This window comes from Sorex araneus, chromosome X, assembly GCF_027595985.1.
Source record: "Sorex araneus isolate mSorAra2 chromosome X, mSorAra2.pri, whole genome shotgun sequence".
Lineage (NCBI taxonomy): Eukaryota > Metazoa > Chordata > Mammalia > Eulipotyphla > Soricidae > Sorex > Sorex araneus.
Genome location: NC_073313.1, coordinates 215,490,236 through 215,778,593, shown reverse-complemented (window position 1 = coordinate 215,778,593; position 288,358 = coordinate 215,490,236). Strand labels below are relative to the sequence as shown.

The following is a 288,358-nucleotide window of genomic DNA, read 5'->3' as shown; positions in this document are numbered from 1 at the left end:
AAAGCTTCAGCATTTACTAAAACTAGGCCAAATGGTACAGATATTTTCTAATTTATGGAACTGTAAATTCACTGTTCCACTTGTAACTTTTCAATATTAATGCTATGTTTTAAATATTTGACAAATAATAAGGCATTTTTAGAAAAAGAATGTGGAAACCTCAAATTTTAAATCTGGATCACAGATACTTTTTTTCAAAAAGGATTAGTTATATCTAGCCTTGTTAAGAATATCAGGTTAAATTCTATGCAATAACTATTTTTAAAAATGGAAAAGCTGAAATCTTAACAGAATCATAAGGTTGAACTACATAAAATTAGAGTTTAGTAAAATATTTCAATGTTATATATCCTATGAAACACAATTATTGTTGAGGCACACCTGGCAGTGCTCAGGGCTTCCTCCTAGCTCTGTACCCAAAGATCACCACTGGGAGGCTTTGGGAAAGATATGGGGTGCCATGGGTTAAACATGGGTAGGCCGTGGATAAGGAAATTTTTCTACCTGTTTTACAGTGGCTCTGGCACCAAAATAAGTATATTTTTATATATTACAACTTCACAAAATCATAAAGCTAAAGAGTATTTTAAATATACATTCCTTTTACTCTTCTGTGCTGATGTTTTAAACTATTTCAGAGGAATATCTTCAGTTATCTCTATCTTGTCCCAAAATTCACTTTAAAAATTCCTAAAATTTAGATACACTAATGTTTCACATCCCACTGAACACTCAGTACCTTACAACCTATTCTGAATTGTATTCACACTTTGTCATAATGTTTTATTCTTGTTCAGGGCTGAAGTGATAGTATAAAGTATGGAGTATTTGGCTTGCACCCAGGTAGCATAGGTGCCATCTCCAGCACCTCATGTGGTCCCTGAGCCCGCCAGGAATAATTTCTGAGTCCAGAGTCAGGAGAGTAAGTCCTCAGAACCATCAGATGTACCTCCACTGCCACACACAAAAAGTTGTATTTCTATTAAATCAAAATTTGAACCCTTGTAGTTTCTACTTCTGCATGTTTCTGTACTCTGGAACAATCTGGAATAAAGTTAGTTGCTCACTTAAATATCAATTTTTGAGTATATTAGATTAAGTACTGTTAACTCAACATCTCTGATTCTTAAAAATAATTCCTATAGCAAGAAACTTATTGACTGCCCTATTATCACCTGAGATATAATAAAATACATGATAATGATGTTCTTTTAGTACTTGGAGAAGTATAACACAGAGTGATATAGGGGTTGGGGAGGGTGCAGGCTGAATATGCACAGTGATAATAGTCCTAAAGGACAATGCAGAGAAAAAACTTTTCAGCTGAGAGCAATGTACCTGACTATCCTTTTGATGTATAAGGGGTCATTTCCTAAGGTAAAAATACCTCAGGTACCTAAGGTAAAAAATAGATAAAAATACCTCAGCAGTAGCCAAAAAAGGACTAGAAAATTAGAAGGAAGGAGATGTGCAAAAAAGATATATGAATATAGACTTTTGGGAGAAGCCAAAAAGCATGGAGCTTCAGTGATACGTATTAATGACCAGCAGAAAACATTTTCATCAAGAGGCATAGAATGACCATCTCAGCGAAATTGTCTGTGGAGTGAAGTTTGGCAATCTTTCTCATACCAGGAAGGCCAGAGGTTTATCATTGCATGGATATATACAATTAAAAATAGTTTTTTTTTTTTATCTACCAAGTCTCAGAAAGCACTATACTTTGGAGTTTCATGGAATGTCCCTGTCTAAAGTCACTGTCACTGTCATCATGTTACTCATCGATTTGCTCGAGCTGGCACTAGTAATGTCTCCATTGTGAGTCTTGTTGTTACTGTTCTTGGCACACCGAACACACCACGCGTAGCTTGCCAGGCTCTGCTGTGCAGGCTAGATACTCTCAGTAGCTGCAGGGCTCTCTGAGAGGGGTGGAAGAATCCGGGTCAGCCCGTGCAAGGCAAAGGCCCTACCTGATATGCTATTGATCTAGCCCCTTATCTACCGCAGTTAGCGCGGGGTACTTATACAGCAGTACTTATCCAAAGTCATGTATTGTCAACAGCATAGATTCTAATGAAGGAACCAAGCAACCTCAAAGTAAATAGCAATGGGATTCACTGATCTTATTATATACCACACTATTTAGAACAAGCATGCTTCAGAGAGCTTTGAAATAAAGTACTGTACTTCTTAGAATATAGTTGGATCTTTATCTCAGGGACAATCTTCTGCATAGATAAGGTATTACCCTTTAAAATATAGTATGTGTATTAAATCAGAAATTTTCAACATGGTTCTATATTCCCAACAAGAAGAATATGTGATCTGGGAACCAGAGATTAGAAGGATGGGTGATATACCAATCCTTCCCCATGATAGACTGGAAGAACCTGTGCTTCTCCCAACTGTGAACTTTCAAAGGTTAGGATACTAGCTTCCGAAAAAAGAATACTCTTTTGTGGGGGAGAAGTATCACAAAGAACTCAAGTGATTAATATCAGAACACCTGAAGCTTCTTGTATCCAGAGATAGAAAATAGTGACCATACTATTTGGGTGCGGACACCCGATGGCATAGCATACTACAGCCCAGAACTCCTGTACTCAAGCGATCCTCCGGCCTCAGCCTCCCGAGTACTGGGACTACAGGCGTGCACCACCACACCCTGCAGTCCCTCTTGGAGAGCCCAGCAAGCTACTGAGAGTATCCCGCACGCGTGGTAGAGCCTGCAAGCTAACCGTGGTGTATTCAATATGTCAAAAACAGTAACAACAAGTCTCACAATGGAGACGTTACTGGTGCCCGCTAGAGCAAATCGATGAACAATGGGACAACAGAGCGAGAGTGTGTGACTGTTAGGGTAATTCACCTTGATTAAGAAGAGGAGCAGTGATTCGTTCTATAGCCATTTTGAGGTCTTTGGCCATGATTTGTTGTTGTCTATAAGCTTTCTGTAGCTCATCTTCTAGGTCGCTGATTCTGTCTTCGGCTGTAGTCATTCTACTGTTGAGGCCATCTAATGAGATTTTTAGTTCATCTACCGATTCCTTTATTTGTGTGACTTCCGTTCGTAGGTTTGAGATTTCTGCTCTCATTTCTTCCTGCATTTTCTTGGTAGACCGTTGCAGTGCTTCATTCATCTCCTCTCTTAATTTATTGGATGTCTGTTCCATGGTTGCTTGGAGTAGGTCGACTCTCCTACAGATCTCCTCGCTGAATTGTTTATCTGAGAGGTCATAGATGTGAGTAGCCCCCATTGATGTTTCTGGAATCTTTTCTTCTCTCGCTCTTGGTGGGGGGATTTTTGCTGCTTCTTCATATTGTTATGGAAGTATAGAAACTAAAAAGCTTCTGCACTGCAAAAGATACAGTGACCAGAATACAAAGACTATCCACAGAATGGGAAAGGATATTTACACAATACCCATCAGATAAGGGGTTGATATCAATGGTATATAAAGCACCGGTTGAACTCTACAAGAAGAAAACATCCAACCCCATCAAAAAATGGGGCGAAGAAATGAACAGAAACTTTACCAAGGAAGAAATACGAAAGGCCAAAAGGCACATGAAAAAGTGCTCTACATCACTAATCATCAAAGAGATGCAGATCAAAACAACCACAAGATACCACCTCACACCACAGAGACTAGCACACATCCAAAAGAACAAAAGCAACCGCTGTTGGAGAGGATGTGGGGAGAAAGGGACCCTTCTACACTGCTGGTGGGAATGTCGACTGGTTCAGCCCTTCTGGAAAATAATTTGGACGATTTTCTAAAAATTAGATATTGAGCTCCCATTTGACCCAGCAATACCACTGCTGGGAATATATCCCAGAGAGGCAAAAAAGTATAATTGAAAAGACATCTGCACATGTATGTTCATCGAAGCACTGTTTACAATAGCCAGAATCTGGAAAAAACCCGAATGTCCTAGAACGGATGACTGGTTGAGGAAACTTTGGTACATCTATACAATGGAATACTATGCAGCTGTTAGAAAAAAGGAGGTCATGAATTTTTTATTTAAGTGGATCGGCATGAAAAGTTTCATGCTGAGTGAAATGAGTCAGAAAGAGAGAGACAGACATAGAAAGATTGCACTCATCTATGGTATATAGAATAACAGAGTGGGAGACTAACACCCAAGAATTGTAGAAACAAGTACCAGGAGGTCGACTCCATGGCTTGGAGGCTGGCTCTTCACATTCTGGGGAAAGGGCAACTCAGAGAAGGGGTCACCAACCATAATGTAGTCGAAGGCCATGCGGGAGAAGGGAGTTGCGGGCTGAATGAGGGCTAGAGACTGAGCACAGTGGCCACTCAACACCTTTATTGCAAACCACAATAGCTAATTAGAGGGAGAGAACAGAAGGGAATGCTCTGCCACAGTGGCAGGGTGGGGTGGGGGGGAGATGGGATTGGGGAGGGTGGGAGGGATGCTGGGTTTACTGGTGGTGGAGTATGGGCACTGGTGAAGGGATGGGTTCCCGAACTTTGTATGAGGGAAGCATAAGCACAAAAGTGTATAAATCCGTAACTGTATCCTCACGGTGATTCATTAATTAAAAATAAATAAATTTATTTTTAAAAAATGCCATAAGCATCCCTACAGGGAAGAATAAAGAAAGAGAATATAGAGAGTGCACACATTGCACTATATATATATGTATACATATACATATGTATTTGTAATCAGTCTTTATAATGACTACAGTACTCCTTGTGCTTATATGTTGTCACTTAACTATTTCATTCTTTATTAATAAATAATCTTTATCTCTCTCAAAAAAAAGAAGAAGAAGAGGAGGCAGGACTCTTTTAGCACAATTGGGTCAGGGAGGAATACAGGTACCTTTTGTTACTGAATGATGCCTCCAGATATCTAATAGTCATATTTAACAGCTGTGTGCAGCAAACTGTTCTGAGAAACATATGATTGTTAAAGGTTGAAACAATTGAAGAATAAAGATTAAGGTAAAGTCGTTTGGTAAGAAAGTTACATCTGTAGAGGTGGCAGTGGAACATGGTGGCAATTTAGAATGTATAATGGAGGGTTAAGAGCATATGTAACAGTTACAGCCTTGATACTAATTGCAATGATTAAAAACTGGCCTTCATCCCATTTTTTCCTCTAAAGTTTTACTCATGAGGAGAGGTCCATGGGAATCACAGAGGAGCTTTTCCCCAAACCTAAGAGGAGCCGTAGATGTGTGCAGTACCTGGGACATGCGGTGGTGGCATAAACATATTGCTATGAGGAACATAATTGGCAAGTGTTTCCCTGTTTCTGCTCCTCAAGCTCCCTTAGCCTGTTTACACTGAGGCCACACTTCCCACCTCCCACTCTAGGTCAATAGCTAAGGAGAAAGAAGGTTCTACTACTAACCCATTCTTATTTGACACAAAATTAGGCGTTTTGTGTTTGAGAACTCCCCATATCCTCAAGCGTGACTCCAGATTTTCTCATATTACATTATAATCTCAAATTACTCAATCCTCCTTCCTCCCGCCTATTCTTTTAAAGTGTAAGAGCTACGTGACAGTACGGCTGCTCACCATAATTCCCACGATACCTTTCCTTGATGCTTCAGAAGTTTTTCACCACATAAACTCTCTGATGTCTAGTCTCATTTTGGTAACTTTCTCAAAGACTAAACTTGTTTAGAAATTAGACTCTATGAAGCATATCTCATTGACATCTCTGAACAGAAATTGACAGTATCACCCAGTTTTCAACATTACTTTACTTTCTTTGCACCACTGAGAGGAATTTTAAAATTCTTCTCAAAAAAAAAATCAAAAACCTGTTTTCCATTTTATATTCTCCTAATCTAAAGGTGCTGAATATGTGGAAAGTAATATTAAATAGGATGATTTTAGACCTAGCGTTTAGGCCCAACTTTCCCATCTTTCTTTTAGTTTGTACCAGAAATATATCTTATTTTCTATTATTCCTTATCTAGAATTGCTTTAGATAAGTCTTTGTATTTTTTAACATAGAAACAAATAAGAATTTTTAAATAGTCAAGGTGTGATGTTAGACCCAAATCCATAAAATACATAAGTAGAATTTTCCTTGATATTGAGTTTATTTTTTTAGTTATTAAGTTTCTTTATTTTTTTTAATTTATTTTATTGAATCACCAAGTGGAAAGTTACAAAGTTCTCAGGCTTATATCTCAGTTATACAATGCTCAAACACCCATCCCTTCACCAGTGCCCATATTCCACCACCAATAAAAACAAAAACAAAACAAAAACAAAAACAAACAAAAAAACCAGTATACATCTCACCCCTCACCCCCCAAACCCCCCCCCCCGTGCGTGACTGATAATTTCACTTCCTTTTCTCTTTACCTTGATTACATTCCAGATTTCAACACACAACTCACTATTGTTGTTGGAGTTTCAAAACAGACTCACTATTTTTGTTGGAATTTATCCCCCAAGAATACAGCTCTATTAACAAGGAAATATTTGATAATAAGTTTTCCACTGATGAGAATGAAGGGATAAAATGTTGCGCGGCCGCAGTAGCAGCCGTGCGGTTTCCAATTTCTGTATTATAGTAATTAAGTCCACGGAGATTTAAGTTGGAAAATGAATCATTTCCCTTCCTGGAACAGCATGTAGCAAAAGCTTAGTTCACAGTCTCCATACATGGTTGCAAGCACTTGCTGGAACCCCAAATCCTAAATCTGCCTCTGGTTCCTGCTCGTTCCATATCCACTGACTGTGCAGAGGCATGGGCACCCGGGTCGAAACTCAGCCAGAGCACGAGCTCCAACCCGGGCTGAGACTACCCCGGTATCCCGAGGCTGTTTCAAGTTCAAAGCACATTTTTTTTTTTCTGCGCCAAAAGTTCATACCTGCTCAAAGGACCCACAATATGTCGGACACCACGCCTTCTCCCGGAGGGGAGAGAGACCAAGAAGGAAGGATATTTCCTCCGTTAGCCGGCATGGGGCAAAAGCTTAGTTCACAGTCTCCATACATGGTTGCAAGCACTTGCTGGAACCCCAAATCCTAAATCTGTCTCTGGTTCCTGCTCATTCCACATCCACCGGCTGTGCAGAAGCATGGGCACCCGGGTCGAAACTCGGCCAGAGCCCGAGCTCCGACCCGGGCTGAGACTGTCTTGATATTGAGTTTAAAGGTGTGTTCAATGAATTGGCCCCACTAGAAAATAAATCAAAAGCAAATATTAGCAAACAAGACCACATCAAATCAAAATACTACTGAGCTGCAAAAAAAAAAAAGCACTATTGTTAAAATAAAAACTCAAACACACTGAATGGAAGAAAATCTGTATATCATATCTCTGACAGAGAGCTAATATTTAAGCATTCACAAACACATCAAAGCAATCTCATTGAAACAGTGGAGAGACACCTTTACAGAGAAGACATATGGGGGTTGAAGAGATAGCACAGGGCTTAAGGGACATGCTTTATATGTGGTCAACTGCAGTTTGATTCCTGATACCACATGGTCACTGAATATTCTCTGTCAGGGTGACCTACGTAACCTCTAGCACTGAAGAACCCAAATAGCATCAAATCCTCAGACCCTCACATTGAACATGTGTTCATGACTAAGAATCAGCAGGAATAGCTTCCTCCCGGGCTTCCTGGGCACTACTTGGGAGGCCTCCCACCCTCACCCACCAAAAGAGAAGACATAGAAAGGTCAAACAGACATATAGAAAACTGTTCATTATAATTATCAGAGAAATGCAAATCCATGAAGATCAGTATAAATGGCCATATCAGAAAGACCAGAAACAAATAGTGCTGACAGCATCACTTTTTATCACTTGTCACCCCGTTGATCTTCGATTTGCTCGAGCAGGCTCGAGTAACATCTCCATTCATCCCTCTTGTGTGCTAGTTTAGCCCAATGGTATCTGCTCTTTCCAAGAACACGAAAGCCTCAAACCATTCATTCAGGGTTTTGACAAAGAAGTCTGACCATCTTGTTGGTGGGCAGCCACATGGTCTTTTGGCGTCCTGTGGAATCCAGTCGGTAACAGTTCTAGTCCAGTGGTCATCTCTAAATCCCATTACATGTCTGGCCCATCTGATTGTTGATGCTTGACAAACGATACAGCGTCCCTGATTCTTGACTGTCGATCAAGGTAGGAACTACAGATTCCTTCTATCATTTGAGTGAAACATGATACTCCAAGCATAGCTCTTCTTTGGGATATCCGAATACCGTTCTCATCCTGTTTGTGTAGGGCCCAGGTCTCTGAGGCATATGTTAGTGCAGGAAGAATAGTGGGATCGAAAAGATGTGCCAGGAGCCAGAGGTTCTTTGTCCTCTTAATCACTTCTTCGATGCTCTTGAAGGCATTCCACGCTGCTCTCTTCCTCTTGTGCAGTTCTGGTGCCAAGTCGTTCCTCATGTGGAGTTATCCACCCAGGTACACATAGCTGCTGCATTCCGAGATATTCGTTCCATTGATAGCAAATGGAACGTCAGGGACCAGTTTGTTTTTCATGAACATTGTGCTGACAGCAATATAGTAAAAGGAGCCCTCTGGGACTGGAGTAATAGCACAGCTGGAAAGGCACTTGCCTTGCACATGGCTAACCCAGGTTTGATCCCCAGCATCCCATATGCTCCCCTGAGTCAGCCAGGAGTAATTCCTGAGTGCAGAGCCAGGAGTAGCCCCTGAGCATTCCAGGTTATAGCCTAAGAAACAATTTTTTTTTTAAATAGGGAACTCTCATTCACTGTTGGTGGGTTTTGAACTGGTTCCGACTCTATGGAAAATCACCTAGTATTTTCTCAAAAAACTTAAAATCAAGCTACCATACGATTTAGTAATTATACTCCTTGGTATCTGTCCCTAGAACAGAAACAGTCTAGTTTGAGAAGATCTGTACACTTATGTTCATTGCAGCACAATAGTTTATAAATCTAACTTCCGAAAATAACCTAAATGACAACCCACAGATGAATGGAAAAGTCAGCTGTGGTATATAAATACAACAGAATACTGCTTAGCTATACGAAAAAATGAAATCTTTCATGTTGCTTCAATGTGGACAGAACTAACAGGTATTTTGTTAGGTGAAATATGTCGGAAGGATAGAGACATACCAGATGATCTCACTCCTATGTGGAAGATAAAGACCTTAAGCAGAAAAAGATACAACAACCAACGAAAGCAAACCTTTTATCTCTGACAATTGAACTGAAGTTACTAAGGTGTGAAGGAAGAGAGAAGAGGGGGAAGAGGGCACAGGAGGAAAGGATTTGGGACAGTGGTGGAGGGATATTGGTTACTTTGGTCATAGGTATGGTATAATAATGCATGTGTAAGGCATAAATATTGACACTATTAAAAACCATGATGTTTCAATTATTTAAAGCTAATAAAATATAGTGGTATGTGTCCAGTGATTTCTTCTACTTCATTTTTTATCACAGGAGAATATCACTAGCAGACTCTGACATTTGGTTTTTTTTTTTGGTCATGGTCAGTGGAAGCTTTTTTTCTTTTTTAAATTTTATTAGTGAGTCACCGTGAGACAAAGTTACAGACTTACAGATTTTCATGTTTATGTTTTAGTCATACAATGATCCAATACCCATCCCTCCACCAGTGTCCATTTTCCACCACCAATGGTCCCAGCATCGCACCCACCACCCCCACCCTGTCCCCTTCACCCTACCCTGCCTCTGTGGCAGGGCATTCCTATTTGTTCGCTCTCTCTTTTTGGGTGTTGTGGTTTGCTACAGAGGTATTAAGTAGGCATCTTATTTGGTCTATAGTCTATTTTCAGTCTGTATCTCCCATCCCTAGTGGGCCTGCCTAGCACCCTTTGCTTGGTGATCCCTTCTCTAGCAGAGCTGCTTCCTCACCTAGCATGTGAGGTCATCTTCCAAGCTGTGGAGTACTCCTCTTGATACTTATCTCTACTGTTCTTGGGTGTTAGTCTCCCATCCTGTTACTTTATATTCCACAAATGAGTGCAATCTTTCTATGTCTGTTCCTTTCTTTCTGACTCATTTCACTTAACATGATACTTTCCATGTTGATCCACCTATATGCAAATTTCATGACTTCATCTTTTCTAACAGCTGCATAGTATTCCATTGTGTAGATGTACCAAAGTTTCTTCAGCCAGTCATCTGTTCTCAGGCACTCGGGTTTTTCCCAGATTCTGGCTATTGTGAACAGTGCTGTAATGAACATATAGGTGCAGATGTCACTTTTACTATACTTTTTTGCATCTCCGGGATATATTCCCAGAAGTGGTATTGCTGGGTTAAATGGGAGCTCAATTTTGAATTTTTTGACAAGCGTTTGTACTGTTTTCCAAAAGAGCTGAACCAGTCGGCATTCCCACCAGCAGTGAAGGAGAGTCCCTTTCTCTCCACATCTGCACCAACACCGGTCACTTTCACATTTTATAGGATCACTTGCTTTAGTATACCCCATTTTGATTCTGCTGCACATTTCCTCAATTGTCCTTTGGAGTTTCATGGAATGTCTTTATCTAAAGTCTCTGTCACTGTCATCCCATTACTCATCGATTTGCTCGAGTGGGCTCCAGTAACGTCTCCATTGTGAGACTTGTTACTGTTTTGGGCACACCGAATTCACCACAGGTAGCTTGCCAGGCTTTGCCATGTGGACAAGATACTAACATGCTGGCTCTCCGAGAGGAGTGGAAGAATCGAACCCAGGTCGGCCGCATGCAAGGCAAACGCCCTGCACAGCGGGCAGTACATTTGCCTTGCACATGGCCGACCCGGGTTCGATTTCTTCATCCCTCTCAGAGAGTCTGGCAAGCTACCAAGACTATCCCTCCTGCACGGCAGAGCCTGGCAAACTACCCGTGGCATATTCGATATGCCAAAAACAGTAACAACAAGTCTCACAATGGATACATTACTGGTGCCCACTCTAGCAAATCGATGAACAATGGGATGACAGTGCTACAGTATTATGTCTGATTAGAACAATTGTCCTTTAAAGCAGCCAAAAAATGCAATAGATAATATCAGAACTGATTGCTTCAATCCTGATTCTGACACATATTCCAAAATCAGCCCAATCATACAAACCAAGCTTGAATTTTCTTTTTTTTTTCCTAAATGCAAGTGATGGTATCCTCATCAGGTATCTAAAAGTATTAAATAAAGTAAAGCTATAAATTTGATAACACAAATGCTAGCTATCATTATTTTTTACTTTTCTACTTTGTTTAAACAAAGCCTTACCACAAACTTTGCTTTCACAAATTTTTGCTAATGTGACTAGGTGGAATTCACACTTCTCTATTTTTTGTTCTTTATGTTGGACATAAATTTACACTTGTTCTCTATATTACTTATGAACAAAATACTGCACTCTACTCTGGAGACATCCAATACTTTTCACTAGTCTAATTTTATATGGTGTCTTGGCTACTGTTTTCTTTCATATTATATAATCATCTAAATTAAATACCCCAAATGAATAACTATTTGACACCTCTAACCCAGCGATATGCATAATTAAACATATAGCATGTGCTTTATATGACATTTGTGGTACTTATATAAGAATATGGATGTTCTTTGCAATTCCCCAGTGATTCCTTCCCAGTGGAGTCCTTATCAGTGACAGAATTGTATTTCTTAACCAGAGGTTAAAAGTTTGGCCACATGACTTGCTATACCCAATGATATAAATGCAGAAATTACTTGAGCCAATTCTGAGCAAGACCTCTAAGTAGCATTGTGTGTGGCCTCCAATTGCTCTTTCCCCACTGAGGAATAGGAGTTGCTTTTTTAGTTTGTCAACAAAAAAGACCATTACCAGATCTGCAATGTGAGCCCTGTGTTTTGAGTTGTTACAAAGAAAGTTTTGATTGCTCCTGGAGTGTGTAAACTGATCAACACAATCATTTTGTATTTCAATACAAAACTTGGGTGTGCAAAGGAGACCATATAACCTTGTCTTCTACATATGGATTAACTAGATTTCTTTCTGTGAATCTTAAGTTTTTTTAAACTACATTTTAGAAGCCTTCAGGTTACTTGTAATTCTCAGTCCGGTGTGTGCTTTCTCTGCAGAAGACCCACAAAAATGCTAGTGGAATAAGCGTGAGTGCTGGAGAGCAGAAAACTATGAAATATAGGAAGAAAACAAAGTAATCTCAAAGTATTATTTCACTACTAATGTATGTAGCAATATAAAGTGTAGTGAAATTAGATTTGTATGCTATTTTGTTTTTTGAGAACAGTTCTTTTAGGAACAGAATTTCATATTTTATTATTTGAAAAGAAATATGAAAATAATATTATTTTATTTTTTCTACTTTTTTTGTTTTAGGGCCACACCTGGTGGTACTCAGGGGTTATGCCTGGTTCTGCATTCAGAAATTATTACTCCTGGTGGTGCTCAGGAGACCATACAAGATGCTGGAGATTGAACTCAGGTCAGCCATATGCAAGATAAGTACCCTACTCGTTGTACTATCTATTCAGGCTCTCTACTTTTTAAAAACTAAAAGAAGTTTGAAATTTCAACTCTTGCACAATTTTATAAAAAATAAAACATGTATTAAGAAAGAAATTTTATGTATTGCCAAATATCTTCTCTATATCACAGCTAGATTGTTAGAGTATCTGCACAACTGTAAATTTTCAAAGTTTTATCTTAATGTTTGACAAATAAAGAGAAAATATTTTCTTTCTAAAACTAATTTTAAGTATTATGGAGTTTTATTCTAATAGTTTATTTATTTATCTTCCTATCATCCAGCTATTTTATGAGATTTAATATGGATATGACTTTGGAGTAAAACAATTAATAGTTGAATGCTGTGGTCCTTGCCCACATACAAGCTCTGACCATTAAAGATGAAAATATTTGAAGAATTCTTTCTCTATAGCAATCAACCTGCTTCAAAAGAGAGTAACAATAGAATGCATCAAAGCACTCACTCCATGTTCAGTGGTCTCTATTGTGTATGTCCTTTATGTGAGATCAGAGAATTCTATTCTTTGACCAGATGCTAGCATAGTTCTAAAACATCTGCATGGTTGTCTGCTTGGCACTTAGGGTAAGGGGGGAAATTTGATTGTGCTCTTGGGGTTATGGAACATAGAGACAAGCATCATAATCATTCTTTGCACAAACTCCAAGGGACTTAGTTACATGTGTTTCCCTTGTCAACATCTGTCAAAAACCACATGTCAGTTGCTACTCCATCTTTTCTCAGGTAATAAAGGAACAGAGAACTCCCAAATGAATATATTTTTATGTTCCCAACAATATGGCCTAGGTCTTTGCTTTTGGATCTAACCCTCAGAAACGCTTCTCATTTTCTACTTACAGGTTCTTTGCAAAGAAAGCAACATGAATGGAAAGAAGAATGTTACCATGGATGAGCATTTGTTTTAGGATATCTAAAACCGAAACACAGGAGGGTAAATCTAGTAAATTTAACTTAGTTATTCCACTTTTTCTAAGAACTGATTTCTACTGAGTCTCGTTCTTTTATATTTCAACAGTTTTCTTCTTTTCTTTTCCCCTAATTTATAGGCCTACACAGATAGGAGTGTGTGTGTGTGTGTGTGTGTATGTGTGTGTGTGTGTGTGTGTGTGTGTGTGAGAGAGAGAGAGAGAGAGAGAGAGAGAGAGAGAGAGAGTGCGTGTTTATGAAAAAACCCTTAAGCACTTCTCCTTGGAAAGAGTTAAGGTAAAAACAAACAGGAAACTTCTAACATGTGCCCCAACCAAAGTTGGCTAGTAAAAAAAGGTCAGCAGAAATCTTATTTTAACAGAAACTTTTCATAGAATGTTTATTCATTAAATATTTCATCATTTGGCAAATGATTACCTTCCCCAAACTCTATGTACACCATTTGTTACCATTTTCAGACTCTATTCAGCATAAAGTCTCCGCATTACAGTTCAGACAGGTATAAGAACATTTGAAAATATGCATGCACAGAGCAAAGAATATGTAAAGCATGGCCAGTTTCTCTGGAAAGAGAAGTATTAGAGTTTCTTAACAAATTATATAGGTGAAGATCCTAAGGTGCCCTGAGAGTCCCTAGCTCTGAATGATTTTCTAGTTCCAGGTTGTTTTGCTTTACACCCATAATTTAGAGTATGATCTTTCTACAGTTACACAATTAAAATACTTGGGACCTATTATGTACAGAGCATAGCCTGGGTACTAACAACCAAGAAGGATTAGATCTTGCCTTCGGGAATTTAGTTGGCATGACAATACTAAACACTCATACAGAGAATGCTTTAGAGTAGATTAAAAATGATCACAAACTCTTTGTTGCTCTTTTACCCACAGATGAAGTCATTCTCCTTATTCCTTTAATGTGGGCTGGCCTCAGGACTTCCTGAAACCAGTTAAATGCAGCAGGAGTAATGCTAACTCAGTTCCAGCCTTTATGAGGTAGCTAAGGCACTTGCTTTGCATGACAATGGACCCTGGGATCAATCTTGAATTTGTTCCAGCCCTTGCAGGAGTGATCTCCTTGCCTAAAGCCAGGAGTAAACCCTAAGCACTTTAGGGTGTGGCCCCCAACAAATCAAATCATATCAAGAGAGGGGGACTGTCAGTCCACTTCTCCCTATTGGAACACTGCTTGATTCCAGACTATTCCTCTTAAAAGAGATGCTGATGAAAGTCCCTGGACGAGAAAAGATCTTGGAAAGTAAAGAAATCTGAAGGAGATTGAAATGTCATAACTGAAAATATCAGGGATCCAGACATCTGAAATAAGTTTTCTTAGACTGATTCCAGATTGGCGCAGCTCCTGAGAAGCTTCCGTTAAAATCAAGTAGAACAGAAGAAACATCTAGTCACCACACAGAATTGTGGAAAATGAAGCTACATTATTGTTTACTTTGCATTTGGCAAATGCTTGTTACATAACAATGGTTAAATGACAAAATTTATAATCTAACATACACACCAAAGTTTGCAGGAGCAATATGGAAGGATCAGATGAGTCCATGTAAGGAATTCTGAACTGAGGGATGATTCACTCACAATATGCAGTAGAGTCTGACAATCTTTGAAATGAAAATCTGTTTGAATCTCTGCCACACCTTAGCTTATGATTCAGGAAAGTCAGAATCAGCCTTGGGTTTTAGTTTCTTGATCTATAAAGAAACATTATGGGCATAAGATTTCATCTTCTTCAAAGGTGCAGTATTCAGCACTGAGTTTTTATAGAGTGGGCTGCACATCCAGGGGTTACTCCTGACTCTGCACTCAGGAGTCACTCCTGGTGGGCTCAGGGAACCATATGGCATGCAGGGATTGAATCATGGTGCTATGCAAGGGAAAAAAAAAAAAAAACCTCCAGAAAACTTCCAGAACACAGCCACTGCCATGCTCAAGGCCACTCTCCACATACTCGAATGGGTCTCACCCATGAAGGAACCAACAGAGGAACCCAGGTATGCATACCCATGACTGAAATCTCCAAGCCTGCCTGGATCAGGGATCAGGACTAGGCCTCCTCTACCCGGATCCCCAGTTTCCCCAGTAGCGTGGCAGTCACACACACAAACTGCCCCCAGCATCATGTAATCTCATCAATAGCCAAGATCCAGAGACTATAAAACAAAGCTCATGGAAGAGAGAGATGCGATTTTTCCTGGAACACATGGCTCTTTATTTATTTTTACATGTTTTTTATTTTATTTTTTTCACTGCATGGCAGTGAAAATTTTATGATGGCATTTTACTGCATGGCAGAGCCTGGAAAGCTACCTGTGATGCATTTGATATGTCAATAACAACAATGTGCTCTTCATGTTCCTGGAGCGAGCAGACACCATGAGGCTACACTAGCACGTGACAGGGACAAATGAAGATGTTAGTGACTCCCACTTGAGTGGCACCGATGAATAACAGGATGACAGTGATACAGTGATACACTGATTGAAAATGGAAAAAAAGTTTCTACTTAACAAAAGCATACATCACAAAAGATACATCTATTGTGTGTATAACATATGTGTAATATGTACAAAGTATAGAGTATAATATGCAAAGTTTTTGGCATAGTGCTTCACAGGGATTAAAAACTCGGTACTGTAGCCTGAGACATAGTACAGTGGGTAGAACGCTTGCATTGTAGGCAACCAACCCTGATTGAATTCCTGGCATGCCGTATGGTTCCCTGAGCCCACCAGGAGTGATTCCTGAGTACAGAGCTAGTAGTAAACCCTGGATATGCATGCCACCATATAAAAAACTCAGTGCTGAATACTGCACCTTTGAAAAAGATGAATTCTTATGCCCATAAATATTAACCTATAGATTTTTGTTTTTTGTTTTTGTTAACTTCATTATTGAGGCAAAGTGATGTGCAGCAGTGTTAAAAACAAAAGTGTTTATGTTAAAAGTATACACATTAACTCTAAATTTTTATTTTATACAAATTATACATATTCGGTTCATTTGTACTGGAATATCTAAGTATAATTTAATTTCCTCATGTCACCAGTTTGATAATGATTTTGTAGGGTTTGTATTAAGAAATGTCCCTATCATACTGTATAAAAGTATCTGAGAACAGTTTGTAATGGGTCTCCAAACCTTTTCCTCTTGTGCTTACAGTTAGTTGGAGGTTTGGCCCTAAGACTGAATTTGCCTAGTAGAAGGGGGTCACAATGGTGAGCAATACACCATGGGCCACAAAACCCTCTTTCCTTCAAAGTACAACATAGTTTCTCAGACAGTTGGTTGGAACAGAAGTCCCTACAGGTTGACTATTGCCTGAAAATAGTAGGTCCAGAAGATGGAGAGTCTTGGAAAAGAATTGCTCAACCAGACAAGACTTTTGTAGACTGTGACATGAGTGAGAACTATTTCTTTGTTTCAGCACTTATAAATTATAGCACCTCATATTATTATAACCAATGGTTTTAATGGTATTCTGTGATAACCTCCATCATCTTAGTGTTTTTGTGTTTGTTTATTTCCTTTGGGGGCCACGCCCTACTGTGCCCAGGGCGTTCTCCTGGCTTTGTGTTCTGGGATCACTCCTCAGTGGGCCATAGGCAGTGCTGGGGATGAAACCTGAGTCAGCTGCATGTTATGCAAGCACCTTAACCTCTGCACTATATCTTGGCCCTCATTTATTATTTTTTCTCACTGCTGTGCATTCTTCTCAACTTTGTTCCCGCTAAGTCCACCAAGATATATAGCTTTACTCCATAAAAGCTACAGGTGGAACTGGAGCGAGGGGCGGGGAGAGAGAGAAAAAAGATACAGGTATTTTCCCCCCAGTTAGCTTTATCTAACTGGATAGAAATATAAACGTTATTTTCCTGTCTTTAACTACAGTTTTATTCATCTTTAAAAATATAATTTTGGGCCAGAGACATAATACAATTTTGGGCCAGAGACATAATACAATTTTGGGCCAGAGACATAATTTAGGTGTTCGCCTTGTATGCAATCAGCCTGGATTCTGTCCCTGGTGCCACACATGGTCCCATGACCACCAGCAGGAGCAATGCCTTAGCATACAAATAGAAGTAAACCCTGAGCACAGCTGGGTCTGGCCCAAAATCCTTTTTTTAAAAAGTAATAATCATATTGGGAATTTTGGATATAGGTAATGTTTATTTTTTAATAAAATATTGCATTATTTTAAATATCTAAAACTAATGAAAATGTGAGACAACTCACAGCTAATATTTATGAAATATTATTATACACAAGACACACAAATACCATATGTTGTTTACAGTGTACTCTTCTCCAGAGAACCCCATAAGGTGCCTTTATTGTGTCTATCTTACAGAAGAGAGAATGAAGACTCAGAACATTTACCAACCAGTCAGATTTCAAGGTGACACTGTTGGTTCACTGAAAAGCTAGAAAATCTGAAGCCAGGGCAGGGCCTATTTCCTCCATGGTTCCTCAGCATGTGCTGATAGACACCAGGGACCATTATGATATCCTGCATAACATTCTACAGAAAATAAGCACTGTAGCACTGTCATCCCATTGTTCATTGATTTGCTCGAGTGGGCACCAGTAACGTCTCCATTGTGAGATTTGTTGTTTGTCAGGGTCCTATCCAGTCAACCTTGGCAAACTGGAGTATGATCCCCCAAGCCGCTGGACTTTCTCCCTATAGGAGAGGGAGTGGAAGAGGAGAAGCCTCTGCCCAGCCCCTCTGCACACCGTGGACTCCCCACCGCCACCGAGAAAGAACCACGCAGAGGGGGTAGAGATGGAGGTCAAGCAGCTCTCATTTTATTAGCTCTCACACAGGATATTTATACATGGACTTCAAGGCAGTCTACATGCATATCACGCACACCTGGTCATCACCTCATCGAGTTCATTACAGATGTTAGCTAATGATTTATATTTTCCCACTCTCAAGGCCAGGGGTGTGTTAGCTCAGGCAAGTGATGACTGTCAGGTCCCTCACCCCGTTATCTCCTCAACCAGAGTGCCTTTCTGGGTGGAGTGCTGGCACAGGGCCCTGGGCCCCTGTGAATAGAGCCTGCTCCTGTTTCTAGGGGCAGGGGATTTGGCCAGGGTCTCAGATTGGCTGCTGAGACCCCAACAGCTGTTACTGTTTTTGGCATAGCGAATACGCCACGGGTAGCTTGCCAGGCTCTCTCGTGCTGGCAGGATAATCTCAGTAGCTTGCCGGGCTCTCCGAGAGGGACAGAAGAATTGAACCCGGGTCGGCTGCGTGCAAGGCAAATGCCCTACTCACTGTGCTATTGCTCCAGTCCAAGAAAATAGGATATGAAAAAAAAATTATAAAGGTGCTTGTTATGAGATATACCAACAATCATTGGCAATATTTAATTGCATACTAGCCTGTTAATTACATTATTTCCCATGTTCTTTAACATGAATTCTTCATTCACATGTCTTTCTCTTGCTCATAGAATTAAACAGAAAGAAACTTGGGAAAATGGTCAACCAATTCTGATTGTCTGTTGGCCCTATCTGTTTAAATAATTACTGAATTCTAATCTAGTGGTGGCATCATTCTATGAATTTCAGCTGGGAGATCCTGCAATATTAATAAGTTTTAGTCATAATTTTACTTATAACTTGGAAGAGAAACAATTTTTAAAATATCATGAAGAGTAACATATAGCAAGCACTTATATGCTAGACACTGTGCAAATTACTTCATAAAACTCAACCCTCCCGACAGACATAGAAAGATTGCGCTCCTCTGTGGAATATAGAACAAAAGAGTACGAGACTAATACCTAAGAATGGTAGTATATGACACCAGGAGTTTGGCTCCATAGCTTGGAAGCTGGCCTCACATGCTGGGGGAAAGTCATCCCAGATAGAGAGGGGAACACCAAGTAATATGTGATTGGAGACCCTGCTCGGGAAGGGAGACGCATGCATAAAGTAGACTAGAAACTGAACAGGATAACCACTCAATACCCCTATCTCAAACCACAACACCCAAAAGGAAAGAGAGATATCAAATTGAAATGCCCCACACAGAGGCGGGGTGGGGTGGGGGGATGGGACTGGGGGGGTGGGAGGAATACTGGGTTTATTGGTGGTGGAGAATGGACACTGGTGGAGGGATGGGCTCTCAAACATTGTATGAGGGAATAACAAGAACAAAAATGTGTGAATCTGTAACTGTACCCTCACTGTGACTCACTAATTAAAAAATGAATTTTAAAAAAAACAACTCAACCCTCCCAGTAACTCCATATAATTGGAATTATTTTTTATTTAATTTGGAGTGGGTGTTTGAGCCACTGTGTGTGCTCAGGGCTCACTTCTGGCTCTGAGCTAAGGGATCACTCCTGGCTGAGCTTGGGGGACTATATATGGTGCCAGAGATCAAATCTGGGTCTACTGCAGGCAGAACAAATGCCTTGCCAACTGCTTTATCTCTCCAGACCCTATAATTGGAATTATTTTATTGCTAGTTTTAAAAGGACAAAATTGAGGTAAAGTACAAAAATTTAGTAAGGCTGCATAGCAAGGAAGTGATATAGGCTGGCTTTGAACTGGAGCCAGAGCCTGTCTTCTCCCAAAAACAATACCAAGAGCATTGTGTTTGAAGACCTGACCAGTGGGAGGCCCCTGGGGCCGCTGGCACCTGGAGCAGTGAATGATAACCTGGAAAATAATTTGTATCAACCTGTGAGTGAGTCTTGGCCTCTCTTATGTACAGCATTCTCAGTTGTACCAGCAGTGAAAGATCTTGAATTTTATGACAGTATAACTCTCAAATTAATGTACAATAGTCTAAGAGATGTAGTTTCTAATATCTTTATCCAGAACAAGGAAATTTTCTTATCACATTTATAGATCAATTCACAGTTCTTCTTTCTAATAGAAACACGAAATTTCATCTTGAGTCTAGTGATTCAGCTCAAACTTATATTTTAGCCTCAGACTTTAGAAGATCAAATAACTGATTTTATGGTTATTTCATTTCTCATATCCCAGGAGTTATATAAGACCAATGTTTGCTGCAAAGTTACCATCAAATATAATTAGTTGAATGAAATTGATAATATAAACAAGTAGCAAAGCATATAGTCTTGACTATATAGGTGAACATTCACTTTCAAACTCAGGTACAACTTAGAGTCCAGTTCTCTTATGGACTTGTTATGGTTTCCACACTATATTTAGTAAGCAATTTTTTATCTATTTAGTCAGAAATATATTTTGATTTGGCAGCCAGTCTTTGGTGCTCAGGGCTTACTCCTGGCTCTGATCTCAGAGATCACTTCTGGGTGGAATGAATGGAGGATGGAACCCAGGGTCCACTGTAATGCAAAGCAAGCACCTTATCCACCTGACAGTCCTCTTAAGGGCAGGAAGTGGGTGAGCATTACTTCTGCTGCACTTTATTGGCCTCCAAAAGTCTTAAAGCCAGACTACATTAAAGGAATAAGGTGTGGGATTTCATCTGAGGGCAGAAGAAGCAACAAAGAATACATGACCATTTTTTACTCTACTCAGAGCAGCATTTGTATGAGGATTTGGTACTGTCATGCCAACGAAATTCCTGAATACAAGATTTTGTTGCTATTCTAACATTTAACTGAAGAATGAATATACAGCTGTTTTTTTTCCTGAGTACTGAGAGCACTCTGGGGTCACTGCCAGATGTGGTCCCCAAAACCAAACACAGGGTCAGAGAGACAGTACAGGATATAAAGTGCTTGTCTGTTATGTCCCCGGTACAACATATGGGGTACTGAGCACTGCCAGAAGTAAGTCTTGAGCATTAAGCTAGGGGTAGCCCAACCTACACCACAGCTTCTAATCAGGCGTTATGAGGTTTCAAACTTATTGACTCCGGAGAGAGAGAATGACTGGTTACAATTTATTTCCATAGTTTTGTTAGACAGTGTGTGTGAGATGTTTGACTAATTATTTAAAATTTTGTAAAATGTAATATATGTAAATATGTATATGGGAATATATGTAAAATGTAACTGCCCACTCACAAAACAGTGTCCACAGGTTGCTATGAGGGTTCTAACTTATGTAAATCACAAGTTCATTATAAATACACAATTATTATTAGTTATTGTTCTTGGTCACACTTTCAGAATGTCCCATCCCCCCCAATAAATCCAACTCGAACATCAGGAAACCTAAATAAACCTTGATGGGGGTGGTCTGAGATGCATTTATCCAGAAATAAAATTGAGATGAATTTGTTCCCTCCTTTGAGAATTAATAGGAATTATGGACTTACAAATCCTCAACTGAAAGTCACACGTATTTTTAGTGAGAAGCATCCAGAAATAAAATCTATTTGTGAGAAGGGAGTTTAAATATAGTAGAAACCACTTGCCTCCATGTAAAAGCCATGCTGTTCATCTTCCACTTATTCACAGAACTGTGCTAATGTTCAATGTAGGTTAAACAGCAAGTTCTGTACACAAAGATGGTAAATTTTTTCTGACAAATATTGACAGGCACAAGCTTTCACATGCTTAAACATATAAACTGCAAAAAGGTAAGGTGGAGCTTATTTAAATAAGATAAGAAAAAGGCTGAAATGTTTTTAATAAAAGTAATTAAACTATATTATATTTGTTAGTTACGAGAACAATTGAGACCTGGGATTTGCCACTTTTAGCCAAGTGATCAGAATTTGGGCTGGAGCAATAGCAGAGCGGTCAGGGTGTTCGCCTTGCATGAGGCCGACCCAGGTTCAATTTCTCCGCCCCTCTCGAGAGAACCTGGCAAGCTACTGAGAGTATCTCACCCACAGGGCAGAGCCTGGCAAGCTACCCATGTCATATTCAATATCCCCAAAACAGTAACAAGTGTCACAATGGAGATATTACTGGTGCCTGCTCGAGCAAATCGTTGAGCAATGGGATGACAGTGACAGTGATATGAGAAAAATATCCATGCTTTATATCCTTTATACAAAATATTTTATTTCTTTATTTTGGATTTTTGAATACTACCCAATGGCATTCAGGGTCTATACCTAGTTCAGTGTTCTGGGGTCACTCCCAGTGGTGCTCAGGGAACATGAGTGTTTGGGAACAATCCCAGACTCTAGACGCAAAGTATGAGTTTCAGCCCTTTGAAATATATTCTCTTATATCTGAAAAGTAGAGATAATTAGTTAATGAGATTATGTTTCCTGAACCAAAATTTTGGGTTCAAAGCTGAACAAATTATTTTCCCCTTCAATTAGTATATACACTCAATTGTAGAACATTACAAATGCCGAAGAGTCAAATTTCCCTTGATTATATATTTAACGAAACACCCGGAGAAGAATTTAACTATATAAAATTTGAAAAACGTTGAAAAATTTGGGTACCACAACAGAAAACCTCAAATAATGGCCTTCATTTATTTTTCTTTAGACTTTTCCATAGCTCACAGACACTTTCAAACTGGAATGATTTCACAGGAATATCCTATGTGATTGTTTTTTCATATAATGTAATAAGATACTTTTCTGAAGAAAACAAAAGATTTGGTCAAGCAATTGCAAGTAGCAGAAACATCTGTTCACCTTATCACCAAACAAGATGGAGTCCTGCGTACTGCTGGATAAAGCTGGCTGTTCAATCAGGCTGGTTTATAATCCTTTATCAAGTTGGCCTGAAGATGGCGCCACGTGCTTATCTATGTCGCTTACAATCATTACTTAAATCCTGCTTGAAACCCAGTCCTTAATCTAGTAAACTGAGAGCTGTCAGAAATGCGCCCTTGCGTTCGCTGCATGCAAATACTTACTATATCAAATATAAATATTGAGTAACCCAAGGTACAGTCAAATTAGATATTGCCTAAATATTTAGATGGGAGAAAAAAATTACAAGCAAAATGATACAGTAAATGCTACTTGAGTTAGGTTGATGTTCTGAAAACCAGGTCCATCTCCAACTTTGATTTTCCTTCTTTGTTTCCTAGCTGCAGTTAGTGGCATCAAGATCAATTTTCTAGAGCCATAATATTGAATGATACCTTGATCCTTCTCTCTACTTGAAATTTCTCCACCAGCAGCCTCACATTCAATCAGTCATCCACTCCTATCTATTCTAGTTTCTAAGTATCCTTCAAGTGTGTTCACATCTCCCTCCTCCCTAGGATATCAGTAAGGTCCCCAAATCCAACATCTCTGCCCTGCACCTGTAGGAGTTTTAACAGCTTCCTCTTTTTCACAGCTTGTTCCTCTCCACTTGCTTTCCACTCTTCATCATAGTGACCTTTCAAATGACAGACCCAATCTTGTAATCCCCCTGTAATCATGTAATCTCCCCTGTCTTCCTAGTGCTCTCAGGTACGGACTGATCGTTAACATAGACGGCAATGCTTTCTATACTCTGAAAGGGCACTACTTCTCTAGCTTCTTCTTCTTTTTGATGGGGGAGCAGACATACCCTATGAAGCCTCACACCTCTGTCTCAGTGCTTGTGGGTGGCTCCCAGTGATGCTTGGGAACTATGCAGTCCTGGAGATTGAACTCAGACATCCTGCTTATAAACTATATGCTCCAGCTTACTGAGAATTCCCTCCAGCCATCCAGCTTCATTTTAAAACACTATCCTATTAGTTGTTTTGTATTTGTCATAACAATTTTCCCCAATTCCTGAAATATTCACCTTAGAACCATTTTTTCTTATAGTTGCCTCAGTGCTCAAAACACAGCTGCAATCACTCTATTTCCCCATACCGTGAGCCATCATCATCTCCATTCAGGTAGATCAGACCTATCTGCTAGATCGCAATAAAGGCAGGATGAATGCAGAATGCTAGGGGACAATAGGACTCAGCTCACTATGTCTTTATAACACCCTGTATCTTCTTCATTTTAAGTCATTTTTACTTTTTACTTTCTTACAGTTGCTCATCTATTTTCCCCAGTTTACTTTGAGCTCTGTGAAACAGGTAGGTCTATCTTACAAGATCTAGTCTCACCAGGATCTGAAAAGTTTTCTCTTAGCCGTCTCCCTGAACTTATAACCGGTAGTTCTCCCTTGTATTTTTGATTCCGCTCCCTTCCTTGGTCTTTGACTCACATTATCTAGTCTGGCCTCTTTGCTGCTTCTCTAACATTCTGACTACAATCTTGTCTCAAGGTCATTCATTTAAGTTCTTGTACCTATACTAACTTATTGCAGTTTCTTGTGAGGCTCTCTTTCTCTTCAGATTTTTAATTCAAATGACAAGTTCCCAGTGGAATCTATTCTGGTCAATTCATCTCCAACATTTCTCTCCCAAACCTTTCTGTCACTCTCAGCTTTATTTCCCTCCTTAGCGCTATCACTGTGTAATAGATTTTCATGGGTTACTATTGATCTTCAAAAAAAGTACATTTATAATAGGTAGGTATTTTTGTTTCTTTAGCTCATTTTTTGGTACTTGTTTTCCTCACTATGCAAAAGTGAAATGCTCATATTTGATAAGATTTTGTATAACATATTTGGAAAATACTATAAAACTGTTATTTGATAATTTATAGTTTCTCATCAGAAAGTTGTTTTTTTTAAATGCTCCTAAATCTCAATTTGATCTACTAAATCATAACAAAAGAAGCGATAGCACAGCGGTAGGGTGTTTGCCTTGCATGCGGCTGACCCGGGTTCGATTTCTCTGCCCCTCTCGGAGAACCCGGCAAACTACGGAGTATCTCACCTGCATAGCAGAGCCTGGCACGCTACCCGTGGCGTATTCGATGTGCCAAAAACCGTAACAATAAGTCTCATAATGGAGACGTTACTGGTGCCTGCTCGAGCAAATCGATGAGCAACGAGATGACAGTGACAGTGACAGAAATCATAACAAATAATATTATCCTTTTTGACCTGAGAGCTGCCAGGTATGGGGGGAAAAAACGTTTTTCTTGAGGGTTGAAACAATAGTATACAAGTAGGTGCATGCCTTGTATGCAGTGAACCTGGGCTCTATCCCTGTTACCCCATATGGTCTCCCAATCCTACTTGGGTGACCCCTGAGCACAGAGCCAGGAGTAAGCCTTGAGCACTGCTAATTCTGGCCCCCAAATGAAACAACAATAAAAAATGTCTTTTTGGTAATGAGGGTAAAGAAATCTATATGCTCATTGCATGGAGTAAAGCCTCACACAGAGAAAACAGTGTAACTCTAATCTCACTCCAGAGAGATTACAATTTTATTATTTTTCCTACTAAATAATATTAAATTATGAGTTGGCATAATTTTATCTTCACTTGGAGATTCTTCCATTTTCCTCATTTCTTTTGTTTCTTATTTCTATCATTGGTATGCCTACAGGAATGAGAGGTTAGAGAAGTGCAAATAAATCTTCCTATGAAAATAGAAAGCAGAAATAAACTGGATAATAAAAATAAAGAAAGAATGGAAAAGAAAAAGAAACACACTAGATTCTTTTTAATTTCAGATGTTTCCAAATAATGGTTTTCTGAAGACTAAGAATATTTGGTGTGAGCCCAGAGCCACCAGTCTTGATAAAAATGTCCCCACCTGGGGCCAAAGCAATAGCACACCAAGTAGGGTGTTTGCCTTGTATATGTCTGACCTGGCTTCAATCCCATGCACTATATATGGTCCCTGAGCTCTGAGAGGAGTTATCCCTAAGCACTGCCTGGTTTGCCCCCCTAAACAGAATCAAACAAACAAAAAATGTCCCCACCTTACAGTGGTGTTGGGTGTAGTGTTGGAACTATGTGCATGAGAAATCATTATTAGTAGTATTGCAAACCACAGACTCTCAATTAGTATAATTTTTTTAAATGTCCCTGCCTAGTCAGCTAACTGGATGATGGTTCCTTATTTTTGGTTACTGAATGAGACACTCGAGATTCCTTCAAGATTTGGGCACACTATAAGCTGAAAGCCATAAACCTGCCCCATGATTCAAGTAGTTTGAAGAAGATAGAAATATGAGAGGTTTTGTTTTGATTTGGCTTTTAGGATACATCCAGCCTGGGGCTTACTCTTGGTCCTGTGCTCAAGAGTCACTCTTGGTGGTGACTTCAGGGGACAATATGAAATTCTAGAGATTGAACTGGATCAGCTGAGTGAAGGGTAAATGTTGTGCCCTTTGTACTATCTCTTCAGCTCCAAAATGTGAGGTTTTTAGAGGCAAATCAGATATTCAATGAGATGAGGCCCAACTTCCTAACAGAAATATAGCAAAGAAGAATCAGGTTAAGTACATGTGGGTACAAGGTCCTTTTGAAAAATTCTAGAACTTAACAATGATCAATAATTTCAGGGGAAACAATCTTAGTCAATCTAACAATATGTAAGGTTTATTTTCCTTTAATTATTGATTAAAGATATTTTATTTGACTTCTATTTTTTGAGTTATAAGAGTTATAAGCAAACATATGCTCATTACACTCTAATTTTAAGACATATCATACTGTAACTGAAATTAACACAATTTCTATAAAGACACTGAACTATTGTTACAGAGAAAATGGAGAATAATCATTTTTGATCTAAAAGAAACATGAATGTATGTTAGCATGCCAATATTTGAATTTTCGGCTGAAAATTAATTAGAGCCAAAAAAAGAGAATAAATCTAATGATTTATTAGAATGATACAGGTTTCTTGACTGATTCCATATTAGGAAAACTCTCCTTTATTTTAAAAACTAGACAGAAAAGCAGAGGAAGAGTGCATGGGTTAAGGTATATGCCTTAAGCACAACTGACCTCTAGTGAGCTTGTTGGTACCATTTCATCACTCCAGCACTGTGGATACAGCACCAGAGGCCCTCCCACCCAAGAAGGATGGGGGAGACAAGTTATTTGTGGAACCATAGGACCAGAGAAATATCTCATCAACAGGCCTTCACATTGAACCACCAGTCCAGTGAGTGAAGAATTATGATGAAGGACCCACAGGCCTACTCTAAAAGATGAACAATCCATCCTACTCACCCTCAATGTAAAAATTTTGAACAAATGAAAATGACCCCTGACTTCTTTCCACACTGTAAGTACAAATGTGCATAAAATGTTAGTTTACTTCTAAAAAAATATGTCCCACTGAATACTGCTGTCTGGTCAAACTTGTTTGAAATTTCTGGATTAAACAAAGTTCAGAAGTTTTCTTTCTTTCAGAAGAAAGATTCTACTATGGTAGTAGTATCCTGCTGGCAATACCAATGATGAACGAACCTGAAGCCATTTCTTGTGGTTGTATTGCAGTGAGCAGCCTGGAAGTACACAACCTCCAGTAATAAGAGAGTCTGTCTGGGACATAAGTGAGCTTGCTGGAAAAGAGGTGGATTCCCCAAGCTCAGAGACGAATTTCTTATATGTCAGAAATCTTGTTTTCCCAATTGCATCTCCTTCGTATGCTGCCCACAACGCCATCATTTTAATTATTCCTCTAGCAAAATGCACTTAGTGAATATAAAAGCAAACATGTTAACTGTTGACATGGCACATGAATATATTAATACTAATTAGCATAGAGTAATACCTCAAGATAGAGGAGATTCAGTATAAGACTCTGTTACAGTTAAGAAGGCATGTGGTAGGGCTGCAACACAGCGGGTAGGGCATTTGCCTTGCACGAGGCCGACCCAGGTTCAATTCCCAGCATTCCATATGGTCCCTGAGCACTGCCAGGAGAAATTCCTGAGTGCAAAGCCAGGAGTAACCCTTGTGCATTGCTAGGTGTGACCCAAAAAGAAAAAAAAATAATAAGGTAGGTGGTAGGTTCAGAAATATCCTGGGAGTAAGTTGTCTGATAGAAGAGAAAAAATTGAAGCAAATATGTAGTCAGTAGTGTTTTTTACCTTCTCATTCCCTTCTCAAATACTTCTGCCCAGATTTCTGTTTTAAACGATGCTTATCTTGACCATTTTCCCCCTCCATTTCTTTTTGTTTGTTTGTTTTTTGTTTTTTGGGTCAAACCTGGTGATGTACAGGGGTTACTCCTGGCTCTGCACTCAGAAATCACTCCTGGTGGTGCTCGAGGGGACCATATGGGATGCTGGGAATCGAATCCGGGTCGACCGTGTGCAAGGCAAACGCCCTTCCTGCTGTGCTATCGCTCCAGCCCCCTCCCCCTCCATTTCTTAATTCCACTTTTCTTTTTGAACTGGAATGCATATGTGCCAAATTATTTTGGAGAGCAAGAGATGACCTGCTAAACTATCCGGCTGCTATTCTCAAACAATTTTTTTTTTTTTTACAAATCACATGTCCTTCTCTCTTAGAAGGGAGCATAACATGACACTCACCATAACCATGCCATCAGACCCCATGCCAGGCTGTTTTACTCCAGGTGCCCCAGAGGGCGGGGGGTGAGACCCCTCCCCACCCTAAGGGACCCAACCCAACAGCTGAAAACCTCCAGAACTCATCTGCCACCACAGTGACAGCCACTTTCCACATGCTCAGGCTGAGCCTCACTGACGAGTGAACCAATTACTGGACAGAGCACAGGGTCGCATTGGCAGCCATGCAACACTTCATACTACACACCCTACCCATGCTCCAAGAGTATCGCACCACATTTGATGGAGTTCAAAGTAAGAGGCTTTGAACTTAGAGGGAAATATTTTTATTTACAGATATATATATATATATATTTACACACACACACATATATAAAAACACACAAGGCTCAACTTCTAACAACATGTTAGTGATCTCTTGTAGAAGGGCTTAATGTTCCCTGATTGAAATACAACAATCCTCACTCTCTTTCCTCTAAGGGTATTTTTCTGTAGCATTTTTAGCGGTTTTCATAACAAACAATACAAAATAATTATTTTGCTTTCGCTTTGGACCAGGGATTGGGGGGTTTGGGATGGAAACACCTGAAATATGGGGGTGAGAAGGTGTAATGGTGGTGGGATTGGTGTTTGAATATTAAATGTAATCAAATATTGTGAAATACTTTATAAAATTTAAAAATTACTTAAAAAAAGAAATGTTTTACTCCCGTACTATTATCCCTATATAACGAGGATGGAGCCATCTTGGGTGAGGTTTAAATAAGATAAGCAGGGATCTGGCTGTCAGTTTTGCCATCCTTCCTGGTCCAGATTTTTTTTTTTTTTTTGGTTTTTGGGTCACACCCGGCGATGCACAGGGGTTACTCCTGGCTCTGCACTCAGGAATTACCCCTGGCGGTACTCAGGGGACCATATGGGATGCTGGGATTAGAACCGGGGTCAGCTGCGTGCAAGGCAAACACCCTACCCGCTGTGCTATTGCTCCAGCCCCAGATTTTTTTTTTATTATTGTTGTTTTTGGGTATATTCCCGGGACTTACGCCTTGCTTGACGATGCTCAAGTATACTCAGGACATATGGGTCCCAGGGACTAAATCCTGGTCAGCTGTATCTAAGGCAATGCCTTACCTTCTGTACTAGCTTCCTGGCCCAAAGGTCCAGAAACTTTTATATATCTTTGTTTTGCTTATTGCTGTGCTTCAGGTTAATTTTTTAAATCAGAAAACTAGGATTGTAATAGGTATGGTTCTATCATGTATTTATGATGACAACTTCTGCTTGCACACAATGCATATTCTAATCTCAGTCACAACTTTCTAAAAGCTGTTTGTCACAGTTACTTAACTTGTACATGATTCTGCTATGTTGTCATCATCATTTGGAAAAGTTATTCAGAGAGAATGAACAAAGAGTTTTTGCTCTTTGAAAAAAAATAGGGGTAAGAAAGGAAGGTGTGTGTATTTGGGATGCACTGTATTACAAGGAACTGTGAGTTTTTCCATTAAAAAGACTTTCCTCAAGGTATTTATACTGTATTTATACAGTAGTTATATGTATAGAGTGAAGACCAGTTCCATGTGATCCTACTATGGCATTTCAAACATCATCATGCCAGGTGAGTCTTCTATTTTATTACATAAGATGTATAAAATGTTTCAGAATAGCCACTCAATATTTTTTGTGATGTAAACTGATAAACAAAATACATTCTTCTTGGAAGAAAGATATTGCACAGCAACCAATTTTCAATTCTAGCAACACGATCAGTCATTTAAATTCATAGAAAACCTCTGAAAAGTCAACAGGAAAGTTTGACCTTGACTCTAGACATCATACAAAGTTCTAGATCATTTTAACCTGATAAATTCTAAATCACCAGTGTATATTAACCCCCCTTTTACATAATCCCCTCCCAAATTCCTGTATGATGAAAACATAAACATAATGAGAAACAAATATTACTGTATATAGACTCTGATTATGGAAAACAAAATTCACAAATCATCTGTGGAAAATAAGACTACCTTCTAGATATTCTTATCTGTACTAATAAATGTGCCATGTATTCAGCTACACATAACTTACAGAGCAATATATTAGTCCTCTCAGAGCTTTAACAGTAGCTATTTGGCATATGAAAGCCAGATAAAACACTTAAGATAATCAATGCATTGGCATAAAAACTAAGATAAATCCCCCACTGACAATGTATCACTGAAGTATTCAACATATGATTACTTTCATTTTCTACTTTACAAACTCCCTAGAGAACTTTGAGTTAAAATCTTTCTTCTACTGAAATAAATATATATATATATACATATATAATCTATAATCTGTGGAAGGTTATTTGTTGTTGTTTGTGTTAACTTAAATTTCTTTGAAAGTTTTTTTTTTTGAAGAAAAGAAGTGCAGTGTTAGTCTACTTAGTATTAAGAGTTAGTAGTAAGGACTGGACAGATGATACATGGCGTAAACCTGAACCGTGCCCCCAGCATCATCTGACACAGGCCCATCATCAGTGTGGCGTAGGTAATCCCCCACAAGGCAGGTCCCAAAAGGTACCAGGTCCTTGCATTTAACTGCAGCCCAGTTTTCCAAAAATTCATGAAGAGTTGTACCTGCCCTTTATGCCCAGGTCATTCCCCAAATAAAACGTCTACTAAAGTTACATTTCCATACTATAGTGTTTGCTTGTTTGTTTGATCGGTTAATTTTTCTTTTTTAACAATCCCATCTTGCTGCTGCCCAAGAGTCTTAGAATGCTCTCAGTTATTGCAAAACTCTTGTTTAATTGTTTAATTCAAAAAACTCTCTTAGGTTCTGTCTCCTCTCGTGTTTCAATGCTTACTTTTTTTCTGCTACTCACACTCGTATCCCTGGCCTTCCTGGCTTCATTATGTTCTGTCTTAGATGTTACTGATGGCAGTCTCTATCTCTTGAGTCCTAGTCTTTATAGCACAGACTGCAAGGAGCTGTATGCCGTTGTTGGCTCATTTTCCTACAGGCACGGGAGCAGCCCTCAGCAGTGACTGATCAAGATTAGTGTGTGTAACTTTAAACATCTTACTTATTTCTTAATTATTCCTCAATAAAAACTGTAAGGGGACAAGGAAATTAAATTATACGGTCCCCAGTTCACACACAGATGGAAGAATTCTGGAACCAACATTCATCAGTCTCTCCATGAATTCTCTACCAGCATTGAATTCCAGTTATCCACAATAGTAATTGTCTGAATTTCTTGTTGTCACAGACTCTAATTATTTCTTTCATTTTTCTTTATCAGAACTTCATTTTCTTACCCGAGTTACTTGGGATAATCCTCCATACAAGGGCCTGTGGTTTGTTTTTTTTTCCCCCTCAGCCCTGCTCTTAGGGACAGGGAACTCAAACATGATATTACACTAAATCGGCTTCTTTTTTTTTGCTTTTTGGGTCACACCCAGCGATGCTCAGGAGTTACTCCTGGCTTTGCACTCAGGAATTACTCCTGGCAGTGCTTGGGGGACCATATGGGATGCCAGGGATCAAACCCGAGTCGGCTGCATCCAAGGCAAATGCCCTACCCGCTGTGCTATTGCTCCAGCCCCCTAAATCAGCTTCTTTGCTGACAAACGTTAATTCTATATTCAAGTTCAGTTGAACTCAATGTCCAAACTGGAGCTCTACATATTTTGAGCCTGAGAACTAAAATTTATTTACCTGAAAGGTATTATTTAATGTACAATATACTTTATATTAATAATAATTTTATGTACCTTGAAATATATTATACTAGTATAATATACCTAATATATTATAGTTATATATTTTATTTGTACTCGATTCGATTCAATTTGATTCATCCCACTGCGCTCGATTTGTTCTAGCGGGCACCAGTAACGGCTCTCATTGTGAGACTTATTGTTACTGGTTTTTGGCATATCGAATACACCACAGGTAGCTTGCCAAGCTCTGACGTGGGGGCGTGATACTCTCGGTAGCTTTCCGGGCTCTCCGAGAGGGGCAGAGGAATCGAACACGGGTTGTCTGCATGAAAGGCAAATGCCCTACCGCTGTGCTATTGCTCCAGCCCTTATTTATACTACTATAAATAATTAGTATATTATTCTAATATACTAATGATTACTAAATTTGTATCTCTAGGCCAGAGTTTACTCACTCTCTCAATTTTTGAACACATGTAACAAATGACCTACTTGTCACTTGGATATACTCAAGCTCACCAGAGTTAACATAATCTTTGGTCCAACAAAGTTTCCTTTAAACCTTGGTCTGCCTCTAGGCTTCTTTGTGCCATTTACACAATTCCTTAGGTAGGTAGTAAAAATCTTTCACAGCTTTCATTTAACCCAATATCAAGCAGACAGGTTTTAATAAATAAAATAAAATTGCTTTGTTTTATTTATTAACAAATAGATTTGAGGTAAGTGGCTGTGGTATTGATTAACAAGCTAATAAATGCCCAGAAGTATTTCAACAATTCACTTGCTGTTTCCTAGTGGGATCCAGATATAAACATACAAATTGCTTCCTTTCTTTTTTTCAAAAGGAAATAGAAAAAAACAGCAGCAGCCATGAGTTCCTTTCACCAGGGAACGAAGTTTCCCCTGAAGAATCTTCCCCAGACTTCCTGTGATGGCTTACCTATCAGAAAAGGACAGAAGTCCAGAGAAACCAGATACAAGATTGCAATGTCTGGTTTATCAGACACTGCAATGTAGATCAATTGATTCAAGATAAGCACATTATCAACAACAACAACAAAAATTGTATTCCACTAGTATAAGTAAATAAAAATAGATATTAATAACCTGGGCAGGAGCAATAGCACAGTGGGTATGGCGTTTGCCTTGCACGTAGCCGACCCGGGTTCGATTCCTCCTCCTGTCTCGGAGAGTCCGGCAAGCTACCAAGAGTATCTCGCCCTCATGGCAGAGCCTGGCAAGTTACCCGTGACGTATTTGACATGCCAAAAACAGTAACAACAAGTCTCACAATGGAGACGTTACTGGTGCCTGCTCCAGCAAATCGATGAGCAATGGGATGACAGTGACAGTGATTAATAACTTGTATCTTCTGCAATAAACTCTGTTCTCCTTCCAGTCAAATTTTAGGTGAGACCTGGGGTTGCAGCCCAGTGAAAAGATCATATATATGAGTGTGAGACATTGGGGTCAGGGCTCAACAGTACCTGGACTCCAAAAAGTGCTGGGTATGGACCCTGAGCACCAGTGTCACAACCAAACCCCCACAACCAAATTTTAATGTGGCTCAACTCTATTGCTCAGACATTTCTAAAACTATTATTATTGTGTCCAAGACTACAGTTTCAGACTTTATTTTTTATAATTGCTTCTCTTTTAAGTCATTACCACTGTCCTTTAACTTCTTAAAATGTGTCTAACATGATCTCTCATAGAGGTAAATATTAACTTGGTTTTTCTTGACTTGACTTGGGCTGGAGTGATAGCACAGCGGTAGGGTGTTTGCCTTGCATGCGGCCGACCCGGGTTTGATTCCTCCTCCCCTTTTGGAGAGACTGGCACGCTACTTAGAGTATCGAGCCCGAGAGGCAGAGCCTGGCAAGCTACCCGTGGCATATTGGATATGCCAAAAACAGTAACAATAAGTCTAACAATGAGAGACATTAACTAGTGCTCGCTCGAACAAATTGATGAGCAATGGGAAGACAGTGACTGTTTCTTGACTTAAGCCACACCTATAGCAAATATCAAAGCTATCTCTCTTCTTTGCTCATTTTGTCAAGCTGCTCAGCATTTGCTTCACTAAGCAACCTTTCCACTCACCCAACATTAACTAAAGCCTGCTCATTCTTTTAAGACTGTCTTCTCTTACTCTTCCCATCACATCCCTCCTTCACAGGCTGAGATAGGAGAACGTTTATAGTGTTAAATAGCATTTGTATTGTAATCAATTGTTCTGTATATTAGTGCATTGTGCAATTAATATTTTTTATGTGATTGTGATCACCATGGGCTGGAGCAGTAGCACAGCGGGTAGGGCATTAGTCTTGCACGCAGCCAAACCAGGTTTGATTCCTCCACCCCTCTCGGAGAGCCCAGCAAGCTACTGAGAATATCTCGCCCGAAGGGCAGAGCCTGGCAAGCTACCCGTGGCATATTTGATATGCCAAAAACAGTAACAAGAAGTCTCACAATGGAGATGTTACTGGTGCCCGCTTGAACAAATCAATGAGCAATGGGATGACAGAGACAGTTACAGTGAAAATAAAATAAAGTTCTTCATGGTTATTGCCATGATTATGATGTTTATTAAACATCATTTTGTCTATTATGTGCAAAATGTTTAGAAGGCAAAAACTGATGACTGACACCACACGGTGATTATGGTGACTACTATAAAAACTAAAATAAAATGAAAAAAAATAAAATACAATGAACAAGTGTTGGCAAGAGTGTAGAGAAATTGGAACCATGTGTACTGTTGGTGGAAATGTAAAATGGTACAGTCACTATGGAAACAGTATGGAAATTCCTCAAAAAAACTCTGAATTGGAATTACCATATGATCCAGCAATTCTAGTTCTAAGTATATATTCATAAGAATTGAAAGTGAGGTTCCAAGAAAAGATATTTGTACACCTGTGTTTATATTCACATGAGCAAAAATATGGAAGTGACCCAGTGTCCATTGACAGATGAATGAATAAACATATTGTAACATAAAAACTTAAATATATATATGTATGGACACATATATACAATGGAATAAAATTCAAACTTTAAAAAAGAAAATTCTGACATATGCCATACAACAAATATGAGAAGTTTATGTTTAATGAAATGTCAGTTATTAGAATACAGACACTAGAGGATTCTACTCATTTGAGATATCTTTAGTTGTCAAAATCAGTGATAGAAAGTAGAATAGTCAGTGACAGGGACTTGAGGAAAAACAATAGAAATTATTGTTTAATCTTTAGTTTTAGGTTTGAAAGATTAAAAGAGTTCTGGAAATGAACGCTGTGTTGTTCAAATAATCATCACAATATACAATGCACTTAATGCCCCTGCATTCTAACTTAAAACTGGCTAACATAATAATAATAATTTTTATGGTCCATATTATTTTGCTACAAATTTTGAAAGCTGCAGATCAGTTATGCGCACCAGATATGAGATTATCACTGTGATGCAGTTGGAATAAAAATGGAAACTGAAGCATGGGGAAAGAAAAAGGTTGACTTCAAGGATATTGAAGATACAGTAGCTACAATGAACAAGAATTTTTTGATGATTAGTTTTAGCTGAGTCAAGGGAAAGATTGCAAAAGAACTTTCTACTTCTTTATATTGACATTGAATTTTTGTCCCATTAAATTCACCATGTTTAAGTATGAGATTCAGCGGTTTTCACTATACTTACAAAAATGTGAACCTGTCACCATTATGTCAGAATATTTTCATCACCTTTGAAATAAATGCTACGTTCAATAGAAATCTCTTCATTTTCCTTCTTCTCAATTCTAGAAACTGCTAATCTAGTTTTCCATCTCTTTAGATTTCCTTATTTCTGAACATTTCATATATATATATTCAAGTATAGAAAATATGCCCATTTGTTGGGACTACATTAAACTAAAAAGCTTCTGCACAGCAAAAGATACAGTGACCAAAATACAAAGACTATCTACAGAATGGGAAAGGATATTTACACAATAACCATCAGATAAGGGGTTGATATCAATGGTGTATAAAGCACTGGTTGAACTCTACAAGAAGAAAACATCCAACCCCATCAGAAAATGGGGCGAAGAAATGAACAGAAAGTTTCCCAAGGAAGAGATTCGAATGTACAAAAGGCACATGAAAAAGTGCTCTACATCACTAATAATCAGAGAGATGCAGATCAAAACAACCATGAGATACCACCTCACACCACAGAGACTAGCACACATCCAAAAGAACAAAAGCAACTGCTGTTGGAGAGGATGTGGGGAGAAAGGGACCCTTCTACACTGCAGGTGGGAATGCCGACTAGTTCAGCCCTTTTGGAAAACAATATGGACGATTTGACCCAGCAATACCACTGCTGGGAATATATCCCAGAGGAGCAAAAAAGTATAGTCGAAATGACATCTGCACTTACATGTTCATCTCAGCACTGTTTACAATAGCCAGAATCTGGAAAAAACCTGAGTGCCCTAGAACAGATGACTGGCTAAAGAAACTTTGGTACATCTATACAATGGAATACTATGCAGCTGTTAGAAAAAATGAGGTCATGAAGTTTGCATATAAGTGGATCAGCATGGAAAGTATCATGCTAAGTGAAATGAGTCAGAAAGAGAGAGACAGACATAGAAAGATTGCGCTCATCTATGGAATATAGAATAATAGAATAGGAGTCTAACACCCAAGAATAGTAGAAATAAGTACCAGGAGGTTGTCTCCATGGAGACTTGGAGGCTGGTCTCTCATTCTGGGCAACTCAGAGAAGGGAACACCAAGTAAAATGTGGTCGGAGGTCATGCGGGGGAAGGGTGATGCGTGCCGAATGTAGACTAGAGACTGAACACAATGGCCACTCAACACCTTTATTGCAAACCACAACACCAAATCAGAGAGAGAGAACAAAAGGGAATACCCTGCCATAGTCGCAGTGTGGGGTGGGGGGAGACGGGACTGGGGAGGGTGAGAGGGATGCTGGGTTTACTGGTGGTGGAGAATGGGCACTGGTGAAGGGATGGGTTCTTGAACTTTGTATGGGGGAAACATGAGCACAAAAATGTATAAATCTGTAACTGTGCCCTCACAGTGATTCACTAATAAAAATAAATAAATAAATAAATAAATAAATAAGAAAAGAAAATATGTCCATTTGTGTCTGGCTTTTTCACTTTGTTTGATATCATTCAGACTTACCCATCTTGTCGAATCTATTAGTACTTACTACTTTTCAGAGTTGATTAATATTTTTTGCATGGATTTACATCATTTATTTATCCATTCATCAGGTAATGGACATTTAAGTTGTCTTCATTTTTTAACTATTATGAATAACATTGCAATGAATATTTACATGTAAAGTTTTGTGTTAACATATGCTTTCAACTTTCTTGGGAATATCCTAGAATTGTTGTCTTTAACTTCTTGTGCAACTACCAGATTGCTTTCTATAGTAACTATATCATTTTGATTTTCCACAAGCAATGCATTGAGGTTTCTTTCACTTCTCAGTACAAAAATCTTATATATGAGTATTTGGTGTCATTTTATTCTGCTCTAGATTTTAATCTTATTTGGCAAAGCACTTTGCCTTCTTACATATCTGGCTTTATCCCACATTTAAGTGATCTTCAAGCTATGTAAATAATACATTTTCTTCATATTGCAAATCACTTATGGCTTATAAGTATATATAAATAATTTAAACTATCAAAGGCATTAAGTTTTCTCATATATTTCAAGTTATCTGTCCACAAACATTCCAAACTTAGTTAAATATAAAAAGAGCTCCCACTTTATTTACCTTCAGTTAAGTTTATTTAGTCATTTTGATTATTTTTGAATGAAGTGACTGCTTAACAATTTCAGCAGTGGGTGGTACAAAGTGAAGGAAATTGTGTCTTACTTTGGAAGAAATGTATCAGTGTAGCCCAGTTCATTCAATCCCCAAAGTATTTACTGAGGTGTCAAGACTTCTATATTCTTTGCATTTACTTCCTTTCCTTCTATATGGAAAGGGTGTGAAGTAAGTACAATCAGGGTGTTCAGATTTTTAAGTATCTCTGTAGCAGAATCCATCTCCCAATCTATGTATTATCTCACTTCCGTATGATTTTATTCTGCCAGGAATATCACAGTGGCATTCTAGTTTGTGATATTTGAGAAGCAAGGGTCAGTAATCCACAAGAGAACCTGCTTTTCTTTTCCAGCTGTCTAATTACCTTGATAAATAAAATACTTTACAAGTAGACTGGGAGAATAGTTATGGGATCACTTGTGATGATTTTATTAAATTTTTTAAGTTTGACTGGCTTCAACTATAGTCAAAGATCAGTAGGTTTGGAGAAAGGCAACTTTGGGAATCCAGCAAACAGGCATGCTAACATCATGGTTACTTGTGGCAGGGTTACTAGATCTCTATTAGGTTTTGTCATTTCTACATTATTAATATTACCTAATCTATTTCTAGGGATCCAGAGAAGATTAAGATACTACCAGTGCTACCATAGTTGTCTCTCTATTAAATCAGTCCAATCAGCATTCCAACTCTGCTGTATATTATGATAAAAAATTACACTTTGCCTTTGATTCTTATATAATACTACCTGTCATAGAGAAACCTAAAACCACAAATGCTACCAGTAACATTAGCCACCTTGCACATGGTCTACTAAGGTTCATCCTCTGACATGCCCTATGGTCCCCCAGCATCATATGGAGTAATTCCTTTGGTGGGGGAAGGGGGAGCACACCTGCAATTTACTCTTGGCTCTGCACTCAATAATTACTCCAGGCAGTGTAAAGCAGATGTCCTATCTGCTGTAATATTGCTCCTTCAGTCTAAAATTTATTCCTGAGTGCAAAGAACCAGGAGTAACTCCTGGGTATTGATGGGTGTGCCCCCCAAACAAAAACAAACAAACACAAGAAGGATGTCAGAAAATGTCCTCTTCTAGCAAGCATCTAGTTGTTGCTGATGCTACTATCCCAGGTACCACTTTTAAAGCATCACTGAATTATAGCTTAATCCAGGGATCTGTGTTTAATACCTGACTATCAATTATTTATTACACAAGATTAGAATTTCTTTTAGCTTTTTTTTAACTGAAATTATTTCACACTTTCTTTTCTTTTCTTTTCTTTTTTGCTTTTTGGGTCACATTCGGCTCTGCTCAGGGGTTACTCCTAGCTCTTCACTCAGGAATTACTCCTGGCGGTACTTGGGGGACCATATGGGATGCTGGGAATCAAACCCAGGTCGGCAGTGTGCAAGGCAAATGCCCTACCCACTGTGCTATCACTCCAGCCCCATATTTCACACTTTCTAGTTTCTGATTGCCCTGCCCCCTTGCTGTCTTTGATGAGTTATTCCTGTTGTTATTCCCTGTTGTTAAAGGCAGACAACCTGACTCTACTTCCTTTATATACCTGTGTTCCTTTCCATCCATTACAGTGGCCATTCAGGGTGATGCTTCAGTCCAGGTGATCACAGGTGACAACTTAGTCAACTAATGCTTGACGCCATGAAGTATTGCCATCTCTTCCTTCAATATTTTAACACAGTTCCTTTTAAAAAAAAAGATTATATATTCCTATTTTCTTAATTGTTCTCTTCCTGAAAAAAATTCTGGTATCAATTACTAAATAGGAAATAACTATTATTTATAGAGAGCATCTTCAGTTTTATCTGGCATCTTTATAACTTGATTTCATAATGGGAATAGATCATTCACAGAAAGTTAAAAAGACCTGAAAAAACAGGTCTTCTGGTTAGTCTACAATTCCAGGAGCAATAGCTATTACTATATTTCACAAGTAGTCAACTATAGCAAGGAATTATTTTTCTAGAGTCCTAAATTTGAAGAATCAGAAAGTCTACATGCAACATCTGCTAGTTTCATTACCTCGCTTCAGAATATATGCCATTCAAATAAACCTTCTGTTTTTATGACACATAACTTGGTTCTAAGTTTGTTTAATGTTTCTGATTAGTAGAATACATATTACACCTAGGAAGACAGTGAAACATTTTAAAATCTATTACTTTGGGTTACTTTGCATCCTTCTCTCTCTAGAAAAACATGGCAGAAGGGAATCTTCAGTGCCGTCCTCAAGAACATCATGCGACAACTGAAATGGTGAAATGGAAAGGAATGGGAGTAAAGAGAGACGATCGGCAACTATACCACCTCTGCTTTGCTGATGACATCATTCTCATATACCAAACATTAGCCAAGTGGCAGAAATGGTGGCCAACTTCGACCTCGAGTGTGAAAAGGTCAGACTGCAGCTGAATCTCACCAAGACAATGTTCATGAAAAACGAACTAGTCCCTGATGTTCCATTTGCACTCAACAGAACGAACATCTCGAATGCAACAGCTATATGTACCTGGGTTGATAACTCAACACGAGAAACAACTTGGGGCCAGAACTGTGCAGGAGGAAGAGAGCAGAGGGAATGCCTTCAAGAGAGTCGAAGAAGTTGTTAAGAGGGTGAAGAACCTCCGGCTCCCGGTGCATCTTTTTGACTCCACTATTCTTCCTGCAATGACATACACCTCAGAGATCTGGGCCCTATGAAAACAGAATGAGACCACTATTCGGGTATCCAAAAGAAGATTCGAAAGAACTATGCTTGGAATATCACGTTTCACTCAAGTGAGAGAAGGAATCTGGAGTTTCAACTTCCGTCGATGATCAAGAATTGGGGATGCTGTCTCATTTGCCAAGGTGTCGAAAATCAGATGGTCCGGACCCATAATGCGATTTAGAGATGACCACTGAATTAGAGCTGTTACGGACTAGATTCTACTGGATGTCAAAAGACCTCATGCCCCGCCCCACACACCTACAAGATGGTCAGACTTCTTTGTCACAACCCTGGACAAATTGTTTGAGGCTCTTCATGTTCCTGGAGCAAGCAAGTACCACTGGGCTACACTAGCTGCAACTAGGACAAATGGAGATATTACTGGCTCCTGTTCGAGCAAATCGAAGATCAATAGCATGACAAGTGATACAAGTGAACCCAGAAAGTGTCTGTGACAAATGAAAAGTAAAGAGTTATAATTTATGTGATTATACTTGGTCAGCTAAGAATGTATAGAAAGAGAATCAGAATGCTGAAAGAAAAGCAGGTCCAGAACCTCTAGACCACAAGATTTCCCAAAATATTTATTTTTTCTTCATGATTAAATTAGTCAATCAATCAAATTAGTCATCAATATGAGTAAAAGTGAATAAAATCCTGAATTTATTCAAACTTATCCTATATATAACTTTTAATAAGCTACTAAACATATTTCTTCAGATATAGATTGTCAATAATATCTGTTCATAACTCTTTTTGAGGATTAAATAAGACAACATTGTGTGCGTGTGTATGTGTGTGTGTGTGTGTGTCTTGTGGGGGCTAGGAGTTACTCTTGTAGTGTGCTCAGAGATCACTGCTGGTGTTGCTCAGAGGGCTGTATGGGATGTTGGTACCTAAATGGGTGGGCCCCTTACAAGGCAGGTGTCCTATATGCTGTGCTGTCTCTCCAGCCCTGAGACAACTTTTTAAAATGGGATTTAACATAACCCCTGACTTGTAATTGCTACTTTTATGTTTTCTAGAAGATATAGTTAGTTTTAAATCCTCAAAGTGCTTATTAGCCATCATCATCATCATCATCATAATCCCATTGATTGTCGAATTTCTTGAGTGGTCTCAGTAACGTCTCCATTCATCCTAGCCCTGAGATTTTAGAAGCCTCTCTTTACTCATCCTTCCCAATGGTGCCACATTAGAGGCTCTTTCAGGGTCAGGAGAATGAGACCCATCATTGTTACTGGTTTGGGCATATGAATACGCCATAGGGAGTTTGCCAGACTCTCCCATGCGGACAGGAAACTCTCAGCAGCTTGCCAGTTTCTCTAAGAGGGAGAACTAGGTTATCCCACTTATGGGAGCTTGGTTTTTCAGTCTCTGGATGTTGGCCGTTCGTGGGATTACACAGCGCCGGGGGCAGTTTTTGGGTGTGACCACCTAGCTACTAGAAATGGGGGATCTGGGCAAAAGATGTCCAGTCCTGATCCGAGCAGGCTTGAAGGTCTCAGCCCCATGTCCCACACACCTGGGTTCCCCTGCCGGTTCCTTCATGCGCAAGGCTCATCTGAACATGTGGAGAGGGTCCTTGAGCATGGCTGTGGCTGGGTTCTTGAGGTCCTTGGGTGAGGGAGCTCTGCTCAGGGAGGGGAAGGAAACTCAACCCAACCCCTCCGAGGGGCCCTGGTGAAGACAGCCAGGTGCAGGGGCAAGAGAACTCTGCATCGCTCTCTTCCAGGAGCTTGGTTTTATAGTCTCTGGATGTTGGCTGTTGGTAGGATTATATGGTGCTGGGGGCAGTTTCTGGGTGTGACCGCCCAGCTACTGGAAATGGAAGATCTGGGTGGAAGAGGCCCAGTCCCGATCCAAGCAGGCTTGGAGATCTCGGCCCTGGGTCCCACACACCTGGGTTCCTCTCCACACGTTCGGACTAGCCTCACGCATGAAGGAACCGCCAAAGGCAGAGGAATAGTATAATATGTAGGGTATTTGCCTTGCACACAGCTGACTCGGTTTCAATTTCTGGCATCATAGTCATCCCCCAAGTAATCCCCAGGAGTAATTTCTGAGTGCAGAGGCAGACGTAACCCCTGAATCCCACTGGCTGTGCATCCCTCACCCCCAGGAAAACTCCTGAATGTCAGAATAGAGTTTGTGACAACCAGATCGCTGGGAATTTGATAAGGTGGCATTCTAGTAATTATAGAGTAAGAAAGCAAGGAAAGATCATGACAAATTTTGTATATAAACCAATGGCTTTCAACCATTTAAAACCTTCACATTTCTCTTCACTGCTACATGACCATGGCCCCGCAGGCCAGTTAAACTACTTTGGGCATCAGCAGCTTCTAGACTGTGAACTGAACCCCGGCCGCCATCTTATGACGACCACAAAAGGGAGGTACGAGCTTGCAGTGATGCAATTTCTGGCAGAAACTTCCCTGGACTTAATTACTAAAATACAGAAATCCAAAACTGTGCAGCCACGATAAGAGATAGACCTCATATCTTTTCATTGTCAGCAATGGAAAACAAATTATCAAATGCTTCCTTTTCAACAGGTCTGACTTTGGCGGGGGGAGAACTCTAAACAATAATAGTGAGTTTTTTGTTAAAATATTGAATGTAATCAAAAATCAAAGTAAAGAGAAAAGTAAAGTGAAATTTATCAGCTACACAGGCGGGGGGGCGGACTGCGGGGGAGGTATACTAGGGTTCTTGGTAGTGGAATATGTGCACTGGTGAAAGGATGGGTGTTTGAGCATTGTATAAATGAGACAAGCCTGAAAGCTTTGTAACTTTCCACGTGGTGATTCAATAAAAAATAAATAAATAAATAAATAAAACTTGCACATACACCTGTATCCCCCTGCTTATAGCAACTCAGCAAGTAACGCCCATAAGCCACCTCTGACTGGCACCAAATAATCCCATCATCAGCCACATCCAGATTTGCATGTCCTTCCCTCTCTGAAGCGAACATAACATGACACACGCCAAAACCATGCCACCAGACCCTGCGCCAGGCTGTTTCATTCAGCGTACCCCAGAAGAGGAAAGGTGGGGCTTTTCCCCACTCCAGGAGACCCAGCCCCAGCAGCCAAAAACCTCCAGAACTCAACTGCCACCATGCTCACAGCCACTCTCCTTATGCTCAGGCCCTTGAGCTGAGCTTTGCCCACGAGTGAACCTATTTCTGGACTGTGTACATTTGTGGCCACACAACTATATCTTACACCACCTATACTCCAAGAGTACCACACCACATTTGATGGGGTTTAAAGTAAGAGGCAACCAATCTTAGAGGAAAATGCATTTTTCTTACAAATATATATCTATGTATCTATATCTATATGCACACAAGACTAACCTTTAGCAACATATTATTAATCTCTTATAGAAGGGCTTAATGGCCCCTGTGTGAAATACAACAATCTTCACACTCTTTCCTGTAAGGAAACTTTTCTGTAGCATTTTCAATTGCTTTTCATAACTTATTAGTATAGGATGTTAATTGAAAGTCTCACTTGAACATATATATATATATATATGAATCACAGCGAGATACACAGTTATAAAATAGTTCAAATTTGGGTTCCAGTCATACAATGTTCCAATGCCTATCCCTTCATTGGTGTATGTTCCCCACCACTAATGTCCTCAGTTTCCCTCCCACCAATCCCTTTCCACCCAGCCTACCTCTATGGTTCTATGGCAATCACTCTCCTACCTCTCTATCAGTAACTCTCATGTTCTCTCTCTCTCTCCCTCTCTCACCTTCTGGGCATTATGGTTTGCAATATAAGTACTGAAAGATTATCATGAATCCCTTTACTTATTTTCAGCACTCAAATTTTTCCAGGGAGATCATTTCCAACTATTCTTATCATAGTGTTTCCTTCTCTATTTTAACTGGCATCCCAGTTAAGCTTGTGGCAAGCTTCCAACCAGTCTTACAGCAGCCCTTGTTTCTGCTGCCATTGGTATTAGTTTTATACTATGCTTTTTAAAAAAATATCACTCCCATGAGTGCAGTAATTCTATATTTGTCCCTCTCCCTCTGACTCATTTCACTCAGTGTAATACTCTCCGTGTCCATCCATTTATGAATGAATTTCATGACTTCATTTTTCCTTGTGACTGTGTAGTATTCCATTGTGTAGATGTACCAAAATTTCTTTATCCAGTCGTCTCCTCTCGAGCCTTCAGGTTGTTTCCAGAGTTTGGCTACTGTGAATAGTGCTGCAATGAACATAGAAATCCATATGGAGTTTCTGCTGTGTGTTTTTGAACCCCTGAGGTATATTCCCAGAAGTAGTATTGCTGGGTCATATGTATAGAAACTCAATTTCTAGTTTTTTTGAGGAAAGCCCATAATGTTGTCCAAAAAGGTTGGACTAGTCAACATTCCAACCAACAATGGATGAGAGTGCCTTTCTCTCCACATCTGCACTGGCACTGATTGTTCTTGTTCTTTTTGATGTGTACCAGTTTCTGTGGTGTGAGCTGATATCTCATTGCTGTTTTTAGGATTTGCATACTCCTGATGATTTGTGATGTGGAGCATAGTTTTGTATAACTTTTGGCCTTTTGTATTTCTTACTTGAGGAAGTTTCTGTTATTTCTTCTCCTCATTTTTTGATGGGATTGGATTTATTTTCTTGTAAAGTTTTGCAAAAATCTTTAAACAAACACTTTAAATCAACATTTCTAAGCATTATGGAAAAAAATTTCCATAATGATATATTATTTAGCTATTACTGCATGATAAGTCCCTGCATAACTTAGTGGATTACACTAGCAAACATATATTAACGCTTATTTATTTATGGATCAGTTGAATGGTGCTGCTGATTAGTGTTCTAGCCATTAGATTCTCATGTAGCCACCTCTGTGTTTTGTGGTCCCTAATATAGCTCATGTAACATTGATTCAGAATAAATATTTCAGGACTAAAGAGGTAATGTAGCTCAAAAGGCACTTGGCTAACATGTGGTTAGACCAGGTTCAATCCCCAGCACACTGTATGGTCCCCCAAACACTGCCAGAGGTGATTCCTTAACAGATAGCCAAGAATAAGCCCTGAACAATGCCAACTGTGACCCCCAAAAATTTAAAAAGCAAATAAAATTAAAAGTTCATAGGATTCTTGCCCTTGTATTAATATTGATAATTATCATTTATATAGTTTATATAAATATATGCAGTAATTTATAGACATTTTATGTAATAAGAATTATAAAGTGCATAAATACCAAATTAAATTCTTATAGATAATTAAAATTTATAAACATAGACTTGTTCTTCAAATGAAGAGATAGTTATGAACTATATCTGATTCTTGTCCACAAAATAATTCTATTGAGCTGAAAACACAAAGTATATATTTGGCTTAGGCCAGAGTGATAATATAGTGTGTAGGTCACCTTCCTTGCATGCAGTTGACCTAAGTTTGATATCTAGCACCATATATAGTTCCTATAGTTCTATCAGGAATAATCCCTGAGCACAGAGCCAGGAGTAAGGATTGAGCACAATCAAGTGTGGCCTAAATCACCCCCAAAGTGCATATATATATATGTATATATATATACACACACATATATACACATATACATATATGCGTGTATACATGTATATATGTATGATTTATATATATATGTAGTACTGTTGTAACACTGTCATCCTATTATTCATCGATTTGCTTGAGCAGGCACCAGTAATGTCTCCATTGTGAGATTTGTTGTTACTGTTTTTGGCATATCGAATTCAACATGGGTAGCTTGCCAGGTTCTGCTGTGCGGGCAGGATATTCTCAGTAGCTTGCCAGGCTCTCCAAGAGGGATGGAGGAATTGAACCCAGGTCGGCTGCATGCAAGGCAAAAGTCCTATCTGCTGTGCTATCACTCCAGTCCACACACACATATATGTGTGTGTGTGTTCATTTATGAACAAAAATAACATATATCCCACAAAGTAGCATAAAAATAAAATTTTAATTTTTTTTCCAAATTTGTGGTTTATTGGGACACTAAAGTACCTGGAATTGAGGTAATAAGGAGTTAACTATAAAATAGTTTAAATTTGGGTTCCAGTCATACAATGTTCCAATGCCTGTCCCTTCACTAGTGTATATTTCCCACCACTAATGTCCCCAGTTTCCCTCCCACCAATCCCTTTCCACCCGGCCTATCTCAATGGTTCTATGGCAAGCACTCTTCTACCTCTCTCTCGGTCACTCTCATGTTCTCTCTCTCTCTCTCTCTCTCTCTCTCACCTTCTGGGCATTATAGTTTGCAATATAAGTACTGAAAGATTATCATGAATCCCTTAATTAGAAAAAAAAGAATCCAGATGACACAGATACATATATATATTTGTTGAAAGTAAAGCAAACAAAAGATATTAGTGGCATTGTGTGTGTAGAACTAATAAGAAACTGTCATTTTTAAAGTACAATGAATATGCCAAGAAATAAGAATTAAAGTCTGATTTAATGAGGTAGTTCTTCCAAATGAAAGTCAAAATCTTCATTTTTTTATCCAGAAGATCATATCTTGTCGACTCTTTTAAATAGACAACTTTTATATCACTGTTTTTTATTAAAAATGCCATAACTCTCTTCAGAAAGAAAGCTGAGCTTTATATTTTTGCTTTTAAGTAATGTTCTTGATTATGCATGCTAAATTATGCATCAACTTACTAATTATCCAAGTTGAAACATATGTATGATTGATTATTGGAATATTCCCATGTTTAGAAGTTTAAAAGATCTGCAATAGATTCATTATTTCAGTAAGAGATTCTGATTTCAGGCTTCTAGTCTTCCCCTTTGCTCTCTACTGATCTCCATGTGAGAGTACATTTCTTCGAAAATCTTTAGACAATAGTATGCTGAGAAAAGAGGACTAGTTCAAATTTAATGAGGTAGTTTTTCCAAATGAAAGCCAAAATCTTCATTTTTATTAAGAAGTAAATGAGTAATATTTATTTTGAACAAGATATTATCAGAGGCAAAACAAATCAAATGCTTCAAGAATTGATTTTAGCAAAATTCTTGAATGAATAATGAGATTTTATAAAAAATGCTTCTCCTTTGTTATGAAACAATTTATCTGAATGACTTCTTTCAACCTGACTGATTCTTGTCAATTCAATGAGTCCACTACAAATGTGAATGAATGTATCTATCTAAATTATAGATTACCCATTATCACTTTTAGAAATTTATATTTCAGTGTCTCTTACAAATGCTATGTTTAAATTAATTCACTCATTAAACATGATGCTTAACTCTACCAACATGCTACCCTGAACATGCCTGGTCTTGTCTGATCTCTGACACTAAGCAGAGCTAGGCTTAGTGTCAGAGACTTAAAATTAAACTTAAAATTGTTTCTCTGAAATAAAATTAAAGTACATCTAAAAAACTTAATTTAGAAGTAAAGCATGATACATACATCCCTTCCTTGGTAGAAAATAAGAGCTGGGGCTGGAGAGATAGCACAGCGGGTAGGGCATCTGCCTTGCACGCTGCCGACCTGGGTTCGATTCCCAGCATCCCATATGGTCTCCTGAGCACTGCCAGGGGTAATTCCTGAGTACAGAGCCAGGAGTAACCCCTGTGCATTGCTGGGTGTGGCCAAAAAAGAAAAAAAAAGAAGAAATTAAGAGCTTTTGAATCAATTAGACATGAGCTTGATTTGTTTCTACCATTAATTAGGTAAGAGGCATTGGGCATATTTTTTAACCTGAATAAACCTAATTTTATGCAACTGTCAGAAGAAAATTATGGTTGTTACTAATAATGTCCTTGGAATATTCAAAACTAGTGTGCTATGTTGCCAGTTTTATAAACTTGCAAATAGCTTTAGGTTAAAAAATCATTATTGATTTAAATTAAATTGAATGTGTTACTTCTGAGGAAACTAGCAATAGTCACCCAAGGTTATACAGAATCATGGTTTTTAGTTATCACTGAGTAATTTGTGTATCATTAGTCTATGATTTCAGGGTAACCTTCCTAAGTATCTCTAAAATAAAATCTCTAATTTCATCCATCCCTGGAACCAGCCTAGTCCAAATTTAATCATCTTTACTAGGAAAACTGCAACAACCTGCTTTTCCCAAATCACTCTAAAATAATCAATGATTAAAACAACATGAAATTACAAGTCTTCCTCAAAAGTGTCTCATACTTCTCAGAACCTCTGATTTCTTCAACCAACGGGAAACAGGCTCCGGGGCCTGTGCTCTTTGCTCTTTCCTCTTATTATGTTTGCTATATTCTTTATCTTCTTAGTGCTATATTGGTCATTTTGTAGGTTCACAACCTTCCTACTATCTTCTTGTTTCAGAGTTTGTACATTTATTCTTCTACTGTTCAGGAATAGACTGGAGCGATAGCAAAGCAGGTAGGGAGTTTGTCTTACACACGACCGAACCGAGTTCAATTCCTCCATACATTTCAGAGGGTCTGGCAAGCTACCAAGAGCATCCTACCCGCACGGCAGAGCCAGGCAAGCTACCCATGGCATATTCGATATGCCAAAAACAGTAACAACAAGTCTCACAATGGAGACATTACTGGTGCCCGCTCAAGCAAATCAATGAACAACAAACAACGGGACAACAGTGCTATGTCAGTGCTACAGTGCTACTGTTCAGAAATATGCTAAGACAGCACCCGCTGCACTGATAAAACATTTCCACAAACGTATAGTCCCCATTTTGTTAGGAAAACTCCCTCACCCTTCCCCCAGTTTCCTTCATCATTAACTGTTAGGGCTGATAAGTGTTGTTTTCCTTTCCTGTACTTAGACCCAATCAGATGGGTACACATCACTTCTGAATCCCATTAAATCCTATCACGCACTAGATAGAAAGCTTTGTGGAAGCAAAGACTAAGATCTGTTTCGATTTATCCCGTCACCCTTTGCCCCAGCAAACAGGCTAAGCACTGTGTCAATCCATATAAGTTTGCTGGATACATTTATCAGTGATACTGCTTTCTGAAAAGAGGCAATGAGCATATAAGTCCCAAAATGAATAAATAAATAAATATGTAAACTGAAACCACTTGAGACCCTGACTCCCTACATAGTCTTAACACTCCAGCATTATGGAATAAGATGCATACAGAGAAATTTCTTCTTGTTAAAAACAACCAATAAAATTAAACTGTCTTCAAAATAAGGCCATGTAAGTGAGACACAGAAGTGATTTCAAAAGAGGGGGGAAAGCTTATTTGACTTGATAGAGAGCTGGCCTAAAATATATGCACTTTTGGAGACCGGAAAGATCGACCAGTAGGTAGGGTGCTTGCCTTGCATGTAGCTAACCGGGATTGGAAACCCGTCACTCCATATGGTCCCCAAAGTACCACCAGGAGTGATCACTGAATTCAGAGCCAAGCATTGAGCATCACTGGATTTGCAGCCCCCCAAATATTTATTCTCTTTCCCAACTTTAAGAAATTTCCTTGGGGAAAAATCACATCTAAAACAAATGGAACTTGAAGATACAGGTTAATCATAAAGCCTATGCTTTCATGAGTGAGACCCAGTGTTCAATTTCTAACACCAAAAAATTAAAATGAATAATAAATTGACCACAAAATCTATGATCTTTAAATAAAAGTTATAGAGAGAGTCTCCAGAGAGATTATCTCCAACCCAGAGCTACATACATCATTGTTTTTGAGAGCAGCTAGAGGGTACCCTGAGAGAAATACCTGCTCTGCAGAGCTCTTTAGCACCCCATTTTATCCTTTAGTCATCTACAAATGACAACATTAAGCATCTATTCCTTGTGTGTGTGTCCTCTATAACTTGTTAACTCCAGGTAGAGATATCAGATTCTTCTTCATCATCATTATCATCATCTCAACTTCTTCATTTTTATTAGTTAACATTAGTTTGATCATTATACATTTTCAGGGGTGCTTTTGCACAAATCTTCAAAAGTAAGTCATCATACCACATTTATTATTAAAGCACTGTATCTTCTACCACACTCCATTGAACTCCCTTCATCCTGTATGTGCCCCAAGTCTGCTCCTTTTGGCATTCTTCATTCTGTGATCCAAATCCAAATATTGCTTGTATCTGTTCCCTGCCTTTTGTTTCTTCATATCTCTTTAAACTTTTAAAATGTGGATTCACTTATGGGTTTCTTTCAACAAAAGGCAGAAGATACATGAGTATTAAAGTAGCAAGATAACCTGATAGGATATGGAAAATGTCATGAGTGTAAAGAAAACAAAAGAATAAAAAGGGGATGGTGAGCAGAGAAATCACCTGGGTCTAATTTCTACTCTTGGCAATATTGCCTGTAATCTGCCTCATCAAATTAAGCAGTTTTAAATGAAAAAAAAAAAGGAGATATGTAGACTCTCATGTGGTTGCCAGTAGAGACAGGAGAATTTGTCTCACTTCAGGCAACTGTGGATGTCTGACCTCACAGCTTCTCACATATGCTGGGATGGCAGGGGTGTCCAATTTCCTTTGAGATGGCTCTTGGCATTCATACTTCTTGCCCTGATGCTTTTATGCTTTCCTGGTCTCTTTCCCTTCAAAACTAGCTTGCTTGCCTAGGGAGAAGCTAACTCAATGAGTGATGAAAGCCTCTCAGACTCTCAGATCATCTCACAAAGGAGCTGAGAGTGAGCTAGAGGAAAATAAACTGAGGTAATTTGTAGAAGCCCATTACAAGTAGACCCTCTGTTATCACATCATTGTCTGCAAAATGCCTAGAGCGTAGGCAAATTTGTGTCATTTATGTATGGATGTATGAGTTTATTTATTTGTTTATTTATTTTTAGTGCCTAACCTCATAATCACATTGTCCTATTTGGGCCCCCAAAGTGGCTTGTCACTGAGTGAAAGTAATTTCTCTTGGCAGGTGCTCCCAGCAGGTGGCTGCTCATGGTACCTGCATCAGAAAGGTAGATTTAGTCAGAGATTTTATTTTAATATGAAATCTGTATTGCAGCCTGAGCCACTACTGGGTGATGTGCCAAAATTCATGTCTGCAGCATGATTTATTATGTGAAAATACCACAGAACTAATCAGTGGAGTTACTAATTAATACAAATCTGCATTTTTTGCATAAGCAATTAGTGCAAGGAGAGAGCAGTGAAAGAGGAAGTTCAACTCCTTTAATCTCAGCACCTACTCAAGCGGAAAGACCCACCAGGGCCAAACTCAGAGATCTACATTTGGAATTTTCTTTCTTTGATTAGTTAAAGGCTTAAAAGGTCAAATTATCAATTTTTAATTCATATGAGTGTATTTGTTAAGAAGGAAATAAAATATTTTATTTAAATAAGTTGAGACTCTAGGGGTGAATTCTTGAATCAAAAATTATTCTATTTTGCATAACAACAAAGATGGAAAATCATAGCAATAAGGTGGGAAGGACCCTTCATCAAGTTTCTAATGTATTTAAATAAACAAAGGTATATGCTGTTTTCAGATTCACATCTGAACTTTTCCTAATATAGTTTGAATAAAAAGTATATTACAAAGTAATGTTCTAAATCAAGTATAATTTTAGATTATTGTGTGACTTACCAAATTTGAAAAAATAATGCCAGTTAACATCAATCTTCCATTAATTTAATCAAAATCATTATAATATGGGATAACTGGAGAGTAGATAGGATGAATGTAATAGAAAAATATTTATTTCAGTATGCTACATGAAACAAAAGCCAAAGCAAAACCATATTGTGGAAACATTGTTTATGTTGATAGAAAATAAAAGTTCAATTTGTTTTTGAAGCAGTGCAGCAAATTGGTTCCGATATTAAAACGATGACCATCTTTCTAAAAGTTACTCAATTTATCATTTTTGTGGTCACAGACTCCTAGATCAAGTGATAGTTTAAGTCCTTCCCCACTCCTAAACTAAAATTTTTATCTTGGAGTTTGAAAAGGTGACTAATAAAATGCAGACTTTCAAGGCTCTTTGATTAGAACTTTGGACATAGTGGTTAGTGTTCTGCGGTAAAAAAATGAACTGGGCAAGTGAAAGCTGCCTCAAGGAGACTGAGTGAGAGTTGGGAATTATCCATGGTGCTGATACCTTGAGGAAGCCACTTCCCCGCTGACTGGGGCTTCTTGGAACTAGGCTCCGGGAACTTGCCCGGTTTCCTCCCCCAGCCTCTGCTGCAGCCTTTGTTAAGAGAATGCCCAGGCGCTTTTGGTATGTTTCTGCTCTGCACTCCGCAGCTACACCCAGTTACCGGGAATTTTGTTTGCTTGTTGCTTTTTGAGAAGGCGAAGGGTTGGTAAACAAGCACAGGGCTCTTTTCTGTTACCCTAAGAGACACAAGCTCACTGACACACACTCACACTCACAGACCCACATACTCAACGCGGGCTCAGAAGGGACCATAAGCTCCGACACGAATATGCATACTCCCACTCAGTTCCACACAGGCTCATATACTCTCCTATCCACATTTGCACACTTGAACACACACACACACACACACACACACACACACACACACACACACACACGGAAACCATCTGGCGCACGAGGCCTTGGGCAAGTAAAGTCAGTGGGCCGCACCTGCCAGTCTGCTCTGAGCTGCATAGATTTCACCTTGTTGCTCTCTGCGTGTGCCTCGATTTCGAGGAAAACCCCTCACTCCTGAACCAGAATTGGAGACAAAGTCCCTCCGAAGCCTGTAGGCGTCGCGAGGGGAGCCCCTCCCTCCTGGAGGTCCAGAGGGACCCGCAGGGTGTAAATAATAAATAAAAGAGCCCAGACAGGCCTTGCTGGGGAAGCCCGGTACTAAATCACTCCCCAAATCACAGTCGCGTCGTGCTCCATCCAATAGCTCTAAGCGATTTGCGGGGGTGAGGGTTGGAATCAATTTTTTTCCCGTTCTCGCAGGTGCAATATGAATCAATTATCTTAATTAAGATTATGCCGCAAGCCCAGGAGATCTGGGGAGGACGGATTTTGCGCTCGGGGCGGCGGCGAGGCATTTTAATAGCTTTTCTTTTTGCTCCTGGCACTCCCCCGTCGCCTGCTTGTCGACCTTTAGGGGCAGCTACAGCCTTTGGCCTCAACCCGAGAGCCTTGTGGCCTCCCTGGAGGTGGAGGCGAAAATTTGGCATCAGGCCCTCCGGGCAGAAGCCACGTCCTTCTCCTACCTCCCCAGGGCTCTGAGCTCTAGTGAGAGATTTGCAGCTCTTAGCCATTGAGTTTCAGCAGTCCTAGATCCCACAGTCACTCCCCTCCCCCTACTTCTTAGCCAACAACCCCTCCTCCCCCCTGCGCCCCCCGCAGGAGAACTCGCTCGGCCTGGACGCCCCTCCTGGGAGGGGCGGGGAGGGACGCTGGCGCCGTTCGGGGTGCACTGGGCCGCCCCGGCTACACTCGGCTCTTTGATTCAATGCAACCCCACCCCCACCCCACCCCCAACCCAGTGCAGGGCTGGCATCTGTTTCCCCGAGAAACAGGTCAGCGCCAGGGACGCCAACCCGACCCCGGCGCTTTATCTCCGCTGCGTGAATGCGTCGCACCCCGCCTCCCGCAGCGACACTCTTCCTGCTCCCCAAGTGCCCGCCACACACAACGCCACCTCGCCACCCCCTACCCCTGGTGCCCCACTGCCGCGTGCCTCCTCCACTTCCCGGACTCGCGCCCCACCCCCGCCACGCGTCTTCCCGCCGGCTGCGCTCAACGGCCGGACCGCCCGGGCCGCGCCGCGCGTTGCCGCGGGGACCTGGGGCGACAGATTTGGGGCATTGCTCGAGGGCAGTGAGTCATGAAAGCGGCTTTTGTTGCTCGCGCGTGCAGCTCGCGTGCCTCTCGGCCGCCTGTCGCGCCCGGGGGCCAGGGCTGGGGAAGAAGTGCCAATCTCTGGGCCAGCGCGCGGAGGCGGGAGGCACCTCGGGGAGCCGGGAAGCCAAAGTCCGCGCCGTCCAGAGTCCAGTACCGAGGAGACGTCAGAATCTGTCCTCCGCTAAACTGGTCCAGTTGCCCCTGCGTCCTTCCCAGGCGTCTCAAGGCACTGTTCCCCGGCCACACTTTCTCATTTATGCTTCCCTCTTCAGTGCCCGCTTCGGGCAGTGCCCCCCCCCACGCCCGCAGGCAACCGCTGAGTAGCCAGGTGCGGGATGGTGGGGGCGGGGGGGGCGGTGTGGACAGCACCGAGCTCCGAGGGCCGGGAAGCTCAGTGGAACCCCCGCAGCTAGTTTCTAGGACATCCCCGAGTGCCCTTTCCTTTGTCCACATCCACAGCCCAGCGGGCCACGGGATTAAGGGTGGGTTAATCAGGAACGGGAGGAAACGGATGGAAACACTTGGCGCTGGTATGAACTGGGTCTTCTCTACTGAGAATTTCTAGGATTCCATGTGATGTCGCAAAGTGGAGGCGTCTGGGCTTCCTAGGAGCTCTTTAGATCACCCCATTCGGGTGGTCTACCACATCACCTTCCAACTTCTATGAAATAACTCCAGAAATGAGAAGAGAGAGAGACAAAATTTTACCATCTCCTGCTAAGGGCACGGTGGTGTGTGAGTAGGGGGTGAGCTAGTGAGTTTGCGCCTCCAATGTTGACAACTGGTGTGTGAGTGGTGGGTGCACAAAGCTTGGCATGCCCTCTTGCAGGCTTGAGCTCTCCAAGCTGTGGATGAACCAGCCTCAGGAGCTGACTCTGATGCCACTTGAGTTTTCAACTATCCCTGAAGATAAGGGCCCTCCAAGGACCCGCACAGGGGCTGAAACTAAGCTCCTGCATGATTTTCCCCCTACAAATTCTTCGTACTCTATGGGGAATTTGAAACAGTTTTGGAGAAGTAAATACATACTTTAGTATTTTAGTTGTGTCTCAGGCAGAGACTGTATCCAACGTTCTCCAGACATCAAAGTTTCTTCTTAGGACCTCTCTCCCTCCCAAGGGCTTCCCCCTCACCCTGCAGCTCAACAGCTCAACCCTGACAGTGTTTGCAAACTCAAGGGCCTTTTTAGAGCAAATGCCCTGAAATAGCAATTCAAGTTCGTGACATTCATTGCACAAGAGAGGGTTGTTAATGGAGGATTAGAGCGGGAAGCTGACAGAGAAAGAGTGGACAGGGGGATCTTGCCAATAAAAAAAAATCCATAAAACAAAAACCCATACATGATTCTGGAACTTATGGTGGGGAAAGTAAGGAATCATCATTTACAAACATGACCCAGTAGGAGTTGGGATGCTCTGTGGTCTTCACTTGAACCAGAAATAGAGCTAGGTCCTCTGTCCTTGAGATTTTAGGAGTCAAGTGGCCATTTGCCCATCCAAGAGCTAATCTAATGGACTTTACAAGTAGCTAAAAGTCTATTCAGCACAGGCTCTTTGCATCCTCCCTTTGAAAAGACTTCTCTGAACCAAGTACCAATTACTGGTCCTAGTGGAGGCTAAATGAGCAAGGTAGGGAACAAAGACCACTGAGTCAAGGCATCCTGTGCAAACTATAGCCTTGATTCAAAGGGACAGTCCAGGGACTATATGCTTCTCTAGATTTAGGAGAAAGCTCCACGATCATAGAACCAAGGCCTGCATACGAACTAGATCTGAGGATAAAGACCTCGGCGTCCGGAGAAACGTACACACTGAAGGTTATCTAGGGAAACAAGCGACGGTCAGGATACCTTGCACCACGTCTGATGTGGTAGAGTAAGTGACACATTTCTGTACTGCTGGAGAGGGGAGTGGGCGACCATGTTAGGGGAGACAGACGAGAGGGGACCGGTCTCAAAGCTGCATTTACCGATGAAGCCTTTTTATGTGGCGCAAATGTTGGAAGGGCTGATAGAGATTAGGAAAAGCCACTGTTTGGCACCGACGAGCGAAGCATCTGCCAAAGAGGGAGAAACCTCAGGCAGGGTAAGGAGTTTTGGTAACGCACAAGACCAGAGGGCTGGCGAGGAATCGAGCAAAGCCCAGACGCTCCGCTTTCCCCTGCTTCTCCTCTTTTCGCCCCGGTGACACTTTCCGTCCCAAGGCGGGTCACTCTGGGATCCAAATCTAGTCGACGCTGGCTTTCCCGCTCCCGTCCCTCCCCCCCGCGCCCCCTTTCCCTTCTGCCGCCTGAAAGGGTTAATCTCTCCTGCGGGTAAAAACAGGTCCGCGGAGTCTCTAACTGGCGACAGATGGGCCACTTTCTTCTGGCCACAAAGGGGCCGGAATGGTGCGCTCCGCGGCATACAAATGGGCCGGTCACGTGGCTGCCGGCTCCTGGCTGGACCGGGAGGACCATATGGCGCATGCCGGGGAGAAGCGGGGAGGGAGAAGGGGCGGGCTAGGGGCGGGGGCCGGGCGCGGGAGCCGCGCGGGCGGGAGGGGCGGGGCTGCTGGGGGGCGCGCGGCCCGCACGCGTGCGCAGGCGCGGGGCTGGGACCCGCCGGCGCTAGGCTTGAGCCCCGCCCGCTCGGGCACCGCCAACTCCGCTATATAACCTGAGCCGCGCCGCCCCACACGAGGAAAGCGCCCCGCGCAGCAAGCCGGCGTCCCGAGGTCCCGGGGTTATGAGACCATCACTGTTCAGGACCCACGACTAACAACTGCAGGTAATCACAATTCTTCTATTTTTTTTTTCTCAGCAAGCAAAGCGTTGATCAAAGACCTACATAGTCTGTAGGGGTGGGTGGGTTGAGCGCTCGTTGGAGAGAGGTGCCCACTCCCGTGATTGCAGGCAAAGGTGCACACCTATTGACCCCTTTCGCCCAAAGGTTCACTGCAGGCTCTCTAATTGATCTTGTTCTTCCGAGAGGAAGTGTACGAGTATCTTTGGAACGAGTTTTTAAGAATGCCCCATAACTGGAATGGGTTTCTAGTGGTGATTTTAAAGTCTGGAGAGCGAGAGCAAAGAGCTGCTTCACTTTCTCACTTCACTTTCTCCCCATGAAGGGGAGAAAGAGAAGAACCCGTTTTGCTAAGACTTGTTTTGTGCCCCAGGGTCTTCGGAGTGCCTTGGAATGAAAAGGGTTTGGATATCTTAGGTCCACAGACCTTGGAAAATGGATTGAGCTAGAGTTTAGTTGAGAAGAAGGAAGAAGGTAGAGAGGGCCAGAGGGACTTGCTCCTGCTACCTGTTACTGCTACTTAATCGGCCAAGTCACTGCAGGAGCCAGAAATTCGGTGGTTTGACTCAAGGCTTATTATTTTCCTTATGAGACGTGGCTACTGGTCGCCGCTGCCAATAGCTGACCATTATAATGATTCAATCTTTTTAAAGGGAGGTTTGAGGCGAACTTTGAAAAGCCCCAATAGAGAGCGGGAGGCCCTTTCAATGGGCTGTTTATTAGAGAGTCGCCTTCCGCACCTGATCCCCCCGCGGGTGCGAGCGCGTTGCCGCGCCCCCAGCCTGAGCCCTGTCGCCTGAGCTTTTATTCAAGGTGGAAATTCTGTGTGGGGTCGGAGTGGGGGTGCGGGCGAGGAGAGCAAAGAAAGGGGAAAGTGAACTGGAACACCCCTATGCGCTTTGCTTGCCAATTGTTTCGTTGTTGACGAAATTACTTGCGGGGAAACTACTTTTGCTCCTCCATACATTTGATCCGTCCACCGTCGTCGGTTTAATCTTTTAAAACGTCCGTGACAGCCTTGATAAACAAACGGCTTAATGCCTCCTCCCTGAAAATCGCTAAGTATGGGAAGCCGGATCAGAGAGGGGAACAGAACCGCGGTGTTCAAACTCATATTTGGTGGTGGTGGGGGGGCAGTTGTTGAATGTATGGCAGTTGTTGAACAAAGTGAAGTTCCAAAATGTGCACTATGTTCACACTCCATGCCTGGCCCTGGAAGCACCAGAAACACGCTTGAGTTCATAGCTGTGAAAAATGAAAAAAAAAAAAAAAAAGCATGTCCAGGTAGAGATGTGATGTGCGCTCTCCAGCCTTGGAGGGACTCCTTCGTACCAGCGGGGCACACTGGCTCCTGCAACTTTTCCATAGGGGATCCACTTTGTCACCAACTGGCGCTTCTTCGCAGGCATCCCAGAATGTGTGCGCGGGAGGGGAGGAGCGGGGAACGGTGGGCGGGCATCCAAGCCCATGCAGATTCTGAATGTAGCGCGTTTCCCCCCTTCTCTCTGCTTCCTTCTCTCCCCTGTTCACTGTAGGAGACCCCACAATGACAAAATCGTACAGCGAGACTGGGCTGATGGGCGAGCCACAGCCCCAGGGCCCTCCCAGTTGGACAGACGAATGTCTCAGCTCCCAGGACGAGGAGCATGAGGCAGACAAGAAGGAGGACGAGATGGAAGCTCTACACGCTGAAGAGGACTCTCTGAGAAATGGGGGCGAGGAAGAGGACGAGGACGAAGACCTGGAAGAGGAGGAGGAAGAGGAAGAGGAGGACGATGATCAAAAGCCTAAGAGACGCGGCCCCAAAAAGAAGAAGATGACCAAGGCGCGCCTGGAGCGCTTTAAGCTAAGGCGCATGAAGGCCAACGCCCGGGAGCGAAACCGCATGCACGGGCTGAACGCGGCGCTGGACAACCTGCGCAAGGTGGTGCCCTGCTACTCCAAGACGCAGAAACTGTCCAAGATCGAGACGCTGCGCCTGGCCAAGAACTACATCTGGGCGCTGTCGGAGATCCTGCGTTCCGGCAAGAGCCCCGACCTGGTCTCCTTTGTACAGACGCTCTGCAAGGGCTTATCCCAGCCCACCACCAACCTGGTCGCGGGCTGCCTGCAACTCAATCCGCGGACTTTTCTACCCGAGCAGAACCAGGACATGCCCCCGCACCTGCCCACGGCCAGCGCTTCCTTCCCGGTGCATCCCTACTCCTACCAATCTCCGGGGCTGCCCAGCCCGCCCTACGGCACCATGGACAGCTCCCACGTCTTCCACGTCAAGCCGCCGCCGCACGCCTACAGCGCGGCGCTGGAGCCCTTCTTCGAGAGTCCGCTGACGGACTGCACCAGCCCTTCCTTTGACGGACCCCTCAGCCCGCCGCTCAGCATCAACGGCAACTTCTCTTTCAAACACGAACCGTCCGCCGACTTTGAGAAAAATTATGCCTTTACCATGCACTATCCTGCAGCGACCCTGGCAGGGGCCCAAAGCCACGGATCAATCTTTTCGGGAGCCTCTGCCCCTCGCTGTGAGATCCCTATAGACAATATTATGTCCTTCGATAGCCATTCACACCACGAGCGAGTTATGAGTGCCCAGCTCAATGCCATCTTTCACGATTAGAGGCACGCCTGCTTCACAATCCCCGAGAAACCAACCCAGTGTGCTGACGGTGACTGTCGTGTTTACAAAAAAAAAAGGCAGCCCTTTGGGTACTACTGCTGCAAAGTGCAAATACTCCAAGCTTCAAGTGATATATGTATTTATTGTCGTTACTGCCTTTGGAAGAAACAGGGGATCAAAGTTCCTGTTCACCTTATGTATTATTTTCTATAGCTCTTCTATTTTAAAAAAAATAATACAGTAAAGTTTAAAAAACAAAAAGCACCACAAATTTGGTGTAGCTGTATTTAGATCATATTAATTATCTGATCGGGATAACAAAATCACAAGCAATAATTAGGATCTATGCAACTTTTAAACTCGTAATGGGCCAATTAAAATATATATAAATATATATTTTTCAACCAGCATTTTACTACTTGTTACCTTTCCCATGCTGAATTATTTTGTTGTGATTTTGTACAGAATTTTTAATGACTTTTTATAATGTGGATTTCCTATTTTAAAACCATGCAGCTTCATCAATTTTTATACATATCAGAAAAGTAGAATTATATCTAATTTATACAAAATAATTTAACTAATTTAAACCAGCAAAAAGTGCTTAGAAAGTTATTGTGTTGCCTTAGCACTTCCTTCCTCTCTAAATGTAAAAAAGAAAAAATTGCACAATTTGAGCAATTCATTCCACTTTAAAGTCTTTCCCTTTCCTTAAAATGAAAACCAGATTCATAATGCGCAAGAAAATTTTAAAAAAGAGATGTATTCCTTATCAAAACATATCAATTCAATACATTACTTGCACAAGCTTGTATATACATATTATAAACAAATGCCAACATACACTTCTTTAAATCAAAAGCTGCTTGACTATCACATACAATTTGCACTGTTTCTTTTTAGTCTTCTACTCCTTTGCATTCCATAATTTTCAAAGAATTTGAGCTATTGATGTTTCCAGAAAAATATAAATGCATGATTTTATACATAGTTTCACAAATGGTGGTTTGTCATATATTCATGTAATGAATCTGAGCCTAAATCTAACCAGGTTGTTAATGTTGGAATTTATACCTATTGTAGTCAATTAGTACAGTAGCTTAAATAAAATCAACCCATTTAATTCATAATTAGAACAATAGTATTGCATGTAAGATGCAGTCCAGAATAAGTGCTGTTTGAGATGTGACGCTGGTACCACTGGAATCAATTTGTACTGTAACCTTGTTTGTAATCCTGTATATTATGGTGTAATGCACAATTTAGAAAACATTCATCCAGCTGCAATAAAATAGTATTAAAAATCTGACCAATTACTGCATTGCTCTTTAAAGTGTGTGTGTGTGTGTGTGTGTGTGTGTTATGACTAATTCCTGGGAGAAACAGTTGCTTGATTTTGGGGGTCAAAAATACTAAATACGTTTTGTGTATAAAACTCAAGACAAAGTAAAGTTTACCATACTCTGAAGTCTGCTTATCTTGCTTAGGAAATCACCAAGTCTATGGATAATGAAAGAACTGAACTAATATTTATTTGGAATATGAAACTAGCAGGATAGGGGTAGAGAATGATAATAAACAGTTGTGGTTTTGTTATCTTTGCTCTAAATATCTTACTTTTAGCTTTATAGTTTCCATTTAAAGATGAGTTTACTATGTGTTTAAAAATTTAATTAATAAGCAAGACATACATAACTTATATTTGTCCACACATTAAAAAATTGAAAGTATTATTTATTTATTATTTTCTTAGAATTTTATTTTCCTAAATTTGAATGTTGCCTATTAGGAACTAATACAATCCTAGAGAAAATAATATACCTTTAGAAAACACCATGGGGGAATGGACATGACTTAATTAAAGAGTACAAGGACATGTGGCAGTTTATCATATATTGTTCCATAAATATCACATGATGATTTTAGTAATTTTTCTAGGAAAAGGAGATAAGGTAAGGGAATGTTTGGACTCAGGCACATATTTTTTGTACTGTTACATATTTAGGAAGGCATATTTTTTCTCCTTCAAAAAGAAGGAATGTTTTGTTTCATAAACTGAACTCACGAGAAAAACTTATAGATGATCCTGTCCATTGTTAGGTCCACTGAAAAAAAGTTTGGCATTTCTCTTCCTCTGGATGTATTGACTGACAGGAATGATTCCTAGGGAATAACATTTTGGCACTTGTGCCCTGGCTCTACTGTGGTGCTCTGATTACTGTCATTAGTAACTCCATTGTTCCTCCTCTGATTCGGATGCCACATTAGATGACTACCCCCCTTCCTGAGCTTGTTCCTTTAATCTCCTTCTCACTGGTGATTTAGGGGTTCCAGAAAGCTGACCTCATTTAGCAAGCTGCTCCAGAAAAAATGTGAGTAATCTAATGGATGGGAACAATTAGCCATACTAATAACATTGCCAATGGGGCTACGTCAAGCTGTGACAGTAGCAGTAAAGAACATTTCAACATTTAAAAAATGTTTGATTGCAAGTGAAAATACACCATTTTAGCATGTTTTCTATCAGCCTTCATCACATGACAGAAATACATTTAAGTTAGTCCCAACTTTATTCAAAATGCAATAATCTTATTCCAAGTGAATCAGAGTTGTTATTTTGGAGTCAAGCTGTTGCTTCATATATCCAAGATTGCTCTCACTATTCTTACTTTAAAAGATAGCTATGATCGTGATATCTGAACACTGCCAGCCCTATAGCCTAGAAGACCATGAAGTGAACACTCAGATTTGATGTGTGATATGATCTATTCAGCAGCTCAATTTTTACCTCAATTTTTAAAGTTTGACATCTTCATACAAACTTAAAACTGTTGCTGCAGTGAACAGAAGAAATGATAATTTCTAAGAATTTCAGCCTTTAAAACAACAAGCAAGGAACTTATGCTGTAGATATCTCTTTTAAAAGAAAACTGAGTTATCTCTGATCTTTCCCTCATTTTGCCTATATAACTTCATTCTAAAGCATAAGGATTCTTTCAGTCAGTCAAGAAGTAACTCACATGCCACCATCTTTTATTCAAAGGCAGGCACAGATGTTCCTTTGCAGGGGAGGTTTTAATTTATGAAAATGATATTGTTTATGCATGAATGAACTGAATGCACTCTGCATAACACACAGCACTTCCATCTGATCAGAGAAATACCACAGAACCAGTGCCAATGTCAGAAACATATTCTACAAATTTACTCACTTAAATGTTTAATGAATATTTGGAAGGCATTTTCAAACCACAAGAAACATTTTCAATTATCTTTATCTTTTCTTTTTTAATTGCTACACACATTTAAAAGAGACTTACATTTTAAAAAATTGTTTTTGTTGCTATCTAATCAATAAGAAAAAAGAAGGTTTTTGCTAAGTAAAAATTAACTGAAAGAAGAAACATTGGTAATGTTCACTATATTAGGTAAAAATATTCCTCTGTTTTGTGATATACAGCTTGTCATAAGCATTATTTAGGGTTATGTGTGTTCCTTCAATTTTTAGCTTTCCATTCCTAGCAATTAGAGTACTTAGATATTTTAGTGTGAAAATACTTTGAACCATTATTTACAGGATGAAACACCATTATTTCAAATAAATAGTTTCATAATTAAAGATAAAATTTGGATAGATGTTTTAATTTATACCTAATTCTTATTGAATAAAATGCTATACATCTTAGATTTCATTTGCAAATGCATTTATATTGATCTATTTCTAATTCTAAAAGACAATTAAATGCAAATTAAAATAGAGGATTATAAAATCCTAAGAATCTTCTACTAATTTAAACTTTATAATGTCTGTAAAATAGCATTAGATACAAATTATTTGTCCTAATTTATAATTCATAAAACTCCCTATCTTACACATTTAAAAGTCTGTAATTCTTACAAAATTAATGCATTTCTGAAAGAAGCTAGCAATTACTAAAATGATATATGGATCATTAGTTAGCAGTTTGAACCAAGCTGTTTTGGTTCTATAATTAAACAAGAGACTTAAAGTGAAAATATCTATTAAACAATTAATATTACTATATTTCAAAACATAAGTTGATCTGTCCTGATAGTAAAGGTAAGGAAGCAAAGCTATTCTTAAACTCCCATCTACTCTTTTTCTCTCCTTTCACTACCACTTATTTTCTAAAACTAAATAAAATATTTAATTCTAGGGCCTGATAAAGAATAAAAGAGCCAATGCAACATCTTGTGGAACACCAGGACTGAGAGCTCTTGTTGTTACCATTGCACAGAGGCGTTCTGGCGTCAGATGCACAGTGATTTGTATGGTGGCATAATCATTGGCTTCTGGCCAGACATTATGTTTCCGAGGACACTATTGTCAAGAACCATTCAACTAGAAATCTGCACTGTATGCACTCAAAAGTTGAGATCATCTGCCTTCCTATGTCAGGAAGAATTTTGTGTTGGCAATTGACTCTCAGGCTCTCTTCACACACAGTAATACTTGGTTCAATGGCTCTGATGGAATTACCCATGTAACGAAATGAGTGGCATCAATAAGATAAGACTACAGCTTCTTGAAACTTTGGCTTAAATTTCTAATTTTAAAATACAGTAAAGGAAATATAGTGCGCTAAAACTAAACTGAGCTTCTGACTCATTAAATTTGAATTTCACCATCTGAAATTGATTGTGCTATTTTTCCAGCCAATATAAGGCCATCTAAATACTACTGTGCCGGTTAATTAAAAGTTATATGGATAGGTGAAAATAGTCATCTTATGGCCATCTTTTTGGCATTGTTAAGTGGTACCATTTTTGCTGTTCATTAGTGTGTTTGATCACCAAAGCAGCCCTGTGACTTATATTACAGGTGGAGAAGCTTCAAGAAACTGAAACACTTGGATACCGGCATTTATAGTTTCTTTTCTTCATTCAGGTCTAGTTCAAATGGCATTTCCTCAAAGTCTTTTCAGATGAGTTGCAACGACCTTCAACTTCATAGAAGGCATTATAATATTGTTCCTCCCTCTTTCCAGAGTCTGTGTGTAACCATTGCAGTTTTGAATTTTCTTTTCACTTTTAAACTCTTTCTCTCAATTTTTTTTTTGCTATTTCTCTGGTTTCTAGATGTCAGATATAACCAATGAATACTACATTTTGAGGAAATAAAATTATGTTAATTCAAGGTCAAAGCCTGTTCTTTTAAATACTCCACTATAAATCAGGTTAGTTGCTAATAGAGAACTTCACAAAATATTCTCAGTCTACTGAAAGTTATGCATATTAATCACATAAAAATATAGCAATTAGAACTTCATTTCCTACAAACAAGCATGACACCACAATTCTCACAGCATACTCAATTTGAGATCAATAATCATCACAGTTTAACAAAAATATTCTTTGTAAGTCTCACAATGGAGACATTACTGGTGCCCACTTGAGCAAATTGATGAATAATGAGATGACAGTACTACAGTGCTAATATAAATTATTTATGTTTTTGAATTGGTATGAAAATAATTAATATCTCAGATTTTTTCGAACCATGCTGTTTATAAATATTAAATAAATGCTTGCTACTTTTGCTTATCCGTCTATTAACCACTTCTTTCATTCTATTATTAGTTTATATAAAATTGTTTTAAATGTGTTCATTACTAATGAAGAGTTTAAATTACAGTGGATCATAATCTGATCCGTAATAACTACTGCAGCAATGAGTTTGAGAATTTGAGTACATTCTACAGATTAAAAAGTAAAAATAGTCTATCAGTTGATTATAACACAGAAGTAAAAATCAACCTACGTAAATGAGAGTAGTTAATAGTAACAGTAATTGTAAATTAACTTTATCTTCTTGTAAAATATCAATTAGAATACAACAATGGTAAGTTTATGGTGAATATGATCTTTGTTAATAAAATGTGATTAAACAGCTTTTAAAAAGAAACATTAGATATCCCCTTTAGCTTATACATGAATTTGATGAGAGTTGTTTAAGGAACAACAGAAGGATCTGTATTGATCAAATATGAGTTAGTATAAAGTCACTGAAAATGCCAGAATATTGTTCTTGGATGTACTTCTTTGGTTTCCATTCCTGTTGCTCACAGGAGTATCTTTATTACTTTCTGTTTTCCTTAAACACTTCATTTCAACCCTAGCTGGGTACTTGCTTTCTTTACCTTCTAAAATTTACCTTCTAAAATAAATACTTGCTTAAAAATATATTTTTTCATAATAAACATATGTATAAACATTATGTAGTAAATTTTGATGAATTTTAACCTAGCTTATAATTTTTAATTTAAAATGCTAATTGTATTAACAGCATATCAACAATATCTCTGTAATGGTTTTTCTCAATGATGCAAATTATGAAATCACTCTCACTTTCAAAGGCGTCCATTAAGAACATCACAAACTTTAGAGAAGTGTGAATTTCTTACCACTTATGTCACTCACAATTATACTGTTTGCCAACTCATAGAAGATAATTATAAGGTTACAATTTATGGTAGGTGGTAGGTGCCCAAATATAGACCTTATTCAAGAACAGAGAGGATAACATAAAGAATGCTACAATGCTATCTCAATATCATTTGTCATTACTTTAATTCTTAGATCCTAATAAAATACTAAAATGCTTTCCATTTTCTTAAAAAATCACTTGTAGTTTAGGGATACATAATTTAACATTTTATTAACACATAATTGAATAATACAATTTAAATCAATTATTACATAAATATAATAAACAATGGTAAATGCATATAAATTATAATTAAGATTGATATAGTCATATTTTAAAATTATTTCTTTATCAAAAGAATCTTTTGGTGGCCACAGTCAGTGGTGCTCCTGAGATCTTAATGGCAATAGTATGCAAATGATGTATTTTAAGTTGTAAATAAAGATGAGGTCATTCTAGAATAGAGTGAGCCCTATGTCCAGTCAGTGATACCTGTTTAAAATGTCAGGAGCTATATACACAAACACACAATAGTCAGGGTGAATGAGGAATTGGACTAATATTGTCAGACATCAAAACACTGTAAGAGTTGCCATCAACAGGCAAGACTCCTGAAACAGATTTTCCCTAAGAGTTCCCAAGTAGCTAACACCTGGCAAACCCCTTGATTTGTCACTTCTTGTCTCCAGTAATGTAAATAATATATTTCTATTGTTTTAAAGTGCCTAGTTTGCCAGTAATTTTCTATGACCATACTGGACAACTTATTTGCATGATAAAATTTATCATGTCATATCACAATTAATCAATATATTAAATATTCATAAGTATCACTGTCACTGTCATCCCGTTGCACATCGATTTGTTTGAGCGGGCACCAGTAACGTCTCTCACTGAGAGACTTATTGTTACTGTTTTTGGCATATCCAATATGCATGGGTAGCTTGCCAGGCTCTGCCGTGCAGGCTTGATACTCTTGGTAGCTTGCCGGGCTCTCCAAGAGGGGCGGAGGACTCGAACTCGGGTTGGCAGCATGAAAGGCGAATGCCCAATTGTTGTGCTATCACTCCTGCCCGATTCATAAGTATAGGAGTATTTATTTGAATTCCTTAGGATATATTAGTTTTAGTGTTAAATATGTAAATTTTAGTTAGTAAAAGTTTTGATATTTGAACAAAGTGTTAAAAATTGCCATTTAATAGGAATCGGGGTTGTGTAAAAGTTTTATTCAATTTTTATCTTCATGTGACTTAACATATACTGTTATCTATATTTAGTGAAGTATTAATAGACTCACCAAATAAAGTAAGGATAATTTTGTTTAAAAACTTTATCCTAGGGTTAAAATGCCATATTCATTCTATTTATAATATAAGGTAACATGTTTGTACTTAAATACTGATCTGAAAAATAAAATATAGAGTTTTTCCCAAATGTAGGAAGAGTTTACTGTTTACTGTGAGTTCTGGAAAAAGAGACACTTCCCTTGTCTATGTGGGGACTACAATGAGACATGTGCTGGCTCCTTTTATGACAAAGTTGGATATGGGTTAGAGATGTTAGATGTGGATTATAAGATTTTCATGTGGCAATTATCTGACTACATGGAGGACAGAGTTAGTATGTGGTAGAGGAATCTGAGAGTCCGATTCTTTCACTAAAGAAAAAAAAACATAGAAAAGAAGAAGTGCTTCTTTCACTGTTTTTATTTTTTGATCTTGTGGATCAATTATCTTAATAAGCTGTCCTTGCTCTCCAATTAGGTGGTATTTTTTAAGACAATTTGATTTGAGTTTTTTACCATGCTAATGAGGATTGCTTTATATAAAATATATTGTGATATTGCTGTTGCTTGATTATTTTGATTTATTGTGATAGAGAAACTGGATATAGTGAAGATGAAATTGAATAAGAAGTGGATGTTTTTGATAGAGGAGAGTGGTAGGCAGAGGTGAGGGTGCCTAGCAGAGGCAAATCATTCTTTTAGAAAGAGCAATGTTTCTTTTGATAGTTAAGATTCTGAATAGAAAAAGGAATCTTTGAAGCGAGGGTCAGAGAGTAGTGGAGGTTTATTCTTAGCAGATTTCTTTATGTGAGCACAAATGCATAATGACTCTTTCAATCAGAGGGTGCTGAAAGGGAAAACTAAAGGTTTAGATTAGCCCCTCTGGAGGTAAGGTTATGAAGTTCCATAAAGACTAGTAAATACCAGCTTGGCAGAGATTGAGGTACCAAGACTGAGGAACGCTTGGTAACCATGATCTTGTCCTATTTTATAGTATCTTCAGCTCGTAGAATTCAGCAGAACTCTCTCAAGAGTCCACACCTGTTCTAGAACAAGAGCAGAGGATAGTTGCATATTGTCATGACATTCGGATGACAAAAAAGGTTGTGATCCCTAAGGTTAAAGAAGGAGCTGAGTGACACATTATAAAGTCTAGGAGATCAGAGAGTGAACCCATTTGATTAGTGTATAAAAATGCCCCCAACAATTCTGAATTAGCAATTCTGAAAGAAAGAAAAAGTACCTAATTAACTTGTGAATCTTGCTAATGAGGATTTTGGCAGACTACTGAAAGTGCACATTTATTTATTTTAGCCACATAAGTAAGAGTCTTAGAAGACAGCGAAGAATAAGCATAACTTTAAATTACCAAAAAATAAATATTCCAACTAAAACAACATTGTAAAGACAAGAAATCTTTGCCTTAAAGCAAAGATGAGGTGGTATGGAGATAGTATAGGGGTTAGGTTAGGGTACTGGCCTTGTTTGCTTCTGTCCCTGGTTTGATCTCTGGCATTGCATAAAGTCTTCAAAACACCATCAGGATTTATCCATGAATACAAAGCCAGGAGTAAGCCCTGAGAGTTGTAATGTGTGATCCATAATAAAAACAAAAACCAAAATCAATATATAAAAATAGTAAATATAATATGTAGACAAGTTCCGTTAAACATACCCTCATATCAAAAACTCAAACAAGGGACTCATAGGAAGATATAGTTTACCTAAACAAAAATTCTTCAATCCTATTAGAAGCATTATAATGTTTGAGCCCAAGTTGGAGTTCAAAGTAGAAGGGATCATCATTGAAGATATTTGGGAATGATTTTCTGTTATAAGATATAGTATAATTATGTGCACATATAAAATATGGAGTTCACAAATTTTCTAGAAGAGTTACATTCAAATAAACTAAAAGAGAAAAAATAGTTTAAAGTTAGGAAAAAACTCTGGACCACAAACTTTTTATGAATACTAAACAGGACTTACACACAACTCAGGTGGGTCCAAAGTCACAATAAACCAGGTTGGGCACTTGCCTGGCCCATAACCAACATAAATTGGATCCTCAGCACCACATATGCCAGGAGTAATCACTGCGTGCAGAACCAGGAGTAGGCCCTGTGGAATATTGGTGTGGCCCCCAAGCAAAACAAAGAAATATAACAACCCAGGTGCCATCATGGGTACTTTCTTATTGAACAACAACAACAACAAAAAGAATGGCATGGACGGCAGAGTGAAGAGGTAAAAACAGCTGAAAAAAATGAGTTGTATTGGGGGCTGGAGTGATAGCACAGCGGGTAGGGCGTTTGCCTTGCACGTGGCCTACCCAGGTTCGAATCCCAGCATACCATATGGTCCTCTGAGCACCACCAGGGGTGATTCCTGAGTGCATGAGCCAGGAGTGACCCCTGTGCATCGCTGGGTGTGACCCAAAAAGCAAAAAAAAAAAAAATGAGTGGTATATTGAAAAACTAGAGATTGTATGGTTATTGTCACCATAATCTCAGAGATGTGCTCTCAAACACAAATGAAACATTGCCTTGTTTAACTTTTTACTGTACTTCACATGCTTTGTAAAGAATCAGATTCATGCAAAGTATATTCTACAACAATAATAGGAATAAATGGTAAACAAAAACCAAGATAACAGAGAATCAGTGAACTTGAAAATAAATAGTGCCCATTGTTACTTTCCTTCTCTCTTTGATTTTTTTCAAATTTTTAAAGTGATTTTTGTTACTTGATATGTGTCTTGGTTTGTTTTATTTGGAATGCTAAGTTTTCTAGACCTGGAGGTCTAACTCCTTTCTGAGCTCAGGAAAATCCTGCAGCCAATATTTTTTCAAATAATAAATTTCCCCCTTCTTTCTCTTTTCTCTAGAATAACTATAATGCAAATGTGTGTGGTTTTTTTATGTCTTATACTTATATATGCTACCTCTATTGTACTGATTCTTTTTAAATTTTTTGGGGGGCTTTTTGGATGGTTTTTACTACTTTATCTTTGAGTTCACTGATTTCACTTTTTTTTTCATTTTGTGATGTGCCTGCCTCTCTGTCTGTCTGTCTGTCTGCTGTCTCTCTCTCTCTCTCACTTGTTTTTCAGTTCATATTTTTGTTATAGCAGCAAGCATTGGACTACATATGACAGTGCTCAGAGAACCATATATGTGCTGGGGATGGAACTAGAGTGTGCAGCAAGCAAGATAAGCACTATGACCCCTGTACTATCCTCACAGCCCTCAGCCACTATTTTCTTTAGTTCTGTGATTTTCTCTTGGACTCTTCCAGATATTTATAACACATTCTCTGATTTACTGAAGCTTCCTTACTTTGATCCTATCTCAGTGAATGTCACTGCTGCTTTGAAATCTCCTGGTAGTTTGGCTAACTCTTTTATATTTGCAGTTCATTCTAAGTGGTAGTCCTGATTCATTAGTATAGGCAAGTTCCTCCACCTTCCTGTTATGTTTGAGGCTTTACGAGGGCCTGTCTGCACTTCAGTTTCTAGAGCTATAAATGACTAGAAATGTATACTCTTAAGTACCTAAACTTGTGGCACTAAGCTTGAATGAGTCTGGGAGATGATAAGAAACTTAAGGTTACTAGTGTTTGGCATCAACTAGGTTTCCCTTGGTCACATGCATGTGAGCAGTAGCTGGGAATCTTATATTAAGGAAGGTTTAAGGGAAGGCTAGGAATACTGTCTCAGCTGGTGACAGAGCTCTAGCCTTTGGAGCCAGTTGGGAGCAGTGCCTGGCTGACATGGGCTGGCAAAGCTGCACAATTAGCAGTGGGGAACCTCAATAAGCAGTAGGAACCCCTTCAGTATAACCAAATGGTATTTTCTATCTGTAGAGTCATGGCTTACTGAGGTCAGATATGGGACTGCCAAGAATCAGCTATTCCTATAGAAAGAAGTCTTGTAATTATTTCTCTGTTCCTAGATAGTTAACTATTTGCTAAAAGTGGGTGGAATTATTCAAAATTTTGCCCTTCGGGTATATTACTATGGAGAATTCACTCACCATGGCATCTACCAGCACTGCTAACAGTGAGGTGGAGAGAGGTCAAGATAGCACCTTCCAGTGATTGGATTCCTAACTGTACCCTATAATTTCTTCCTCTTGTTCCAGAGTTGTAACTATAGAATCATAGGACCAGGGTATTTGATGCTTGGGGTAGCCACCCTTGCTCTCCAGGATATAGTACGCCACTCTTTCCAATTGCAAACTGCTGCCCAACATTGATGTATCTCATGGCCTCCAATCTGTTTGGGTGTTCATATTTTGTGCCTAGTGTGAAAACTTTATTCACTGCCATTTTAAGTCAGTTTATATGTAGATTATGTAGATTAATACAACTTTTGGCAAATTTGTTATGATTTCAGGATGAGCTAAACATTAGTTGTCCTTATTCAGACATCTTTGAACACTTAAAAAATTAATTTTAATATGACTGCAAAAAAAGGCACAGGAAGGAGCTATTATATCCTGAAATGATGGAATTCTATTTTTGCCCTCTGTAATCATTATAGGGACATATGGCTCTCTACCTTTCAGGCAGCGGGAGTCAGAGTACCAGGAACATTCTGACAAAATCTCCACTCAGCATGAGAAGGAAGCAATCCTCTGGACACATTGTCAGTGTTCCCATTTATCCTCAGAATGACTGAGAGATGAAAGTAAGTAGAACTCATTTAACCCAATATATTCACACAGAAAATTAAATGCCACAAATGCCACAATTTTTCTTTTTTTAAATTCCCCATGAGACATTTTTCTAACAATATCAGATATAAACAGAGAAACTCATTGTATATTATATATCTATATATGATAGATAAAAAAATAACATTTTTAAAGGAGTTGACCTAATTAGAACTTAAGAAACATACATTCAAAATTAAAAGAAGTGTGTGGAGCTCCAACCTTTATGGACAGAAAATTATGAAAGCTAACTTATTCATTCATGCATTCAACATATCTATGAAGTGTATGCTATGATAAAGGCTCTGTTTTAGTTAAAAATGATGGACTCATAAACAAAATGACTATGTTTCTGTTCTCATTGAGGCACCAATTTGTTAGGAGTTGGGAAACAGATGAAAAATAAATGAACAAATAAGCTGTATACTTTTAGATAGTGGGATGTGTAATGAAGAAAATAGTATTGATTACTCGTCAACTTTTGATTGATTGGTAAGGGAGGACCCTATGAGAGGAGGAATATGCAATTGATCTGAGTGGCATGGTGAAAAGTGTTTCTGACAAAGTAAACCACAAAGGCCCTGTTTAAGAAATGAACTTGGTTTATCTGAAAAATATGGCTAATGAGTTTGGACATAAATATTGGAAGAATGGAGAGAAATGACAAAAGATAAAATTTGTGAAGATGGATAGGAATCAGTTCACCCAGGTCTGAGAACTCATGGTAGGAGTTTGGATTTTATGGTAACTGGATTTAGTAAGTCTAATTTTAAAATATGCTAAAAATAGGAGCTTGAAAAAGAACTATGTCAATGGCAATTCGAACACAAAGACAACCATTGTTACACAAATTTCAAACTTTGAGAACAGAGATTTTGGGGAGATCAAAGAGAGTTACATAGGATTCTTCACACTGCAAAATTTATCCCTGGAATTTTCTTTTAACTTGCCCTTTTAGCAGATCTGTTTTTGTTTTGTTTTTGTTTTGTTTTGTTTTGGGGACACACCCAGCAGTTCTCAGGGCTTAATCCTGGCTCTGTGCTCAGATATCACTCTTGGCAGGGTTAGGGATTCCAGAGATTAAACCTAAATTGCCCATGTGCAAGGGAAGTACCCTACCCACTGTACTATATCTCCAGTTCTCTTTTAACAAATCTGAATGCCTGTTTGCTATGGATTTACATTCTGTTACTGAGGAAGTGGTCTTGAATTCAGTAGTTGTCTTATTAGGACACTTTCACTGGGTCCTACTTGATGGCCTCTTGAAAGACAATATTTAGAATAGTTGGGAGTTTTACAAAACCTTTTTTCAGACATAAATTTCTGAAGAATGAAGACTGTTTCTAGACCTTTCCTCAAATGATGAAGCAACCTTGTGGTTGTCAAGGTAAAACTCTTATTTCAAGGCCCAAAAAGAACCAAACTTTAGCCAAAGCAGAAAAAGCAATGCTCAGGAGGCTTCATGAAATTTTCTTGGATCACAATTTTTATGCATTTATATGTGATATGTATAATACAAAATATATGATGCTAAAATATGTTACTTATGGGAAATTTATTATCAAGAACTAGAGAGAGAACATTTTGGGGATGTTTTGGAATTATTATAGATAAGTGTAAAACGAATTTTTTTCAGTTATTTCTTGAGCATCACTATCTTCCGGTTGCTTGGTCTTATAGTCTCTGGATGTTGGCCATTGGTGGGATTATACGGCATGGCACTGGGGGCAGTTTGTGGGTGTGGCTGCCAAGATACTGGAAGATGGGGGGTCTGTGTGGAGAAGGCCCAGTCCAAATCCGAGCAGGCTTGGAGATCTCAGCCTTGGGTACTATGAGTACTATATACTATGTACTATGTACATAGTAGTACTATGAGGTAAAAATAAAAATGGAATAAAATCAAATGGTCCCAAATAATACCTAACATCAAAGTAAGTATTTCCAGCAATAAAAAATACTGTTTAGAGTTTAGAGTTCAAGTTGCTGTGAAGAATTCTGGTGTATAGTAAGCCAAAATTTTCCACTGCTAAATTTCTCCTTTGGAAGTTCCAGTCTCAGTAGCAAGAAAGAATAAATCGAGCCTTATAAAAATGTAACAGATCATTAAATATATGAAGAGACTGACCATGCATCTCTTAAATGCATGCTATTTCCCGTTTTTTAACTCTAAGCCATTTTGGGGGACTCTCATTCTCATCAACTTCTTGTAGATATCCCTTAAAAGCTGTGTTCAGTTAAGGATATCTTTCTTACATGGATTCTCTGTACTCTGTGTCAATCATAATTTTTTCCAATTACTTTCTTTCAAGTATTTATTTTTTTTAAGGGGGATCAGAAACAGTAGGTCCTGAAAAAAGTACTAGAGCTGTCTTCACTGGGGCCCCTCAAAGGGGACTGGTTGCCTTTCCCACCCCGCACCAAGCAGATCCTTGACAGTTGAAGCCCTCTGGAACCCAGCCACAGCCATGCTCAAGACCACTTTCCACATGTTCGGACAAGCCTCATGCATGAAGGTTCCAGCAGAGGAACCCAGGTGTATGGGACCCAGGGCTGAGATCTCCAAACCTGCTCGGATTGGGACTGGGCCTTCTCCACCCAGATCCCCCATTTTCCAGTAACTTGGCAGCCACACCCAGAGACTGCCCCCGGTGCCCTGTAATCCCACCAACGGCCAACATCCAGAGACTATAATACCAAGCTCCTGGAACTAATGATAGGTTAGCTAACCTAACAATAGGTTCTCCCTCTTGGAGAACCTGACAAGCTACCAAGAGTTTCTTGCCCACACGGGTGAGCCTTGCAAGCTCCCTATGTTGTATTCATATCCCAATTACAATAAAAGGTATATACTTACCTCTCGAAGAGCCCGGCAAGCTACAGAGAGTATCCTGCCCACATGGCAGAGCTTGGCAAGCTACCCGTGGCATATTCGATATGCCAAAAACAATAATGATAGGTCTCATTCCCCTGACCCTGAAAGAGCCTCCAATTGTTGGGAAAGACGAGTAAGGAGAGGCTGCTAAAATCTCAGGGCTGAGTGTAATAGAGACGTTACTGGTGCCCACTTGAGTAAATCGATGAACAACGGTATGACAGTGATACAATGATACAGTGATACAGTGATTCCTTGAACAGTTGCAATGTACTAGGTGTACTTTGCTCAATGCTGAGAATCCAATAATAACATAAATACTTTGCCACCAAGTAGATTTATTCCAATGTTCCAGGAAACATTTATTGTTTCTTAATTTTCAGGACTGTTCTAAGTGTATTAATTCAATGAGGGAGACTAGACAATAAACAAGTAAATATAACAATTGCAATAATTAGGGCTTAAAAATAAAACAGAAGTGATAGGAGATATTAATGGTGGCCTACAAACACTTGTGTTTTATTTTTTTTATTTTTTTTCTTTTGTATTTTTTTTAATATATTTTTTTTATAATTTATTTATTTTTAATTAGAGAATCACCGTGAGGGTACAGTTACAGATTTATACACTTTTGTGCTTATACTTCCCTCATACAAAGTTCGGGAACCCATCCCTTCACCAGTGCCCATTCTCCACCACCCGTAAACCCGGCGTCCCTCCCACCCACCCCAATCCCATCTCCCCCCCACCCCACCCTGCCACTGTGGCAGGGCATTCCCTTCTGTTCTCTCTCTCTAATTAGCTGTTGTGGTTTGCAATAAAGGTGTTGAGTGGCCGCTGTGCTCAGTCTCTAGCCCTCATTCAGCCCGCAACTCCCTTCCCCCACATGGCCTTCAACTACAATGTAGTTGGTGATTGCTTCTCTGAGTTGCCCTTTCCCCGGAACGTGAGGCCAGCCGCGAAGCCATGGGGTCAACCTCCTGGTACTTATTTCTACGGTTCTTGGGTATTAGTCTCCCGCTCTGATATTCTATATACCATAGATGAGTGCAGTCTTTCTATGTCTGTCTCTCTCTTTCTGACTCATTTCACTCAGCATGAAACTTTTCATGCCCATCCACTTAACTACAAAATTCTTGACTTCCTTTTTTCTAACAGCTGCATAGTATTCCATTGTATAGATGTACCAAAGTTTCCTCAACCAGTCATCCGTTCTGGGGCATTCGGGTTTTTTCCAGATTCTGGCTATTGTAAACAGTGCTGCGATGAACATACATGTGCAGATGTTGTTTCGATTGTACTTTTTTGCCTCTCTGGGATATATTCCCAGCAGTGGTATTGCTGGGTCAAATGGGAGCTCAACCTCTAATTTTCTGAGAATCGTCCATACTGTTTTCCAAAAGGGCTGAACTAGCCGGCATTCCCACCAGCAGAAACACTTGTGTTTTAATCCTCAGACCCTGTGTATATGTTTTCTTGCAGGAAAGCAAAAGGGACTTCTTAGATGCAGTAAAACATTAATAATTCTGGTAAGCCCAATGTTATCACAGGAGTTACTATAAAAAAGAGGGAAGGTCAAAGCCAGATAAAGAAATGAGGGACAGAAGAAAGAAAATAATACTCTGAAGATAGAAGAAAGGGTTACAAGTTAAGTAATGCAAACAACCTCTAGAAGTTGGAAGGTGTAATGCACACTAATGCATTTTATTTTAGACCAGAGAAACTGGCCTAAAGTTCCTGAGTTTCAAATTCTAATCTTCAGCAATATAAAGTAATAGATCTGTGTTGTTTTGAGTCACTATATTTGTGGCAATTGGATATTGGTAATCAGTAATATAAGGGTTACAGAATGGTGAAAACTGGAGAATGCTCAGTAATGGCTCCCTGATTGAGGTTACTATAAAGCAGAAAACTGAATGAAACAAAACAATGAGCCATTTGGTTAGCTGAGAACACAAATATTCCAGATAAAGGGAGCAAGGCAATTGTGCTGTATTCACAGTGTCTAAGGACATTTAAGAAGGCTTGCATGAAAGAACAAGGGGGGATCTATTAGGTGACCTAGAAAAGTTAGCCAGGGGCAATACTATATAGGAGGATCTTGTACTATTGCCAAGCATTTTAATTCTATTTCAAGACTGATGGGAAGTCTCAAGAAGATTATGAGCAGAGAGTGATACGCTTGTTACTTTTAGGAGCAATGGACTGTTTAGTGAATAATAGACTCTGGGTAGGAGGAAGGGCAGGGGAAAGGAAGGGAAAGGAGAAAGCAAAGAAATGGGTTGGGAGGCTAGTGATGCTCTCTAGTTGAGAGAGGCAGGACCAAATTAGGATGAAAGAAAGCCAAAAGGAATCTAGCTTCAGTATAGATTGGATCACCTGAATTTGCCAGTATATCAAATGCATGTGAGTCTTGTTCCAAAACTAAGTTCATTAGAATAAATTTAGAGATCTTATTTGTCTTATTAAATAATCCAGCAACTAGAAAGGCTCGTGAGAAAGGTGTGTGTGTGTGTGTGTGTGTGTGTGTGTGTGTGTGTGTGTGTGTGTGTGTGTGTGTGTGTGTAAGAGAAGAGAAGAGAGAGGGTGGTAGGTAGAGTTTCTGTGCTGATCAACTGACTAGTGCTAACCAGGAAACCCCAGAAACTAACTTCCTTCCTTCCGTTCTTCCTTCCTTCCTTCCTTCCTTCCTTCCTTCCTTCCTTCCTTCCTTCCTTCCTTCCTTCCTTCCTTCCTTCCTTCCTTCCTTCCTTCCGTTCTTCCTTCCTTCCTTCCTTCCTTCCTTCCTTCCTTCCTTCCTTCCTTCCTTCCTTCCTTCCTTCCTTCCTTCCTTCCTTCCGCCCTTCGTTCCTTCTTTCCTTCCCTCCTTCCTTTCCTCTTTCATTTCTTTCTTTCTTCAGATATGAGCACAATTTTTGATAACTACATTTCAGATTCTTATTGGGTGACCATGTGAGGTGTCAAGGAGGTGGCTGGATGTTTTGAGGGTGGTGGTGGCTGGTGACATTTCTTGAGGGGCCTTGAATCATCCCTAAACTGAGTTCTCTGTTGCTGATGCATGGGGAAGTCACTTTGGTATAGGCCATGGAAGGGAAAGGCTGGAGCGCAATCCTTATCACTTCTAGTATTAAGAATTATAAAGCTGTGCCAGGAATAAATCTAGAGTCTCAGGTGCATGTCAGGCATTTACTTTATCACTGAACCATACCCTTGGATCAAAGGTTTCTGATGGTTTGAACCAGCTGAGTCTTAAAAAAAAGGGTGACTTGATATGTCCAAGTATCCTAGAAGAAGCCACTGCTTTGTTTTATCTGCTCCGAGTCTCAGTGAGCTCCTAAAATGCCCAAGACGTCTAATTGTGTTGCTTGACTCACAAGCAACACAGAAGATGTTGACTCCAGAAGTTCGCCTCATGCTGAGGCACCAGCTTTATCCACGAATGATTGCTGAGATCCCATTCGAAGCTGTAAAAAGTTCAGAAGCTTCTTGACTTCAGCTCCAAGAATTACTCCTGCAGTCAGCTCAGATCAAGAAGCTTGGATATTTGTCTTTAGAGCGTTAAACTGTAAGTGTCCTAGCTAAACTTCTGCCCGAGCTTTAAGGTCCATAGGGATTTGTCCAAGCCTACTGTTAACCTTTCTGTTTTTATTATTTTGAAATCCAATGGTTTCTATTGTTTGGGGGCCATACCTAGCCATGCTTAGGACATACTCCTGGCTCTGGGCTCAGGTATTATTCCTGGTGGTGATGGTGGAGGTGGCATGAGATTCTGGGCTTTCCAGGATGGGCCACCTGCAAGACAAGAGCCCCTGTGCAATCTCTCCACATGAAATCCCAGTTTTAACAGAGAATGTTGAAAAACTCCTGATATCATTAGCTCTTATCTGAATTTGCTGTGGAGCCAGAACTACTGCAACTAGGTTCATAACTATGCATCTAATCTTCTTTTAAATTCTTTTCACCCCTTACTTCCCTCAGTGCAATAATTCTGAACTTAGAAAAATGCCCAATGATTTACTTATGACTCCTTCTTTCCCCAGAACACACTTTCTTCCTGATGGTTTCGCTATATTCAGCTGTCAGCTCCCAGTTAAAACACTTTAGAGCAGTGATTCTCTTACTGAACACTGGAATACCCTGGGGAGCTTGAAACATTCCTGAGCTCTGATACTCATCCCCAGAGATTTCAGTATAGCCCGGGCATCCGGGTATTGAAAAACGCAATGTGTAGCCAAGACTGAGAACCACTGTGTTTTATACTGTACTTTCTAAATCGACAAAGAACTAATTTCTTCTGTTTCAACTATGGGGATAAGGTGAAGGGAGAATCCTCTAGGGCTTTCTGTATTTCCAAGTAACAGGGCATCACAGTGGAGGCCCGGAGGCCCGAGGGAGGAAAAGCCCTACTGCTCCAATCCTCTCCAGGGAGCCAGGCAAAGGCAGGCAGGCGAGTCGGTATCCTCTGGGAAAGCAGGATTTTTGTGGACTGGGGACATCGTTCTCTAATACTATATTTGTCAGATGAGAATGTGTGGAAAACAAGACCCGTCTTTCCTCGCAGGCTTTTTGAAAAGGGAACTTTCTCACGCTCTATCAGCGGCACAAAATCCAGCTAACCACCGTGCGCTTCCTAAGAGTCGCTGGGAAAGAACCGGCCTAACAGCGCTTGAAACGCCCCGTGCACTCAGTGGGTCCGCGGCGGTGGCCTGCCGCAGTCCTGCTTTGGACTTGACCCGGACCTTTTCCAGAAGAACCTGCGTTTCAACAAGATTCCTAGGGAGAGAGTGCAAGTCAAAGTTTGAGAAGCGCTATTCCAAGTAAGGGCTGAACTCTTTGAGCCAAATTTGAGCCAAATTTCTTCCAACGGAGGGGCTAAAAAAGGGAAACCACGCATCTTCTTCGGGGGCAGGGGCAGAGGCCAGAACTTGGCGGGCTAGAGCTCAGGATTAGATGGGGCGGCCCCGCCCGCCCCTCCCGCCTCTCCCGCCCCTCCCGCCCCGCCCCTCCCGGAGCTCCGGGCCCCCGCGCGCCGTTGCTATGGTAGCGCCGGACGCAGCCCGGGAGGTGCTGCGGCGTCCTCTGCCTCTTCTTGCAAAGGCTTCCCCCAGCCCCTTGGCTCCAACCTGGTCAGCAACCCCGCCATGCTCCGGAGGAGGCGTGGCAGCCGGGTGAGCGTCCTGGAGGGCTGCCGGGAGGACGAGGCGCCCTCGGCCGCTGCTCCCGTGCCCGCGGCGCTCTGGGCATCTTCGCCGAGACCGGAGGCGGCGGCCGAGCAGACTCTGCTCCGGGGCATCTTCGAGATCGGAAGGGACAGCTGCGATGTGGTGCTGAGCGAGCGGGTCTTGAGGTGGCGGCCCATCGAGCCGGTGCGCCCCGGGGGTGAGTGTGGGTCCCCGCGTCGTCGTCAGCTTTGCGCCCTCTGGTTCCTGCGCCCCAGTCCCTGTCCCTCTCGGCCTCCCGCCGCTCCCAAAGCTCCTCCTTTGCCTGGCTAACAGCTCAGAGGTCCGGTATGTGCGTCCCTCCTTCCCATCCCGAGATCCTGAACGTCCCTCCTCCACCCCTCGCCCGGGATCCCCACCATCCACCCCTCCCCCGTGGCTTGCAGCTTCGGTGCATCCCGAGTCCTGGTTGACTTCTGCGTTGCGTCGTAGATTTGAGTCCCTAGGGGAACTGGTTTCCAAACACCGGAAAGTCACCTGCTCCTCTCCAAGCTGAAGTTTTTACTCTCCCAACTCCAGATAGCACTTAGCAGAATATTCCCACTTCTGCTTCTGAATCCTGCTTTGCTGACTGCTGCGAGTGTAAAAGACAGTGCTTTGGGGTCTCTCTGGGTTCCCATTGTCTAGCCCTCAGTAAGCTTAGTCTATATAAACTTCTGACTTTTAGTGCGGACATCACCGTGCTGTTTCCTTGCTGTTTCCATGCGTCAATCTTTTATTGACTTAAAACTTTTTTTTTTAAATCTAGGTGATATATAATGTTTTATTCTAACAAAAAAAAAAGTGTTTCAGTTCTTAGCCTAGAAACTTAGAGAAAACCTTAGGATATGTTGCACTATTCTATCTAGATACAGATTTATGAGGCCAGAGCGATAGTACAGCAGTTAGGGCACTTGCCTTGTACACGGCCAACCTGGGTTAGATCCGCTGAACTCCATATGGTCCCCCCAGTCTGTCAGGAAAGATCTCTTGAGCTCAGAAGCAGGAATAAGTTTTTAGACCACAACTGAATGAGCCCCCCACAAAACCAAAATACAAAACCTAAATTTAATTATCCCCTCCCCACCAGAAAGCAAGACACAATGTGTTAATTATATGACACATACAAAACCAAAACTGATAAAAAGGTACTGGCTTCAAGTTTCTTACCAAAAAATTTAAAGAGAAAAAATTAATAGCACCAACTATCTGTTCCTGACTGTCCTGCTGGTTCATTGAACTAAAACTAACTTTGGCCTAAGCATGTTTTTCGATGATCTGAAAATCATTGAGGATTATTTTTTAGAGCCTTTGAGTTGAAAGTTAGATACATGGACATAGATCATCTACTTAGTTTTAATGCCTGTAAGAATTTTGAAGTTTTGCAGTATAGAAGGTCATAATTATAGTTTTTAGATTCATTCACAAAAGCTTCTTTAACCTACAGAAAGATGAAATACTAGATAATTAAAATAAGACATTGTGCAATGGAGTCAGACAAATGAGTGTTGCAGTACTGTTTAGAGGGAAAGCACATATATTGCAAAAAGGTGCTTAAAAATTTTGGTCATGTCTACTAGTTAAAACATGATCATGGTTACCATAGATACACATTATTGGAAATATAGAGAAGAAATAGAATGACATTTACTAAGAAAAAACACATTTATGCTTTTTTTCATACTAACTTAAGAATATAGAAGTCATATGCTTCAAAATTACAAAGATGGTACTTCCTGTAGCTTTTGAATTTACAAGTCAAACCCATATTATTTTAAATCAACACAAAGTAGCACTGTAGCACTGTCGTCCTGTTGTTCATTGATTTGCTTGAGCGAGCACCAATAACGTCTCCATTGTGAGAGTTGTTGTTACTGATTTTGGCATACCAAATACGCCATGGGTAGCTTGCCAGGGTCTGCCGTGCAGGCAGGATACTCTTGGTAGCTTGCCGGGCTCTCAGAGAGGGACGAAGGAATCGAACCTGGGTCAGCCACGTGCAAGGCAAAAGCCCTACCTTCTGTGAAAATTAAGTAAAAATACGTTTTTTGTTTGGTTTTTGGGTTTCTCAAGTAGTGCTCAGGAGGCCATGGACTCCTCCCTGAAGGAGGGATCTCAAAACTTGGATTCTTAGCCAACTGGGCCTGAGGGTTAGTGCAAGCGCCTGAGATCGTGGTGCTGCTTTTTTTTGGTTGTGCTGGGGAATTACCTGGGCCACCTGGGTGGGACATGCATCCATAAGGAGGTTGGCAGAAGGCAAGGCATGTGCCTTAACACCTGTGCTATCTCTCAGGTCCTCAAAAAATGTTGTTTTCTATTAAATAGTGTTAAAAATGAATAGACTTGCTTTACATCCTGGCAATGAAATTTAGGTGAACATCTTGACAGCTAGAACTCTGAAAGTTACATGTTTGAATTTGCTCTAAAAAAACTCTTTGGTTTTGGATGGGAGCGGGTAGGGCACTTGAATTGCATGTGGCCAACCCGGATCAATCCCCAGCACCTCATAGAGTTCCCAAGCCCCACTAGGAGTGATCCCTGAGTGCTGAGCTAGGAGTAAGTCCTGAGTACTATGGTGTGTCCCAACCCCGAAAATAAACAAAAAAATTCTTTGGTTTTTTTGAACTGGAGAGATATTACAGAACAGCGGGTATATTGCTTGCCTTTCATGTGGCCTATCCACGTTTGGTCCCCAGAAACACATATGTTCTCTGAGCCCCAAAAATAGTGATCCCTAAGTAAAGGAGCCAGGATTAAATCCTGAGCACTAGCAGGTGTGATCTCCAAATAAAACAAGATCTCTTTGGTTTTTATCTTCTTCATTCTATGTACACAATCTTTTTATTTTTTTTGTAACCAACGCCTAAAATGTAAATGATATTGTATCCCTAAAATTTGAGGTACAGGAACCAGGGAGATAATCTGGTTATTCTAGTATTAAATGACACCAACAGGGGCCCAGGCTTCCTGAGCACTGCTTCGGAGGGTCTCATACCAAACAAAGAAAAAAATCAGAGAAAAACTGGAGGTATTGCAAGAACTTGTAATTATAAAAGAAAATAAGAAATGTTTTACCTAAACAAAATGGGAAGCACAAAATTGCTATTAGGAAAGAAGGTTTAAATGTGAGAATCATTCCCTGACATGGAATTGTGAATGGTGAAAGATAGAGAAGTTGGTTCCAGAAATGAAAGGATAAAAAATGCACCTTGGTTATTGTACTTGGGAAGATTATTGGGTTGAGTGGAGAGTGGGGAATCATATTCATTGCTAAATTTCTCAACATAGGAAATGGCAGGCCATTGGGTACAAATAGGTCATGCATATATAATGTTTACAAGATCACTCAGGGTTTTTTCCTTTTCATAAAATCTGTGAGATTACTTAGTTTTAAAATCTCATAGAAACTTTGTCATTTTTGAAAAATCAATTAAAAAATGTTATACCTCCTTAGCAGTGTTCTAGGGGCCTAGGGACCCTTAATGATTCATGGCCAGCAGGACAGGATCGATTGGTGCTCAGGCTCCGTGATGCTGGGTACCATCAAGTCGTATCTGGCATGGTTCAGAGGGCTGTGAGGTGCCAGAGGTCAAGTTCTGTTCCTTTTCATGCCCCTGACCTATGAACTATCCCCATGATCCTTTAATATTTTGTTTTTAGAGAAATTTGGGGTTTACAGCAAAGTTGAACTGAAGGTACAAATATTTCTAGAGATCAGTGTTATTTAACCACTAATACACAAGTGTCAAAAGGTTAAAATAACCTTTACCTTGGTTCTGACTACCAGTTCATGGATCAGTACACAGGCCAGGTATGGGATTTCAGCTACAGAAAGGTTGAAGAATACTCCCATAGACCACCTGCCCCCAGCATATACACCTCCATAATAAGCATTCCCTACTACATTTGTACAACTGTTCAATGAACCTATAGTGACAAATTATTGCCTAGATTCTATAGTTTGTTGAAGCTAACTTTTGGTATTGTACATTCTGTGGATTTTGATCAACTTATAGCAGCACATGTACTAGGGTTCTACAGAGAAACAGAACCAGTAGAATATGTGTCTCCCTCTCTCTAATTTTGCTTTCTTTTTATTTAAAATTTATTGTAGGATCACAAATTGTGAGATTTAAAAACTTAGCAGTTTTTATATAAGGTATACAGAGAGCAAATAAGTATATGAAAAGATTCTCTTTATTTGACATCTAGGAAATGCAAATTTAAATGGGATCCTACTATGTATCTATTGAAATCACTGTTTTTGTACTATCCATTTGCCCACTTTTAACACTCAGTTCTTGTCAAGAGTGATTATTTCTGTGATTGATGCTGGGTCCCTTTGCAATCCTAACTGATAACTTTTCAGTATCTGTATTGTAAATGAGAGAGAGAGAGAGAGAGAGAGAGAGAGAGAGAGAGAGAGAGAGAGAGAGAGAGAAGCGGGCAGGAGGGCAGGAGGGAAACTGGGGATATTGGTGGTAGGAAATATATACACTGGTGAATGGATGGGAGTTGGGATATTATATGACTGAGACCCAACTATGAACAACTTTGTTACTGTGTATCTCACTGTGATTCAATACAAAGTAAAATAAAATAAAATAATTGTTTTTAGGAATATTGACACCATCAACAATTGTTGAGAATGTGGACAATAGGAACTCTGATTAATTGCTTGTGGAAATGCAAAATTCTATAATCACTAACGTCTCGTAATTCCTTATAAGAAAAAATATACTCTTGACATATTGAGAAATCCTTGTCATTTAGCCAAAGGTGCTGAAAACTGTAGTCCATATCCCTATGGATAGGGATATGGATAAAAACATATCCTATAGATATGGATAAAAACAAACCATATGCATAAATGTTTATACAAGCCCTGTGAGTCTTGCTCACAATTGCCAAATATTGGAAGCACCCAAAATTTTCTTCAGCTAGGGCTATAGCTTGGCAGTGGAGCACTTGCCTTGCATATATGAGATCCTGGGTTCTACCTCTAGCACCGCCACCACCAAAATTTTTTTAAAAAATTATTCAATATGCAGAAGGATCAATTAACTGAGACCAATCCAGATAATGAAATATTAATTAGCACTAAAAACTAAATGAGCTATCAAGACAACGAGAGACCTTAAAATGTATTAAGTGAAACAAGCTGATCTAGCAAGGCTACACACTGTATCAATTCAGTTATTTGATGTTCTGATAAAAGGTAAAACAACACAGTAAACGTTTTAATGGTTTTACAGAAAGAGTTTAAACAGGTTATTACTTGAAGAGTTGCAGTCTCATTTTTAGAGCTACAAAAACAAAATCCTACAGAATCTCCACTTTAAAGCAACAAGTTAAGGGGCTGGATAAATAGTACAGCAGGTAGAACATTTGCCTTGCATGCAGCCTACCTAGGATTTATCCCTGGCATCATCAGAAATTATCCCTAAGCACAGATCTAGGTATGGTCTGTCCCCACCCATCCCCCACTGAAAAACAAAGTCTAACTAACTTATTCTCTCTTACTTTGAGGCTTAAATTCAGAAACAAAGGTGTCTGCAGAGTCAGACAGAATACCCTCTGTGGTATCTAGGAGAGAACCTTCCTTTTTTTTTTTTTTTTTTTTTGCTTTTTGGGTCACACCCGGCAATGCACAGGGGTTACTGCTGGCTCTGCAGACAGGAATTACTCCTGGCGGTACTCAGGGGACCATATGGGATGCTGGGAATCGAACCCAGGTCAGCCGTGTGCAAGGCAAATGCCCTACCCACTGTGCTATTGCTCCAGCCCCCAGAACCTTTCTTTTTGTTCCACTCCTTGTGGCTTCTGACATTTCTAGGCTTTTGGTAGCAGATTGGTCTTCTCTGCTCTGTTTTTCCATGGTCTGTCTTCTGCAAGAGCAAAGTCATTAGATTCACAGTTGTATTTAAGGTGTTTAATAAGTCTTGAGATCCTTAACTGCACCCATAAATAAATTTCCATATAAGAGATTGGATAGATCTGAATTATTTGGAGGGTGCGGTAGGATGGGATATATTATAGACGTGACAGCCATAGGCGTATAAAATGAAGGCAAAAAATGAAAAACGTTTTGCTGAGAGTTTGAATTGATAGGGCTTGTCAAAGTGTAAGGAGGGTGGGTGGGGGGCATCAACTGAAAGAGAGAGGACAGATGGGGAGAAATTTGAAGGCAAAAGAACTTGAGCTTTTCTCTCTAGAGTGGCTGAAGGTATTTTCCCTTTCCTGTTTCCCTCTCATATGTGAAGCTGTGCTGTCCAGCACACAGCACCCCCGTTATTCCAAGCCCTGCCTTTGAAGATTGTCACTGTCAACATAAAACTTTAGATTCACAGGCTCTCTTCCATCTGAATGACTACTACCTATGTGAACTATCATTTGTAACTTTGAAACTCACTGTGATTTGAATAAAACACAATCATTTGCCTCAGTCCATGACCTCACTGTGAAAGTTTGTCATCTCTCTTCAAGAACAGCCAATTATCCCATCATCCTTTAGCAATTTGTCTCCCATATTCTAGTCTTGGGATTTCAGCCTGCCATTCTAATAGCTCTTTCATTCCAGCAGTGCTATATTCAGAACCCTTCATTCCAATTACATCTTGCACTGAATCCTGTAGACTGTTCACTAGCTTTTAACTTGCCTCTTTCTCTCTTTCTTTGATAAGCTGCTAGAAAAATGAGTTTACTCACACTGCCTCTCCTAACTTCTGTCTCTTTCTCTCTTTCATCTCTCTCTCTTTCATTTCTCTCTCACTCTCTCTCTTTCTCTCTCTCTCTCTCTCACTCTCTCTCTCTCTCTTTCTCTCTCAGTGGGGGAGGTCACAACCCTGGTGTGCTTAGGGTTTAACTCCCGGCTCTGCATTCAGGGCTCACTCCTGGTGGAATACTACGGATCAAACCTGGGTCGACTGTATGCAAGGCCTTACCTACTCATCTCTTAGGATTTACTTCATAATTACTTAAGTCTTGTTCCTTCTATGCTCAAACTTCTCAGACAAAGGTTAGCAGTATGTTTCTAAATGTGCAAGTAAAGGGACAGATTTCAGCTCTACTTTTTCTGAATCTCCTTCATTTGATTTTTTTAACTTTTGATAATCACTGGCTTGATATGTCACCAGATCAATTTCTACTGAGGGACTTTAATCTTGCTTTCTGCCAAAGTTTAGTGCTCTTCTGATGTGGGTCTGGATCAACTATTGTTCTTTGGATAGCATAAACCAGTGTGGTTTCACCTATCTTCAGGACTAACGTTCAAGTCTGTCTATCTGTGGTCCTGACTTTAAATGCTTCTAAGACACATCAACTTGGGAGTCCCACAAATTCAAAAAGTCTTTAAAAAATCTTTAAAGAGGGAATTCAGATTTAATATATCCATTAATATAATTAATTATCTTGTATACCTATCACATATTTATTATTGTTATTGTATGATTGGGAGGCCTTACTCAGCTGTGCTGTGCTCATGCCTTGTGGGGGTGCCTGAAGAACCAGATGCAATGTCCAGGTTTGAGTTGGGAGTTGGCCTCATGCAAGGCAAGAGCCTCACCTCTTCTACTCACATGCCCCCCACTCCTGCAGTTCTCCCTAATCCAATCACAGTTTTTGAACTGACAGATTACTTTTCCATTAATAGAATATTTAACTTTGACTTTTAAGATAACTTGATAAGAATTTGTAGAATACAGTACATATAAATATGTAGACTGGTTGAAGGACTTAGGAAAGGTACCTGGGACTGGGGATAGAGGGGCAGGTAGTACTGCTCTCAGACCCAGTATAACGTGGGGAGGGAGCAGTTGCCTGGGCCTGGGTTTCATAGAGACTCGGTGGAGAAGGCCGTTAGCCAGGAGCTATGGCCTTTGTCTCAGCTTGGCTGATTTCCTCAACCAGTCATATGGGAATTGGAAGCAAGGACTAAATTCCCAAGTATCCTCTTTTCTGGCCCTTAACCATGATCCAAAGCCAAGTAGAAGCCAGAGAGCAAGGGGACCATGAGATTAGGCCATATGGTATGGCCAGGCATGACACCCACCAAGCAGGTAAAGATTAGAGATTGGATCTAGAAAGAGAGAGGAGAAGATGTTCAGAGCATCTGTTTCATTAGCCATTTAGCTACTCATCAAGGATGTTAGGTACTCTTCAAGGTTCCATCTATAATTGTTGAATGAATGAATTTGTTAATGAATATCATGAACTCTCATGTCTATTCCATTGTAATTTGAATATTACACTACTGTTTTTAGTGGTCGTTATCAATTGCCAGGAAATATGAATTCCTTATATAAAAATCAGGACTTAAATATATATATATATTTATTATTAAGCTAATTTTGACTTACTTCTCCACTGTGAATGTCATGGCAAGAAGGATTCATCTTGTTCAGCTGGTTGGAAGCTCTGATAAGAGCATAAGTTGACCCTGGTATCACCAACATTAGATAAACTCTCTATATAAATAGACATATCTGTTTGGAAAAAACTGAAGTGAAGTGAAATCTCTTATATTTTACTTTTATTTGATTGCCACTGATTTGAACATCTCTTGCTATTTTATTGTGATTTTTTTAACAAGTTAAATCTTACTGAATAGTAGTCTTAAGAAAAAACTCAAGGAGTAAATACCAAGTTAGCTATCGTTATATGAAAATTCTGAGACAATGGGAGTGGAAGATCAGGTGAGTTTTGAGATTAAAGAAAGAAAATCAGATAAGTCTGAATCCAGAGATTTTGTTTAAGCGGAGGGAGATGCTGCTTCTGAGGTGCTAAATATTGAGAAGATTGCTCGGAAAGACTTAAGGGCAGATACTACAGTTAAGTTGTGTACAGTAATTCCCCTCTAATATCAAGAGCTTATTTGAGCATGGCCAACCATGTTCTGAAAATGTTGATTGTGAAAGGAAGATAGATCACATTTATACAACTTTTATTCTAATATAGTATTATAGCATGATGTCATTATCCTGATTTAAATATTAACATTATTTGTAATTTATGAACCAAGTTTTATTTTTGGTATGTTGTGTAGGAAAAAACTGTGTCTTTATATTGGCTTCAATACTGCCGGTAACTACTGTCATCCATTGAAATTCTTGAAACAGATATTTTATGAATAAGGGGGGACTATTTACTGGGTTAGATATTTCTAGAGTTAAATATTTTCACAAGTATCATTGATTTCCTGTTGACATTGTTCTAAATCCTAACCAGTCCAACGTATAGAAATATGTGTTTACCTAAAGGAAAGCTTTGTTTTGAAATAATATATTGAGGAAAATGCAAGAATTTTTGTAGCAGAATATTTTTATTGTATGATTGGTGTAATGTTATTATCAATTTTCATAAAGGGAAAGTTGTTAATGGGGAGAGATAGTGATAAATAGGATTAGTTTGCATTAAGCTCATATTTTAGAACATTAAAGAATGACCAGTTTATATAAACAAGCTCTTTATATCAGGAAAGACAAATGTCACATCCTCTCTTTTCTGTTTCATGATGGAACACCGTTTGTTAATGGATAATACCATGAAGTATGAAAAATGCTCCAGATTTTTTCATAGGCTCTCCGTTCCACGATTCTGTGCCCATCTGTGGTATAGGAAAGATTTTAGGAGTAGCAACCAAAGGACTTGAGGTCCTGTCTTCAACAAACAAGATATATCTATGGCTTTGGGTAAATGAAGCCTTCTGATTATAGTTTACTCTTTTCAAAAAATGAGGAATTTATATTATCTTTAAGACTAAGTGAAGTTGCATTTTAAAGAAAATACTTGTTCAGTACATTTTGGCCTATCAGGACATTTTAATAAATCTCAGTAAAATTTAATCAGTGGAATCAACTGTTGTGTGTGGAAGGGTGTTTATATTTTACGGCAGGATTCTTGCCATCTTAATAAATTCCTAATTAGGGGAAACCCATGGGGATATGGGCTAAGACCTACTCCCCTCTTCCAGCTTCAGGGTACAATAATAAGAGAAGGATGGTCACTATAACACAAGTCTTCTCTTTGCAAAGAAGGCTAGCATTTTCTGATTGAAAATTGTTGGCCAAAGGTAGTCATAAGCAGATTTTTCATGATGGAGAAAGGACTAATTTACCCTTTTTTCCCAATCTATTTTATTTCTGGTGTCCTATAGTCAAATTTCTGTGCAAGTAATTTTTGGTTTATTATTATTGGATTATCATTGTTTTAAATTAAAATATTTCTAACCTTAATTATAATTTGAAACTCCATTTTTCATGGACTTACTATCTCAGGTTCTACAATTGTGGGTTATTTTTCTTTTCAAAGGATTATTACCATGACAGTCTGAGTTCAGTTAAATTATGCTGGAATCAGAAAATCTGAGTAAGCTGGGATTCAGAGTAAGGCCTTTAAATTATTTGTTTTATAGGAGAAGAGAGATATGCCTTTCTTGTGCTTTAAGTTTATTTGTGAATTTACTTACTGGAAATTTAGCAACATGAGGGGTAAGACAGAAAAATGTGAATATGTGAATAAAACATAATTAATTTAAAAACAACAACAGTTAGTGATTATGTGGGACTTAGTAGCGCTGGGTACATTCTAAGTATTAATCTGCCTAAGCTGTTTGGGAACAGATGTACGTGAAACAGATCCCAGTCTTCTGTTGTGTACATCCAAAGTGAGACATCTGTCGGTGGACCCTGTGGTCAGAAATAATGGAAGCAGGGGTTAAACCCCAAAATGACCTATTACTTGTGTGAATTATTGAAGGACTAATTACTCAGTAAAACATGATGCTTTGATTTATCAGTCTACATATTAAGAAGAAAATGCTTCTTTTTTTTAAAAAGAAAATCTATGTTCTTAAGCTGTCAAATTGAAAGAATTTTAAAGACGGGTGTGAAAATAAGTTTACTAAGGAACTACATGTTATGTTCATGAAGTTTTTAAATACTTTGACAGGTCTATTAACCTACTGTATAAATATTGTATAAAGTTAATATCGCATAAATATTAGCTTTTTAAAAGTAAATTATCCAAGACGCAAAACAAATATAAATCATAACTATTCAGTCAAACTTTGCAATGATGGAATGCTGTGTGTGAATTGTTCCAAATGGTAGCCTTCAGCTACGTGTGGCTATTGAGCACCTAAATGTGTTAGCATGACTAGGAGACAACTTTAAATTTCATCTCCATTTGAATTTAATGCCCATAGGCATGCAGCTAATAGTGATCACTTTATACAGCACAGATCTAGTGTTTGGGGAGTTGAAAAACTTTTCTTTAATCCCAGATACTAAGTTTAATCTTTGTGTCAAAAGATAGTTTTCACATAACATCAGTGTGGAACTGATGATCACTGATCACTGTCATCCCGTTGCTCATTGATTTGTTCGAGCGGGCACCAGTAACGTCTCTCATTGAGAGACTTATTGTTACTGTTTTTGGCATATCCAATACGTACGGGTAGCTTGCCAGGCTCTGCCGCACGGGCTCGATACTCTCGGTAGCTTGCCAGGCTCTTCGAGAGGGTCGGAGGAATTGAACTCGGGTTGGCCGCATGAAAGGCGAATACCCAACCTCTGTGCTATCCCTCCAGCCCCTCACCGATATGGTCACACAAATCTGAGCTGACAATTTAAGATAAATAGTTTAGTACTCAAATGCCAAAAAGACAAAACCGTTTAACATATTTTGTGAATAGCACTGTAACACTGTAGCACTGTCATCTGTTGTTCATCCATTTGCTCAAATGGGCACCAGTAATGTCTTCATTGTGAGACTTGTTGTTACTGTTTTTGGCTTATTAAATATGCCACGGGGAGCTTGCCAGGGTCAGCTGTGCGGGAAGGATACTCTCAGTAGTTTGTGGGGCTCTCCGAGAGGGATGGAGGAATCGAACCCTCCATCCAGCAGCCTGCAAGGCAAATGCCCTACCTGCTGCTATTGCTCCAGTCTATTTTTGTGAATACCAAGAAAAATCTTTGATTTTTGAGAATTTATTAACTGAAATAAAAGTTAAAATCTTATCTATTAAAATCATTATAGTCAGCATGATTTATTACTTAAAATTGGCAAACCTAACCTTTTTTATGCTATAGAAATATGTATTCAAAACAACTTTCCTAGCCTTTGTGCCCTAACCCTATGAAAGTATGCATGCTAATATTGTTCCAAACTATGTCACCGTCCTGTGGCAGTCTCTGAAGACTGGTATTTTTAAATATGTATCTACTTTTTTATAGATTATGTAATATTCTTCTCTCTTCTCCATACTGTGGGGGAGTCTTTGAAGCTGAAATATTTGGCACTGAAATATTCCTCTTCAGAGTAGGTAATGGTACTTACACTGAAGTCCTGGTAAACGCAAACTGAGGTCATGTATTCTAGAAGATCAGGTTCTGAAAACCAGAGAATGATTGAGATAAGAGCTGTCCAAACCTGAGGACTTGAAGTAAACTTGTGCAGTCCAAACTTCTGAAGCTAAAGAAAGAACGTCATGGCAGTGAATATAATAAAAACTATTTTGATTGTATTTGCAAAATAATATTGTTACCTTCACTAGCAATTTTTGGCCCGTTTGTATTTTGGGAAAGTAAGCTATTTAAAGATCAATAGATGTGCAGATATAATTTATTGCAGTTGTCAGATATCTCTAGCACATTATTTGTTCTGAACCTTATTGTTCTTTATACCACCTTGTTTACAGACATCATCAAAGTTTTCAGCATAGGTTTTCTCTAATTCTCCTATGAGACTGTATTTCTGTCCAACTTGTTTTGTTTTGTTTTATGAAATCCCACACCTGGTGGTGCTCAGGGCTTATTACTCTTGACTCTGTCCTCAAGGATCAATCCTGGTGGGGTTCAGGTGATCACATAGGATATCAGGGGTTGAACCCATGTTGATTGTGTGCAAGGCAAGTATCTTATCTGCTATACTATCTCTCCAGTCACTGCCCACGTGTTTTAAGTACTGTACTAATAACAATCGGGGCTGGAATGATAGTGCAGCGGGTAGGGCGTTTGCCTTGCAAGCGGCCGACCCAGGTTCGATTCCTCAGCCTGTCTGGAGAGCCCGGCAAGCTACCGAGAATATCTCACTGCACAGCAGAACCTAGCAAGCTACCCGTGATGTATTCGATATGCCAAAAGCAGTAACAAGTCTCACAATGGAGATGTTACTGATGCCCGATCAAGCAAATCGATGAACAACAGGACAACAGTGCTACAGTGCTACTAATAACAATCAGTACTGATGATTGAGTTCAAGTGAGAGTTGGAGGAGGGGATGTAAACAAAGGGAAAAAAACTACTAGTACCCAGTGTGTTTTTTAAGCTCCACAATTCCAAATTCAGTATGTGATGGAGTATATTAATGGGAAAAGAGGAAAAAATAGAGCTTGAAATAAATTAAACCTTAACTTTAGGTGTGCCATCTAGAAGTTGAAAACTATTGATTGTAGTATCCAAAGGCAACAAGGCAGGTTTGCATTAAAAAAAAAAAAAAAAAACAACTTGGCATGGTACAATATACTAATTACAAACCTAAAGATTAATTTACACTAAAGTGCTATCTGGCATTATGGAATTCTGTACATTCCAAGGTTTTCATCAAAACAGTGTTCTGGAAACTACTGCTACTGCTACACACCCCTGTCCAGTGTTTGACTGGAAACAGTGAACATTTTATTGATGTTTACTCTGCCAGGTTCTGTGCTAAGTATCTTATCTTGTTTAATCTTCTCAACAAGACTATGTAGTTAGGATTTTTCTCCCTGGGGCCCAGCGATGTTAAATAACTTGCCCAAGGTCATAGTAGTAATGGAGTTGCTGGGATGCAAAGCCAGGCAGTCTGACTCCTAGCTCACACTGTACTCATTAGGTTATGCCGCTTCCTCAATCAAACAAGGAAGAATTTACTCTAATGCCTTCAAGAGTCTGATACCGAGTCAATGGTCATGTAGCATCATGTAGCATCAGACTCCAAATAAATTTAACCTTTAGAACAATATTTTCTGACTTCTTTCAGGCCGATAGATAATTTTACTATAGAGAGTATTTGTCTGGCTACTTAAATTTTCCTAGTAAGTGATGAAAATGAGCGTGAGAAATGGAAATTTGAAAAGCCTTTTTAAACCCACTGTTCTTAATGAAAAACATTAATGAAAAACATTTCTTAATGAAAAACATTATCCACATGTAGAAATAATAATAAGCCTTTATATAAATCGAGGGTCTGGAGAGCTATATAACACCTTCTTGAATTTATACAGTTTTTTGCAAGATTAGTTTTATTTCATCTCTGACCTACACAGTTTTTCCTTGAGAAGTCTGTAAATAATTTCTAGACATCATAAATTAGAATTCATAAACATCTCAGCATGGATCTTTAGGAGAATATTATCTTTAATATAGTTTAGAATATTGCAAAAATATGCAGTGCACTCACTACCACTATTCCAATGTAAAGTGATTCTCTGTATCTTTAAAAATTCACTGCTCAGATTACTCTTACTTTAAAAAAACTAAAACATAGTTTTAAAAAGCAATCCATATTATACTTGATTGCCCTGTCTCTTATGTTTTCCAATCCACACGTTCCTATTTTTTCTCTTTTTTTCTTTCAATTTATCTTTCAACAAATTGTATGGTGTGGTCTATAGTTTTTCTTAAGAGTCTGAAAGCTTTATTGGGGACAAATGTCTGTAAAAGATGAAAGGACAAGGAAGTAGTTTGGAAGGGATGACTTTCAGATTATGATGCTAATATGACACCTCTACAGGGGGAGATGAAGCAGCTGTGTGCAGAAAGAGCCTCAGACTTCGATGTATATCTGATACTCTTTGCTTACCTACAGTGAGAGCTTAGGAGAAAAGATTTCCCATTAGGAGCCCTGTCTTGGTTTGTTATGTTCAGTTCTAAGCTGGGGGGCTGCCTGGAGGAGTGTAGTTCCATGGCTGGTGGCTATCAGATAACTGCATTTTTTTATAATGGTAGGGCAAATTCTCCCCCAACCCTTTTCTCAAAAGAGGACCCAGCAACCACAATGACTTCTGATGTTTATGATTATCATTAAGAACTCAGGGAGGTGTTAATGTGGCCAGAGAGATAGGACAGCAGGTAGCCTGCTTGCTTTGCATGCACTTTACCCAGGTGTGATCCCAAGCACTCCTTATGGTTCCCCAAGCCCCACCAGAAGTGATCCTTGGGCATAGAGCCCTGAGTAATTGCTGGTTGTGGCTACCAAACAAAACTAACAACAAAAAAGTACTCAGCTATGTATTTCTTTATTTTTAATTTCTATTTTTTCAATTGAGTCATCATAAGATACATAGTTACAAAGCTGTTCATGATCAGATTTCAATAATACAATGATCCAACACCCATTCCTCCATGCATCCCTGACCCCAACCAGTTTCCCTCCTGTCATTCCCCCCCCCCCACCCCTACCCCCTTCTCTGGGCACTATGGTCTGACACAAACTGAGAGGTTATTGTGTTTGCTCCTTTACCTACTTTCAGCAGGCAGTTTCTATCCAGAGTGATCATTTTCAACTTACTCGGCTATTTAAACATATTAAATGTATCTTAATTTAGTATGAATAGTTCTCCAACTGTCTCAATTTTGGATTAATGTACCCATTTAAGTTAGTTTTTTTTTTTTTTTTTTTTTTTTTTTTTGCTTTTTGGGTCACACCCAGCGACGCTCAGGGGTTACTCCTGGCTTTGCACTCAGGAATTGCTCCTGGCAGTGCTTGGGGGACCATATGGGATGCCGGGGATCGAACCCAGGTCGGCCGCGTGCAAGGCAAACGCCCTACCCGCTGTGCTATCGCTCCGGCCCCCCATTTAAGTTAGTTTATGAGTCTTTTTTGACATTCACACAGCCATGTGAGAGCCTATTTGTTTTCAGGGATGGCAAGGTTTATTCTGAAACTTTTGTGGCTGAGACTTGGCAATGAGCCTTTTATCAAGGAAATAGAGTTCTTTATATTATGTAGTGGTATCTAGAGACCACAATTTGAGTATGAAACGTGTTCATTGTTAGTATTTCGCATGTATGTGCCGATATTGTAGGTCTTTTAGAAGACAGCTAAGAACTATGTAGTTTTTCCCCAAAGAAGTAATTTATCTTGAAATTACTCCAATTGTAAAACTTAAAATTATTTTGTGTCTTTGTCCTGTTCTTACATCTTGATATCCAACTGATGGAATATCATTATCCACTATATATATGTATATAACTGAATAAATTTCATAGAATAGCAATATCAGTACTATTCCATAAATTACTGAAAAACATTTAAATAATTTTTCCTTTCTTTCTTTGTGTGTGTGTGTGTGTGTGTGTGTGTTGCAATGCTCAGGAATTACTCCTGGCTCTGAGATCAGGAATAACTACTAGTGGTACTTGGGACACCATGTGGGATATAGGGGATCAAACCTGGCTTGGCCATGTAAAAAGAAAAGTGCCTTAGCCCCTGTACTATCGCTCCAGGCCCCGCTCCTGTTTAAACCATTCTTAACTATTTCTGTTGTTAGAAAATATGCCACATGTAGTCATATTTCTGTGTTTTAAAGACATTTGGAAATATTCCTATCTGTGATATTATACCCACAACACATTATGCAGAATTATTTCAGTGCATTTTTGATTTTAGGGCATTGATATTTTTAAATTCAGGTTTAGTTTGCAATGATGTAATATATAATTCTAAAGTCAGATCTACCAAGAAATTTCTGGGATCTGAAATTTCTTTATAAATCTTACCAACTCTCCCTTCCAATTTTAGGGGTACATTTGCATATCATTTGCATATAAAATTTTAATTTATTATTTGTTTGGGCGAGGCACACGAGCAGTGGTCAGGGATCCTGGGGTTCTCTCCTGGTGACACTCAGCAGTCTGGACTGGATGGTTTATTGCTTGGGCCTGGCAATGTAGCGTGTTGCTTGGGCCCAGCGCTGATGGAGTGCGGGGCATAAGAGATATGCTTAGTGATGCCTGGTGAGTCATGTGCTGGAAGGATTTGGACCCAGTGCCTCTGCGAACAAGGCATGTGCCCTGACCCTGTGCTGTCTTCCTGGCCATTTGTTTTGCTTTTAATACAAGTCATTGTCATTGTCACTGTCATCTCGTTCGTCAATTTACTTGAGCGGGCACCAGTAACGTCTCTACTACACTCAGCCCTTAGATCTTAGCAGCTTCTCCTTATTCGCATCTTTCCCAACTATTGGAGGCTTTTTCAGAGTCAGGGAAATGAGACCTATTGTTACTATTTTTGGCATATCAAATATGCCATGGGTAGCTTGCCAGGCTCTGCCGGGTGGGCGGGATACTTTCGGTAGTTTGTCAGGTTCTCCAAGAGGGAGAACTAGGCTATTAGATGTCTCGCTTCTAAGAGCTTGGTTTTATAGTCTCTAACACACACACACTTATATTTTAATACACATACATATATATATACACACACATACACATATGCACCTATATACATATGCACATATGCGTCTATACGTTGTTATTCCACCACTACTTACTCTTTTACATGACTGATAGCATATCATATGTACATTTATCCACCTCAATTTCTTCCTGAGGACTGGAGCGATAGCACAGTGGGCAGGGCGTTTGCCTTGCACACAGCCGACCCAGGTTCAATTCCTCCACCCCTCTCAGAGATTTCGGCAAGCTACTGAGAGGATCCCGCCTTCAGGGCAGAGCCTGGCAAGCTCCCCGTGGCACATTCGATATGCCAAAAACAGTAACAACAAGTTTCACAATGGAGGCATTACTGGTGCCCGCTTGAACAAATCAATGAACAATGGATGGCAGTGACAGTGACAATGCTATAATTTCTTCCTGAATAAAATACTCAATAGATGAATCAATAGTGTATTTACTGAAAGACTTCATTTCTTTTTATATCTCCATAATACTCGTTGTATCCTGTAGTCGTGTCCTTCAATACTAGGTCTGGCAATGCTGTCCTAATTTTGGTTTGGTGTGTGGCCTGGCCACACAGCACTGTTGTGCCAGCAGTTCTTGGAAACTACTGGGGCTACTCCTGATGGTATTCAGAGGGCCAGGCAGTATAAGTGCCTGGATCAAATTTGAGGCCTTTTCCATGTGAGGCATGCACTTAATCCCTTTGAACAACCCCCTTGTGGTTTTTGTTGTTGTTGTTGTTCTTGTTCTTAATTTAAGTTTCCAAGAATATGACTTATGTTTAGACAGTATAAAAACTCTGGAACGCTTCTGACTTTAACTTTTCAAAAGATGTCAATAAATAATATCGAAAAGAATTGGGTTGAAGAGATGGCTCAATGGGCTGAAGCACATGCTTTGCATGCATGTTCCATCCTGGAAATTTTATGGTTCCCTGAGCACAGAGACAGGAGTTCTCTTTGTACTCTGCTGGGGGTAACCCTCATATAAAAATAAATAGCATTCTTTGATATTTACTAGTTCTAAAGAAATTTTCTAGAGGATCTCATATTGCTGATGTTGAAGTTTCCATTTACTAAATATAAATATACATTATATTAAAAATAATGGCCTATTAATCAACTATTGAATGCAGGATACTAGACAAAGCCATTTATTTTGAAGACTGAATTCTTATTATTTCAAAACTATGTATTATCATTAGATTTGAAAATAAGTTTCTTTGCCATTATTCTTGGGTAGACAGATTAAAATTAGAAAATCCATGTTAAATGTCCCTGTAAAGCCTTGGTATTCTTATTTGGTTACTATTCTTTGATATGTCTCAATAACACCAGTTAAAAACAAAAATAAAAAATATCAACATATTGTCTATCACATTACGTTTACTGTTGAAAGCCTGGCTATATAGTCTACTAATCTTATTTTTTTCTCAACTTGATGAATGCACTGGTCATTATTTCTGCCACTGATGCTCTTTTGTCTGCACATACTGTTGCAACATAATGTGTTGTGCATTTGATACTGATATTCCTATATTGCCATAAGGAGCTGCTATTATTTTAGACACTAACTGATTTCATGATAGTGTCAGATTTCTTTAACATATGCTTATGTTTTTGTACAAATGACCCCAAGAAACATCTGCTAGTTTTGTGATGGTATCTACTGTTTCTTTTTTAGAATTTGACCTACTGGTCACTTTTTAATGTGAATCTATATTATTTCACCACAGTAGGCTAACTTTCTAGTTTTTATTCTATTCATAACTGAAATATTAGTTTCATGCTATAATTCAGAGAAGTTGAAACTTGTTGTGCCTAAAAATTGTTTATAACTTTGCTTTTAAACTTTGGCTGTAAATCAGAATAGAAAAGTACTCTTTTAGGATACTTTAGAATCCAAAAGTAGGTATAATATTGCTTTGTAAAGGTTCTCAAAGTACTCTTTGAATTTTATAAAAGTTGCAATACTGCGCTATAGTCATTGGTCAGTCCATATTCTATACTAATTGTTATTCTTTTTTAGTGTCTCCAATGGAAATATAAAGAAATTCTTTGTATAAAGAAATATATAGAAATATAAAGAATATAATAGAAATTCTTTGTCTAAAGAATGTGGAATTAAATTTTTATAAACTTTTACAATGCTTGCTCTAGGAGTAAGAAAAACTGTTTAATATAATCTAGTATCTATTATGTATGGCATATAATGTTTTTATATCATCATACTAAAAGCCATCAGATATGTTAAACAAGGTTCTTTTCATTTCATGTTGTTCATGTAAATTGCCTTTATTATATTTGTGGTTCCTAAGTCTGGATCAACAAAACTAAAACCAAATGTTTCCTAGTAGGAAGTATATAAATAGAATCTATTCAACATCCTTTATTAGAAAACAAATCTACAGAACTCTGTATTGACTACATATGTGATACTAAATTTGAACTCAGGTAAATATATGTAAGAGTTATAATCCTTAATTATAGTATATACTTAGATTGTAAAGTACAATAGTTTTTATTTTCTATTCATCTGCTTTCTCTGCATCAGCTGTTGGACTCCTTCTGACTCCAACCATGTTATCATTTACATCTTCACACTCATTCAGTCCCCTTGCTACTCTTAGTACCCCTCTGTCCCTTGGGTGACTTATGTCATTAGGACAACCTTCTGTCCTATGTTTGCCACCACTTGGCTGAAACTGAGCTGAGGTTCCTTGCCAGTTACCTTAGGTGTTGGGCCTGCTGTGTTTCGGCTTTGGCCTTAGTGATGTCTGTGGGCCTTCCACTTCCAAACTCAATCCTTCAAGGGGTGACAGGATTATGAAAAGCTTTAGTCGCAGTGATAAAACCTGAGCAAGGCTGTGCTGAGTGCCTAAGTAGCTTTCATTTCAGTCTGAAATAGGAGAGCCAGGGGCCTCAGTGTCCCTTGAGAAAGAAAGATTTCGCTTAGCCTTCTGGGCCCAACACTCAATTCTTAAATGGGCTAGTGGGTTGGACCCAAAGGGGAACATAATTCCCCCAAATTGTGGTTTAGTTTCCCTCTGTGTACAGTGGGAGGAGAGCCAAGGAAGAGAAGTCCCCAGAGTCTTTTCTGTCTTGTGCAGAGCAGGCCTTTCCCCTTCAGTAAGGACTTCCCATCCCTTTGTCTTCCCTGTTTGCTCCAGGACACTGGAGGAACTACTGAGCTAGTGCGGGCAGTCCTGGAAATGGTCTTTAGGATACTGGTTGTTCTTAAGCAATGTTTGCACATCAAAAGGCTATTTAGCCATTTTCATTTACTCTTTATTGCTTCCTACCTTTGATGTTGTTAGTACAGGAAATTTTGTCTGCTGATGGTGAGCTAAGGGGGTAGAAGGAACGGAGCAAAACGTATTTTCATTAACTATGTACGGAGCTCTGTGTGATTTTATGAGCAGGTGGGCCCCTTAATTGTTTACCTGATGCTCTTTTTGAAGAAGTCAATTATATCATGGGAAATTGAAGAATAGCAAAAATAATTTGTTGCAGCATCCTTCAGAAAATCTTGCGTGCATGTTCACTGGAGAAACATGGGGTTTCTCGCTTAAAGGACAAGGCTTTGTTTTGTTTTTAATAAAACACACTCTTTATAATTAAAACAAAATCCCAGTGTTAAGGGATTACTGCTTTAAATAATTGGATTTCTTTTCCTTTGTTTCCCTGATCCTTATATATGAGAATAAATCAAGTGATGTCTTAGCATAATAATATTTCCAGATTAAATTGTTCTCTTAACCACTGAATTTTAATAACACCTCTCAAAATTTGTGGATGTAGATCTAGAAAATTATGTAAGATAAGGAATTTATTTTAGATTTGGGAAAGGCAAAGGTCAGGTACAATGGTACCTGAGTATGATCAGCAGAAACTTGAAAACATTCTTTAAAAGGTGATTTATTCTCAAGTTGTAGCTCTAACAGGCTGAGCAGCAAACTGTCAGGCCTTTGCCACCAGACTGAGCACCACTGGCAGTGGCTATTGATCTAAAAAAGAAACTGTTTATTAATGTTTTCAATAAATCTTCCCTAAAAAGTCTTTTCTTAACTCTGACTTCAAGGTACTAAATTTAGTTTTATCTATTTCTTTTTTTTAGATAACTGCTCATCTGAAATATATTTTAATGTCTGAAAAGGATTTTACTTATAACATCCTTTAAATTAATATAGTGTTAACATGATAGAAAGGAAAAGTAAAATGTAACTATTCAGCTCTTTTAAATAACCCCGGGAAAAAAAAATGTGTTTCCTCTTTTATCTGTCCTCAGACATTGCTGTGAGATCTTCAAATTGTGTGTGAGCCCAGGAGAGGATAAGCATTAGGGTGGTGGTGAAGTAGGGGAAGTGTTTTGCTCAAGGCAAAAATCTTTATCCATATGGGACCCTCTTAAATCCTTTCTATCAGCACCATAAGACAGAGCTTGAGTTCCCTGGAAAAAAGGCTGTGTTAGGAGTGACTTTATGGACGAGCAGGGGCCAGGGTGAGGCTGGGTAGAGGTGGATTTAAAAGCAGGTCCATTACATTTTTCGTTTGGTTTATTTGTTTGTTTGTTTTTTTAGTTGTTTCTGAGTTTTGCTAAATCTTTCTGACCTGTTTCTCTACTTAATCCTGAACTTGTGTTTATTCGTGTTTCCAGGCAGAACTGGGCTAGTTCTTTTGGGGCTTAAGTATTTAAGGATGCAGTGATTCTAATTTCAGTACAAGACTTAAGGAACCAGTAGAAGCAAAAATATCAGAAATATTTGAGATGTTTTCCATTATATCCGGCAGGAAGGTAACATGAGAAATCGCTTTATGGTACATTAGATCTCACACGAGGTTTTATGTTAATTTTATTTGTCCCCTCTGGATTGCATCCCTTGTTATCTTAACTAATTCCCACTTGAAATAATTTAGTGTGTCCCAATATAATTCTAACATTCTAATGAATAATAAGCTAAGCAATTATTTTTTTTGAAAAAATTCCCTCTATGGCATTAAATAGTTGTAAGTGTTCACATTTGGATACACGGAAACGGAGAATGGTCATTTTCTTGGCTGTTTTGTTGTATTAGGGAATAAGACAAAAGTTCTAAAGAGACAGAAATTCTAAAGAGATTAAAATGTACATTAAGAAAGGAGAGTGTAGTGGTTTTCCAGGGCTATCAGTGAAATACCATAGATTTGGCAGCTTTATTCAACGTAAATTCACTAGTAAATAGACCAACAACAGGATGACAGTGATACACTGATTCACAGTAATTCTTGCAGACCATGGTGAAGATATACCAGCTTGTTTCAGGTGAGATCTCTCTGTCCTGGCTTGCAGGCAGCCATCTGCCCTCCTGCTGCATGAAAGGAAGGGGAGAGAAATTTCTGGTGTTTCTAGTTTTTCTTATAAGGACCCAGTTCTGTTGGAGTAGGGCTCAACTCTATAACCTATGTTAACCATCGCAGAATACCATATTTGCTTGTCTTTTTAATGTTTTTTTTTAAATGCCATGTTTGCTTCTCTTTTTAATGTTTTTCTGAAAGCATAACAAGCTAGTAACTTGGATTTTTGAAGGCCCTCTCTAAATACAGAAATATTAGCAGTAATGACTTGAAAATAGAAATTTTGGGGTCATCTAATTCAGTCCATGGCTAGCCAGGGGTGTATTACTGCTTCAGCTAAACTCTTACCACAGAGTAATTCTATTAGCTGTGCGGTGAGGTGGTTTTTGTTTCTGTTTTTTAACTTATTTTTTATTCTGATTTTTGGAATTTAATATGTGGTTACTTTTACTTTCATATTATATATAGAACACTAAGAAATTAGAATTATAGTTCATTTTTATTTTGTTTTCTTTGGGGGTCACACCCAGAAGTGCTCAGGGCTTACTTCTGACTCTGTGCTTAGTGATCACTCCTGGCAGCACTCAGGGAACCAAATGAATTGCCAGGGATCACTTACTTGCAGGTTGGCTGCAAGTAAGATAATACCTTACCTGTTATACTATCTCTCTGGTCTGAGTCCACTGAATTAAAACATTAAGTTTTTTAAACTCCATGAAAAAAAAAACTTATTTATGGAACACATAAACTTATTTTGTTGTTTTGTTTTTTGGACTACACCTAGCAGTGCTCATTCCTGGCTTATTCCTGGCTCTACGTTCTGAGATCTAGTCTGGTGAAGGTCAGGGGACCCTTAGGATGCTGGGGATTGAACCAGGGGCATTTGTGTGGAAGGCAAGCACCCTACCCACTACACTATCTGTCCAGCTCCAAACAATACAGTTTTTTGAAGGATGGAATATTTTTACATTTTTAAGTAGGTTTCCTCTAATTTTTTTTCTTTTTTTTTTCCTTTTTGGGTGACACCAGGTGATGCTCAGGAGTTATTCCTGGCTCTGCACTCAGGAATCACTCCTGGTGGTGCTCAGAGGACCATGTGGGATGCTGGGAATTGAACTCGGGTCAGCCACGTGCAAGGCAAACGCCCTACCCGCTGTGCTATCGCTCCAGCTCCTCCTTTACTTTAAATCTCTTTGAATTTTGGCAATCCTGTAAGTCTAAATGCAGCCCAAACAATAATTCTTTTGTTAAATGGGTTTGAGAAATAGCAATTGCAAGTCTCAGATGCAATGAAATTCATATCACTATTATTGTCAGGAGTTTGTTTGTCTTTATAAATGTGCAATGAACTCAGAACTTTAATATTTGTGTGTGTGTGTGTGTGTGTGTGTATAAATTTTGATCAGAGATGACCATACCCAATTTTTACCCTGAGTTACTGAAGGCATAATTCAGATTTTGGTCCCAAAATCTTATCTGTATTTCTTCCTAGTAAATCTTTCAAATGAAGATTATCTTGAGTATTGGGAAATTCTTAAAACCATCATGTTTGGTAACATTAAAAGGTCATACAGTGTTTGGGGCCAGTACAGCTCTACTCTGTTCAATTCAATCTTGTGTTTTACTTAAAATACTGCCATATATTTGGAAGCACACCATGTCTTATCTGTTACCAAAAAATCCACTTTGCTATTAAAGGGTGAAATATGGAAGTCACCTGCATTTCTTCCACAAGTACCCTTGACTTTAGTCATTCCTATAGTTCAACTGTATGCTTCTTAAAGATAATTGTGGCAGAAAACTCACTAAGATTCCTACATGAAATCATAATCAAAATAATTATCAAAATCATCAAGTAATGATATAAAGAGTAATATTAAAATCACTAAAGTTAATAAAAAAAAAGTAGTACTGTAGCATTGTCATTCCATTATTCGATTTGCTCGAGCGGGCACCAGTAACATCTCCATTGTGAGACTTGTTGTTACTGTTTTTGCCATATCGAATATGCCATGGGGAGCTTGCCAGGCTCTGCCATGCGGGTAGGATACTCTCAGTAGCTTGCCGGGCTCTCTGAGAGGGACAGAGGAATTGAACCCAGATCGGCCGTGTGCAAATGCCCTACCCGCTGTGCTATCATTCCAGTCCAAAAAACCATAAATAAATAAAAATAAATAAAACTACTAAAATTTGAAGAAGGACTGAAATGAGTTTTATTTGGATGTGTTTCAATCTACTTTTACTTTTTTATGGATGCTTTTTTAAAAAAAGTCTTTTGAGTATTTGGATATTTAAGCTTTTAATACTTTCCTAAGTTTCCTTACTTTCCTAAGCATGTCCTTACCTTGCTGTGGTTAGGCTCTGAACATGCAGAGCAACAGATGTTATGCCCAGCATAATTATATGTATCCTGGAAACACATCTTTAGAAGAGTGGAATTGGTTCTTGGGAAAACAAAAATTTGGCAGACAAAGAGCATTAAATTGCTGATCTCAGCAGTAACTACCTCAAAAAGATTGTAATAATCCTGTGTAGGTGGTAACTGCTTGCGTGTATTAGAAAAATAATGGAATTTTAAGATACATTATTTTAATGTTAAGAGAAAATCAGCTTGTATAAACTTTATCTCATCTATCCTAAAAAAATCCTAAAATTTTATTAACTCAGGGACTCTAGCTTTTGAGGAAAGGTTTCTTGGATTTCCAATTATAATATACTGATATTAAGTCTTTTGACTAAGTGTGTGTCTATAGGCCACTGCATTAAATATATGCATATATATATAATTATGGCCACTGAAATAGAGCATTTAAGCAAATTAACTGGTTATTAGTGTTCAAATATTTAAGAGACTTTCTGAAACAAATTTACAACTGTGATTTTAATATTTATTTGTTATTTGTAATGTGTTAAATGTACTAAAATTAGTGTTTTTGATAATTTTGAACTCTTTATTCCAAAGGCATATATACTTGCTTTTTATTCCCCAAATAGAAGACCAGAACCACTTATGTCTGAGTCATGAAAAGTCTAGTATTATCTGGAGATTAGTTTGAGAACCACTCTATAAAACACTTCATAAATAGGTAGCTGCAAAGTTATGGAGGTTCTCACAAAAAGTGTTTGGAATTGAGGGTATTAATTTTTGGAGTTTGAAGCTATTTTATATGTATAAGTGTTATATATTGTTATGACATAAGTAGCCAGTTAACATCAAGATCTTTGGGATTGAGGGGGTCGATGGTAAGTGGGGACTTTGGTAGTAGGAAATGTACACTGGTAAAGGGACAGGTGTTAAAAAATGATACGACTGAAGTCCAGTCATGAACAACTTTGTAACTGTGTGTCTCACAGTGGTTCAATTAAAAAATGAATATAAAATACCATTTTCATGTAAAATATGTCCTATCCCCACAGAAATATTTTGAACACAAATGGAACTTAATGATAAGACATATATAATTTTGAAGACTATATGCAGATAATATATTATGCTATGGATTATTTAGTGTATAGTAAATTATTAGCAAGTATTAATGTTGATGACGATTTTATAAATTCCCTAGTCCCAAATTCTTATGAAGACTCCCATTAACTGCTGCCACAGCATACTTTCACACACGTGGTTGAGGAGTTGAAATTACTGGTAATGATCCATATTGGGCTGGAGCGATAGCACGGCGGGTAGGACGTTTGCTTTGCATGCAGCCAACCCAGGTTCCATTCCTCTGTCCCTCTTGGAGGCGCTGGCAAGCTACTGAGAGTATCCTGCCCACACACGGCAGAGCCTGGCGAGCTACTCGTGGTGTATTCAATATGCCAAAAACAGTAACAAGTCTCACAATGGAGACATTTCTGGTGCCTGCTCGAGCAAATGGATGAACAATGGGATGACAGTGCTACACTGCTACAGATCTATATTGGCGAGGGTGTGGTGAAAAAGGATTGTTGTCTGGTGCAACCCCTGTGGAAAACAGTATGGAAATTTCTCCAGAAAGTAAGAATAAAGCTGCTATATGACCCAGAAGTTTCACTTCTGGACATCACTCCCCTAGAATGTAAGGGCATTCATTTGAAAGGACATATATATATACGATTATTGATTGCAGTACTCAGGACAATACCTGGGTATAAAATCAACTAGGTTCTCATAAGTAAGTGGATAATAAGAGTGTGATACACACACACACACACACACACACACACACACTAGAATGTAGCTGTGAGGAAGGATGACATCATATAACTTACTGCAGTTTATATAAAACTGGAGGATACCATGTTAAGTGAAGTAAGTAAGAGAAGAAAAAATAAAAGACAATCTAATTTCTCTATGATGTATTAAATAATAGGACAAGAAAATGTAAGTTATCAAAAGGAAGGATACTTACATTACCTTTGACTGTAGATTATAGAAATGAGAAGGGTAGGAAAGGAAAGAAACAAAGGTAAAATTAAATGAAGTAGAGGGAGATAATAGGGACAGGGACCGGGGTCTCAGGCACATGGGTAGAGATATGGCAATATATATGTACATATATTTTTATATGTATGTATACACATATACATATATATTTTTTCACTAAATCATGTATACTGTATATAAGAGCCAACAGTACTGTGAATATGAACTACAACACCAAAAAGAAAAATGTGTCTGCCAAGGAGGTAGTCTGGCTGGGTGTGGTGACAGGAGAGGAACCTGGGGGCATTGGTGGAAAGAAGTTGTCATTGACTGGTGATGAAACATTGTGTGCCTAAAACTCTGTTTTGAATAACCTCATAAATCATGGTGACAATAAAACTAATTTATAAAAAGATGGTGAAGAATGAGGATGACTCATGGCATGGCTGGCCTGCTCTCACGGCATTTATTGCTTCAGAACTCAGGCTAGTTATATATGTACCTGTTTCCTTCCTGTCATAGGTTGTGGGAAGGTGTTTTTCCCTCAACACACAGTTTGTATATTTGCATAACAAAACCCAGGACCTAAAGAAAAGCCACAGGGAGAAGAAAGATGGTGATCAAATTTCTCTTCCACACAATATAATCATCAGTGTCTTTATCTAAAACATTTTCCTGTTGCAAAGTAAGAGTTTCACGGAAAATTTTGCATTTTAAGGGATATTCATCTTTTCAGGGGCTCTGAAAAATTACTCAGTGGATTGTCTGGCAAGCATAAGTCCAGATTTCAAACCCCAGTGCCTCTACATGTGCTAGGGATTCTAAAATTATTATTATTGCTATTGTGATCCCAGGCAAGAGGGAAGGTTAACTATTTCAGGATTAACATAAACTTAACTTCATAAGTTTACCAAAATATTTCAGAATATTTCTGCCTAACTAGGATCAATGAAAATAGTAGTGGCATGTGAGTCAACGTTCTGGTAAGATTTATTCTCCCTTGCTATCAGTTCAAATTTATCTTCTCAATAATTTCTATACTCGCTCCATCTTTATTTTCTCCTAATGTAGTCCATAGAGTTCTGGGAGTTACTTTTGTATCACTGGAGATGCTCTAATCTGCGTTCGGAAGGCATTCAGGTACCCATACTTATAGGAGCTACCTTTATGAATTTCAAACAAGGTTCTAACACTTTTAGATTTTAAATGTAAAGTAGAGGCTAACTTAAATCATTCATGCTTATATATATTATTCTGTCACACATGCTATTTTTCCTAGTCTATCTAAGTCAGGAATTGGTGTGGTGGCAGCAAATAGTTTGTTAAAAATACAATTTGTCACAAAACCCACACAGCCAACAATATAAAATATATGTAGCATATCTTAAGTGCCAAGAATTGTTGCAGCTTCTTACATATCAACTCATTGAGTCTTTACAGCAACTTTGAGAAGATGGGGTTACTATTATATCCATGTAATAATATGGGTGGCTTTTTATTACATCCATTTTCTAGATGAGAAGACTAAAGAGGACCACTCTAATTTCTCCAAGGTCACACAGAAAGAGGCAGAGACAAGATAACAATCCCTCTCATAAGAGCCCATGTTTTCAATCACTGATCTGTTGCTTATCTTTGGTACCATTTTCTAATTAAAACATAAAGTGTTTATTTTAAACTTGGGGTTTTAGAAAGACAGCAGATGATAATGCTGAAACTTGAATGCATCTTGCAGATTGAAATTTATGCTCTCAAAGCCTAGTTATAAAGCATATAAGCCAATTGTAAATTGATAATAGAGCCGTGATCTGAAGAGCCTGTGGGGGTGAGGTAAGTGAGAGACCATGAGATACTGGTGGATTGAGTGGTGGAGCCACACTGCACTGCACAACAATGAATGAAATACTGTTGTAACCTATGATTCTTCAAGACAATTTCTGACATTTGTAAATAGGACTTTTTTTTATAAGTCACTCTAGCCCATAGAATAAAAGAGCAATGTATGAGTTTTAAAATTTAATCTAAGGTTCACTGAAAACTCTAGGGCTCAATGAAAACTCTGATAATTGCATCTGTAGTTGATAAAATTTTATTTTTCTTTCTGAGTGTATTTGGTCTTTTCTAAAGTCAAGAAACAGGAATGCTTATAGCCCTCCATTTTCACCAGATTTTCAAAACAATTCATGTTCAGTAAGATGATGTCTGATTTTGTGTTTAGTTTGGTAGGCATTTTATTATCATCACTATTCCCTGTTGTTTTCAGGAAAAACTGGTGGTTTCCTTGCCTGGCAGGTGGCACATTAATGGAACATATGTACAGTAATGTAATTTGACAAATAAGTAATGAGAAATTTTATTATTTAGTATTAAATTTATTCTTAGAGAATTCTTAGTAAGTAGCTGAGCTTGAGGCTGTATTTTACACTTGAGTCAGTCAGTTTTAGTTCTTTCCTTGTAGTTAAGGAAGAAAAAAAAACAAAGTTAAGAATTAATTTAGGGCAATAGTATAAAAGTAAAAGCTATACTTTTACTTTTTGATTTTTATTATTTTTTTCTGCTTTGTAAATTATACTGAATGTAAAAATTTAGCTGATACAAAGGAGCAAACAAAAGGAAGTATCAAAGAAATGTTGTTTTTCATGTAGACCTTTAATTCTAATTTTACCTTTAAATGCAGGATTAATTTAGAAAAGAATCCTATAGAATGTTTGAATGAGTCTGGGTCTATGGAAAAGGTACTCTAGATATAATATTGAAATAATGGTGAGAAAAACTGATTCGGTGATTGTTACTTAAACTCTCTGATGAATCCTAGCTTATTCTTATAAAGGAGTAATTTGGAAATAAGTTTCCTATGATGATAAATTCTTAGGTACAGCACCATTCCCCAGACTACTTAACTTCTACAGGGAAAAGTAATACCTAATTGTCCTTAAATCCTCAGTAATTAGGTCAGAAAACAGCTGGCATGTTGTAGACATTCCAATTTTGAAATGAGATAGATTATTGGCTTGAAAGGTGGTACAGAAGTATGATACTTTCCTTGCACATGGCCAATCCAGATTTGATCCCTAACAACCACATCACCTATTGTCCCTCAGCCCTATCAGGAGTGATTACTCAGCACAGACCCAGGAGCATCCCTGAACACAGCTAGGTGTGTCTCCCAAACCAAACAAAACAAGCCAAACAACTACAAAGGATTATTGATGGGGTAGAAACATTTCTTGTTTCTACAATTTGTGAAGCAATATATTCTCTCCAAATAATCTGTGGAATACTTGGGTAAAACTCTCATACTGATGATAAGATTAATTATTTAGAGTGAAAATCCCAGTTACTATAATATTGATAGTTTTATTTGTTCATGAAAGACAAAATGACTCCTGGCCAGTGAGGATCCTGTAGATTTGGTCCTGGCTGGAGTTTTCAGATACAGGCTTTCATGGTAGACAAAGTAATTCCTCATTGCCTTCCTCCTCTGATTTCTGTAAGCATTTTAACCTTCAAGAAATGCTTTTCATTTTAAACATAGTTGTATAAAAGGTATAGGAAAATATCTAGTTTCTTTCTGAAATATGCATATGTACTTATTGAGAAGTTTTGATTCCCAGTAAAGCTGATAAACAAAAAGTGGTTTTGACTTGGGTGAAATCCTCACCAGTCACCTCTTTAAGATGTAGGAATACTTCTATTTATTCAGCTACTGATTAAGCTGACTGACACAGGCATGGACTCTACATTACTTTCTTTAAGAAAAAATTTTATTGAATATCCTTTACATAGATCATTACAAAGCTGTTCATGTCTGGGTTCAGTCATACAATGATTCAACACCCATACCTCCAGTGTACATGTTCCACTATTAATGTCCCCTATTTACTTCCCACCAACCACAACATCCAGCCCCCCACCCTAGCCTCCCTCCATGTTTGTGCATTATGCTTTATGTTGTGTATTGTGCATTATGATTTGCAATACAGGTACTAAGAAGTCATCGAGTTTGTTCAAGGCATTCAGTATTTGTATTGGGATGGTAAGGTTGGAATAACTTTTTAACTGGGTGGCAGCTTTGTGGTATGGATGTGACTGCTGAGGTTTCTGGAAGTACAGAAAGTTGTGGGGAGGTAGCCCATCCCGACCCCGAGAAAGTCCAGGAGATTTCAGTCTCAAAATTTGCATACCCCAGTTTTCAGCAGATTATAGTTCGGTGAGGTCTGTCCTGAGACACTTGAGTCAGGCCAGAAGCATGATGGTGCTTTTGGATTATGGGAACAAGCGGCTGCTAGGGTCTCTGCTTGGGCAGGCACCAGGCTAACCCGCCCTCCTCCTGATTTACCACAGTTTTCTCAGCCTTGTGTGTGTCCAAGATTGACTTGGCTTTTGATCTCTTTCGAGATCTGTTTATGAATCTCTGAAGAAAGTCTGAAAAAATGAGCTTGTATAGATGAGCCGGAGATGATTTGTGGGCCTGACTCCCACATACCTAAATTTTGGCCAATTAATTTCTCAGAAAATTTGGTCCCAAGTTGTTGGGGCCTGGTCAGAGGCACAGAGACAATTTTGGGATATTAGGAAGCCTGAAGGCACCATCAGGCTGCTGATGCACTCACCCCACTGGGACAGGTTAGCCTGCTGGCTTCACCGTATCTCCTGAAAATTATGTTTTTTAAAAATAACATTCACTGTCTACACCTGCAGTTTCTCTGTTATTTCTTTTCTCCTTTCCTCCTCATAATTGCCCATTTTGAATTTTTTAGAGTCCCATGTTGAATTTTTTAGAGTCCCATTATAAAAACTAAATGAGAATTTAATAACAGTAAAATGAAAAGCTGTATGGTATGATTACTGTGTGAAGAATAACTGAAAGATGGGTTTTTGGGGTTAGATTATGTTAGTGTTTTTTTTTTTCACTCCCTGTGAGGCAAGACATTTAAGTTCTAAATTTTTTCTCATCCTAGTCTATAAAATGGGATATAATAGTTCCCGGCTTAAAGTGTTTTGAAATACCAGTGATATAATGATTTTAACCTCTTTGTGCTATCCTAGAATAAAACTTTGTCTATGAAACAACCATTAGAGGATTTTAGAGCCAAAACATTTTTAAATAAATGTTATCCTTTCAGGGTAAGCTGCTCTTTGTGCAAACCACATTTTTAAAAAATATAAGGCAGTAATCCAGTAAATGACTCAATCACAAAACTTATAGAACCATTAGAGTATTATATAACAGAACCAGGAGTAAGTCCTGAGCACAGAATCAGGAATAAGCCGCCTGAGCACTGTCAGATGTGGGCCCACATAAAACAAAGCAATTGGTGAGGATTAATTTAGATCAGAATAAAATACATCGTTTTTTTCTTTTTATGTACTTCTATTATTCCAAAGTTGCTGTCACTGTCACTGTCATCCCATTGCTGATCGATTTGTTAGAGCGGGCACCAGTAACGTCTCTCATTGTGAGACTTATTATTACTGCTTTTGGTATATCCAATATGCCATGGGTAGCTTGCAAGGCTCTACCATGCGAGTGTGATACTCTCAGTAACTTGCTGGGCTCTCCTAGAGGGGTGGAGGAATAGAACATGGGTCGGCTGCGTGAAAGGCGAATGCCCTACCGCTGTGTTATCGCTTCAGCCCCTGTTTTAAGGTACTGGGATAATAAGCTTATTCTATTGGTTTTGGATAATGATGAATATGTGTGTTGCCTGGGATCAAACCCAGGGCCTTAAACATGTATGTTGTACCAGTAAACCCAGTCCTACTTGTTTTTTTTTTAATTTTTTTTTGATGGGACCACAGGTTGCATCTAGACTTATATAAACTAGTCTTATACTTTTTTTTTTTTTGGTTATTGGGTCACACCTGGCGATACACAGGGGTTACTCCTGGCTCTTCACTCAAAAATTACCCCTGGTGGTGCTCAGGGGACCATATGGGATGCTGGGATTAGAACCCGGGTCAGCCGCGTGCAAGGCAAACGCCCTACCCACTGTGCAATCGCTCCAGCCCCTATACTTTCTTTAAAAAAAAAATTATTGAATCACCATGTGGAAAGTTACAAAGCATTCAGGCTTCAGTCTCAGTTATACAATGGTCGAACACCCATCCCTTCACCAGTGCACATATTCCACCACCAAGAACCCCAGTATACCTCCCCTCCCCCTCCACCTGTGTAGCTGATAATTTTCACTTTACTTTCCCTTTACTTTGATTACATTCAATATTTCCACAAAAACCCTCACTATTATTGTTTGGAGTTTCCCCCTGTCCCCACCAAATCAGACCTGCTGAAAAGGAAGCATTTGATAATTTGTTTTCCATTGCTGAGAATGAAGAGATATGAGGTCACGCGGCTGCTATTGCAGCCTCAGGGGTTTGGATTTCTGTATTTTGGTATTTTAGTAATTAAGTCCAGGAGGTCTGGATTTCTGTATTTTAGTATTTTAGTAACTAACTAGTAATTTAGTAACTGCCAGAAATTGCATCATTGCAAGCTCGTATCTCTCTTTAGTGGTCCTTATAAGATGGTGGGTGCCATGCCTTTCCCCCCCACCCTGGAAAGGAAGAGTGGAGAGAGAAAAACCTTTCCCCTCCTGGGGCGGCATGCGGCCATGGCTTAGTTCACAGTCTAGAGACATTTCTGTAAGAAGCTGCTGGTACCAAAAGTAGTTTAGCTGGCCTCCAGGATCATGGTCATCCAGCAACGAAGAGGCCGCACACGTGTGGCCACTCGGGTCACATCTCGGCAGAGAGCCACTAGACTTATATTTTTGTAGCATTTACAGTGTTTTTTATTCTTTCCTTAATATTTTACAATCAGGCATCACTATGGAGCTCATTTGTCACGGACATTCATCATTTGTCTTGACAAACAGAATTTGAACAGTTTGTCAGCTAATGACTTTCTTCCTTCCTCCTTCCCCTCCTCCCTCCCCTCCTTCCTTCCCTCCTTCCCTCCTTCCTTCCTTCCTTCCTTCCTTCCTTCCTTCCTTCCTTCCTTCCTTCCTTCCTTCCTTCCTTCCTTCCTTCCTCCCTCCCTCCTTCCTCCTTCCTTCCTTCCTTCCTTCCTTCCTTCCTTCCTTCCTTCCTTCCTTCCTTCTCTCCCTCCCTCCCTCCCTCCCTCCCTCCCTCCCTCCCTCCCTCCCTCCCTCCCTCCATTCCTTCCTTCCTTCCTTCCTTCCTTCCTTCCTTCCTTCCTTCCTTCCTTCCTTCCTTCCTTCCTTCCTTCCTTCCTTCCTTTCTCCTTCCTTCCTCCTTCCTTCCTTCCTTCCTTCCTTCCTTCCTTCCTTCCTTCCTTCCTTCCTTCCTTCCTTCCTTCCTTCCTTCCTTCCTTTCTCCTTCCTTCCTTCCTTCCTTCCTTCCTTTCTACCTCCCTCCCTCCCTTCTTCCTTCCTCCTTCCCTCCTTCCTTCCTTCCTTCCTTCCTTCCTTCCTTCCTTCCTTCCTTCCTTCCTTCCTTCCTTCCTTCCTTCGTCCCTCCCTCCCTCCTCATCCCTCCCTCCCTCCCTCCCTTCTTCCTTCCTTCCTTCCTTCCTTCCTTCCTTCCTTCCTTCCTTCCTTCCTTCCTTCCTTCCTCCCTCCCTCCCTTCCTTCCTCCCTCCCTCCTTCCTTCCTCCCTCCCTCCCTCCCTCCTTCCCTCCCTCCTTCCTCCCTCCTTGCCTCCCTCCCTCCCTTCCTTCCTTCCTTCCTTCCTTCCTTCCTTCCTTCCTTCCTTCCTTCCTTCCTTCCTTCCTTCCTTCCTTCCTTCCTTCCTCCCTCCTTCCCTCCCTCCCTCCCTTCCTTCCTTCCTTCCTTCCTTCCTTCCTTCCTTCCTTCCTTCCTTCCTTCCTTCCTTCCTTCCTTCCTTCCTTCCTTCCTTTCTTTCTTCCTTCCTTCTTTCCATACCTGGTGGTGCTCAGGGCTTATTCCTGGCTCTGTATTCAATGGTCACTCCTGGAAGTCTTTTTTGGCACCATATTCAGTCCTGGGGATCAAAGTGGAGTCAGGTGCATGCAAGGTTAGCACATTAAATAAAATAGCAAATAACTTGATACATGTTCAGCCTCAACTTTTTCCAGACATTTTTACTTCTGGGATACCACACTTGTTTCCCCTCTTATCCTCCCCTCCCATTCCCGCCTGTGTAACCTCACTGGGTTGCTCTTTTTCAGTCTTCTTTCTTGATTATCCTCATTGTCTTTTAATTTTCCTCTGATCAGTTATTGTTTTTGGTCTCTTTCTGGTTGAACCTCTTTTAGTTTCTAGCTTTAAATGTTGTCTAAACTGCCGATAACTTTCAAATTTATATCTAAATATAGACCTCTGATTTCCAATTTATAAATCTGCTTACTAAAATATAAAATTGTATGTATGGGAATGAACACTCTGTTTCTCCTACAGTCTCTCAATAACCACTTCCAATAACTTTTTCTATCTTGGTAAATGGGAATTAGTCTTTCAAGTTAATAAGCTAAGAGCACGTGGGTATTTGCTAGGTTTCATTATTTTTTTTCCTCACTCTATAGTGAATCAGTGAATACCCTATTATATTGTTGGAATATTTCTAAAATTGAGCAACTTTGCTGCAATTCTTTTGGAAGAAGACCCATCCTTTCTCACCTGGGTTTCATATCAGCCTTTTCCTTTCATTAGTCTATTTTCCACAAAGTGATAGAATGTTGCTTTTAAACATGTGTCAGATAGTATCATTCTACTCAGGAACCCCCAATGTGCTTCCATTTATTCAAAGTTCTTATGATAGTTTACATACCCTCATATGACCTATCTGCTTCTGATCTTTTTGTCCTCATGTCTTATCCTCTGCTTCGTTCTTACTAGCTCTAATCACATCTGGCTACTCTTTCCAACTATGCTATTTACACAGGGCCTATGCTTACTGCTTACTCCATTCAGAAACCCTTGGGATCAAGAAGTCTGTGACTTAAAATTCAGATATTTCATGATTTCATAAATCTAATATTGGGCAAATATAGCTAACACCCACCACTGGCTTTGGGTAGTATTATTTCATCAAGCATTAGTACTTTATAATCAATCAACATCAATATCCATGACATGTAAGATGAATACTTAACATCTTGTTGTCAATCACATCTAGTTTTGATATGAAAATGAAGTCAGTTCAGGTTTGATTTTTTTTGTAGTTAACTCAAACATTGACTATTTTGGACATCCAAAATACTTATGAATGAATCAGCTATTGGCTCAAGGTCCATTATCTGCTTTATTGCCTGGCAGTCGAACTGGTTGGATTCTCATTGATCTGTTATTGATTTGTCATGTAGCTTTAAGATGCTTCTTAGTATAAGTTGATTCCATTCTTACTGACTCATGGCTTCAAGCATTTTCAAGAAGTTTATTAGGACACTGACACTATTTCAATCTAATTAAAATAAAAATTTAATACTCATCCATTTAGTATCACAAAAATTATTTGAAAATAAGATAGTGAAAATTTTATTAAAATTACCTGAGAGTTTAACAGGTAGTCCCTACTTAAAGGAACTTACATTTTATCTAAAGAAAATGCAAACAAAAGTGTCTTAATAATATTTGTTTTCATTTTGGTTGAATATGCACAGGAGAAAGTTAGGCACAAGTGAAAAGTGTTTTAACACCAGTTTCCACCAGTTATTCTGCAAAAAAAATAATTTTTAGACTTCCAGAAATTAATTGTGTTTCTTTTGAGTTTTCAGACCATCATTGTATTTAAAATGCCAGTTTGTTTTTGAAGGATACGTAATGAATTGTATAGGCTTATATTCAATCATATTTATAGTTTGCATATTTTCTGAACACTCAAAACATATAAGAAAACAAGAAAATGGAAGTTTAATATAATTATTACTATGCTTAAAAAATATTGGCACCTCACCTACAGAGTTAAATCGTTCTTCAATTGTGAATTTTTATGGTTTTTCTCTCGTGGACTAGATGGAGCAGATGTGATTGTATTTTTTAATTTGTGCTATGGGGGAGAGATCTTTCTTTGTTTTCATAGGAATAATTTTATTTATTGTTGCAGTGATACTTCAGTTGCATCAGGAAAGACATTTTAATTATAAATAGTAATTGCTTGAAGTCTTGAAGTTCCTTTAGTTGCTGTTCTTGCAGGTTGTTATATCTGCTATATATATAACGATGACTTGATTTCAGTATTGCTATTAAACTCAATAAACATGGATGCCTCTTCTGCCACAGAAGCACAGGTGGACATCATGGTAGCAAGCCTCATGTGGTGTGACACATGGCACAACCCAACATGGGGGTGGAGATCATGCAGCTTGAGTTAGAAGTCATTTTATGGATGCTTTTCTATAGATTTCTGTGTTTTTTTCTCAAATAGCTAACATTCAAGACGGTTATATTGTGTGACATTTTTTCACTAAACGCTTGCTATAATTTCTCAAAAACAGTGAAGACCCAACTAGCCCAACCTACTTGGAAGTCATAGTTCTCCCACTCTACCCCTTGCTATCTCTCTAGATGATATTTTTTACTCTGTCCTTTATAATGCTGGCACCCTGTGCATATTAGATGTAATCAGGGCTGAAAGGAAACTTGAATCCATCTGGAAGCAATAAACTTTTCTAAAAGACTGCACAGTGTTATTTAATCCTGTGACTTCTTACTGTGAGTGAAATTAAGGTTTGATGCAGTTGTGTCACATCGTATTGATATCAAATTTATCTTCCTAGAAAAAAATGACAGTGGTATTCTAGTACAGAGAAGAGCATGGCGTGCTGTAATCCTATAAGCGATTTTGCTTTGATTGCATGTAACAATGAAGCTGAACAATAAAATATTTTATCTTGAATATTTAAGTTTTCTCTAAAATTTTTGTGCTATCTGATAACAAACACTTTCTTCCCTTAGCCTCCATTTTTTTTCATATTTCTGTATGATAAAATTATGTAATGATAAAAATTGTGGAAAAAAACTACTTGACTCTTTTTTAATTGGGAGTACACCAATTGTTGGTTTTATATATTTAGAAAACCAAGATCAAAATAAAAAAAAGTTAAAATTAGACTCTGAATCATTTTAAGACTAAACTGATATAACTGTACTTCTAATTTTATCTGTCTAGAATGGCTTTTAAAAATGTAGTTAGAGAATCCTGTTTTCTATGACTAGTAGTCTAAATAGTACCAACTGGCTGACTTAATTTATACTTTGTGTTCTTAATAATTTTTTCCTGACTTTTTGCTGAAGTACAACTAAAGTAATTTAGATATAAAATTTGGCTTTCTAGGAAATTTCACTGAAATTTTTATTAGTGAATCAGTTTTCACTGAATTACTTAGCTGAACATTTTGAATGTCAAAAACAAAGCAAAAGTCAATTATGTTTGTCAAGTATATAGGTTTAATGATGATATGAAATGAAGCCCCAAATCCCCCAGGTGTTGAGCATATTAAGAATAAACATGAACTTTGTCTTGACTGTTATTAAGTTGTATTTTGAAGTACAGTTATGATAAGCCATATTAAACATTTTAAATCACTTTCTTTTGTCTCCACTAAGTCTAAGCCTGCAAATCTTCATCAAATAATGGTGTACAGATATTTTCAGAATCTTTTTAATGTATATCTGTTCTCAGTTTATTCTTTTATGTTTTGTATATATATATATATATGTATATATATCTGACAATTTCCCTTACTTTCCTTCTCCTTTCTTCTCCCAATACACATACTACTTCCTGTGACTCCTGTAACAACTACTATGACAGATTTGGCATCAGGAAAGAGGATCTGTTAAGACTAGGTGAATCTGTTGAGTTGATCGATATTTTGACAATCTATTCTAGTTGCTTTACTCCTTAGACGAACTTCTTTTTGGTACTAGGAGCTGTCTTCAACAGTTACTTCCTTGATGTTTTTGTGTGCTAGTTCTGCTCTCTTCCAACCACACTGGTTTTCTTGTTCCAAGTTGAAATACCATGAACTTCAAGTAGCTCAAAAAATTTCTTTCCTGCCTCCCTCCCTCCCTCCCTCCCTCCCTCCCTCCCTTCTTCCTTCCTTCCTTCCTCCCTTCCTTCCTTCCTTCCTTCCTTCCTTCCTTCCTTCCTTCCTTCCTTCCTTCCTTCCTTCCTTCCTTCCTTCCTTCCTTCCTTCCTTCCTTCCTCCCTCCCTTCCTTCCTTTTTTCCTCCATTCCTGCCATACTGAGTGCTGCTCAGCAGTTACTCTGGCTCTGCTCTCATGAATCCCTCCCATTGGTGCTCAGGGGACCATATAGGATCCTATGCATCAAACCAGGTCAGCCACATGTAAGGCAAGAATATTACTTGCCGTACTATTTATTAAGCCCCAAGTTTCTTGTTTTAAGGGTAGATAGATGTTGACAATCTTGAAGGGAAAACTGAATTGGTCAGATATAAAAGTGAATCAAAAGTGTGTTTCAGTGAAACTCTTTTAGATTATCTGGAGGGCTATATGATTTATTTTCTGTGACTATAATGTAATTGGGCAGATCTGATCAGCACAGAAAGGTCATTGATAGTTATGTTGGAGGTGAAAGCAAACACAATGTAATTGTTCTTATTTCTCAGAAGAAAAATTTGAGTAAGTTGCCTTGGGTACTGAGAAATATCAGGTACTTTCCCAAATAGAAAGTCTGACTTGGGCATTGCCCTTAGCTGTTGAAATTGAAGCCATTACTGTTACTTAGATTCAGTTCTGATCACAGTCTAGAAAGTTCCAAGCCAAGAAAGATGAACTCCTTGGCTTTGCTTCTCATAGGAAACTTGTCTGTGGAGAGTGTTACATTAAATACTGATGTGCCTGAAATCTAGAAGATATTTAAATCAATCAAATGAAAGAAATTAGCTTTTGGATTCACCCTAAGTGATTACATTCTTGTCCTTTTCCAATTCTCCCCAACACATTTTAAAAATCACTCTATAAGTAAGGAAGTGAGAAATTTCTAATGTGTGACAATATTTCACTTGAGTAGTACTGGGCTGTAGGAGGTTAGAGACTGGGAAATGAAGGATGTTTCTTAAAGTAAGTGTTAATGGGTTCTGACAGATGGTTAATGTTTAAAAAGACAAGTCAAGAAGGCCTACCATTTGCTGGGTAATGAAGGAGCAAAGGTTCCGAGGTAAAAATGTGTACAATATGACTAAGATAATATGTAATTGACTTAAATACAGTCAATAACAAAATTTTATTGGAAGTCAAGTCTATGATTAAAGCAGTGAGGTAAGTGCTAGGATACAGAGATTAGAGGTAAAAGGATAATAAAGATACCATTGAAATGCAATGTTAAGAAAGTAGAGAAAGGAAGTTAGTTACGAGATACCTGAGATTCATAATCTATATAAACATAATATACACCTGTGTGTGTATATGTGAAATGTATAACATGTATGACCTGAACTGAGAATGCTGCAAAATGACTAGATTATACAAACGGTGTCAGCAAAAGCCACATTTTTTGTTGCTGCCATTTTAAAAAAATATTGTGAATGTGTTTTTCTCAGGAATTTGGGAGTGATTTTATAAAATTATAGAAGAAATATATATATGTATGAATACATATGTATATATTATAATGCCTAGGAATAAATAGTGTCAATACAAATAGCACATTAATGTTCTTACTAAATCATATTGTACAACAAAGTCATGGAATATAAATTATGTGTCATGGATTTTGAAATTTTATTAGGTTAGGGATTAGAATAGAAACTTGTTGCATAAATAGTCCAAAATATTAACTTAATAATATTTAGTTATTTGATACAAGGTAATGAAAAGTAAAATGTATTGAATCCTGACATCTCAAGACTGCATTTTTTTTTTTTTTTTGCTTTTTGGGTCACACCCGGCAATGTACCTGGCTCTGCACTCAGGAATTATTCCTGGCGGTGCTCAGAGGACCATATGGGATGCTGGGAATTGAACCCGGGTCAGCTGCTTGCAAGGCAAATGCCATACCCGCTGTGCTATCACTGCAGCCCCTCAAGACTGCATTTCTAAAGGTTATACCTATCTTCACAAAGCTATATACCAGAGATTATGAAGCATTTTGGTCTTGGGACCACATTACATGAATTAGTCATTAAAAAATCACAAAGAGCTGCTGTTTACATAAGTTGTGTGCATTGATATTGTAATTAAGTAGATAAGTAGATATTAAATCAATAATACAATTTTAAAACAATAAAAATTGTTGTCTACAAATTAAGTAGATAATAAAAATTTTTCTTAGAAAATTTATTTAGTATTAAGATGCTGTCAAGCTCATTGTGGCAAATACAAGTTTTACAAAATACTAATTTTTGCTTTACAGCTTAAATTCAGTTATCGGCATTGTTCTCAATTTTATTTCATGGGTGACTCACTCAGTTTACGCATTTCCCAGAAAATGTTTTTGAAATATTTGTTTATGAATACTGTAGTCTGTTGATCTATCAAATAAAAATTATATTTCACAACAATGACTAGTTCAGTTATAATTTAAATGAATAGTGCCTTTTCTAGAGTAATTTCTAAAGACACTGATTTAGTTTGTCGAAGATATATACCTAAGTAAATTTTCACTTCATCACCCATGATCTTAAGCTGATTTAGTTAAGTATAGACATTTTTGTTTAAGTGCTACTGCGTTAAGTACATTTAGGTGAAATTAGTTTTTTAAAACTTAGTCTGAAGTGTTGTAGAATCCAAGTCAATAGGACAATTTGGTGTCTTGCTGTGTTTCATGCTGATACTAGAAGTTTTAACTTCTATTACCTTTTGCGTCTTAAGTGCAAAAATCAACTTAATGAAAAGGCAAATGTTATTTTCATATTATCATAAAGATAATTTTGAAATGTTCATTCTCCATGACTGTGCACTGAAAACTACCATGTTTTAATTTATCTATGGATTTAAATGCTTGGCTTGATACTTTCTCATGATTGTTGTACAAAGTAACTCCTTTACAAGGTTTTTTTCTGTATAAACAACAGTATGTAGAAGTGATTTTTTATTTTGAGGGGATGACTTTGAGGAAAAGCTTGATTTCTATGTACTAGTCAAAATATTTGGAATTTGAATCAATATGTGTCAAGAAAAAAGTTTGAGAACATATTATCTACGATAGGAAATCAAACAGGCCATAGACTACTTTACTGTTTTAAAAATATATATCAATTTTACGTGATATGAGTAAATACAGAATTTAAAATACTTAATAATGTTGTGAATCATAGATAATAAAATAAAACTATTTAAACAATTTTTATATTACAGAAATAACTAAATGATTGTAATAAGACTTTTTATTAGAGTCTTAAGATGTGGGTTTTGGATACTGAATTGTCAATTTCTATCTCTTTTTTCTCTTTAAAAGTGGTAGACTATATTTTCCTCTATTATTTTATAATCTACAAATTCTGTTTCTTTTAACTCTTTATTTTTATTTAGGGAATTTTCTGCCATAACTGTTGTGTCATAATTCTGGAAGTTAATAATACATTATGATGTTTTTTTAGTAAACTAAGGTAACAGCCCTATTTGTTTAAACCCTGGTTTAACCTGATTATTAACAATTAAATTGTGTTTTCTTTTTACAATTAAAGTGTATTCAAATTTATTGGTCCCTTGCTTCACAGATTTATCTCAGTATGTGGTTTATTCAAACAGAATTTTGTATTTTTAATTAGGGGATTAGATGAGTAATTCTGAAGAGCCAAAAAAATGTTAGACATCAGATTGCTTAACCATCTAATATACCTTAAGTGTGTGTATACACTATGTAGTAGGAGCCATCTATCAGGCTGGCTTCTTTTTCAAGCAGTATTTTAAAGAGTGGACATGTGCAGAAACTGTGAGCACAATTAGCGCCAAGCAGATAAATCCAGCTCTAATCCTGTTTACGGTCTGCATCAGACAGATGTGCCAAGATTGATTTAGACAAGCCCTAGGCTTACAGTAATATTTTTAAAAGTGCCATTCACTGTTCTATTTTTGTTAAACCTTTGCTAAATATTCTTAAGTGTTGTTGGTTTTACTCTTCTGGTTAACCACTGTAACCTACTTTAAGCAGCTCCTACTTTGCTCTCATGGTGACAGGGTAACCTGCCAGGAGAGGTTATCTTTATTCCCTGTAATTAAATTGACTTTCCCCCCAAGAAAATACAACAATAGGAAGTGGGTGCCGAATTAAATAAATAGCATGATATCCAATAGACGTATACTTAAATCCCTTGCAAGAACAGATGGTCCCCAGTATCTCTTTAAGTAATGTGAGAGCACAGTTACCGTTCTGAAACAACTAGCTATAACCAATATGATACTAATGAACCAGTAGATTGCAAATCATAAACCACATGCCAGAAAGTAAAATTATACATCATCTGTATAGTTTTCATTTTTATAACCTTTAGAAAAGTATGAATGATTATCATATTTCATATTGTTGTCTATCAATTTATTGATTGACGATATGTATTTCAGTAATATATGTTTTGAGATAAGACTTAAGTTATATTTAGAAATGCACATACTGGAGAAAGTATTTTTATTTTTCCATTCCCGTTTCAACACATGCCATACATGTGTCAGGCAGCACATGGACACTTTATGTACAATTATGAAAACATTTGCTTTTAGTATGCCAGGGGTAGCGAATGTGGGAATTGAAGCAGCAATTCTTTCTTTTTTCAGCACTTATAAATGTATAAATCATCTAAAAACAGTATTTTTTAATTTCACTGGGAAATTAAACTGATTCTGAGTCATTCTTAAGGAATTATTACAAGTAGATAGAGATAACTGGTCAATTTATTAGACTCCTTGCAGTCTTTTCTCTCTCAATGTGCTTTTCATCAGTCTTATAGCTGATAAATATATTTGTTTCAAGTTCATCAAAGAGATAAGTATCTCTAGAATGGGGGGATGAGGAGAAACAATGACATTTTTAGTTCTACAGCTTATCTTGTCAGATAATCACAGGCTCCTGAAACTTCTCTGTGGTGAGCCCTAGGCTTTGCACCTAGAACCCAGAGGAACTTTGGCCTTCGCTGTCTTTCAAGACCAGGGACCCAGTGGCCTGCAGTCACACAGAGCTAGCTGGTATACCACCCATGTCTTAAGAACTTAAAAACCAAACCAAAAAAACACTATTAAATTGGATGGCTGATCAAATAATAGTTACCTGCTTTTAAATGAAACATTTTAAAATTAAGTTCACAGAATTCTACAGGTTTTATTTTTGAAAACCATGTTCAGAATGAGAAAACAGTCTTCTGGTAAAACTAACGTCTTCACGTATATTAAGAAAACATTAGAGTAAAAATCAAGAGACTTCCACAGTTAGAACTGGGCAGATTTACTCATGAAATAGAAATACTTAGCATTGCAGAAGTGAGTAATACATCAGCACTTCAATGCAGGAACTTGGCAACTGGGAGATTTATCAAGCTGCTGAGAAAAAAAATTCTAGAGAACATCTGCCAATTGTTAAAAATTTGAAAACTTTTATTCACAAGGCAATTATCCTTCTTTTCCTCTTAAATGAAATATTTGCTCTAAGTCTGTAGTTTCCTCTTAGTTCTTTCTCACATTGGCAAAGAGACTATTGGCACGAAAGCCCCCAATTTGAATTTATAAACAAGTATTTGAAAAGGAAATGGGAAGCCTGATCAGGGCAAGATAACTACAGGGATATTCAGATTTTTCAGTTCTGAAATAACTTAATTCTCATCTTTTTTGAAGGTCACATTATTTTCTGTTGGAATATTACACAATTGACACATTTGCTATCTGGCTATTTTCCTAAAAATCATTTAGAGACAGTAATAATTTACCTACTATTTTAATTTTGACTTGATTTTAAAAACAAATCTACAGGGTCAATGAGAGTGTATTAACTTTAAAGAGCAGTTTTTACAGTAGGCCCAACATTAAGTGATTGTGACAAAGATTAGCAGGATGCTCTGATTTAAATCTTGAATCTGTCTTCTACCTCGTGTGACCATACACACTGTTTTAACCTCTGTCTGTGATTTTACTCTTTTCAGAAAAAAGTATCAGCTTCTGGGCATTAAAGTGAGGGAAAAAATGAGATAATACAAGGAACATGTTTAAGATAATGGTGGCAGACAATACATACTCATTTAATGTTAACTTTTTTAAAGAAGAGAAATTTTAAAAGTTAAAATAATATAATCTGCTAAGTGAAATGAGTTAGAAAGAGAGAGACAGACATAGAAAGATTGCACTCATCTGTGAAATATAAAATAACAGAGTAGGAGACTAATATCCAAGAATAGTAGAAATAAGTACCAGTAGGTTGGCTCCATGGCTTGGAAGCTGGTCTCACTTGCTGGGGAAAAAGGCAGCTCAGATAGAGAAAGGAACACCAAGTAAAATGTGGTTGGAGATCCCACTCGGGAAGGGAGATGTGTGCTGAAAGTAGACTAGAGACTGAACACAATAGCCACTCAATACCCCTATTGCAAGCCACAACACCCAATTGGAGATAGAGAGATCAAAAGGGAATACCCTACCACAGAGCCAGGGTGGGGTGGGGGGGGAGATGGAATTAGGGGGTGGGAGGGATACTGGGTTGATTGGTGGTGGAGAATGGGTACTGGTGGAGGGATGTGTTTGCGAACATTGTATGAGGGAAAAACAAGCTCAAAAATGTGTGAATCTGTATCTGTACCCTCATGGTGATTCACTAATTAAAGAATAAAATAAATTAAAAAAATAAAATAGTATGATCAAGTTATTTTAGTATGAATAAAGAAAATAATCTGAGGATTAATTATAATTTTTTTACATGAGCAGAGATTTAATCAGCAAAGTTAACCATAGTTTCATTCCCTTCAATTTTCATATGAATATTCAGATATGTATATATATATATATGTAGCACTGTTGTCCCCATTGTTCATTGAGCGGGCACCAGTAATATGTCCATTGTGAGACGTGTTATTCTTTTTGACATATCGAATATACCACATGTAGTTTATGTACATATTGTAATTACACATATTAGGTACTTAATGACTACAAAAAATACAGTCATAGAAATAAACTGTTTTATTATGGTAGAGGGAACTATTCATCCAGGAGGAAGAGGGAGTGCTGATAAGAGATAAAGTGTTATGCATGAAACCCTATGGGTAACAATAATGTAAACTCCAGTGAAAAAACTTACAAAAAAGCATCTCTTGTAGAGGTAGACTTGTGGGTGGAAGGCAAATGGAGAGTGGTATTGGTGTGAATGCATTTTATGCCTGAAACTCAATCATAAATAACTTTGTAATTTCACAGTGACTAAATAAAAATTAAAAACTGAGAAACATGCTGTTTCATTATATATCATCTTTTTAGTCAGAATTCTACATTTTAATTTTTAAACATTTTAAGTATATGTATTTTTCAGAATGTATACTCTTACCTTTACATTTTGGTTGCTCCAAATTTCGCTAAAATAATGCCCAGGTAAGCATACTTTTAGCTAGGTTGTACAAATTTTATTTCCTTGATGGTAAAGTTTTAGAAGTAGAATTCTTATAAGTAGAAAAATTTTACAGGTAGCAAATGAGCATATTCTACTTTTATTATTATTTGGGTTGGGTTGGGCCATATGCAGAGGTTGGGCCACACACTCAGTGACTATTCATGACTACGCTCAAGGACCATGCACAGTACCTTGGGTCTACCCCCGATCTAACTGGGTAAGCCACATGCAAGGCAAGAGGTTTAGTCTCCATAGAACCTCTCTGGCCCTAAATGTACATGTTTTAAAAGACTTATCTTTCCTACATTTAAAATTATTAAATACAATGCTAACTAAGAGGATATTATAAAAGAACATAAGATGAAATTAATATCATGCTTTCTACTTCATATCTCTTTTAATAGGTAACCAGTGTTGATGATTGTTAAACTATTTACATTTGGGTTTATTATTATTTTCCTCTTTCTGAAAGGGAGATCAAATGCCTCAGATTGCTCTGTAACTTGATTTTATTCCACTTATTCATACCTTTTAACCTCCTTTAAAATTAGCACACAGAGACCTAATTTGATCATTTAAGAGCTATGGGGGACTGTAATTTAACCAGCTTTCTATTGAAAAATAGAAATATTATTTCAAATATTCTTATTATACACATTATTGCAATTAACATTTTAAAATCTTTTGATATGTATTCCCAACTCGTTCTCCAGCAGTTCTCATTTTTGCATTCTCATCAGCAACTGAGATTGGTTCTCTTTACCAGTGCCATCATTGAGCATTATTTTTGATCTTGTGCCAGTCTAAAAGGCAAAAATGGTATCTTGTTGTTTTAATTTGCATTTCTTTGATTACTAATTAGGTTGAACTTTTTCATATGTCCCCTGGTCAATTTGCATTTCTTCTTTTGTGAAATGCCTGCTTGGGTCTTTTATGTACTAGTCTACTGAAGGGATTCTATCCTTGATTAAATAGATTATTTAACTATCATATGTTACAAGTATTTCTGTTCACTTGACCTTTGCTTGTAATTTCTATTTATGGAACTTTAAAACTTTATAAGTATTGAATAATTTTTATATTAAACATCTTAATTTTGAATTGTTTTTTTTTCTGCTGTCATTCTTTAGGCCATTCTAACTCATCATTAAAATTTTTCTTTTTTCTTTTTGGGTCACACCTGGCGATGCAAAGGGGTTACTCCTGGCTTTGCATTCAAGCATTACTCCTGGTGGTGCTCAGGGGACCATATGGGATCCTGGGAACTGAACCCAGTTTGGCCACTTGCAAAGCAAAGGTCCTACCCACAGTACTATTGCTCCAGTCCCCAAAAAAATGTTATTTTTAATAGACACATTAGTGTATATTATTTGGCAAGATTCTTAATATCTCTTTTTTAAAAAATTAACCAGTCCTAAATCACTTTTTACTGAATATTTCTACTGAAGTTTAGATACTACAATCATTACATTAACGACATTACAAATGTATATAAACATGGAACATTTATTCCTAGCTCTCTTATTACAAATAGTTTTAAATATTGTTATATTTTGATTAGATAGATAATCATTATTGTACTTTAAAAATATTTTTTTGCGGTCTGGAGAGATAATACAGACAGCTGATGTGCGGACAACCCAGATTTGACTCCCAGCATCCCAGCTGGTTCCCTGAATCCTTCCAAAAGTGATCCTGAGAAGCATCAGGTATATCCCTCCAAACCAATCCCCCCACTTTAGGTCAGAAAATAATATAGGAGCTAATGTGCTTACCATACATGCAGTCAAAACCGGTTTAATCCTTGGCACCACATGTAGTCCTTTGACAGTGCCAGGGAAGTGATTCTTGAGCACAGAACAAGAGTGAAACTAGCAAACTGACAGGTAGAGCCCAGGTATCCTTCCAAATGTTTTCTTCATTAAGACATTGTATGAAAACAGTGAAAATCATGCAGTCTCTTATATCCAGGAAAATATCATTGCAATCTGAAGCTGGAGTATCTTTTTACTAGAGCATGACCTCTTCTGGTTATACTTGATGGTGCTAGATGCATCAGGATCACAAGAGTTGATCTTGATAAGGAGGGTATCAGTGATTGGATTGAATTCTGGATATTGGGAATACAGGGCATTTGCTTCACCCATTTGAGCTTTCTCTCCTGTATCATACTACTGATATTATGATTAGGATTGTAAAATATAGTTATGAATAGTAAGAATACTAATCACTGTATCACTATCACTATCATCCCATTGTTCATCGAGTTACTCGAGTGGGCCCCTTAACATCTCCATTCGTTCCAGCCCTGAGATTTTAGCAGCTTCTCCTTACTTGTCCTTCCAAACGGTGCTGTATTAGAGGCTCATTCAGAACAGGGGAATGAGATCCATTATTGTTACTGTATTTGGCATATCATATATACCACGGGGAGCTTACCAGGCTCTGCCATGCATGCGGGATCCTAATAGGGAATATAAAAATCTGTTATGCCCATTTACTTAATTACTTGCTTCTTAGGTATTTTGAATCCTCTCTCTCCACATCCATATCATTTTGCTAAGTTTATCCCTCGCATTATAGTAGAGTACTTCTTTTTCTGTACTATGGATTCTTCCTGGTACCCATGTGTTTGTAATGGGTTTACTTTCTGTTTATGATTAGTTCTTACAATTTTAAGTTGTTTCTTTTGAATATTAGAAAATAAGTTATTATTATCTAAATTGTTGTAGTTTCAGCTTCCCTTTTCCATGCTCCACCATGACTTTTTTCATTTAATTTTCTTTATGTCAGAGTGAACAGAATAACTGGAAATAATGAGTGGCAAGAGAATTTTTGCCCTATCTGTAGAAATTATTGTAATAGCTCATATTAAAGGAACCATTGACTTGTTCATTATGAAAGTAAGATGCCTATGTATGATAAAGATTTTTTTCACTCAAATATAGAACTTCAAATTTAATGTCAAGAGGGTTTATTTTATCCAGTTTTTAATTTTATTTTTATTAGTGAATCACCGTGAGGTATAGTTACAAACTTATAAACTTTCATGTTTGCATTTCAGTCATACAGTGATTGTTTACATCCCTCCACCAGTGCCCATTCTCCTCCACCAGTGTTCCCAGTATCCCTTCCACCACCCCCACCCCGACCCCCACCACCCTACCCTACCTCTGCAGCAGAGCATTCCCTTTTGTTCTCTCTCCTTTTGGGTGTTGCAGTTTGCAATAGAGGTATTGAGTGGCCATCCTGTTCGGTCTATAGTGTACTTTTGGCACGCATCTTTCAGTTTACTTTTTTTCTCCCATTCAGTTTCTGTTTCTGTATTTACTTATGTGGGGCTCTTGTTTGACAAAATCAAGTATCCCAGTTATGAGATAAAAGATTATATTCAATATTAAAATATATAGTTAGAAAGTTATTTGCAGTACATATAAGAATAATTTTAGTAATATTTACCTAACTCATAAAAAATGGTTATAAACAAGCAGCTGAATGCATGTATAGAGACAGTGCTCTGAGAAAGAAATGAAAAATATATATGAAAAGATAAAAATAGATTAAAATACTGTTACTATAGTTAAGGATACAAATTCATTTAAGATAGACAAGCACACACATTCAGCTACATGAAGCAGACACTCGTAGCATTCCTATCACGAATCATGAATCACGAAATCCCGTTAATCACCGATTTATTGGGCAGGTTCAGTAACATCTCATTTTGTCCTTTCCCTGAGATATTAGAAGTAAATCTCGACTCAGCCCTTCTAACGATGTTGTACTGGGGGCTCTTCAGGGTCAGGGGAATGAGATTCAGCTTGTTACTGGATTTTGCATATGAATACACCATGGGAAGCTTGCAAGGCTGTCCCAGGAAACGCTCAGAAGATTGCCAGTTTCTCCCAGAGGGAGAAGTAGGCTAAAGATATCGAGAGGCCGCAAAGCTTCTGAGAGCTTGCTTTTAAGTCTCTCTCTGGATGTTGGCCATTGATGGGATTACACACACCTGGGTTCCTCTGCCGGTATCTTCATGCATGAGGCCTGTCCGAACGTGTGGAGAGGGGCCTCCAGCATGGCTGTAGCTAGGTTCTGGTGGTCTTCGGCTGCCAGGAGCTCTGCTCGGGGTGGGGAGGGAAGCTGGAGCCCATCCCCTCTGAGGGGCCCCGGGGAAGACAGCCTGGTGTGAGGGCAAGAGACTCTTTGCCAGCATTCCTATATGAGATGCAAATCCTTGAAAATATCTGAGATGTGTAGAAAGGATAATATTTCTAGGCAGTGGATTTTTAACTGCATATCTGTCAACCATTGACATCTACAGACATTCCCTTTTGATCAATGAAAAAGTTATTACCTCTTAGGACTGGGGAAATGGTGCACAGGGCTGTAGTGCATTTTTTTTTTTTTTGCTTTTTGGGTCATACCCAGTGATGCTCAGGGGTTACTCCTGGCTTTGCACTCAGGAATTACTCCTGGCGGTGCTTGGGGGACCATATGGGATGCTGGGGATCAAACTCGGGTCGGCCGCGTGCAAGGCAAACGCCCTACCCGCTGTGCTATCGCTCCAGCCCCTGTAGTGCATTCTTTACATGTGGGATCCTTGAGAGATAATGCATAGTCCCCAAAGCACTGCTGGGAATAGCTCTCATATACTCCTAGGTGTGCCTCACCCCCCCAAAATCCAGAAAATTTGGTTGCCTAGACCATGAGTCGCACATGAGGCGGTAACTTTGTCATTGGCAGGGTGTTTTTGCAACCAGAAGCTGTCAGCAGATCTGTGGTAGAAAATCGCTCTCCTCTAGAAATATCTGTTTTCCTTGTTGCCAGGATCCTGGTCTTCGTGAAGCATCAGATCCTTTGCATGGTCTTTACCTGGATCAAGGGCATATTTGTTTCCATTCTCCCCTATACAGGGATTCGCCCTGGACTAGATGCCCTGATGTCTGTGTTATCCACCCTGAAAGGAACCTCCATGTATTTTTTCATCCCCTTCTGTTTAATGAAGGTGACATTAAATAAAGGTGACATTACTCACCTCCATGTCTACTTTATTGAACTTTTTGGTGATCTTGAAGGTGTTGAAGGTAACGTCAACCCCACCCTGAGTTGTGAGACTGTTGATTCACTTAATTAACTACTGCTTTGGGAGCAAAGCATGGCACCGCTTTTATTCCCAACTTGGTATCAGAAGTGCTTTAAATTTAATTTAGTTTTAATATTTGCATGGTGACATCTGGTGGCGCTGTGGAGCTAGAAAGGCATGCTGTGTTGGGGATCAAACCCAAGGCTTGCACATGGAAGAAATGTGTTCTGCCACTTGAGTCACATCCCCGATCTCAAATGAGAAGGGCAAAGAGAAAAGAAATGAGGGAGGGAGAAGTAAGAAGAGTTGGATAGCAAGTAACAGGAGCAGGGCCCTCGGCCCCTGCAACATTGGTGGTATAGAGGAAAATGTATGCGTCTAAAACATAAAGCCTACAACATTGCAAGCAGGAGACCCAAACTTTAATAACTAAACTTAAAAATGTGCCTGCCAAGAACACACGGAAACTGGGAACATAGATGGAGGGAATGGCACTCTGGTAATGGGTTCGGTGTTGGAACATTTTTGCCAGAAGCTCAACTTTGTAAATTGTAGTACCTTAATTAAATATATATATGAAAGATAATAAAGTAAAAAAATACTTCTACTTTGAGAATCAGTTGAAATGGCTGTTTACCACAATGGACATTTACTGACTTATTTTAAAATAACCAATAAAAAATTAAAATAACCAAATAAAGTTTCGTGACACTGTAAATTTGTCTGACAATGGTAAGATTCCAGTATATCTTTATAATTAGCAGAAATCAATAATATTTCTCTTAATGTAATCATAACTGCTTCCCCTTTTGCATATATTTCATTTCACCTGTAATAAGACTTACTTTTCTTTCCATGTTGCCTTCAACAACATGACATTCATCATCATCATCATCATCCCGTTGATTGTCAAATTTCTCGAGTGGTCTCAGTAACATCTCCATTCATCCTAGCCCTGCGATTTTAACAGACTCTCTTTACTCTTCCTTCCCAACGGTGCTGCATTAGAAGCTCTTTCAGGGTTTCCCATATGGGCAGGAAACTCTCAGTAGCTTGCCAGGTTCTCCAAGAGGGAGAACTAGGCTATAGGATTTATTAAAACTATTTTAAATAGCCATATGGGATACTATAAAGGATTGTGCTATTCTTGTTTCTACTAAGAGTAATAAGCTATATTAAATACAGGAAAAGGGGGCCAGAGCAATAGTACAGTGGGTAGGGCGTTTGCCTTGCATGAGGCTGACCCAGGTTCGATCCCGATCCCCAGCATCCCATATGTCTGCTCCAGCACTGCTAGGAGTAATTCCTGAGTGCAGAGCCAGGAGTGACCTCTGTGCATTGCTGAGTGTGACCCAAAAAGCAAAAATAAATAAATAGACATTAAATCACTATCTAAAAAAAGAGTAAATTCTACTTCTATTACTTTCTTTATAGATTCTTATATTTTTGGAATTCTTGATGCATTAGATCTGACTAGAGTCTTAACATCCTAGGTTTTGTCTTGAAGCCATACTATTCCATTTTTTAAATTTCTCTATGCTTGGGAAACTTCATTTCCTCCTTACCTGATGTTGAAACATTATAAAGGAATTCAGTTAAAAATTGCAAATGCAGTTTTTTGTTTTTGCTATTACTCATACATGTTTGTTGTGGACACTGATTTTAATTGGAATATTTAATTTCTCTTTCAGGTGATTCCAAGCTTGATTTGCTATGTGATGAAGAAGTTATTGAACTTAAAGACATATTCTCTGTCAAATTGAAATGGCGGTATTCTGCTAAACAGGAGAAATGCAATACTTTATTAGGCATCACACTCTTCTTCTGTTTGAAAAAGGAACAAAATAAATTAAAGAATTGTACACTTGATCTTATTAATCTAAGTGAAGACTACTGTGATCTATGGTTTAGACAGTTGAAAAAACTTTTGGCAGGTAAGTACACTTTAAGGTAATTTTTAACATGTCTATTTTTCTCCACATACATTAATCTAAATATCATGTATTTATTAGTACATATATCTTTGATAATAGTGAGGCAGTTTCCTTCAATTACTAGTTTGTTGATTTTCTTATGCAAGGGTGTTGAAGTTTATCACAAGAGTTTCTATATGAACTGAAATTTTGTGATTTTAAAAATGTGAATTTTTTTAATGTAGGAGCATGCTATTTATTCAGCCATAGATTAAGCTGATTGAATTGGGTATGAACTCCACATTACTTTTTTAAAATTTTTTAAATTTTATAAGTTAGTTCACAATGGTTGATTACATTCAATATTCAAACACCAATCCCACCACCATTACACCTTTCCATCACCAAATTCTGAATGTTTCCATTCCACGCCCCAATCCCTGTCCCAAAACACAACCAAAATAGTATATTTTGTATTGTCTGTTATGAAGGACTGCTGAACATGCTTACAAAAAAGTGTTCACATAGGAAACAGTGTGAAGATTGTTCTATTTGGCAGGAGCCATTAAAACATTCTATAGGATATCACTAACATGTTGTTAAAGATTGGGTGATGGGAGCTTTGGTATATAGATCTGAAAATATGTATAGTTGCATATATATTTCCCTCTATAATTTGTTGCCTACCATCTGAACCCCATCAAATATGGTGTGGTACTTATGGAGAATGGGTAGGGAATGTTTTATGATGTGTCGTGTGGCTGCAAAAGCAGCCACGTGGTCCAGGAAAACGTTCACTCATATGTGAGCACATGGAGAGCAGCTTTGAGTGTGACAGCAGTTGGGTTGTTGCTGCCGGGGCTGGGTCCCTTGGGGTGGGGAGGGCTCTCACCCGCCCCCCTCTGGGGTGTTCCATGTGAAATAGCCTGGTTCGGAGTCCGGTGGCATGGTTATGGGGACCTCATGTTATGCTCTCTTTCGAGAGAAGCAGCCATGTGATCTGGATGGTGGCCAATGACGAGATTATCTGGCGCTAGCAGGAGGTGCCTTATGGGCATGACCCCAGATCAAGGGGAAAGCGGGCATAGGATTTCCGCTCCTGGTCCCTGTTTGTGTACAACCATATTATGAAGATACGGAAAAGGGAAAAACTAACCCTCTGTGGCCAGCAAGTTCCTGCAGCATAAAGCAGCAGCTTCCACTTCTCACATATCTCAGGTCTAGCTAGGCTTGGCTGTAAACATTGGTTTTCAGTTACTGCAACTGACTGTGTTTCCCTTTATGTAACTATGTTTTTCGTTACTGTAACTGACAATATTTTCGTTTATGTAATTGACTTTGATTCTGTTTCTGTTGACTAAGTTAATTTACATATTCTGCCTATGGGGTTGAATATTATTGGTTATGATAATAGCTAGTTAATAAAAGGAGGCTGAACAGGCTGCTCTCAGTCACAATACCAGAGAAAGTTTTGTGATCTTCCGTGAATCATTTATTTCTTTCGCTTGTATATCTCAGTGCCTCATGCTGCCTAACTGAATGTTCATACAACAGGTCCCATTGAGCCCAGAGTCCATGGTCACAAAGTTCCGCATTACCTGGGTTCTGTAGGACTTCACTCATGTGTGAGGCTCGTCCCGAGCATGTGGGGTGGGGCCTTGAGTGTGACTGTGGTGGCAGTTGGGTTGTAAAGGTTTTTGGCTGCTGGGGCTGGGTCCCTTGGGGTGGGGAGGGCTCTCACTCATCCCCATCTGGGGCGCCCTGTGTGAAATAGTCTGATGCTGAGTTCCGTGCCACGGTTATGGGGCCTTATGTTATGCTCTCTTTTGGGAGAAACAGCCTTATGATATGGATGCTGGCCGATCTCCACATTACTTTTTTTTTAAAGAATTCCATTCTGGATGTTAATTTTATTTTATTATTTTGTTATTATTTTTCCCTTTTTTTGATTCATTGTGAGACACAGTTACAAAACTTTCATGTTTGAGCTTCAGTCATACAATCATCAAACACCCATCCCTTCACCAGTGCACATTTTCCACCACCAAAATCCCCAGTATTGCTGCCCTCCCCCCCCTTCCAACCTTTTCCCTTCCTGTGTTGAACTTATATAGTTGAGCCGGGAGTGGTTTGTGGGTGTGTCTCCCACATACCTAACTTTGGCCTTTTAAATTTCTTGGGAAACTTGGTCCCAAGTTGTTGGGGTCCAGCCAAAGGCACAGCGATAATTTGGGGGGTATCAGGAAGGCTGAAAGCATCATCAGGCTGCTGATGCTATCACCCCACAGGTGCAGGTTGACCTGATGGTGGCACCATACTCCTGAAATTCTTTTTTAGTTATTTTAAAAATGATATTATGAAGCCATTTTAAACAAGTGATACATTTTCTTCTTTCTTCACTTAGTTTAGATAACACCAAAGCTAAACTTTTGCTCATGTGAATTTTTATTTTATTGTATATATGAGTACATTGATTTTGTTTTCATCTGTTGAATCACTAAATTTTCCTGGCGTACACACCACTTAATCATGATAAATAATTTTAAAATTTATTAAATTTTGTTTTCTGGTATTTGTTGAGCATTTTTTCAGGTATTTGTTGATCAAATATTCATGAAAGATATTGATTTGTGCCGTTTTGCCCTGGTATCCATTTGGTTTGGGCATTGATTATCAGAAAATGAGTTAGGGAGATGACTCCTAAGTGACAGCTTCCTTAAAGGAGCTTTGGAAATCTGAAATAATACAAATATTAAATAATTCAGTTCACTTGACAGTTTTATTAAAAATATCTTTATTTTTCTCTTAGTCTCTCTTAAACATATTAATATTTATTTTACTTCCAGATACATGTTGATAGAAACTTCCATATATATGCTAGGTGGATAGATATGGACAGTTTTTTAAGGGTATTTAAGTTGTTTATTTCAAAGTAGATTTTTCTAATGGTTAATAAGCATAAAAGTGAGAATATATCGTATATGCAACAAGTATGGTTCAAAAATGGAAAAGAAAAACACCCTATCTGTGATTTGGATTATAAATATAACCACAGTGAATGCAAATCTAATAAATAAAAGTTTGATAAAGAATAGAATATTTAAGAGATTCAAAGTATGTTCCCATGGAAAAAAAAGCAATAACTTTTTTAAATAATGTAGAAATTTGTCATGAACACTTGAACCAAAAAAAAAAATCCAAAAATCCATTTGAACCAGGGAATCAAAGTTAATATCACTAAGAATGTGATTAATCAATATATGAATTTTTAAAAATAAAGTTCTTATCCCACTTTGGGCACAAAAAAACACAAAAGCAACTAATTTCAAGAAACAAAACTATGTTATTGTAGCATTCTTAACACTAGCCAAAAAAGGGGAAATAATCTAAATGCTCATGGGCAGATAAATTGATAAAGAACGTGCTAAACATATATAAATGTACATAAATTGTGAATTACTATTGAACTATTTAAAAATCTTGCCATTTGCAGTAACATGGACAGATCTTGAGGGCATTATGCCTAGTGTAATAAGCCACACTGAGAAAGACAAATATCATATGATTTCACTCATGTGGTATACAGAGTAAACAAACAGATGAACTAAATAAAAGCAAATATTTGGACTATAAGAATAACTAATGGTTACCAGAAAGGAATGGTGGAGGAGGGTAAATACTTTTGAATAAAGGGGATAAATTTATGGTGAAGGAGAGAAGGGGGCTTTTCAGTGATAATGTAGTAAACAAATATTAATTTTCAATAGCACACACCTGAAACCACATATAAAGTATTATATAATGTTACCTCAATTTTTTTAAAAAAATATGATAAAGGGCTAGAAAATAGAGCGATTAATTTTTTCCTCATATATTTGTAAATTTTACTTGCTTTTTATCCCAGCTCTTTGTGTATGAGCTGTGTAGAAGAAACTAGTATGCTCGGTAAAGGCAACTGATGGTATGATTTGGAAAAAAGATGACACAGTACAGAGGTGATTACACACAGAAATCAGGGACATGGTAATGTTAGGAAGTTTCAGAGCAGACATGATCAAGATGAGGGCCCAGAGTGATAATACAGCAGGTAGGGCATTTGCCTTGCACATGACTGACCCAGGTGCAATCCCTGGCACCCCATGTTGCTGAGCCAAGGAGTGATCCCTGAGCATAGTGCCAGAAATAAGCCCTAGCAATGTTGGGTGTGGCCCCCAAAGAAAACAAGGCAAAACAAAAAATGATGAAAATGAGTGAAAATAGAATATCATCCAATAGATAATTGTAAAATTATGTCAGTGGAAGATGAGCTAAAGAGACACTATCAAAACTAGAAGACCTTGTTTCTAGGTGGCTCCATGCTTGTTTATTAGCCTCTTTGTTACAGTTAAGGAAACCTGATATTTTCAAGAAAGCAGACAATCAGAGGTTAAGTTTAGCACATCTCTCTGAAACATATATATAAGTGTGTGTGTGTGTGTATATATATATATATATATATAATGCCTATGTATACACACACGTAAGCATTTATTTTAGTAGTGGGTCTTTTACTGTGTTCTTATTTTTTATTTATGTCAGAAGAGTGAAAAATTAAATGTTTATATAACTGAATCCAATTTAGTTCAATCTTCTAGACATGTATATATGAAACTTGTATGGTCTATAAAACAGCATGTCATTTGATTAGAAGAAGTAAAGATCTTTTTTTCACTGAAGGTCTGAGGAAATCTCTCAAGGGGGTTATGAATAATTGACAACTGATGTGAGAAGCAACATTCTCAATAAATCGCACTAAGTCAATAACAAGTAAGCAGAGGATATTACAACAAAGTTCAATTTTGTGAAAGCAATTTTATAGGAGTAGAGAGACTTGCCCAGAAATAAAAGTAAAAACAAACACTATATAAATAGTTTTTCAGCTCAATGAAAAATGTTTGGTGTGGACTTGGTTAAAATATAGGCAAATTTCTTTATTAGAAAAAAATTAATAAACTATATATATCTCTAAAGTTTATTATCATCAAGGAATGTTATATTTTTGTACCTTTGATTAAGAAATGCAAGTACGGGGCTGGAGCAATAGCACAGTGGGTAGGGCGTTTGCCTTGCATGCGGCCGACCTGGGTTCGATTCCCAGCATCCCATATGGTCCCCTGAACACCACCAGGAGTGATTCCTGAGTGAAAAGCCAGGAGTAGCCCTGTGCATCACCAGGTTTGACTCAAAAAGCAAAAAAAAAAAAAAAAAGAAATGCAAGTACTAAAATATTTGACATTGTATTCTTCATCGTAGTCCTGGTTATTTCACTGAATTAAAGCAAATAGATGAAATTTTGAAGTCAACTATGAAACAAGCAAATCCTGTAACAATGATGGTCTGAATGAATGATTGTTCCATCTGTGCTTAGACTTGGTTAGTCCTATAGAAATAGCCAATTCTTCCCATCCCCATCCCTTAAGGGTTGAGCTGTGTGGTTTACCAGTACAGAGGTAAATGGTAGAGGCTACAAGCTCTCTAATAGAGGTTACACTACTTTCACACTTTCTTTATAATGTTTACACTCCTTAAAGTCTTTTTCTTGATGTTAAACCTGTGTATGCAGCTGTTTGTATGAGAGTTAAGTAAAAACTTTTTTTTTTTTGACTCAAGCCTTGAGAGTCATGTCTCTTGAAGTTTCTGGAATGTGGTGGTTGCTTGCTTCTTTCTGACTATGATGTCCATGAGTTATATTTATTTGTATATTATCTTCTTACCCCATATCCACTGTCCCCATTCTGTGCTATACTGAATCAGATTTGACAGATAGTGTTTTCCCTATGTTTCCAATATTACTCTTAAGAAGTGATTTGTCTTTGAAGCAGATTTAAATTTAAGGTGAAGGAAGTCTGCATCATAAACATTTATGTTTTAAGATTAATTGATTACCATTATTTGAATTCTAAAGACTTTGCTCTTTAGCAGAAGATTGAAGTAAGTTTTGTATTGATTTTGAGTATTATCTTTAGACAGCAAGGAACAATTTATTTTCATGTCAGGTTTCTACACCTTTTTTTTTTTTTCCATAAGAAAAACTGTCTCTTGCCCTCGAGCCTGGCTGTCTTCCCCTGGGCCCTTCGGAGGGAGTGGGTTGAGTTTCCCTCCCCACCCCGAGCAGAGCACCCACGCTGAAGACCTCCGGAACCCAGCCGCAGCCATTGCTCAAGGACCCTCTCCACATGTTTGGAAGAGCCTCAGGCCTGAAGGAACCGGCAGAGGAACCCAGATGTGTGGGACCCAGGGCTGAGATTTCCAAGCTTGCTCAGATCAGGACTGGGCCTCTTCCGCCCAGATTCCCCATTTTCCAGTAGCTAGGTGGTCACACCCAGAAACTCCCGCCCCCTCCCCCCCCCTGCTGTGTAATCCCATCAATGGCCAACATCCCGAGACTATAAAACCAAGCTCCCGCCACTTATAGCCTCTCGGAGAACCTGGCAAGCTACCAAGAGTTTTCTGCCTGTATGGGAGAGCCTGCAAACTCCCCTTGACATATTCATATGCCAAAACCAGTAACAATAATGGGTCTCATTCCCGTGACCCTCAAAGAGCCTCTAATGCAGCACCGCTGGGAAGGACAAGTAGAGAAGCTTCTAAAATCTCAGGGCTAGGACGAATGGAGACATTACCTAGACTACTTGAGAAAATCAATAATCAACAGGATGATGATGATGATAATGATGATGATGATGGTGAAAAACATGAAGAAGACATCAAAAGCTTTACTCAACCGGTATTTTAGTCTAATTAGGCTTTCACGTAAAACAAATATATTTTAATTTTTAGTTAGCTTTAAATATACATATTTATATTTTGAGCTATATCAAATGAATTATATGTGATGAATTTTTGAGAGGAAAATGGCAGCACCAGAAAAAGGAAGAAAGGAGTTCAAATATTTGAAGTTTTAAGCCTATCATATAAAAAGTGATGAAGTTGATTTGCAAACATTAAAAGGGACTTTTAGAACTCTTTATATTTTTATTTGAAAATAAGACCTTCCTTTTCACCTCAGTTTAGCACTGCATTTAAAAAATGCTAATAGAAAAGTCTCAATAATTTTTGACTAATAAGAAACCCAGATTAATTCATCCAGCACGTTTTATTACAAGAATTGTGTTAACTGCTAGAGGTACGGAAAATGAATTCAGTACAATCCTTTGTAGAATTCTTCTTAGCTTAGGAGTCTGATAGGAAAACTTACAAATGTGTTAAAGGCTAAAATGAAGAAATGAATAAATTAACAGAAATTCTACAGCTGGTTATTGATTTAGGATTAAGAGCTTAAAAATATAATTTAGCTTAAGAATTAGTCACTGATAAGTCTAATATATAGTCATTATAGTGAAAGTCAAAATAGTTTTCAGTTTGTTTTTTTAAACAATTGTGACACAAAACAAAAAATGTACAACCTTTATATAAAACCTGTGTGTATGCCGTATATATATTTGTCTTTAATTAGGGTTTTATCACAGAAATTGAGACCATTTAAAATAAAGAAAAATAGTTTTGGTAAGAGGTATGCATACATGAACTTCACTTAAAACTATTAATTTTGTTTAGGACATGTAGTTTCAGTATCTGGAAATTCTGAGGTTTTGGTGGGCTGTTTCAGGAGATCCAAGTTTGTGTTTTACTGAGAAGTCTGTTCAGTGATTTCAATATGTTGCAATGGCTATGGACTACAGACGTTGACGTTTTAAACAACACAAGTTTTATTTAATGAACACATGTACAACTCTGAACTCATTTAGCAAGGTGGTACATTCTCAGGGATTAATTATAGGTGGCGTAACTTTCTATATTCCAATTATGTTAAGTATTCTGAAAGGTTAACAGTATCCATTTATGAGTCATTAAGGTTATCTTTAGTTTTCCAATATATTACTTTGGGACAGATTCACGAGCCTAGTAAAGACAGAAGTGTGCCAAGGGTTTCTCTTTATGTCTCTTTCCTGTACTCATGTCATCTCTAATTTGCAGGGACTGTTCTTCCAGGGAATGGCAGACTAGAATTAATTCTCAAAAACTATCAATAGTATTTATATTTGCCAGGGTGACACAAAGTTATCTTCCCAATGTTTTCCTATTGGCCTCTGTAACATTCTATCCTATGGGAGAGAAGTAGTTATGCTTTCAATTGCTTATGGTTATATTTAAAAATTAGTTGCTGTTTTAGAGAAGAAAATTATATTCCTACTCCAGTCATTGGTGTAATGTCTTGAGGGTAAGGCTTGAGAACTATTCTCTACTTATTTATTCTGTAATTGTTTTTAGTATATTTCAAACTATTTTGAAGCTATATCAAATTTTTTTTACTAGAAAGAAAGAACTAGAAAGAACACTTTTTGATCACTTTGGCATAAATTTCTTTGTTGGGAAAAATTAGGTCTGCTTTGTCAGATCTTATATGCTTATGTCCAAAGTTCTAAATAAGGATTTTTCCTAAATATTTCTAGTACATATTGAATTAAGGTTTCATGTTGTTAAATATTTATTCAATTACTAAATTATACACAAACCATTTAAAATTTTTAATTATAAGAGCAGACATGCTATTAAGCATTTACTCTGTGTCAGTCATTTTTGTAAGTAATTTTTATGAATTATCTCATTTGGGACTAGAGAAATAGCATGGGGGTTAAGGTGGTTGCCTTGCCTGCAGCAAACCCTAGTTTGTTGTAGCCAACTCTGGTTTGTTTCCTGGAATCACATGTGGTGACTTCTAGGAGTGATCTCAGAACCAGAGTAAACCCTGACACTACTGAGTGTGGACCCCAAATGAAACAAAAGAAAAAACTCAAATGAATAATATTATTAATCCTCTTGATAGCATAAAATTACAAATATATATATATGTGTATGTAGACTTAAAATAGAATTAAATTATTGTTATCAGCTCTGAATTTATGTATGAGATAATTAAGGCTTTAAATAACAAAGAAAAGAATTATTAATCTGATATTATATAGCTAGTTGTGGTAGAGGAACTGAGCTCAAACCTCTGATTTTGAAATATAAATTCTTAACCCAGGTGTTATTGCTTACCAGGTATAACAGATATGTTTTATACCTACAATCACTCTCAAGTATATTTATTGTATAGTTTATACTCTATCTTGAGAATGAAAAATTAAAATACTTCTTGTCAAGAAATAATTTTATTATCTTATTTTCCCTAGTACTGATTCAAAACTTAAAAATTTGCAGTTACAATTGTATGACTGAAACCCAAATATGAACAGCTTTGTAGCTATCTCATGGTGATTCCATTAAAAAAAATTGAAATGCTAAAAGCCACTCTTCTAAAGAAAAATATAAAGTTAGTGACAAGTTGGTAAGCCACATACGAAATTGATATATAAAAGAGTAATAGTTTTATGGATTGAATTTTTCCAAATTAGTGTACAATTCCCCTTAATATACAAATTGGCAACACTTATTGACACAAATTCCACAAAATAAATTCAAAATAAATATTACTATAAGAAAAATGTACTCATTAACAAATCAGAATAAAATAATAAGTAGCATTCCCAACTTTAGGTAAGCTGTAATATAATGTTTTTTATAATATTTAACATTTCAGCAACAGGATGACAGCCCAACTGTACCAGTGGTAATTGAGATTTATTGAATAAAAGAATGAACTGGGTATTCACTCTGAAAGAGATGGCAAGAGATGACAGACCTTTTTATTTTTATTTTTTTTATTATTTTTTTATTTTTTTTTTATAATTTATTTATTTTTAATTAGAGAATCACCGTGAGGGTACAGTTACAGATTTATACACTTTTGTGCTTATACTTCCCTCATACAAAGTTTGGGAACCCATCCCTTCACCAGTGCCCATTCTCCACCACACGTAAACCCGGCGTCCCTCCCACCCTCCCCACTCCCATCTCCCCCCCACCCCACCCTGCCACTGTGGCAGGGCATTCCCTTCTGTTCTCTCTCTCTAATTAGCTGTTGTGGTTTGCAGTAAAGGTGTTGAGTGGCTGCTGTGCTCAGTCTCTAGCCCTCATTCAGCCCGCAACTCCCTTCCCCCACATGGCCTTCAACTACAATGTAGTTGGTGATCGCTTCTCTGAGTTGCCCTTTCCCCGGAACGTGAGGCCAGCCGCGAAGCCATGGGGACAGACCTTTTTATTATACTGGTATGAGACTTAATTCCAGACTTTAGGTTTAGTAGAATTTCCTCAGAAAATCTTAAGTGCTGTAAGACTGCAGAAGATATTAAAAGTTCAAACAAGTCTTTATATGAGATATAATAAATTATCATTGAACAATTTTTCCCTACAAAGAAATGAAGTAAGAAGTGATAAAGCAGCCTTCTCACAGTATGCATAAGTAGAAAATACATAATATATTCTATTAAGTGACAAATTATTATTAAGCCCCCTGGCATTCATTAGACTCCATTAATGATAATGACATGGTATTTATATAAATACTCCATGTAACTCCAGGAAATTTATTAGAAATTTGTATGAATTTTTGGTTGCTGTTTGAGACAGGTTGGGTATATATTGAATGAATTGAAATATTTTTGAATCAATATTTTATTTTTATAATTGTTAAAAGAGGGCTGGAGCGATAGCACAGAGGGTAGGGCATATGCCTTGTATGTGGCCGACCCAGGTTCGATTCCTCTGTCCCCCTTGGAGAGCCCGACAAGCTACAAAGAGTATCTTGCCCACATGGCTGACCCTGGCAAGCTACCCGTGGCATATTCGATATGCCAAAAACAGTAACAAGTTTCACGATGGAGACGTTACTGGTGCTTGCTCAAGCAAACCGATGAGCAACAGGATGATAGTGATACAGTGATACAATTGTTAAAAGAGAAATACATTTTATGTATTCTAGAAGAGTAAACTTTGTGCTTCTTCCGTTTATCCACTTTTGTTGTTCTCTGAAGAGAGATGAACAAATTTGTGGGAGCAATTGTTTGCTCAGATTCCTGTGCTCTTTGCTACTTTTATTGGTAGGCTATATTCTCCTGAACTTTGGTGCCTTCCCACAGAGTGGGTGACCGACCTTGGAACTTCCATCTTGTTAAGATGCCCCTCATCTTTGTTTATTCAGTGAGATCCAGTTTGCAGTTCAAGGCCTGCTGCAGTAAGCAAATCCTTTGCAAAGCTGAGCCACACAGAAAAATCAGACTTCCCTTTTCAGGTTTGGCGGCACTTCTTTTGTGGTGGAGTAAGGGGTGATTTCTTATACTAATGGAGGAGTCAGGGCTTTCTCCTGGTTCTGTGCTCAGGGATTGCTCCAGTGATACTCAGGGGATTACATGTGGTTCCAGGGATCAAACCAGAGTAGACCAGTACAAGGCACATACCTTAACCTCTGTTGTATTTTTCTGGCACCTGGTAGCATTTTTTACACCATTGATAGAACATGTGATTATTGGCTTACATAGCTAAGCTAATTGTTGGCTTATTAAATATAATATCTTAAGAATTCATGTTTTACAAGCATTTGGGTTGGAATTTTACACATGGTTTATAATCAGTAAATGTTGTTTCTTTTGCATATGCTTGCCAATATCTAGCTCAATGAATATTGGTGAAGTTTGATGATTATATTGCTTATCTAGTGTGTAGTAGATACTGTTCTACTGTCTTTTAACATAAACTAACTCATATAATCTCTGTCACAATCCTTTAGGATCAAGAATTTTACAAACTTTTAAATAATTAAAATTACTTACAAATAATTTTCCAGTTGTCCCAACACCATTTATTAAATGCTATATTTCCCCCAGAGTTTTATGATAACCACTTATATCACATATCAGCTTACCAACAAATTTTCTATATGTTATTAGATTTATTTTCTAAACTTACTAAGTTTTACTCAAATGTCAGTGTTTTATTTAAAGAAACGGTAGTATATTTCAATCTTTGGTAGTACCAATTTCTCTCGCAGGTTTTTGTTTTCAGTTATATATATGTATGTATGTGTTTGTGTGTGTATATACATATATATGTCATATATGTATATGACACATCCAACCATACACCATACTCAGGGGTCACTCCTGGCTCTGCACTCAGGAACTATTCCTGGTGGTGCTCAGGGAAATTTATGGGATGCTGGGGATTGAACCTGGGCCTGACATGTGCAAGGCGAACACCCTACTTGTACTATTGCTCTGACCTTCTCCTATGAATTTTTGAGGTTAATTATTAGCTGTGTGTTTAAGTATCAGCTTTTCATATGTAGAAAAAATGCTTGGTATTTTTACTGAGGGTAATTTACATGTTTAAATAGACTCGGAATTAACTGATGTGTTAGCCAGAACTTGTGTGGTGAAATTTGGTTATAGGTAGCTCTCAGTTCCAAATGTAAATCATGTAGGAGTAAGCATTTTGAAGTAAAATATTCTTCAAAATTATCTTAGTTTTTTTTTAATATATTGAAGTGTTACACTTTAAGAACTGCACTAATCGTTTTCATGTGGGGTAGATGCTAATTTTATAAAAGTATCAGGCTTCCATGCCTTCTAGGCCTATATATGCATTTTATCACAAAATTTATTTTTAGTAAGGACACTGTTAAACATTAGAACTCCTCCCTTCTTATTTAACAACCCTCATTATCTGGGCAGGTTTTTCCATAATCCAATTACTCTGATCCAATGATCATTTTCTCACAGAACTTCCTTCAGTAAGACTCCTATTTAGAAAAAAAAAAGACTCCTATTTAGAATTTTGTTTAGGTGCCTTTATCTATTAATCCCCTTATTCCTATTGTTTCCATTTATTAAATATCTCACATATGAACCTCCAATCTGCTCAATGGCTCTGTATTTCTAGTTGCTCATTTATATTTCTGAATTGAACCTAATAATGTTCAAACTAATTGAACATAATTGAACCGAGTTCTCTTTCTTCCTAATGTAACAGTTCTGCACAAACTCTGTTCTTGCTACTTCTACTGCAAGCAAGCTCAGTTTTCTCTGGTAACATATGTTTCAGTACATAAAATTTTTTTTAAAACTTTTTATTAAATCACCATGTGGAAAGTTACAAAGTTCGCAGGTTTATATGTCAGTTATACAATATTCAAACACCCATCCCTTCACCAGTGCCCATATTCCACCACCAGAAACCCCAGTATACCCCCCGCCCCCACCCCCTACCCCCTACTGTATAACTAATGAATTTCACTTCATTTTTTCTTTACCTTGATTACATTCCATAATTCAACACAAAACTCACTATAGTTGTTAGAGTTTCCAACCAAGAGAGACAGACCTACTACATTTGATAATTACTTTTTCATTGCTGGAAATGAAGAGATATGTAGCTCAGTACATAAAATTTTTCAAGAATTTTCATTTTTACAACTGAACACATCCCTGTAAAATTAAAGTATTATTATATTTTCCCCCTCAGATCATTTAAATGATCTTAAAGATAACACCTAATTACTTATATGTGATTCAGAGGTTACTTTATGAAAATCTTTACAAAATCTTTACAACTAGTAAAAACATTGAGTTAAAATATGCTTGTGAGATTATTCTGTAATATTTTATAATGTCACCATTTTTGAAGTGTTAAATACATAGTTGCTTCACCAGATTCTAAAATGTTTTATACATGCATTTACTTTATCTTCTGATAGATTAAAGGAATTCTTTTTACAAATATATTTGAGTAATATCATCATGTTATACTCTTTTATTATTCTGTATTTTCATGTTTTTCTTTTAAAGAAGTAATTGGCATTTTTGATGAATTTCCTGTCTCTTCACTGGTCAACTAGGATAATGTTCTGCCCTAGTGTTCCTCCTTCTCAGGTCTTGAGACATTTGTGTGGATATCTCTTTGGTTTTTAGGCAATGTTTTTTTAAGTAAAATTAGCCTTAATTATGTGCTAGTTTTTAAAATTAACTCTGATCAAGTTCTAAGCAGAAAAAAATTAACTTTCCTAAAGTAATTATTGTATATTTCAAGTTGCAAAGATAATTGTTGAAAATATAATATTGTGCTATCTGCAAATAGTGAGAACTTGACTTTTTCCTTTCATATCTGGATGCCCTTAATATCTTTTGCTTGCGTAATTGCTATGGCAAGTAATTGCAATACCATATTAAATATAATATCTCATTGTTTTTTTGATTTACATTTCCCTGATGATTAGTAACAATAAGCATTTTTTTTCATATGCCTTTTAGCCATTTGTATTTCTTCTTTGAGGAAGTTTATTTTTGTTTTTATTTCATTTTATTTTATTTTTATTTTGTGCAATATTTTATAAGAGAAAACTGTTCTTAATATAAACTAAGTAAAAAAAGTAAGCATAAAATTCTATAACATGCTCAAGGATTAATATGTTCATCTCTTCTCCCCATATTTTGGTAGGATTGGATGCTTTTTTCTTGTAAAGTTCTACCAGTGCTTTATATATGAATATCAATTCTTTATATGATAATCAGAAGTAAAAAACCTATATAAAGAACACTGCATAATACTTAATTTAAAAAAGGACACTAGGAAATTGAAACATATCCCCTGCTCATTGATTGGAAGATTGACATCATCAAAATGGTAGTTCTGCTTAAAACATTACACATATTCAATGCAGTCTCTATAAGAATACCCATGATATTTTTCAAATAAATAGATTAAACACTCCTGAAATTGGGGTTGGAGTAATAGTACAGCAGTTAGAGTGTTTGCCTTGCATGAAGCTGACCCAGGTTCGATTCCAACATTCCATATGGTCCTCTGAGCATTGCCAGGAGTTATTCCTGAGTGAAGATCCATGAGTAACTCCTGAGCATCGCTGGGTGTGATCCAAAGCACAAATAAATAAATAAATAAATAAAACAATCCCGAAATTTACATGGAACAATAAACCCTACTCCGCAATAACCAAAGCAATACTCAGGAGAGAGATCGGGTACTGTCACATTCACAAACTTCAAACTGCACTACAAAGTGATAGTAAATAAACCATTATGGTACTGGAATAAGGGCAGACCCTGATATCAGTGGAATAGAAAATATAGACAGACCCATAGGTATATGCTTATTAATATTCAATAAAGAAGCAAAAATATGAATTGCAGTAAGAAAATGTTCTTACGTGGTTCTGGGAAAGTTGGTTGGCCACATGCAAGAACAATGAACTCATACCTTTTTCTAACACCATGCACAAAATTTAAATCAAAACGGATTGATTTCCTTGATATCAGACATGAATTGTTAAGGAATATCGTGAGAAATGGGAAGAACTCTTCATGACATTGAGGCTAGAGACATCTTTTAGAATGAAATATCACTGAATAAGCAATGGAAAACAACAAATGAAAGCAAAGGCAAACAAATAGGACTACATTAAATTAAGGAGCTTCTGCACGTCAAAGCACATGATGACCAGAATTAAAAGAAAGTCCACAAACTGGGAGAAATTATTTACCCTGTGAATTTTTAAATAATAAATAAAAATTTATTCTCACTATGGGACTGGTCAGAAGAAAGTAAAATGAGTAAGGAACAGCGACCTTAACTTAAGAGGTTAGAATAGGTAGGCTTACTATACCTTTAGAGGACTCCCTCCCAACTTTCCTCTGAAAAATAAAAACTGAATACACATTATTCTTAATTGTACAAGGAACATTCTCATCTGTACATCCTGAAGAACAGTACTACAGCTGTGGTATAAAACAAGAGCCAGTAAAGTCATAAAGAGTGACATCATATCAAGTATGTTATCATATCTAGGTGCCATGAAGACAGAGTTCAAAAAAAAGAAGAGAAAATTGGGAAAATCTCTATTCTCTTATTCTCCTTGTTCATCTGTGTAGTTTTGAGTGTTATCATTTAAATACTGTCATATGGAGGTGATTGGTCCCCACAATGGGTGATTCTTTGCACTGAATGCTGTTTAGTCAGGTTTAGTTGTTAAATAGATTTCACAACCCACATTCAGGCTTTATATGAACTTAGATGTTATTATGCTTGCTATTACGTTAAATTCTCCATAGATTATATTCTGTATTTGTAAGGCACATCCATAAACTTTGCTAGTAATAGAGTAAAATTAATGCATTTTAACATAAACCATCTAATGTAAAATACCTCCAACTCTGAGCGCTACTGATAAGTTGTCAAATCTTATGTGTGAAGGGTTGTTACACATTAACTGAGCATAGTTTAATATTAATAGCTCCAGAGAGCTGCAGCTAACTGAGGTCTTTATATCCTGTTTGTGGGTTTTATCTTTTCAACCATTTGGTTGCTTTTCTGTATAAATTGGCTGTGAATATACACAAGACTCAGACAAGGTTCTGGACTCTTAACTTTGATGAGCACCGTGCAGTTTCTATCATGCTCCACTCAAAACAGCACAGATGTGAATCTGGAAGTGGAGTCCCTGTTGCTCTCATGAGGCTTTGTTCAGAAAATTCGCTGATTAACCCTCACCCTTCATGGTTCATTGGCTCACTGATAGATCAAGTTTAAACTAGTACATATTAGCACATTTTTTACAGAGGAACAGTTGGTCATTCTGTTTTACATTACTGGTTTGTTGCAAACTGGCATGCTAAAAAGATCTGTCCCTAGTATGAATAGAGATATTTCCAAAAGGACTGAGAACCAAGGCAATTGTAGACTAATTGAGGTTGCTTTTCAAAACAAACTTGTGACCAGGAGACTTAAGACTGCAGGCCTACGGTGATTTTTATCATCATTGGTGGGCTTATTTCTGGAAGGCAAAGTGATTTGGAGCAAAAGAGTTAGTGTTATTTTCATTGCTGTTACAAACCTAACAAAATTTTATCATCATATTTTAAATATAATTTTTCTTTGTTTTAAAACTTATAGGTATGGGAAAATGTGGAATTAAATTACTTCTAGTTTTAAAAATATTCACTTGGAAATAGTAATAGATTTTTCTGCTAAAGTGTTACAGGATTTAGATGTGGCAAAATTTATTTTATTTATTTATTTAATAATGTAGGAGTACTGCTATTTATTCAGCTATTGATTAAATTGATTGAATTGGGCATGAAGTCCATATTACTTTTTTTAAAATTCTATTCTGAATGTTAACTTTATTTTGTTATTTTATTATTATTCCCCCCCTTTTTTTGATTCACCGTAAGATACAGCTACAAAGCTTTCATGTTTGACCTATGATCATATTATCATCAAACACCCATCCTTCACCAGCGCACACTTTCCACCACCAAAATCCCCAGTATTCCCTCTCCCTCCCAGTTCCAACCCTTCCTCTGCTTGTGTGGCAGACAATTTCCCCCATACTCTCTCTCTACTTTGGTTACATTTGATATTTTGACACCAGTTTCACCACCACTCAAACTTGCCGAAAAGGCAATGCTAGATGATTTGTATTGCTTGTTATGGATAGAATACAATGTCCAGGAAATTTTGCATCATTCTCTTCCAGGAGCTTTAGTTTATAGGCTCTAGGTCTTGACCATTGATGAGATTACTTGGCGCCAGGGCCAGTTTATGGGTGTGACTGCCAAGCTTCTGGAAAACTGGAGACCTGGTGGGAGGATGCCCAGTCCTGATCCAACCAGGCTTGGAGATCCCAGTCATAGGTTCCCACATATTTCCTGCTGATCCACTCTGGTGAAGTTCATCCCATTTTGGGTGAGGCTTGTACGCTCTTGGGTGAGGCTTGTCTGAGCATGTGGAGAGTGGCCTTGAACATGGTGGTAGTTGAGTTCTGGAAGTTTTCAGCTGCTGGAGTTCTGCTTGGTTCAGGGAAGGAAACTCAACCCGTCCCCCCTTCCGAGGTGCCCTGGTGGAGACAGCCTGGCACGGGGCCAGGGCATTCTTTGGCACTCTCTTCTGGAAGCTTTAGTTTATAGGCTCTGGGCCTTGGTCATTGATGAGATTACATGGCGCCAGGAGCATGTTTGTGGGTGTGACTGCCAACTACTCAAAAACTGGGGACCTGGGGAAAGAGGCCCAGTCCCCATCCGAGCAGTCTTAGAGATCTCAGTCACGGGTTCCTGCATATCTCGGTTTTCCTGCCGGTCTGCTCTCTGGTGAGGTTTATCCATTTGGGGTGAGGCTCATGCCCTCTTGGGTGAGGCTTGTCCGAGCATGTGGAGAGTGGCCTTGGACGTGGTGGTGGTTGGGTTCTGGAGGTTTTTGGCTGCCGGAGTTCTGCTTGGGTCAAAGAGGGATACTCAACCCGCTCCCCCTCCGAGGTACCCTGGTGGAGACAGCCTGGCATGGGGTCAGGGCATTCTTTGGTGCTCTGTTCTGGAAGCTTTAGTTTATAGTCTCTGGGTCTTGGCCATTGATGAGATTACATGGAGCCAGGGGAAGTTTGTGGGTGTGACTGCCAAACTATTGGAAAACTGGGTACCTGGAGGGAGGAGACCAAGTTCTGATCCAAGTGAGCCTGGGGCTCTCAGTTGTGGGTTCCCACTTATCTCTTTTGTGCTACAGGGCCTAACTGCATCTTTTGATCTCTTTCAAGATTTATGGGCCTCTGAAATATGGCCAATAAATGAGCTTATATAGCTGAGCCAGAAGTGGTTTGTGGGTGTGTTTCCCATATACCTAACTTTTGGCCATTTAATTCTTGGAAAACTTGACCCCAAGTTGTTGGGGTCTGGCCAAATGCACAGCAGCAAATTTGGGGTATCTGTAAGGTGAAGGTCTCATCAAGCTGCTGATGCACTCACCCCATAGGTACAGGTTTACCTACTGGTGGCACCATACCCCCGCAAAAATTATTTTAGATATATCTTTGATTCTTATGTTGACTTAATTTTAAAAAAACAGATAGGCAGATATAAATTATATTTTATGTTTCTGGGTTTATTTTACATCAGAGTACTTTAAAAAATAGTCTAGGTACAGTTTTTTATTTGTTTTGCTAAAATTACTGATGTATTAATAATTTACGTAAGACAGTTGGAATTAGTCTTATACTTTATTTTAAATTTGACATTTTTAAAAAGACAGTTAATTGTATATATTTATTGGTTTTCTACTGTGTGCTTAATGCTATTCTGATACCTGGTAAATGTAACAGAGAGCAGAACAACGCGTTTTTGATCTTGATTAGTAGAGGTATAGAGTCTGTTGAAAATATATATTAAAGTATCATAGACCAAGTGACTTATATTAAAAAGAACTGTATTTTCATGTCTCTGGAAGTTGTGTAAGTTCAAGATTAAGCTACCAGCATCGTTAGATTCTGATGAGAGTTCTTTTGTGACATGTAGTAGAAAGAATAAAGTGCTTTCTTAGATTATAAGCATTAATCCTAATGGGTACTCACCTTCATCTTCTAATTACACCTCAAAGTCACACCTACTAATGATTCATATTGGGGATTAAGATTTCAACATGCGAATTTTCTTTAAGGAGGGCACAAATATTTTGTTCATAGAAATGGTAGTTGAAATAAGAATCAAAAATATTTCTGTGACATCAAATGATTATACAATACCACCAGGGAATGTGATGAAAGTCTTGGGAACAAAGCAATAGTACATGGGTAGACACTTACCTTGCATGTAGCTGACCCAAGTTTGATCCCTGCATCGTATGTTGTTCTGAGTCCTGACAGGAAAGAACCCCAAGAACCTAGCCAGAATTAAGTCCTGACCACCACTGGGTGTGGCCCCCACACAAAACGAAGAAAAAGGAAGTGCTGTTTTACACAGATGGTCAAGGAAAGGTTTTATTGGCTGAGGAATTGTAGAAGAGAACTAACTGAAAGAAATAGGATGAGGTTACATGGATATCTGAAGGGAAAATATCTTAAAGGAACAATAAGTATGAAAGGCAGAGCAAGAGAAGCATGTGCCGAGTGTAGTTAGCAAGCTAGTGAGAGTTGAGGTGAAAGGTGGGGTGGGGGGGTCACCTGAGCATGAAGGGTCTTCATCTCACATGCTTATCTAATTAAAAATTTTATTCTGAGAAAAGTAGGGGAAGGTCAATTGGGAGTTGGAAGCGCACGAGTAATGTGAGATAACTTACTTTAACAATGGGTACACTGTCAAGAGAAGAACAAATTGTATAGGTGGATAACAGAACAACCAAGAGACTAATTTTAAAGTGAACTGTGGTATAATCTAGGTGATATATAGTAACTTAAACAGGATTGACAACAGGAGAGGTGGTGAGAAGTGATTTTACTTTGGATTTACCAATATCTTGCCATCTCAGGTTATACTTGACTATCTTACAGTAATGAGGGGTGGAAATCGATGTGGAGGTCTCGTTCTGTTCAGCAGGGAGAACTCTTCATGGGGCTGAGAAGGGGACGCAGCCAAATGAACAGACGCAGAGCCTGGAGGAGGGAGAAAAGGTGTTTATTTTATAGCACTTACAGTATTTATACCTCCCTGCTGGGAGGAGGTGGTATAGTATGCATGCCGGGGACCCCCCAATAGAAATGCAGGGTGTGGCATGGGCATTAGCTAGTGATCAACAAATGGTGATAGAAAAAAAAAATGGTGATAGGATAAGATCAGTAAGATTAGGAGTGGCCACCTTTGCTAGGTGTGGCATGGGGTTAGCTAGTGATAAACAAATAGTGACAGGATAAGATCAGTAAGGTAAAATGACTCCCTACATTGAGGCTAAGGATTTCCCCAGGCTGATTTATCCACGAGCCAAGGAAGTAATTTTTTGTTGTTGTTGGCTTTTTTTTTTCCTTTTTTTGCTTTTTTATGGCTTTTTTTTTTTTTGGCTTTTTGGGTCACACCCAACTATGCTCAGGGGTTCTTCCTGCTTCTGCACTCAGGAATCACTCCTAGCATTGCTTGGGGGACCATATGGGATGCTAGGGATTGAACCTGGGTTGGCCACATTCAAGGCAAACGCCCTATCTGCTGTACTACCTCTCTGGCCCAGAAGCTTATCTTTTTATCTCTTCATTATAATGTGTGCTTTTGAAATTAGTAGATAAGTTTTTAGGTAGAACTTTAGGACCTGGTGAGTTTTTATAGTTTTTTAATAACACTCTCATGTTATGGTTTTAACATATTGTGCTTTCTTTAACTCATTTGGGAAGAAATGGGCATTTTCTAATTCAGTCATTCCTTCTAAGTATATGACATTGTATTAAAATTATTAAAAATTTTTAAAAATAATTTTGTAAAACAGAAAATTTCTTCTACAGTTGATACTATTTAGTAGCATGGTAGCACTGTCCTCCCATTGTTCATCGATTTGATTGTGCGGACAATAGTAATGTCTCCATTGTGAGACTTGTTACTGTTTTTGGCATATTGAATACACTATGGGTAGCTTGCCAGGTTCTGCAATGTGGGAGGGATACTCTCGGTAGCTTGCCAGGCTCTCTGAGAGGGACAGGGGAATTGAATCCAGATCGGCTGCGTGCAAGGCAAACACCCTAACCACTGTGCTATCGGTTCGTATATCTAACAAAAAAAAATTTTTTTTCCATTAATATATGGGGAGAGGAGTTTAACAGACACTTCTCCATAAAAGACACAACAGATTGCCAGTAGTCACATTTGAAATATGCTCATCATCAAAGAAATGCAAATTTTCTCACTCTAGTGAAAATGGCATCTATCAAAGCAGCAGAACAAGTTGGGTTAGGGTTTGGCTTAATGATAGGGCACTTGCCTTGTATGTAGAAAGCCCTGGATTTAAGTTATGGCAGCTCATGGTTGCCCAAGCACTGAGCCAGCAGGAGCCTCTAAGCACTACAGGTATGAGGCAAAAACCAAAAGAAAAATAACAGAAGTGCTGGCAGGGATGTTGTGAAAAAGGAACCCTCATTATTCTTGTGGGAACGTAAACTGATTCACTCTTGATGGAAAACAGTACAGAGTATCCACACTTTCTTTCTCTGCTCATCTGTTGTTGGGAATTTAGGCTGTTTCCAGATCTTGGCTTAATGTAAGTAGCATCACAGGGAGCACAAGTGTGCATATATCTTTATGTATTAGTGTTTTGTGTTCTTGAGATAGATACCTAGGAGTGAAATTGCTGGATCATATGGTAGTTCTATTTTTTTTTTTGAGAAATCTCTGTACTGTTTTCCATCAAGAGTGTTACTATTTAGTTACCCCCCAAATATAGACTTCATTATAAAGTCATTATAAAGCTTGATTGGATTGCTTGTTGTTTGTGGGTCACACCTGGCAGTGCTTAAGGCCTACTCTTGGCTCTGAGTTCAAGGATTGGGGAGCAAAATGATGGTCTAGGAACCAAACAGGGGTCGGGTGTTTGCAAGATAAGTGCCTTGCCTACTGTACTATGGTCCTAATTTCTCAAAGCTTGTTTAATCTTGTGTGTTTGTGTGTGTGGAGGGTTGGGGAAAGAACGTATTATCTCAAAGTACTTGTGGTCTATACTATGTTTTTGCATTGCTTTGCTCCTCTTTACCCTATATATGTGGCTTCATGATACAGATTTTTTTTTTTTAGGTGGGGCACCACACCCGGTGATGCTCAGGGTTTGTTTCTGGCTCTGTACTTGGGAATCACTCCTTGCAAGGCTCAGGGGACCATATAAGATGCCAGAGACTGAGCCCAGCTTAGCTGCATGCAAAATGCCGTACTCACTATATTATCTCCCTAGCCCTTATGGTACATTTTCTTTTTTCTTTCCTCATTTTTTTTGGGGGGACTGGAGCTATAGCACAGCGGGTAGGCTGTTTGCCCTGCACTCCACTGACCAAGGTTCAATTCCTCCGTCCCTCTCAGAGAGCCTGGCAAATGACTGAGAGTATCCCGCCCGCACGGTAGAGCCTGGCAAGCTATCCATGGCATATTAAATATGTCAAAAACAGCAACAACAAGTCTCACAATGGAGACGTTATTGGTGCCTGCTTGAGCAAATTGATGAACAATCGGTGACAGTGGTACAGTGCTACATTATTTTTTTGGGGGAGGGGGGCGTTTTACACCTGATGATGCTCACGGGTTAATATTGGCTCAGGGGACCATGCAGGATGCCAGGAATTGAACCTATTTTGCCACATGCAAGCAAGAACTTTATGCACTGTACTATTGCTCTGGCCTGATATACATTTTCTATGATCAGTAGACTAGAGGAAATAAATTTGACATAAGTTTGAAGCAGTTTTTCTTTATAGAATAGAATTGAGATATTGAAGCATTACATTCTTACTCGTAAGTGTTCTTAAAAGTGAGTAGGGAAGGAAAAATCTTGTGGTGGGCAGCAGGCCGTGAGGGATAAGTTCTAGGGGGGAAAATGACAGACTACGAAATATCAGTGACAAACTATGGGGCAGCCTGTGAAAGTCAAGGATAGCACTGGTGAGTTATCTTCAAAGGTCAATCAAGAACTGTGTGAACAACCAACAATGAGCAACCAACAAGCAACCTGTGAGGGACCTATGAGAGACCAAACAGAGAACATCAGGGGATCCAAAAACTCCTTTCTTAAAGCTGTTAGATAGCTATACTTCCATAAGTCTCTGGAATTTTGCATGCAATTTTTTCATCTGATTCTCAAGGTCCCACAAACTGAGGAATAAAACCAATTTCACAGTAATAATACTACTTGTTAAGGAACGATGGTCAAAGGGCCCAATGTTTTCTGAGCATAGGCTGCATTTATGAAGTTTGCTAAATAGTCATAAACAGTGAAAGAAAATATTGGAAGGTTAGTGACAAGTCTGTATGAGGCAGGAGTATATAGATGCCTTTCACAGATTAGGGTTCTATTTGAATACTCACTAAAGAGAATTTTTTTGAAAAGGAAAAGTCAGGTAGTTTCTCTGTTCTATAGAGTTTAGTCAGTATTTCTTTAGAGTAAGCCCAACATAAAAATAATGAACATAAAATCAAAGTGACCTTCACACAGGGATGGAAGTAAATATGAACTTAACAAGCATTGTTACCAAGTTGATTTGACTACGTTGGTTGCCAAGTTTTACAACTGAAAGCAATGTCCTGAGCTCTGGATTTTGACCCACATAGCAGAGAAACCAGTCAATCACTTCCTGTTAAGGAAATTACTCACAGGGCAGGTCAGTGCAAGATAATCAAGGATAGGAGTTGGTGGTTTGGCTTCATTGCTATAATTCACTTTATTATGGGTTGGCATTCTTGTTTACCATCTTTCTGCCAGCACTAACACCAGTTACACAGTACAATGTCTAATCATCTACAACATTCATTTTTATCATGCATTCATATAAAAATTGAAGTAATGAGGCAATTGACTTATAACTATGAAATTTACTGATATAAACATGTTTCCTATATATTCTTCCTAGAAGACACATTTTTTGATAGCATAGCATTTTTTTCTGTCACTTCAAATACAGGGTCTACAAACCTCCTGGAGATAGGAGTACCATCCCCTAGGCACTTCTATTTTGTCCTGAGATGGCATGAGCTAATTGCTAGTAAAATAAGAATATCAAGCTTCCTCAGATCTTGTAATTTTCACTTCCAGTAGCGCTCAACCTCAGTTTTCAGCATCCTACTAACCATGTGACTATTGACTTCTGTCTCCCGAGTTTACCTGATCTTCTTTTCCAACACCTCAAGTCTTCCAGCCTCACTGAAGCCGTAATTTATTGTTTCCACCACTTTTTATTTTTTCCACCTTAAAACTCACAAGTTCCTTCTTCTACAGCCACACATTTTATTACTTTTTAATTTTTCTCTATTACATATTATTTCCAAATAGTAAAAACAGTTCTACCTATCCTCTCTGCTTTCAAAATATATACACAGTCTAAATTTATTTATAATTTCCACTTCAGTGATTTTGTTCTATTCACAATCATGTATTCAAAATCATTTATTGGAATATTGCGTCTGTTCTTAGTTTGTTATTCTCTGCCCTCCCTGCATCTACTATCTACATATTATGTACAGTGATCCACCTAATACCCAACTGATGATGCTGCACTGCTCAAAATCCACGGCTCTCACTTATATGAAAAGTTAAGTCATTATAAATATCTGTAAGGCTCTGGGTGATTTCATCTTCTCTGGTCAGAAAGTCATATTTTCCCCATTCCTCCCACTATTGAGATTAATGTTTAAAAAATTTTATCACTTGCATTACGTGTCATCCCATTGCTTATTGATTTGCTCAAACAGGCACCAGTAACATCTCCATTGGTCCCTGTCACATGCTAGTGTAGCCCAATGGCATCTGCTCGCTCCAGGAACATGAAGAGTCTCAAACCATTCATTCAGGGTCTTGACAAAGAACTCTGACCATCTTGTAGGTGAGTGGCCACATGTTCTTTTGACATCCCATGACAGACCGTAACAACTCTAGTCTACTGGTCATTTCAAAATTACATTATGTGTCTGGCCCATCTGATTTTTGACACCTTGGCAAATGAGACAGCATCCCTGATTCTCTATCATTGATTCTCTATCATCAATTGAGGAACTTTGAATTCCTTCTCTCACTTGAGTGAAACATGATATTCTAAGCACAGCTCTTTCGATTCCTCTTTGGGATACACAAATAGCGTTCTTATCCTATTTTCATAGGGCCCAGGGCTCTGAGGCATATGTTAGTGAAGGAAGAACGGTGGAGTCAAAAAGATGTGCCCAGAGCCAGAGGTTCTTCATCCTCTTAACCACTTCTTTGATGCTCTCGAAGGCGTTCCATGCCACTCTCTTCCTCCTGCGCAGCTCAAGTGCCAAGTTGTTCATCATGTTGAGTTTGCGACCTAGGTACATATAACTGCTTCATTCAGAGATGTTTGTTCTGTTGAAAGCAAATGGAACATCAGAAACTAGTCCATTTCTTATGAATATTGTCTTCATGAAATTAAACTGTAGTCCGACCTTTCCACACTCACAGTCAAAGTTGGCCAGCATTCGTGCCACTTGGCTAATGTTTGGTGTTACTATAATGATGTCACCAGCAAAGGAGAGTGGTGTAGTTGCCGACCATCTATCTTCACTCCCATTCCTTCCTATTCCAGTCGTCACATGCCATTCTCAAGGGTGGCACTAAAGAGTTTTGGTGAAATGCTGTCGCTCTGCTGAACTCCCCCCCCCCCTGCCCAGCTCTTTATGTTAATGATCACTTCCTTGTAGAATGGTAAGATCCTGGTGGTGAATCTATAATACAGCTCACGGGGGACACTGATGTACTGAATTTGAATTCCCTGTTTGGCTAGGGCTTTGATGACTGCTTCAGTCTCAACAGAATCATAGGCCTTCTTTAAATTAGTGAACGTTAGACAGAGCGGCATCTTGAACTCTTGTGAAATCTCAGTGAGCTTGGTCATCAGGTGGATATGGTTGATCATGCTCAATCCTTTTCAGAACCCAGCTTGCTTGCGTGGTTGTTCTTCATCTAGTGTTCTGCCAATCCTATTCATGATGACTGGATTGAATAACTTGTCGACAGCAAACAACAAGCAGGTCAGGCTATAGTTGCTGCTGTCATGGATATCTCCCGTCTTGTACAACAGGACTGTCCTGCTGGTTTTCCATTGGGACAGAACCTTACATTCAGACAAGTAATGTGTGAAGAGCTGAGCCAGTGTATTGATGAGTACTGGAGGCAGATTCTTCAGGTGTTTGGGTCTGACCTTGTCTGGACCAGGTGCTGTATGCTTTTTACCAATGAAATAGCATGTCATATTTTGGAAGGCAGAGTGCTGGGAATGACATATCCATCCTGCAGATTTTGGTATGTGGGCTGGTAGACATGGCTATCAAAAAGATCTGAGTAGAAGTCATGGATAACCTTTTCCATTGCCCTTCTGGAAGATATGATAGATCCATCAGGACGTCGGCGGGCAGTCATCTTGGTCTTATAGTCGGTGAAGGGCAGGCGTACATTGCGAATACTTTTCCCAGCTTCTGCTGCATTGGCCAACACTGCTGCTTTTCTCTCTTTGAGGTCTTCCTTTATCACTTCTCTGCATAGCTTTGCAAGCTCAGACATTAGTTTGTGATTGCCTGAGGCTCGTGCCAGACCACGCTGGCGAATGAGCATGGGAGTTTCTGAAAACAGGTGTCTTTTTGTGGCTTTCTCTCTCTTGGTGTTCCTCAAAAAATCATGAAGGTGCTGAACCATTGGATCATATTCCTCATCAATGTTGTCAACAACAGCATCTTCCCATATTGCTTCAATAGTGCCAAAGAGCTCCCAGTTGGTGTTCATTCTGGGAGTTCTCTTTTTAAACCTTGCAGCCCTTTTCCCCTGCTCCTTGAAGTAGAATTTTGCACAAAGGAGATGGTGGTCTGATCCCGTTTGGGATTTTGGGACAACAGTGACATTGGTCAGGCAAAACTGTCGATTGAAAATGATGTGGTCAATTTTGTTGTGGAACTGTCCATGGGTGACTCCCATGTCCAACGTTTAGATTTGACCTCCTGGAACTGCGAGTTACCATGGATGGTCTTGGTCAACATGATGAACTCAGACAGTTTCTCACCCTGTTTTTTCCATTCTAAGTGTGGGTCCCAATGTGGAATTCTTTGGGTGACCTTCTCGGTCCTATCTTGGCATTAATGTCACTGACAATGGCCTTGTAAAAGGTGTGTCTTCTTTATAGAACTTCTCCAGCTCCATGTAGAACTTCTCAATTTCTTCTTCATCATAGTTGGATGTTGGTGTGTAGACGACGAAGATAGAAACTGCTGGCAATGAGCCACATCTATTCAAACATAAGATTTGATTCGGGTTGTAAGGCATTTGAACAAATCAATGCTCATGGCCAAGTTTGTGTTGATGAGGACACTGACACAACCGATGCCTCTACTGTCATTTGTTCTGAGGAACAGTTCTTCTCCAGTGTCAAAAATGGCACGATGTGATCAATGCCTTCTCATCTTGGTCAATCCAATGACGTCATACTTGATCTTCTGGGCTTGCACCATCAGGTCCTCGATGGATCCATCCAATACCAGTGTACGTGCGTTAAAAGTGCAGACAGTCATTTCAGTCCTTCTTCGTTCTGGCAGCTTAGCTTGGCCCTAAGATTTTAGCAGCCCTTCCTTGCTTGTCCTTCTGAATGCTGCCATAATGGGGGTCTTCCAAGGTCAGGGGAACGAGGCCCATTTTTGTTACTGTTTTTCAAATATCAAATACGACACGTGTAGCTTGCCAGGCTCTGCCGTGTGGGTGGCATGTAGGGAGGTGGCCCCCTTCCTACTCCTCCCTTATCTACAATAGCTGGCCCCCTCCCTACTCCTCACTTATTTACTGAAGAAAAAAATTTATAATTTTTTAAAATTAAAGAACCATAATTTACAAAATTAGTGATAATAGACTTTTAGGCATATACTTTTTCAGCATCAATCCCACCACCAGAGTCAACTTCCTTCGACCAATGTTCTCATACTCCATTTCTCCCCACTGCCATCTGTAAACTTAACAGGCACATTACAGAGTTCTGGTGGTTGCAGCTTAAACTTCAACTTTTCAGTGTTGTTATTACTAGAACTTACTAACACTTAACACTTAATATGCTTTGAATAACCTGTTGTTTCTGTCTCCACAATTAGAACGGAAGCTTCTTGGAGGAAAGAGGATCTAGTTCGCCTATAGGCTCTCAGTTTCTAGAACCCACTTAGCAGAGAGCAAGTATGAAATTTTTTGTGAATAAAAATCTTTGTTATTTAGATAACCTAATGCAAATATTCTCCTCTTATACATTTATTCAATAGTTGATCGCCTATTATGTACCTTGAACTGAGGAAATGAGATAAGGAGAAAAACCCCAGTTGCTCCACTATCATTTCCACCCCCCTTTTCTGCCTCTTATTTGTGTATTCATGATTAGTGTAGATTTTCAAATAATTGAATGCAGTGTGGCATATTACTCTGTCTTTTCCATTTTGCAATAGTCCAGGTACTTCAAAGATTCTGGGTCTTAAATCAGTATCTTCTGGCTAAATAGCATAAGAATACATACTAGAGATATATAGAAGAAATATATAGCAAATAGAGAGGTGGATTACACTAATGATAAGGAAAGACTTTAATGGAGAAGTGACATTTGAGGTGGGTTTCAAAAAAGTGGTAAAATTTTGAGTAACAGGGATCGGGTAAAATGGAAAGATAAAATGTCTTGACTATCTTCTATCTGCAAAGAAATACAGTAATTTTGGAGCATGATAGGAAAGAAGAAAAAGAAACAGAAAACTTTATTTCACTTGACTGCATTTGGCCTTGCTGGTCTCATTTACAGCTTCCTGCCTCACTCTGCACCTGTTAAAAGATGGAATGAGATAGATGAGAGGAAGGAGGGAATTTATAGTGGTAAACAGCGTAAACCAAAGTATCACTTGTATCACGTGTCATCCAGTTGATCCTCGATTTGCTCGAGCGGGCACCAGTAACGTCACCATTTGTCCCTGTCGGGCGCTAATGTAACCCAGTGATATCTGCTCGCTCCAGGAACAGGAAGAGCCTCAAATCATTCATTCAGGGTTTTTACAAAGAAGTCTGACCATCTCGTTGGTAGGCGGCCACTTGGTCTTTGACATCCTGTGGAATCCAGTCAGTAACAGCTCTAATCCAGTGGTTGTCTCTGAATCGCATTACATGTCCGGCCCATCTGAGTTTTGACAACTTGGCAAACGAGACGGCATCCCTGATTCTTGACCGTCGCTGGAGGTCATAACTCTGGATTCCTTCTCTCACTTGAGTGAAACGTGATACTCCTAGCATAGCTCTTTCAATTTCTATTTGGGATACCCGAATAGCGTTCTCATCCTGTTTGCACAGGGCCCAGGTCTCTGAGGCATATGTTAGTACAGGAAGAATGGTGGAGTCGAAAAGATGTGCCTGGAGCTGGAGCTTCTTCATCCTCTTAACCACTTCTTCGATGCTCTTGAAGGCATTCCACGCTGCTCTCTTCCTCCTGCGCAGTTCTGGTGCAAGGTCACTCTTCATGTTGAGTTCTCGACCCAGGTACACATAGCTGCTGCATTTGGAGATGTTTGTTCCATTGAGAGCAAATGGAACGTCAGGGACTAGTTCATTTTTCATGAACATTGTTTTTGTGAGATTCACCTGCAGTCCAACCTTTCCACACTCTCAGTCGAAGTCAGCCAACATTTGTGCTGCTTGGCTAATGTTTGTTGTTATGAGAACGATGTCATCAGTGAAATGGAGGTGGTGTAGTTGCTGACCGTCTATCTTCACTCCCATTCCTTCCCATTCCAGTTGTCACATGGCATTCTCGAGGGTGGCAGATAAGCCAAAGTATCTTTCAAAAAACAACTTCGCCAACTAGACTTTCCTAGATTCTTAATGATAATTAACTACCCACCTCTCAAACTCCCATTGCACCTTGTGCCTCTGTTACTAACTACCATTTTGTGGTCTCTCTCCTTATAGATACACCTTCCTCTTTAAAGCACAAACTACACTTAAGCATTTTATCCCTCTTCCCAGGACCCAACACAAAGGTTCAATAAGTGTTTCTTAAATATCTGCGAGAGATGAAGGAGAAAAGGCTGGTAAGGTTCTGTAGGTGATTTAGGGAGTCTAAAGGAGTGATGCCATGGCAAAACTGATTGCATTGATTTTTCAGGGTAAATTTATGCAAAGGAATGACAAAGGTGTCCGTGTATGGCATGAGAGAACATGCAACTGGGGGCAACAGCCAGGTAGCATGAAAGTACAGAGTGGCTGTTTTATGAATCAGGGAATCTATTTGAATGTAGGGATTGAAAAAAGGGAAAGTAATGTGGGGCTTGAGAAATAGTACAGCAGTCAAGATGCTTGCTTTGTGTATGGCCTACTTGTCTTTGATCTTCCAGAACCTCATATAGTCCCCCCAAAACTGCCAGGTTTTCTCCCTGAGCACAGAGCTGGAGCAAGACCTGTACCAGCAGTTATGGCCCCACAATAAAAATGAAGGGATAAAAAGGAAAGGAATGTGGTTTTGAAGTTTCAGGACCTGGTGTTTATGAAACTTATAGAGTCTTTTGCCAAAGTACGGAGCCTCAGGATAACTACAGAGAATGTAAGAGAGTCAGTGGTCCTATCTCTCTATCCAAAATTCTCCCTGAATTTGGAGATGCAAATCAAAACAACAATGAGATATCATCTCACACCACAGATACTGGCTCACATTCAAAAGAACAAAAGCAAGCAGTGCTGGCGTGGATGTGGGGGAAAAGGATGCTCTTTCACTGTTGGTGGGAATGCCGACTGGTCCAGCCTTTCTGGAAAACAATATGGACAGTCCTTCAAAAACTAGAAATTGAGTTTCCATATGACCCTGCAATACCTCTTCTGGGAATATATCCCGAGGATGCAAAAAGACACAGTAGAAATGACATCTGTACCTATGTATTCATTGCAGCACTGTTTACAATAGCCAAAATCTGGAAACAACCCAAGTGCCCAAGAACAGATGACTGGTTAAAGAAACTTTGGTACATCTACACAATGGAATACTATGCAGCTGTTAGGAGAGAGGAAGTCATGAAATTTTCTTATAAATGGATAAACATGGAGAGTATTATGCTAAGTGAAATGAGTCAGAAAGAGAGGGATAGACATAGAGAAACTGCACTCTTTTGTGGAGTGTAGGGTAGCATCACATGAGGCTGACACCCAAGGACAGTAGATACAAGGGCCAGGGGGTTTGCCCCATAGCTGGAAGACTGCTTCATGAGTGGAGGGGAGAAGGCAGATGGAATAGAGAAGGGATTACTAAGAAAATGATGGCTAGAGGAACCAGTTGGGATGGGAGATGCATGCCGAAATTAGATAATGGACCAAACATGATGACCTCTCAGTGTCTGTGTTGCAAGCTATCAAACCCAAAAATAGAGAAAGAATGTGGGGAATATAGTCTTTCATAGAGGCAGGGGGAGGGTGGGAAAGGGGGAAGTATACCTGGGATATTGGTGGTGGGGAATGTGCACTGGTGGAGGGATGGGTGTTTGATCATTGTGAGATTGTAACCCAAACATGAAAGCTTGTAACTATCTCACAGTGAGTCAATAAAATTAAAAAAAAAATTCTCCCTGAATTTAAAGTCATATGTGCTGTTGGAGGATTTTATTATATAAAATCTGATGGGAATATTGCCTCCACTTGCTAAAAAAAACTGATTCTGATCAAGTGGTCATTTGGAAAAAAATGGCTTTTTAAAAATGGCTTGTAATGGCTTTATTTAAAATAGGACATTACTAACTGCATTTTTGAACCTTGAAACCTGGTCTTGAGAAAGCAGCTTGCCATAAAAGACACGGTTGGATGGTTGGTGCTCAGCTTTCTTTTGGCTCCTCTGTCCCTCCTGCCCCTTCCTAACGACAGAAAATTTGCTTTGCACCTGCTCCAACTGGGTTACAAATGATAAGCATCTTTCAAGCTCAGAAAATTGTAGTATCAAATCTCAGCTCCAAATCTGAGGGAACACTCTCATCCCATCCCTGCTAACACATATTGCTTTCCTAGTTCCCAGGGGAGGAATCCCTCCCCGCCCACCCACCTTTTCAAGCTAAGTTTGAGCTTCCTACATGCATTGCTCTGGGGGCTGAAACGTACCCTGCCCTCTACTCTTCCACCCTGGTCAGTCAGCAAAGCAGGGAATCTGGGGAGCCCTGGCCACCAATTCTAACAATGGCATTTTTTATATAAGGAGATGAAATAGACTTTCTTTTTGTTGTACTCTATTGCATTTGTCCCAGTCAGCTTTCTACTCCAAACTACTGCTGAAATAACAGTTGATTTGTTATTATTGGTAATTTGTTAAATATGCATAAACATTGCCTAATATTCATAAAGGTGGTTTCATTCACATCTTCTGTAAAACATTCAATGTTTTGTCAAAAAATCATTTATTTTAAGAAGAACAGACCTGCTCTGCTGGTAGAAAAATATAAATGTTTTAATATAATGCCACATTTAGAAAACATTTCAAAGAAATATAGTAAATACTATTAAAAGGAGAAAAATTGGATTTAATTTGTGGTTTTGAAGAAAAACAACTGTTGTCAGAGAGACTTTATAATTTTATGTTTCCCTCTTAGGTTTTTCAAACAGACCAAAATCTTTAAAGATACTCCTTAATCCCCAAAGCCACAAAAAGGAAGCTACACAGATCTATTATGAGAAGGTTGAACCACTATTGAAGATCGCAGGAATAAAAACTGATGTGACAAGTAAGTATTTTTTTGGAATATAATTTTCTGTTTAAGATGTCATAATTAAGGAAGCAAAGTACTGTAACTTTGTTTTAAATCTAAATTTAGGAAGGTTATTAAATAATATCTAAGTTATTTTATATGCTTCTATAGCACTGTACTGTAGCACTGTCATCCCATTGTTCAATGATTCACTTGAGCGGGCACCAGTAACGTCTCGATTGTGAGACTTCTTGTTACTGTTTTTGGCGTATCGAATACACCACGGGTAGTGTGCCAGGTATCTGCTAGGCAGGATACCCTCTGTAGCTTGCCGGGCTCTTTGAGAGGGATATTGGTATGAATTCCATAACCTACCTATATCCAACTATAGGATTATAGTTTTATTATTATTATTTCAGATTATCAATGTTGGGGTTGGAAAGATGGTTCACTGTGCACCATCAGAAGTAACTCCTGAGCACAGAGCCAGGAGTAAACCCTGAGTGCAGCATGATGTAGTTCAAAAACCAAGAAAACAAAAATGAAAGAAATCAGAATATCAATGTTTTATTTTAGATCTTTATAGATTTTGAATTTAATTAATTTTCATTTTAAAGAAAGCGACACATTGAGATGTTTGCTATTTGCACATCCTTTCTATAGGTTGACAAGTGATTTATTTGCTGACTTCAATGTTTGATGTCTTTCCATAAAATCATCCACGAGGTGGTTTTTGTTCTGACTCTGACCCCTGCTGGTTAGGTCAAAACTAAGCACTTATCTGCTGGGTGGAGATTTTTGAAGCTGGAAACTTAAATTCATTTCTAAAGTTAAAAAAAAATAAAAACGTTTCAAGGAAAGTAGAAACTTGCTAACTCTACGGCTAATGGATAAATGTTTAGTAAAATACTTTTCAACTCTTGAAGTTTGATGAGAAAATTTCTTTATTTTCTTTTTTTTTTCTTTCACAATAGACATACATTTATTTTTTCTTTTTTTTATATTTTTTATTTATTTTTTATTTTTTTATTTTAATTTTTTTTATTTTTTTATTTTAATTAATTTATTTATTTTTAATTCGTGAATCACCCTGAGGGCACATTTACAGATTTATACACTTTTGTGCTTATGCTTCCCTCATACAAAGTTCGGGAAAAAATTTCTTTATTTTCTTAAGACTTTGTTCCTCCCTCCCCTATGACTGTAATGGTGTGGGGAGAAAGGAGTCAGTATCAGATGAGATTAGTAACATGGAGAATCATATCCTCTTTCTTATTCTCATTTTAATTTGTTTCTTACTAATGCACACAGAAAAATTGAAGTGTGCTTTAATTGGTGAAGAGCATTGCATTAATAAGCTGTTCCGAAGTTAAGGCCACAGTATCCTTGAAATGTGATGCTTCCAATTAGAAATAGCTGAGGAAGGGTTACAGCGTGGCCGGGATCACTCAGCTAGTGAGATAAGCCTAATATAAAAATAAGGTTATTGAAATCATTACTTGGATTGGGATAGAAAGTAGTACCTAAAATTAAAAGGCAGTCTTTGGGGGAAGGTCAGCCACCCTCAATGTCCGCTACCAGGGAAATAGAGATTTCTCTCATGGAGAAATACTCTAGAAGAATTTTTTGATTTAAAATAAAGATGCCTTCCAACTGACCTTTCACTATTGTGGCGTTAGCTTACTTAGAGCTGATTTTTAAGAAAAAGAGATAATTCAGATTGATTATACCTTTCAAATGAAATGTTTCAAAGATGTGCAGCAGGAAAGGTTTGAAATTCAGATTAGGATAAACAGAAGTTGAATAAGCATAATAACAACTTCAGTAACATCTCCAACTTTTATTTTGCATTGGTTTAATATCCAAAAAAGAGCTTTATGAGAACATTGCATATAGCATTGGTCTAAGAAACAATAGTTTCTTGTTTGTTGAAAGCTGTGTGCTAACCTTCGCAAAATACAATACGAGTAAACTAATCTGCCTGCTTTTGAGTGACCTTTAGTTTATTAGGAAATTAAATAGAGGTTAATAATAAACAAAATATGTATTTTTATTTCAAAAACACAAATTCTCGAAGGATGATATTAAATTTGATCAAACTTTGATCAAAAAGAATTTGAGGGACTATCTTAAACTAAGAAGATTTTGCACCTCAAAAGATACAGTGACCAGAGTACAAAGACAATCTACAGAGTGGGAAAGGATAGTCACCCAATACCCATCTGATAAGGAATTGATATCAAAGATATACAAGGTACTGGTTGAACTCTACAAGAAGAAAAAGAATTTGTGCTAGTTTTTTTTTAAACTTTTTTATTGAATCACCATGTGAAAAGTTACAAAGCTTTCAGGCTTAAGTCTCAGTCATACAGTGATCGAACACCCATCCCTCTCACCAGTGCACATGTTCCACCACCAAGAATCCCAGTATACCTCCCATCCCACCGTCCCCCACCCTCACCCCTGCCTGTGTGGCTAATGATTTTCACTTTACTTTCTCTTTACTTTGATTCCATTCAATATTTCAACAGAAAACTCACTATTATTATTTGGAATTTCCTCCCAACAATCAGACCTGCCGAAAAGGCAGTATTTGATCATTACTTTTCCGTTGCTGAGAATGAAGAGCATATGAGGTTGTGGCTGTGTGGTTTTGGATTTCTGGTATTTTAGTAACTAAGTCCAGAGAAATTTCTGCCAGAAATTGCATCATTGCAAGCTTGTATCTTTGTTTAGTGGGCCTTATAAGCTGGCGGTCGCCACGCCGCCGCCAGGGAAAGAAGAAACCGAGAGAGAAAAACCATTCCCCTCCCGCGGCAGCATGGTGCTGTAGCTTAGTTCACAGTCTAGAGGCATTTCTGCAAGAAGTTGCTGGTGCTGAACGTAGTGGACTCCAGGATCATGGGCGTTCAGCCTGTGCTAGTTTTTTGAACTGAGCAATTTTAAATGTCAAGACAGAACATGGAATCTTTGTGCATAAACAGAAAAAAAGCAAGCTAGCAGACAAATGCAAAGCATGTATGTACATTATACTCAATATTTTGAAGTTTCTTTTCTAATTTCTCTTTCTTTCTTTAGACTTCTTAAATTTGGGTCTCTTTATCATCATAAAGTGGTTTCCAGTGGACTAGAATGATAGTACAGGTGTTAGGGCACTTAAACAGCAAGGAGCTGACCCTTGTTTGATCCCAGACACCACATATGGTCCCATGAGCATCACCAGGAGTGATCTCTGAGCATAGTTGGGTGTGACTCCAAACACATTTTGTTTGTTTTTGTAGATATTTCTTTCTTCAAATCTAACTGGATGGAGGAGAGGTATGTGTTCATACTTAAATTTGAAAAAAGATTAAATGTTCACACTTGTTCATGCTTAAATTTGAACAAAGATTAGATATATTTTCTACTTTGAATTTGCCAATCAAAATAAGTCTGTGTTTGGCCAGAAGTAGTGGTGCAGTGTATGCAGCTGACTTGGGTTCAATACCTAGTAGCCTGTGTGGACTCCTTTGCCATCTAGGAGTGTAAGCCCTGAGACCAGAGCCAGGAGTAAGCCCCAAGCACTGCTAGGGTGTGACCCCCCAAAAAATAAATAAATAAATAAATAAATAAATAAATAAATAAAGATAACCTGCATGCTCAAATAAAGCCATCACTCTTTTAACCACCAAGACACTTATAGACTGAAGTGATAGTCTTTTATTCCCTGAAATATGAGGCTCTTTGAACTGAAATCTGGAATCTATTAAATAGAAAATTGGGCAAAATGACTTTTAGGTAGTTCCCTAACGCTTTCAAGGCAACATTAATCCAGAATATAGCTGGATTTCTATGTTACACTAAGGAGTTTACTCAGTATATATTGATTAGGAGTTGGCATAGATTTTCATGTATTCTTTTACTCATTTTATTTTATTTTATTTTTTCCCCTTTATATTAACTCCATGGTTTACAAAGTTGTTCATGATACGTTTGTTACAAGCATACAATACACCAACACCCAATCCCACCAGTGTGACCTTCCCTCTGGCAGTGTAATTCTTTTTTAATTGTAGTGATGTAACATGATTTAGCAAAAATGATTCTGACAGCCAATAAAGATTAAAAAGAGAGGAAGGTTAGAAGGCATATATATATATATATATATACATATATATATGGCCTGAAATAAAGCAGAATGAATGATCAGAAAATACTTTTCTTCTTAAAGCAATTGTAATGGAGAAAAACATGTATTATACATATTTTTTAAGTTTATAAATACTATTGGGTATTATATCTAGATTAAAATAAAATTGGAATACTACAGAAAACAAATTTGGAATCTATTTGTACAGAATGACTAATAATTAGCTGCCTAATACTCCTCCTACAGGCAAGTTTATAAAATTGCATTTTTGCTTGTAAAAAAATTTTAAAGTTTGGATATGTGTATGTATATATATATACAAATATATGCATTTAATAAGTATTTACAGAAAATATTTTCTATTTTTATGGACTAAAGATGTGAATACTTCAAAATTTTAGCATCTTTCTGTCTTATAGTTTTGTAATTTGAATAATGTGATATATCTGAAACTCTCTTACATATTACCTAGTGCCAAAATAGTATGGCTAAATGTTGGGGCTGAAGAGATAGTACAGTGAGTACAGCATGTGAAAGGTTCGATTCCCAGCATCCCATATGGTCCCCTGAGCACAATCAGGTATAATTACTGAGTTCAGAGCCAGGAATGACCCTGAGCATTGCTGAGTGTGACCCAAAAACTGAAAAATGAAGAAAGTATGGCTAAATGTTGTACATTTCAGTTTCGAAAAGTTATATACTAGCGAGATCTAATTTATACTTCATTTCAAAAAAAAGCTCATGTGAAAATGTAAAACAGTGAGGCTAGAGAAATAGTGCAGGAGTAAAGTGTTAGTCTGACATACGGCTGCTTCAGCCAACCCTGGTTAGATCTCCAGTACGTATGTGGTCCTCTGAATACCAGCAGTGGTCACTCTAAGGAACAGACTCAGGAATAGCCCCCAAGCATAACCTGATATGATCTAAAAAACACTCAAAGAAGCCAAAACAAGAGGTAATAGCAAAGCAGAAAATGAAGAGATGAAGGAAGAGGCTAATGACATTTGAAATTTGAAACTCTAGCTGTTAATTTTAGGGGATAATTTGTATTGGATTTTGTTTAATTTTTGGATTTGTTTGTGTTTTTGATTGATCTCAGCTGTGCTTATGGCTTTCTCCTGGATCTGTGCTCAGGGATCATTCCTGACAGGCTCACGGGGACAATTTCCCATGCAGGGGACAGAATCTAGTTTGCCTGGGTGCAAAACCTTACCGACCATACTATCTCTCAGACCCAGGTGTGATGATTAAAATATGGCTCTTTCTGATTCTATTCTTATAATATGTTATAATAAATTACAAAATATTACAATAAATAATTACAATAAATTATTTCTTACAATATATATTTTTTATCCCTTCTAAATTAAACACCTTACCTTCTATAATACCTCTCTAGCACACAGATTAGTCTTTATTACTAACCCTGTATTATTTATCTGTATAATCACATTGCTACTTTATATTGTACACTTTTTTTAAATAGTTCATACTCTCTTCAAAAAGTAAACTCCCTTGGGGCTGGAGCAATAGCACAGTGGGTAGGGCATTTGCCTTGCACGTGGCCAACACGGGTTCGATTCCCAGCATCCCATATGGTCCCCCAAGCACTGCCAGGAGTAATTCCTGAGTGCATGAGCCAGGAGTAACCTCTGTGCATTGCCAGGTGTGCCCCAAAGAGAGCAAAGAAAAAAGTAAACTCCCTGAGGTCAAGTACTCTTCATTTTGTTCATTCTAGTAATATGATGTTGTCGGTTTCTTTTTTTCTGTCTCTCTTTTTCTTCCTCCCTCCTCCCCTCCTCCCCTTTTTCCTTCCTCCCTCCGTTCCTCCCTCCCTCCCTCCCTCCCTCCCTCTCTCCCTTCCTTTCTTTCTTGTTTTTATGTCACACCTACTTATGCTCCCCCTTTCCTTCTTTCTCTGTGTTACTTATCCATCAGTGATTTAATTTAATGTTTATGGTATCATCTAAAATTATTGTTCTTAGAAAATTTATATCATCGGACGGCCAAATTTCACATTCAGTATGAAAGAATGAATAGTTTATTTCAAAGTTTTACAAAATAAAAATAGCATTCATCTGTATCACTGTATCACTGTCATCACATTGTTCATTGATTTGCTCGAGTGGGCACCAGTAACATCTCCATTGTGAGACTTGTTGTTACTGTTTTGGGCATATTGAATACCATTGAATATTCATCTGTAACATTATAAAAATTATTTTATATTGAATTTGAAAAACTACCAAAGTGAGCATTGGTAGAGCAGAACCTGATAAATTAGCTGAGAATATTATTTTTATAATATTCTCAATTATTTTCATGCTTATATGTAAGACATTTTTATCATTTTCATTTGAAGATAGCTGTCACTTGACTTTATTAATGATCAACACACAATATAACTTAACCTTCCAAGTAATTCATATTCTAATTTTATTTTTTATAGCTTTTGAGTAGTCTTAGAGAGGTGCTTTATTCAGGTGAATGTTAATGGAGTTTAAATAAGTTATGGGAGAGTTATGATGTCAAACTCCTGTATGTGGAATGATTCTCTCAGACACCAAATACTAAGAATATTTCACAATTTCTAGAAACATTGTAGAAAAGCTTGAATCATGCTGGCACCGGGGACAGACAGGCATGAAAGATTAATGTAATTTTGCATATAGTGTTGCACATTCTTACACAAAATAAATCTATCAGCAATGTCATGTCAGTCAGTAGAAATTTTTGATGGGTGTATACAGCTGGGTCGTCTCTTCTGGCAGAGTTGCCCTAGAAAATGCTAAATGTGGTTGGGATGTGCTGTGCCATCTGCAGTGTGCCAGTTTATCCTGTCTCCATTGGCATTTATAATTCTGCAGAGGGCATCCTAACTGTAGAGACAGCAATAGGGAATGACAGATTCATTTCCTTGGAGGCGCTAGGCTCCGGTGGGCCTGTGTGCCACCCTCCTCCTTGGCTATGGGTCTGTTATCATTGGTGTTGGCTTTCTTTCCTACACTAGCATCCAACTCCTCCTCTTTTTAGTCTAGCAGTTCCAGATACACATTCTTCTAGTATGTAAATCTTACACTAACCTTTCAACTAATTTATTCATGTAAGGTTGCCAAAGCGATTTAACATCAACTGTTTGATGCCAACTAATATGCCTTATTTTCAAAATACTGCTGTGCTTAGGTTTCTGATTTAAAGGAAATGTGTCTTATTTAGGAAACTTCAAATAGACAAGCACCATGATAAATTATCTAACTGCACTGTATGGGAGATCCCCAAATGACTTATGTAGTAGGAGCAAATGTATGACCCTCTTTTACATAAAACTATAAAGCACATCAGGCAACTAACATTTAATCCTCTTTCCCATGATTAAAGTATGAATATTCAAAAATCAATGTTGTTTTATGACCTGACCATATGTTTATTGTACAGTTTTGCCAAATCAAGTTTAAAAGGGTAGATTATTGTTTGAAACTTCAACTGTGTGTGTCTTTTTCAATAGTTACAGAATACGAAGGGCATGCTCTGTCACTGCTAAAGGAATGTGAACTCCAGGGATTTGATGGGTGAGTATATATTGAATCTATGTGTATCATATATCTTGTTATTATATGGTTTCAGTCACTTATTTGGGGTATATGGTTTTAAATGGTTGACGTGTGTTAGGTTTGTGTTTTGTATTTGTGTAGCAGTGATATGATGATGGTATGCCAGGGTCATTTACCTCTTAGAACCTGGTGTATGAAGGCAAAGTGAGGAGACTAATGGCAAATCACAGTGTATCACCTTGTACTTACCTAATGTGCATATATTTGCATCTATAGTGCATAATTTTTTACTATAACAAAGGAACATCAAGTAAAGCATTGATGGAAAAATAGTAGATTGGTCATATGGCATAATTGTCTACTATGATTCTTTTGCATATTTATTGACAGGGTTAATAGTTATCCACTGACTAACTTGGCTGTGATTGAGGGTAAATATTTTATTAAAAAAACAAATATATTATTTTCTAAATGAACAGAAGATGCTAATTTTAGTGATCTTTTATAAATTTGGTAGTTATACATTGTTTGGAGTGTGCAGTGACATTGTTTGCTTTAATACCAAATGGGAAAAAAATTAAGCCATTCACACCTGATGTGAGCTCTTGCTGTGGCTTTGGGTCTATGCTCTCTGGTGCTGTACTTTCATGTAAGGCTTGTGCCTATTCCTCAAGCCATCTCTCTGGTCCTATTTGAAATTCATAAAAGGTTGCCAGTAAATGAGTTTGTTGGGTGGTGGTGGGCAGAGGACAACAAAAGATTCACCATGAGGAAGAGCAGTTGAATCTTTCATCTTAAGGAAAGATTTTATTCTTCCCAAAGCACTATTAAAAGCTTGTGAGGGGCTGGAGTGATACCAAGCAGATAGGGCCTTTGCCTTGCATACAGCCAGGTTTGATTCCCAGCATTCCATTCCATATGGTCCCCTGAGCACCACCAGGAGTAATTCCTGAGTGTATGAGCCAAGAGTAACCCCTGTGCATCACCAGGTGTGACCCAAAAAGAAAAAAAAAAGAAGCTTATGAGGAGAAATGTGACACATTCAGGAAACAAACAAATAAAAAAACAAATAGAAATAAGGAAAAAAAAGATTAAACCAGAGCATTGGTAGGGTTTGTTTTTAGAAATGCTTGGTGCTTGGTACTTTTGGATGAGAAAATATATTGCTAGTAGAAAAAAGAAAGCCACTAAATATGACATTTTTACACATATCTTATGAGAAGAAATTTAGTTGAGATAATAATTCTAGATGGTAATATTATATAAACATTGAAGATGAAGAATATGAGGTAGAATACTAGTCCAGGGTTTTATACTAGGACTGATTGATTAGTAGTCAAAATTCAGGAAATTAGGTCACAATTTAAGAAAATAAGGGCCAGAGATATGTGTAGTGGTTAAGGCTGTTGCTTTACATACTACTGCTCCAATCTTCAGGGTGTGGCCAGCCCCCACCCCAAATTTACTTGGGGGAATCATGCCCATTACTTTAGTAGGCTACATTATCCTGAAACATGAACTGTGAGTCTATAAGGTGGTTGTATTGCATTGCAAATAATTTCTTGCCTCAAAACATGATATAAAAGTAATTAAAATTACAAATATGGGAATTAGACCCATCCTTTTCCATCAGCATTATGAAGCATTTAATTAAATATAATGCCTATCAATATTTTCTGTTGTTAGTTGTACTTTGGTAAGGATTAGGAAAAAATTTGTATAACTGTTGCTCAAGTGCATTATAGTAATACTTATCTATCTCTTTACATGACGTAGTTAATTCTTATTTTATATGAGTTATTATTTTGCAGCCTGGCTCCAAAAGTACATGTAAATTCTTTCATTTTTACTATATGTTTAAAAACCAAATAGTTTGCTAACCATTATGTAAGCACATCATGTGTCTAGTAGTTTGACCAGTCCTAAAATCTACAGCATGTTGATTTATTTAGGACTTATAATAATTAAATTTTCCTATTGAAAGTCATGTATTCTATTATCTTTTAAATTGACCACTTATTTTCGTGGACTCAGTTTTTCATTAGGAGCTAATAAGGCATCTGGAATAACTATCTTAATAAAATCGTAATTTTAAGTTTATGAAATTAGAGGCATGTTGACAACAATAAAAATAGTTTCTTTAGCATTTCAAAAGAACAATTATTCAAACAGTAGAATTGTTTGAAAATGGAGTGTTCTATGTTTTTATTCTTTAAAAAAGTTCCTAAACCTCTTTAAATAATATTTGTCAGAGCACTTTTAGAGAAGTACAAATAAGAGATTCAAGAATGGGATAAAGTAACCCCCAATTTTGAATATTTTAATGAGAGAGGGGCTCACATTTCATTCAAGAATTGTACCTGAAACATTCCAGCATGACTTCATCTATTTTTAAGTACTTGAAGACATTTTTACTTATTTAAAAATTTTAAAAGTTATGTTAGATTAGATCAGTTGTTTACAATAGAATTTACATTTATGATTTTGATGTGCTCCCTTAAATGTTTTTTAAAGATTAGATCATAGAAGTTGCAATACAAGAATGATGGCATATTATTTTGTAAATCAAAATTATTTGATAAATATATTTGGAACATTTAACTTATATTTTTCTTGTGGGGTGCTACCCATACCTGCTGGTGCTCAGGGCTTACTCCTGACTTTGTGCTCAAGGACAACTCCTGGTGGGGTTTGCAGGACCATTTGTCAGAACCTGGCTTGGGTGTGCACAGACATGTACCCTACCTGCTGTAGTACCTCGTTGACCCTTAACTCATATTTCTAACACCAGCAGGAACAGTATTTCAGTACTAGTGACAACTTGTATGCAGCTCCACCTAACAAACAACCTCAGACTCATTGCTAAACTCATTAATGTTTCTATATTGCTTCCTACTTATATTAGGCATGAGTAGGAAGGTCTATTGAAGACAAAGAAAAGATATGTAAGGTACACAATTAGCTAAATTTATGAGTGTGACTATATAGTTAAGCTAATTTATAGATCTAATTCAATTATATCTAATACTTTGTGACTTGTTTCAATCTTTAAATTTGGCTTTATTGAATTGTGGCTTGTTTTTCTTCTTTGGTTAAGCTTACCATTAGCTAGATTAACAGCAATTTAGTCAAATGTTATTTGATTTTTGTTGACATTTTATCACTGTGATTAAGTAAGTTTAAAAAAGTTATCTCTTCAAAACACAACACAAAATTTAAAATTTATAGTATTTAACATTTCAAAGATAAAACTGGTTGGTGGAAAAATACATAAATAACTATTTCAAAGTGTATTCTCACTTTCTATAAAGAGAAATAATGTATTGACCCCCAGTTGTAGCACTCTAGTCAGAATCGTCTCTGCTTGTAGTTACAGCAAAAGTTTAATCTTCACAAAGATTGACACATGTGAAGATAGTTACTCAAAGTTTTATGTTTTAGAGTAGCTATTGAATGTGGTTTAATTGACTCATTATAAAAATTGATTTTTTTTTGCTGTTTAGTATTCAGACTGTTGTTTGTGATACTGTATTTTTGCTACAAAATCACCACCACATAATTACCACACTTTATTTTAAGTAATACCAGTAAAACTTAAAAAAAATATGGACATATGCACTTTTTTATAATTAAAAATTGGCATAAAATCTGTGATGATTATACAGTGAAATGAAATATGCTAGTCTAAGTATATTCTCTAGGCAAGTAACTACCTGAAGATGATATTAATAATTTTGCAGTTATCAAAGTAACTAAATATATCCCTTTCTAATTCACTACTACATTGCTTCTACTATAGACTGATCTTCAAGGAAATAAAATTCTCATGAGGTTATTTTCATTATGTTGCATGTATAGGAAAGGCACATCAAATGAAGAATTAGTGATGTCTCTAAGGACAAATTGTCTTATTTAAATCCTATCACTCACTGTGGTAAGGCCTCTGAAACATTAATCTTCTATGTCATAGTATCTTACTCTATAAACTGAGAGTAATAGTGTCTTTTGCATACAATTACTACTCAAATTATATGAGTTAATGCATGGAAAGTACTGAGAACAGTGCCTGGTACAAAGTAATTATTCACTAAATTGTTACTTTATTTTTATAATTATCATCATTTGTTACAGTTCCAAAACATTTAACACAGATTGTGTCATGACAGAATTTCAAAGACTTTAGCAGTAGATTATGTTCATAAAAATGCTGTCTCTACTGCTATTTCAGCCGTCAGTTAACACGTAAAGGATGGTATAACTAGATTTAATATTCCAGGGGACAAAGGTTATAATCCTGTGGATCCAGTCAAGCTCTTAGGTGTTAATTTAGGTGCTTTGTTGAATGACTTTATATAGTCCTTTAAGTCAGACATTCCTCAGCTGGTAGACAGGCTGAAGTCTGGGAATTCAAATTAACTTCACAAAATGTTTAGACATCTTTGAAATCACATAGAGAACATTCAATCCAACATTGGATTCCCTATTTAAAAAACAAGGCTAACGCCTACTTCATGTAATTCTGATGACTTAATAAAAAAGAGCCAACATATTATCTGACATAAAGTTCACCCACAGTAGAAAAAAACATTTTGTTCTGACTAAGTGGCCTGTAAAATTGTAAAGCTCTGGAATTGGTTCAGCCATAAAATAACGCCTTAGACACAAAGTGACTTGGGACACATACCTTTTGCCTGGATTGTTTTCTCATTGGGCGGATCTGGATACCTTAGGCTTTGTGGAGCCATTGGAAGGCTGACAGGAGGTGGAGGAAATTAATGAAAAAGGTGCTCTTGGCTTCTGATTCACCAACCTCTGGAGCTCCACAAACTTATGGAACCAGTAACCTGTGCCGATTATAGTTCATAGGTTGTTGAGCCTATTTGCAAATTAGTACACTCATCCCAAAGTCCAGATCTGTGCCTTCCCTAAGAAAAGCCCAAGGATGCTATTCTCTTGGCCAGCCTCTCAAATGGTGTGATGGAGTGGAGCTGAGATGCTACCTTTTCCTTAGACTGAGCCTACTCTTCCATTCCTGCTTAGTTTGTAGACCTTAAGTTGTAACATCTGCATCCAGTAATGTAAAATCATCCGTCTTTTGGGTAAGTTGATAAGAGTTTGATAATTTAAAAAATAATGGTGCCCAGGAGTACTCCTCGCTTGTGCTTTGGAACCTCTCCTGGCAAAGCTCAAGGATGACGCAGTGCCAGGAATCAAATTCAAATTCTTTCTTCCTGCATAAAAAGCATGGGTTTCAGTCTTTTTGTTTGTTTGTTTTGTTTTGTTTTGTTTTGTTTTGTTTTGTTTTTTGGGTCACACCTGGCAATACTCAGGGGTTACCCCTGGCTTTGCACTCAGGAGTTGATCCTGGCGGTGCGTGGGGGGACCATATGGGATGACAGGGATCGAAACTGGGTCAGCCGCTTGCAAGGCAAACGCCCTACCCGCTGTGCTATTGCTCCGGTCTCAGGTTTCTGTCTTTTGAGTCCTCTCTCCAGCCTCCAATGTTTTTTTAAAATAATGTTCCTACATTATTTAAAATGCTATTTATTCAGTATTGATTAAGTTGATTGAATTGGGCATGAACCCCACATTATTTTATTCAGAATGTTAATTTTATTTTATTATCCTATTATTATTCTCCCCCCCTTTTTTATTGATTCACTGTGAGATACAATTATAAAGTTTTCGTGTTTGAGCTTCGATCATACAATCATCAAACCAAACACCCATCTCTTCACCAGTGCACATTTTCCACCACCAAAATCTCCAGTATTCCTCCCCCCACCCTCCAACCTGCCTCCATTCCAACCCTCCCCCTGCCCATGTGGCAGGCAATTTCCTCTATACTCTCTCTACTTTGGTTACATTTGATATTTCGACACCAGTTCCACCACCACTCAAAACTGCCGAATAGGCAATGCTAGACGATTTGTTTTGTATTGCTTGTTATGGATAGAATACAATGTCCAGGAAATTCTGTATTGTTCTCTTCCAGGAGCTTCAGTTTATAGTCTCTGGGTCTTGGCTGTTGATCAGATTACATGATGCCAGGGGCAGTTTGTGAGTGTGACAGCCAAGCTTCTGGAAAACTAGGGACCTAGGGGGAAGAGGCCCAGTCCTGATCCAAGCAGGCTTGGAGATCTCAGTCACGGGTTCCCGCATACCTGGGTTTTCCTGCAGGTCCACTCTTGGGTGAGGTTCATTCTGTTTTGGGTTAAGCTCGTCCCCTCTTGGGTGAGGCTCATCCGAGTGTGTGGAGAGTGGCCTTGGGCATGGTGGTGTTTGCGTTCTGGAGGTTTTTAGCTGCCGTGGTTCTGCTTGGGGCAGGGAGGGAAATACTGAGGTGCCCCAGTGAAGACAGCCTGGCATGGGGCCAGGACATTCTGCAGTGCTCTCTTCTGGGAGCTTTAGTTTATAGTCTCTGGGTCTTTGCTGTTGATAAAATAACATGGCACGGGGCGCGGTGGGGGGGCAGTTTGTGAGTGTGACTGCAAGCTACTGGAAAACTGGGGTCCTGCGGGGTGGGGCTGTGGTGGTCCAAATTGTTACTTAAGGTTATTTTACATCTTTTAATTAAATGACATGTAAAGAAAATTTCTGATATCTGTGTGTTGCTTTCACAAATTCCCACTTTCACTCTCTGTAGCCAATTTATGATGACATTTTAAATAAATTACCACTATAAACTAAGTTCAAAGGGAAGGAACACTAATATTTAAAATGCCATATAGCAGCATTTCTAGGAGATGAAAACCAGTTCAGGTTTGTAAGTACTAGATTCATATATTAATGATAATTAGCAGTACTAGGCATTATAGCTTCATGTTTTACTTCATTCTTATTGATATGTATTTTTTCAGCACTATGATTTTATGACTTTATTTTGCATTAGTTAAATTAATTAGACTTGACTATAATATACATAAATGAAATGACAATATGCATTGCATATTAACAGAACAGACACAAATTAGGTGTGAATTTACATGTTTGGATTTTTTTTTTGTTTTGGGACCATACCTGACAATGCTCAGGGATAACTCCTGGATGTGCACTCAGGAATTACTCCTGACAGTTCTCAGAAAAATGTATGTAATGTCAGGGATCCATTCTGGGTTTGCCATGTGCAAGGACCCATTGCACTACTCTCTAGGCCAGTTCAGCTGCTTTTAATGCCACTAAATTTATTAAAAGTCTTTTCTGTGGGTTGTCATCCTTATATATATTTGTGAAAGAAATTTTAGTGATGCATTTATGTTTATTTTAGCCATTGATCTACTAAAGTTTTTGAAGGTATATGTGTGAGTAATCATACACATGATACTTATAAGATTACTACTTTGAAAGCTTAATTTGTAAATGATAATTTGTTTAAGAGTTTCCCATTTTAAGCTTTGTTTCTTTCATTTCAGTGTTGTCTGTGTTGGAGGAGATGGGTCTGCCAGTGAAGTAGCCCATGCTTTGCTTCTTCGAGCCCAGAGAAACGCAGGGATGGAAACAGACAGCATCCTGACTCCTGTGCAAGCACAGCTTCCGCTAGGCATAATACCAGCAGGCAAGGGAGTGGCCGTGGATCAGGACGATGCAACCTGTGTTCCTCACTTTCCCTTTCTTCCATCCTAAACTAAACTGTGAAGAACAAAGTTGAATGCACAGACTTTGAGTCTAAAAGACACAAACTTAGCATCGTTAGCAGATAAGGCATTTTAGTTAAATTATTTCATTTCTCTGAGTCTCCTTTTGCTAACGTGAAAGAGAGGTCACACTTTCTTTAGTACAGTTATTACGTTAAAATATGTGGTATGTTTGAGGGTTAAGTAACCAATTATTGGAATTCTTCTTCTTCTACTTTCCAGTAAAGGTCAGATGATCACCAGCCCCTGGTAGAATATTTCAAAGCGAGGCCTCTGTAGTCAAACTCTCACAATATCATATGAGATAAAGTGTAGGGACTCCCACAACCCAGAAAAGAGGAAAGAAATCTCTCACAAGTTTATGATGTTCTATGACTCACTTCTCTAAAAATTATTTCAGCAAACATTAGTGAAGGAAAGTGATTCTTTCTTTATATTTACTTTTTATTGTTTTAAAATTTGTTTTAGGTGTCGTGGTTTGCAATACTGTAAATGACACAGTTCCATCAGTAGCACATTCGAGCACACCTCCCACCAGCGTGTCCATTCCCCTCCATCACCGTCCCAGCTTCCCCTTCCCCAATCCTATTTCTCTTCCTTCCGGTCCTTGTGATATGCTTTTAAAAACACCACCCATGGTTTCAGTACAAGAAACACTGTAAAGTTTATTGGACCACATGAAAATAATGCATGTGGTTGGAAAAATTAATTTTATCCCATTGGCACTCATATCCATTTAGCATATATTTTTGTGTATTTAGTATTGCTAAGTTCACAAAGAACAGAAGATGCACATCTGTACTTAATATAGAATCTTTCATATAAGCAAGAAATTTAAATGATAAGGGGCATTCCGGTAGATCTTCATATAGCAAAGAAAACTTCTGATTATCTTTAAGTGGAAGATAGCAAATGCTACACACATACACACAGACACACACACACCACACGCACACACATATGCACAAGCATTTTGGATCAAAACTTGATATTTTGGGTTCAACTCAGTAGCTTTGTCTATCTACTAATGGAGATTTTCCACTTTTTCCTTGCTGCAAAACGTATGTGTGCTGAGGTCACTATTTCTTTTCATTAATATTTAACATCCTGAGGTCACTTCCCAACTGCCAGGATAAATGGGTGAATTCTTAAGTCCGCGTTTGGCAAGCAGTGCCTTAGTAGCTACAAACTACTGGTGGCCATGCTTAGGTTTTAATATGTAGTTCAAATTTCTGAAGAACCTTTTTTTTTATCATTATAAAACTTTTAAAGCATATGGAAACATTTTCTATATACAGCGAATATTTGTAGAAATGCCCTTTGGACATTGTGTATAGCCCAAATTCTGATCATTAATATGACTTTTTGCTTATTGATTCTCCGTAAATGAGATCAGGGAGTCATGTGCTGGATGTATTTAATGTGGGATCTCTATGTCTAGTCAGGGTTTTGAGAATGGGAACAGAGCTATGCAGGAAGTTACCAAGCAGCAGACAGTCTGCCTTTGAAGCCATTTGCCTCCTGGAGAGAGACACCCAGAGGGAGAGTGTTTAGTAAATTACTCCACTGAGCCAACAGACTAAGCTGCTGAATTATGGTCAGATTCAAATGGATCAGATGTGGGAAGCCTGTATTTGAACTGCTGGCCATTAGAAATTGTGTTTGTTGCTATGGGAACTGGTGCTAAGGAACTGCACAGAGAGATTCCGATTAAAGGAGGAGCATGGGGAGCAGGGGGAGGAAAAGAGAGGGAAAAAGCCTGAGAGGACATAAAAATAAAAAGGCAATCCAGTTGTTGTAAAACAAGGCTCAATTCACATACTGATGGCCGCAAAGCATATATTCCTGTAGAGTTCACATAAATAAATTCATGCTTTCCAATTAATTTGAACAGAATGAAATATTGCCAAGGGACTGTAAATTCCTATGATATTTCAGGCAAAGAACCAAAGTGTAGGTGCAGTTTTCATGAGAATTTTAGATATGCTTGACTAGGAAGTCATTACATCACATTTATCTGTTTGGATGTGGGAGACATTAACAGCCTTATGAATATTCATGGTGTCTGGTTAATTAAGTTAATTGTTCTGCAGAAGTGCTTGCACTTCCAAGGACAATTTTTTTCTTTTTCTTTCTTTCTTTCTTTTTTTTTTTTTGGTGCCTCTGTAATCTCTGCCTGATACTTCCATCAGTCAAGCTTTACATGAACTGCTACTTCTGCCCTTATGCCTTATATTTGGCATATTTCCATTGGTCTGGATGGGCAAAGTCACTGAGAGCTTTAAGAAAAATAACTTTTCTGGCTAATTAAAATGTTTACCTTGAGGTAGAACATTTATAGCTTTTGCAAGAATGCTAAAATTACATAGTTGTTATTTATGTGAGCAGCATGTTCTTTTGGCACATAGATATCTTTGAAATAGGAGACAATTTCCTGAACAAAGTGTGATTTGTCTTTCAGATTATTCAAATAACAGTGCAGAGTAAGCTGTAGTTTTAAAATTGTATATACATGTCCCTCACAGACTTTCCTTTTTATATTCAGGATTAAAAACAATAGAACTCATCAACCTCCCACCTCAAGTAAACGAACAAAAATGCCTAAGTTTAAGGTACAGGTTAATCAGAGTAGATGACCAAAATGATTTTCTGATTTCTGGCCGTGCCTATTGTATTGACTCATTCTATGAAATTAAGGAAAGTTGAATAGTTTCCAAGCCTGAGAAAACATAGAAATAAAAATCAATGGCTAGCATTTTAATGCCATTTGTGCTTGGACATACTTAGCATACTTGTAACTCACAGGGAGTAGAGACCCTATTTTCTTGAGTCATGATATGTGTCATTCTCTATTGCACATGGCAGCATTACATTATGTTTTTTAATAGTCTTTCTACAGGAATGCTTTTATGATCTACTCCTAATTAGCCATGGTAATGGAGGAAATGTGTTTCATGGAGTACTGTAATCCATCGATAACCCTAAGTATCTCACTCTAATTATGTGGCCTCCTCCAAAACCTTTACCATAAATCTGATTGGGATGCCAAATTGATGGATTTGTGCCCCCCTTTCATATTAATTAGAATTAGATGGTCAAAGTGCAGACATTTAAGTATAAAAGAATGAATTGAAAGGCTTTTGTAATTAATAGAACACTGGGTAAAAATTCTGAACCACTTGTTCACAATTTTAGGGCACATATGAGTCACATTCAGAACTTGCTAAAACAATGACCACTTGGACCACTCCCAAACGTTCTAGTGCTGTGAGTTGGAAGCAGAAAGCTGCATTGTCAATGGGAAGACAAATCATGTTGGTGATGTTGATCCATGGAACACAGGATCTAGATCACTGCCTCTCCAAATTACTGCTAAACACATAATCTTAGGGTTTTATTGTGTATTTTTTAGTTTTGTGCCACATCCAATGAAATCCAGGGCTTCCTCCTGGTTCTGTGCTCAGGGATCACATGTTGTACCACGATCAACACCAAATCAGCTGCTGGCTAAGGCAAGCGCTTTACCCATTGTACTATTTCTACAGCCCTAATCTGAGGATGTTTTAAATGCTGACTTTGACTCATGAATGGTGTGGAGCCTGAGACTCAGTGTTGTAACGAGCACCCAAGTAATGTCACAGCAGTTGGACTGTGTTCCAGATTCTGAGTCACGGCACAGCCTGTCTTTTGTGAATAAATTGGAACCAGTTTCCCAATTAGTTAGGATGGACTCTTCTTTCCATTAGTACTAGTGGAGTTCTGGAAATCACTAATGAATATGAATATTTTAATGACTTTCTTGTCTGATGAAGTCTGTTACCTCAGCACTCCAGTGAGCAATGCATGCACATGTCAGAGTAACTCAAGCACAAATTAAAAAAGCAAATGCCCACACAGTGGCCTGATTGCTTGGTTGCCTTGATTGCTGCTGTACACAACACACTGGTGATTTCACAGTTGTCAGCTTATAATGAAATGATTTTTGAGTTATCTTTCATATTCTTTAATTGTAGCTCAATTCACTCATTTTCAGAGGTGGGAATGGGGCTTGGCTTTTGGTTTTTAAGCCATTCTCAGTGGTGCTCAGGGCTTACTTCTAACTCTGTGCTCAGGAATTACTCCTGGTGATAATCAGAGATATGTAGAGATGGAAATATAGCCAGAAACTTAAACAGTTCAGCTATGTGCAAAGCAAGCACTTTAATTCCTATACTGTCCCTCTGTGCTCAACTCACTCTGAAGTTTAATCTTCTTCCTGTTGGATTAGCTGGTGTTTCTCTCTTTAGAAGCAGGTCTTTACACTAAGATCTTTCTACCTTAAGATCTCAGTTGTAGGGGCCTGATCTGAAAACATTTGTTCCTTCTGTAGGCTGCTGAGAAGAATACATTTCTATCTTGAATTATGGTAATTAAGAAAATAAGAAATCTATAATATTTCAGTACATATTTTAATAGTTTGTCAAATGTATAAAATTGAATATATTTTTTCATCTTATGTACCATTTATTATATGATAGTGGCTATCTCCATTTGAGTTAGTTTATATAAGATTCATTAAGTATTTTTTGCTTTTTTGGGGGGGGGTCACACCCAGCGAGGCACAGGGGTTACTCCTGGCTTTGCACTCAGGAATTACTCCTGGTAGTGCTAGGGGACCATATGGGATGCTGGGAATTGAACCCGGGTCGGCCACGTGCAAGGCAAACGCCCTACCCGCTGTGCTATTGCTCCAGCCCCTCATTAAGTATTTTTAAAGTATTGATTTATATATTGTAGTGATTTTATATTTTTCTTAGTTATTATTTGCAGTGGTATTTATTTGCCTTATTCATTTGTTTCTGCTTTTCAGTGACTCTTCTGCTATTAATGATTTTTTTTTTAATATATAGAAGTTAGAAGCCCATCCATTAAGACTGAAGTCGACTGGTAACATTTTCTTTTGGGTAGAGAAAAGACATTTTATGATAGAAAAGGGTGAGAATAAGTAGGTACTAGAAACTATTTTCTAAAAAAATCAATGCTTTAACAACCAATGAGTTCTGAAGCTATGAATAAAAACTTAATTTTTTTTCCATTTCTTTTTCATCTGAACACTATGCAGAGATATCTGTAAAAGTAAGTACCGATGGTTAATTTAAAATATGTTTTATATTAATTGTACATACTTTAACATTGATTTGCAGGTTCCACTAACGTGCTGGCACATTCACTTTATGGAATACCTCATGTGATAACTGCAACTTTGCACATTATAATGGGTATGTATATACACACATATAAGAATATATATATATATATACAAATATATATATGCTCTTCTATATTTGGCATTTTGATAACTGGCCCAACTCTACTAGCTGATTAACTAATATATAATGTAATACTCAAGGACACATACAACCGGTCGATGTCTGTACCTTCAGCACCACTGGCAAACTTCTTCGATTTGGGTTCTCAGCCATGTTTGGCTTTGGTGGAAGAACTTTGGCTCTGGCAGAAAAACATCGATGGATGTCCCCTAACCAACGAAGGGATTTTGCTGTAATTAAGGCACTGGCAAAACTTAAGTGAGTATTCATTTAAGTGAGCACTAAATAAAAAAAAAATTCAAAAAATTTTTTTCACTATTAAGTTATTTCACTCCAGTCAGGAGGAGTGTTTGCCTTGCACGCACCAGCCCAGGTTTGGTTCCTCCGTCCCTTTCAGAGAGTCCAGCAAGCTACCGAGAGTATCCTGCCCGCACGGCAGAGCCTGACGAGCTCCCCGTGGCGTATTCAATATGCCAAAAACAGTAACAACAAGTCTCAAAATGGAGATGTTACTGGTGGTCGCTGGAGCAAATTGATGAATAATGGGACAACAGTGCTACAGAGCTTTTAAGTGATTTAAATGAAAAATAGTGTATCCTAGTCAGTGGTTGCTTTATTTTTTTTGATTGAACTAACTTTGGTCTATAATTTAGTTAGTTTTAGGTATACTGTTTTATGTATAAACTAGATTAAGAGCTCAATCAAAGGTCTAGACACTATCAATTAATCCCAGTGATCTGTTTACCCATCCCCATCTTTTCTGATAATCACTATTCTATTAAAATTCCATGAGACACAAAGAGTTTGTTTTCATTGTTTGTTTGATTTACTTATTTTCCATAAATCTGTGAAATTGAACAGTATTTCTCTTTTTTCTATGTCTTATTTCTCTTAGCATAATCATCTCAAGTTTTGTCCATATTATTGCGAGTGACAAGATTCTCTTAATAACAAATTTCATTGCATTTTAGACCAGAAGACTGTGAAATATCATTTTTGCCACTTAATAACTCTCAGGATTTACAGGAAAGGTTGGTAAAAATTTTCAAAGTAATAAAAACAATGTCTGTATCTTTCTTTAAATCATGAAACAGATTAATATGAACAATTTATTATAATTTGACTTCTATTATTTTTCTAGCTTAGTACTAAAAAGCAGAATTGTGGATTCCTCTGTATTCTAGCATACTGTGCAATTTGACTTCTGCCTTCAGGAACAATCATTCACTCTAATTTCTTATTCATTCATTCATTCATTCATTCAACAAATGTTTAGACATAATTAGGCACTCTGAGCACAATAGAGCCAAAATAAATAATCTGCATAGTTTCTATTTTCATAGTTTCTATATTTCCTTAGTATAATAGGAAATATAGATATTAAGATCTTATAAAGGAAATGCTCAAGTTTTAAAATCTTGTTACTCATACCTTTAAATGCGTGCGCATATTATAATGCAATAATGAACTCGCTTACATAGTTTACTAGTTTCTAATTAATACAAGAAAATTTTAAGTAAAAGTAATGTTTGATTCTTTACTTGTTTCATATTTAATGGATCCTGTTTTGTGTGTGTGTGTTACAATTTTTTTATTTCTATCTTGTCCTCCAGGAAAGCACAAGGATCGCCCAAATCTGGTGAGTCTAGAAGCACCCACTTGAGAACTGGGCTGGGTTCTCCTGATAACTTGTTTTGGTGAAAGAAAATAACTGATGACTTTTTTTACTTATAGACTGTACAGATCAATGGCAAATGATCCAGGGTCAGTTTTTGAATATCAGCATTATGGCGATCCCTTGTCTATGTTCAGTGGCACCCAGAGGCTTGGCACCAAATACCAGGCAAGTAATCATGTTTTTAATTGAATCATTGATACTTTTCCATAAGTAGAATTTTTCTTTCCAAATTCGTCTCGAATTTGTAACTGGTTAGAATATTATCAGAAAATAATTTCTCTTTCTGTAATTGAACAGGCTGTAAGAAATTTGTCATTAGAATAAGTGGAAGACAACTATTAAACTGGAATGAGTATCATTCACTCTGATTTTTCATTATCACTAAAGCTAAAATATTCTTTCTGTACTATATTAACATGATTCTTCAACTGCTTTATTCCCACATAAATATCGTTATGTTTTTGTTTGCCAGTTCTTGAGAGCAATAAAGTTAATTCTTATATTTCTTATGAATGCCTGAATCTGATTTCTAATATAAATACAAGTGCAAATATTTCAGCATGCATGAAAAATATGGATGTGTGTACACTTGATACCTGTATTCAAAGGAAAATTTTAAGTTATTTTTATATGAACAGTGGTACATATGAGTTCATTGCCCACATTTTCTATAAGTTAATAAGTCATTTTATGGTACTGATATCTGTAAAAGGTATTTTCTTTTGTACATTCAAGCATTACCTATCATTAGTCTCAAAATATTTTCCACTTTTGTGAGCACAGAAGAAAAAAAAAAATTAAATGTTACATAACATGGTCAAATCTAGATTTATCCTGAAGCGTAACAAAAAAAGTGACCTTGGGACCACAAAGATGATACATGGGTTAAGACTTTTGCTTTGCATGTGACTGACCCTGATTTGATCCCCATCACTGCACGTAGTTCTTTCAGCATCACCAGGAGTGATCTCTGAGAACCACTGGGTGTGATCCAAAATCCACCCCAGGAAGACTTAGTGCTATGACAATTTTGAAGCTTAGTTTCAGCCACTCTGCAAAATATTTATCCCAAATGATTAATTGGTAGCGAGGATTAATTTAATTTAATTTTTTCCATGATAATTGATATGGATCATAGGTACCACTGTTTACACTAATGCTTAATAATATTCAAAGTTGGAAAAGAAAAGGAGGAACTACAAACTGATATTAATAATCCAGATGCAAATGTCTTCATCTGTAGTGCTAAAACTTTAAAGAAGTATTATTGAAATTTATGCGATATAGTAAATGAGCAATAGCACAGCGGTTGGGCGTTCGCCTTTCATGTGGCCGACCCAAGTTAGATTCCTCCGCCCCTCTCAGAGAGTATCGAGCCCCTGCGGCAGAGCCTGGCAAGCTACCCGTGCATATCGGATATGCCAAAAACAGTAACAATAAGTCTCTCAATGAGAGACATTACTGGTGCCCGGTCAAACAAATCGATGAGCAACGGGATGACAGTGACAGTAATTGTGTGAATTTATATAATCTGCAAAATATCTTTTGAAAAGTATTTTCTAAATGATTTATGATAATTGCACTTTATTTTTACACAGTTCCTGGGTATGACCGCCTAGCTACTGGGAGATGGGAAAACTGGGCGGAGGAGGCTCAGTCCTGATCTAAGCAGGCTTGGAGGTCTCAGCTCCAGGTCCCACACACCTTGGTTCCTCTGCCAGTTCCTTCATGCATGAGGCTCGTCCAAACGTGTGGAGGGGCCTTGAGCATAGCTGTGGCTAGGCTCCGGAGGTCTTTGGCCGCTGGGAGCTCTGCTTGGGGTGGGGAGGGATGCTGGAGCCTATCCCTCCTGAGGGGACCCGGGGAAGACAGCCAGGGGCACGGGCAAGATACTCTCTGGCCCCCGGCGCAGTGTAATCCTGTCAATGGCCAGCGTCCAGAGACTTAAAAGCCAGCTCCCAGAAGCGATATCTTATGGCCTACTTCTCCCTCTGGGAGAACCTGGCAAAGTACTGGGAGTTTCCTGCCCACATGGTGTATTAATATGCCAAATCCAGTACCAAGCTGGGTCTCATTCCTCTGACTCTGAAAGAGTCTCCAGTACGGCATCACTGGTAGGATGAGTAGAGAGGCTTCTAAAATCTCAGGGCTTGGATGAATGGAGACGTTACTGAGACCGCTGGAGGAATTCAACGATCAACGGGATGATGATGATGATGATGATGATGATGATGATGATGATGATGATGATGATTTTTAATAATAAATAATAAATATTTTTTGATTTTTTGTTTGGGGGCCACACTGAGTTGTGCTTAGGGCTTACTCTTTATGAGATTGGGGGGAGGGGGTTATACGGGATTCTGGGGATTGAAGTTGGTTTGGCTGCTTGCAAGGCAAGTGCCCTGCCTGCTGTGCTCTGGCTCTTAAATAATACATATTTCTAAATAAAATGTTTAATATGCCTGCAAATGAATAGTTCCTAATTGATAAAACTGCTAAGAACTAAATGTTGTATATTCCAATGTTCAAAGGATAATTTTATGTTATCTATAAACCATTTAGACCTAAGATACATAAGGTTATGTTTCAGTTTGTAGTAAGGATTAAAAAGTAGACTCATGCTTTTCATGTTACAAATAAAAGTTAGCTTAAAAATGAAAGGAAGCATAAAACATTACCCTGAACATTCTGATGCTGTTTATTTTTGGTTTTAAAAGTTGGCATTGGACCTAGGAATGAAAACTTCTAGTTCTAGTAATTATGTTGATTTTTCTATTTGTGCATTTGAGCACACTGATTAAATTTGAGGGTCTTCTTTTATCTGTACATACAGTGAGTAAATAAATAGACAATCTCCAAGATTCCTTAGTTTTCTAACCTGAGCACCCATAGAATATAAAATGCTTATTTTTTTTGTAATGCCATTGTTGTTTTTCTTGAACTAAGTTTACATAAATTTAAGCTGAAAATTAGCTATAAGTTGCTCAAATTCTGAAAATTGTCTTCTAATGCAAGTTACATTAGTGAATGGTCTTTTAGATACATGTAAATTTACAACTTCAAATTTAACTGAATATTTACACAAGATTAAAGTACCTGGTCTTTATTGTTTTGCTTTGGTTTGCTTTTAGAGTCACATTCGGCGTTGCACAGGGGTTACTCCTGGCTCATGCACTCAGGAATTACTCCTGGTGGTGCTCGAGGGAGTCTTTTATTTGAAAATGAGTGGCAGCATGTATCACTCCATTATATACATTCGCGGGCACTTTGATTTATTCAGTTTTATGTCAGTTAGTCATGCTCATAAATAAATATTTAAATCTCCCTTTAGGCTTTGAAAATTGTTGAACTATTGTTGGACTATTTCTACAATGTAATAACTTTGTATTTACTATTTAATATTACTTAACAAGATACATGCCCTTAGAATTAGAGCGCCAAATTCATTGGATTTTAAATTACATCTTGTCATGTGAATAGGGTATTTGATAATTTGCCTTATGAAGACTCCTTAATATAAGAGTTGCTGAAAAGGCAATCAATTATTTAATAAAACTGATTTGAATGACTTGGTTATTTAAAAGTAACAGGAACTTATAGTTCAGAAATTTTGTTGTAAATTTCATTTGGTATTTATCTTCTGTCAGCCCTCTAGTAAATATCACATTTATTAAGTGTATGACTAATCCAAACTCTCAGTAAACTTCTTAATTACAAATTTTAAAATTCCAGATTAAATAATGGAAGTATGGCTCTTATAATTGCACGAAACACTTCTCGAGCAGAATTTATCAAACACCTGAAGAGATATGCCAGTGTTAAAAATCAGGTACTGTGAATTATTTTGTTACTTACTTGCATTCTATAATGGCAATAAAAATATATATATATACATGCAGTAAGGATCAAGTCCTGCTTGTAAAAAGTCTTTATCTTGGGCTGACGCAATAGTACAGTGAGTAGGGCACTTGGCTTGCACATAGCTGACCTGGGTTTGATCCCCAACACTCCATTTGGCTTCTGAGCCAGCCAGGAGTGAGCCATGTACATAGAGCCAAGAGCAAATCCTGAACATCATAGGGTGTGGCCCAGAAACGAAAAAGTCTTTTTTTTCTTAATGCTTCCTATTTTTTCAATATGTTTCATTCAAAATTAGTGTAAAACCAATGATTATTAATATAAACCAGTTATTTTTGACCTATGGATTGGTTGGTGATTAAATATGAGTTCTCTTATTGTTGTTGCATATATGCATAGAAATATGAAAAATGCAGTGTCATATGGAAATGCAAAGTAGATATGAACAAAGTTATATATGCAGGATGTTCTTCAGAATAAAAGTAGTGAACTGTAAAAACTCTCATGGGGGTGGCCCAGGTTTGGGGGTGGTCCCAGGCCCCTTGCCCAGCCAGGGCAGTCCAGGCCATGGGGCAAACGGAAGAGGAAGTGAGGGCCAAATCGGTTGATTGATCAGTTGCCATTTATTCCATTCTCTCTACGCATCTGTTCCAGTCTCTCTGAGCACCCAATTCTAGTCTCACACAGCCCTTATTCCTGTCTCCTCCTGTTTCTCCCGCTCATCTCTCCTTGCTCCATCTTGCAGCCTGGACTCTCTCTTTCCTCTCTGGATTCTGACTCTAACTCTGACCTCTGGATTCTGCCCTCTAACAGCTTCTCTCATCTCTCTCCCCCAGCACTCTTCCTTCCTAGCCCCTCATTTCTTGATCCCAGCTCTTCCTGGATTCTGCTTCTCCCCACTAGTCTCTCCACTCTTACTTGTCTCTCTGGCCCCAAGCTATACCCAGCAAAATCAACATAATAAAGCCCTTCCTGAGGGCCCACCAGGTTCAAAGGAAACAGGACCTAGAGATATACCAAAGCCCTTCCTGACTGCCTGCAGGCAAAATGCCTCTTACGGTGTTTTTCTCCTTTCCTCAGTCCAAAAACTCCATCAACATCTTAATACTAGTTATTTTTATATGGACACAGTAAGAGATACATTGAGGCTTGTAGGCCTACTCTCTTGGCAACATCTTGCCACAGACTCCACAACAGCACTCAGGCCAGATTAATCATTCCTAACCCTAGCAGGGTCCAAATCTAGTTGTTACTTTTTTGGATCATGACAGCGTTTGTCCACGACCAAGCTCTTAACTTAAAGTTAAGCATTAGGCACTTTGGCCAGGCCCATCTCGGTGCCATGGTAGCACATAACTCACCGCTTGCCCTAGGTCTATCCTGTCCCTCATCGGGACCCTGCCTTTTCGGGTTAGGAAGTAAGGGCAGCTGAGGCTTAGGTCCAAAGAACAGATGCCCAGGAGGAAGATATCATGTAGAGTCAAATGACTCCAGGTTACAAAAGCATAGCATTTACTACTATCTTTCTGTGCCCATACAAAAGAACATTGCTCTGAATAAACTATGCAAAAGACTTAAGGAGAAGAAGAAAACAATATTTACAAGTCAACAGAGCACAAAGAAAGAAGTTACAAATAAACACAGAATAATGGGAGCACTGTGATGGGAGTAACCCAATAAACCTAAACTACCTGAGGCTATGTTATCCTACAGTTAACTGTCAATTTTTAACCTTTTTATTTTATGTTGGGCTGGAGTGATAGCACAGTGGTTGGGCTTTCGCCTTTCAAGGAGCCCGCCCGAGTTCGATTCCTCCACCACTCTGGGAGAGCCCAGCAAGCTACTGAGAGTATCCAGCCTGCATGGCAGAGCCTGGCAAGCTACCCGTGCGTATTGGATATGCCAAAAACAGTAACAATAAGTCTCTCAATGAGAGATGTTACTGGTGCCCGCTCGAACAAATCGATGAGCAACGGGATGACAGTGATTATTTTATGTTAGCAAGATTTCTCTGCAGTTATGACTTTTAGATATCCCCTTTATTTGTTCACCGATCTTCCTACCTTTATTGATTGAAATATATTTGCAGCTATTTTAAAACATACCAGTTTATACAGACTTTTTTTTTTCTTTTTGGATCACACCTGGCTCTGCACAGGGGTTACTCCTGGCTCTGCACTCAGGAATTATCCCTGGCGGTGCTCAGGGGACCATATGGGATGCTGGGATTTGAACCCGGGTTGGTCGCGTGCAAGGCAAACGCCCTAACTGCTGTGCTATCGCTCCAGCTCCTTATTTTTATTTTTTTTCAAAACTAGGATGGAGATAGATTCAGTTAAATTTCTATATGAGATTTCTTTCATAGTTATATTGTTAAGATATATATTTGAACTCAGTTATTAGTAAACTGATCCTGAAAATATGAGAATTTCTTAAACTTTGAGCTTTGAAATACATAGATAAATTATAAAACCCAAATGCTCACTCCCTTCTGAAATATAAAATTATAATTAGCTATAAGTCGTTGGTAGAAAAGAAATAGGAGGAGAGTACACTTGGAAGTAGAGTGCAAGCTGGAGAAATTGTATAGTGGCTAGGGAACTCACCTCGCTTCTATCCTTTGCACTGCATATGATCCCCTGAGCACTTTCACAAGTGACCCCAGAACTTAGAGCTACGAGTAAACCCTAAGCAACACCATGTATGGCTCCCAATTGATAACTGAGTTGGAAATGTTTTAGTTTTAACCTTAAGACTCTAAATAAAGCAAGCACGATAATAATCTCTGGATCGTAACTTGGCAGTCACACTCACAAACTGCCCCCAGCACCATGTAATCTCATCAATGGCCAAGACCCTGTTTTCCCAGTAGCTTGGCAGCCACACCCATAAACTCTCCCCAGCGCCATTACTGATAAAATACATGGAAGTAGGGTGTAATGTTCATTGCAGTATATGATCTCATTTAAAATTTTTTAATTTTGTTTGGAAGCTAGGGAGATAGAGCAGCTGGTAAGGAGCTTGTGTTGCCTGAAGCTGACCTGGTTCAATACTCAGCATCACATGAGTCGCCCTAGCCCTCCAGGAGTGATCCCTGAGCACCACCTGCGTGTGATCCAAAAATTCAAAAATAAATAATAAAACTTGATTTTTCCCATAATCAGAGAATTATCTTTTCTGACTTTGTCTTTGTTTTTACAACAAAAAACCCGTTACGTTCCCCATTTTTTTAAGGTCCTCCACAACCTGGCAGTGCAGGCTCCAAGCTTAGTGCAGTGCTTGATGCTCAGTCTGACAGTGGACGTGGTGCTGCTTGGGCTACTGATATTGGTGGGGGCAGGGTGGGCGGGGATTAATGCAGTGATGGAGACCAGGCTCGCAGGTCTTGTATTTTAAAAGGCACGTGTTCTTACACACCTTGAGCTATCTCTGTGCCCCACTAAGCTTTTACAATCAGAAGAAACATATTTTCACTTTGAGAAAGGATGCCTACAAAAGTTGCTTTGAAAATTTGCCCTTTTAGTAATTCCAATAGTAATCTTTCACAAAGAAATGCATTTTATACCTTTATAAAACAAACGTAGACTTTTTCAATTTCCTTTTTACAAGTACATTTGAGTTAAAGCTCGTTTACATGTCCATATTTAACAACAAAAAAAAAGATTAGAAAAAAACATAACTACATAAAGATAATGACGCTGATTATGTCTTAGATTTTGAATGCTTTTTGTATTATTTTTTGTTTCTATTTTCTGACATAAGAATAAGAAACTATAAATATGTACTCTGGATCTTGGTCATTGATAAGATTACATGGCACTGGGGGGCAGTTTGTGGGTGTGACTGCCAAGTTACTGGGAAAACTGGGGATCATCAATGGCCAAGATCCAGAGACTATAAAACAAAGATCCCGGAAGAGAGTGATGCAGAATCTCCTGCCCCTGCCCCAGGTCTTCACTGGGGCCCCCTAACGGGGGTGGGGGGTAAGTTGAGTTTCCCTCCCCATCCTAGTCAGAGCCCCGGCAGCTGAAAACCTCCGGAACCCAACCACAGCCACGCTCAATGCCACTCTCCACACACTCGGACAGCCTCACCCATGAAGGAACCGACAGAGACACCCAGGTATGTGGGACTCGTGGCTGAGATCTCCAAGCCTGTTCGGATGGAGACTGGGCCTCCTCCACCCAGATCCCCAGTTTTCCCAGTAGCTTGACAGTCACACCCACAAACTCTCCTGGTGAAATGTAATTTCATCAACAGCCAAGATCCAGTGACTATAGAACAAAGCTCCCAGAAAAGAGCAACACAATTTTTCCTGGAGCATGCAGCTGCTTTTATGGCCTTGCGACCTCTTTATTTTTACTTTCATTTTGTTTATTTTTTTCCCCCCCACAGGAGAGCCTGGCAAGCTACTTGTGACATATTTGGTATGCCAAAAACAGTAACAACATGCTCTTTGTGTTCCTGGAGCAAGCAGATGCTATCAGGCTACACAAGCATGCGGCAGGGACAAATGAAGACGTTACTAGCACCCGCTTGTGCAAATCAATGAATAACAGGATGACAGTGATACAGTTATTATTAGCAAAATAGTACTTTTTCTATTAAAGAAAACCCTTATTTTATTAATATATGTATGTATGTGTATGTGGTTCATTGGGTTTAACTGCTTATTCTTTGCAGAAATTAAAGCTCATACAATTAATCTTTAATATTTTTACAAATAAATTCTAAGATCACTATATCACTATCATCCCGTTGCTCATCGATTTGTTTGAGCGGTTGCCAGTAATGTCTTCATTTGTCCCTGTCGTGTGTTAGTGTAGTCCAATGGCATCTGCTTGCTCCAGGAACATGAAGAGCTTTAGCAGCCTCGCCTTACTCGTCCTTCCCAACACTGCCTATTTGAGGGTCTTTCACGGTCAGGGAAATGATACTGGTTATCTTAAATTCTAAAATATCCTGCATAATATTATGTATTAAAGATTAGACTGATTTCAAGCAACAGTAATTAGATAAAAAATTATAGATATATACAGTTGTATCAATGTGTGTGGTCTCTTAATGCAATATGTTAAAATGTAACTTTAAACAATTTTATAGAGGTCAGATAAATTATAAGATTTATAATTTGCTGTATAGTTAGTAACTATGCTTATATCCAGGAGGAAAATGTGGCATTTCATTTGAAAGAGAGTAGACACGTAGGTCTCTGAATCTTCATTTACAGTTTAACTGAAGGTTAATTTACACAAACAGTTGTAGAACATATTGAAAACCATTATTTGTGAGGTAACTCATCTAACCTCTCACTCTGTAAAATAGAAGTTAGAATATTTTCTCTTTCAACACTATCCTAATTGCCTGCCTTCAGTTTTTCTTGTCATACATTTCTGTATGTATTACATTGACCAACTTTTTCTGGTTTATTTTTTGCTTTGGGGCCACATCTGGTGATGCTCAGGTGCTCCCCTGGCTCTGAACTCCAGGATGGCCAGGGGACCACACATGGTGCTGGGAGACTGAATCAGGGTCAACTTCTTTCAAGGAAAGTGCCTTAACTGCTGTACTTTCTTTGACCCTTGTCTAACGTTTTTGTTGGGAACTTAAAACCCTTAAAAGTTAGTGTATCCCTATAGATTTATTTTCAACCCTCTGTGTTTCTATGATACTTTCTGGATGGTGATATAGCACCTTGCTCCCTGTATTTGAACTGTTAAACTCTCTGAGCATTACACACTTCCAAGGGTTTTATCATATTATCTTCGAGACGAGTATCTTCCCCTTGTGATGAGAAAGGATATGCAACTCTTAAGCATCTTGAGTTCATCATTTGTCCTACAGTTGTTCTCTCCCTACTCCGGGCTATGATACCACTGTTCTTCCCAGAGTAAGTCAACTAGTTTCATTTTCTCCCTCATTCATCACAAGTAGTCTAGCAATTCTATTTGTTCTTTACTTAAATTTCTGAAATCTATCTCTTACTTAACTCAAACCATAATCCATTATTTCTCCAACAGCTCCTTTTACTGAATTCCTTTTACTTTGGTTTCTTCTGTCTTGAATGCTGCTTTTCTAAAACACCTTTTTCTCTTCCAAACTTGCCAGTGTGCCACAGACTCACCATGCCATCCTCCACCCAATTTACATATTTATCTATTTGTTTTGGGCTACATCCAGCACTTCTCAGGGCTTACTCTTGGATCTCTGCTCAGGAACCACTCCTGGCAGTGGTCTGAAGACCATGTGTGGTGCCATGAATCAAACCCAGGTCAGCTCTGTGCAAGGCAAACTCTTTAGGGGCTGCACCATCTCTTTGACCCCAGATTTCCTTTATGGCGCCATAGCAGTTTTCTAGTACTATAAACAAGTACCAGATTGAGTAGTTTACACAATTTAGTTTTCCTTCATAGTTCAGGTGAGAATTCCAAGGTTTTGACAAATTTGCTTTCTCCTGTGACCTCTTCAGGACATGCAGATAATTGCCTTCTGGCTGTGTGGCTTTGTATGAGCTATTATCTATGCAATGGCATCCTAGTATGTATCCCAATTTCCACCCCTTATAAGGACACCAATTCTAATAGATTAGTGAAGACATTATTTGAATGCAAAACACTTTTTTTCTGTTATTGCTTATTTGTTTTGTTTTTGTTTGGGCCAAATAAACCTGGAATTACACAGGGTTTATTCCTGGTGGGCTCAGGGAGTCCAGGGGGAGACCATATAGAGCCTACCAGGGAACTAACCCGGGTCAGCTGCATGCAAGGCAAATGCCCGACCCGTTGTTCTATCATTCCAGCCTCTTGAAATAATTTATTGTTACATAGAGACTCTGAACGATGGAACTTAGAAGGTCAACGTAGAATTGGTGTGTATGCAAGGAGGTATGGGCAGGTGGGAAGACATACTTCATCCTGAAACACCATTGTTCTTTTATAAATCAAATACAGGTGATCATATGATCTGCAAGATGAATGCCAAAATGTAGGTATCAGAATTGATATCACAAATTGCTTAATTGTTTGTAGTCAAGCAGACCTTTCTACATTTACAGATGTTTTTTCTCTACAGAACTTCTTTTGTCCTCCAGGATAACTCTATTTGCTTCTAAGCTCAGTTCAGAAAACAAATTTACCCAGCTCTGAGTCTTTAAGATAAAAGACTTGGTACTAGCCATTGACTCTTGACTTAATCCAACTTTAAAAGAAGATAAATGAGAAGATAGGAAAAAGTTCTGGAGAGAGGAAACAACATCTGTACATGTAGAAATATAAGATCAAGCAACTACAAAAAATTCAGTAGGTTGTTAGCAAATGATTTTGATATTTGGCATTCATATTGCAGCTTAAAATGTCACTATGCTTGCTGATAAAAGAGGCACAGTGAGTCTCCTAAATTTGCATTAGCAATTATAAATAAAACAAGTCCCATGGTTACTTATGCATTTGTTTTTCTTAGTTCAATTTCCCATTTGTTGAGACATATACTGTTGAAGAAGTGAAGGTTAACCCAAAGAATATGAGTGAACAGAATTCAGAGGAAGAAGATGAACCACATGAAACTTCTTCAGAAAGCAGTTTCCCTTGGAATATAGATGGTGATTTAATGGAAGTTACATCAGAGGTCCACGTTAGGTAAGTGTGATTATTTCCCCATGTTAGATGCCCACTAGTATAATACAAGTCTTTTTAAAATTATCAGAACAAACATTAGACAGGTAGTTGTTTTTTGAATGAATTAGGAAAGCAAAAAAGAAAGATACACACAATTTAATAAATAAAAAGCAAATCTTTACATTTATTTACCAATTATTACATAGAACAAAGACATTTTCTTTGGCATTCATTGGCATTATAATTTTTATAAAATAATGCAGAGCTACAGTTCCATTTTGGATTTTTGACATGGATCAAGTTCTTAAACCTGGTGAAATCCCTGATGTATGCAACCTGTACAATTTTTTTCACCTCCAATTAATATTAGACCACTTTGTGTTCGACAGATTGTTTTCAAAAGCATTTTTAAGAACATACTATTTTTTCTCACAAGAGAACTTCGTAGCAATAGGTTTAGGCAAATACAGACTCCTCCCTGGTAAGCATTATCACTTGAAGGGTTGATGTTATGCAGGGGCAATCCTCTCGATGTGAAGTTTTGGTAGACAAAATTGACTGCATTTACAGAGACAATAGAAAGCATGTTAAGGAAGTGGAACAATAGTAATTGTCACTGTTACCGGTGCTTATTTTTCACACCCTAAATTTCTCTAGGTTGCACTTCTACCATATAATGTATGGTGATGGCTATTAGATTTGGGGGGTATTATGCAACATATCAATACATATGTCTGTGAATAAATTGATGAAATAATCATATATATTTTTTCTTCATAGACTGCATCCAAGACTTATTACCCTATATGGAGGAAACATGGAAGAAATTAATGATTCCAAAGTAACTTGTAACTGTTTATAAAAGAATATATTCCCACTTTATACATTCTAGTCAAGAGAATCTCCGCTTATCTTTAAAAGAAATTGAAATTACTATTTTTGATATTACTAAAAAATAGCACTAGGTTCTAGTATGAAATTTTGAAATTTGAAAAACACAGAAATGAAAAAGTATGTAATATACCAGAAACAAAATTAAATTCTGGTTTGGGGAAGGCCTTTATTGGAACTTAAAGAAAATCTTTTCATATAATCTAGAAATCATTATGTAAACTGATATTTAAGTTAAAATATTACAAAGTTAAGTAATGTGAGTTCAGATGTTCAATTATTTTATAACCTAGTATAAAATAGCTCTCAGAATTTATATAAGAATGCCCTGATTAAGGTACCTGATCCCAGTGAGAATTAAGTCAAAAATTAGTTCATGGTATAGCCTGAAATAGCACCACTATTTTTCAGTAAAAGTAATGATTCTAAAAAAGAATAATCTTTTTAAAAACATTGTAACAATTTTATGAGTATCTTCTTAAAATGATACAAATTTTAAGATTACTTATAAAATTTAGCTCCAACTGTACATAACCTGGCCAGATGGAAGTTGTGTTCTTGTGCCCTGAAATTCATGTTGTTGGGCACTCAGAGCTTATTGTTTACTCAATGCCCGGAATACTGGAAATTCAGAATAGCAAAGAACCAAATTTTTATTTACTCAGATTCCTGACCCTATCTATACATCTCCTGAAAGGTCTTCCGAGGTGTAAACAAATATTTTATAGTTAATTTTTGCATTGGTGCATATTCTGACTATGCTGGTGCTCCCTGTGATTGGGTTTTGCCACTCCAATGCCTCCACAAATCTCCACACATTCCCCTCTGCCATCTACCAATTGCAGACTGCAAATTTGTGACTAAATTTGTGACTACCCAGGGAACAGAATAGCTGCTGGCAGATATCTACAGTAAAATTTGTGTTTTTGTTTGTTTTGGGGGGCCCACACCTGGCAATGCTCAGGGCTTACTCCTGGTGGTGCCTGGGAGACCATCTGGGGTGCTGAGGACAGAACTCGGGTGGGCTGCATGCAAGTGGCACCCAGCCGGCTGTACTAAGCATTCTGGTCCCACCTATGGCAAATTTAAAACATTTTATCACAACCTTCTTACACATATGGAAACAAATCTGAATTCAGAAGAAATAAATATAAAAAATACTACATTAACATGTGTTTTAAGAAATAAATTATAAGATTCATTTCTACAAGAAATTGTTTTCTTTCTATAAACAAAAAACTTAAAAATATTTCATTTATAGTTCAACCTGTATGTTTTAGTTTGTCATGAGTTCTGTGAATTGATGCTCCATTTTCACGTAGAAAAAAAAGATTTTCATCCATGCAAGTAAACACATTTACCTATATTTTGACTGTCACTGTTTTAAACAATATTATATGCATAAAATATTGGTCCAGAATCATTCTTTACAATTTAACTTTTAGAACTCATTGGTTTCCACATTTTATATTTTAAATATCAGCTAAAGTGCAATATTCACAATCTATAAATTATATTTAGTCAAATTAATGAATTTTAGATTTTTTTTTTTGGTTTTTGGGTCATACCCGGCAATGCACAGGGGTTACTCCTGGCTCTGCACTCAGGAGTTACCCCTGGCGGTGCTCAGGGGATCATATAGGATGCTGGGATTTGAACCCGGGTTGGCCGCGTGCAAGGCAAACGCCCTACCCGCTGTGCTCCAGCCCCGAGTTTTAGATTTCACTCCTTATTGCCCTTGATAAAATTTTGTTACAGGAGAGCTACAATATATTCTTATAAAAATATATACAGAAAAAGGAAAAAAACAGCTGTAAAACAGTAATTTACCAGAAGTCATCCATTAAATGCAGACCAGTGTATAAGTTCAGCCTCAAGTTACCTCATAAGGTTTACAAATTTTCATGAACAGTTCATAAAAGGTATTTAAATATATCATTAGCCTTAAAATAATAATGGACTCTTATTCATTAGCAATAAACAATTATCCAACTCAGCAGATGTCGATATGTAAAATGTCTTGATTTTCAATTGTTCATATATTCCAAGAAGTTTCTCTCATTCAGTTGTTTATGTGTCCAATGATTTAAATTCCGTTGTACTTTCAAGAAGAACTTACTTGAACCCTTTGAATACCTTAGTGTTTTTCTATCCATTTAAGAGTTGAAAAATCATTTTGAGATATTTTATCACCTTTGCAGTTATTTTCTTTTGTTTCTATTAAGGCTTGCCATTGGCTGTAAGTAAATCTGAGCAAACTTCACTTTTTTGTAAACAACCTGAGGCTGTCATTTGTCTCTCAATTTAAAAGAAATATCAGTGATCATCATCCTCATCATTGATTTTACTGTTCACATAACTCCAACTGTCTCTTCTGTTTTCTTCTTGTAAGATAGATTTATACTGTCTTTTAAAGAAGCCAACCTGAAAATACAGAAAACAATCACATTATAATCATAACAAATATATAGAATGTTTTACCGGTATTTACTGTGTCCCATGTAATTAGTAATATCGGGAAACACTGGATGAAGTGAAGAATTTTTTTTAAATCTCTAAATTTTGTTGAAAATATGTTTTATTCAAGAAGGCAAATTTTTCTAAAATGGTTTTGGCATAAAATTTAGGAGAATTAGGAATAATTAAGAGACACAAATTGGCTTTGAGAAAACCAAGAATGACATTTGGAGTGGATTAACACTGGCAGTGTTTTAAAAGCTTACCTTCCACATGGCACCTGAAATCAGTAAGAGTAAAATAAGTCCAAGCAGCAAACTGCCGATGACAATCGTTATCGTAAAATGGCGTTTAGGCTTTTGGTGATGCAGTCCTTCCAGTAGAACCTACATAAATTAAACAAAATTATAACCAATTTAAATACTTGCTTATTGGGTTTGATGCCTCCAGACAATCCCCAGCAACATTAGGAACAATGCACCCCTTTCTCTAGTTGGTTCTAACACAACCATTGCAAACACCCTACTGGTCTTTATCAGGGTTTTTGCTACCAAATTCACCTTCTTCCTGCCATTTCTATAATATGCCAACTTTCAGGTAAGGCTCGAGATCTATTTTCTTGATTCACACACTCAAAAGGCGGCAAAAACAGTAACATGATCCCTTGCCCACAACCCCAACCCCCAATCTCCACATTTCAATCAAAAGTTCTTACAAGTGCAACATTTTCATCCTTGTTCAATTCAATAACTTTTGGATTTGCCTCTGGGAAAGCCGTTGCTCTTATTTCAAACTTGAGTGCTGAACTTTCATCCTGTTTAATAAAAGATCTCCAGTTTGATTCTTAAAAACATAGAATGATAGAAATATTCTTTCTTATCTTTACAGGTTTTCAAATGTCAATTAGGTACTTTCTTTGGTTTCAAAGACGTGGTATTGGTATTTTTACAGCATAATTCCATTGGAATTCTTTTACTAAAATCAAAAATTTGGGGGAAGTAACCTTTGAAATTGTATGGAATATTGAGGTTTTTCTTTATGTTTATTGATTGGGGTAGATTATTATATATGTGTGTATATACAATATACACATATATACATAAAACACACACATATATAATAATCTTCCAAAAATTCTTGATTTCCAAAAATTCTTGTTTGTGAAGGATATTGAAACTCTGGACCATGTTTTTCTGTTACGGTACACTACATATATTTGATCAGCACAGAAAGTTAACATTCTTTTAATTTCTTTCAAAGACTAAATGAATTGAATAAATGTAAAGTAGTACTATAGCACTGTCGTCCCGTTTTTCATCAATTTGCTTGAGCGGGCACCAGTAACGTCTCCATTGTGAGACTTGTTACTGTTTTTGGCATATCAAATATGCCACTATATAAAAATACAAAGTAAAGAAATTTATTTAGAGGAAGTTCACTGATAAGCACAAAGTGATTACACGTAAACACTCATATGTGTATATACGTGTATACATATGTATATATAATATTTCTTTGGGGGGCAGATCCAGCTGTCTTCAGTGCTTACTCCAAGACCCGCACTCAGGAATTGCTCCTGGCAGGGCTCAGGGTGCCATTTGGGGTGTTGGAAATCTAACCTGGGTCAGCTGTTTGCAAAACAAGCACCCTGCCTACTGTCCTATCTCTCCAACCTCAAGATATTTAAATATTCTTTAAAAAATATTTTTGGATCAAAACCAGCTATGTTTAAGGCAGGCTCTTGACTATTTACTCTCCTGGAGGTCCTGGGAAACCATATGTGGTGAAGGGGTTCAAAACCAGAGTTTGCTGCCTGCAAGGCAAATGACTAACCACTGTACTTTCTAGCCTGAGAAGCTGTATTATGAAGGAGGGTTTATGACCTCAAATTTAAAATCTCTATGCAGGGGTAATATTTTGGGTAACAGATAGAATTTTAGGCTGAAAATAAATCGTATACTTTTATTCATATACAGGGAAATGATTCTCAACTTGTTTTTATTTTCCGTGGACCTGGCTCCAGTGGTTAAAAACTATGGTCAGGCTCCATAGACTGGAACTCATGCTTTGCACTGAGGCAGAGGGTTGACTCCCAGCACTCCATGGGATCCTCAATACAGAGCCAGAAATAGAACATGAGCACTTCCAGAGATGGCCCCAAGCCTCAAAATAGCACTATAGCACTGATGTCCTGTTGTTCATCCATTTGCTTGAGCGGGCACCAATAACGCCTCCATTATGAGACTTGTTGTCAACTGTTTTTGGCATATCGAACATGCCATGGGTAGCTTACCGGGCTCTGCCATGCAGGCAGGATACTCTTGGTAGCTTGCCAGGCTCCCCAAGAGGGACAGAGGAATTGAACCCGGGTCTGCCTTGTGCAAGGCAAAAGCCCTGCCTGCTGTGCTATTGCTCCAGCCCAACCCCAAAATAAGAAAAACACATTTCTTGTGACTGTCTAGACAATAAATTTGCTTTGACTTTGTGAATCTGTCATCTTGCCAGCTTGCTGCCAATAAAGTTATTTCTTATCCTATAAAATAAATTAAAACCCTATTATTCTAGGAGATCATTAGTCAGCATTGTCTGCAGACATGCTGTCAGGACTTAAGAGCTGGTGCTTCTGGAACCAAGTAGGCAAATGCTAGAGATGTTTTTTCCTATACTACAATGATCTTGGGAAGCCTGTCCTGGTTGAGAATCACCTGGTGCAGATTGCCAATGATGCCAATTATCGAAGAAAAACAGGACTGGAAAGTACGAGACAAATTGCAAAAGTGATGGTCTCATGACTTAGATTTTAGCACAAATAGAAGCCAGACAGACGTTTTTCATTTCTCTATTTGGTGCAGCTTTTCTTGACCTTCCTGCAATTATCTCAAATCTTTGTCTTAACAAAATGCAACTGCATTTTGGTTTGCTGACTATGTGCCATGCACTGTTAAGTGCTTTATCAATATCATATTATTTAATATTTAAAACTCTTGAAAAAAATGACAGCCCTATTTATTGAATATGAAACTTCAACACCAGATACTAAAAAGTCTGATCCCAAAGTATTTTTAAATATGCATGTTCCTTTATAAAATGAAGTCTAACACATGTTTAATTTTTGAATATAGGTTCTCAACATTCATATTTTTTCAAAATGTGTTTTCTTATCAGACATTTGTGATTTTATGAAAAAATTCTAAACTTTAAAAGTATTTAATAAAAGAAAATATGTATGGAGAGAACTAAGTTTATAAGAAATAAAGTATTAAAATTCCTTGACTTATTCAAGACTAATATTCAGACATGGTTTCTAACATAAACTTCTTAATTATGCCATAGTCTACTCAATTTATTCATCTGTAATAATAACTGGAAACAGTTTTAGAATTTTTCTCCATTTTACTTTAATTCCTACCTCCTTAGTTTCCTGCATTACCTCTACTAATAACAGTGATGTATCATCCTACCTATAAAATAGTTTGGTTGAGTTTGTATGTTCTAAAAGAATTCATTCACAAAGTTGTCACTGTATTTTAGACTTACTATTTGTAAGAGGGATGGCCGGCCTTCCAGCTGAATATGAACACTGGCTTCTTTTCCACTTTCCATTTTCCCAAAATTGCATAAGACAGTTAAACAATCTGGATCAACTTTCATGCAGTACTTGAAAAAAAACACACACACAAAAGAACTACATTAAAAACAACATTCGCTAAAAAGATGGCTGAAATGTTAGTAAAAATTAAATAATACTACACCTTTATAGTAATTGTGCTATATACCTGAAATTTAAGATCTCCTTTGATTGGTGACATTTAAAACATTTGTTAATAAATATTTATTTTGTGAATTATTATAAAAAATAAATTATTTGCAATGTAGTATGTTTTCTCATTGATCTTATAAATGTAACCTCAGATAGAACTGAAAATTGAATCAATGGCTTGCCAAGTACATGTCCTGTGTTCACTCTAAGACTTGAATAATTTTAAGAGTAAGATATTGCAGCTGTAAGAAAAGATGAAAACTTCGTTTGCTGCATCTTGGATGGAACTGGAGAGTTCATGTTAAGTGAAACAAGTCAGATGAAGGACAAATACAGCTGACCTGAGTCATCTGTGTATGGAGAGATATAAAACATGGGATGAGACAGCACCAAATGGTACAAACAATTGACCTTGAATTACAAAACAGACAATTCGAAACAGAGGAGGGTGAGCTGGGGATGGAGGATGAAGGTATCTAGAAATGACAGGGGGTTATTGATGATGGATCTTGGGTGTTTTGTGGATGTGAGGTGTGATAGCTGTGCATCAAGATCATAAGCATTAATACTACTGTCATTATGGTTATGAAAACTATAACAGTAAAATAATAATAATAATAATAATAATAATAATAATTGTTCTTTCCTCATAAATTAAAGTAAAAAGAGTGGTAGTTGAAAACAGCATCTTGGTCTTCTAGGAGCCAAGAAATTTTGCTACTTATTTGTTAAACAAATAATAAAATTATCTACTGAACCATGAGTTCATCTCAACCTCCCTAATAATATCTGCTTCTCATACACAATACTATTACCTGAACTTGTTTCTTACATGCTACTGACAACTCAAACCCTGTTGTAAGGGGTTTACGGTCTTAAACTTTTCAGTTTCTGGAGGTCAGAAAGCAAACATTTTTCGTTCAAAAATTGAAACTTACAAAGAGCATTTTATCAGTCTTTGCAAAGAAGAGGTACATGTCTTTCAGGATGTTCATTCCTTTTTGTTGTTCAAACGCACATATTCTTTCATAGTTCTTAAAATGGCATTCTCCAGTAGTACTCTATAAGAAAGAAAGAAATCAACTGATATTGGAAAGAACAACAAAACCCATAGAGCCTCTAAAGGAACTATGTACTGTACAAATATTTTTTCAAGTATCTAGATGCGTGAGAAACTGTTGAAGGTGTTGACAATGAGTCATTAAGTTTCTACAGCAAAACCAAAAATCGAATAAAGTCTGAGAGGGATGGATATATATACTAAACTTATTAAACGTTTTAAACTTTGTAAAAATTAGAACAAGTGAAAAATAGAAATCTTGAACATTAGCATGAAATCAAACATTTCCTTGGCTTTATACACAAAACAGTAATATTATAACACTATATTATACTACTGAAATCTGGAATTCAGATTTTAAAACATTAGATCTCAAATTTATAAGACAGTTTATTTATTGCTTTTTGAAACTAGGAAAGTAAAAATTCCAATGAAATTATCAATGCACCAAAAATTTGGTTCTAAAGATACAATATGAAATCAGCAGTGGTCTTATGCTTTATAGGAAATTATACCAATCATATTACTTCCTGGAGTCCCTGTGGCAAAGGAAACGTACTAAAGATGGGAGAGCATAAATCATGCAATATTTTCACTATAACTCTATCGTTCTAATGCAATGTATAATATTCAAAGTATATTCCCAAAAATTAATGGTAAATTATAGTTTCTCTTACTGATATAAGAGAAATATCCATAATAATAATATTACTTAGAATAAAGGCTAGCTTTCTGAAGCATGGATCAAAATCCAATAGAGTCACAAAACTGAGTGTGGTGACTGCAAAATATTTGTTTTAAAATAAATTTATTCTTTATTACCAATATATGTTTGATTTCTATGCCTATTTTATTTACCAAATATTGCAAAAAAATGTTCTGTGTAAAAAACTATTGTGACTGAGAAGATTTAAGAAGGCTTGGGAAAAAAGAACACATTTTTACCTGGACATCCAAAATGTTGAACAGCTCATAGTTTTGAGGCATAAAAGAATTTGGAATCATTATTTCAACACTAACATTTGGAGCTATGCCAGAACCAGTGTTAATGACCTATTAAAAAGAAAAGAAATTTGAACAATTTAAAATACTTTTTACCTTTGTAAAGTTGTATATAAATAAACAATATGTATGTATGTTTATATAATAGATATCCATACAGTATGAATGGGCTGGAGCGATAGCTCAGTGGGTAGTACATTCGCCTTATATGCGACCGACCTGGGTTCGATTCCTCCGCCCCTCTCGGAGAGCCCGGCAAGCTACCGAGAGTATCTCACCCGCATGACAGAGCCTGGCAAGTTACCCATGGCATATTCGATATGCCAAAAACAGTAATAACAAGTCTCACAATAGAGACATTACTGGTGCCCGCTCGAGCAAATCGATGAACAACAGGATGACAGTGACAGTGATAGTGACGGTATGTATATACACCTTATATCTATTTTCATATTCCATAAGTTGTCATACACCCTAAAAATGTTTGGACAGTACTTCTTGGTTCAAAGAATATCTTGTGAACATTATACCCAATTATTTACTACTCATCAATAACAATGTGGTACCAAAGGTCTCAATGGCTGTAAAAGTTCTTCACTGTTTAGTGAATTCTTGGTTGCATAACAGTAAATGGATATATCTGAATGAGCATAGAATACTTCAATTAAGAAGAAGATTTAATTAAATATATATCTTTTATGTAGGTCCTACAGCTATGTAAGAGCTGAAAGGCTGTCCAAGTGATCTTGGCTGCAGAGATGGAAAAAAGTTTCCTTTACACGTCAATAGTAGCAGATGATAAGATTTGAACCAATAAGAGATTTCATTGCTTTGCAACCAAAGATGCTTCCCTGGGCCACTCCTGTTTTATCTCTAATAATTTAGATCCTCCCATCATTCTGCCTGTTTCAGGTGTTACTGCTGTACATGCTTTATTCTTCCCATCTCAGTTAAGGAGATGTGGGCTTCAATACAAGGGATAAGAGAGATGACTGATATCGTCATTCTTGGTGGTGGAATATGTGCACTGGTGAAGGGATGGGTGTTTGAGCATTGTATAACTGAGACTTTAACCTGAACGCTTTGTAACTATCCACATGGTGAATTAATAAAAGAATTAAAAAAAAAAACCCTGAAAAAAAATAAAAAAATAAGTTACTAAAAAGATTGAAACTAAGTATAGAGATTAAAAATGACATTGTATATTTATAAAATCAGCAGTTATAGGATATAATAGTAATAAAATAAGAATAAAATCAATTAAATATCAAAAATAAATTAATAGCAAAATAAAAAAATAAGAAAAGAGAGATGACTGAAAAGAATCAAGAGCCAAGACAGAAGGAGTTGTTGCACTGCACTTGGCCAACAGTGCTCATCTTGGGAGGGAAATTACAGAGATATCCTCTGCAATGCATCAGTTACCTTTCAGTGTGTTACAAATATCAACAACCAACTTTACTCACATGGAAAGTGAAATTCATTTTCTCTTCCATGCATGTTGTAGGCTCATTTTCTTCCTGTGAGCCATACACAAATGACGTTGGGTTTACAAACCTGATGAAAACAAATTCAAATATAATTTTAGAATTGATCTTATTTGCTTAGATGCCACACACCATCTTTATGTTTAACCTAAATAATATCATGTCTTTTAAATATACTCTAATCTGTAACATATTCCAAACATTGGAATAGTTATGGTTTCTTGATAAGCTAAGCATTTTAATAAAAATGTACTAAAATTAGAAAGCCATATGCTCTCTTAGGTGATTATATTTCTCCTCACCCATTTGCTAACCTTTCCATCACTGACTGGCCAATTTGTACCCACTTATTCTCTCTCAGTCTTAAATAGTTCATGTAAATTTGACAAATGCAAGAAATTCTTAGTTTCCTCCTAAGGTTTCAATATCTATTCTATACCTTAATTTGTTTTACGTAAGTGTGAATACTTTCATTCTAGCTATTTTTAATGAGCTCTAAGTCTTGGGAATGGTTCAAACACCAATAAATATGGTAATTTTTGTTAGAATATTGTTCATTGCTTGCATATATATACATAAAAAATATATAACTTTAGGCTATCATCAAAATTTTATGATCAATAATAGCTTTAAGAAATTGTTTCTTTTTTTCTTTTTTCTTTTTGGGTCACACCTAGCAATGCTCAGGGGTTACTCTTGGTTCTGCACTTAAGAATTACTCTTGGTGGTGTTTGGGGGACTATATGGGATGCCGGGGATTGAACCTGGGTTGGCTGTGTGCAAGGCAAATACCCTACCTGCTGTGTTATTGGTCCGGCTTCAAGAAATGTTTTTTTGACTTCACAAATTGCCCTTGTTTGAAAGCTAATATTAAGTAATACCAAATTAGAGATTATACTGTAGAGCAATTAGAAATATTCAAATATTGAATATTTAGGCAGTTTAATAGTTACAGAGCATTTTTCCCCAAAATAACAAGATATGTGCATATGGCAAAAATAGGTGAATCATATTAAGAAAACTAAGGAGAAGAGGTGACTCCAACATTCAAAACTCTGGCTCACTAGTTCCTTCTCATTTTACTGACTTTATCCTGGCTCTTCTTCACCCTTGCTAGTTCTACTTCACTCCAACATTTTCAGACATTGGTAATTTTTGTTTATGTAATTGTAAGCAGTATTTATGGGCAATTAAAATGAGCATAGTGAGTTTGTATTCAGAGTAACAGCAAGGTTCATCTGTTTGTTCTAGATCCCCTATCTATTGCTTTAAAACATTGTTTTAAAAAAGGAATAATTGTGAATAATTTCCAGTAAAATTAAAGTTTTTAAAAGGTGTTTTATTCATTCTTTCCCCTTTCCCCAAACAACTCTTTCCTAAACCAGAAGAGGATCTACTCAAACAATGACTAAATTCATGAGCAATTCATGAAGACTGCTTCTGGCACTGTAGGAGAGGAAGTCCATAAATCCTGGGTGTAAAAGAATGGACACAGAGAGTTGTAACTGGCTCTCACATGTCAATCCATTCGTCACACAGGCAGATGTGGATTCTGGAGAGAAGGATTTGACCAAGCTCACACTTCTTTGAACCTCATACTTGTCATTCCACTGAGAATGATCATGTAAGCTACATACTTCCCATCTCTTCGGGTCCAAGGCCTGTACCATACAGCTGAAGGGATAAATTAAATTTTTGTTGAGGCTTATCAGACTCTCCCAGTATGAAAACTCCTCCTGCTTGGCACTTGTTTTATGTGCTCTAAGTGATCATGACAGAATGAATTGAAATTACAAAAAACTACACAAATCTTTGCAATCTGTGGCCATTGTTGAGTTGGAAATAGTACAGGATCCTTTCACAACATGAAAAAATACAGTTTTACAATTAATGTAAGACATGACAGAATTTAAAATCGGCTCTTGCGTGAATCTACTTACCCGTGAACACTGAGCATAACTTCATATTTCAGTGGTATTGCTAACGTGGCTCTGTTGTCCTTGAGACTGCCCACATCCCCTTCATTTTCACTGTGTAAGCATAGAAAATCATCTTAGGAGAACTTATTACATAGCAGGAAAACCTAGAATACTTGGAGGATCGTTTAAATAATGCTTTGGGGTTGGATCAGAAAGACCATTCATAGGGTTAGTGCATGTCTTCTATGGAGGAGACTTGGTTTTGATTCCTGGCACTGCATTCTCATCCCCTGCCCTTACTCAGAGTAAGAATGGGTGTGGGCCAAGAACCAAAACAAAAAAAAAGAAACAATAATAACCCTCAGGGGGTGTAGAAAAAGGGAATAAAAACAAACAGTTACATAAAGATTTGCATAAATTTGTTTCCCTCCTCTGAACTTTCACTTGTTCCCATGCTTGTAGGATATTATTTGTTGTGTTGTTCCTTAATGCATATAAGAGAAGTTCTCTCCTTCAAACTATAGATCACAGCTCTATGATTCCCCTAAGATTTCCTCCCCACCCAGTGGAGGGTCATTTTCTTTAATATTTTTCACAATGACTGTACCAGGCAGCATGCACAGTGATGTTGAGGTCTTCCTCTGCTTTGCTGAGTGAGCTTGCATCCAGGAGAAAGCTAATATCTATCTGTAAAAATATGAAAATCCCACTTTAAAAATACCAAAAATGTATGTTATCATCTGAATTTTAAGTTTTCTTAACAGCGTATGTTCTGAGGAATATATCTTCGAAACTACATTGCAGTGGCATTAGTCACTTATCACGGGGCTTGCCAGCTTTGGGAAGGCTCCCGGTTTGTGGCAGCTTGAAATAGAGTACTTGCATTTCCACACTGACATAGAGACAAAGCCTCTTTTGAATGTAAAGACAGGCGGGTCCACACTGACAAAATTAGAGATGCTTTAACAACTTGAGTGAGGACTCTTGTCAGAAACACCTTTTTGTATAGCAGAGGTAACATGCCTGGCAGATAGGACCACCTGGAGTGGGGTGGGGGGTGTTGAAGAAGGGTGAGATGGGGGAGCAGAAGTCTGATTGACACATTCAGATGCCCATTTTGACATAAGCATGTGCTACCCCCTTTTTAATGGTGAAGACTGCCAAGAATATAAACACAAGCTCAAAGATCTTGAGCTAGGTTGGTTTGGGTTTGATTTCATTACTTAGTTGTTTACCCGAAGTGAAAAAAAATATATACATATATATATATAAGCATAGGAAAATCATTTATATATGTAAATAGCAAGAAATACAATAAATAAATGCTTACCCTTGAGAGATGATCTACATATATATACCCGACAGTGCAGTCAAGTTTTACTATGCCAGAGTTGTCTGTCACTTCACAGTTTATTTGCTTCTCCTCCTACATGGAAAGTAAAACAACTATTTTAGGTACAAAAGAGATAAGAAGTTTGTAACATATGTTTAAGTATGGTTCTTTAAGGAATTATTCCCAAAAAATTACATTTCTGGAAGATTATTTTCTGTTAACTTCAGGATAAACACAGATGTAGTAATGATCTAAATATTTCTTCTATGCATAGGCCATTCCATTCCATCACTTATGTAAATTACCCACAGCAAAAGATCTTGACTTGTCGCTTTTATCCATATTTGTAATTTTCTTATTTAATTTAAGGTTTTATTTAATTTCAAGTTCCTTTTTAAAAAATCACAAGATAGGGGCCAGAGAGCTAGTACAGTAGGAGATTGCAGCCTTGCACAGGATCAGCCCAGGTTTGATCTGGCATCCCATATGGTGCTCTGAGTCTGCGAGGAGTGATCGCTGAGCATAAAGTCCTAAGCACTTCTGGGTGTGGCCCAAAATCAAGCCAAAAAAAAATCACAAGGTAAGGAATTAATAAAATCCATATTCTACTGACCTGCTTCCATATAGAATCTGATAATGCAACGTATTTAATCACAATAACTTTAATTACATTAAGACATAAATATATTACATTCAAATCATAAGGTCTCAGGGAAATACCTCTGCATATGTGTGTATATATATGTATATATACATATACATGTACTGAAATATGTATATATATTTGTATGTACCTGAATATTTGAGTCTCCCCCTTTTATAAAGTAAATAGATGCAACATTGTTTTGGGGTCAGGGTTCACACTCTCATTGGTGCTCAGATGTGACTCCCCAGCAGTGCTCTGGGGATGATATGAGGTGCAGAAATTGAACTGAGCTTGACCACATGTAAGATAAGTACTTTAACCCCTATATTATTTTATTGACCGTTCCAGTTCTCTTCAGAAAAGGAACAGTCAGACATTTATGAGAAGTCAGTCCTTTCTCAATACCTTTGATGTGAAGAGATGGTCTTGATGAAAGATATTTTTTTTCTATTTTTTGGGGTCACACCCGGCAATGCACAGGGGTTACTCCTGGCTCATGCACTCAGAAATGACCCCTAGCAGTGCTCAGGGGACCATATGAGATACTGGGAATCAAACCCGGGTCAGCCGTGTGCAAGGCAAACGCCCTACCTGCTATGTTATTTCTCCAGCCCCTAAGATAGGTTATTTTGAGAAGAGATAGAGGATCAACACAGGAGAAAATGATAAGGCTTTTGTCCTTGAAATTAACCCTTATTAATATCTCACTGCTGGATTTAAATGTTAAAATTAGGGCAGTGTTTGTTTTCTCTTTTCTTTCTTGCTTTTTTAAAATCTCCAGGTTTTTTAACCTTTTGCAAGAAAAGAGAAATCTGCTTGAAATCTGAAACCAAGATTTCATAATTTTTGAAGGATTGCTGGCCCCAAGCAAAAGGAGTATCATCACATCACCAGATGTTGATGTTCCAGTGAGAAAAGCAATGGCATCCAAATCACTTGCTTTGATAACTGGGTAATTGTTTTCTCATAGCAGCGTTTAGAAGTAAAAAGCTTGACTCTGTTTTAACTGAATTTGATTTTAAGGGACTTATCATTTTGATCAAAGACATAGAGGATGTGTCAAAACTAATGGTAAAATCTGAAGATCAGGGCTCATTCCTCAAGTGTTTATATTCAAACTGATGAAGTAAATCATGCCAATCATACTTCTAAAATTAAGTGAAATAATGTGTTAGCCTGATATTGTAGTTTCTGATACTTACCAGGTCCAAAATCTTAATGAAGTAAAGACCGGAGGGGAGTTGGATGTGGAGAGTTGTTTCATAAGCATCATCTCCAGCATTAAACAAGGATACATTCAACATTAATGTCTTCATACTTCCAATAGCAAGATAGGTTTTATTTTCATGTGGCCTTAAAATTAAGGTAATATTTTTTAATTATTCTTTGAGAATTAAAATTCCTATCTCCCTTTTATAATGAACATATAATATTAATTTAAAAAATCACCACGAGAATGTAAGCAGATACAAATTGACATTAAAAAGAGCCCAGTATGGACATGGACAATGCAGATTTGATTCCTGTCACCACATATGGTCCCCTGAGACCTACAAAAAAGTGATCCCAGGGCACAGAGCCAGGAACAGGCTCTGAGCACCTCCAAGCGTGTTCCCAAACCAAAAAAGAAGCACAGTGATCAAAAAATATATGTGGCATCTAAGAACATCAAACATTATAAAGTACTTGGGAACATTTCCAATTATTTGAAACAATTATTGGCTAAGTAATAAAAATTCCTGAAATCATCACTACAAATTCTGTCAAATTGAGACCGAAATGATCTGTTCTATGATTAAATAAAAATTTCAAATGTTATATCATTATATTACTACATAATTCAATCACCCATACTCCCTTCAAATAATCTAATGTCTTAGGGTGTGACACGACTCGTGAATAGGCCAACAAATTAATAGCAACATCAATAGAGAAAGGGAGTATAGTTTTATTTTGGGGTTACACCCAGTTGTACTCAGGAATCACTCCTGTCAGATTTAAGAGATCATATGGAATGCCTGGGATTAAACCTGGGTCAGCTGTGTGAAAAATGAATGTCTAAACCACTGCAAATTTCTCTGGTCCCATAAAGGGAACATATTTTTTTAAAAAACAAATTATTACTTTTTCAGATCTCTTAATTTGAAAACAAAATAAATTTGGGGTACATCTGCACACTATCATAACTCTATAATAGTTTTTGGAATTGAACAGCTCATTAAACACTTAAAAGATCTCTTGTAACCTTCCAAGAGCATTACAACTGAAAAAATGTGTGATAGCCCAGTAGACATCTGCACAACTCCTTGGCCATCACAACAATGTTAGTAATAACAAAAAGAAGGAAAGAAAGGAGGAATAAAAAACTTAATTAAAAAACATATTCTTTCTTTTTTTTCCATTTAGATTGTTTACAACTAAATACTTATACTGTACCAAGGAATTACCTATAGAAAAATGCATATCTTTTACGGGTACTGCTCAGTAACATTTTGCAAACTAAATATGTTCATGAAACTAGCACTCAGTTCGAGAAAAACAAACTACAAATTACCAGTATCATTTGTTTCCCCTTTCAGTTACCATCCCCCCACTATCTGTTTTTCTTTTTAATTTTTTAAATTTTATTGAAAATTTTGAGATAGTTACATGCTATCATGTTTGGATTATAATCTCACAATGATCAAACACCCATCCGTCCACCAGTGCACATTCTCCACTACCAATATCCCAGGTATACTTCCCCTTTCCCACCCTCCCCCTGCCTCTATGGCAGACAATATTCCCCATACTCTCTCTCTAATTCTGGGCATTATGGCTTGCAACAGACACTGAGAGGTCATCATGTTTGGTCCATTATCTACTTTCGGCATGCATCTCCCATCCCGACTGATTCCTCCAGCCATCATTTTCTTAGTGATCCCTTCTCTATTCCATCTGCCTTCTCTCTGCTCATGAAGCAGTCGTCCAGCTATGGGGCAATCCCCTGGTCCGTGTATCTACTGTCCTTGGGAGTCAGCCTCATGTGATGTTATTTTATACTCCACAAATCGAATAGCTAAAGTAATCCTTGGAAAAAAGAAGATGGGTGGTGTCATCTTCCCCAACTTCTAACTCTACTACAAAGCAGTAGTAATTAAAACAGCATGGTATTGGAATAAAAACAGACCTGCAGACCAATGGAACAGAGTTGAATATCCTGTCACAGACCCCCAAATATATGGCCACTTAATCTTTGACAAAGGAGCAAGAAATGCAAAGTGGAACAAGGGAAGCCTCTTCAACAAGTGGTGCTGGGAAAACTGGATAGCTACCTGCAAAAAAATGAACTCTGACCTCTGTCTAATGCTAGGCATAAAAGTTAGGTCAAAGTGGATTAAAGACTTCAATATCAGACACGAATCTATAAGGTTCACAGAAGAAAATGTAGGCAGAACTCTCCATGACATTGAAGCTAAAAGCATCTTTAAGGATGAAACAGCACTACCTGTTTTTTAACTAGGGAACACAGAATCCACCCAATTTTATATTTTAATATTAGAATAATAGACTATATCATCTTTGATTCTCAGACTTTATTTACTCAATATTTTATGCGTTAGATTAATTTACATTGGTGAAGGTAGTTTTAAATGGTTTATTCTCATTGGTGCATTTATTCTACTTTAAAAATATACTGCAATTTATTTCTGCAATCAATTACCATTGCAGATTTCAGCAACTTAAATTTGGAATTAGTCTTTACATATATGTGAGTGTAATCATATATATACATATACATATATATATATACATATATACATATATTTGTTGGATTAGTTTATCTGTGATCAAGTTCTTACGGTTTTAAAACCCAGAACTAATTCTTTAAAATCACTGTTTGGCTAATTTTGGCAACTAGATCAAATGATACTTAGAACTATATTTAAAAAACAAAATATACTGTAAGGAAACCTACTTAATTTAGAGCAAAATGTTCTACAGGATTCTGACATGAAACGAAAGAAGGCAGGTAGAAAATCTTCTGTGTGAAGTCCAAATTAAAAACTCTGTCTAGTTTTGTAGTAATGGCCCACTAGAATACAGCTTGAATCATTCTCCAGGGTTGCTTTTGTACCTCAACATCAGAGCTAAGTAGGAGACAAAGACCACTGTCCCACATAATCTAATCTCTCTGTTCCTTCATGGAAATAGTTTGCCTGCCAGTCACAGAGCAAGCTGATAAGTATAATTAGTTTCAAAATAATCATATAGCATATCACTATTGTTCTGACGGTACTAAAGCATTAATAATTTCAGACAGCACAGGATTGGTGAAAACAATTCCCTAGAATATTTCCTTAGTTGGTGCTTTAGATATTGAGAAGAAAAAAATGAAGAGTATGCTCAGATACTGCACCCCTAGATCTTTTCTTCGTGGGCTTAAGAAGTTAGATATTTGTAGGAAGGTGTGTAATAAACTAAAATAATTAATCCTAAGCCCTAGCTATCATTTCAGGGTGACCCAGTTGTAGTATGGTATTTCTCCTAACACTTATGGCAATGATTGTCATGTAGAATTTTTGTATTGAAAACCTTTGTGTCAGGTAAGTGCATGTGCACTGGGTGACACCGTGTTAAATGGCAGAGTGGCTTCGCACAGGCACATGGCTGTCGCACACCATCCTCCCTGCTGTGCAATAATCATGTCACAACTAAAGGAACCTAAGAGGTTCTAAGAGTAAACTTCGACTTGACATTAAAGTTTAATTAAGACTTGGAGAAGAGCTGCCTAGAAATAGACATTTATAAAATATTCTGGCTTGGAACCAAAGCATTAGTCACTGAACACCTTTGGGAAAGAAGTTGGCACTTAGACAAGCAACAGAAGGTGAAAGCACTGCATAAACAGCTAGGTTCCAAGACAACAGCAAATTAAAGAGAAACACAATGTTCACATTTCAGCAGCTAGACTCCTGGTTTAATTTTCCATTTTTAAGCTACTTTGCTACATTACCATAATTATTATTCTACTCTATTTTTTGGATATACATCCTACGGTATCTTGATTCATTAATAAGGTGCTATCAGAAAGATACCCAGCAGCTTTTTTATGTGAAACAAAATAAAGGACCAGGTGCACATCTGGAAGTGCGACAAGACTGAACCAGAGCTTTCTCTGAATCATAGTTCATTCTTCATTAAAAAATGCATAATACAGACTTGAAATTTACAAAGCAGTCTAGAATCCACATAATTTGTGCAAATGAAAAGTAGTGTGTACATACAGCATCATAACTTATTAAGTGGAAGGGGAAAACAGAAAAACTATGCACTTCACAAGTAGGCCCTGTGTTTTTCCTAAGTGAATTATATTGTTCTTTTGTGAAAGAAATATTCTCCAAGTATATAAGAAACGAACTCTGCCTCCATACAACGAAATAGTGCTTCATTACTAACCTGTTTTCCTTAATATTCTAGAACCATAACAATAAACAGATAAGTACTTTCATCAAGGTAAACTGAACCTCAAATTAAAATAAGTAGTCTGCAGCAAGCGGCCTAAAAGCTCCTAGGACGGAGAAATTTCTCTTTTTGTTACAATAATCCAGGGGATTCTCATCTCCTGGAATACATTCAGTATTTGACATTTAGGAAGAGCATATTGAATAAAGGCATACTCACTAAAGTTCAGAGGGGTATAGCAGAAGAATAAGGACAGATGACTGAAGTAGCAATTGATTTGTTTCCATGTATGAAACTTAGCATTCATCTTCTCCAAATGCTGCTCTTGGTGAGGCAAATAGTCCTACTGCCTCAATTTTTAAAATGGAGAATTTTGTGAGACATACTATTCAGGGGGCTAACAGCAAACTGGCAGATGCTTTGCAGCATTCACTGTCTACTCAAGCGTCAGTTTCCTTCTCAGCTGCTCATACAAACCTGGATTATTCTATATTGCAGAAGAGAAAAGCTTATGCTACATTTTTAGGGATTGGGTTGTGATGCATCTAATCTGATGATGATGACTTCATTCCCCTTTACCTAGGTGAGATTCCATATGAGCATGACCTGGGTCTCATTAATCAGAAAGAGTAATCTGCTCAAATACTTCCCTTTCTGCAAAGGCAGCCTCAAGAGGGTACTGCATTTTGCTCTTGCTTATTTCTTATTAGGACCTTCAGTGCTGCTACTGTGCCAGGTATTGACTATGAGAAAAAATCCAAGACAACTGGAAAAATAATCATAAATGTCCAGAATTTTGATCCCTGTTCACAGCTTATTATGCAAAATATGTAAACGGTCTTATTTCAAAAGGCTCTGTTAGGTATTCTACTACCTAAAATTCCTCAAATTAAAAGCATCCCTAACTGACACAGAGGCAATTCATTGTTTGGTAAAAGCCTATATCCCTCATGCAGAATATGGTGTCATTTCTATCAATAATCTTATGGATTATTGATATGGTGTCATTTCTATCAATAATCTTATGGATTATTGATATGGTGTCATTTCTATCAATAATCTTATGGATCATTTGATTTTAAACTAATTGTGATAGCTAATACTTGCTATTACATTTATAATTTTGATTAAGTCATTTTTGTTGACTTTTGTTTTGCAGTACATGTGCATTCGAATATAGTTTATTTTCCTGAGAATTTTGACATTCAGGAGGAAGCCTTAACTTAATGAAAACATGAGAGAGAATGCATAAGCACGGTTTAGTTTGCTGTCGGCACTCTATTATTTCAGTCATCAGAAACTTATGTTCTTTACTGAGTAAATACATTTACCTAGTGCAGGTTTGTAGCTTTGGGGTACATAAATACCATTAGTGCCAGTGGAGTTATAGTTGGAAGAATGCAGAGAACATATGGTCACAATTTGCCTACTATTACTGAGATGAGAGAAAAGACACGAAATGTGGGAAAGGCATATTTTTGTCTGGTAGAGTATAAGCTGCTAAAAATGCAAAGGAGTTAATTAGAATACTTCACTATGGTCTAAGAAATTAATTAGAGGAGATTTAGTTGAAGATTCATGAAATAAATTATCATTTGCCTAATATAAATAGCCTAAACCTTCCTACATTATGCAAAGGTGTATTGATCACACTTTCCAGTAGCTTTCAGATCACTTCAAATCTCATAACACTGAAACTACCAACCCAGTAATAGCAGCATTCTTGGGACATAAAGCATCAATCAATCTTGGACAATAGCCAGATTATAAATTGAAAGTGTTTGGAATTCATATGGCAATATTTCATTTTATGGACAAACTAGAACCATTCCAAATAATGTATCAAAAGTAACTTCTATTGAAACTTCATGTGACCCAGGCTTTGGGCTTTATACTTGACCTACATTATTCCACTCTGTCTTTAAACAATCTTTCAAATTATTTATTATTGATCTCCCTATCAATGAGAAAAAAGGTTTACTGAGATTTAAAATTTCTCATAAAAAACACCATCAAAAATTGGTGAGGGGAGATGAACAGAAACTTCCTCAAACTCATATAGATGACCAATAGGCACATGAAAAAGTATTCTTCACTTATCATCAGGAAAATGCAAATAAAAATTAAAACCAAATATCACGTCACACTAGTAAGACTAGCAAACAGACGAAAGGAGTAAACACACCCAGTACTGGTGGGGATGAGGTAAGCTCGCCCACATACAACTTTCTTATTAAAGGTCTATGATGACAAAAATAAGAAAAGTAAGCATCTTAGGTAAACAAAGTAAACAAGGCCCTGAGTATTTCAGATAGGAAATAGTACACAAATGGGAAGGACACAAATTATTCAATCAATCAGCAAAGGCAGCACACTTCATGCTGGAATATGAGGGCCAGTGCGGGGCCGTGGAGTTCGGGGCCCGTTTCCCCAAGTCTGGAGACCCTTCTTGATGGCCCATCCAGGCCTGGGATGGGGGGGTGGTGATGAAGTTGGGTACGGAGTAGCAGACTCATCTCAGGGATAAGAAAACTGAGGAGGAGACATTGGTCCAAGGTCACGGCTCGGGGCAGGAGTCCGGCTGCTTCCGGGTCCTTATTTTGTCCAACTCTCCCTGGGGCTGTGGGGCCGGGGTGGGCAGCGAGGCCTGGGGTCGGAATTGGGGGGCGTGACCACAGGGGCGGGGCGTCGAGGGCTTCGGGATCAGACTGCAGCGCCCTGGACCCCGGAACTTCAAGTTTCAGGTGACTGCCCAAATGGGTCGCCCTGTGTGCTACCTCTGAGGGTCACTTTGGGAGGGCCTAGAAGCTCTGCTTCCCTCCAGGCGATGCAGTACTGCCCTTTGTCAGATCTTTAAGGACCCACTGAAACGTCTGTGTAGCTCAGGTCCCCGTTTCCCCATGGATCTGTTGGGCTCAGTTTCGCCTAATGTAAATTAGTTTGCTGTTTTCTTTGCTTGTTGTGAAAGCAGCTCTTGGGGAATCGAGGAGATGAGGAATCCAGGAGTCGGTACCATAGGTGTAGGCTGAAGGATGAGGAGTAAGAGTAATCTTAAAATGGAGTTAGTTTTTCTTTAGCCCGGCAAGCTACAGAGAGTATCTCGTGGGCACGGCAGAGCCTGACAAGCTACCCATGTGGTATTCGATATGCCAAAAATAGTAACAACAAGTCTCACAACGGAGATGCCACTGGTGCCCGCTGGAGCAAATCGATGAGCAACGGGATGACAGTGACAGTCATAATTCAGAGCTATATATGCAACCAATATGGATAGTTTAAGTATAAAGTTTATTTATCAATCAAATGTATTAGACTGCTTGACCAACTGAATACACACGTTTATATTTGCATATCCAACTTGAAAATAATTTATTCTCTGGCACATGATTAAACACCAGCAAGATATTTAACAGTCAATTTACTCATTCCTAGTGACTCCTAAAACATTTATTGTAATAGCTTTTTATGAATCTCAACTCATTTCTTTTAAAGTTCTGAAACTCATTCTCAAAGACCTTACTTTTCACAAATGATGTTGATTTTTGTCCTGTTAATCCTTGAGTTGCCTACCTACATTTTCTTTTCTTCTTCATTAATATTTCATAACCAATATCAAGTATTTTCTCACAGACGGTTAAACCCAAGATTGGTTTAACTTCTTTCTAAGGCTAACTTTTTGCCAGAATCTGATCCAATTATACATACTGTTTCTTTTAGGATCTTGATGAATTCTCAGAAACACGTTTTTGGTCCTCTAAAGTACCCAGGCCTTGTATGGTACATTTGTAACAAAAAATAAAGAAAACTGACTTGAATCAACTTACCAGACAGTGCAGAGGTAAAAATGAATTACTATGAGCACAAGTGCAATAAGGCTGGGGAAGCAGAGCTTAGCTGTATGTAGCTGGTGACAAAAAGGACTTTATTTAGGAAAGAGATACAATTTTAAAGATAAATAAGATATATTAAGACAGAATTTTTTTTAAAAAAAGGAAAAGTGAGAAGTTAGTCTCAGGATAGCATGGCATGTCCAAGCAACTACAAGTATTCTATCTCTAATAAAAAAAAATCCACAGAAATGTGAAATGAGTTCAGAGATAAGGTTATGATGGGCCAAGGAAACATTGTTATTATTTGCATATGTTGGAAACTTTACTTTAGAAACATCATAGTAGAGCAATTAGAACGATGCGAAATCACAGGCTGTTATTCAAGAAAATGGGTAACCTTGAAATTCCTGGTAGCATACAGCATGATAGATCTGGAGCAATAATGAGAAACCGAGAAGTATAATATAAATTAAAAATATGTAAGTAGTAATAACATAGGACTTACTGTTTTATTCAATGCCAGGAATAGGAACATGAAAGTGAAAAAGGTAAAACTATAGGTTTCTGGCTCTGATAACTAAGTTATGGGAGTGGTGATTAGTGGTGCGGTGGCCAAGGGGACATAACGATTTGGTTGTGAGATGAGTGAGATATTGAATTGGCATAGCTAGTATAACCAGGCCAGGCGAGAGTATAGTTGTGGGCAAGACTTGCCAGTTGAATTGTAGGAATTGAGTGGTGTGAATGGATTTTTTTCCCTAAAATAACATGAGCTGAATAAAAGATCTTCCAAAGACAGTAGGACCAAGGGGATAGAAAAGACGACTGGGGTAGATTTGCCATATTAAATTAATGCTAAAGAGGCACTGATCCAGAAGAATAAGGAACTGTATAGCTGTTAAATACTTCAGAGAGAAATCCAGTAGATATGAAAAGCACCCCTCTACACACACACAATTTAACTAGATTTCTCTCTCCATTTTATTTTTTTTTACCAACCTTTACCCTTACACTTCCTCAAATTTTATGATTAAATAATTAACATTTTATAAATATATTAAAATCTGTGTTCCCAGTACAATCTCTGTCTGGTTGTTGAGCTACTGTTACTTTGAAAATTTCTACCTGAAAATCAGCCAAGGAAGCCTTGGTCTTTCATCAATCACAGCTTAAAAGCTTTTGCTATGACTTTCCCTCACTCACTGTGCTATATGAAGTCACAGCCAAATAATTTTACAAGTTTAGGACGTGTAGTTTATATTCTTCATTGTTTATTTCGCCTGGGACTCGGTGCTTCCCTTAGTTCTTAAAAGATACCTTTTTAGTCTCCCAGAGGGAATTCCATTTCCTGCTTAGATTTTAAATAAAATAGTCTTACCTAGATTTTATCCTTAGTTCTTTATTCTGTGAAATTCTCATTTGGACACCCCACCCCTAGACATTCTTACAAGTCATAATGTGAGGAGGACTTTCAAATAGTTTGTTGTTTTGTCTGTCCTTATGGTTCTTACATTTTACATCCTTCCTATAATATGCAAAGCAATTTTATTATAATGGAATCTTTACCATGATACTAAATTATGATATGTTAAATTTATCACTATAAAACAATAACAGCAACCAACATTTATCTAGTTTTCATTATCAGCTATTCTAAGCATATCATATTTTTTCATACTATTTACCTTTCTATGAATTTGGAAAAGCAAGACAATTTACTGCTTTTCAAATGTGTTAGAAACAGATATATGTTTTACAAGTTTCTTTTATATATATATATATATATATATTATTGGAATTGTGAACTCACACTTCTGGGTAAGAAAATAACTAAGCAATACATGTGAATATGAGGCTCATTTTGCTGCTAAATCTCTATCAATAAGAATTTACAAATGTCTAAAACATAACTACAACTCTAATAATGACTCATGACAGAATTAAATTTTTAAATGCAATCTGAGTTATCAATAAAAGATTAAAACATGCTTTGTAAAGTCCTGATACTCACATAATCTCTCTCCTTTCAAAAAATAGTAATTTTGAATGTATATTTATTGTGAATAGTGTATAAATGCTGGTTCCCATTTGAGCAAATCGATGAACAACGGGATAACAGTGACAGTGACAGTGAATGTATAAATGACATAAATTTCCTTGATAAAATACTGATCTTTTCCAGATCTCTAAATGTTACTAAATCCCAAGGATTAGTTCTTAGTCCATTACTCTACAGAATCAACATGCACACAGTCATTAACCCATTTTGGTGAATAATAGACTATTCTATACTTACTTCAAAAATCCAATTTTTGTATTAACTTGTAAATCAGCAGAACAATTTTCATTAGCACAAAACCTTGCAAAGTGTACCTGAAAATAAAATATGACAGCAGTTTTTGTATTTAAGTTCAATTGACAGTAAATATTTCTCTTTTTAAATAAGAAACATATGATAGATTAGAAAAATTAAAAAAACAAAATGTTAGCTCATATTTTATTTCTTCCCAAATGTAAAATTTGAGAATGCTCAATTTCAAATGAGAAATAATTGCCTGGTTAAAGAAACTAAGCATTTCCAGTAGGAAAATTTAAAATCTGAATTGTCAAATGAAAAAATAAAATTCCCTTTAATAATATATACCAAAAAAATTAATTAAAGCAAAGTGTGAACTCTTAAGTGTTTAAAACCTGTGCTACCAAGATTTCTTGTCAAGTTCCTTCCAACTCTCAGGCTTCAACACTTAGATACCATTTATTATTGCACATAAGCATGGCAATTAATTTTCACAGGACAGGTATTTTATATTTTTAAAAAGAACAAAATATAAATATTTATACATTTTGACACCATGAATGAAATTAATAGCAGTCTATCATAAAGGTTCCAGAATTTATATAATGCTGAGCATTTTTAGTGGGAGTTAGAGGGAAGGTATGTGGAAAGACCTGAAGTACACTGGGAAAAAAATGGATAGAGAAAAAGATACGCAGACAAGAGAAATGGGTTAAGAGGGAAAATGAGAGAGTCAGAGTAGGAACCAGTTAATTAAATGGGAAATGCTGTCAAATAGCATGTCAGAGCACAGACTGCCTGATCCTGGGAAAAGCAGAGAAAAGTATAAATGTCCAGGCAATTAAGTAAATGTGAATTTTCTTCTACTACTCTTAGGTGTAAAGAGGTCATTATAATAATTAAAATGCAGGTTATTATAATCACTGTCACTGTCACTGTCACTGTCATCCCACTGCTCATCGATTTGCTCGAGTGGGCACCAGTAACGTCTCCATTGTGAGACTTGTTACTGTTTTTAGCTTATTGAATACACCACGGGTTGCTTGCTAGGCTGTGCTGTGGGGGCAGGATACTCTCGGTAGCTTGCTGGCCTCTCAGGTCAGCCGCATGCAAGGCAAACGTCCTATAATTACAAATGGTCAAGGCTTGAACTTTGATACAAGTCTTCAATTTTCACTGTTAATGACATTTACAGAATACTTAATATTGAAAACTGAATTTCAGCAGAAAAATGAAATATCTATCCACTATAAACATTTTTACATAGGGTTCAGAGAAAATCTGCTGTCAGTTTATCATTCTCATTCCAGTTAGTATCACATACTAGACAGAGATAAATGTAAACTCTTATATCTTAAAGTGACTTGGGCAATTTTGTCTGGATAGGATATAAACTAGACCTTTAAACACCTCCTTAATGTTTAACATTCTGCGAATCATTAGCAAATGTTTTAATAAATTCTTTTATCATACACTCAAACATCCTCTGGAGTGTTTTTGTATGGTTGGATAGTAGAGGTCTGAACAACTCGGCTCTGAGAAGTAAATATTCTGTCAGAAACACCAAGGCTATTTGGTGACAAATTAGAAAAAGTATATCACTGGTTAGAATATTGAGTCCTAGGATTTGGAAGAGGCATAATAAAATTAAAAAATATTGTGTGGCAGAAATGTATATGTTTATTAATGAGCAAAACATGGCAAGAGGATTTAACTAACAAGATAGGAATGAATCCTTGGGTAGAGTAAAAGGGAGAGAGAAACTGAGAAAGAGAACAATAAACTGAGCACATAAAACAGCACTAAGAAACCCATGAATCAGCTTACTTCTACTAAGAGTAATCACTGTGTCACTGTATCACTGTAACACTGTAATCCAGTTGCTCATGGATTTGCTCCTTTGGGCACCAGTAACATCTCTATTGTGAGATTTCTTGTTACTGTTTTTGGCATATCGAATACGCCAGGGGTAGCTTGCCAGGCTCTGCCGTGCAGGCGAGATACTCTCAGTAGCTTGCCAGGCTTTCCAAGAAGGGCGGAGGAATCGAACCCGGGTCATCCGTGTGCAAGGCAAACACCCTACCCGCTGTGCTATTGCTTCAGCCCAGAGTAATCACTAAGAACATATTTTATATGAGCACATATAACAACACTAAGAAACTCATGAAACAACTTACTTTTACTAAGAGTAATCGCTAATAACATATTTTCTTTCACTGGTAAAAGAAAATGGGAAATCAGTCTATGGCTAAATAATGCCTACTCTAAAATATTCAGTTCAATATCCTAAAGGGAATATTAGAAGGGAAAACACAACCCAAGGATACTCAAAGTGTTTGCTTATTACAAAACTCATCCATAAAAATTTTCATATTGCTTATTTCTTCAGAATTATGAAATATTAAAACATTCTGTATGTCATAGTATTGCTCTGAATAAAGGAAAATATTCCTACTGTTTTTTCAATCTTGTCTTTTTCTTTTTTCTGCTGCAGAATCGGCTGTAGTGGTGGGAATTCCTCATTGCCTTGTTTGCTGAGGACCTCATGCCCAAGGGAGTAAGCAGCTTCAATCTGAATTGGGGTGAGGATGTCCCGCACATCTTTCTAAGGAAATTAAAATTACAACGAATCGATCAATAAAAATAATCACATAAATGAAAATATACAGAGCCTCTCTTTTCCTGTAGATGAAACCAAATGCCACATCTGGAAGTCAAGAAGCATTTCCAAAATGATAAACCATACATAAATCATTTAAAAGCGTGATTCAATATTTTATTTGATCTAATATTTTCCTATGGTAAACTTACATAGTAGAAACATTACTCTCTCTCAATTTGCATCTCGCAGTAACATTTTGATTCAATTGGATTTGATAGTGAGTATGAAATATCCTTTTTCTCCTATGCCTTATGGGCTTTTCCCATCTACATTTTTTACAGATTGAGAGTGGTATATAAGGGGATTTGTTTGTTGGTTTGTTTAGTGTACTTAATGCTAAGCACTCTAATTTTATTTTTATACTCTTCTCAGATATGTACTTTAAGCATCACAAAAGATTTTTTGATTTTATCAATATACAATTGTAACCCATTCAGAATATATTCTGCTCTGTTTGAAATTTGAATTTATTATCTTACTAACTTTTGCAACTTTTTTAGGTCTAATCTTATCATAAGTGGTTGAGAAGTCTTTGCAATTATATTTTAAAATACTGTTTTCAACTTCCAAGTAATATTTCTTGAATATATTAAAATATTTTAATTAATATATCTTAATCTTTGTTTCAATATGCAAGAATTACTTTTTTCATAACACTTTATTTTAAAGCACTTTCTCATGAACTTAAAAACTATTATATATTCATTTGATTATTCAGCAGCCTCATTAAGGAATGATCCCATTATCATCAAAATCATTTGCTAATATACATAAGTACAAATAATGCATAATAATAAGAAAGGAACTTCAAAAGTTCTATGTACCAGTTAAGAAAGCACTTCTTTAGATAGTAAATGTATATAGAATCTCAATGGTATAAATTTCAGGCAATATTCAAAACATGACATATCTTATAAGATCAGTTCCACAAATCTGCCTTAGAAATTAGATTTTTCAGTGTTAAGATTCCTAATTCTCTTTAACTTAGAAGTTAGACAAGTAACTTTGGAAGGTCTTCTTTGGGGGAAGGTGGAAACTCAGTATTGTTCGGGCTTACTCCTGACTCTGGACTCAGGAATCACTCCTGGGGTGTGAGAAGGTAGTCTTTTTTTTGTGATTTTTATACATTTTATTCTCATAAAGTGGTTCACAACAGTTCATTACATATAATATTCAAACACCACCCCACCAGTTAGCATCTTCCCACCACAATAAGAAGAAAGTGTGTGAAGTTTGTTGTATTTCATTCTGGAGACATTTAAGCCCATATATAAGAGAATTCAAGCAAGGAAGTTAAAACCAAACAAATGTGTGTTACTTTAGGCACATTGCTGGACTATAATATAAGGAGTGGCGTGGCCACAAATCTGGCCGCACACTCCATGAAATACTGCACCTCTCTCTTCTGGGAGCTTTATTTTATAGTCTCTGGATCTTGGCGGTTGATGAGATTATATGGCGCCAGGGGGCAGATTGTGGGTATGACTGCCAAAGTACTGGAAAACTGGGGAGCTGGGTGGAGGAGGCCCAGTCCCAATCTGAGTAGGTTTACAGATCTCAGCCACGGGGCCCACATACCTGGATTCCAGGGACTATATGGGATTCTAGGGATCAAATCTGGTTAGTTGCATGCAAGGCAAATGTTTACCCACTGTGCTAGTGGGCAAATAATGTTTTACTAATAAAATAATCTGTAAGCATTCATAAAAGTATGCAGTTGACAATGTTTTTAAATTGCATGAAATAAAACATGTTTATGGCAAATTTGATAAAATGTATCTTAGATACAACAAAGATGAAAAGTAAAAGTGACCTCATTGAAAGGGCGGTTAACATTCAGATATAGTCCCCTACACAGGAACTACATAGGTTTTTTTTTAGTTATTACAGGAGTTGTAGTCAAATAATATTTGAAATAATAGTCATATACCCTAAAGTGTTTTATATTAAACATTTTAAACTTAAATTTTATATTTAACTCTATTTTCAGATGCCATTTCAATCTATAGTTCATCTCATTTGGAAAGATTCATGAAGTCTTTCTTCACCATATATGACAGAGAGAGATTCAAATGTTTCACCACAGTAGAGGTATTCTCATATATTATGCTGGTGAGTCCTTCAGTGGATTCATGACACTGTAATTGACAGATCTCAGAGATAGTAATGTCAGTTCTATCTATAGGGATCTCAAGATTGGATTATATCTTAAACATTACTGCCTAAAAGAAAATAAAGAAGAGATTATTTCCAACATTCATCATTTAATTATCCCTAATGGATGGGGTAAAAATAGCGATCACACAGATAATTGCCATCCTTTTTATAAACATGCATGTTTTTGATAAAAAAAATCAATGAGGTGAATTAATAAACATGACATATCACATAAATACTGTATTATTAATTTATAAAATAGATATAATTTTTCCTCTTGTTTATCACATTATTAATACATGTCCACAATAGTTAAAAAGCAAATAGACAGACAGCAGAGTGCTGGGTTTCACCCTCAGATCCAACACTTATTATTCCTGTAACTGAGCAAATTAGTCTCTCAATCGTTCAATGACCTCCCCTGAAAATGGAAGTAATGACTGCTTATGGCAATTGTACTTACACCTTCTTCTAAAAATTTATGACATAAGTAAAAACACTTTGCATAAAGCCTGTTATTTAGTAAGATCTCAAGAAATGTCAGATGTTGTAATTATTATGCGTATGTTTTTCCAGTGTAACCGGGGAAAGCAATCAAGTAATTACTGAATTTCTTTTTAATTCAGGTTTAAAAAGCAGAACGTACTTATATGGTAGGTCAATTTTGGTAGGCGAATCTAAAAAAACTCATAGAAATTAATGGCAACAGCATTCCAAGGCCCCAGAAGAACATATCAAAGAACACCAAATAGGAATGCATTATCTTGGATATAATGGAAAATTTATAATAAATTTGGGTGAAAAATTGAGATAAATTTAAAAAATTACACTGTCAATCTAGAAACGCTAAATGAAAAGAGTTAAAGAACAATTATTAGATTTGTATTAACTTAGAGAGTTTTGGAATATTTGTGAATCAAAGTACTCAGAATTGTTTACTTTTCCATTCTTTCTATGAGAGATTATTTTTAAAAATTACTCCACATTAAATAATCTCCACATTAAACCTTGACCATATAGGAATGCTGCAAATCAGGGCCCAAATCCCAAGTTATCAACTTGTGAAAACGGAACAGCTTGAAGCCCTGAGTATTACAATAGCAAACTTGATTAAATTATTCCCAAGGTGTAGGAGCTAGACAGCCACTGATTGTCCCTCCACATGTCCACTGTTTTAATTCTTCTCAACAAGCTTGCTTTGACCAAATCGCATGTTACCTAATTCATACTAATTTTCCACAAGGTCTTGTCTACATCTGGTGTATATTACTTTCATTATCCTAATTAGCTATTAATTATGCTTTTCTCACAATATATAAAATGTACGTGCACTCTTGAAAGAACTGTATGACAGATATTCACACTTATTTAACTTTAACAGCTCAACCTAAGGACAAAAGCTATAATACCCAAAAAAATTTAAAGTGACTAAGTATTTTGGAGTGAAAGGTAGATTTGCTTAAACTATTTTGTTAAAATGGGCATGTGCTATAATAAAAATATTTTATGGATTATTACATAAAATAGGATACCCACAGTATGCAAATTAGCACATGCTTAGAATTACACAGTCTGACTTGTTTGAATTTCATGAAAATTTATATCTATGGCTAACTTGAGAAGTTAATTGTAGGACCATTTCTTCATGTTTTGCTATGGAGTGAAGGAATTTGTCTAAAATAGTTACTGAAAGAGCGAGAAATGTTTACAAAATAATGAGTGAAAGGATACTGATATATAAACAATTGAAGATGTCGCTTCATGGGCTTACTTTGTCAGAGGCAATTGTGGGAATGCAAAATGTCACTCATAAATCTACACATGCAGTGCAAGGGATGAGAACATAACATGAATACATAAGAGGAGGCAGGGGACATAATCTACATTTCAAAGGAAACGGAGGGTTCTTAAAAAAGAAAAATTTTTAGCAAGAAATATCATCAGGTTTGTGTTTTTAAACGCTTGTCTCACAGCAACAGGAGAAATAGGATGGGTAAGGAGGAGGTAAAATTATGAAGCACAGATTAGAACTTAAATCAGTACTATGATTTGTCACTGTAATCACTTAATTTAGTAAACTTGGTTTAAGAGGTAGAGAACTTTCAAATATATGGCATTCCAACATCCTGAGTGATGACAACATTCCCATTATTTTTGTAATGATTACAACATTAAAACAATAAAACAGTAGACCAATAGAACCATTAAAACAATAAAACATTCTTAGATTTTTCCTTTCAGAATTCTCTTAATAGCATCAAGAGCCCATCATGCATAAATTCATTCAATATCAATTGATTTTCTGCCTTGAGTGATGAGTTGAGTTAGCACTAGGAATACAAACATGAAAATGATATTGTTCTCAAACATTTTGCAGTCTAATCATTAGCATGTTCAATTATCAATACATTTCTAGAATTCCCCAGTGTAATTACTTTCACTTAGATTTTTAGTGGAGATGTAAGTATACATGGATCAGTTCACAGTGCACTAGAGGTAAAATATAATTGTGAGAAAAGACACTTTATAAACTATTCTTATATACATATATATATACTTACACTTGTCATAAGTGTAAGTATATATATATGTGTATATGATATGAATATGTAAGTAGCATTGTAGCACTGTCGTCTTGTTCATCGATTTGCTCAAGCGAGCACCAGTAATGTCTATATTGTGAGACTTGTTATTACTGTTTTTGGCATATCAAATATGCCACGGGTAGCTTGCCAGGCTCTGCTGTGTGAGCGAGATACTCTTAGTAGCTTGCCGGGCTCTCTGAGAGGGACAGAGGAATCAAACCCAGGTTGGCCACATGCAAGGCAAACACCCTACTCACTGTTCTATTGCTTAAAATATATTTACTTATCAAAAACACACTTATTATTTTGAGATTATTAAAACGCTAGTTTAGAAGTTGCCTAGATTTACAGTAAAAAATAAAATGATTTTACTCCAGAGAGATATAAAACTGAAATCTGAAAAATTTAGGAAATGAACAGAATGAACTACTATGTAAGGTTAGCAAGTTGATACCATAAATACAGCACACCAAGGTCACACACTGAACCTCAGGATATCAATGGGGAAAGACTTTTCTTGTCTTATCAATAGAATAAATACTTGCAGCTTTCACTGGGAATGCTGTGGGAAGGAAGAAAAATCTCCTCATGTGTTACTCCCACTCCCTTCTCAGATATTCATGAGTATTTATTCCATTGAAACTAGCTGAGAAATATCTATGAAAATCTTAAGGGAAATCTAACTTTCATGTTGCTTCAATATTCCTAAAATGTGCTGCAAGATGTCTACCAGGTCTCTCTAAATCAAAAGAACCTCAAAAATTAATCTTTTTTCTAAGATCTTTTCCTAATCTCTAATATTTAATAAAGATGCATACTTCAATGTAGCAAAGGTAGACTTATTTTTATATTCTTACATGTATGGGGAAACATTTCCATATAGATAAAAGTGATGTTAAAGAGATGAGTATTTCAATACATAAGATATATACTGTTCTAAAAAATCATTTCTAATATCACAGAAATCATATGTGAACTCTGAACTCTAAATTTCAAGAAGTTCTATTTTTCAAAAGTTCAGTAATGTTATGGACTCAGTATCAAATAAAGATTTAAAAAATTAACAACTATAACACAATGTATTTTTTAAAGCAAAACAAAAATAGAACCTTTATACTTTCTTTTGATTTTCTCAAGAATAAATTTTGGCCAAGTAAAACAATACAACATGATACTGTTTTGATAATGCATAGACTAAGTAGAATTGAGAGAACTGATATATCTAGCAACCACATAAATCACCAAAGTTCACAACAAATATTATACATTCTACATGTACATATTAGCATTATAGATGCTTAGGAAATTGTTGAAATTTATTTACTAGATTCCAAGATTTAGTGCTGAAACCAAAAATGGGAACACTAAAGAGAATAATGAAAAATTAAGTTTTACAATGACATTTGGTTTTACTAAAAGTAAAATTCTCTCTGTCATCAAAGGATGCTATAGGTTTTATATGCATAGTTTTAGAGATTTTCACTTGTGTAAGATAATGAAGGAATTTTGAATAAGAACATAAACAAAATTCAATCTTTTCTTCACCTTCAAGATTTCAATGACTCTTACTTGTAATATTGATGGAACTTTTCTAGCTAATTGCTTTAATATTCATTTCAAATAATTTACTGATCCTACTAGGATCTCTGAATTCAATTTGCTCTCCATCCTTTAATTTCTATATTATCTTTCCTTTTTTCTTAATAGACAATAGAACAATGAACCTGCATACTTTCCCCCATCAATTCAATTGTCCCTCCCTTGCTTTGCTTTCTTAATCACATCTCTGAATAATTACAGTTTTCAAATTAGAATACAATGGAAAAAAAACCCTACAGTCCCACTGAATAATCTCAAGTACCATGACTGTAGTGAACGTTAAGTCTGTCTCACATGTAAAACACTATATCTTACTCTCACTTTCCTAGAACATTACATACATTCTTCCCAAACTCCAAGCACTTCCCCCCTTCCTACTGATAGAAATCTGTTTCCTTTTTTTTCAGTGAGTAATTAAAGCAATCAGAAGAGAACCTCCATAGTCCTCCCAACCATAGCATCTGCAAGCACCTACACAGATGAACTACACAAATGCTTTATCTAAGACTATAACCTTTACTTATCAATTAATACCACCCTTCTAGTATTTTCAAGAACTTTGCTCCAACTATTACATCCTCTCACCACACTACTGAAAAAGAAAACAAGCATGAAATTATGCTATGTATCCCATTTTAAAATAAGCAAGTCTTCATTCGACCTCTCTTGTTCGATGCTGATTCCCAATTCCACCTCTTTGGTCTCCTCTGGAGCAAAACTCTGTGCAAGTATAACCTGCACTGTCACCTATTCTTCTCTTTTTTTTCTATAGTACTATAAATGTTCCCTGAAAAACTATTGTTGCAAACAACTGATGACCTCCATATTGCTACACCTAATAATTAGCCTAAGTACTCATCTTACTTGACTAAGCAGCAGAATTAAAATCTTATTGCTTCTTTTTGTTCTGTATCATTCACTTCACTTCTGAGGAGTGCAACACGCCTTGAATTTCTTCCTTATTAACTTGTCAATCTCATTTCTTCTATCAGCCTTCTCTTCTCTCAAGCCTATTCAGTAGCATCCCAGAAAACAGACATGTACCCTAATCTGTGCTGATCACAGCCATATCAGAAAGATTTATCAATCACATGCCAAAAGATTTATGCCTCTCTGCAACTTCAGATTAGTATATAAAAAATGCTTTACTTAAATTAACACTTGAAAGTAAAACAGGTCTCTCCAGTTTGGCTGATTTACAAATGAACTCCATAATTTCCTACCTCAAAGCTGTTTTCCTTGAAATATTATTTCTATTGATGAAAATTGCATTGTTAGAATTGCCTGGGCTAAAGACCTTAAAATCAGCCTGGAGCATCTATTGCTTAAAAGCATACATTGATTTGTTTGCAAGTAATACAGGAACTATCTTCAACTACTTTTCACTAAAACTACTGTTGTCATCTTCACTGTAGCCATGTGTCCCTTTTTGCCAACTTTGATACCTATGGTCTAGTCGCAACATAGAAGTCAGAGTACGGTATCTTTTTTTTCGTATGGAAATAAGATAACATCATTTTCCTTTGTTCAATAATAGATCTTTATTTCCATGATATGATTTGACCTTCTTCCACTACTTGCCTCTAGTTCACATATCAGACCCTGGCCTTTTCATTATTTTCTAAACAATAAGTAATAATCTGGCCTTGAGGCATTTCTTGTTACCCAGCTTTTTTCTCTTGTGATACAATCCGAGAGCAGAGATTCTCAAGGTGTGGTTCTCAAGCCAGTAGTATTAGCCATCACCAGAGTACACTGTAGAAAAGCAAATTCTCAGCCTCCTCACTGAAGACTTGCTGAATTAGTAACCCAGTAACATTAGCATCAACAAGCCCTCCTGGTGGTGCTGTTGCATATATAAGTTGAGAACTACTGTTCTATAGAGCTGCTTATAATTTTTAATATAATTTTTGTTTTTATAAGGTTTTTAATAATAATTTGTCACATTCAATATAACACCAAACCCACCACCATTACACCTTCCCACTACCATTATTTCCCACCACCACCCAAGCATGCCCCAAAGGCAGATCCTAAATAATTTATTTTGCACTGCTTGTTATGATTAATCTTCTAAAAATGATCCAAAAAGACTTCCTTAGAGGAATTATGTAATCTACTTATAGATAATTTCTTATACTTTCAAGTATTGGCTCAAATATTGTCTCCTAGGAGAGGCCTACATTCCTTCCAGGGTGCTGCATAGCTTCCTATACTCTGTTCTCCTTTATACCTTGGTCTTTCATCAATCACAGCTTAAAAGCTTTTGCTATGACTTTCCCTCACTCACTGTGCTATATGAAGTCACAGCCAAATAATTTTACAAGTTTAAAATGCTGTAACATCTATCACTGTCACTGTCATCCCGTTGCTTATCGATTTGCTCGAGCGGGCACCAGTAACATTGCCATTGTGAGTCTTGTTGTTACTGTTTTTGGCATATCGAATACGCCACGGGTAGCTTGCCAGGCGCTGCCGTGTAGGCGGTATACTCTTGGTAGCTTGCGGGCTCTCTGAGAGGGATGGAGGAATCGAACTTGGGTCTGAGGTGTGCAAGGCAAACGCCCTACCCGCTGTGCTATCGCTCCAGTCCTGTAACATCTAACATCTATGCTTTTATTGTATATTTGCTTATCTCACCCACTAGACTATAGCTTTATCAAGGACAATTATATATATGCATATATGCATTATATATACATATACATGTTGAACTATATATGTGTATCACTGTATCACTGTCATCCCATTGCTTGTCGATTTACTCGAGCGGACACCAGTAACATCTCTATTATACTCAGCCCTGATATTTTAGCAACTTCTTCTTCCTCGTCTTTCACAAAGATTGGAAGCTTTTTCAGGGTCAGGGGAATGAGACCTATTGTTACTGTTTTTGGCATATCGAATAGACCACGGGGTAGCTTGCCAGGCTCTGCCATGCAGTGGGATGCTCTCAGTAGCTTGCCAGGCTCTCCAAGAGGTACGAATATATCCGTTACTGTATTTGGGACATGAATGCGCCACGAGGAGCTTGCCAGGCTCTCCCGAGTGGGCAATAGAATCTCAGTAGCTTTTCAGGTTCTCCAAGAGGGAGACCTAAGCTATTAGGCTCTGGTGAAGACAGCCAGGCATGGGGCCAAAAGACTGTGTCGCTCTCTTCCAGGAGCTTGGTTTTGTAGTCTCCGATGTTGGCCATTGATGGAATTACACAGCATGAGGGCAATCTCTGGGTGTGACTGTCTAGCAACTAGAAAATGGGGGATCTGGGTAGAAGAGGCCCAGTCCCGTTCTGAGAAGCCTTGGAGATCTTGGATCCAGGTCCTGCACACCTGGGTTCCTCCACTGGCTCCCCCATGTGTGAGGCTTGTACAAACATGTGGAGAGTGGCCCTGATCATGGCCATGGCTGGGTTCCTGAATATACAGGATTTATGTAAATAGTATAATAGTGTAAATAGTTTGTGTTAGTCTCAAAATGATTCCTGAACATTCCGTGGTTGAATATAAACACATATATTCAGTTTCTATGTATATACAGATATATATGTATATGTACACACACACACATATATATATAACTATATATGTAAACTATATATAGTTTGTTTGGGGGCCATATCCAGTGAGTGGTGCTCAGGGCTTACTCCTGGCTCTGCACTCAGGAATTATTTCTGTGCTCAGGGGATCATATGGGTCACTGGGGATTGAACTTAGGTCAGCTGAGTGCAAGGCAAGTGCCTACCCACTGTACCATTACAACAGCCTGTAAGAGCAAGAATATTTTCATGTTTTATTCACTAACCTGTATGTGTCTCAAACTGACACAATGTAGGAACTCAATAAATATTTACTGAACTGGACATATAGGTAAGTGGTAAATTGAGAAATATGTCTAACAGAAACAACTATATTAGGCAAGAATGCCCAAGCAGCAGGCAAGGAGTCTGCTGAAAGGTGGGGACTCAAAGCCTAAGTACATAATTATGCTGTCACCCCACTGCATAAGGTAAGGAGTGCTGAGGCAGAATGCTTATTATGCAGATTAACTATTAATGATGGATATGTATTATGGAAGAAAGGAACAATCCAGGCATCCTGACCACCAGGCCTTTTCATGTTATGTTATTATTAAAAATGTAGAAATCTTTAGTTACATGTCCTATATTTTCAGACTACAGAAATACAACAGTGCTTTGGAATGCCCTGAATACCATCCTTGTGGGAACAGAAAAGGCAATCATTCTATTTCCGTATCTGCTTAAATGACAGAACCCAAGGTGGGACAAATGCTTCTATAGCTTAGGTTAGTCAATTTTGAGACTAACAATGGGGCCATTTATAGAACATTTATAGTCCTTGTGTTCTTCCTTGTGTAGTAGCCTTTACTCAATCTATATATATGTTTTACTATGTCCTAACAGAAGCAAAATGATTCAGGAAAGAAAAAAAAATATTGGAAGAAGCACACCTCATTCTTTTTAAAAGAGTCGTATTATGTACCAATCACAGAAACTAAATGATTTTGTTTCCTATTGATGACAATGTTCAAAGTCAATGGTTATAAACTACTGCAGTGGACACCATGGTGACAGGGTGACAGTAAAAATGTATGCTCACCATACACTTGTGGACGTTTCTAGTAAACTCTCCTGTCTACTATAAACATATTTCAAGGAAAGTATTGATCTGATGAACCCTTACTAGAAGGAGCAAAGCAAAGATACATAGGACTAAATAAATCAGACCAATTTGTTTTATTTACACAAATTCAACACAACATATTTAGAAAAATCTAATTCTGTTCCTATTATTGCCTTTACTTTTCCCGTCTTATTACATTTAAATGGCCCCAGTGTTAGTCTCAAAATTGACTAATCTGAGTAAAAATCACAATTTAGCAGGATTTAAAAATTTACCCTCTTTAATTCTCTACTATATATATATAGGATAGCTATATTAAAATCATTCTGCTTTTTTAGCCTTTAAACTTTAATGCTTTATTCTAACAACAAAAATTGTTAAGGAAAATAACACAGGGTTTATGCTCTTAGCATTTAGTATTGTACTGGGGTCTTGATGCTTGTTTACATTTGCTTGGAAAAAGTATTTAAGGGAAAATTAAGTTCTGAGGCTACTATTTGAAATTCCAAAAAAGGATCCTGGGAGTAGTTTGGCTTTTTTCTGTCAACAGATTTTTCTGATGAAAGACACCATTACTTAATGAAAAAGACCTGCGTTATTTCATATGATAAAATTGGAATAATACAAGACAAAAATAATGATTATTTTGAGAATGATTGTTTTAAAGAAAATACATCTGAAAGCGGCTTCGCTTTGGTAGGATATGAACAATCATGAGAGCCATTTTCCTGGCCCACAGATGATTACACCCTCCTGCCCTCCTGCCCCCGCCCCCTGCCATCCCCCCTTAATATACACACTCACAACTGTGCAAGTTCCCTGTGACATCACCGACAATGCTGGCACAGACACAAGATAAATCCTAAAGTAGTCATGCTGGATTCTGCTGCTTTGTTACAGCCATATCAAAAACCAAACCAAACAACATTCCAACTTCTCCTCCCATTCCCCAAATAGATCTGAGGCTCAGCAGAGCTACTTAATGCACATTTCTGAGCAGGTCTATAAATAAGAAAAAAAAATGCAGTATAAAAAAGGTAACAATTTAGTCCCAGAAGAAAGTACGGCTGTTAGGGGACACGCCTAACACATTTCCAGCCAGGATTTGTTCCTCAACAGCACACAGGCAGTTTGAGCACCAAGTGCTATAAGCCTGGAGACTTCTGAGCACGACCAGGTGTGGCCCTGGAGGTACCCCACACTCAGTGAAGTGCAGGATGGCCCGGGAAATGTGTGGCACCATGCCCTCCAGGCAGCAGCACATCCTCGGGCTCTGGCACTGAACTGCCAACTATCGTTACAAGTAGCTCCAGGGCTCCCGAACGCTGCTTGGGAGGCCCTCTATATTAAGAAAAATAAATAAAAACATAAGAATTTAATAAAGTGATTACTTTGCTACACCATATTGAACGGTGTATATATTCATTAATAGAAATTAGTTGAAATTACCCGCATAAATGCTTGATGGGTGTGACAGCTGGCTATTTTGTGTGATACTTTTATGCTCCCTGTTATCACATCAGAACTTCCGTTAGAAGAAAAGTAGAACCTGGATGGAGTCTCTGCCTTTCGGTTCACATCCAGACTCATGTTATAGAGTAACACTGCAAAAGATGTAAAGAGAATCACAATTAACACATGTATCTAAAAGCATTTATAGTTATTACTGCTTGTTGTTCAGTGGATTTAAAATATTAACCTGAAATATCAGAGAAGTTATTAAAAAATACAAATCTCAAAAAAATTTATAAAAAAATAACAAACTGTCCTCTATGTTTCTATTTTTTAACAGCATTAACAACTTTAATTATTTGCCAAATATTGTCACATATGAATAAAACTTAATGACCAAAACAAAATTTAAAATTCCAGAGTAAGATCTCAGATCTGAGTGCTTTTTTTTTATTTTCTAACATCTGACTAAAGGAGTATAAGGAGTATGACACTTTGATGTCACTTGAGAAATTTTTTCCTTCTGTAGTTATATATTTGATTTTAGATATTGTTGGCTTTGTTTATTTCCCTTTCTTTCTGAGGTGTTGCTATTATTCCTTTGATTCTGAGTTTCAGATAAAATGAATGCATAGTTCAAAAGTCAAAGCTATGTAAATATATAGCTATAAAAATATAGACATCTCAAAAATGTCTCTTCCAGTCAAAGAATGCAATTAGTCTTTCTGTTTCAAGCATGACTGACTAGTGCTGAATTATGCAAAAGTAAATATAGGCATTTTTCAATAATTATTCTGGCAGTTTGGTAAAAACTTACTTCAGATATGATACAATAAATAATCATGTGCTAAAGGAGATCTTAAATATGCAATGAAAAAACAAAACAGGGAAATATTTTTAAACCAACCAGATGTTACCAAGAAGGAAGGACCATTTTCCTCAAACTAAACGAGTTACTTTAAAAACAAGCTAGGTCTAACAGTCTGTTAAGATAGCTCTTGATTTTCATCATCACTGTCATCCTGTTATTCATCGATTTGCTCGAGCGGGCACCAGTAACATCTCCATTGTGAGACTTGTTACTGTTTTTGGCATATCGAATACGCCACGGGTAGGTTGCCAGGCTCTGCCATGCAGGCGAGATACTCTCGGTAGCTTGCCAGGCTCTACGAGAGGGGCGGAGGAATTGAACCCGGGTCCGCCGCATGCAAGGCAAACACCCTATCGCTCCAGGCCTCTCTTGATTTTAAGAACTATTAATTCACAAATGATATTTAACTCCTAAAGTGTTACGCTTTAGGAGTAACATATAAATCCAGGTGATTTTTATTAGCTTACTTATTGCAGAGCCTGGCAAGCTACCCGTGGCGTATTTCATATGCCAAAAATCAGTTATAACAAGTCTTCCAATGGAGATGTTACTGGTGTCCACTCGAGCAAATCGGTGAACAATGGGATGACAGTGCCACTTACAGTGCTACTTATTTCAAGGAAATATATTATTTTTACAAGTTTTGAGTATGCTCTTAACTTTTGCTTAACTTAGAAAATATAGTCCAAATAAACTGACTTCAAAATTTTAATGACAGATTCATTAACCTCAGAGAAAAACTGAAATTGTATTGGAGCCTGACCAGATTTATGAGGAAGTTTGGGGACGCTGCCTTGCAGATAAGACCATGTCGTAGTTGCAAACAGCTAGGAACTCTGAGTGAACTGAGTTGGGGTCAGCATGTCCCAATGCAGCCATTTTCTGTTATAGATTAACTGTGCTATGACTGGATGAAAGTTAAACAAATATCTTACTGGGCTATTACAAAATCTACGTGTAAGCTTGCATAGATTTTGATGTGGAATTTATGAGAAGTGGGATGTCGAGATTTACAAGGTGGTCTGAATTGCTTTGTCAGTAATTTTGTGCATCATTAGACTGCAAAATAATATGTACTTTAAGGTATTTTTATTTTATGTAATTTGATCTTATGTACTCTGAGGTATGCTAGATGTTTTGATCATTAACCCAATAAAAGGAGGCTGCAAATGTCAATCAGCGCCAAGTGGCCTGATTGAGCTTTGGCCCTCCATGCTTCAACATTCCACATGCCTTGCTTATCTCTGTGCCCTGGGCCCATCATTCGAGAACTGAAAAAACTAAAATAGCCATGTATAAATTCATCAACCTGAGTTTAGACGAAAAGTGAATACTGAATAAAAATCCACTCACAGTAGAGTAAGATGCCTTGGTTTTTATCTAACATGCTTACCATGTGAATTATTTCTCTAAGTAGTCATTTTATGGCAACCATAAGGAATGATTTTGCAATGATTCTGATTATTTATAAGTTTGATATATATATTTTCTAACATTTAAAACAATCTAGTCACAATGAACTTGGCAGCACCATAAACACTGATTTAACATACAAAATAATCTAAGTTAATGTGTTTCTTTTAACATTAGTCTAACTCAATAGATATCTTTTAACACAGATGTGTTAAAAGATAACAAGTAACAAGCTATGTGCAAGTAAGGCGCTTGACTTGCACATAGCTAATTTAGGTTTAATCCTCAATCTTTTATATGGTCTCCTGAACCCTAATAGGAGTAATCCCTGAGCAGAGAAATAGGAGGAAACCCTGAGCACGATTGAGCATGGCCCAGAGATAAAAAACTTCACTATATCACTGTATCACTGTCATCCCGTTGCTCCTCAATATGTTCAAGTGGGCACCAGTAATGTCTCCATTGTGAGACTTGTTACTGTTTTTGGCAATCAAATACGCCATAGGTAGCTTGCCAGGCTCTGCTGTGCAGGCGAGATACTCTCAACAGCTTGCTGGGCTCTCCGAGAGGGATGGAGGAATTGAGCCTGGGTCAGCCGCATGCAAGGCGAATGCCCTACCCGCTGTGTTATCGCTCCAGCCCACCAAAAACTTAAAAATTAAAAAGTGAAATAAAAATGAGTCAGATCAAAAGTAGAGACACCAGGCCCTTTCCATATTTCTGCCTCAGACTGAAACCTATATTACATGTCCATAGTTAGATATTATAAGTATTTGCTGCCCTCTATGTTGTATATATCAATATTTCTCAGTCAGGGGATAGATAGCTATCTGGATATTACATGGAACCACTGATAAAACTGTATTAATGGGGTGTGGAGGCAAGGTATAAGTCTAGGGAATCAATGGTGGGATAGTGGGGGCCACAGGAAGGTCACAATTTTGAAAAAACGGTTAATAGGTGAAAAAAAGGATGAGAAACTGGCTTAGATGACAACAGCCTATAGGATCAAGAGTACAATAAACTCCTGAATGTTTTTGTGTTCTCATAAATTTTGTAAATTATGAATGTTCCAATGATAAATTCAAATACACTTCTACCATAGTTTCATTAGTAAATATTTTTTAATTATTTTAAATATAAAATATTCAGGAACACTAAGCTTGCTAGGAAAAACAAATATTTACAAATCCACATATATGTAATTTTCATTAACCTCAATTTTACTTAAGTATATCAAAGCTACATTATCCAGAGCAGATAATGGAGAATTGCCTATGGATAGGAAAATGAGTATGGGTGGGTCTCAAGAGTTGAATTATAGTAAATGATAAACAGATTCTAGACTCTATAAACTTCTTCAAAAATTTAAATAGAATAAAACATGAAAAGAATCTCTTCTCTGGGGCTGGAGAGATAGCACAGCGGGTAGGGCGTTTGCCTTGCACGCGGCCGACCCGGGTTCAAATCCCAGCATCCCATATGGTCCCCTGAGCACGGCCAGGGGTAACCCCTGTGCATCGCCAGGTGTGACCCAAAAAAAAAAAAGAATCTCTTCTCGATGGAGACACTGTTGTTAGGAAATATACACTGGTGAAGGGATGGATGTTAGAACACTGATGACTGAAACCCAAACCCAATCATGAACAACTTTGTAACCATTTATCTCATGGTGATTCAATTTTTTTAAAAAAGAATCTCTCCTCAGGTTTCCTTAGGCTAACTTCAGGCACTAGGATCCCAGTAAAACAGAAAAGGAACATTGAGACTATTTCTATTCAAAAGATATCTGAAAGATTAACTCATTTAGATCACGTTAAACAAATAGGAAGCAACACTTCTGCTTTCTTGCCATAGTCTCTAAACACTAGCCATAATGTGTCCCATTCACTGAAGAAAAATATGAGAATCCAGAAGATGTGAAAGTAAGATCTATGTATATGTCTATGCATATATATATATACACACATATGTATATATAAAAATACTATGTATATATATGTGTATATATATAAATATATATGCATTTCCATAGAAAAAACTAGTGAAGACTCAAAGATAATCTGAAGATTAATGAATGAAGTACATTGAGTAAAAAGCATTCATTCTGCAAGGGACAATTACCTATATAATCTGGAACGTCTTTGCCCTTGTATGAGAAACAGAGCTTTAGATCCATGCACACAGATGGTAATCCATTTTCAACACAGTCAAACTTTGTTCTGTTTACTGACTCAGGATGGTTCAAAGAAGCTTCAACAATCACAACAGGTCTTGTCCTAAGAAGGAAATTAAAATTTAGCAATATCAATCACAGTACTATTTTAGTGAAACAAGAAAGTTTTTATTGAATGAAACTTACTTAGAAAGATAGGGGAGATAATAAGAAATGTTGAAAAGAGAACATGGCAGGTGGCACTGAGAGATAGTACAGTGGATAGGGCCCTTGTTCTGCACAAGGCTGACAGGAATTTGATTTGTGGCATCCTGAATGGTCTCCCCAGTCCTGCTGGGAGTGATTCCTCAGTGTGGAGCCAGGAGTAACACCTGAGTATTGCCAGATGTGACCCACAAATATGAGAGGGTGTGTGTGTGTGTGTGGGAGAGAGAGAGAGAGACAGACAGAGATGGCTTCTCCAGAGTAGATTAAAGCAAGCAAAAAGAGACAAACAAATAAGACATGTGTTTCAGGGAGAAAAGGAGCTTGAAAATAAGCCCCAAATTCTTTTTTTTTTATGAGAACTGTTTTGTCTTTTCCACTGACCAGGTAATTTCAATAAATACTTTATTATTATACACTTTACTCAACTATACTCTCTGCATGTATCAACAAAAGCTTCTATTTTCATTTTTTAAAAGTGATTTTTATGATTCAATTATACCTTTTAGAATGTATAACCTTTTTATAAATAAAATATTTCTTTGTGTCCTGAATTTCCATAATTAAATTTCAGAATACCAAAAAGAACATTATGAGGTCACTACCACTAATTTAGAAAATCTATCCCATCATTTATGATTAAATCTAGTTGTCATTAAGCAATAAAAGGTATCAACCCACCTTAGTATAACAGCAGAATTAGATCGAAAAGCACCAACTGCTATATCTGGTAGACAAAAATACAAAATAATGATCATTGCTCATCAAAGAGAATTATTTTTCAGCCAAAAATACTTACCATGTCACCTTTTAACTGTATCAAAGCACAGTTATAATCTACTTTGAGAATATTAGAAAATAATACATATGACTCTTTAGATTCAGAACACAATTCTCTGGATCAACTCATTTATGATAACATTATCTCTTTACAATGTAAATAAAAGCATTATGAAAAAATTATGCTACAGATAGGTTTAATAAAATAATTCCAGTTTTGAACTAACAACATTTACCCAGAAATCTCCCTTGAAGGCAAAAAAGTCTTTTTTTTTCTTTTTATTGTCATCATATTTTATTTCAGACATGCTTTATATTTCTCTGAAAAGAAATGAGACATTAAGAAACTAACAGTGCAAAGCTAATAATTACTTGATCATTTTTCATCTTTCCCTGACTTCAAAAGAACTTTTAGAAAAAATTAAATCAGAACTCTTCAATTTAAGCTTTTGTACTTGGAAATTAAGTCGTATCTACAAGAATGCTTATTCCAATTTACAAAATGCAGTTTTATACTCACCTACATATCCATTGTGATCTGCATCAATTTGTCCAGATATTGACTGTCCAAACATACTTAGAGACTCCCTGATCTGAATTCCTTCAATTCTCTGAAAAATAAGTAAATTGGTGGGAAGTAGCTGCTGACACCAAATATCTCAGAGAAGCAACAGTATAGTAAATTGACATGACTTCCCATTGGACACATTTATTAGCAAGGTGCTTCTTAGCTATGTCAAATACTTATGTCTAAGATAAATGTTTCCAGGTTGTGGTGACCAGTAAACATCTATTTTGTGGCTAGAAGAAAACTATTGTATTCTGTGAACAAAAGGAAACTTAAACAGATTTTCTAAAATAGTCCTTAATCCCTATTAGTGGGTTTTCTTTCAGCTCTGAATGTATTTCCCTATCTAAGATAAAATATGAGCCAAGTAATTTGGAAAATAAGACATCTATAATCATTTCATGAAGCCTACTACTCAGGTTTAAACAAGATACTTCCTATTCTGTGTTTAATTTCTGTCCAAATACTTATCTGTAAGTTTTAGGCTATTTATTCTCAGAGAATCATTTACTTTTTGTTATAGAAGGATATAGCTATAATAGTAAATACATAGAAACATGAACCTCTTTTGCCACATTAAAAATAACAATATAAGGTAAAGCTTCCATAAAAGTTTCTTCAGAACACTTCTCTGTATGTTGAGTTTTTACATATTCAATGAAAGGCCCTGACTTTTTAAATGTAAAGATTACATTCAAAAAATTACAGCAAATTTTATTAAAAGGATAGTCAGTATTCTACTGATACAAATTCAGGGCATAAGAGAAGGATTTGTTCTTTTTGTGTCTTCTCCAAGGACTATGGAATAGAGCCACTAATAGAGCCACTAATAATACTTAGCTAACTGAATGAAATGAGCTTATTTGGGGTAGTATAGATATTACCCAAAACACAAAGTAGATGGAATACAAAGAGAAATCTTCCATAGGTTGCAGAGAAACTAGAATGAAAATGAACCAGAGCTCCAATTTATGAGGGGTGTGGGGTGGTGGGGAGTTTTAAAGCATTATTCAAGATCTTGGGGAAGGAGAGATATTACAGTGGGTTGGGCCCTTGCCTTGCATGTTGCAGATCCAGGTTAGATCCCCAACATCACAAATGGTCCCCCAAACACAGAACGAGGAGCAAGCACCAAGTACCTGAGCACTACTGGGTGTGGTCCACTCCGACCCCCAAAGCAGAAACAAAATCAAAGAATTGTGAAGTAACTTAAAAATCAGACCACAGATGTGGCTACAGGAAATGGCAAAATGTAAGTTTCAGCATTTGGAAGAGAAAATTAAGAAAAACAAGTCTACAGTAACATAAGAAATTGCAATGAAGCCTTTGCAAATAAATAGTGTCTACCTGTGAGAAGGTTGATGCAATCCCATCCTCTCGGCCATTGTAAATGTAAATAGCACCTCGCAAATCATCTTCTTGTGGAGCTCCAATAGCAACATCTATTTAAGATTTAAGTGGCATGACATTTATTTCTTGATAGAGAATGCAATCCTCTAGGCTAACTTTCAAGCTCCTTAATTTACATCACACAAGAAAACTGCTTATCAAAATGTTTTTCATGCTAGACTGAAAACAAATAACAAGGTACTCACATCTTACTGCACAGTATTTCACAGAACTGATGGTGGTGGAAGGGACATGGTTAACGAGTCTGAAAGGACTAAGGAATGACTAGAGATCACTCTCTAGTCAAACCTCTGGTCTCGCCCCAGCTCTGCCACTGGGCCCCAGCTATCCCATATTTTTCCTATTTCATAATCTGTTTTGATTTCTTGACATAGAATATGATCCTTAACCTACCCTTATCATAGCTCATGGCTCATGAAAAAGTACAGAGGAACTGGACAAAGAGAGTAAAGGGAACAAACTTCTAATAAAAAGATATAAATAAGTTCTTGGGACAAAAATATAGACTATAACCAACATATATAACATATTTATATCTTAACATATAAGTAACATGAAATATTCATGTGAATGTAATTAACAAAATGTTGATACTACATGGAATATTCTTAAGTTATTGAGAGTAAATCTTAAAATTTTATCATGAGGAAAAAGTATAATTAGATAAAACATTGGATGCTATACCTAGTATAGCAAACATTTGTAAAATATACATAACTAAGGTGCTACACCTTAAGCTTACACAATGTTATCACATCAATTATAAAATTTTCAGTAAAATACTTAAAAGATAGACAAAGCAGAAAATTATATGCCCAGAAATGAATCTGCATCAATAATCACTAAATACAAAGATATGCTGTGAATTAGAAACTAAATAAAATAAAATTTATTTAATTTTATTGCACTATACTTCACAAACTATGCAACACAAAAACAATCTCTTGAATAATCTCTGACCTCTAAATATATTGCCTTTATGCGTTGTATTTTCAGGAAAAGTGCTGGTTGGAACCTCAGTTCCCACATGCTCTCCAAGGAATGGCACTGTGCCTGGTCTCCTCACTTAGTTTCTCTTCCAGCGTTTAGGAATCGTAACATGCTTTTCTGTCTGTCTGTCCCAGCTTTGGAAAACTCCGGGGATCTTCCTCGGTATTAGAACTATTTTGATATGGAAACTTGCTTACTGTCCATGATATTTTTATAACTCTAATTACAAGAATAATTCAGGGTATTCCTGGCTGCCACTAAAATCATTTCTCATGTGTGCAAACACACACACGTTTTATTTCATGTGTGCAAACACATACTTTTAGGATGTGCAAACATATCCTCCACACTTCAAGATATAGATGAAGTCAAAAGCAAGCCAAAGATATGATAGGAATGTAAATATAGTTTTATGCATCTAGATGAGGTCCTGGATGGGAGAGCGTCCAAGGGTAAGGATGCACGCCTGTCATGCAGTTGATCCTGGTTCAATCCCTGGCACTACAACAACCCTCCCAGCAGAGGGAGGAGTAGCCTCTGAGCTCTTCTGGGTCTTACCACTCTACTTCCCCATCATATCCTAAAAAATAAATTATTTAATAAGATTAAGGCATAAAATAATTTTGTGTTTTGTTTTATTATAAAACTTATACAAAACATCATTTCATTTCATGTGCATCTGTTATGACACATACTCTATGCCTGACCTAAAATATCTTACACTAAAGTGCTCAATAAGTTTAACAGGACTATTCACTGTCACTGTCACTGTCATCCCCATTGACTTGCCAGGCTCTCCAAGAGGTTGCAGAGGAATCGAACCCGGGTTGGCCTCGCGCAAGGCAAATGCCCTACCGGCTCCAACCCAACAGGACTATTTATGAAATATAATATTCACCATACAATTTTACAGCACTTTTAAAATGTAACATGTATTTTAAAATGTAACATTATCATAACTACAAAATATTCATACTTTATCTTTTGTTTTGAAAATTATAACTCTAGAAATTAATAATGTTACCATGAATACTGTGTTGCCAAATTACTGCTGCATAACATAATTATACTATACATTAAATAGGATTTTTAATTAATTACTTGACTTTATTCTTGTATTTCTTAGGTTGCTTCTTGTCACTCTTATTATGTGGGTCACACCTTCTCTATTAGAGGTGGTATACAGGGCTGGGGTTCAATCTAGTGCTTCATATGCAAAGCATGTGCTCTACCATTTGAGCCCTGGTCAAAGTAAGACATTTTAAACATTTGAAGTAGAGTAAAATATTCAGGCATAGTAAGAAGTTGAGGGTACAAGAATTTACAGCACTCATTCACTACTGCCAGTATCCAAGTAAGTTTTTAGCTAATATACCAATTGCTAGACCTAATTCTAAGCCCCAATAATATCAAGTATATTTATTTCTGGAACTCTGGGAGTAACACTTTCTCCTCTCAAACCCATTTGTCATTTTATGCCATCTAACATTTCCTTCTCCATCGGATGATAAAAGCAAACTGTGATAGGGAGATTTCAACAGGCACAGTCCTAATGAACCCATCACTTTCATTATTGAAATATTTTGTATAAGGTTGTTAAATGGTCACTCTCTGCATCTGCTGGTTGCTACTGCACTGCTGCTCAAGAATCTAGGGGAATCCCCAAATTCTCCCACAATGCAGCAACTGAATCAAGAATACTTGCCACAGCAGGAGCCTTTCTAGTTCCTGCTCCAGCTCTGTTGGGTTTTGTCCTATATCTTTATCGTACTGATAATTAAGTGGAATGGCCTAATGAAACTGCAATACCAGTGGACCACATTTCCACATTTCTGAAATCAAGATTCTACTAAAATACTGATGGGTTACAGTTTAATAGGCAGTTTCTAGGCGAACATAAACCAACAATGCAACTTAGAGTCAGCAGTGCCTTAGAATCAATGAAATAAGGTGAAGGGAGTATCATTCTTTATTAACAACAGAAAGGATCAATAGCTTTTCAACTGAGAAGTCAGGTAATAAAAAGAAAAATCCTAAAGCTCATTCCAACTTCAATTTCTATACAGAAAAGATTCTAACTAGATTCTCTTCATTCTTATGCTGTTGTAAATGTAGAAATCAAGTACCAAATTATATGTACACTTATAATTACCTTCAAAGCCATCATTATCAATGTCACCAAGATTAGCTATAGATTCCCCAAATCTTGCAGCATATTTGTCACTTCCAACAAGTACTACTTCCATTTCATTCATTACTGCTCCCTAGACAAAAAGGGGGAGAAAAGGTATCATTAAAAAACTGACAACTTTACACATGATTTACTGTTGTAATTGGATATGGATTTTTTCTAATGCCTTAAAAAGTAGAAGAAATTACAAACTGGGCATAAGTACACACATCTCAGTTCAATTCAATAAATATTTATCAAGTTATGTCAATACACATCGTATTATGATTAGAGTTAGGGAAACATAAAAAACTGTCAAACTCATGACCCCTAGCTCTGAAAAATCCAATAAATCATTTTGATAATTCAATTTAGCAAATATTTATTGAGTTCCTACTAAAGGTAATGCACTGTGCAGAGTGAATAAGCCAAGGGAGCAAGTTTCCAGATGTACAAGATACCTTTTTCCAAAGCAGGTCACACATTTAGGAAGGCTTAAGCACTGACATATAAAAATCTCGAAAGGAGAGTCTTCTTAGGAGAACCAGGAGAGATTTCATAAAGAAAATGGAATTCTAAGTAGCTACTTAAGAATGTTTATTCATTTTTCATGAAACATTATAGCAAAAATACTTATTCCCCAAAATTTTACTATAATAAATGATATGTAAAAGACTCCCCAAATATCAGACTAGAGTCTTATGGTATTAGACTTTTATCAGTGGAAATTTGCTCTGCATTTAGGGAACACAAGAAGAAGTCAGTGAAGCTTTTTGAGTTGAGGAGTAACATAACCGAATCAGCAATAAAACACGAATTGGTCAAATTACACAGAAGTTTTAAGGTAGTTATTACAGTCAAATAATCAATGGTAATACAATAATAAGCTGCTGTCACAGATACCAGATTTCTTTCTAAACTCTGATCATGGCACTTTCCAGTAAAAAGAATCCATGCACTAATTATCACAGATAATTTCTTCTCAACTTTATTCACTTTGTAAGCATACACTTTCTTCTATAAAATGCACTTTACTGATTTTTATTTTCCAACTAAAATATTTCAACACTTATCTTCTTAAATACTGCATCTTTTTAAAAGCTTCTTGACCCAAAGTGAAGAGCTTCTTTAATTTGTATATAGGAAAAATATCCTAATTACTCTGCTGTATTCATTTGTTCACTCTTTTGTAGCTTTTCTAGAGTCTGAGGTCCTGATATCATAACTAAGAATATTTTCAATTCTTTTATAACTTATATTACATTTCAACACATAAAATGCCATTTCTATTTTTAATAACTTATTTGTGGAATCAACTTTACAAAAACCAGTCAGTGACACCAGAAGCAGTGAGTGGATATATAAAAGGAATAAAGGAAAAAGAGTTTCAATTTGAGGTAAATACCTAAATTTAGGGGCAGAAGGAAAAAGAGGCTCAAGGGAGGATATAAGGTACAGAAAAAAGATAAGAAATGATACTGACATTACAGAAGGAGAGTGTTTCAAGAGAGGGGGCGGTAATTATTCCTCAGGTATCCTCCAGTAACAAAGAATGGTGACCAAAAATTCCTGGGAACAACTAAGAGTAATTGATTAGAAGGAGGTAGAAGCCAGATTATGAGTTCATTGAAAAATAATTACTGACCAGCTACTTATCCAGGATTTTCTTAAGTCCCGAGGAAACAGCAGTAAACCAGATAGACAAATCTTACCATACAAAATTTAAACTCTACTGAAAGAACAGACACTAACAAAAACTAATAAATATGCTAGATTGTTGTTAGTTTCTAAATTCTAGAGAGTTTAGAAATAGAATGTTAGGGGGAAAAAAAAGGAAAAAAATCTATGCCAGAAGTTTTGTTGTTTGTTGTTGGGTTTTGGGGACTCACCTGATGGTGCTCAGGGATCATTCCTAACAGTGCTTAGGGACCCTATGCAGTGTTGGGGATCAAACTTGAGGGGAAGGTAAATGCCTTAACATCTGTAATATCTCTCTACATCTATGTTAGGGGTTTAAGAGCTGAAATTATGGAATTAACACCCAAATGTTCAAAAACAGTGCCTCAGAATAAGAGGGAAGACAATATAGATAGTTGAACTGTTTTCTTGCCCTTAAAGCACAATATTACATAAAAGTTGATATTTATATTTGAATTCCTTCAGTGTTTAATGAAAAAGTAATTCTACATTTCCTGCATTACCTTTCTTCAGATTCTTGTTTGAAATATTCTTATTTAAAGGACTATCCAAAGTTTAATTGTGAATAAAGAGTATGAAGAATGAGGGTGTAGCACATGAAGACCAGTTATGACATGTGACACTATGTAAAAGAAAAGCTATGTTTGATAATTCTAATAAACACCCTGGATATGATATGTCTCTATTAAATTCAGGCTTAAACACACTTTGCAAAATACCAATACATAAATAACTTTCTTGCTCTATATTTGAAATTTTGATGAGAATTTTTTCCTCTTAAGTGGGAGCATTTACTATGTAGCACTGTAGCACTGTCACTCTGTTGTCCTGTTGTTCATTGATTTGCTCGAGGGAGCACCAGTAACGTCTCCATTGTGATACTTGTTATTACTGTTTTTGGTATATCAAATATGCCATGGGTAGCTTGTCAGGCTCTGAGGTGCGGGTGGGATACTCTCAGTAGCTTGCCGGGCTCTCTCGGTGGGATGGAGGAATTGAATCCAGGTCGGCTTCTTGCAAGGCAAACGCCTTACCTGCTATTGCTCCACCCATTTACTATGATTCATTTTAAAACTTTTTTGAACACTTTTTTCTTATTGTTACGGTAATGTTTTTACAATGTGCTGATATTTATACTCTTGTATTTAATCTGATTTTTTTTTAAATATTATTGAATCACCGTGAGATAGTTAAAAGCTTTCATGTTTGGGTTACAATCACACAATGATCAAACACCCATCCCTCCACCAGTGCACATTCCCCACCACCAATATCCCCGGTATACCCCCCTTTCCTGCCCTCCCCCTGCCTCCATGGCAGACAAGATTCCCCATACTCTCTCTCTACTTTTGGGCATTATGGCTTGCAACACAGACACTGAGAGGTCATCTTGTTTGGTCCATTATCCACTTTCAGCACACATCTCCCATCTCGACTGATTCCTCCAGCCATCATTTTCTTGGTGATTTCTTCTCTATTCCAGCTGCCTTCTCCCCTCTACTCATGAATCAGGCTCCCAGGTATGGGGCAATCCTCCTTGCCCTTGTATCTAGTGTCCTTGGGTGTCAGCCTCATGTTATGTTATTCTATACTCCACAAATGAGTGCAGTCCTTCTATGTCTGTCCCTCTCTTTCTGACTTATTTCACTTAGCACGATACTATCTATATCTATCCATTTATAAGCAAATTTCATGACTTCATCTCTCCTAACAGCTGCATAGTATTCCATGGTGAAGATGTACCAAAGTTTCTTTAACCAGTCATCTGTTTCAGGACGCTTGGGTTGTTTCCAGATTTTGGCTATTGTGAACAGTGCTGCAATGAACACATAGGTACAGATGTCATTTCTACTGTGCTTTTTTGCATCCTCGTGATATATTTCCAGAAGTGGTATTGCAGGGTCATATGGAAACTCAATTTCTAGTTTTTGAAGGACTGTCCATATTGTTTTCCAAAAAAGCTGGACCATTGGTATTCCCATTAACAGTGAAAGTCTGATTCTTAATGTAAGAAAATGTTTCATGCCCTGAAAACACTGACCAATAAAATTTTAAATACTTTTTTGAAGCAAATTAACTTTGTTGAATCTGCCCTGAAAACTCTCTTAATTTTTTTTTCCTATTCACCTATTCCTGCTCTTTAAAAAACAGGTCAAAGACCTGTTAGGCCTTTCAATTCTTCATTTTCATTTTATGTTAAAAAAATCTACACTGGTAAAACCAGCAGAAACCTTTAAGTTGTATTGTCAAATGATCATTAAATTGTATTGTCAAGTGAGCAGTATCTATTCTAAAATATCCCTCATTTGCTCTGCTAAGCAAAATAAGTCAGAGGGAGAAGAGTAAACATTGTAGAATCTCATATGTGGGTATAAAAAAAAACAAGATGAGGTGGAGACTTAGTATAGCAGTAAGGTGTTTGTCTTACACACAGACAACAGATTTCCAACCCAGCATTGCATCTGGTCCCCAAACTCTACCAGTAGTGATCCCTGAGTACAGAACTAGGTTTAAGCCCTGAAAACAATCAGGTATGCACCCTCCCCCACACAAAAAAGTAAAATTAAAAGAGGATAGACAAAATGCAACATCTTACTTTTAAAACAAATGTATACTATTAGAATTTTTGCTTTCATCACCAAATAAGCCTAAAAAATAGGTAATATCAGAATTCTGGAGTAAGAAGTGATTGAATTTTGATCATAACTCTAAAAATGGTTTCCTGTATGGGGGGGCGGGGCAACTGGACCTACCGAGCCAGAGTTGATGTACACAAACACTCTTCCTTCCTCTCTGATAACACTCTGCATGGGAGCTCCCACGAGTAGGTCTGAAAAGCCATCGGCATTGAGGTCCACGGCACAGACAGCAGCTCCAAAGTAAGAGCCAAGCTAGCAAACCAAACCAGATTTAGTCACTGAGAAAAAGGCACAGATACTCATTAAAGTTCTCAGTGATACCAGAGGTAGAGACATATTACCTTTTTACCTTTCATTTCATGTATGATATTTAGTTCTTTTGTACCAATGCTGAATATGTATGCCTACGATATGAAAAAAATAGAAAAGAAAAAAAGTATTATTACATTAAAAAATTGTCCATTTCATTGAAATATAAATTTTCACAACTTGCAGTTACCCAAATTAAAAAATATATTTATATAAGTGATACAAGATTTAGGGACTTAATACACCTTTCTTACAAAACAACTTCTTTTCTTTCTGTGTTTGAGCCTAATCTTGCAGGACTCAGGGGTTATTCCCAATAATATTCTTAATACTATTTCTAAGAACTAACAGGTGCTTGGATGACCAGATAGTGCCGGGGTCCAAACCTGGGGCTCCAACGGCAAAGCACATGCTACAGTCTTCAGAATTATCTCCTCAGCCCTTTCTTTAAATATCATTTTCCTAGTGTTACCACAAAATATGTAGCTGCTTCCATTTTCCTTCACGTGCAAGTTTGGAAAGGTATATATGTGTACATGTATATATTCCCTAAGAATTGTTAGAAACCTCATTTGACCACTATAATTCTTCTTAAGCTTTTCAGCTAAATTTTGTCTAAAAGTCACACAATTTATACCAATTCCATTAAGTGTAGCACACTGCCCCTCATTTCTCATTTTCATTCCTTAGAATTTTGGCAGCTTTTCCTTTATGATCTTATTCTGTCTTGCAAACTCTCTCAGCAAGCTACTAAAACATTTGAAAATAAAAATGAAGATGTAATTCTTACTTTGCCAATCTGTTCATGTTGGGGGGCTCCCCCAACTACTTCAGTTGTGTGCTGACTTCGAAAGTGACCAGCTCCAACTGAGTACCCTTCAAGAAAATAAAAAAAAGCATGAGACTCATTTGCAATGCGAGAAAGATATTATCAGAAATCTACCATTGAATTAAATGAAACTGAATTGAAAATAATCACATTAACAGCTTTATGACCATTTGTCATACTAATATGCATAATTGGTCACTTCCATGCATAAAGCAATTATTAATATTGAAACTAATTAATTATGTAGCTTATATTTCCAAGTCCTATAAACTGAAGACAGCACATTTATAGTTGGTTTATTAGTCCCAGTGTAGTAAATATGCTAGCTTCCAGAATTACAATAAATATTTGAGTAGATAAAATTAAATGTTTCATACTTTAATAAATATTTTCTAAACCTCAACTTTTGTGCCATGAAATCGCAATATAATGATAAAATTTTATAAGGAATAAAATATTTTTATTATGTGGTAAAAAATATAATACCAAGTTATACCTCTTAAACTGCTTCAAGATATCTTTGAACTATAAACAAGTAAATGTGGAATTTTAAATGAACTCCCTGGTTGAAAATAAACTTTCTAAATGGGGAAAATATTGCCTTTTCCTACGATTATTTTTGAGTATGTGCTGTTCAATTTTTAAGCACTTATGAATTTTCACAAGTCTATTTTCTCAGGAACTATAGAAAAAGCATTCTTTTTACTTTAACAAGAATTGCTGCCAGAAAAATACTGTGTTTCTATACAAATATAGACCGCAAATATCTTAGTGATGGCTTATTGGGCTCATGGGCTGACAGAGGGAACTAAAAGATATAATCTAAGAATTTAAGAGGCCAAGGCCTGTATCATGGTCACTGTCATCCTGTTGCTCATCGATTTGCTCGAGCGGGCACCAGCAACGTCTCCATTGTGAGACTTGTTAGAGTTTTTGGCATATTGAGTATGCCACAGGGAATTTGGCAGGCTCTGCCGTGCGGGTGAGATACTCTCGGCAGCTTGCCAGGCCCTCCGAGACGGGCAAAAGAATCGAACCTGGGGTGGCCTCATGCAAGGCAACGCCCTAAGTACGCTGTGCTATCGCTCCAGCCCAGGGCCAGTGATCTGTTTCTAGAGACATATATTTTATGATATCCTTCGTTTAGAATGCTGTCTGCAGACCCACTGATATTCTTTAAGGTGATCCCTTAGAAACTGTACTTACTCATACATTATTAAATTAGCTGATTCGTGTAAAAGTCGTATTAAAAAGTTCCTGGGATATGGTAAATTCTTAATATAAGCTACCAATATACTAATGTGTTAATTGCATTAAGAGACAGTAATCATAAGAATCACAGGTTGATCAGTCGCCTAGTCATAAATGCAAAATATTAAGCTACGTAAAGTTTCATAATTGAATTCAAAAATAGTGCCTAAATGGTCCCTTTAACTGTCACTGTGATGTGAAAATACAATTTCCATTTTTTAACGTTCTAGTATTTATAAAGAGAGCAATAATCTATATTTGTTCATTTTCATAGTACCTAGGTAGCTTCCAAATTTTACTTGGTTTTCTCTGTCTAAAAATGCCTTGAATTTATTTGTAATTATATTGTAGACAAAAAGAGATCCAGTCCAATAAGCTGATCCTGGAGCTCCCATTATAATTGAATCCTGTAAAGAAAGGAAAAAAATACCAGATTGTCATTATTTAAGATTAATGTCACCACCCCAAGCCTCCTGTAGATACACAATCTTAGATGGAATGCATCTCCTATAACAAATTTCATAAATTTGAACTTTTTATGAATTTTAAAGCATACTGAAAAACAGAGAAGTGGCTAATAAATTTTAATTTAGCTGTAGAATTTTAGATACTAAAAACTTTAAAATACTCATTAAGCATTTAATCAGTAGACTTTCAAATCAAAGGTAGAACCACTGAACACTTTCTGTGAGGAAAACAAAGTGATGTCTTAATGGAAAAAAAAGATCTGAAAAAGATCTGAATAACTGAATGGCATTTATTCATACTCAGAACATATGAATATGTTCTACCAAAGAGTAAAATGCAGTTTTAATTTAAACTTCCAAAAAGCCGCTAAACAGTTTCCTTAATGATTTTGTAGAGAAAAACAGTCCAGTGGAATCTGAAGTAACTTAGATAATGGCAACTTAACAAAAGGAAAAAGAGGAAGTTGAAAATTAGCTGATAGCAGTCTAGTGAAATACGAAAGCTTTATCAACAAATCTATTTAACAAATTTCTACATTTCTTTTAACAACCCTGATTTTATATTATTATTATTTGTTTTGGGCCGGGATTACTCCTGGCAGTGCTCAAAGGCCCGTATGTGGTGACTGAGATGGAACCTGGGTCAGTTAGCTGAGTACAGTCAAGAGCCCTACTTGTAGAATTACCTGGCCCTAACCATCCTGATTTTAAAAGGTCATTTTACATTTTTTAAATGAATAAATGATGCACAACTTGCATGGTCCATTTTAGTGGAAGAGGGGGAAAGGAATCCGTAGAGAAATGAGTAGGTAGAGAGAAATGGATAAACTTCCAAACACATACTGAATGTCCAACTATGTTTGAATGATTACACAAATTTTCTGTATAAGTAGAGAAGAAAACTCTAGAAAATGAGGGTACAGATCAAGAATACAAGGGTGGGTCTTTTGCCTTACGTGTTTCTGACTCTAGTTTCGTCCCCAGCATCCCATTTCCTCTTCTAAGCACCAAGAGGAGTAACCCCTGAGCATTGCCAAGTATGGCTCAAAAGCCCAAAGAAAAAAGAATGATCATGAAAACTTTTCAGACCACTTTTATATTATTTAATACAATTTTATATATAGCATTTAAAAGTTTATAAAGTTGTGCATAATTTTTTTAAATAGTGGTTAAGACCATGGAAGAGCCTGGCAAGCTCCCGGTGGCATATTTGATATACCAACTACAGTAACAAATAACAGGTCTCCTTCCCTTGACCCTGAAAAGAGCCTCTAATCATTGGGAAAAACAAGTAAGGAGAGACTGCTAATATCACAAGGCTGGGATGAAAGGAGATGTTACTGGTGCCTGCTTGAGTAAATCAATGAACAACAGGATGACAGTGATACAGTGATACAGTGATTTTTTACAAATAAACTTTAATGTGAATTTCATAAAACAAGTAACTATAGCTAGTCTCAATTCATTAAATTCTTAATACAAATTCTTTAAGTTTTAGTACTTTTGTATGCTAAAGTCTTCTAAATAATATTTTCTGGAAGTAATGTTTTTACCATTGAGTGGTAAAAATAAGTCATAACAAAGAAACTTAAAATCTATTCAGTATGAACTTTAGTTCAATGCATAAGATCAGTCTTCCAAACGTTCAGAAAAACTAAGTAAGGTTCCATAGGTAAACATTACCGTTGTGTAAAAACTAGATATTCCAGCTTGACATGATGCATAATTTTCTCCAAACTTTTTTGCATGATCTAAATTAAAATAGAAAACAAGTCAGAATTTTATTTAAAAATAGTTGTAATATGCATAATTTTGCTTTATACAAATTCTTACAAACTTATCTATTACTTTTACACTTATTTTTATATTCCTTTTAATAGTAGTAACTTCAGGAGATCCAGAGCAGCTGCGCACAAAACTGCCCCTCTGCTCCTTAAAAACTATGATCCGGGAGATCTACTAACCCATTTTGGCACCCAGCAGCTTCTTATGGAAATGCATCTAGACTTTGAACTGAGCTAAAATATCAGAAATCCAAAACCAAGCTCATAGAATCTTCATTCTCAGCAATGGAAAACAAATGATGCCTTTTCAGCAGGCTTGATTGTAGGGGGAAAATTCCAAATGATAATAGTGAGCTCTCTGTTGAAATATTGAATGTATTCAAAGTATAGAGAGAATAAAGTGAAGATCATTAGCTACTCAAGTGGGGGGTGGAGGTGGGAGGGGGTATATTGGGGTTCTTTGTGGTGGAACATGTGCACTGGTGAAGGGATGGGGATTTGATCATTATATGACTGAGACTTAAACCTGAAAGCTTTGTAACTTTTTTCACGGTGATTCAATAAAATAAAAATTTTTTAAAAAGTAGTAACTCCAATAAAACTTTAAAAGTTTCCCAAAAATCTTCTATAATCTTCAAAATATGACTATAAAATAGCAAATATAGTTATATATACACTACATATATGTATACATATGTGTGTGAGAAACCTGTCGTTTCTCACAGGAGATCATGCTACATACATTTAAAACTGCCAAATACTCAAAAAAGAAGCAGGATTTGTGATTTCTAGTCAAGATTTGCTCTTTTAAAATAGGCTTCCAAGATTTTACCTACTTAAAAATAACAGATTGAATCACGAAACACATGGGGATGGAAGGTCTTTTATTGTGAAGTGCCCAGAAGGGCTATTTATGGAATTTACAAGAGCAGAGCTTCACTTCTGAAGAACTAACATAAGAAAACCTCTATCACAGTAAGTATCAGGACCCCATGTTCATTTTTCTTTGCTAACCAGGAAGGAAAACTGCTAACTAGGTCTTTTTTTTTTTTTTTAAAAAAAAAGACTGTCATGATGTTTCTCTTTTTTGGGGTGTGGGGGTGGGTGAGGAGGATAGATTCTCTCTTTTTGTTTTTTGAGAGGGGGAAATAACCCCCAAAGCAGTCTTCAGGGTTCATAGAAGACCTACTTAGCAATCTAGCTGGCAGGCAAAGATTCAGCCTGAGAGCTAAACTGGGGACCAACCAGAGACCTCCGAGGCTATATCCAACGAGTGCTTAGGGGACCCTGTGGTTTGGAGGGAACACACACTGAGGTTTGCAGCATGCTTAACATGTTCCTTGCCTTCTGTAATATCTCTGGCCCCAAGATGATTCTCTTCAAAAACATTAATATATTGGGTAGAGTGTTTACCTTACACGCAGCCCACCCAGATTGATCCCGAGTACTGCTTATGTTCCCCCAACCCCGCCAGGAATGAACTCTGAGCACAGAGTCAGCAGTAAGTCGCACACACAGGTATGGCACACAAACCCAATAAATAAATCATTTCCCCCCACTGATCTTAGATATATTACTAGGTTTATCAATCTTTCGTTTTTCTGCAGCTAGGTAGATCTAAGCAAAATTGGTTTCTGTGAAAATCTAGATTTACATGCATTCAATATAGGGGCCAGGAAAATAGTTCAGGTAGTAATGCATATGCTTAGCATGAACCAGGCACCTGCTTTACCATATCATTGTAAGCCCCCAAGAGTCTGTAAGTAATTTTAAAATCAAAGTATAAACATTAACCAAAAAAAAAATAATTCAAAAATCTATACAGTAGACTACATCTTAATGTAATTGGGAATTTAAAAATTCTCCTTCATATTCTTGGCAATCAAAGGAAAATGAGGATGTGTATCAACTAAACTTCTTAAACATCAAACAGACCCCATTAATATTCCGAAATCAACAATCCCCATTATTTGCTCTAAAATAAAAGGTAATAGTTATAATTATATCCATACTTGAGAAAGATGTCAAAGTATATGCAAATTTTTGGATCCTAGGTATTTTGGTTGGATAAGCTGGAAAACCGGCACTCATATGAATATAATTCTGTGTTCCACTTTATAAGCATCACTTTTAACTATTTACTGATATTCACATCTAAATTATCATGTAATGTTAATTACAGCTTAAGATTTTCAAGGGAAATCTCATTCAAATGATACTAATCACTTCATGTTTTCAGAAAATTATGTAAATTTGAGGGCAAAATAAGTGGGAAAGTTCTTACATGCTTTGAATCCCTCGATAGTTTTAGAAGGGTTAAGACTAAAACAAATTCAAGTTCATTATTTTTGGCTAAAATTTTAAGTCTAATTTCATAATTTTAAGTGCCCTGTGCATATTTGCTGGGATCAGACTCACCTATGCTGAATTAAAATAAATTTTAATTTCACAGTGACTGAAAAATATAAAAATATATAAATATACAAATAAATTGAAACATAAGTGGATAACTATCAACTCTTAAATTCTTCATGTTAAACTCTGTGATCATAAAAATTTCTATTTGTTCAATCACAAAGACACGAGAGTATCTCGCCTGCATGGCAGAGCCTGGCAAGCTACCCGTGGCATATTCGATATGCCAAAAACAGTAACAACAAGTCTCACAATGGAGATGTTAATGGTGCCCGCTCGAGCAAATCGATGAGAAATGGGATGACAGTGACAGTGTTATATAGAATTATAATAATTAGGTAGAAGAGGATTTTAAAAAGAATACTTTGAGTAGATAGGTACCTTTTATTTAACTGCAAGGAAAAAACAAGAGGAAAGAAAGGAAGTTTAAAGGTATGTATATGTTTCTTTTGATCAGAGAACTTAAAAAAAAATCACGCCTTACCTTGATAACATGGAGCTATTCTTTTACTCAGTTCTGCTCGTAAATCAGAAGGTATTCCATAGCAAACACCAGTAGGGAGCTTATTTTCAGTTTTAATGTAAAAAATATTTTTCCATCTATGCCCACATGTCTGAACAAAAGTAGAGCAAAATAACATGAAAGTCACAACCAGGATATCTGCCTTCATGAAGCCCATGAAGTATTTCCAATAACTTACCACTATGGATCCATTTGCTCCTGGCTGCCTGGAAAGTGTGACTCCCAACCACTGATTGTCTCTTTCTTCCACACAAGTCTTTCCACAAGGTTCTCCATGAGGGCTACCTACAGCATTGTAAAGTAATTCATTCATCAGTTATCTTGAAAATAGCATTACTTGGGCAAAAGTATGGGCAATACACGCAGAGCTCATTTCCAATGATCCGTCTCACTGCCACGAGTGGTATCATCATTTATTCAGTGCACACAGTGGGGGCAATTGAGTTAGTCTGTGAGAACACAATGATTCTCCTCACAAGATAATTTTTGTTTGCAGAATTGATTTTCAACTGGTATCACCAGGAAGAAATGACCTCAATATAGGAGACAGTTGAGCAACAGGACTAGTGGAGGGAAAAAACTCTATCAATCAAGAGAGACCAAATTCAATAAAACTTTTGTTTTGACCACTTATCCAGCTTCGTAAGCAACCTTTTACATAGCATTTTAAAAACCGTTTTTTTTTAATGAGACAGTAAGAATAAAAAACATAAAAAGACTACAATATAGTCTTTAACATTTAAGTCAGTTTACTGGAGCTGCAAAGCAAAGACAGCATGTGGAAAGTGGTCTGTTATAATTAGCATACTAATAATGTACAGCATTTCAAACAAACTGACGGTTTGGTTTACATTTTGTGACTGTACTCATATTTTCAACACAGGAAAGACTTGTCAAGACAAATGTCTTCATTGTAAAAATAAAGAGACAGAGAGAGATAAAAAGAAAAGAAAAGAAAAGAAAAGAAAGAAAGAAAATAAAATTCTCGGTGGGCACTTACTCAATGCATGAATTGCCAGAAGGCCAAACATAAATGTAACTCAAGTAATATAGTACTTGTGAACTGTTCAAGAGAATAGAATCTTTGTGATCTTTTGCCTTTGCTTTATAGTTGGTATTCTGTTGAAGTTCAAATAAATAAATGATTGGTGGGGAGAATGTTGTATTATATCAGATTCCTTTTGAAAACTTCATTTACACTCTCTTCAATCACAATGCGACAGTTATATTTCACCTAAGCTTAATTCCAAGGACAGGTAATTATCAGTATAATTGGGTAATAATATGGAACTAGGGCTTTTTCAGTTTGTTTTTGTTTTTTGGAGCACTGGTCCCTGGTACAGTTTTAGTGATCATTTTGTCACTCATCAGACATTTTGTCTTTTCCCATAGCCTTGACCTCTAAATAAATCTGCTTTGGTTAATTCAGAATACCTATGTAAATAAGGCTACTATTTTGAAAGTGAAATCTGTTCACACGAAATCTCCTGGTGGGGACATATATTATGAACTGTAGCAGCTATTGCATAGACAAGCTACTTGGTTTCCAACCACCAGTCCAGACCCAACAAGACTGCCGGTAGAAAAAGGCTAAAAAAACACTCCTCTACAACCTTGTAGTCTGCAGACTTGTATGCACGCTGTTCTGCGGGTGTGAAAAGATTAGAGGATGTTGGTATAGACAAAGGACCAAAAACCCACAATACAGCTGAACAAGCTAACTCCTCTCTGAAGGCTCTGATTCATGAGGTCTGGTGAGGTCCTGATGACTCCCGGTGATTCTCACGTCTGATACAACAGAACAGCCTAATATCTTTCTGGCTATGTTAATGCAGATTAATGACAGATCCCAGGTGGCAGTGGTGCCTAAAGCACCAGACTGAACGAAGGGTACTAAGCACAGACCTGGTAAAAATAATGCTTGGGTTGATTAACGTGGTCACCTACTTGAAATGGGAAGTGAATGTTGCTATAGCTTAAATCTTGGTGAAGGATGGTTTAGGCGGAAACATAAGATCTCTGTGTTAAAACGAATAAAGTGAAAAAATAGGATGGCAGGGAGGGACGTGAGAGGCAGGGAGACAGAAAGAAAGAGAGAGTTGTGTGTTAGGTAGGTTAAGACCTAACACATGGTGTTTTAACTATAGTGGCTGCATAACACCAACATTATAAAAGGGAAGTGAAGTAACAGGTAGATATTTTAAATTTATAATCCTGATGAAACTTTCAGTTCAAATTTTTAATTAGATTACCACTATTTAAAAAAAAACTGCCAAAAATGATGATAAATGTTGAGTTTCTCTACTTCAAGCTAATTACTATTTACCACCATAGACATTTCTAATAAAACATTTTCTCTGAAAATACCAAAGTGTTTCTAAAAGTAGTCATTAATTAACTAAAGTAATTGAATAGGAGGAAAATTAGAAAGGAGGACAGTGGTCACAAATAACACATTATTTTTTTTTAAATGTGGTTTATTGGAGCTAGAATGAAGTACAGCAAGTAGGGTGCTTGCCTTACATGTGGTCAACCCAGATACAATGCCCTACATCCCATAGAGTTCCTGGAATCTATCAGGAATGATCACTGAGTGCAGAGCCAGGAATAAATTCAGAGTACTGCAGGAGGTATGGTCCAAAAACAAAAAGGAATATTTATTTAGTGGACACTTTCATTAAGATTATACCCAGTATCTGGAAGCTGATTTGTATTCCAGAGAAAGTACCAGAAAAAAGTACATCATTAGCTTCCCTGGTTCTTAAGATACTAGATCATGGGCCTTCCCTCATTCATAATCAAAAAAGCTATTTCTAAACAGAGTGTTCATTTATCTATCTATTCAGTTGAGTCTGATTCTCTGATAAACACTGATTAATACAATTACATTTATTTAAACTATCCTGTTTACTTCCAGTGATTCACAGATAAGGACTAATTCATCTTGGCCAGTACAGAATCTTGTTAATCATTATAGTCACTTCATCATGCAGTGCAGAAATGTGTGCTAAAAACTGAAGGTTCGGGGTTTGGAAACAGTGAAGAGGTTAAGGTACTTGCCTTGCATGCAGCTGACCCAGTTAAATCCCCAGGTAATAAGTAAAAAACAATTCAAACTCTCAGTTGTGGTGTGAGTGATATATTTTATATTGTGTATCTTAACTTAAACATATATACATAGATTCGAATGCACAGCTTTATTTAAAAAAAAGCCTTACCAAAAAAATCACAAAACAATTGTTCTTCCACATAAGAAGTAAAAATTCATTCATGAACAAACCTACAGATTCATATCGCTATCTTTTTTACTTTCTAATACTCTTTCCCAATAGCCACAGTAATACTGAGGTAAGTTTATTTTAGGTTCACAAAACACCCCACCCTTATAGTATCCTCATCATGTAGTGCAGGAATATGTGCTTAAAATAGAAGGTTCAGGGTCTGGAAACACAGCACAGGGATTAAGGCACTTGCTTTGCATGCAACTTCCTGCTACCACTGGGACTTTTCGTCATTTCTGGGAACTTCCCACACCCCCTTTTCTAAAATGTGAGAGAATAAATTCAGAAGAAGCAAGACATCTGCATCATCAGCATACACTTGAGTCCTTCACTGGAGATCTTCCTTAATCTCGCTTGCAGCTGAGTCTACTCCTTTATCATGGTGCTTCAGCCTTGGTTGGACTTCAGGATCACCTGAGGTGTTTTGAACACATATCAAAATCTGACCCTACTCCTACTGGCCAGATCTGATGTATTTGGGATGAGACACAGATATCAGAATTTTCTGAAAAGCTTCCCAGGTAATTGACATATGCAACTGGGCTTTTAAACAAGTGTCCTACACAGCAATTGAATGCAGAGCGCTTTTATCTTGTACTATTTCTTGAAAAGAACTACTCTCACTTTCTAAAAAAAAATGAGAGCATTATATTTCCAACATTTATGGTTTCAAGCAGATATTAAATGTTACATACAGATGTTAAGCACATTTTCATGTGGAGCTATAGCATTTCTAATCTGATCAAAAATGATGATTATTAGATGTGCAATCAGAAAGTTTCTTATGATTTTCCCTGAGAGGAAATCAGAAAAAAACATAGATTATCTTTTTATTTTATCCAAATGTCATGCTGAAAAGATTTATAATCCAGTTTTCAGTTGAGCTCATATATCATCAATCTAAGCTCTGGGTAAATTAAATCAGCCTCATAACTGAAAAAACATTTCACATGGTTTAAAAGAAAATAAGTTACCAGAAATTTAGATGATAATTTTCTTTCATTTTTCACAACTAGAATAGTTCTTAGCATAGGTGAACATATTTCCCCAGATGTTAAAAAAAACTATACACAAGCAATAACCCTTTGACTAAAACTTAAGCTGCATCTATGAACTGACACATCTAATATATACATTTATGTCTGACATAAAATAAATATGTATACATATGTGGAACATTACTGTCAGTGAGGTGTTAGCATACACATTAACTCATTTAATTATCATAGCAGAAACAGATGGTTGTCTACTTATCAATATATTATCATCATTATTAATAGGATTACCAATTACAGTTTTGAAATAATAGAACTATTTGTGATATTAGTAAGTTGTCCAAATCTATGGGTTGATAAATTGAAAAGAAAAAATTTTTTAAATCTTATAAATAAAAAAATCTGTTATTTCACATGATGGTGTTCTATAGATTACAATTTTACAAAATTAGACATAAGAATGAACTGAAATTCACTTCACTTTGGAAAAAAAATCCTTTTTCTCAGTTTACAATGTATAAAATATTGCAAATCTGCAACAAATTTTATAGCAGTCAAGGAAAAAAATGTCATTTGGTACTCATATAGGCCCTTTTCTCAATTTAGATGAGTTCTCAGAAGTTTGGCAATGAAATGTGTAAAGGAAATGATCAATGAAACAATCCAGTGAAAAGGAGTAAAGGAAATAATTGAACTCAAAATTCTTTTTTCAAATTCCTGCTGAATCAAGTGAGTGAAATACTTTGTAGGCAAGAGGAGCCCAGGACTTTTGCAAATGAGTCTAGTTGATTTGTCTTCTGCAACAGTATGACTTCCCTGAAAGACATCTGACTGGGATTTTCTTTTTCTTTTTTTTTCATTTATTTATTTATTTTATCTTTATTGAATCACTGTGAGATAGACCCTTACAAAGCTATTCATGATTAGGTGTCAGTTATACAGTGTTCCAACACCCATACCTCCACCAGTTTAACTAGGATTTTTAAGTCTAATATTCTAGCTACAGAGATCGTACACATATATATGATTGTTAAAGCACATGAGATGATTTTAAGTCTCAGATAACAGTACCTACTGCCAATGACTTCTTAAAGTAGAAGTTTGATTAGAGCAAAAGTTGAGTCCTAATATTTTCAACATTTCCACTTTGTGTTTTCCTTAAATTAATGCTGAACAATAAACACTTTATTTTATGTACTACAGTCATTTATTCAAGAGCTTCTTATTTGTAGAAGCAACAATCACTGTGTGGAAATAATTATACCATTCTAGCATGCCTCAAATTCAGAATACAGAAAAAATTGGATTAAATATAAGTATCTTAATTTAAATATGACAAGCTTACAGAGTCACCATTGCAGGACCAAAAAATTACAGAATAAATGTGCCTAGGCTGGCGCTTGGCAGGTGCTCAATAAACAGTGAGGGCTTCATCCCACTCCTCAGCCTACCTACCTGATGTTGCTTTGGAGTTGACCAGTAGAGGGAGCTCTCGATGCTGGGAGATTTGATCACTAGCCTTCAGTTCTTTAAGCCAAAGGGCCCTTCATTTAATTTGTATGGTTTTTAAAAAATTACTATTAAATAGTAATTGTTACATACTAATTACAATTAAACTACTTATTAAATAACTAATAAACTACAACTACTATTAAGCTACTAATTTTCTAATTAATATTAAACTCTTTGCCTTTATTAAAATTAACTTTTCTTTTGCATTAATAAAAGTCATGGTAATATTTCTAAAAAATAGAACTGATATTTGAATTTAACAGTAATAGCATGATCTTTAATAAGTAGAACATCGTGGGTTTAAGGATGATATGGAACATGAAAGCAGTAAACTTCCAAATCATTTTCTTCAGCTCATCAGATAGCCATGCAGACGGGATATTCTCTGTAGCTTGCCGGGCTCTCCCAAGAGGGAGAAGGAATCAAACCTGGGCCTGGTCAGACTAGAGCGATAGCACAGTGGGTAGGGCATTTGCCTTGCATGTGGCCGATCTGGGTTCAATTCCTCCATCCCTCTCGGAGAGCCCAGCAAGCTACTGAGAGTATCCCACCCTGGCAAGCTACCCATGGCGTATTCAAAATGCTGAAAACAGTAACAGTAAGTCTCACAATGGAGACGTTACTGGTGCTCGCTCGAGCAAATAGATGAACAACAGGGGGACCGACAGTGCTACAGTGCACCAGATAGGAAGAGTTAAAATAACAGATTACACATCAGAATTAGAATCTAGTCTCAAAGCATTTTTCTCAAAAACCATGCATTTAATGTCATAGTCTCAGATTTCTAATCCAAAATTTGATAATGGCTAATAATAACTCACTTTATATAAAAAATAATGTATGTGATCATAATAAAAGGTTAATTTGTATTCCTCTTATTTTATATATATTTATAATTTAAAATTTTATGAATTTTATTTTAATCATTTTAATTCATTATTTTCAAGCAGAGTATAATACAGAAGTGTATTGGGAGAAGTACTCGGGAGAAGTACCAAGTTCTAGGGTTGCAATTTTGCAAATCTGAGTTCATCTGAGTCATCTCTAGGCCTATTGTGTCTAGGAAATGTGGCTGCTTATGAGTTTGGTTCTAGATTCAGTCTTCTTTAGGGAATGTACATCCTAACATCTTCAAATGCCTAAAGAAAACTTACACAAGTGTTCTTACTTAGTAAAAACAGCAGAAATATGTAGTGCAACTATATTTGGTAAGCATAAAGAGAGAAGATTATCTTATGATCATAGCACAGCAGTAGGTCATTTGCCTTGCTTGCAGCCCACCCGGGTTCGATTCCTCCATCCCTCTTGGAGAGCCAGGCAAGCTACTGCCAAGTATCCCACCTGCATGGCAGAGCCTGGGAAGCTACCCTTGGGGTATTTGATATGACAAAAACAGTAACAAGTCTCACAATGGAGATGTTACTGGTGCCCACTCCAGCAAATTGATGAACAACAGGATGATAGTGCTACAGTGACAGTGATAGTGCTACAATGTTTTCAATAACAAGCATACTTTAGTGCATGTAGACATATATTAATTCATTTCATTTTCATGGCATCCTTGTTAAACAGATGCCATTATTATCATAATATTCCAGAAACAAGAGGAAATGGAGTAATTTACTCAGATCATACTCCTAATATCTGGAGGAAGGATGGATTCAAATCCATAATGTCAACCACCACCAGATCCTATTTTCAAATGCTTTGCTATTAATTTTTTTCCATGTTAAACATGGAAAGAACAAAAATACTGATATTAGTTATCCTATATTAATTCTACTTCAAAAACAACCTACTATTATAATATTAACTTTCAACATTTTAAAAATAAGAGATTTCTCTATATCTATTTTTTCAATTACTCCTATGGATTTGGTGACTCATTTAAAGAATTATCACTAATCGGAGTGCCAAATTTTGAGACCTTTGAAACATAATGCAATAAAAATATATAATAGGAAAAATATAATGGAAATCTATTTTCACTGAATTTTAGGTGGTCAGTATCCAAATTCAGGAAATAACAAAGTTTGAAACTATATAAGAATAAAAATCAGTAAATGAATCCTTAACACTCTCCTCTAACAACCAGAGTCACCTCTTTGTCCAAAGTCTCAAAGTGATATAAGTCGTAGTAGAGATAACAAAATTCAGACAATAGTGATATTGTAATAGATCACTGTCACTGTCACTGTCATCCCATTGCTCATCAATTTGTTCGAGCGGGCATCAGTAACGTCTCTCATTGTGAGACTTATTGTTACTGTTTTTGACATATCCAATACACCACGGGTAGCTTGCCAGGCTCTGCTGTTTAGGCGACATACTCTCGGTAGCTTGCCAGGCTCTCCGGGACAGAGGAATTGAACACGGGTTGGCCTCGTGAAAGGCAAACGCCCTACCGCTGTGCTATTGCTCCAGCCCATTGTAATAGGTAGTTTTAAAAAAAGCTTTCAATCACACACAAAATGCATTATGGTGAGAGCAATGCAGAAGAGCTTCTAAACAGAGGGGATATATAAGCAAGAATCTTCTTTATACAGTGCATCTTTGCAAGGATGCATTTAATTCATTTCTTATAATTTTTTCTATAAAATACTTGGTAACTAGATTCATACTCTTAGTACTAATATACATATGATAAGGTATTTCATTACAACTTATATAAAAAGATTGCCTCATTTTTAAAAAAATTCTTGGGAGTAAACTAAAATCACTAGAACAAATATACTGACTTAATGGGCCCCCATTCTGCCATTTGTAAATTCACTTTCATCTTCTAATTTGATGTTTTCAGATACTTAAAAAAAACCTTTTTTTTAATCACTTCTTGGCCTTTTGGTTAAGATCAAGGGTAAAAGATCCTATTTTTAGAAGCAGCTATGGATAATGAGCCTTCAGGAATGTACTCCTTGAAGATTTCAGCTGAAATCTGGATGGAGGTGGGGAATATGTTGAAGGCAGCTAGAAGGAATGGGAGTGGTCTGGTGGTGGGAGGTTCTTTAGGAAATAACAAAACTGAGGAGGGTTTTAAAGAAGTTGCCTCCTCATCAGCACTGAAACTACCCAGAAGACTGGACTCATCTGAGATACAAACACTGAACTTTTTAAAGATAATAAGGCACCACCCACCCGCAGAAACTGAGGAATCACCCAGAGAAGAGGGGATCCCCTCAGAAAAGAAGATCCTAAGGAAAACAAAAGGTTGTGATAATATAAAGACCATCAAGAGTCCAAGGAGTTTCCCTTTGCCAGCTTCCTAACAGATTTTTACCTACCCAGAAAGTTCCAGGAGAGGGAAGTTTGGGAAGAACACTATAATGCTCACCTATGCAAAGGAATGTACACTCATCATCTTGGGTATTGCCCACATCTCAAACTGAGATGTGTCCTGGGTTCTCTCCCCTCTGGAGAAGCCTGTGTTCCCTGCTAAACATGTAACTCTTTCCATTCTTTCTCTTTAAGATTCCTCTAAAAATTTTCCTGATTTTAAGGTTGATAATTTCTAAGTCTTCTCTCTGAGGAGTGATTTAGATCAGTGGTTTCTAACACTTTTACATCTATTGATCAGTATAAAAGCCCACTGGTTCCGATTTCTTGATGTGAGTAGGTTTTAGTCTTTGTTTTGGAAGACTGATCTTGACCTCTTGGTGGCATAATGATAGGTTGTGCAGATCCTAGAAGATCTTGCCCAAGTCTAAGAAATATATTCACTCATCTTATGTGCATTAATTTTTAATGTGCTCCATGCACAAGGCCCCTCTCCACACATTCAGATGAGCCCCACGCATGAAGGTACCAGCAAAGGAACTCAGGTGTGTGGGACGTAGGGTTGAGAACTCCAAGCCTGCTCTGATTGGGACTGGGCCTCTTCTGCCCAGATTTCCCATTTTCCAGTAGGTAGGCAGTCACATCCAGGGACTGCCCCCGGCGCCTTGTAATCCCACCAATGGCCAACATCCAGAGACTTAAAAGCAAGCTCCTGGAAGTGCACGACATTTTATAGCCTTGTTCTCCCTCAGGGAGAACCTGGCAAACTACCGAGAGTTTTCTGCCCACATGGGAGAGCCTCGCAAACTCCCCATGGAGTATGCCAAAACCAGTAACAATGCTGGGTCTCATTCCCCTGACCCTGAAAGAGTCTCCAATGTGGCATCGTTGGGAAGGATGAGTAAAAAGAGACTTCTAAAATCTCAGGGCTAGGACGAATGGAGACGTTACTGAGACCACTCAAGAAATTTGACGATCAATGGGATGATGATGATGATCATGTTCATCAAAACTAATTATAACTGTCTCCACTGCTCAAGTTTCCACTTCAATTATCTGTCCCATATAAGAGACTTAATTTCTTGAGTGCTTCAGTTTTGCCAGTTCAACTTTCTATTGCCAGTTTCTAGCATAAGTCAACAATATTTAATATATGAAGAATGAAGCCCGTTAAAAGACTTGCTGAAACTTTATTTTCTCACTCTTCTGAATCCTCTGTATTCTGGCTTCACCACTTAAAACTGGGTTAGTAAGATAACTAATAAACTCATTCTCTCCAAATCCAGTAAATCTTCCTGAGTCCTCCTAAATTCATATCCTTGCTTAATTTCTTATTAATTTTAATAAGTTTCTAATTCATCTCAAAATATCTAAGTCTTTTGACTTTTCTTATGTTACAATTACCAGGTATCACAATTACCCCTTTACTTCTCCTTAGTTTCCCCAAGCCACTGCACTTCTCCCTCTCTCCTCTAGTGCTTCTCAACCATGAATACATGTGGGAATTATGTGGGAACCTTTGAGAAAGTCCAGTGCTGCTCAACTCCCAGCCATTTTTAGTTCAGGATCCAACAGCCAGCAGGGTTGTTATTAAATCTCTGCAAGTTAATAGAATTTGCAGCCAGCATACATCCACATTGGTGACACTTCTAAAACTGGTAAAAATAAAGTTCCTTCTAGGATTCATCCTGGGTCCTCTGTTCTATTCAGCCTCAAGAGTTCCCAGGTTAAATTGATTTACGTCCCTAGCTCTGATCATCAATCCTTAACTCTGGACTACTAGTAGAGAAACATGCTTAGGCATGCTCTAGCACCCAATGAGTTATTAGATTTCTACTTTCATGTCTCACAGGACAAGAGTATCATCATTTCTCCAACAAACCGCGTCAGGATCTTCAGTAACATCACTGAAACCTTCTATTTTCATCTCTCATTCAATAATGGCCAAGATCTCTTGATTAATCTTTAAATAGCTATAGAGTCTCAATTCCTACTGCCATTTTTTCCATTCCTAGTGCCATTTTCTTCATACAAGCTTCTTCATATACAATGACCTAAATTATAATAATATCTTCTGAGAATTTTCTACCTTTTCGTCTGTTGTTTACTTTAAGTTTTGGGGTCACACTCAGCATTGTTCAGGAGTTATTCCTGGCTCTGCACTCAGGAATTACTCCTGACAGTTTCAGGGATCATACAGGATGACAAGGATTGAAACCAGGTTGAGTTGTCTGCAAGACAAATGCCATACCTGCAGGACCCTCTCTTACTACCTTTAATCTCGTCCCATTTCTTATATAGCATTGTTTACACTGCAACCAAAAATATCTGTCTAAATCACAAATGCCGTACTGTTGCTCAACATCCAATTTAAATACTTAAAGAAAATTATATACTCCCAAAGAGAATTTATAAAGTTGGAAAAATCATCCCTTCCTATCTCTCCATCCAGCTATCAATTTATACTCCATACTTCAACTGCATGCCTTTTTGATTTTCAGTTCAAAGTTGCTATGCCCTCAATCACCTTTATGCATACTGCCTGCCATACTCTTCCATAACCTCTTTCCCTGGCTGCCCCCTGGTTGTTATTAATTTCAGGACCGGAACACTAAAACGTTAGGATGACACCACCTGATTTTCTTTAACTAAATTAGATTTTTTATGATAATTTCCTTAATAGCCTAACTTGTACACAGAAACTCCCCTGGGTATGACCATAAAAAATTTATGTGTCCATGTTTGGCTCCTTGGCATCCTCAATCAATGACTGGGTGAATAAATGGCCTACAAATCTAAAAATTAACATATCTGTCACCAAACTGTTGCCAAAGTGAAATACATTGTAGTCATTAGAAATATCATTCAGTGATCAAGTAAACTTAGAGCAAAATATACAAAATACATTTAGAAAATCCCATTTGCCAAATTAAGTGGAAGCTATTCTTACAAAGGCAATTGGGATGCTATTGAAAAACCAAGGAATTTATAATGATCAGCCTGTATAAATCTCAGTTACAATTTTGAGCACTGCAATTTAAAAAGAAAAGTTATCAAGAACATATCTGGTTTCAACAATGAGACATTTGCCTTTTAATGATTAAGCTAATAATCCTGTGAATCAGACAGAAGTAAGAGTAATTATTAGTGTAATAATGCAATGCTAATTAACTTTAGCTTTCTAAATGGGTTATATACTGAAAAGCAGGAGGCTGATTAAGGTAGTATTATTTCTAGAAAGAAATCTAAAGAAGAATAATGATGACCAATTTGTAAGGTCCATTTTGTTTCTAGTTAGAAATAAAGAGGCACAAACTCACTTAAAAGTCCAATGACAATATAGTACTAGGTCTGGCAAAGATAAGTGTAGATTTTATTCACTTATGTACAGATAGGTAGTGAGAAAATACTGCCAAAAGTCCTCTTTTATGCAAAAACACATCATGTTTCTCTAATGCAATATATCCAGTAGAAATAAAACACAATATATAGCCTTGTGTTATATTTTATATATATTTTGTGAAATTTTTATATTTATATTTTATATAAATATTTAAAAACCTAATTTTATATTTATTTCAACATAAATCAATATGTAGAAATTAGTGACATTCTTTTATTACTGTTCAGAATTGGAACTTCCAGATGTAATTTACACTATAGCATCATTCAATGCAAATTAGCCACATTTCTTGTGTTCAATAGCCACATGTGGTTTCAGTCTACTCTATTAGGCTGTATAATTCTATAACGTTAGATTTTATTCCCAAGTATAAGATTATGTGTAAAGCTATAAAGCAGTGAAGGATTGACTATCTTTCAAATGATGATATAAAGATAATCTGTGTATAAGTTTTTATAATTTTTATTTAATTATAAATTCTTCCAACTCTCAGGTTACAGGTTATCTATTCATAGGCTATGATTAGCTATACTATTTCTGATCATTACCTGTAATGCCTAAGTACAGCAACCATATAAGATCAAAGTTTCCTTTTTAAAAACCTTAACAATAATTCAGCATTCTTCTGAAAAGAAAAGGACCTAGATATGTGAATATCACTGGGGTTTGATCTCAGACCTTTGATGAACAGACCCCCTTCCTTTGGTCTCAGGAGAAGGAAGTATCAAAATAGTGAAGAGAGAGCCTAAGGAAGCCAACCTGTATGCAGGAAAGTACCTTTACCACAGTCAGCTCACTGCCCTAAAAGAAGTGGCATTTATATTAACCATTTAGCATCTTATACCCTGAACACAGTAGATAAAATGGGTATTTGCTGCTTACTTCTGATTATGACTACAGTGAAAATACCATAGTGTGCCACAGATTATCTACAGGGTGGAAATGGGGTGGAGGGAGAAAGGGGCAAGGGAGTGGTTACTAATCTCTTTTTAGGGTAGCGTCTATCTGACCAAACTTTAATCTAAAATATGGAGACTGGTCCAAGTGGATAGTTTTTAAATTGCATGTAGACAACACTTTTAAAAGACTCTGCACGGGGCTGGAGAGATAGCACAGCGGGTAGGGCGTTTGCCTTGCACGCGGCCGACCCGGGTTCAAATCCCAGCATCCCATATGGTCCCCTGAGCACGGCCAGGGGTAATTCCTGAGTGCAGAGCCAGGAGTAACCCCTGTGCATCGCCAGGTGTGACCCAAAAAGCAAAAAAAAAAAAAAAAAAGACTCTGCACTTTTAGCTCCTTGCTAGTAAGCCAAGCCATTCCCAAATGAAACAGAGTATCTAATGATAGAACAATCTCAGCTTAGTCTTTAGTTAGTAGAATATTTCGGTTTGGCCAATAATAAAACTTTTTAAATAAAACTTTTATGTGAAAAATAACTTTGGTGAATATTACTATTCAAAACTGTGACTATTCTACCAGTTACCTGACTGACTAGTGTTCTACCAATTGCCTTCCTTTGCGCCTTTCACATATACACTGGCCCAAAATTTGAAAGTAAAAATGATCACTTTGGTTTTTCATTTCTAAGTTTCTTATTCATGAATCAGGCTGACAACAACAAAAACTTCCATTTTGTTTTTATCCATCAAAAATATTCCCTTAGAATGCCCCGCCACAGAGGTGGGGTCAGGTGGGGGGGGATGGGGTGGAAGGGTGGGAGGGATACTGGGAACATTGGTGGAGGAGAATGGGCACTGGTGGAGGGATGTAAACAAAATGCAAACATGAAATTTCTTAAGTTTGTAACTGTAACTCAAGGTGATTCACTAATAAAAATCTAAAAAAAAAATTCCCTAGTTCATGTGCAAACTTCTGAGATTATTTCTGAAGTCACTCCTACCCCTCCCTTATTTAAAGTATGTAGTCCTTTCTTCATTTTTGACATATATTATTCTTATTTTACATAATCTGACATGATCCATCCAGTTAAACACAGACATCTAGAAATAGACTCAATTCCCTTCCAGACAGGAAGTAAATGCTAAATACCAGTAGTTATAAAGTCATGATCCAGGAAACTATGACAGGACAATAGAAATTATTTATTTTCTTTCCTTCTTTTTTTTAAATAGCTCTTGAGACCACATCAAGATCCTCTTGCAGATGAAGTTAGACTGATACTCTCCTTAATTCCCTAATTCTTCGTCTAAGCCTCTTCCATGGACTTAAATAGTTGCTTTGCAGAATCTTTCCAAGTGGACAAGTTTGTGAGTGTGCTATGGTTTCCTACTCTACTTTTGGGGGACTAAGATGCTTCTACATGCTACAGATAATTCCTGAACTTTTATATATACTTTCTGGGTTAAAAAAAAAGAGTGAGAGAGAGAGAGAGAAAATTCTATTATATGCATTCTCTGTGTTCACTCCAATTAAAGATAAGTGGTTTTCCTGTTTGGAAAAAAACCAAAAAACAAAACTAAGTACTACTACTGGAAGTAAGGGGATGGAAGAAGAAAGAACTCATTTACCCTAAAGTCCACAGTTCATGAAGATAAATATGAAAAAATATCAATTATGAACCATCATTCACCTTTAGAGATCCGCAAAGAAAATAGTGGCTCCTCATTTAATTTTATTTACATTGAAGAGAAAAGAAAGGAAGGGCTCAGGCTTCTAACAAAACAAACTTTTACCAAGGATCCTATCTTCCATTCATCAAACTTTAGAAAAGTTACTGCAGCCCTCTGAGTCAGGTGGCAAGCAGGAATAATGCAAAGATGACCTAGTGGTACTAGGGGGTGGGGTGGGGGTGGGAGGATTAGCAATACATATAGCAGTGACAAATCCTGTTTGGTACAAACTAGTTCTGAAATACTATTCATTCCCCTTTCTTGTCCCCCTGTATCAGTAGTGAGAAAAAAGTGCCTTCTCTGTGAAAGAAACTTTCTCCATCACCTCATCAGAATACATTTTTCAAGTTGCCACAAACCTCAGATGAAGAAATGACTGTACATGCAGGAATTCACTGGACATTTTTTTTGGAAAGAAAAACCAGTAGTTATAAGTAAAGCTTCATTTTAACTGTATTAACAAAGAAAGTGCCAATTTTTCCTTGTGTTCTTTTACTTTCTGTATTCAAAGTAAAACTGCACTGTTACATTTTTAAGAAACTCTGTGGGATCAACCCCAAAGTCTCTTCCTAATCTTCCAGCTTTGTCTGCTGTTTAGCTAGATCAAGAATGGAAATAAAGTTCTTAGCTGTATCCTGTCCTTATAGTGCGTGCAGAGACTTTGAAAACTGCTGTGTCCATGTGGTTGGGGGGGGGGAGAGAAAGAGGTGAAGAGAAGGTAGCCCAAGAAACTTCCCTCCACTTCATAGTTTTGTCCCAGCACTGCAGTCAAAGTCATAAGCAACGGGGAGAGAAAGACAGGGTAGCACTTTGGGGTTAAGAAAAGGTGATGAGGAGTGAAAAATCAGTCACTTTAAAACTAGAAGGAACAAACAAGAGTTTTTCCAGGACTCGTGCCGTGGGTCCACAAGTGGGGGAGTTGGGGCGGGGCGGAGGAAGCAGGTGTCACAAACTCACGACCCCAGACCCAAACTCACCCAACTGGAGCTGCTCGCAGGTCTGGCCCGGATTCTTTCCAATCCTGCATCTGTAAATCGCCCCGGGATGGACCACGGAAGCATTGGCCAGCCAGTTGGCCCTGGGCGCGCCCACTAGGAGCCTAGAGCGAGAAGCGGGCACGTGTGCACAGAGGTGAGCAAAGCTGCCCACCACCCGCCCTCCCAGCCCCCGACTTTACAGGCGCGCAGCGGACCGTGGGGCAGCTCGTAACCCGCTCTCCTCCGCGCACCCCACCCGACACCCCTAACTCCCAGCTCCGCAGCCCGGGGCCGGAGTGCACTCTGGCCACTGCCAGCGCCAAGGGAAGTTCGGCAGTGGCACAGCCGGGTGGTCGCTCGTCCCCCTGGCTCTCCCCCCGAAACCCCTTCCGGCGCAACCGAGTTCCCGCCGGGCAGGGGATCCCTAGGGCGCCCCGCACACGCGGTCCCGGGCTGCCGAGCGCTCCGGGATCCCCGTCCACTCACCAGCGGTGCGCCCCGTGGCTGTGCAGCACCACCGAGTAGCCGAAGAGGGTGTCCGGGGGCCCCTGGTAGAGCAGCGGGTTCTCGGTGTCCACGTTGTAGGAGCGCACGATCGGGACCCCCAGGCACAGCAGCAGCATCACCGCCTCCGGGACGGCGGCCCCTCGGGGTCCCGGCCCGCGCCTCGCTTCCCCGGCCATGCGTTCTCGGACGGAAACATTCAACACGCAGCGGCCGCAGTCCCAAAGTTACGGGGCGCGACGCCCAGGGGGAGCGCGCCCCCAGCCCCGAGGCGCGGCGAGCCGGCGCGGCGGGCGGGCGGGAGGCGGGGAGTGGGGAGCGCGGGAGGGAGGGCGCGCGGGGGGCGCGGCCGCGGGCGGGGCGATCTGGGCGGCGGCCGGCGGGATGCACGCGCTCGCCTGGCCCCACGCCCGCGGTCTGCAGCCCGAAGATGCCGGGGCTCCCGCGGTTTCGGGGCGCCGGCCGTTGGGTGGGGTCCCGGGCCTGATGTGAAGGCGCGGCCCTGCCCCCCACCTCAACCCCACCTCCAGGCCCCCGGGCACCTGGCTCCCCAGCCGCGCGGCTGTAGGGGGCGCTGGGGGACCTCGGTTGCACCGGACGCATGTCCGGTCCGGGTGTCCGAGCCGCACCGCGCCGCTGGACGCGCCTGGACACACCCCGCTTTGTAGGAGCAGAGCCAGGAGCCGCGGTCTCCCTCGCCCCGGCCTGGGTGCGGGGCGGCGTGGCCCCCACGCGACTTAGGGGTGGCGGGGACCCTCAGATCTTTTCCTGAAGAGTTGACCTCAGGACGTGATTTGTGGGGAAGAGGGACTGTGGGAGGAAGACGAGCAACCGCTGGAGGCATTCAAGAGAGGGCCACAAGGTAAAACACAAGCAAGCCCCCCAGCCCTGGGAACATTTCAGTGTCAAAGACGTGGTTGGCTTTTTGCTGGAGAACTAGAGCCCGCCACCCCCCAAGTTCACTTCCTTCCTCCCTGCAGTTCCTCTTGAGTGAAGACTGCAGGGGGGAAACAATAAACAACCCCCGCCCCCAACACCCCCCCCCCCCCCGCGGTTGGGGCTGTGGCTGAGTACATCTTCCAAGAGGGGTGAAGAAAACACTGGAACTTCCCTCATCTCAACCGATTCCTCTTGGGCTGGTTCTTGGGAGACCCCTTCTTACGTGCCCCCCTTCTTCCCCTTGCCACCGGATACACCTGCCATCGGGGCTCTGCACCTGGCCAGGAGCTTAGGCACCCTCCGAAGCCTCTGCAAACAGGACCACACACAACACACTAGTGCCAGCTGGTGATTCTCATCTTTGCGGTCCACGGTGGGACTGGAAACACTTTTTGGAGCAGAGACAACCAAAACTTTAGGGTGGCATTTCTAGGAGATGCACGTCTATGTTGCTGTACAAAATGTTGCTGTACAAATAAACAAGAAAGAAAAGGGTGTTATCACAAACGGGAAATATGTGTATGTGTCTTTCTGTCTGCACTTAAAACCACATAAAAATGGCTCAAGTAATAAAGGCAGACAGAACAAAAACAGTGTTCATTTGTTGAACACATTCATTGAGCAACATTGTGGGGCTCATAAGATACCACAAGATCAAGACAGAATGAACTTCTAGGAATATTTTCATGCCAAGAGGCAAATAGAAAAACTACTACTAGCTAGAGAAGATTCTAGATCTAGGAGGAGCGCTAAAAGAGCAACTGAAGGACCTGTAAGGATTGCATATGGTTAAACTGTTTGAGAAGGAAATGAGGCATAGCTATAGATTGGCCAGGAAGAAGAGCTGGGGACTGGGATAGAGATAGTGTCGGGAGGAGGGGATTTGGCTAGAGTGTCTTGCTCCTGCACACTTGTATTCTGCCAGGAGAATGTCTAGGGAATCAGGAACAGAATATAAACCTCTTAAACCAGGTTAGGGCTCTTTCGGGGGACCTGGTCCCTCATGGCCAAGCTCAGGGACCATATACTGTGCTAAGCAAGGAGCTTGGATCAACCCTTGCAAGGCAATAATAGTCTTAACCCTGTACTATCTCCTCTGTCCCAAGTTAGGACTTTATTAGCTGTATGAAGAGACTGAGAGAAGCTGTTAAAGAATTTCTTGAGTTTCAGGTGTGGGAAGAAATAGACTGAACTTTTAAAAGAAAATCCTAATTTGAATGGTGCTTGCAGTAGCAAGTTAAAGAGAAGATGGATTGAACTATTGGAAGGAGAGAGGAAAGAATAGATTTAAGAGAAACCTGGGAAAGGGAGCTCAACAAAGTTAAATGAGCATAAGGAGCTCCTGTGGAACTGCAGGAAGGAATTGGGATGACAGCGAGTCTGGAATTCTACTACGTTGTGCTAATTCATAGAGAAAAATTTCACAGGAGGTATGAAGTTATATATGTGTCTATAAGCTTAAGAGTGTGTACATCCTTGGATTACTGATGAATTATTTCCAGTGTGTGGGGTGTGAAGCATTTGTGGAACGCTAAGGTATTTTAGTCCAGTGTTTTCCGACTGTCTTTGAACTGTTCTTAGTCTGTAAATGATAAAACATTGAACATCATTAATTTACTAGCATAGTTATTAACTTCTGCTAGATGCTGACCTTTTGGGGTATAAAGATAGCCATGTTCAAGCCAAATACTACCCAATTATCTTTTGCTCTTTGTCAATAGAGAACACAACAGGTATAGTAACCCTCCTGTCATTTGTAATAAAGGGAAAAAAGTAAATTAGGGTGTGTGATAATCTATTATGAAAATTAAATTAAATGACTTCCACTTAGAATGTGTGTGTGTGTGTGTGTGTGTGTGTGTGTGTGTGTGTGTGTGTGTAGATATAGATGCTGGCTTCAACCTACTCCCACAACTAGATCACATTGTCATGGTTCTGAAATAAACAAGCCATCCCTTTTGAAGCTACAAAATTCCCTACTGATGTATGGATGAATACAGCAGGTTCTTTTTTTTTTTTTAATTTATTTATTTTTAATTAGAGAATCACCGTGAGGGTACAGTTACAGATTTATACACTTTTGTGCTTATACTTCCCTCATACAAAGTTTGGGAACCCATCCCTTCACCAGTGCCCATTCTCCACCACCCGTAAACCCAGTGTCCCTCCCACCCTCCCCAATCCCATCTCCCCCCCACCCCACCCTGCCACTGTGGCAAGGCATTCCCTTCTGTTTTCTCTCTCTAATCAGCTGTTGTGGTTTGCAATAAAGGTGTTGAGTGGCCGCTGTGCTCAGTCTCTAGCCCTCATTCAGCCCGCAACTCCCTTCCCCCACATGGCCTTCGACTACAATGTAGTTGGTGATCGCTTCTCTGAGTTGACCTTTCCCCGGAACGTGAGGCCAGCCTCGAAGCCATGGAGTCAACCTCCTGGTACTTATTTCTACAGTTCTTGGGTGTTAGTCTCCCACTCTGTTATTCTATATACCATAGATGAGTGCAATCTTTCTATGTCTGTCTCTCTCTTTCTGACTCATTTCACTCAGCATGAAACTTTTCATGCCCATCCACTTGACTACAAAATTCTTGACCTCCTTTTTTCTAACAGCTGCATAGTATTCCATTGTATAGATGTACCAAAGTTTCCTCAACCAGTCATCCGTTCTGGGGCATTCGGGTTTTTTCCAGATTCTGGCTATTGTAAACAGTGTACAGCAGGTTCTTGAATAATATCCTTTATATTCCATTGATTTCATTATAAATGTCGAGAAAAAAAAATCCCTGCTGATGTTACAAGAAAGGATGTTATTCACATATCTGATATGTGGTTTTCTTAAAATTACAGCTTATAAAAGTCTTAAAAGAGACATTATGCTGTATGTCAAACAGTCCAACCTCTGGTATTCTCAGACACCCAGATCTCAACTTCTGCTACTCTCTTCCCTCCTTTCATAAAATGTAATCCACTCAAAACTCTTTCTAGCTCATAGTGAATGTTCATAGAATGCTTGATGAGACGGACCTTATTTCTACAGTTGTGATATTGTTATGGTTTGATGTCACCACCTTGCTAGAAACCGCCACACTTTACTATTGCATTATGCTGTTAGCCCTGAGTTTCCTCCACCAATGCTTGTAGAACAGTTCTCTTTTCTTAAGTCAGCCAAAATGGAGAATGCTTAACATTTCATGGCGTAAGCTTGAGGATATCTTGTGACTAAATGTTTTGTAGTGAAGTGTGAGAAAAGTGAGGGGTAAGCATGACTGGGGGAGAAGGGAAGAATGTTAAATTCTCTATTCCTTACTTTCAACTGAATTTCAATACTCTTTCAATTAATATATGCCATCTTATCAACTGGAAACAGGAGCTCATTATGTGCCCACAACTGCACTGGTTACTGATATAAAAGTAATAGATAAATGCAACTGGTGTCCAGCCATGGTAAGAAATCCTGCCCAGCGGAAAGTATTCTAATATGCATCAATAAAATTGTCAGTTGTTATAAAAAGGAAACAATTATCCTTCTTATTGCTTCTCTTTTTCAAATCTCCCTTTTTGGAGCTCTCCCATTCCAACATGATCTATAAAAACCCTGTGATCTGGTCTCTGACTGTTTTGCTTTTCAATTTTTGGTCCATGCCCTGTGGTGGTCAGTGGCTATTCCCAGCTCTGCTCTGGGCTAGAGGTAACTCCTGTGGTGCACATGAGATTATGTAGTGCCCTTATGAACCTGGGCCTCCTCCATGCAAAGCGTTTACCCATCCCATTGAGTTACCTTTTCAAACCTGGACTAGATGTTTCCAAAGATGCACGAACAAGATTTTTCTTCAGTTGAAAGAGATGGGAAACCTACTTGGAACTATAAAACATACCTCGGAGTTCTCTTCATAAGAGCAGGAGGCTGGCTATCTCATTGACTTACTCACTGTTGCAGGTCTATATATAAGAAAGCAAAAGTACTTCCTGGCGTGGGAGAAAAGTTCTGAGGCAGAGACTCAAGCTGAAAAGCGGAAAGGTGCTAGGGCTGTCTACCCAGAAAGCGGCAGGCTCAGTGGCCTAGGGGCAGAGCAGCAGCAGTTGGTTGTAGCTGCCAACAAATTTTAAATGTTCATTAGTGTTGCTCAAACCTGGTTTTGAACTTGAGGGAATTTTTTTTTTTTTTTTTTTAGTGAATCACCGTGAGACAAAGTTACAGACTTATAGGTTTTCATGCTTATGTTTCAGTCATACAATGATCGAGTAGCCATCCCTCCACCAGTGCCCATTTCCCACCACCAATGGTCCCAGCATCCCTCCCACCACCCCCACCCTGTCCCCTTCACCACACCCTGCTTCTGTGGCAGGGCATTCCCATTTGCTCACTCTCTGAGGGAATTTTTTGTTGTTGTTGGTTGGATGGGAAAAACATTTTACTAAATACATCTGATTGAGTAAGAAAATCTAAAGAAAATAAAGTCTTCTCTAGGGCCAGAGGGATAGTACAGGTATTTAAAGTACTTGTCTTGCACATTTCTCACCTCAGTTAGATTCTGGCATTGCATATAGTCCCCAATACCACTAGGAATAAGTACTGAGCACACAGCCAGCATTAAGTCCAAGCATCTCTGGGTGTGGCCGTATACACTTCCCTAATAATTTTCCATTCTTTATTTATCATCATGATTATTAGTGATATAATTTGTATAGATTAAACTACTTACAAAAATTAAGTCCATAAAAATCTCAGGTCAAGGGCAATGGACCATGTGGAAGATTGTCTAATTAAAAGCATTATTTCTCTTTGCTGCTCATATTTATTTCTTCATTCAATAATTCAACAAATATTTATTAGCCAACCATTAGCATTAAGAGCTAAAGGCAATAGGGGAACCAGAAAATTAGTAAATGTTTCCTATTTTTAGGATTCACTTTTCAGTATGTTGGCATATACAAGCAGATGATTTTTCTTCCAATACCATAGTCATGAATATGCTATTCCTGGCTCCTCCCCCCAATTCTATCTAATTAAATTATAGATTCTTTCCTTTGACTTAATGCCATCCTTGCTTGACCTCAAGCTTTCTTTCTAACTACTCCAAAGAGTCTGCTTTCCCTTCCCTCTGGAAATGTTTATTTCCTTTGTTAAATTAATAGATCAAGAAATATCTAATAAGTGGGAACCAAATACTGCCTAAGGTAATGTATAACACAGGAATTTAGTAGGGAAAAATGGTGTTTTTTCTGAGTCGGGTGTTTGAGGTAATTTTTCTGGGAGTAAAAGGGCAATTTTGATAAACCTTACTTTTTATCAGTCTTTTCAAAACTTCTGAAACTGCTGATACTTTATGGGTTCTTAAACCAAGACTATTTCATGCTCCAGTTCAGAAAAAGAAACAATTGCTTTTCTTGTTACAGTATATAAAGGATCTTCTATAAACTCACTCTCCCCTCAGAGAATATAGTTATTATATGACAAAATTTTATCTCATAAGTAATCTGACCTGAAAGATTGAATTTTGCACTGAAATGATTTAACAACTGGCCCGTGCACGATCTCCAACACCACAAGTCACACAGAGTGTAAAGCCCTACTTATTTCATCATGAAAATTAGACTCATATAAAAGGGTAGTCTATAAATAGACTACCCTTTTCAGTTTTATCTGAAGCCTATCACATGTGACCTCATCTTAAAAAACAGAGTGCCTAGGCATTTTGGAAAATAAACAACGTAAAACTGGTTAAATCTGAATAAGGTTATACATCATGCATAACATTTAAATACACATTTTCAAGTACTCTGAAAGCAAAAGAAGTTAAAGATATATTCTTGTTCTTGAATAGCTGACAATCTTGTTAGATACACAACATGGACAAACTTGAAACCATAAGATGATTTTAAATCAGC

General features: G+C 37.7%; 3 protein-coding genes across 3 annotated transcripts; 2 read left to right on the top strand and 1 right to left on the bottom strand.

Moving 5' to 3' along the window:
• The first annotated feature begins 57,416 nt into the window (after nt 1-57,416).
• Nucleotides 57,417-61,531, top strand: NEUROD1 (neuronal differentiation 1). The gene is made up of 2 exons (XM_012933686.2): nt 57,417-57,590; nt 59,141-61,531. The coding sequence occupies exon 2, from the start codon at nt 59,152-59,154 to the stop codon at nt 60,220-60,222; it is 1,071 nt and encodes a 356-aa protein (XP_012789140.2). The 5' UTR covers nt 57,417-57,590; nt 59,141-59,151; the 3' UTR covers nt 60,223-61,531.
• A 19,151-nt stretch (nt 61,532-80,682) lies between these two features.
• On the top strand, nt 80,683-202,146 carry CERKL (ceramide kinase like). The gene is made up of 13 exons (XM_004601200.3): nt 80,683-80,921; nt 134,158-134,400; nt 167,370-167,501; nt 175,100-175,163; nt 182,558-182,700; nt 187,963-188,037; nt 188,169-188,346; nt 189,060-189,119; nt 189,702-189,727; nt 189,823-189,931; nt 193,502-193,598; nt 201,086-201,261; nt 202,021-202,146. The coding sequence occupies exons 1-13, from the start codon at nt 80,684-80,686 to the stop codon at nt 202,100-202,102; spliced, it is 1,623 nt and encodes a 540-aa protein (XP_004601257.2). The 5' UTR covers nt 80,683; the 3' UTR covers nt 202,103-202,146.
• Nucleotides 202,147-204,419: 2,273 nt separating this feature from the next.
• On the bottom strand, nt 204,420-281,712 carry ITGA4 (integrin subunit alpha 4). The gene is made up of 28 exons (XM_004601377.2): nt 281,516-281,712; nt 281,030-281,151; nt 265,137-265,243; nt 264,920-265,049; nt 261,920-261,987; nt 260,047-260,176; nt 258,480-258,565; nt 257,722-257,784; nt 257,495-257,632; nt 253,026-253,137; nt 249,821-249,915; nt 248,426-248,516; nt 247,807-247,852; nt 246,870-247,024; nt 242,459-242,613; nt 229,822-229,971; nt 227,367-227,443; nt 216,998-217,148; nt 215,147-215,242; nt 214,424-214,503; nt 213,838-213,927; nt 211,877-211,967; nt 210,354-210,461; nt 209,287-209,409; nt 208,126-208,245; nt 205,304-205,402; nt 204,855-204,974; nt 204,420-204,555 (listed from the first exon to the last, which is right to left on the bottom strand). Exons 1-28 carry the CDS (start codon nt 281,710-281,712, stop codon nt 204,448-204,450), a joined length of 3,108 nt encoding a protein of 1,035 aa, XP_004601434.1. The 3' UTR covers nt 204,420-204,447.
• Nucleotides 281,713-288,358: the final 6,646 nt, after the last annotated feature.

Excerpts from the sequence above, each read along its gene's own strand:
- NEUROD1 (XM_012933686.2), top strand. The coding sequence starts at position 59,152 with ATGACAAAATCGTACAGCGAGACTGGGCTGATGGGCGAGCCACAGCCC.
- CERKL (XM_004601200.3), top strand. The coding sequence starts at position 80,684 with ATGCTCCGGAGGAGGCGTGGCAGCCGGGTGAGCGTCCTGGAGGGCTGC. Across the intron at positions 134,401-167,369 it reads GTTGAAAAAACTTTTGGCAG|GTTTTTCAAACAGACCAAAA; the intron begins GTAAGTACACTT and ends TTTCCCTCTTAG. Across the intron at positions 189,932-193,501 it reads GGCTTGGCACCAAATACCAG|ATTAAATAATGGAAGTATGG; the intron begins GCAAGTAATCAT and ends TTAAAATTCCAG.
- ITGA4 (XM_004601377.2), bottom strand. The coding sequence starts at position 281,712 with ATGGCCGGGGAAGCGAGGCGCGGGCCGGGACCCCGAGGGGCCGCCGTC. Across the intron at positions 208,246-209,286 it reads AGACTGATAAAATGCTCTTT|TACTGCATGAAAGTTGATCC; the intron begins GTAAGTTTCAAT and ends TTTTTTTTCAAG. Across the intron at positions 204,975-205,303 it reads AGGATGAAAATGTTGCACTT|GTTCTACTGGAAGGACTGCA; the intron begins GTAAGAACTTTT and ends TAATTTATGTAG.